General features: G+C 41.0%; 1 protein-coding gene across 2 annotated transcripts; it reads left to right on the forward strand.

Annotated features, from left to right (window-relative positions):
• The first annotated feature begins 61,631 nt into the window (after positions 1-61,631).
• gria4b (glutamate receptor, ionotropic, AMPA 4b) lies at positions 61,632-239,416 on the forward strand. 2 transcript variants are annotated; one of them, XM_030745811.1, is made up of 16 exons: positions 61,632-61,993; positions 66,571-66,729; positions 136,854-137,093; positions 159,919-160,103; positions 172,156-172,209; positions 173,518-173,676; positions 179,657-179,824; positions 180,422-180,526; positions 187,907-188,017; positions 199,590-199,796; positions 206,091-206,464; positions 225,251-225,449; positions 227,764-228,011; positions 231,984-232,098; positions 235,699-235,836; positions 238,780-239,416. In XM_030745811.1, exons 1-16 carry the CDS (start codon positions 61,903-61,905, stop codon positions 238,942-238,944), a joined length of 2,718 nt encoding a protein of 905 aa, XP_030601671.1. In that variant the 5' UTR covers positions 61,632-61,902; the 3' UTR covers positions 238,945-239,416. The 2 variants fall into 2 exon arrangements, with proteins under 2 accessions (XP_030601671.1, XP_030601672.1); XM_030745812.1 differs by lacking the exons at positions 199,590-199,796; positions 206,091-206,464; positions 225,251-225,449; ... (2 more) ...; positions 235,699-235,836; positions 238,780-239,416 and adding an exon at positions 188,858-189,075.
• Positions 239,417-244,948: the final 5,532 nt, after the last annotated feature.

Raw genomic sequence — 244,948 nt, forward strand, 5'->3', positions numbered from 1 at the left:
AGGCCAGGACAGTAAAAAGCCGTCCCATGCAGAATAGACAAAGGAAAAAGACAACTTCTGAGCCATGGACAACAAAGATGATGAAGAGAAGGCAAGTGATGGGCAATCAAATAAGGACATGTATCAAAATACAGTGTACCACATCCGTTCCGTAGCCTCACGGTCATCTACATGCTCCTCAGTCGGCTTGGCCGCAGCTAAAGCAAGAGCTAAGGCTGAAGCAGCTAAAGCTAAATTGGAGTTTCATGAAAAAGAGACACATATTCAGATTGAGAAGGTAAAACTTGAGGCATCACTGCGTGCACTCACTCTCCAAAGGGAAGTTACAGCTGCTAATGCTGAAGCAAAAGTATTTGAGGCAGTAGCAGCAGACATAGAAGAAGGAAAATACAGTGAGACATCCGAGCGCAGCCCTGTAGCCATACAAACACTGAAAAGGACAGAAGACTATGTAAAAGAGCAGTCATCTTACTTCAGTCAGTACAACTACAAGGATGAGGGGACTCACTCACACCCACCTAACACTATGCCCAGTGCTGTTAACATGCAACAATATACAGTACCTATGCCCGTTGCTGTAACTACGCAACAATACGCAGCATCAGATGAATTCAAGTCTCTTCCCATTCATCAGCTAAACATGACAGGAGGACACATCGAACAATCCCCCAACTTCAACTCCAACCATGGAGGTGACACAATGCACAATGTTAATGTGAAAACTGCTGTCCCTACCTCTAATGTAAACTCAGGAAATCCCACATTTGATCTGGCAAGGTTTTTAGCACGCAACCAAGTCATAACATCTGGTCTGGGCAAATTTGATGACACTGCAGAACATTATCAAGCATGGCAAGCTTCATTCATCAGTGCTATAGAACCACTAGGGCTGACACCTAGTGAAGAAGTCGATCTGATGGTGAAATGGCTTGGCAAGGAGTCAAGTGAGCATGCGGCCAGAATAAGAGCAGTTAATGTTAACCGGCCTATGGATGGACTAAAAGCAATATGGGCAAGACTGGACAAAATATATGGCTCACCAGAGGCAATTGAAAATGGTCTTTTCTCAAGACTTGAAGCCTTTCCTAAAATCCAATCCAAAGATAACCGCAAACTTCTAGAGCTAGCAGATCTTCTACAAGAGCTCCAGATTGCAAAGCAAAGTGATAAGTTGTGTGGTTTAGCCTATTTGGACACGGCTAGAGGTGTCCAGCCAATTGTAGAGAAGCTCCCCTACCCTCTACAGGAGCGCTGGATGTCACAAGGTTCTAGATTTAAAAGAGAACATAACGTGTCTTTCCCACCATTCTCCTTCTTCCAAGAATTTGTGTGCGCAGAAGCTGAAATAAGGAATGATCCAAGTTTTAAGACTCTCTCATCCACGTGTGCTCCTCAGAGAAAGGAAAAATGTGCACCAGTCAGACACCCAGTTGCTGTCAATAAAACAAATGTCACACAAGATCAAATACGCACTCCTGTCAAATCAACAGAGAAAATCCCTGTTAACCCAGAAAAACAATGCCCTATCCATAACAAACCGCACCCATTGAGTAAGTGCAGAGGATTTGTTAAAATGACTCTTGATGAACGCAAAAAACTTCTCAAAGAACACATGATCTGCTATCGCTGCTGTGCTTCTACAAGTCATACGGCCAAAAACTGTCAAGCTCCAATCAAATGTTTGGAATGTGCAAGTGACAAACATGTTAGTGCCATGCATTTCAGTGGAACAAGCACTGTTCAATCCTCAAGTCAGGCCCCACCGTGTGCAGAGGACGGCGGGGAGGAAGAGACGAAACAGGAAATAAGCTCAAACTGCACTAAAGTCTGTGGCATAGGACAAAGTGGTAAATCGTGTTCCAAGATTATTCTGGTTAATGTGTATCCCTCAGGCCAACAGCAGAGGAGTATGAGGATGTATGCAGTTCTGGATGACCAGAGCAATCTCTCCCTGGCAAGAAGTGAGTTTTTTGATAAGTTTGACATACATGGCACTGAGGCTCCTTACAGCATCACAACGTGTATGGGTGCAACACAAGCCTATGGAAGAAGAGCCCATGGTTATGTCATAGAGTCTCTAGACAAGGAAACATGTCTGCAGCTTCCCACATTGATTGAATGTGACAATCTCCCTAACAACAGGAAAGAAATCCCGACACCGGAAGTGGCCTATCACCACAAGCACCTGAACAAAATAGCTTCCGAGATCCCTCCTCTCGACCCCAATGCTGAGATTCTCCTGCTGATAGGAAGAGACCTGTTGAGAGTGCACAAAGTACGGAAGCAGATAAACGGACTGAATAATGAACCATTTGCACAAAAATTGGATCTCGGCTGGGTGGTAGTAGGTGATGTCTGTGTCAATGGAATGCATGGGCCTCCAACAGTGAGTAGCATGAAGACATACATATCTGACAGTGGCAGACCTTCTACATTTTTAGGGTGTGAGAACAAAATAAAAGTAAGAGACTTGTACACAGGAACATCAGACACACTTTCAGTGTTTTCCAGAACAATTCATGATCACCAGTTAGCTCCCTCTATTGAAGACAAACGCTTCTTGGAAATAATGAAAAAAGGCTTTCTCCAAGATGATTCAAATAGCTGGGTCGCCCCTCTCCCATTCCGACATCCTCGTCGCAAGCTGCCTAATAACAGAGAATATGCAGAGAAACGTTTTGCCTCTCTAGAACGTAATCTTCAGAAGAAACCTGAAATGAAAAGGCACTTTTTCGAGTTTATGCAAAGGCTGTTTAATAATCATCACGCCGAGCTTGCTCCACCACTGGAAGAAGAAAAGGAAAGGTGGTACTTACCCACTTTTGGAGTGTATCATCCGCAAAAGCCCAGCCAAATACGTGTTGTGTTTGATTCATCTGCACAGTTTGACGGCGTCTCACTGAATGACGTTTTGCTGCAGGGTCCAGACCTAAATAACAGTCTACTTGGAGTTCTGATGAGATTCAGAGTGGGCCCAATCGGAGTTTTAGCAGATATAGAGCAGATGTTCCACTGCTTTGTGGTTCAAGAAGAGTGCAGAGACATGCTCAGGTTTTTGTGGTACCGCGACAATCAGCCAGGAAACGAAGTGGTCGAATACCGCATGAGAGTTCACATATTTGGGAACAGTCCATCACCTGCAATCGCCATTTATGCCCTACGGAGGGCAGCAAAGGAAATGGAGCAAGTCTATGGCAGCAAAACAACAGAGTTAGTGGAGAGACATTTTTACATGGATGATGCACTGCTGTCTTTCACATCAGAAGCTGAGGCCACAAAGACAGTAGAGCAGCTTCAAGAAATGCTATCCGTTTCCAACCTGCGACTTCACAAGGTAGCGTCAAACAGTGTCGACATCATCAACCACTTCCCAGCTGAAGACAGAGCCAAGGATATAAAAGATCTAGACCTGTTCACAGATGATCTCCCCATACAGCGCAGCCTGGGGGTTATCTGGAACCTCATGACAGACACTTTTACGTTCAAGGTCCCAGAGAATCAGAAACCATTCACCAGACGCGGTGTGCTGTCTACGGTAAATAGCTTGTTTGACCCGTTGGGCTTTTTAGCACCTATCACAATAAGAGGAAGAATGATTCTCAGAGACATTACTACAGACAATATTGAGTGGGATGCTCCTCTGCCTCAAAGTAAATACGAAGAGTGGAGAGGCTGGCAAGAGTCCCTCTCAGTTTTGAAAAACCTTCATATTCCAAGAACATACGTCACATTTCCAGTGAGTCAAGCCAAGACAATTGAGCTTTGTGTTTTTTCTGACGCATCAGTACAGGCTATCTCAGCTGTCGCATACTTGAGAGTCACCCATGATGATGGTCATCATGAAGTGGGGTTCATCTTTGGCAAATCAAAACTCGCCCCCCAGCCTGAGCTAACAGTCCCAAGATTAGAGCTCTGTGCAGCTGTCCTGGCAGTAGAAGTTGCGGAAACTATTATGCATGAGGTAGATGTAAAACTGGATGCTGTCAGGTACTTCTCAGATAGCAAGGTAGTTTTAGGCTACATTCACAATGAGAGAAGAAGATTTTACGTTTTTGTCAGTAACAGAGTGCAGCGCATCAGACAAGTGTCTCAGCCTAATCAGTGGAGATTTGTGCCCACTGAACTCAATCCAGCAGATTGTGGCTCGAGATCAGTTGCAGCAGAAGAGCTTGTCAACACCCTCTGGTTAACTGGACCAAGATTCCTCACAGACACGGACTCGACAAAGATTGGTTCAGACGAACAATACTTGCTTATCAATCCAGACAACCTGACAGAGAAGGACTCCACTACAAAGCGCAACAAGTGGCCCATGGGACTTGTTGATAAGACATACCCCAGCAAGGACGGGCTTGTGAGGAAAGTGGATGTTAAAGTTGCAAGACATCAGGGTGTAAAGACATTCAGCCGACCAATCTCAGAATTGATTCTTCTGTTGACACCTAGTAAGGTGGACATTTGAATTAGTGGCATCTCTTAAAGACGCCAGGCGGGGAGTGTAGTGAAACCTGTTTAATTTAATGTTGTTCAGTATTGGGTTCATCTGCTGGGGCCACCTAGTGGCAAATGTTGTAGCTTTGTCTATTGCTAGTTCGCTGACGCCATCTTGTGGTTACCTTTATTGCTGTGGCTTGTTTACCAGAGAGGAAGAGGGCCGGTTGATCCGTGTGCTCTGAAAGAAGCCTTTTTGTTGTGTTTTCTTTAATCTAAGTGCAAAAAAAGAAGAAACGGCATCGGCTGTAAGTACTGTTCTAATTTGCTTGTCATATAAATCATAATTTGTAACTCGTTGTCATGTTTATGGGAAGATAGACATTTTTACTTGTGTTAGCCCAATGTGTTAGCCTAGCTGGCATTCATTTTCTGTACCTTTGTGTGTTACAGTTTTACACGATTCTCATTAAACCCTGCTAAAGAACCAAATGGAGTGCTTCTTGGTGGACGGATGGGAAAGTGTTTAGCTACCTGTATAGCTGAGTTACTGCTAAAAGTCACAGTGCTTAGCGAGGCCAGGACAACCTCAGACATCTGTCCCCCCTGTCTGTGTTATGTTTATGCTTGTTTTGGATGGATGTTCTGTTAACTGCAATTTCCCCATTTGTGGGACTAATAAAGGCATTCTTGATTCTTGATTCAAATCATAGCAACAGCCACCTCAAGGCACTTTAAATTGTAAGATAAAGACCCTGATATAATAGAGAGAAAACGCCCAAAATTAGATGACCCCCTGTGAGCAAGCACTTGGCGACAGTGGAAAAGAAAAACTCCCTTTCAACAGGAAGAAACCTCCAGCAGAACCAGACTCACGGAGGGGCAATCATCTGCTACGACCAGTTGGGGGTCAGGGGAGGGAGACAGGAAAAAAGACACACTGTGGAAGAAAGCCAGAGTCTCAAGGCTATCATGTCCTGGATGACTGAGAACCTAGAGTAGAAAAGTGCTGTGCACGCTGTCCTGCTGTGATTATAAATTTGTTTCTTACAAAATTGTTCTTCTGTGAAACTCTGATGTGTCAAGATGGAGATCAGACTGAGAAAGCAAGGGCACGCTCATACGGCAGTGACTTGTCAAGGTGGGCTTAAGCTTTCCTTGCTTTAGCCTCCTTTTTTGATGGTAAAGGGCATTATCATTTGCAAAATGAGCATGCTGTGTGCACGAATGGCTGAAAAACTAACACTGGGCAAAAAGGACCTGTGTCTGAATAAATCCAGAATGCTCCATTGCAGAGTTGGATCTGCCAATGTTTCCAGAGAGAATACGGGAAGATCTGATCTGTCACAGATGTTTAAATGGATATTATCCGGATATTGTCCAGATACGTAACAGATGTTCATTCAGAGTTTGGTCCAATCTTGTCCGTTTACAGAGAAATCTCCAAAACGTATCCGTCAAAGATCCAGTGTGCATTCACTGGGATGTTGTCCGTATCTGTGACGGATACAGAGGCATCATACCTCAGTACCGTATTTTAGTTCTTTTATTCCACTGTAAAAGTGGTTATTGAGGTCGTAAATCAAAATATCAGAAAGTTGCTTTCCTGTAGACTTCCATGGAGTTGGAGCTCTTGCTGGTTGCAGAGGAATGAGCTCCTACTAGACAGAAGCCATTTTTGATGCATTTCCACACTGGCTTGTCTTTTCAGACCTGCAAGCGACATCCATTTTTAATACGCGGTCCCAAACCATTAGATCCCACCTGCAATCAGACCAGGCCTCACTAGAAGCCTACTGAACCTCCTGAGAGCAGAACCATAATCACAGATATTTATTCTTACACTACGGCACTTTTTCACTTGCATGGTGAAAAGTGCCATTAGTCAACATTAGTCAAATAGGCAAACAAAATTATTAAAACTATATTTGAATAATTAAACAAAGCAACATCATTTTTCTTTGCATTTTGAAACTCGATGCCTGTCTGATGGCGTTGGGTGCTCAGCTCCGTGCTGCTCAGCTCTGTGTAATTGGACTAACAACTCCTATAAACCTAAACTGGAAATTTAATGAGAAGCAATTCATCATGCAATACAGCCAGCCTGTCACATGGGGTAATTTATTGACCACAGCGGTGCTGTATCTGATTCTTTTAGGAAACATATTGCTTTCCTTGTAAGAATAATGATACCTGCTTCCCTGTTTGTATGAAACTGGCAGAGAGGCTTCATAGTGTTTTTGTTGTGAAATAAATGTATTCAGTGATGTATTGTGGTGCAAATTATGCTCGCTGAACAGTCTCCCTGAGCCGGCAAAAATCTTGACGGTGTCAAACGTATAGTACTACTCAGTGAAGTGCAGGAACAGGGCAGAGCCACCGTGATTGTATTTCTGTTCATTTACATCACTATATATGCAGGATTTGAACAAAATAATTGGCATCTCACAATATAACCCACAGCAGGAATCCTACAATATAACCAATACTTTTTTTATTGCCTTGATTGCACTAGGACTGATTGTCTTCTTCTAATTGAAAAAAGCCGTGTTAAAATTACTCCTGATAATTTCCCGTAGGGCTGTCAATGTGCTGCCATTCATCTCATCATCAAAAAACCACCCCTGCCTTCTGTGCTGAATTGCTACCAACCCGTGTCTATATTAGCCTTAAAAAACATGCTGTAAATAAGCTCATTTTGATTCTCTGAAAACAAAAAGTTCTTGTCTTAAAATACTGGCATCAGATGGAGGCAGTTATTCAGTCAATGTTAGAATCGTGACGCTGTTGTTTGATGAGTTGGTCGACCACTTTAGGTGAGATTGAGACATCTCACCCTTATTGGATGGCTTTCCAATTAAATTGTGTCTGGACCTTCAAGTGTGGTGGACAGTCAGTTTAAGCGAGGTCAGTGAAATGTTGAAAACAGACATTAATTAAAACATACCACAGCAAAAGAAATCTCTCTGCTTGCATCTTAAGGTTTTGTACACCAAAGTGAACTTTATTGTTAGCTTAACCATAAAAGTATTCAGAAAGAACGCACATATGCATACTGCAAATAAGACAAGGTTTTTGGCTTCAACACACAGTGCAGCAAAAAGCTCTTTCTTTCTCACTGTGGATCGCTGAAGTCCCAAAGCATGTAACCCTTTCCAGACTGATTGATATCGCGATTTTGTTTCTCTGCTGTTTCTTTAGATTGTGTTATGATGCATTGCTTTTTAAAATCTTTTAGCCTGCTTCACTTTGTCAGACAGGTTCTATTTACTGTAAGTGCTGTCTTGATTTAACAGGTCTGGCAGTAAGCAGGCCTGGGTGTGGCTAGTGGAATTGAACTCAGCTTTCAAAAAAAAAAAAAAAAGAAAAATCGTGGTTAATCAGTTAATTCATGATTTAACAATGAGGGGCAATTCCTTTTTCACATAGGGTCAGGTAGGTTTGATAGCCTTTTTCCCTTAATAAATGAAATCATAATTTAAAAACTGGACTGTGTCTTTACTTGGGTTATCTTTGTCTAACATAATTTGTCTGATCTGAAACATTTAAATATGACAAATATAAAAAAAACTAAGAAATCAAAATGAGATCAAAAATACTTTTTCACAGCATTGTATAGAACAGCGAAGATACAAAATACACATAAGTTGGCAATATGCCTGAAAAATTAAATTTAACTATAGGGTAATATTTACAGAGAATATAGGATGATGCTTTAATTGACCAAACATGTTCTGAGTGCATGCCCAGTACTGTGCAAGATATGATTTAAGTGTGCTACACAGTTGCAAGATGTGCAGTACAGAAGAAACCGCAGCTTAACCTGAATATCAGGTTCACTGTCTGAACTTACACAAATATGAAATGTAACAGGTGCTGTCTGCATAAACAGTACCAAAGATGGCTGTAGATGCTGTGACATCACCCACTGGTTTGTGAAGTCATGTTACAAAGCTTCAAGCTGAGCAGTGGTGTTTTGAAACCAGATGTGTTTTGACCAGATGTAAGGCTCACCATCTAATATCTCGCCTACCACAAGTTATTAGCCAATGAGCCCACCCAGGATAATCCTCCTCTCTTGCTTTCCTATACTTAGAATGACCAAAATTTAAGAAATGGATTAAATGCATTATTCAGTGCAACTGTAAATGAGTAACAGCCTTTATGCTCATCAGGAAGATGTTTACTGAGGTTGTAGCAGAGGACCGTATTCCCATAGACTTCTATAGGATTGTAACCCCTTTGCAACATCAAGTATCGCCCTCTGGTGGCCATTAAAAAGAATGCAGGTTTAAGGCAGTTCTGCTTTGACTTCACTGTTCAGACCCAGAAGCTACGTCCTTCTTTTATACCATCGCTGGTTCTGTCTTCTAAATTACTGCCATCTTGTGCCTGCAGTTGGGTATTCTCTCTGGAAGCTAGGTTGACTACTACCTGATTAATCTGTATTTATTACCAAACCTGTGGTCTTTATTAACGGGAGACCAGTATGCTGGAGTTATTCCTTGCTGAGCTTTAGATCATTCACGTCCTGTATATTTTTATAGACATGCAGCAGGTACACGTGGAAACAGAGGCAGCAGCAGAACATAAATGAGCAAACGGGCACGCTGTGATTTGTCAGCTGTCTTTTGTATACATGTGTTATGTAGAGTAGTCAGATTGTAGTGTGAAGCAGCTTTTATTAACCCATTCAGCATTTGAGCAAGCAAATCCTTCACACTGGCGGTGATGGAGAGTCTTTTGATTAAGCGGATGAATGATATAATTAATAATAATTAGGGATGGCATGATACCACTTTTTTATGTCCGATACCGATATTTTACATTTGGAAATCGGCCGATACCGATATAAATCCGATATTTAAAATTGATCCAGGCATTTAAAAACATTTAAAAAAAAAAATTTTTTTTTAAAAGAAGTCAACAGTCTTTCACACAACAAAATCAAAGTCTTTTAGTTGTCCCACATACAAGACTAAGGACCAGGGCAGGCAGAGCTTTTTAGGCAGTGGCACCAAAGCTCTGGAACTGTTTACCACTCCAGCTCCATTTAGCTGACTCTGTGGCATCATTTAAAAAATAGTTGAAAACTTTTCTGTTTAACCAGGCTTTCTGGCTTCTGACTTTATTTTTATTCTTTTTCTTTTAATATGGTAATGTTATTATGTTTTTAACAGTGTTTTCTGGGGGTGGGGGGGTGATATTGTGTTTTAATTATTGTACAGCACTTTTCTGTCTGTGAAAAATGTTATATAAATAAACTTTACTTACAACAATAACTATCACCTGAATCCTGTTGCTTCTGTGTGAGAAGGTGATGCTTATGGCATGTTGCAAATTTCATTAGGGCTGCAACTATTGATTATTTTAGCAATTGTGTATTCTATTTATATTGATTACCCAAGTAACTGGATAAGAAATAGTTTTTTTCATATTAACAGTTCATCTGCATATTTTAACTTCTGTACTGCAGTTTTTCCCTGTGTGAAACAAACAGGGTGGATGGAGCAGCTACAAAGTTCTCTTCACTTACTGATCAGGTGGTTGATGAAGGATCTCCAGCTGTTTCCCAGTAAAGGTTTAATGGAGGTTACAGGGACGAAAAGGCTTCTTTTGGACACTAGAAAAACATTTCCTTCTGCTCCATCTGAGCTCGCCGGCTCCGCCTCTTTCCGCTTGTGCAGACAGACTGCACCTAAATCAGCTGACTGCTGCTGTTGCGTCATCAGTGTTCACGTGAAAAACTAGGGGCTGCGTGAGCGCAATCTTGTAATGCTTTATATTTTATATATATATATATATATATATATATATATATATATATATATATATATATATATATATATATATATATATAAATAAATAAAAATCACATTTCAATATTTAACATGAGAAGTATTAATTTAAGTTTGGTTGATGAATTAATCAATATACATAAGCTTAAACTTCAAAATTTTGTTTATTTTCCCACCAGTCTACTACACAGACCAACGAAGGGCGTAAGTGCTCCTGTGATAAGCAAACTCCTGAAATTAAAGTTAAGCATCGTAACTGGATAGTTTTAGTCTACATTAATGTCTCACTTAATATAGCTGGAAATTAATCATTCGCTCAGCTGCATTTCTTGATGTTGAAATGTGTTATGCTTGTTTTAACAGCTTATTTTGAATTAAAATTAAACCACAAAAAGGAGAAAAAGTTCGTTCTCCGTTTAACCAGCTGCTTTTCCACAGCTGTGCTTCGCACTCACGGAGCTACGCAGAGGTGAGGGGAGGTGACACAGGGCTAGCCGCTCACTTCCGGCCTTTGCGGTCTGAGAAGGACGTGGGCCGTCGATATAATCTGTACTCCAGGAATTCGTGCACAGAGAAACGTTCCAAGGTGCAAAGTCCGATTAATATGCGTTAAAATTTTTAATTCGTTATTTTCCCCGTAATTAATTAATCGAAATTAACGCGTTAAAGTCCCACCCCTAATATATATGTGTGTGTGTGTGTGTATATATATATATATATATATATATATATATATATATATATATATATATATATATATATAAATAAATGGCCTTGAAAATAGAACAGCGTTTGGCTTCAGTTATTGCCTTTTAGCAGGTGGTGTTCTCAGCTATCAGTTGTGCTCTGGAACACATTTACTGCTGTCAGGCTACGTGCCTCACACTGGACATCCTTGCTGCTTACTTTAGTGTAACAAACATCTTTTTCTTGTCTCTGTTACATTCATAGGTGATTAGATTTTTGGTCCTTAAGATCTGATGGAAGCATTGCTTTTTGCGCTTGTTGTTTTGACAAAAATCCCTTTACTGCACATCTCATTTAGGCACTGAAGTAGTCAGCAAGCCATCTAACTGAAGACATCAGAAAAAGCTGGAGCAAAATATTTTTATTAGATTTTCTTAAATATTAAGTTTCAAACTTGTCTCAAAGAAACTATGTTTTTAAAATAATTTCGTTCTCTAAGTTTGTCAGTTTTTGCTTATATTCAAGAAAACTAGCAAGCTAAAGAGGTGGCTGGCTGATTAGAGACGACTCTATTGTTTTTATTTGAACAATTTTGTTGATGATTAATTCGGTGCAGCCTCCCTACTCCATGTCAGTGGTTCTCAAATCCAGGCCTCGAGGTCCGGTGTCCTGCAGGTTTTAGATGTGTCTCTGCTTCAACACACCTGAGTCAAATATAGAAGTCATTAGCAGGACTCTGGAGAACTTGACTGCATACTGAGGAGGTAATTCAGTCATTTGATTCAGGTGTGTTGGATCAGAGACACATCTAAAACCTGCAGGACACTGGGCCACGAGGCCTGGATTTGAGAACCACTGTCCTATGTTGATTTCCCCGTACAGACTAGTAATCATTGTTCCTCTTACAGAAATGGAAACTAAAACTCTAAAAATGACACAAGTTGTGATGAAGTGGAATTGTTTTGTTAGCACATATGGAAATATTCAAAGCGCTGACACACACACCCACCCACCCTGATTCTGTGTCTGTCCCCTTCAGCTCCTCCATGTTCTGAAGCTCTATCAAGCATCAAGTAGTGAAGCTGCAAGATGAGGTGAGAGCAGAGGAAGCGAGAGAACTGGAGACATCTCCTAATGAAAAACCCAGTGACAGCAGCTGTAATCACGAGTGCACAGGCATTTGGTTTGTCAGCAGAAAAGAAAGCTTCAGTGGGGACGTGTGTTTTCAGAATGAAGCTGATATGACGGCTCCTGCTTCTATGGAGCAGCATGTGAGTTTGTATTAAGGTGAAAAACACTGATATGAATGGCAGTGAGCACAAAGTACCTGGATGAATGTGAGGGGGTTTCTTCTCAGCAGATGAGGCCACAGAGGGTGAATCCTGTCTCTTCACCTCCCTCCAAATCCTCCCATCCTTCTCCTCCTCGTGCTTATAGCAATTTTGGCCACAATCGGTGGCAATCATTCATAACTGGTGGAACGTACTGATGGATGTAGGTTGACCTTTTGGGCTCCCTGGTGATCTCACAGAGAGACAGAGAAATGGGAGAGGAAGAAGAGTAGAATCTTTTTTTAGTAATATATCTACAAGGTTTAAATGACTGTGGCTGGCTTTGATGCAGCCGTAAAGATTACATTTAAAGCAGTAAATAAATGCCTGGTGAGGCCATATAATGTCTCAGTGTGAACCAAATTTCATAACAGTCCATGCAGTAGCCGAACTAACAGTGGACTTGGATGTGAACCAACCGTTCCGTCCCTACAGTGCCACCGCCAGCACAGCTAAAATTGGCCATATTCAAATAGGATGAGCATCAAGAACAAATGTAACCTTGAGCAGCACACAGGCGTTGCTGTTGCATTGTCAGATGCATGACTCAGGGACACAAGGAAAGGTAGTAGCATACAAATAGGTTAACCTAATTGTGAAAGTCATTTTTTTATAGGTCATATTCTCTACAGCACATAATGACTCATGCTCTCCGAGTCACATACAGCCTAACGGTTGATAATGGCGGCTTTCATTCTTTCTAGCCCACCTCTGTCAGTTGCAGGGGTATGGGAAGGAGCTTATAGAGGAGTGCAAAAGCCAGGGCTTCATAGCTATGGATTATTCTCACTAATGGTTAAGACCTTCTGCAGTGGCAGCAGCCAAGCGCATTGCAGGGACGCCACATTTTGTATTCATGAGATGAGCAAAAGACAGAATAGAACGTATGAGGGGAAGAAAAAGAAAAAAAAAAAGGAGCAAGAAGACTGAGCAGGAAGGTCTCACCGCCCCCAATTCATGCTTCAAAGAGCTTCCAATTGTCACAGAAAGTGAAGCTATCAGCCTTGGGTGCGGTGCGCAGATCAATGAACCAGCAGATCAGTGAAAAGCTGTCGAATCTTATTTATAAGAAACTGGAGGATATAAGTGAAAGTACAGCTTTGGGCTTTGTGCCAATCAATAGTCCCTAAACAAAAGCTACATTTATCTTTGGGAAATGAAGACTTAATTCAAACACACTTGCTCTTGACTTTAAAGTCATTTGAATTTAAAATTTCCTGTCGACTTTGACTGCTTCAGGTTATTTACACAGAGGCAGGGGATGCATTTGAGTAGGGATGGCCCAATTAATTCCAGTAATGAAAATCTTTTACTCAATATTTTTTGTCAGGTGTTGCAAAGCAGGTAAGTTCACATTATCCAGGAGAAATTGGAGGCACAAGATAGGCTTCAAGAATCCTTGAAGCTCTCATAATTCTGGGATTTGTTTAGTGCTCACACTCCTGTGGTTAAACTTTGGTTTGATCAGTTAGTATTTACCTGGCTAAATGCTAACTAGAGCCTTAGCTTAATTCACATTTGCTTAAAAGCACCATTATCAGCCAATGAAATACAGGTTAAAAGGCGTTTGCTGATCATGGAAGAATGTCACACCTAGATACGAATAACATTAACAACTCAATATACACACAAAACAGGACACATACAAAAGATACATATCCTTTCTGTCAATTTGCATCCATCACATAATGATACTGATGAATACATTTGATGTACAGTTTACTGTAAACCAACTGTGTCATCTGTCACGGTGTGCTGTGTGGCAAGCAAAGGTAAACCCAAAATGCAGGACTCACGAGCAAACTGAACTTAAAGAGTGATTTACTGAGATGAAGGACAAATACTACAACAAACTGGACGGGTGCCAGAACTAAAACTGAGTGGCTCATGAAACAGGGAGACACACAGCTGGGATCATAGACAAGACATAGACAACAACACAACAAGGAACAGACGCAGACTGAGCACTTAAATAAACACAAGGCAACAGGTGAGGAGCAAAGCTGAACGTGATTAACCAGACAAGACAAGGGGAAGCAAAACTAAACAGAAAGCACCAGGAACAAAGGACTATCAAAGTAAAACAGGAAACAGACACAGGACAGAGATGCAGTGGAGACAGGAACAAAGGGAACTAGGAAATTCAAATATAAACCATAACTAACAACAAGACAGGAAACTAAGTGTCATGGTCCTGGGCCAGTGGCCCAGTGTTCTGAGTTTCTTTTTGTGTAGTCCTGTTTTGTTTTACGTTTTAGGTTGTTTCTTGGTTCTGCTTACAATTTAATTCTCAGTTTATTTGCATTTCTGATTTCCCTGTGTTCTCGTGATCCTGTGTCTGTTATCCCTTCCGTGTCAGGTCTTCGTTGTTTGTGTTTCAGGTGTCTGTGCAGTGTGTCAAGTCTGCGTTTCTGTTTTCATTTAGTTTCTTGTCTTACTTTGACAGTTCTTGTCCCTTGTGCTTTGTGTTTAGTTTTACTTGCCTTTTTCATCTGTGTAATTAGTTTCAGCTGTGCCCTCACCTGTTGCTTCTTCCCCAGTTACCCTGCTGTGTATTTAAAGTCTCAGTGTTGTGTAGTTCTTTGTTTGAGTCCTTGTCAGTGTACGCCTAGGTTGACTGTTCCTGCTGTATGCCTTTGTTTTTCAAGTTTACTTATTCAGCTGGCTCCTGATCAGCTATCTGTGTTAAGAATTTACAATAAAAGCTAAGTCTTATGTAAGCTCTCACCTTGTGTCCTGCATTGGGGTCCTCCCTGCCTTGCCTGCAGCAGCTTTGACACTAAGATGAATAATCAAAACTAAAACAAACTAGGACATAACAAAACTCAGTGAAAACAAAACTAAACACAAAAGGCTGGGCACATCATCTAAATAAGCAATCTTCAAATCTGATTCTCAACATGTAAGTCAAAAATAATCTTAAGTCTTTGTCCATTCATTCTTAGATTTTTATATCTTACATACCAGTTCAATTTTTAACCTTCTCAGTGATGTTACCACTTTGTTCATGCAAAATAAACTCAGAAATAGTCGAAAACAAACAAGAAAGGAACACAACCTACAACCACTTACAAAGAACCATAAAAAGCATCATCAATGAACCAAAACAACAAAAACAAATCTAGCAAGAGGCTGCGACAACCACCTATGATCAACAATCTCCAACAAAAAACACAATCACCAAAAAATACCACCCCCACACACAAACAAAAATCACCACCAAAGGCAACCACCTACAAATGCCAATCACCAGCAAACAATAATAACACCAACAAAACTACCAAAAAGCAACCAGTAACAAACAACAATCAATTAAAAAACAAAAAAATCACAAATTACCAAGACAACCACCTAGAAATATTCACTAACACCCCCACCCTAAAAAAACACACCAAAAAGTGGCAATCTACAATTATTAACAACAATAAACAGCATGCAGCTATTAACAACAATCAAGTAAAAAAAACCCGCACTAACAGCCAAAGGCAAAATTACTGATAACCAATCACCTACATATACCCCCCACACACACACACACCACAACAACAACACAACCAACAAACAAATGGCAACAATTTACAGTCCTATCATTTATTAACAAACAACAACAAAAAACAGCATCCAGGTATAAACAACAATCATGAAAAAAAAAATGCACCAACAAGATTTACCAACATCCAAAGGCAACCATCCACTAATAGAGCCTTTAGATGACAATGTGCAGGTTGATGAGAAAACAGGCTGCAGTACTGTCCAAAGCAAATGAATTTTGCCCCAGCAAATGTCATGTGTGTGAGATCAGAGAGGGGGGGGCAACCAGGTTGAAAGCTAAATATGTGTGTGTATTATAGGGGTGGCTGCTGGTGGAGAGAAAAGGGTATTTATCATAAAATAGCAGTACTGTTTCTTGTGGCAGAGAGTAATCCTGCCCGGAGCAGCAACTGACAAACAACATGTACAGTAGCAGAACACACGCATTCATGTACTGCTTCACTCTTTCTCTCTCTCTCTCACACACACACGCGTACACACACTCACACACATGCGCGTACACACACACACACACACACACACACATACGTGTTTTTCCTCAAACGTGGGGACTCTCTTTAGGCCCCTGACTAGGTGGTTACACGTGGGGACCCAACTTTCTAAACGATCTAGAGGCTTGGTTTTAGGTTGGTTTTAGTCTTCTATTTTTTTGAACATGAAATATCATCTTTAATATAAAAAATAATCAAATTTAGAAAATTTTAATCTGTCAGGTTTTTGGCTCCACATGGGGACCTGCTCATTTGACTTATCCACCAGGTGGCACTGTTAAGTTTTAGGGACCACTGAGATATGTGAGGATGTCAAATATAAGCAATAAATAAGTCAATAAACCACATTATATTTGATTCTTTTTTGTTAAAAATTGTTTTTAAGTACTGGTAACCTGTTTACTGCCAATCATCAATACTGGACTCTCCTTTCTGGTTTTATGCAAACCATTTTATTGCACAGTTTATAATATTTCAATCTTGTGGCAAAAAAAAATATATACATAAAAGCCAACATGTAAAACAAATGAAAAAATAAAAATTTACGTATTCATCAATACGTATTCATAAACATGAACATGCAATATGTATACATACTTCTATTACAAAACCTGACTGCAGCTGTCTCAAAACTTCAAAACTTTCAAACTCCAAACAGAACTGGCGTGGTTATGGCACTAACAAATGCCCCTTTTCCATTCACTGTAATAAAAGGTCAACGCTTACCTTTTTGTGAAAGTCTCTCATTTTAATGCATCTATGCGATTTTTCACATAGAACTTAACCGCTTGCCATGTCCTGTTCTCAAGGGCCACTGGTGAGGCTTCAATGCACTTCATACACTGGGCTTTCCCAGGAACCGTTCCAGAGTCAATATAGTCCATGAGCGTTTTCTCCACCGCCTGGATTTCTTCTTGGCTCCACTTCACTCTCTTCCTTTGTGATGGCCCTGAAAAATGATTAGAGGCCGTAAGCGTTCTTCAGTGAAAAAAAAGGTATCAATCTTTGTGACAGGGCAAGTTATATGCTATTATGAAAACATTTCTTCACCACAGCAGCAGCACACTGCAGTAAAAGTATTATTGGGGGTGGGTGTATTACTTGTTGAAGCTGACAACTGGTAATAAATCAAGACACAAGTTTCACCAGCACTTATAAAAGCATCAGCAGGTACAGGAGAGAAATAATTGTTCAAAGTACATCACAAGAATAAATGATTAAGGTCAGGGGCATGTTAAAAAAACAAAATTGCTTAATATATCAGACATTTCCAAAGGATTTCACCAAAAGAAAGGTTTTGAGTGATTTGATGGTGGATAGAGACTCTGTGGACTTGAGTTAAGAGAGCATCAACATAAGTGGGGCACTCTAATGGATGAAGCCCAAATTTCCCTTTTTCACAGAGTCCAGCCTGGGAAAACTCAGCAGGGCCTGCGCAGTTTTAACACTACAGGGGGAAAAAAGTGGTGTTGAAAATGTTATTGGTGCAGTTAAACAAAAAGATTAAGCTAATCATCCAAACTACCTTGGATGATGCTAGTTAGTTTGCTGTTCCAAGACAGTTCAAGGCGAAATTAGCGGGGGAGAAGAATAAAACCAAACTATTGCTTGAGGGTATGCAGTCAAATGAAAAAAAAAAAAGCTATTCTAAAGTTTTATGTGTAGAGATATCATCTGGTCTTCACCAGTCTGCAAAACGAAGAAACCTCTGATTAACACCACACAGAAAGTGTTGTGAACTGTTAATAAATTTCCCATTGGTTTAGTTCAATAAAAAATGGAGGAAATATTGGAAATAGGTTTACACCTGTTAATGTGAAGTATTCATTGAACAGTGACAGTAAATGCTTGTAAAAAATAAGTAAAAGTTTACCTGTTTTCAAGCCTGGCTTACAGGAGGAAAATTCAGTTATCAAGACATTGGACCCAATGGGTATTATTCTTTTTATGATAACAATTAGAAGTCAAGTAAATTCTTCGGTTTGAAAGATGTCTGTCTGGCAACATTTTTAACGCTTCTGCCCATTTATAATCTCCAAGTTTGAAGACAAACTACCTTTAGTTGTGTTGGAGTTGCCAGAGACTTCCATGGCCACCGGTACCTTGTCATTTGATCTCTCTATGAAACAAAACAAAACTCAGAATATATGCAACTTTGAGAAAATCATCAGGTACAGAATAAATTGAAAAACTTAGAAGCCAAAAAGAACATGCATGAAGAAGAGTAAGGATACAGGACAGTGGCCTCTAAAGGTCCAATATTTATCAGAAATCTGCAATCTCATTTTCTTTCCACTTAGAAATATTCTTACCTTTGGCTGAAGGCAGATCTTTGTTTTGTCCACCTTCAGTGGTGCATCTCCTGGTCACCCCAAATTGATCTAAATAAAGCAGGTCTATTAAGTAAATGAGTATTAAACAGTAAGCAGTCAGTGTGTTTGCTTTATACAAGCATCTTAAATGACTAGTTTAACAGCTTACCTTCTTAGGAATTCTTAAGAGCACTAAATCAGAAGCTGCTGACATTGTAATCTAATTTTCACCATCAACATTTAGTTTTGCCCTGTTAGCAACAGTTTTTAAAACAGTCTTCCTTTTATGGATGAAACTGTCAATCATTAGACAGGTTTCCATGATCCCTGGATTTGCGTAAAACCAAATATCAAAAAAAGAAATCCTGTAATGGAAACTGCACAAATTTTTTTTTTCAAAACACTCCTCAATTTCGAATTAACCTTTTTATGCTTCCAGGAGGTGGGTTTTCAGGCGATTTGAAAAATGTTAAAAGTGTTATGGAAACACTTTTTTCACATGTCCACATCTCTGGCAGACCTGGATGTGAGATAGTCAATCTAAAGTCATCAAAATCTAGTTTCCAACTGTTTTTGGCCTAATTAATACGATGTAGTTGTCCTGTAACACGACCTAATCATTTGTCCATTTTCTTCAATGTTAAGATTTTGTTTTTCATTGTTTTGAAGAGAAGTCTCGCAGGACAAGATACAAAGAGTTACAAGAATTACACACACACTCGAAAAACAGCGATCAGTGGAAACACTGACCCCCTGCAGCACTGTCTTTATCGAACTTTCAGAGATATGATTTTCTTTTGTGCAAAAGTGTCATGAAAATACAGCTATCGTTAATTGACAATTTCATCCATACCTGGTGATCTGGAAGATGAAGTTGCAGCATCCCTCTCAGCTGAGTCAACCTCCTCTTCAGTTTCTGATCCACTGTCCACAGACATTTTCTCTGAAAAACAAAGTAACATCATCCATCATATTAAACTATTAGATGTCTAAAGCCACTTTAAGCAAAACTAAAAAGGCCAAAAGAAGAGGAGTAATGATAGAGCTAGTACTGAGCAACTAATAACGAAATATATATGCTGCCATCAAAAAGTTAGCGCTATTCCTTGTTTTATTACCATTCAAGTGAGCAATTTGCAATGGAAAATTATGTGGTAAATTGCCCAAAGGTTAAAACAAACAGAACAATAACAAAAAACTTACCAAAGACTACAAGAATTAGACTATATAATATGTAAAAGTGCCCACTGGGCTACTTGTTCCTACAGGTGTCAATTAAAACTTTTTTTTTTGTGTGTGTGTACAATTAACTTGATTTTGTATCTCTAAATCTGTGACTAGGAAAGCTCTTTGGGAGTAAATGTCTTACGCTAAAAACAAGCTTAGGTTATTCTTATGGTACAAATAATTTTAATTTCTTTGGCAAGAGAGTCAAAAATAGAGGCCATGAAAATTTCATAGACTGGCAGTTAATAAATCCTTCAGAGTGTTTTGAGTTTAGTCCTGATTAGTCCATGTTTGTATTGTAATGGACGCTATATAAATAAAATTAATTGAATGACAAAGGTGGGTCCCCCTCAAAGAAAGCTCCTGTGCACGTTCTCAAATTTCATGTTGCAGAGATTCATCTGCAACGTGATTTTGCTCAGCTGCCACCACCACATGCATTTCTTCTGATAAGCACAGTGTCTGCATCATGATGTTGGCCATTTGAAGTCTTGTAATGGATAACTGAATGCAATTTTTGTTTAATGAAAGTTTTAAAGTTGAAAAGACTGTTTTATCAAACATTAATTATGGCTGTTTAAATTTGAGTTGATTTCATAATTATAGCAGGTACTAAGAAATTTGCAACTCCATTTTACAAAATATTTTTACAAAACTAAGTCAAAACAGCTCAAGCCATACATACTCTGGTACATTTACTGATGACACACCCATAACAGTTCTCATCTCTGGGATGTAAATCAGAAAAAAGGTGAAGCAAAACTAACCATTAAACCCTTCTCATGTAGACAAGACGTCCTCTCCTTCTCTTCATTTGCCATCTTTACACAGGCTGCCTTGTAACGAGCTTCACATGTATCATGATGGGCTTTGAGTTTCTTGAGGCAACGAGTGTGATGTGTTTGATCCTATAAAATACAGAAAACAAGCATTTGTAAATGTCCACATTTGTGAGGTGAAACAGACCGGAAACACAGTAGAAGACCTCGGATGGAACTGAAACCTGACCACAATGAGAATGATGCATCCAGATGAAACTTTAAGTCAAGGATCAGCAACTCTTGTCCTGCAGCAGCACACCTGATTCAAATCAAATGGTTCTCCACTAGCTTGTTATCACACATTTGTTAAAGATCAATTTTGGTCAAGTGCAGTGGAGCAGGCAAACATCTAAAACAAGCAGGACACCAGCCTTCGGAGACCTGAGCTGCAGATCCCTGTTTTAGGCATTTATCTACTTGACAGTTTGAACACAGATAGTGATCTCATGTGTCTCAAACTTCTTGTGATCAATTTTTAAAAAAGCCAAAAAAAGTGAAGCAGTGTGGCTTTAAAAAAACTTCACATTATTTTCAAAATCAGAGACATCTTAACAGGCCTGATTTCAGTGGTTATCTATGATCCAGACATAACATCTGCTTTACACCTGAAATGTCAGCTTGGTTGGAGGCATATTTTCAAGATATAGCTTACTCCCAAACTCAATACCACAAGCTTATATCACAAGTCAGGGACTTTAGACATCACCTTTTACTCCAGTTTATCTTTTTTAGGCATTTCTCTACATAACAATATAGACAACCTGTCTACAGTGAAAATAGATATCACCACTGTAGGATTTGTAAAGTATTATTGAAAATACTGATGAATACTTTGGTCATGTTCAGTGGTTAAGACTAGAAAGCAACCTTTCCAAACTTAAATTTAGAATAAGATTTAAATCAACTTTGCAGTATGTAGAGTACAAGTGAGCTAGAATTAAACTGAAATAGTGTCACATCATTTGGACTTCTTCATATGCACACTTACCTTTTGCCTCTGTTCAAGATCAATCTCATTTGTCTCATCAGTGGCTGAAATTAAAAAAAAAAAAAGAGAAAAAAGTTAATTGATTTAATAACTGGTCAGTACCACCTTGAAGCCATTCAGAGGTTGTGCATCTAGATTTGTTCTTCTCAAAATAGTTCTGGGCCTTATCCCTAGGTCACGAATGCTAAATTTGGGATTAGAAATTAATACCCTTCCTTAAGGATTCAATAATTCAGGTAATGCTTTAAGATTTCTCACTTTATCCATTTAATATTAAAGGTTGGCAACTATGAAGGACTGAAACTGACAATATAAAATAAAAGCAGAAATATATATATTTTGTTTTGCCTTTTCCTTATTCAAGCATTTGTGCTTTTTACATTTCCTTGTCTCTTCTTTTTACTTTGCCATCTGCATTTCTGCCTCATTATGCAAAGGAGGAGGGCTGCCTTCTTGGTCCAACTCCTCTACTATTGGTCAATAAACGGGAAGGAGCAGGATCCATGTGCAGATCAATTGTGTATCCCTAGTTTTTGGCCGTTTCAGGACAATGCCTTATTTGAGAGGAACTGAAGTCCTCGCACTATACTTAGGTTGCCTAACTGAAGTCAAGGGTGCAGGCATGCACAATCGATCTGCACATGGATCCTGCTCCTTCCTGTTTATTTACCAATAGTAGAGGAGCTGGACCAAGAAGGCAACCCCCCTCATTTGCATAATGAGGCAGAAATGCATAAGGTCAAGTAAAAAGAGGAGACAAGGAAAGGTAAAAAGTATACATACATTTCTGCTTTTATTTCTAATGATGTCAGTTTCAGTCCTCCATAGACAACAACTAGACTAAGCCTAATTAAATAAAATTTGCAAAGCCATGACAAATCAACAATGGAAGCATGCAAAAAGTAAAGCAGTTGAGCTGGGTCCTAACAAAACATTATTCCCCCATCAGAGATGACATCACTAATCTTTATTTCCTCTGATATTCATAAACAATTGGCATTTGAAATAAAACTGCTGAAGGACAGATGTGCTGAGTCTTTTCTGGTTTGACAAGAAAAACTTGAGTACTCTTAAACATTAACTGATATTAGTGGTACCTTCTTCTAGGCAACTAAAACCATGTGAAAAAAAATTATAATTTTATTAGACTTCTTGTTACACCTCCCTTCTCTCACCTGTCCAATTATAGGTCACATTATATTAATTTAGCATAAACATTTATGCAAAACAACTTACAAGTGAGAAACATATTGTGGGCTAATGTAACTTTCCCTAGGATAATTCACCTTTTGAACTGGGACAGCTGGGTGTAGACTCGTCAAACTTCTCCCACGCTACAAGCTCTCCACCGGCACTCCCATCACATGATCTAAAACTCTGGTTGGCATTCCTTGAAGAAAAAAAAAAGTGTAATGTTTAGAAGTCAGTGTCAAAGCCCTGAAATTCATTTTTCTAAAACAGGTGCTCCTGCCCCCAAGTTTTGATGCTGAAGTTAGTTCCCAATTCACAGCTCCTGATTCACAATAACCCCCCCAAAAGACAAAAACAAAAAAAAACTCAACCTTTATCATTCTACAAATAATGTAGGGTCTGGTGTAATGTGGTCTGCAGGCCCCACCCCAGCAGAATCAACCTTTATGCACAATAAGTCATCCATTAACTTCAACCTCATGTTTTAGCTCTTCATGTCTATCATCTCTCCATTCAAAAAACATGCAAAAATGTATAACCCTTTTCAATAACACAAGCAGGCTGACTAAAATAAGTCTTATATTTCATGATTTCTTATCTATTAGCTTTGCAGGTTTCAAACTTTTTTTTTTTTAATTTTGCATTCGGGTCATTTTTGTGAACAGTCATATTTAACTAACTTCTGTTTTTTGTGGTTAATTGTGACTTTCATTTCTATTTATTTGCTGTAAGACTGGACCTCAATAAACTGAAATTAAAATGTGCACACTTCTCATTAGCTGTAGCTTGGCTAATGTCAGCTAGCCATCCTAATAAGTCATCCATTAACTTCAGCCTCATGTTTTAGCATGCCATGTCTATCATCTCTCCATTCAGAATACATGCAAAAATTTATAACCCTTTACAATAACACAAGTGGGCTGACTGAAATAACTTGTATATTTCATGATTTCTATTCTATTAGCTTTGCAGCTGTCAAACTTTTTTTTTTATTTTACATTCAAGCCCTTTTTGAGAGCAGTCATATTTAACTAATTTAACCTTTTTTTAGGTTAATTGTCACTTTCATTTCTATTTATTTGCTGGACCTCATTAAATGGAAAGCAAAACATGCATGTGTCTCAATAGCTGTAGCTCAGCTAATTTCAGCTAGCCATCCTAGCGAAACTCGATTGAAATATAGCTTTTATGGATCAATACGTATAAACAACATTTAAAAGTATATCTAACTGGTGCTATGACATATAGATAATAAATAGGAGCTTGTTAAAATAAGAAGAACCTTACCATTTTCTTCAGTGTGGCACAGCTAGAATGCTCCTCATTCCTCAGACATTAGCATGAAGGTCTGAATGCCGTCGTTGGTGCAGGTGTGAGGCAGTGATAAAGGAGCGCTTGATTTAGGCTCCGGCACAAACCGGAGTTCCTGCTTGGATACAAAAAGCAGCTAGCTGAGGCTGACGGCTCAGCCCTGTGTAAACAACTAATGACACTTTAACTCAGCCTTCACAACGTTACCACGCATCAATTAAGTAATAAAACTATGAAATTAATTAATAAAATTCGATAATCTCCCACAGTAATGCTTCAGGAGACAAAGTTATTCGTTATAATGGACATTTTGTAGGTTTCACACCAGTCAAATCTGCAAGATTTGAGAGTTTCAGCAAGCCATGGAGGGAGTGTTGAGGGGGGATGGGCGTGGGTGCGGTGGGGACGTCAAATCTCAGGATGCGTGTGAGATGGCAGCCATTACAGAGACTGGGTGGAGGGGCTACAGAGAGTGAGGGCTCCACTGAATTATAAAGGGGGGTTCTGAGGTTTTATAAGGGGGTACAAAAAAATTTTTACACCTCCCATCTCTCACCTGGCCAGTTATGACTCACATTACATTTTTTTAGCATAAACGTTTATGCAAAACAACTTACAAGTGAGAAACGTTGTGGGTTAATGTAGCTTTCCCTGGGATAATTCACCTTTTAAACTAGTACAGCTGGGTTAACTCAGCCTTCACAACTTTAACACAGATCAATTAAATAATAAAACTATGAAATGAATTAATAATATTCGGTAATCTCGCACAGTAATGCCTCAGGAGACAAAGTTATTCATTGTAATGGAGATTTTGTAGGTTTCACACCAGTCAAATCTGCAAGGTTTGAGAGTTTCAGCAAGCCATGGAGGGAGTGTTGAGGGGGGATGGGCGTGGGTGCAGTGGGGACGTCAAATCTCAGGATGTGTGTGAGATGGCAGCCATTACAGAGACTGGGTGGAGGGGCTACAGAGAGTGGGGGCTCTACTGAATTACAAAGGGGGGTCCTGAGGTTTTATAAGGGGCCCAAAAAAATCTTGATGCAAAATAAAACAGGAAGTGACCAACATAACATGCAGACCTTGACACTGAAAACATTACACAAAGAAAGAGGAAGGGCACTAAATACAGAAGGGCCACACACAGACAATACACACAGGTTCTGGTTCTGGGGATGCAGAGTAGACCAGAACCAAAAGACCTGAGTGGTCTTGAAGGTTGATACAATGACAACAGGTCTGTAATGTATTTTGGTGCTAAGCCATTCAGTGATTTATAGACTAACAGAAGTATTTTAAAGTCTATTATCTGAGCTACAGGTAGCCAGTGGCAGGACTTTAGAACTGGGGTGATGTGCTCCATCTTCCTGGTCTTAGTGAGAATATGAGCAGCAGCATTTTGGATCAGCTGCAGCTGTATCTGTAATGGTCCAGGGCCCTTTTAACCTTGTGTGTTATTGTTTTATTTTTTCTGTTCTGGGTTTCTTTTGGTTGTCGGGTTTAGATGTTCTAGCATCACCTGTGATCCCACCTGTTTCCATTCCCTCGTTATCCCTCTGTGTATATATTGTCTGTGTTCTCACTCGTTCCTTGTTGCATCCTCATCTCTGGTCAGTGTTGTCATCCCTGCCCTGCTGTGTGCTTCGTGATTCATGCCATGTTATGTTCATAGCTATGTTGAAGTTTAGTATTGTGTACTGCTGGCACCCGACTAGCCCCACTTTGGTTCATCGTTATAAAGTTTAAGCTTAAGTATAAGCTCTGCCTCTGAGTCCTGCTTTGGGGTCTTCTACTTTGCCTGCACCAGCAGAACGTGACAGTATCACTGTAACGAAGAGGTTTTTAATTATTTGTTTTTTATTCATTTGTATGGTTTGGGTATTAAATGTTGGAACACATTTACACTTTATTAGCACTCAGCACTTTTTGACAGACTCAAAATGAGGGCTCCTAAATATTTATTGATTCTTTATTGAGTATTTTACTTAGTATGGTTCTGTCTTCCAGGCACTTGAGCAGCTACTTGGTGTGTGGCAGACAGATGCTGTAAAATAAACTAGTGTTAGCCACAAATGTAATTGACATGTGGTTAAGAAAAGTTTGGGTATTTACAGTTGTGTTCAAAATAGCAGTCCAACATGAGTAACGAGATCAGTCATTTTACTACATGGCAAACAATTTACCAGTAGGTGTAGTAGAGTCATAGAAAACCAATAGACCCAACATTCATGATATGCATGCTCCTGAGTCTGTAATTGAATAATTAATTGAAAAGGGTGTGTTCAAAATAGCAGTGTAGAGTCCAATCGGTGGTCATTCATACTGTGAAAAAAACAGGTGTCAATCAGGTGGCCCTTATTTAAGGATGAAGCCAATACATGTTGTACATGCATTTCTCACTGAAAACCTGAGAAAAATGGGCCGTTCCAGACACTGTTCAAAAGTAAAGCGTTCTTTAAAATGTTGACTGAAAAGGAGAAAACAAAGTGCAGAAAACGATAGGCTGCTCAGCTAAAATGATCTCCTGTGCTCTAAAATGGAAAGCAAAGCCAGAGAGAAATGGATGAAAATGGAAGACTACCAATTCATTGGCTCGAATAGCCAGGATGGCAAAGACTCAGCCAATGATCAGCTCCAGGGTGATCAGAGACAGTCTGATGTTACCTGTGAGTACTGTGACAATTAGAAGACACCTGTGTGAAGCTAATCTGTCACCTAGAGGCCCCCATAAAGTCCCACTGTGTAAAAAAAAAAAATAAATAAAAGGCATATGCTAAGAGGTTACAGTTTGCCAAAGAACACATTGACTGACCTGTAGAGAAATGTAGAAACATTTTGTGGACTGATGAAATTAAGATTCTTTTTTTGGTCCAAGGGCCCCAGACAGTTTATCAGATGAACCACAAGCACCGAATTCAAGCCACAGTATGCTCTGAAGACAGTGAAGCATGGTGGCGCAAGCATCATGATATTCAAATGTTTCTCTTACTATGGTGTTGGGCCAATTTATTGCATACCAGGGATCATGGATCAGTTTGCATATATCAAAATCCTTGAAGAGGTCATGCTGCCTTACGCTGAAGAGGAAATGCCCTTGAAATGGGTGTTTCAACAAGACAACCCCAACCACACCAGTAAGTGAGCATCATCTTTGTTCCAAACCAACAAAATTAAAGTTATGGAGTGGTCAGCCCAATCCCTGGACCTTAATCCAATAGAAAACTTGTGGGGTGCCATAGAAAATGCTGTTATTAAGGCAAAACCAACAAATGCAGAGGAATTGTGGAAAGTTGTCACATCCTCCTGGGCTGGAATACCTGTTCACAAGTGCTAGAAATTGGTTGACTCCATGCAACACAGTTAAGAAGTTCTAAAAAACAGTGGTTATACAATTAAATATTAGTTTAGTGATTCACAGGAATGCTAATCAGAATCAGAAGGTTTTTATTGCCATATGGGTGAACAGGTTGACAGCATTAGGAAATTGCTGCAGTACTTTTTGCTTACATAAAAAACAAATAAGTATAAAAACTATAAAACAATATACAAATTACAAATATACAGAGATATTAGAACTATAACTATAACACAATATTACAAAATATACAGTGCAGAGAATAATTAAAAGATAAAATGTAAACTATAGTCCAGTATTATACACATTAGTGCAATTCCTAAAGATTTGTCAGTTCATAAAGTGAAATTTGAGTTTATAAAGAAAATGCAGACACTGCTATTTTTTTTGAACAACCCAACATTCATTCTTTATTTCTTGTTAAGTAATTGGAAAAATTATACATTTTTCTTCTTGTTTTGATTTAGAATATAATGTGCAGTGTTCCCAATGTCTGTAAATAAAAACAATTTAAAGATTCCAAGCTTTACTCATGCTTTTAAATGCACTGCTATCATTTTGAATACAACTGTAACTTGTGCAGTGATTGGATGCGGATATAGTGCAAGTGGGTTTGTGGTATAGCAATTACTCACCTGTTTCTTCTTTTGTCTTTCCAGGGTGTGTTTAGGCAAAAATGTTTCCTAGGCTGTCTGAACACAATTTAAAGGTTCCGGGAGAGACCAAGGAGGAAATTGGGTAGGGGACTTGCTTGGGATTTTTTGGGTATTTTTGTAGATGTTTTGTAGGGGTATCTGGTTTTATTGTAGATAATGGTTTATGGAGATGTTTGGGTGATGGTTTTAATTATAAATGCTGTTGTCTAACTGTTCGTGTATTTTTATTGTTGTAGGGAAAATGTGTGATGCTCCTGCAAGATGTTTAGCAAGGTGTGGCTCATCAACAGCTGGGTATGAAAGGGGGTGCTAATTGCCCAATTGGCAACTTCTGCTTTACTTGGCTTGGGGTTGCTGAAAAGCTTACAAGATGTAATATTAATTTGTGCAATTATGTTAAGCATATGTTATTGAAATATTCATAAGAGCCTGTTGATTGATGTAAATATGAAGTGCTTCATGTGGTGTCAGTCACAGCTCAGTTCACTTTTATAGATCATTTCTTCAATCAAGGAGGATATTAAAGGCAACTATGAGATCTCAGTTGGGTTAGCTGTCTTTGATGTGTTGTTTGATGGCCATTAACAATGGCCAAAGATTTTGGGGGACCAGGCATGATATATTTTTGACTGACAATGCCTACTAAGCAGAAACGCAGTCTGTCAGCTCTGAAATTAGATTTTTGTTTATGTGAAATTTTGTTTTGGTGAGCCGCTTAAAGCTGCAGTATATAACTCATAAAACCAATATTTTTCTACATATTTATTGAAATTGTCACTATTTCATGACAGTAAGGTAGGAGACAGATAATCTGTGTCTCAGGGAGGAGGTGGAGGAGATTGATCTTTTTACAGGTTATCTGTCTCATAACATATTGTCACAGCATGGTGATAGTGAAATATGTGGAATTTAGAGCCAAACATATTGCAATGGCATGACATCTGACTTCGCCACGCCACCACGGCCAAGCCCTCTAGTGAAAACTTTTTGTGCTTTAAAGCAAGTGAGACCAACTTGTTATCTGTCTTCTGACTCAGGATCAACTTAATTAGGTCAAGGGGATGAGATGGAGCATTCCAGGAAAAAAAAAAATAGACTTCCTGTTCCGAGGGAGCAGGTCTTTGATAATGTCAGCATATGACCACAAAGTATCGTTGGGGATCCCACATGGATGACTCATACCAAGATTGGTGTAAATCAGTCTTTCTTTATGAAAGTTATAGTGTTTCGAAATTTGTGGCGTGTATGTCAATTTTGAGACCTGGCCACGCCACTTTAAATTGCATGAAAGTTCATTGTTTTGATAGCTATTACTATCTAATGTCTTAAGAACGTATTGACCAACTTTGAAGCTCAAAATCCCTAGGAGGAGTTCACTAAAGTTTAACATTTAAGAAAAGTCAAAAATGCTTAAAGAAAGCCCTTTGACCCAAAAAGGCTGACTTCCTGTTGGGGTTAGTGCATACTTCCAAGAAACTTTTTTTTAATTGTTTCAGTGCATTCTACCCACATACCAAATTTCAGCTCTGTATGACTTACCAGTTGGCCTTGCTCATGTTAGGGGGTGCTGTAAAGCCATTTGGTGACACCCACTTTCAATTCCATCAGTTTTGGGACAAGTTTAGTGAGTTTTCAATTATGTTTGGTCCCCCAAATTAGTGCTTATTTTCAGAGGAGAATCATAATAATAAACATTTGAATAACAATAAGCCTTTACAATAATTTTGTTAAAATAAAAAAGTAAATATTCAATTTAAATAAAAATAAAATAAGTTAAACGAAAAGTACTGTATTAATCCCAGACTGTAAGAAATAAAGGTAAAAAGTTAATTATAAAAGTTAAAGTTTAATTTGACCATTAAATTGCAATACCCTTTCTGACCAATAGGTCAGAAGGGCGCTAGAGAGTGAGCAGGCAGTTACGCACACTTCCCGCACACCAACCTAATGGGGACTGCAGTACTCGTGTGTGTCCACAAGGAGCGCATGCCTATACACTTCACACAAATTTTGTCTTGAAATGACGTTCATGGGGACTTTCTAGAAAATTGCATGGGGCATATCTACACACTATTTTCTGCTTGAAAATGGGGTTGTGCCGGTGGGGACCTCAAATGTGGTCCCCACGGGTAAACAGGTCCCCATGTGTATGTATAGAGTCAGGCCAAAGTCCCCACGAATGAGGAAAAACGAGTACTCACACACACACACACACACACACACACACACACACACACACACACACACACACACACACACACACATGCGTACACACACCCGCACACGCACACACACAAATATAACATGTTTTCATCATCCTGGGGCAATGAAAAGCAAATGCTGTTGCAATGGTTTCCACTCGGTGTGCACAGTAAGAGACGACTGGTGGCTTTAGCAAACACTCCACTCGACACTAAAGAAACATAAATGCAGCTAATACAGCTTCACCGTTCCCACTGCAGTGCAACTATAAAATATCTTCGCTTCTGTGTACTAATTAATTTCATTTCTTGCTGTGTGGCCTGCAGGGGTAAACAGGTTTATTCCTTTGAATTCAGTATGCCTGTGGGTGCATTAGACAGGCTCAGATCAATAAGAGTCTTGTTATCTAAAAGCATTTTTTTAAATTCGGATTACTGTTAGTCACCGTCCTCCTGCAGGAGCCTCTGAACCCAACCCACCTTCACTGGCAGCCAAAGGTTTTACAGAAGTGAGAGAAGAATGTGTATATTAAATCATCAATGCAAAAGAAAAGAACCATTTGCAACAAAAACGTTTATCACTGCGGTAAAAATCCTTTAAAGTTCATCTCTGAGGGCGCTCTGTTGTGGCTTCTAGGGCCACTTGTTAAAGATTAAAAACAGAGTGCTTATTCATCTTTTCTGAGAGCATAATGAAATTCAGGGATTTCTGTTGCTCACTTGAAGGTAGATAGTCCCTTTGCAGCATCCTGCTCGATGAGCAGATCGTACTCGCACAACTTATATTCCAAAACTTGACTGCAGATCTTTTTAGGAATTCCCAAATGAGATAAATAGGACATGGATGTGACTGCTGCTGACTTACTCTTTGGAAAGTAAATTAGTTAAGGGACAGTGTTACTTCCCATTGGAGTGGGTCCTAAAAAAAAGGACTTAAATAACATTAAATACTCTTCTAAAAGCTTAACCTTCCCAGAATTAGTGGGAGAGGTCCTATTATACTTTTCATTCTTTTCTCATACACCGCTCAAAAAAATTAAAGGAACACTTTGAAAATGCATCAGATTTCAATGGGGGGGGGAGAAATCATGCTGGATATCTATACTGATATGTCAGTTAGATGGTATTTATTTGAAAACCTTTGCTAGTTTATCTGAATGACTGCAGTCAGTCAAAGCCTGACTGCAATTGTTTGGAGACAAGTTGCCTGCCACCAGGTAACCTGTGCAGTTGCCTTGCAATCCAAAGTGGTTGGCCAGAGGTGTAGAAGGTGTAGCACGCTTACCCTCCGGGCAACTAGTTTATCACTGCAACTTCTTGAAATCTGTCACTGACTGCAAACAACCTCAATGCAATCACTGGGGAAGTGCTTGTTTTTTTGCTCCTAAGGAGGCTGGCATCTTATTTTCGCTCGTGTGACTGAGCCATAAAGGGAGGAGTGAAAACTGTTTCACACAGTGGGTGAACTGAGGGAGTTCATCGATGCTATTTAAGATAAATGAGGATTATTTTGGACCGTGAGTCATTCAAAGCTACTTTACTCCAAAATTTGACGCTGAAAATAATAATATGGGATCTCTGTTTTTGGATCAACTGAAAGAAAAATAAATGGAACCTTTTATTCTTTTTTGTAATGAACTGTAATACATGAAGAATATTTTTAGTGTTTTGGTCGTGCAGCATGAAAGGCTATATTTTTGTTGTTGTAATATTGCTGTAGAGATTCTTCAGAAACAGCTTTATTCCTGAGCCTTTATTGTGAATTTATTCAGCTTCCACTGCAGGAATAAACAAAGCACCTATACACACAAATGAATTTTTTTTTCTTTCCAGTTTTCTTCTTGAAACAAAGTTTGTTTGTTTAGAGATTTCTGAGCTGGAAGACAGTGTTAAAAAATATGCTGAGTTCAATTATTATGGTAGGACTGTCGCATTAGGCCTGTGGGCCACAACAAAATAAAATTACATGGAAGAAGGGCAGACATTTTGGACTTTTTGCTGTATTTTGCACAAGGGGAACTGTGTGATATATTATGACATTGTTGTTGTAATTGCACTTGATATATATAATAAATATAAAGACATCTCTGGCTGAATATCATTGGTTTTTATTAAAAATGGTTCATTAAATGGCTTTGCTTTTACACTATAGAATTTAGAGGTGCTTTTTTTTTATAGGCTCTTTAGCAGCGGTTTTACTGGCACAGCCTACTTAAGGTTTACTGGTTGTGACTTAATATAAGAGACAAAACCTTGAAAGAGAATTCATGTTTAAGATAATTTGAATCCATCCTGATGACAGATCTGCTGTCAGGGAGTCCTCTGTGAGTGCCGAGGGGCTCGGCATGTCAGGGCCTTCATGCATGTGGATGTTAAAGATGCGCTTTAGGATTATGGAGGATGAAGGACGTCCGCTGAATGCTGACAATATTGATTGTCTTAATAAATGCAGTGCAGGGCCAAGATGTCATCTGTCATCTCTTTATCCCGCAGTGGAAACACTAAAACTAGATTTAAAAAAAAAAATGAAGGGGGATGCCAGCAATTTTATCATAATTTTAATTTCTGATATTTTCAGTGACTTTAATTGTAGTTTAGGTGATTTGGAAAAACACCTTCTGGACATATGTTTGCTCATTGTTTGAAATTAGTGATGCAATTGTTTGATTTCAGGGGCCGCTTATGGGAAACTGCAACCCCACAGTAACAACAGTATGTTGTAGCAGTGTTTCCGTGCTACAAAAATGAATAATCTGATACATAAAACATGAAACCACAAAAAGGAAGGAACTTTGTGTTCAGTCGATTATTTATTTGTTGTAAAAATGCTTCTTGGAAATCTTATACTGTTGGAAAGCCTGTTTATTTCCCCTTAAATGGAGCCACATCTATAAGGAAAATGCATTTGTGGGTTGAGCAGCAGAGTTGAGTATGTGGGTTGTGCCCATGAAAAACTTGCCAACTCTTCTCTGCCAGTGCTAATTGACTCTGGTTTGGTGTCATTTCTGGGACTGGATGATTGCTGGTTGAAGAATGGATGCCATCCCACAACAGTATGCAACCAAGCTGGTGACTAGCATGAGGAGGAGGTGTCAGGCTGTTGTGGCTGAGTATGGTTCTTCTTCCACATGCTACTAAGGCCCCTGTTTGTTAAATGAATACATTTTTAAATTGCTGATATGTCTTGTTTCTTCAGACTTTAAATCATCCGATCTAATGAACAACACCAAACAAAGGCACCTTAACCAGTAATGGGATTGAATGATACGGGTTACAGAGTAACCTATGGCAGGTGTGAACGCATTAGAAGGTTACCTATATAGCCACATCCTGCTGTGGTCCTGGGTCTTGGACCCAGTGTTTTTTGAGTTTATGGACTTTTGAGGTTTTGTTGCCTTATTTTCTGTGATCCCTCTGTTTGGTTTCTTCTTTTGTTTCCATTTGAGTATGTTTGATCATGTTTTAGTTCTGTGCTTAGTTTAGTTATCTGAGTCTTGCATAGGGTTTAGTTATCTTCCCTCAGTATTCGTGCCTCCTGTGTCTAGTCTGTGTTCTTGTCTCCATGTTCAGTTTCCTGTTTTACTTTCAGTCTTGGTCTCTGGTGTTCTCTGTTTAGTTTTTACTTCCTTGTCTCATTTCTGTGATTGTTCAGCTGTGATCCCCACCTGTTGTAAGTCCCCTCTTTATCACTCTGTGTATATATTGTCTCCGTTTTTCCCTTGTCCTTTGTTGTGCTCTCGTCTTCATTGATTTCCTCAAGCTGTGTGCTCACGCTCAAGTTCAAGTTACGTTCAAGTGAGTTTGGTGTTTGTTGTGCTGCTCCTGTCTAGCTTTGTTAACGTGTTGTGCTTAATAGAGCTGAAGACCAAGTTTAGTTCCTGCTTTGGTGTCCTCTGCCTGCCTGCCTCCCACAGCAGTTACAGGACATGTCTAGTGTCCCTTGCAACCAACTGCCAGATACAAAGTGATGGGGTGGTAAGCGAGTCACATATGTGGGTGGGTTTTAAGATTAGCTGTTTCTCTTTTGCTCAAGAGTCAATGAGCAAAAGAGACCTGGCTGACTATAATCTGAGGAAATGCCACCCAGTAATTAATTTGCAGGTGTGCTCTCGAATCCAGTGCAACACAAAGAAGGTTTACATACAACTTCACCACCCCAGGACAATAACTGCTACTGTCCAGAGCCTATAAGAAATGTAATTTACAGAGAGATAAGTATTAATGGCATGTTCTTTATATCTATCCATTCACTTCCACTTATCCTGTTCAGGGTCACGGGGAAAGGGCTGGAGCCTATCCCAGCTGGCATAGGGCGAAAGGCAGGGTACACCCTGGACAGGTCGTCAGCCTGTCACAGGGCCAACACAGACCACATCCACACTCACATTCACACCTATGGGCAATTTAGAGTTTCCAATTAACCTAACCCAGTAAGTGCATGTCTTTGGACTGTGGGAGGAAACCAGAGTACCCGGAGGAGAACATGCACACTCCACACAGAGAGAGAGGGAGAGGCCTGGGCCAAGGTGGAATTGAACCCAGGCCTTCCAGATGGTATTCTAACTGTGAAGCAGCAGTGCTAACCACCGCGCTGCCATGTTTTTTATAATATGACAAAAATGTCAGTTGGAATACAGTACTAATGTCAATCAAATGTATAAAAAAAAAATTTGAAGCACAGACACAATGGCTAGATGTGATGAAGGCATATATTAAGTGTTCACTTTTAAACTACATTTAGGTGATTTGTGACATCTCATCAGCTGAAAATTGCTTTTCGTAGATTCCTGTCTGAAATTAGGTTTAAATAAAGTTTTTGTAATACTTTGACAAAGAGGAGTTGCCACATTTTAATTTTCATCCAAATTTTTCCTTTTTTCATTTTTAAGTCACAAATAGCTGCCTACATTTGGCCCAGAAAAGGAGGTACATGGATGTGGGGTACATGTTTGGTTCAGTTTTATGCCAGTTACCCACAACATCAAACTACCCTTTTCTGCCCTTGTGCATGCTCCCCATTGTAACTGGAAGTTTACCACTTACTGCGGGACTAAATGTAACAATATACTTTTTAAAATTTCATTTCTTTATTTTCCACAAACTAATGTAGATTTGTTGAGTTCCTCTACAATATTAGCCCCGGGTAACTATAGTTAGTCTCTGGGGTATATAGCCCTGGTTGGGAATCACTATTACACCAACATTTTAATAAACACAATCTAAACAGACAATCTGGGTGGAAAAATATTAAAACTATTTTCAAGCACAGCACATAAAAATGTTTGTTTGGCAACCGCTACAGGCTTAGTGTCTCAAATCATAAAGGCAGTGAAGAAAGAGGAGAGTGTTTCCCCTGTAGATACAGAAGTAATGTCTTACCTTGAAGGCTTCCATAAGTGGTAATAAAATTATTTTTGAGATGGAAAACCATTCAGCTGGATTGGTGTTAGATGAATACAGTGTTCACTGCACTTGCCTAGAGGTATGTCCTTGGTGATGACTCAGCTGGGTCATCCGTGAAGACCAAAACCAAAAGCTTGGGTGAATTGTAATTTCAAAAAATATGTACCAGCTTAAACTTAATTAGTATTTTCATGTCCATAGATGCTAAACAACTGCAAATGGTGAAATTAGATTTTTTTTCTTTTGTTTTAGTTTATTTCATGTAAGATACACAAGTCCCTCTCAATACAGAGAGCAAAATGGTACAAAACAAAACAATGCAACCAATTCAAAGTAATCATTCGTGATTATATCACAAATTGGCATTTGTTCCAGTGTTTCAAGAAACAGGCTATCATTATCACTGACATTTTTAGAATTCATTAATTAACACATAGCATTTCACTCCCCCCAACACCCCCAATAAAAGGCAGGAACATTATTAGATATTTGGCTGAGACTCTATTGTGGTGACTCGAGTAATTTCTGCCACTTGATACTTTTTTATTTTTGCTTTACTATAACTGCAACACAAATGTGCTTTATAAACTAAAGTATTGTAGGGTCTAAAACAGGGCTCTTCAACTCCAGGCCTCAAAGAGCCCCTGTTCTGCAGGTTTTAGATGTATCCCTGATCCAACACACCTGAATCAAATGACTGAATTATCTCCTCAGCATGCAGTCAATTTCTCCAGAGTCCTGCTAATGACTTCTATATTTGACTCAGGTGTGTTGAAGCAGAGACACATCTAAAACCTGCAGGACACCAGACCTCGAGGCCTGGAGTTGAAGAGCCCTGATCTAAAAGGAAGTTTTTTTTGGCATCATTTATGCATGAAGTTTCTGAGCTAGCATATTCTCTTGGTCTTGGGATTTACAATACTGGTACTGAACATCCTCATCACAGAGATGGTTGTGTTTCTGTGACCTTAATATATTAATTTGCTTCTGCTCCTTCTTTCTTGAAGCAACCACTATTTTTGCACTATGATTTTGAATTTATCTCGTTTTAGAGGTAAACTCAAAATCATAGTGCAAACCAGAACCTGCACAGACTGACCGATTGCTTCAAGCCTGCCTATTAAGGAGAAGGACTTGGGCCCCAGTTGCACAGGCCTAGAGACCAACTGGCGAGCCAGTTTCAACCATCAATCGCTAGGGCAGTGTTTCTCAAACTGTGGGGTCGTGACAGGTGGGGCGTGAATGACCTGGGAGAAGTCATACGGAGCTAATGTTGAACGTCGGATTAATTCTCATGGCTGAACAAGGAAATGTTAGCAGGTACGTTAGCACAACCACTAGCGAAACTGTCCGCCGTCTCCGCCTGCTGTGTACATAGAGCCATTTGTTCCGCCGCTTCGCCACAGAGGGGGGGCCCGTAATAATGGTTAAATGTGATTTGTAGTCTAAAGAACCTTTATTGGCCAGTAAGTTTGCAAAAATGAATGCAGTCTATTCTTGTGCTGTGAAGCCTCAAGCTAAGTGTCTTCCATAGACAGCTTAGTGTTTTGAAACCAGACATGGTGGCACTGTCTAATTTTTTTTTTTTTTTTTTTTTAAAGCCTGTCATGTCTGGCAGTTTTCGCACTCAGAATATGATCCGAATACGCTGGTGTACCAAACATATTTGCTTTTCCAAGAATAGCTCTTTAAGTTTTACAATAGGCTACTCTTGTTAGCATGTATTTAGTTTATATTTTAATTTTATTTTATTTATTTATACCAGGCGTGACAGGCAGAAAGGAAAGGGTATGAAAAGGAGTGAGAAAGAAAAACAAAACAAAGGTGAGAAAAGAATAATCAAAGAATGATATCCACATACATACGCATACACACATACACACACACAATCCTGCTGTTGCTTGCAAGTAATGTGTGTACAGTATGTGCCTCTGTCATGGAACGTACTCACCAATGGAGGCAAGAAACTGCAATCATGCCCCCCGTGATCCAGAGGCGAACGGGAAAGGACCCAGTTCTAGTGACTGCTTAATCACATGGTAGTTCGCCAAAAAACATGCACAACGTTTTAGTCCTTTTTAACTCTAATGGAGAGTATTTACAAAATTAACATAATCTTGTATTCAATAAGACTTGAAGCTAGCAATTGAGCCCATATACTCATCAGGAAAGAGCTGACTGAGGTGATATATCCAAACAGCAGACTTTGAATCAGGAGGCGCCCCCTGCTGGCCATTAGAAAGAATGTACATTTAAGTTAGTTTTGCTAGTTTCACAAACCTGAAAGGTGCATCTGCTTTTTCACAGAGTCAGGAAAGTTTGGATATTTTCTTCCTGTAGTATATGAAATGATAATTTAAAAACTGCATTTTTTTTATTTACTCAGGTTATCTGTCTAATATTACAATTTGCTTAGTGATCTGAAACATTTAAGTGTAACAAATATGCAATAAAATAAGAAATCAGGAGGGGAACTAATAATTTTTCACAGCACCGTATGACTATCTTATGGTTGCACCTTAAGCATTTTGTTATGGAACCAGATCTGCGTTAGCTGCTGTTGTAGCCACCTGTGGATGGCATTTCACAAGAAGTTTAGTTTAATTATCAGTGACCATGCACAAGAAAATTAATCACACAGATGAGATGCATTGTACTAAATTTAACCACAAGCTAATTTCCATCTGCAGTGCCTGGACAGGTAGGAGAATGAAGAACGACAGCACTTGTTGCACCTGTGACACTGATCCTCATTTGGAAGTCTGGAACAGACCAGATGAAGGAGGACATGCTGGCTGTGTGATATGAAGGTAGAAATTGCTATTATCCCGTGGAGTATGAGTCAGTCCTTCCCTCACCAAGTCTTTTTTCAGGGGTTGCTGCAGGGCCTCGTATCCCCTCTGTCTTTTCTTGTCGCTTTCTATTTCCTTCATTGTCTTCACTCTGCACCCTCGCTCCCTCACTCCCTCCCTCTGCCTTGCTTGCTTTTGTGCTGGGGCTGCTTATTGTCTCAGACCTGTGCAGTCAAATCAAACTCTGTACTACCCCCCCCATTTAGGTGTGAAAATCAATAACACACCTTTTCTTGACCTCACCCATTTAATTTGACATTTGATACAGTCATAGGTTATTTGCAGAGGAGATATAAATGAATTCTTCCACACTCCCCCTCCCCACCTTCTGTTCTGCTCTTTGTCCCCCCCTTTTTTCTCCGGAGGCAGAGCCATCTCTGTGAGAAGTGAGCTCATGTATGCCTGTCTACATCATATAGTAAAACCCACAGGACCCCATTTACAACATTTGGTGATCCCGCCAAGCAGTTTCTTCAACTGTGGTCTGGGATCCCTATTACAGGTAATATGAATAATGTCTTGCATGATTAGTCACATGTGTCCTCCTCTATATATGAAGGCAATGGGAAATTTAGATAGGGTTTCATCCAGTTATAGTGTCCCTGTGAAGATAAAAACACCATCATATTGTAATCTGGCTGACTCAGCTGGGGTTACAATGGTGTCAGATTATACAAGCATGGATTTATGATGCTTACTATTCTACAGAGAAAAGGAACGCACATCATGTGAAGATCATGAATTTTTGCCACAATCTAGGGAATGCGGGATTGGATAAATTGGATTATGATATACAGTACATGCAAATTTGATATGGCATTTCCTGCTGTTTTGTTACATTAAAAAATTCGGGTTATGGGGAGGTTGAGGCTAAAGCTATTTTTGTTGGGTGTGGGAGAAATTTTCTTGTCATGAGATAAGAAGGGAGTCAAAATTAATAGAGCTGAAAGTAAACATAGTTTCGGGCCTGACAGGGCAATTACAGCGCCTGACCAGAAATTCTCATAGTGACGCAAACTTAGTGCTACATTCAGGACTGTTATAGAAATAGAGCAGTAGGACTGTAATGTTTCTATGTGGCCTTTTATCTTAAAGAAAGTAGTCAAATACAACACATGCATGAGTCGAGGGGTGACAATCTGTATCTGTTAATGCTACTTTAGGGGAAACTGAGCCTTCACCCTGGAACTTTCAAAGATGAATCTGAAACATGTAAAGGATGCAGAGGATATTTGTATGCTTTTCATACAAATGCTGAAGGTCATTAAGGATGGCACCTGTAATCTTATGATAATGCTTGATAATTTTCTCCAGTTTGCTCCAATTTTACTTGTAACAGCACCCGCTGTAGTGTCCTAAACTATCAGGGGGGGGGGGGGGGATATTTTGAGACTGCTTAATGACAATAATGTTAGTATAACTCACAACAAACACCTGTAGTTTTTGTGATGTCTGCTTGTTGCACACATGAAAGGCATTAAGACAGGATATAAAAAGAAACACAAGGATGTGAAAATAAAAGATAAAAATTGTCGTTTTTAAAGGATAAAATATAATTTTAAGAGTCTTGATACCACGGCACACCATCGGGGTCCAGTGGAGTCCATGCCTTGATGGGTCGGGTCAGGTTTGGACACACAGACCCACTGATATGAATGGGTGAGTGTGTCCAAACTTTTGACTTGCACTGTAATTAAAACTATTTTTCCAGACAGGAAGCCAGTGTCAAGTTTTTATCAGCCTTGAAGATGATCTGAAAATCTCCACAATTTTCTTCCAAATCTAAAATGTAAAAAAGGAAAAAGAATTTAAAACAATAAGGCAGTTGACTCATTTTTATTCTAAAAATTCACAACCGATGCAACAGAATTTAAGTACAATGAATCCTACATTAGTTTTAGTGGTAATAGTAGTAGGCGGTCTCCTCAGCCAATATGCCATGTTTGGTCACCTTAAAAAATGCCAGCTGATACATTTTTATAATCATTTGCACATCAATAATAGTTCTAGGGAGGCTCATTTTTTTTTTTTTTTTTATCATACTTACATTTAGAATATGTCTTAGGCCCCAGTCACACGGGGCTAAAGATAGGTGACACTGACTTGTCTACAAACACTTGTCAACTACTTGCTAACCAATACTGAAAATGCCAGAAGTGCAACAAAAGCTGGAAACAGAATGAAAGCCTTCAAAGAAAAAGTTTTTTTTTTGTTTTTTTTCTAAAAACATGTTGATTTGAGCAGTGAAGCTTTTTATTTTCAAAGCAAACATTCTCCATTTATGGTTTGCGTCGCACTTTTTCAGGTTTTATTACAGCTTGGTGAGTAGTTTGAGTGTTCCATGTAAACTGTGGGTGACTGAGGTGGCTGCTAGCAACAAAAGCAATCGCAATTTTTTTTTTTCCTTTTCTTTTACCACCCTCTTTGGGACTGATTTCACCTAGCAACAGCCAGCAACCACTCGCACCCAGTTGGAGAATACAAATTTTTGCTTGGGACAGGAGGTTACCATAGGGTCACTGACTATTCAATTCCATTTTATTTATATTGTGCCAAATCACAGCAACAGTCACCTCAAGGTGCTTTATATTGTAGGTACCTATAATAATAATAATAGAGAGAAAACCTCAACAATCAGGTAACCCCTTATGTTAAAGCACTTGGCGACAGTGGGAAGGAAAAACTCCCTTCAGCAGAACCAGGCTCGGGGAGGGCCGGCCATCTTCCACAACCAGCCTGCAGTCCAACAGTGATGTGTGCTGTTGGGAGTGATAAGATACTATGAGGTCTTTAAAGTTAGTATATAGGCCTCCATGACTGGGGCCTAAATAGAGATTTGAACTTTTAAGTCTTTGTCTATAGTTGGAGTGTTTTATTATGGTATTTGGTTAATTTTTTGCAGAACTTTAAGAAGAGATTTTAATGTATTTCATGGCATAAAAACAGGGTCCCAAAGATGCCTCTATGACAGTATGACCTTTGAAACTAAATTAAAAATCATGCTGTAAATCCAACTGCAATATAGCTGATTTGATGCTTAGGGTAGTACTATCTTATTTTTTGAAATACATCACCTTCAGCTTTTTCAAAATGATGAACAGAGAAGTCAGTGAGCATTAATCTCTGCATACAAGCAACAAATCCACAAAGAACAAAAACTCCCAAGGCTGGCAGTGGAGATAAAAATGTTTTGTGACATTGGGTTTGTGTTGTGAATTAATGGAATTGATGCCAGAGAAATAAGTTTGTGATCAACATGCAAAATTATAGTTTTCTCATCTCAAGGCACTAATATTTAGTTAGTTTAGTGACCAAAGCAATCAGAAATGTCCTGAATCAGTGGAATGAATACATTTTTACTGCAGGCTCCTCCAGTGGAAATTGAATTTCATGCAGGGAATAATCACTGCTGCTGTTGTACACAAGAACAATTTATTATTAAGCTTTTTATGTGTATTGTTTTCCCTATAAATGCTGTTGCCTGTTGACCTCTCTCTTTCTCTATCTCCCTGACAGACTGTTCAGGATTAACACACTGAAAGTAACTTCATAATCACATATGTATTTATTTTATTCCATCCACAATACCCCATCACCAAAAAGTTTAAAAGCTTTCTCTGCTTTTACCAGAAGAGCAGCTCCCTCCTCCTGACTGGGCCATTAAGCCATCCTGCAGAGTTCTTTCTATATTTGTAGTGAGGTGATACAATCCAAAGTGCTGTGAAAGAGGCATAATTTATAGGTGCAGGTTAGGTCGACAATCAAAGTGTGTGTGAGTGTATCCAGATACTCAGGTCCCAGAGGATAAAACCTACCGATCCACTGACTTTTCCTCTACTTACACTTGTAGTAGCAAGTTTTCAACTAGTGTATGTCTAGAAGGAGCTGCTTTACACTTGTATTTATGTATATATATATATTTTTTTTTTAATTTAACTTTTATTTATACAGGTAGTCCCATTGAGACTCAGTGTCTCATTTGCAAGAGAGACCTGTTTCCAAACAAAATAAATTTACAATAATAAAATAATTCAATAAATAGTAAATAAAAATGCCAAATGTTTACATAGTCATACAAAACAAGAACAGGGTTCCAGTGATAATGTGACAAAATCATTTACAAGTATTTTGAAGTCAGTGGGTGAGATCATTTCTGAGAGCTGCAGGTCCTTCTGTAGAGTGTTCCATGAAGATGGAGCAGAAAAGGAGAAAGCCTTTTTTCCAAGCTCTGTACGAACTGATGGAACAATGAAGGTAATAATTTTCTGGGAACGCAGATTGTGACTATTTTGTTTACATAACATGTAGTCTGATAAATAGGAAGGGACTAAACCAAAAACAGATTTATAGATAAAAAGAAACCAATGAACCATCCTGCGTGAGGTCAATGAGGACCAGTTGACCAGTGAATATAAGGTACAGTGGTGTGTTAGGGGTTTACAACCAGTTATGAATCTTAATGCCCCATGATAAACTGAGTCCAGCTGGCGGAGAGAATGAACAGGGGCATTCATATAAATTATATCACCATAGTCCAGGTGGGGTAAAAAAGTGGCAGCAACAAGTTTTTTCCTTGTAGCAAAAGGGAAACATGATCTGTTTCTGAACAAGAACCCCAATTTCAGCCTCAGTTTCTTTAACAGGTGGTCAATATGTGATTTGAAGCAAAGACTATTATCAATCAAAATACCTAAGTATTTATAGGAGGTCACGTTGTCAATAATAGTACCCTGCAATGATACAAGAGAGGGAAGAACTGCTGGCACCCTCTTTCTGTTTGAGAACAACATGACCTTGGTTTTCTCTGTATTTAAAACCAACCTGAGCTGAAAGAGCTGTGACTGAATACTGTTAAAGGCTAACTGCAAATTTTCAAAAACCTTGTCAATGGTACGAGCACAGCAATAAATAATTGTGTCGTCTGCATAAAAATGGGTAGATGCCTTCAGATTTTGTCCCACACCATTGAGATAAATGGTAAATAATGTAGGACCTAAGACGGAACCCTGTGGAACCCCATTGGGGACATTTAAAAATCCAGAAGAGGAACCATTAAACTGCACACACTGCTTACGATCAGAAAGGTAATTAGAAAACCAACCAACTGCTTGCTCTGAAAGACCTGTTTCCAACAACCTCTGGCATAGGATTCCATGGTCAATAGTGTAAAAGGCCTTTGATAGATCAATAAAAAGAGCAGCACAGTATTCTTTTGCATTCAGTGCTTCATAAAGGTCGTTGAGAACTTTTAATGAAGCAGTTACAGTACTGTGCAGTTTCCGAAAACCTGACTGAAAGGGTGATATTATTTTAAGGCATTACAGACCTCTTCCACCGTGAAAGGTCTAAAAGGTCTATCATCAGTTGAGAGTGTTGATGGAGAAATATAGAGAAGGTCAGGAGGAGTTACACTGTGTCTTTGTGGATCTAAAGAACCCATATTATAGGGTGCCAAGAAAGGCTCTATGGTACTGCACGAGGAAGGTCAAGCAGGCGTCTGTCACGGATCAGCTGTGTGGCAGGCAGGAAGAGGACCCCAAGGCAGACAAGGTAGGTGAAAAAACAGTCTTTAGTTGGGTACAGCGGAACGGAACAGAACCAGAACAGAAATCCAAGTACAGAAAAACACGAAAGGGACACAGCAGGGAAGCGAATGACGCAGAGACATCAACGACGCGACAGCAGGCAGTGAAAACACGGAACTAAAATACAGGGAATAACGAGGGGAGTGGGAACAGCTGGGAGACGCAGGAAACTGTAATCATACAGACACGACTAAAGGAAGCAAAACTGAACATGACAGACAGAGACCAAATGACTATCAAAATAAAACAGGAAGTCAAACAGGGAAACAAGGACACAGACCTGACACATGGAAACACAAGGAACTAGAAATCACAAACTGAGGACAAATACAAAAGATAGCAAAAAACACTGGGCCATCGGCCCAGGACCATGACATTGGCTCCATGGACTATGATGAATGCACATGACGTTCACATTACAGATCATTGTAGTGATCAGAACATTGTGATCACGGTCACATACAGTGCCTTGCGAAAGTATTCGGCCCCCTTGAACTTTTCAATCTTTTGCCACATTTCAGGCTTCAAACATAAAGATATAAAATTTTAATTTTTTTGTGAAGAATCAACAAGTGGGACACAATCGTGAAGTGGAATGAAATTTATTGAATGTGTCAAACTTTTTTAACAAATAAAAAACTGAAAAGTGGGGCGTGCAATATTATTCGGCCCCCTTGCATTAATACTTTGCAGCGCCACCTTTTGCTGCAATTACAGCTGCAAGTCACTTGGGGTATGTCTCTATCAGTTTTGCACGTCGAGAGGCTGAAATTCTTGCCCATTCTTAATTGCAAAACAGCTCGGGCTCAGTGAGGTTGGATGGAGAGCGTTTGTGAACAGCAGTCTTCAGCTCTTTCCACAGATCCTTGATTGGATTCAGGTCTGGACTTTGACTTGGGCATTCCAACACCTGGATATGTTTATTTGTGAACCATTCCATTGTAGATTTGGCTTTATGATTTGAATCATTGTCTTGTTGGAAGATAAATCTCCGTCCCAGTCTCAGGTCTCTTGCAGACTCCAACAGGTTTTCTTCCAGAATGGTCCTGTATTTGGCCCCATCCATCTTCCCATCAATTTTGACAATCTTCCCTGTCCCTGCTGACGAAAAGCAGGCCCAAACCATGATGCTGCCACCACCATGTTTGACAGTGGGGATGGTGTGTTCAGGGTGATGAGCTGTGTTGCTTTTACACCAAACATATCGTTTTGCATTGTGGCCAAACAGTTCGATTTTGGTTTCATCTGACCAGAGCACCTTCTTCCACATGTTTGGTGTGTCTCCCAGGTGGCTTGTGGCAAACTTTAAACAAGACTTTTTATGGATATCTTTGAGAAATGGCTTTCTTCTTGACACTCTTCCATAAAGGCCAGATTTGTGCAGTGTACGACTGATTGTTGTCCTATGGACAGACTCTCCCACCTCAGCTGTAGATCTCTGCAGTTCATCCAGAGTGATCATGGGCCTCTTGGCTGCATCTCCGATCAGTCTTCTCCTTGTTTGAGATGAAAGTTTAGAGGGATGGCCATGTCTTGGTAGATTTGCAGTGGTCTGATACTCCTTCCATTTCAATATGATTGCTTGCACAGTGCTCCTTGAGATGTTTAAAGCTTGGGACATCTTTTTGTATCCAAATCCTGCTTTGAACTTCTCCACAACAGTATCTTGGACCTGCCTGGTGTGTTCCTTGGTCTTCATGATGCTCTCTGCGCTTTGAACAGAACCCTGAGACTATCACAGAGCAGGTGCATCTATTTATCATCATCAGTCATTTGGGGCAACATTGGATCATTCAGAGATCCTCACTGAACTTCTGGAGTGAGTTTGCTGCACTGAAAGTAAAGGGGCCGAATAATATTGCACGCCCCACTTTTAAGTTTTTTATTTGTTAAAGTTTGACACATCCAATAAATTTCATTCCACTTCACGATTGTGTCCCACTTGTTGTTGATTCTTCACAAAAATTAAAATTTTATATCTTTATGTTTGAAGCCTGAAATGTGGCAAAAGGTTGAAAAGTTCAAGGGGGCCGAATACTTTCGCAAGGCACTGTATATGGCAGGGTTCTAGCCAGAAAAAAATTTCAGCCCAGTGTGTTTGGGGGTGGTTGTAGCATTGGCTTGCTAATGCTTATTAGCTTGCTAATGTTAAACACTAAATGCTATGCATGCTTGCTAAGTGATGGTGTAGTCATGGTGAACAGTTAGATCGATAATTCTTTTTGCATATGAACCAGAAGAGTTATATTTGCATATCATGCATTCAGCGTGTCCCAGAGCGCTGTTTCCTTCCACTAATGGGTTTGCAAAAATCATGTAAAAAGCTTTACATCATTTTGCTGTGAACTGTAGTGTTTTTTTTTTTTTTTCTTTCTCCAAGGCCTAGCACAGCTCCTAGGATTTTATATTTAGTAGGAAGCCCCTTTGAGCTCCCTTTTCCTCTTCTTCCCCCTCAGTTTCACGCCGGTCGTCATTTTGCTTTCAGCCCCGTGAAATCAAGTGTTGCGAGATCGTGCGGTGCACATTGTGAACAAAACTACCCGTGCCTGGTGGTAGACTGCAAATTGCAGTGAAATAATACCATAGTGCAGCAAAGAAAATTAAAATCAGTCTGGTATCGGCAACTGGACAGAGTGTGGGAGATGCGCATCCGCAACTCCAATAACGAACCGGTGAAATTCTCAGCCCAGTGCAAGACGACCTCAGCATGGCGCAGCGCAGCGCCGGGTGATCAACCACTGGTTAGAACCCTGTATGGACATTCAGATACCACTTGGTCCTTCCTCATCCAAGTATTTTTGGAAAAATGTTTCCTTAAATTTAAACTGGAAAATGTTTGATCATTGCTGTAAATGTGCTGAAAGACTCCATTCCATAATTTTACTCCACAAATAAAAACACAAAAGGTTTTCACTGATGTCATTGCTTTACAAAGTTTTAAATTATACTTCCCTCTCACCTGGGACTCCTCCTGGTGGGACATGCCGAAAACACCTTGCCTAAAAGGGACAGTGATCCCTCACCTCCTCCACATCTAAAATTGCCTCAATTGGCAAGTTTAGATGTCCTCACCATGTCTCTAAAGCTGAGCCTTAACCCTTTAGTTATGCCCATAAATTCTAAATTATAAACAGCATTGTGACAAAGAGCAGTCCTGTATGAGTCCAACACCCACCAAGAACAAATCTGACTCATTTGTGACAGTGTGTACCGAGCAACAGTTGTACAGGGACCAGATAGCCCTCAACAAGGGAGGGAAGTTTGAACACACTTCTTCAAGAGGGGAATCACAACCCCAGTCTGTCAATCCTGCAGAAGCATGTCAGCCATGATAGCCCTGCAACATCCACCCTGGGAGCTCTGCCACCCAGGAGTTATTTAACTAACTCAGTGACCTCAGACACAGTGATGGGCGAATCATCCTCTTTGTCAGGCATGTCAGTGGGATTGTGGAGATCTTTGAAGTACAGTGTTACCTCACCTATTGTGGGGGTTACGTTCCAGACATCCCCGCAATAGGTGAAAATCCCCAAAGTAGCTGCATTATATTTATTATAGATTTATTATTTTATTTATACATATTTTAAGGCTTTATAAACCCTTTCCACACTCCTATAAACCTTTTCCACTCTCTTACTACCAGTCTCTGGAGCTTGAAAAAGGCGACTGGACTTCTTTTTGTTTCTTGAAGACGTTTCACCTCTCATCCGAAAGGCTTCTTCAGTTCTCAACCAAAAGGTGGAGAGACCCAGGTATTTAAACCCCTGTGGGCGTAGTCCCCTGGAGGTGGTTATGACCCTCTATTGATCATGTGCGTGAACACATGTGCCCAGGTGTGAAGGGGGGCGTGGGTCATATTTAATCAGTGGTTTCAGTTGAAACCAATTTAGGACTCCGCTCCATTGTTTCCTGTGGCCTATTGAGGTCACTGGAACAAAGGTGTGAATGGGGGTTGAGACGTCTGGGAAGGGAGCTCAGGACAGCACTGTAAGCGGGGGAAAGTTGGTGACGTAATCCACCTCCTCTGTTCAATGATGGTTGTTCACAGTGGACATAGATGGCTTCTTTCACTCCTCTTTCAAACCATCTGTTTTCCCTGTCCAAAATGTGAACATTGGCATCCTCAAAAGAGTGCCCTTTTTCCTTCAGATGCAGATGTACTGCTGAATCTTGTCCTGTCGAGGTGGCTCTTCTATGTTGTGCCATTCGTTTGTGAAGAGGCTGTTTGGTTTCACCAATGTAGAGGTCCGAGCACTCTTCACTGCACTGAACAGCATACAGTACACTACATCGCTGATCTTGTGTTTGGCGGGTTTGTCCTTGGGATGAACCAGTTTTTGTCTTAGGGTGTGACTTGGTTTGAAGTATACTGAGATGTCATGCTTGGAGAAAATTCTTCTGAGTTTCTCTGACAAGCCTGACACATATGGGATGACAATGCTTCCCTTCTGCCTCTAAGGCAGAAGGGAAGCATAAGGAACACACACACATTGAGAAAGCCCTCAAAACATGCGGTTACCCCAACTGGGCCTTCATCAAATCCGCTAAGATACACAGGAATGAAGGCCAAACACAAACTACAGAGAATAGGAAGGACAAGAGGAACAACATTGTCATCCCATATGTGTCAGGCTTGTCAGAGAAACTCAGAAGAATTTTCTCCAAGCATGACATCTCAGTATACTTCAAACCAAGTCACACCCTAAGACAAAAACTGGTTCATCCCAAGGACAAACCCGCCAAACCAAGATCAGCGATGTAGTGTATGCTGTTCAGTGCAGTGAAGAGTGCTCGGACCTCTACATTGGTGAAACCAAACAGCCTCTTCACAAACGAATGGCACAACATAGAAGAGCCACCTCGACAGGACAAGATTCAGCAGTACATCTGCATCTGAAGGAAAAAGGGCACTCTTTTGAGGATGCCAATGTTCACATTTTGGACAGGGAAAACAGATGGTTTGAAAGAGGAGTGAAAGAAGCCATCTATGTCCACTGTGAACAACCATCATTGAACAGAGGAGGTGGATTACGTCACCAACTTTCCCCCGCTTACAGTGCTGTCCTGAGCTCCCTTCCCAGACGTCTCAACCCCCATTCACACCTTTGTTCCAGTGACCTCAATAGGCCACAGGAAACAATGGAGCGGAGTCCTAAATTGGTTTCAACTGAAACCACTGATTAAATATGACCCACGCCCCCCTTCACACCTGGGCACATGTGTTCACGCACATGATCAATAGAGGGTCATAACCACCTCCAGGGGACTACGCCCACAGGGGTTTAAATACCTGGGTCTCTCCACCATTTGGTTGAGAACTGAAGAAGCCTTTCGGATGAGAGGAGAAACGTCTTCAAGAAACAAAAAGAAGTCCAGTCGCCTTTTTCAAGCTCCAGAGACTACTATGACCTGGATGACTGAGAATCTACACAGACATATTCTCTTACTACCACTTGAATGATGATGATGAATTATGTAGCTGTGTAGTACTGATGGCGATGAAGGTGCTGCAGTATCTTCGCTCTCTGCCGTTACTTCTATTTCCGCTAAAGGCGTAACTTACCTCTTTGTCCAAGTGATGAACATAGTTATGGGTTGTTACAGAAATACCTATATACCGCAAAATCCCACAATATAGTGAAAACTCAGTGAAACAGAATTAGATGTATATTTTTTTTTAAATCCGCGATACAGTGAAGCCACAGTAAGTGAATATATAGTGAGGGACAATTGTATTCCTTCTAACAGCCGACTACGTCCTCTCTTGAGGTCACTAGAGCCCTATCCCCACCATATAGCCACAGATTTTTGGCTATGTTTGACTATGCCATACTTGGCCACTATCCTCCCTGTCACCTCATCCAACTCATCACCAGGTGCTGATCAGTTGACAGCTCAGTTCCTCTCTTCAGCCGAGTGTCCAGAACATGAAGCTGCCAATCTGATGATACAATTACAAAATTATTCATCGACCTGCAGCTTAGGGTGTCCTGGTGCCAGACTTATAGACACCCTTATGTTCTAGCACAGTGTTCATTATGGACAAACAGTGGTTTGCGCCGGAATCCAACAACAAAACATGACTTGGCTCCAAGTCAGGCAAGTCATTTCTCCCATTCACCAACTGGTGCTGATATCCCCAGATGAGGCACCTTCTAGCACTCTACCCAGGGACCCCAAGTACTCTGAACTGTAGCTCAGAACATATGTACAGATGACAGTCAGGACCAGGGGCCTGACTTGAAGGTGCAGGGAAGCAACCCTCGCATTCACTGGGGGAAAATCCTAATGAGCAGGCGCCAAATCAGACAAATGATATACATAAAATGGGATTTGCATAGGGTTCATTTACTGAAAAAATGACAGTCTGCAATCTACTTTATTATTACTTTAAGTAAAAAAAAAAAAAGTTATAATTTCATATTTGATCAGAATTATTTAAAAAAAAAATAGCGTAAAGCTAATCTTCTGTGTATGAATATTCAGTGACACCAGCGCTTGCCTCACTTGGCTTATTTTTCTGTGGATTTAGTTAGTGTCATTGTCTTCTCTCTCTTCATCTAACCACAGAATAATTCCATAATACTGAGAAAAGTGCGCTGTAGGAGCCAAACCATCTGTAACTGAGTTGCTCTGAACTTTTTCTTCACTCCCCCACTTGTTAAAAAAAAATCTCTGCTTTATAATCATAATAATAGACTTATTTTCCTCCAGCAGTGTGCCATATTTTCCTTTCCCCCTGTTATCCTGTAATCACACCTTACATTATTCCAAGATAACTGATTGTGACAGTATTAAGTGTAATCCTACTTTCTTTGTAGACTTTTAGCAAAAACATTTTCTCTTTTATTCTTCCTTCTATAAGCAATACCAGTGGCGTCCTATAAGAACACAAACCTGTCGGCTAAAGCTAGAGGAGTTTGGATTATTTCACATGACCGATTTCTGCCTTGCTGTTTTCTCTGTGCAGTGATGCTCAGTGCTAACCCGGGTAAGTGTGTCCAAACTTTTGACTGTATAGTAAAGTCAGTGAACAAGTCTGTGAAATTTGATGTGTCTAGCTTGAACATTATGCATCTATGGTGTGAATTTGAACATTCTAGGTCCCATTGTTCTCGAATTATAGCATTCACAAGATTTTAAGAAAACGTGACCTCTCACCTTTAGTTTGAGGCCAAGGTTGCAAAGTTTCAAACTCTTCCTAGGGTTTTAGCAGATGTATCTATGGTGTGAATTTGGACATCCTAGGTGAGATCATTCACCAATTATCGTGTTCAAAAGATTTTCAGAAAACTTGACCTCTGACCTTTACCTTTATTTCAAGTTTGCTGAGATTTGAACGTGCCCGAGATTTTAACCCTATAACTCAGAAGTCGTCTGCCATGGCACAACATACTTCAAAAGTGCCACTGTTCGTGGACTTCCTGCAACAAATACTGTAATACCCCTACATGACTGTGAAGTGCAATTTCTGGGCTTTCAGGAACTGTTTGAATTTTTCTGTTAGGACAAACGGTTGCAGAGTTACGGTAAAAAGCCAACTGATTAAAGTTCTTTTGATCGAACGCGCCCAAAATTTTAACCCTATAACTCCAAAGGCTGACCAGAGTTCCTTTAATCAGCTGACTAGGCGGTGATATGCTACGTCTTAACCAGCTGTTCGCAGCTTGTAAGGGCAGGAACATCCAAAGTTAAAGGGTTAAGTAGATGCATCTATGATGTGGCTTTGAACATCCTAGGTCACATCATTCTCAGGCTATGACCAACGTTAAAGTTTTTGTGGAAGAGACGCTGACTCCGCCAATGCCAAAGCTATGACAATACCATAACTTTTTCTTTGAAACAGCTGAGCTAAAAAGGACTGTAGACTTCAAATGCACTGTATATATAATTTACTAACATCAATTCTACTAAAGTGTAAAGTCTCACTGTGAAATTGTTTGCTGAAACTCAAGTAGTCACACAGGCCTAAAGACTAGTTTGCAACCTTCTAGCAACCTCCAGTGGCTAGGGGAAAATGTGTGTTCCCCAACTTGTTGGCAAGTTTTTGCTGGAGGTTGCTTGCTGTTTCTAGGTGAAACTGGTCATAAAGAAGGTGCTGCACCAAAAGCCTTCTTGTGATTGGTTTGGCTGCTTGCAGATTGCCATGGTCGCCCAACATGTTTCAAAAGGCACAATGTTTGCTTTGAAAGTGAATGGTCGCAGCTTCCAGTTTGCATCACACTCTTCAGTTTCACTAACATTCAGTCAACCAGTTGGATAATAAACACTTTTCCTTGGTGACCTGAGGGTTGCTAATCGCCACTCTCTAGGCCTGCATAAGTGGGCAGTAATCTAAATAAAATAATCTAAGTAATCTAAATTAATTTGTCAAATCTCAAGAATATATTCACACATTTCTGCCATATTGTGTTACTCTACTTTAAATACCAAAATTGAATCTGTGTCTGATAAATGACAGATTAAAAACTTTTAATGAAAGTACATTTCAAATTGTCTATTTTAGTTTCTGTAAAGAAATTTTTAGTAACCTGATGAGGGTCTAATCATAGTTAATAGAGCCATTTAGTATTTTATATCCACATGCAACAGAGCAATATTGTGCTTGGATGAAGTGAAGCCTTTGATGCACATAATAAGTGTCTGTAGCTCCACTCATACTTCAATGTTATGTTGAAAGGATACTTCACAATGGAGAGGAGAACTGGTGGTAAAGTGATTTTTCTTTTTATAAGCCTTTTTTTTTTCCTTTAACAAACCTCTTTTCTATCTTTGTTTTCTTTTTTGTTTTGACTCTTCAGTCATGAAAAAATTGTCAAAGGCATTTTTATACATTTCAAAAAAATCTTAGAGAATCAGGTGTCAAGAGCTGGAAATTGAATTCTCAACTCTACTGAAAGGATGCTGTATGTTGAAGTGCAACTTGTTTTTTTTTTTCCACTGGCAAATGCACACGCATGCATGTAGAGGCTGTCACTGAGTGTACGGGATTCCCTAACAGTGGTTGAACAGCACTTTCCATCACCCCTGATGTGAGCAGGAAAAACCTACTGCAGGCTTCCCATCTGTTCAGCTCCAGTGTAATGGCAGAGATCCATCTCTTGCTCTCTCGCTCACACACACACACACACACACACACACACACACACACACACACACACACACACACACACACACACACACACACACACAGACCTCATTCACAAAGTCGGTCGGATTCAGACCTTCGTCCTCTGGGAGCTGAACATGAAGGAGACGTAGTGTTAGTGAAGCTCCTCTGAAGTCTGGTTTTTACATGCTGTGTCATTTAGAGCCATTACCCAGTTGCACCTCCCTGGTCCTCGGTGTTTCAACAGTTTCCTGTCTGTTGAAATATAAACTTTAAAGCCATCAAATGTAGCTTTAAATGAGCACTAATCTCAATTTGTAAAGATGGCCCAAATGAAAGAAAACAAAAACAAGTTTGTTTGTGCTGTTTGAAATCACTCCACTGGTTCTCCTTATAGAACACATATTCATATTCAGTCTGAGTGAGCTGTGAATTGAGATTTGAGATGCTTCCTTGTTGTTGTTGTTGTTACAAATTTAAGCAGAATAAAACACTTATGACGTCAAACTCTACTTCTTTGATCAGGGCGGTCTGGTGTCACATTTTAACACTGGTTAACACTTAAGCATCATTTCCAGCATGTGTGGTAGTCCCTTAGATTTCCATATGATTTTCTCAATGTTTGAAATGGATACCAAGATGTTTTGGGTAATTTTTGGGCAAAAAAAGTACCAACATGTCTCTGTACCTCAGTAGCAGAATTAGCCAATTGTCAGTGACTCCTGAATATGTTTGCAGAAATGCTTCTGCAACCCTGGAATCTCCAGTGATGCAGTTTAAAGACTGACATTTGCATTTGGAAGTAAAAGATCAGGTGATAGTGGGAAACGGACTCAAGACTGTGATGGCTAGGCAACTGGGTCAGAGCATCTCCAAAACTGCAGCTCTTGTGGGAAGGAACAGTGGTGAACCAGCAACAGGGTCATGGGCAGCCAAGGCTCATTGATGCACGTGGGGAGCAGAGGCTGGCTCCAGTGGTCAAATCCAAAAAAATGAGCTACTGTAGCTCAACCCACTCAAAAAGTTCATGCTGGTTCTGATAGAAGGGTGTGAGAATGCACAGTGCATCAGTTTGTTGTGTATGGGGCTGCATAGCTGCAGACCAGTCAGGGTGCCCATGCTAACTCCTGTCACCAACAATGGGCACATGAACATCCGATCTGAACCATGGAGCAATAGAAGAAGGTGGCCTGGTCTGATGACTGCTTTTTTTCAAAGTTCTCCCTCTATCTGAGTGGGTTCCTCCCACAGTCCAAAGAGGTGCAAGTTAGGCTAATTGATGATTCTAAATTGGCCGTAGGTGTGAATGTGAGTGTGAATGGTTGTCGGTCTCTCTGTGTTAGCCCAGTGATAGATTGGTGACTGATCCAGGATGTACCCTGCCTCTCACCCTATGACAGCTGAAATTGACTCTAGCCCAACTGCAACCCTGAATTGGATAAGTGGATAAGTTGGCACAGAGGCAACAAAAAACTGGTAAAACAAATGGCACTAAGATCTGGCTTGTTATCAGTACTCAGTTCAAAAACCTACATCTCTGATGGTATGGGGGTGCATTAGTGCCTCTGGATTTGTACCTTGCACATCTGGAAAGGCACCATCGATGCTGAAAGGTATATAAAGGTTTTAGAGTAACACAAGCATCCATCCAGATGATGTCTTTTGTAGGTCTTGCATATTTCAGCAAGACAATATATTTTGATTATATAAGTTGTGCGCTATAAAGCTACTTGGGTAGAATTAAAACCTTTTCTTAAGTAAAAAGTCTAAATGCATTTTTTTCCACTTTGTAAAACAATTTAAAAAATGATGTTTAAACTGTTGTGCAGATGTTTTCACAGGTGTAATGAGAGACAGGGCTGCAAATGACCTGAAAGTTGTGCACAATGTTTTCAACACTATTTTCCACTACTGAATTTATTTCTGATTAAATATACTGATTTCTAGAGCCCCCCCACCCCACCTGTAACCCGAGGTTACAGACGTACTGACACCGCTCTGTGTAATACGGCCAGTGTCTCACCAGTTAGGGGTACAAGGCAGACTTTATTGTTTAAAAGAAAAGCAATAAACTGAATTTATTGGGCTAACTGCCTGAGAGACTGATACAAACGCCTGACATCCATCACGCAGATGCCTCTGTGTGGCGGATGTGTTAGAAAAATTGCAGTGCAATTAAAGAGATAATAGAAGAGAAGCTGTGTGTTATATAATGCTGAGAGGAAAGAGCGTAAGGCATATTTAATAGCACCATGACTGTGGTTGAGATAGTAGATAGTCAAGGGTTTATCACAGCGCTGTACATGAGTTTCACATACAGCTCATTACTGCTTATTTAAAGCATGTGTTTTAGATTTTACATTTTGCTGGGTTTAAGTAATTTCAGTGCATAAAAATTGACTTTCTGAATCTCAGTCATGATTTCAGCATTCATTTTTGTTAAACTTATTTTATTCGTGCTGTTTAGTTGGTGCGGATCTTCACAATCTGCACTGACATCCAGTCTGCCAAATTTCTGTCCTTCTGCAGCTGTTTGCTTTAACACATGCAAATTTCACACCTGGAAACAAAATATTTATCTTTAAAAGTTTATTCAAAACAAACAACTTTTTTTGATGATCATCTGTCCAGTTTCAGAACTCGTACTCTGACGCTGCCTTTCTTCTTTCCAGTCTTTGAACATGAAAAAGTTTAAACTTTTTAATTTGCACCTAAAGCACATTTTGTTGCAGAGAAGAAAGCATTTAATACAGTTTGTTGTTGCATAGACATTTTCCAGTCATGATCCATTCCCAATCACAGAGGACTGGTCAGTCAGGATGTTTGAAGTATCTGTGATGCCCACATTATTCTCTGTGCCTTGGCACCATGTTTCCACAGCACGCAATGTGCTCACAACAGGAACAGTGTGTTATTTGTTTTCATACTTTGAAGGAGCAGCTGGCAGTGGAATAAAAGAACTAACTTACAGAAACACCATTTCTATTGTTTTGCTTCAGTCAAGTTTGACAGTTGGTGATAGAATTGGAAGTGTAGTTCAAATCTTTAGAAACCAGCACCACCAGTGCAGTGAGCTGGAGGCTCCATCCTCTCTGTCTTTTTCTGCTTTGCATTGTGGCCTGTCTTTCTTTGGAAAAACCAGCCAAATGTGTTACACTTTATATACACTCACCAACCACTTTATTATAGTTATACCTCACAATTACCAGGTTGGACCCCCTTTTATCTTCAGAGCTGCCTTAATTATTTGTCTCAGCCAACCCATCTTTAGGCCTGTGAGACCACAGCCTAAGACTAATTCTAAATGATCACACACACACACACACACACACACATTTGTGTGTGTGTGTGTGTGTGTGTGTGTCCTATTATGTATTCACATGCCATTTTTTTTTTTTTTAAGGTGACCAAGCACATCGGCTGAACAGACCACATACTACTACCACTAAAACTAATGTAGCTTTAATTTCTGTTGCATTTCAGTCGAGAATTTTTAGAACAGGATCAATAACATCACTGACTCTTTTTTTTTTTTTTTTTTTTTTTTTTTTTTACACATTTTAGATTAGGTGGAAGAAAATTGTCAAAATTCACTGGAGATTTTCAGATCACCTTTAAGGCTGATAAAAATGAAAAGGAAATTTTGTGCCTTTCTCTCAGAGAAAGGTATGAAATCTCCTTTTTTCTCTCATCCCTGCAGTCCAAGGTTGTTAATTTCAGCCTTAAAGATCTGCAGCTGTTATGAAATTGGCACGTGCTTCCTGTGTGGAAAAATTACTTTAATAATGTTTACAGCCAGAACACCCTCACTGGGTATTTTAGATACACCTTAATAATACTGGGTTGGATCCTCTTTTGCCTTCAGTACTGCCTTAATTCTTAATGGCACAGATTCAACAAGATGCTGTAAACATTCCTGTAAACATTCCATGTTGACATGGACCAAAATCACAGTTGCTGCAGATTTTCTTCATCCACCACATCCAAAGGTGCCCTATTGAGCTGAGATCTGATGACTGTGGAGGCCAATTGAGTACAGTGAACTCATTGTCATATTCAAGGAAACAGGTTGAGACGATCTGAGCTTTGTGACATGGTGTGTTACACTGCAGTCATAAATGGATGGATATGGTCAGCAGCAAAGTATGCAGGCCCAAAGTATGCAAAGAAAATATCTCCCACACCATTACACCACAGCCAGCTTGAATCATTGATACAAGACAGGATGGATCAATGCTTTCATGCTGTTTATGCTAAATTCTGACCCTACCATTTGTCAGTTATAATCATCAAAATTAAAAGAAATAAACATTTGAAATATATCAGTCTCTGTGTAATTAATGAATATAATATACAAGTTTCACTTTTTAAATGGAATTACTGAAATAAAGCAACTTTTTCATGATATTCTAATTTTATGACCAGCACCTGTACATTGGGCCTTCTAGTGCTGCAGCAGTGCTGGAAGGATGGATTGCCATTTTACATTTGTATTTGTGTGTGGATCAAACAAATACATGCAATCTGTTTATCAGTGAGCTTTGGAGGTATCAGTAGGTGTTTTCAACACAGCCAGTCTGTCCTTCGCTTGCTTCCAGTAACTATGCCATATTAATCTGACTGCAGCTCAGTAAATAACTCACAGAGAGCCAATTGGGCTCAATCTTTTCACCCAACTCTCAAGAAGAAAGCAAATAAGCCCATTCTTCACAATGGTGAACTGTTAATTTAAGGGTGTTGTGTGTTTCTGAAAGGATGCCGAGAACCCTTCTGAGAGTTGCCATAAAAGCATTCAGCACTGCGGACAGCTCCAGTCTCATACACATTAAAATCCTGGTAAGTTTTTCTACTGGCATAAACTACCTAGATTAGCACAATGATTCTCAAAAGACTACAAAAATCCTTTGAAATATTTCTGATAACTTTGCTATAGCTGACATAAAACTCCAGTAACATGCATTTGTTTGGATATGTCAGCATAGTTACATCTGCTAATTTTAGCTACTTGCTGCCTAATTCAGTCTTCTTATTATATCCATATTGATTGAAAGATGCCTGCTTAAATATGTTACAGCATACTCAGACATCCTCAACACAATAAAATCCAAGAATGCGAAATGTGTGTGCAAAAACTTCAAGTTAGTTGAACATGGAACTGACTGAATCCATCTGTTTCACTGTCTTGCTCATACTTGGGGACAAACAACTGTGTGCTTTTAATGCATCATGTTTAAGTGCTCCCCAAGCAAATATTTCCAAAGGAATAGCATTGCTATAAAACATTTTTGATGATACTTTTTGAGATTATCACAAGTAGAATAAACTTTGGATAAGAGTTAAAAACTAACGATCCCACATTACTGGACATTTGTGTGATACAGCAAACAACTGCAAAAAGAAAGTGAGTGATCTGCTTAGCAGTCAGTGGAAGCCTAGCACCTTTTCCTGGCACTTCCCTGTCCCACACCACACCCACACCCAGTGATGCAGAGAATTGCATTAATAATAACTCTATGAGAAAAAATCCGACCTCTGCAGCCACACATATAATGGGATATAGAAAAGAACTGCAGCATGGATGTTTATTTTTAATGTGATTGGGTACATCTTTTTTTTTTTTTTTGGCCACAGCAGCTTTACTGGCAGTGGAAGGAGACAGGGGAGGACATGCAAGCAGGCTAGCAACAGGCTGGGACTCGAGCCCGCACTGCCCGAACCGCAACGCAGCGTATGTATGTGGTCGCCTCCTTCACCACTGAGCTACACGGGCACCCCGTTATATTATATCTTTTAAACTTTGCGTGAAAATTAGGACAGAGGAGGGATTCAGGCCAGCTTAAAAGTAACTTGGAAAACTAATACAGGTCCCAATATCGATTCAGGAATCTTTGGAAAGGTTCATTGCCATTTAGAGGGAATTTTCAGCCTTAGTGATGGTACATATTCAGTCTGAGGCTGCTCTTGTTTGAATTTGTTTATTCATTTTAGAGGCTGTCACTGAGTCCTTACACAGACGTGGAAATATGAATGTATTACCACAGTACTGAAGTCACTTTGTTATCTTTAAATTACCCTTAAAAATCATTTTGTTAGTTCATAAAGGACTCAATGGTTTTGTCCCCCAGTACATCACTGACTTGCTATGTCCCTATAACCTGATCAGACCTCTCAGGTTATCAGGTGCAGAGCTGGTAACTCTTTGTAGAATTAGATCTAAGTGTGCTGAGGCTGCTTTCAGCTACTGTCGTCCTGTTCTTTGGAACAAGCTGCCTGCTGCCCTGAGATCAATTACAACTGTGTCTGCATTCAAAAACAGACTCAAAACCTTTTTATTCTCATATTTACAGTTGACGACCACAAATCAAGTCCAGTTTCCACACTGGCTTTCAAAATTAACTTTTTTTTTTGCACTCACCACAACAAATAAGACATTTTTCAACCTTATATTTGAAAATTTGTACATATTGTTTTCTGTACAATATTTCCCACAAAAAGTTCTGTAAGAAACCATGAAAGACTAAGTCTAAAGTTTACTGCCTGAAAACTGTGACATTTACATCTGTTGCATTAGTTAAAATTAAAAACTGCTTTTATATCTGTGTTGTCCTGTAAACTCTAAGATTACATTAAAAAGTCCTCCCAAAGTCTCATTTTGCTTCTGTATTCAGCTCCTCTTCCTATTCTTTTATTCTTGACATATTATTTACTTGATCAATTTGCAAATTTTTTTTTGATTAATTAATAAAGCATTTCACATATAAAATGTCAAAGCAGTTTAAAAAATGCCTGCAGTGCCCATTACTCGTACATTTTCATTAACAATCATATATCTTGTTTTATCCAAACAATAGTACAAATATTCAGCTCAAAGTAACAAAACATCAGTTATTTTGATTTGAGAGGCTGAATCAGCTCCAAGAAAAACTCAAATGATTATTTAATCATGATTCAAGAATCACTTTTATTTTAATCATCTATTGAGGGAAAATGGTCAGGACCTGGCTTGGCTATCTGTTGTTTGTGAGTCAGAGATGTAATCTTAAGTAGTAGTCTGGTTTTCTGTAGTTTTATTTGGATTCAGTTTCACAGTATTATGAGTGATGGCACTGAGTAATCTTGTAAAGATACAGTCTGAATTTTAAATTATATATTTCTCTCAAAAAAAAAAGATAAGAAGTTGTGTTTTTTTTTTTCAGATTTGCTGGAAGGCACTCAGTCTTGCTCACATTCACAAAAGCAAAATCAGCTTCCAGGCACTGCTTCCGACGGGAGCCTTGCACATAATTACTCATTTTCAGTCGGGTCTATACCTGCGGCAACTACAAACTTCAAAATCAGCAGAACTTGAACTGAAAGCAGCCTCAGTGTCCCCTGCAGTTCCTGCTTTAGCTGAACCACCGCAAGGAGACAAATAGCTACACTTCCTTAAAGTCTCAGATCATTGGATTTTATTTTATCTTGGAGGATGCAGACAAAACTTCCAAATTAGTTTGTTTAAATTGTATATCTGGGGACACAGAAGCAGTGCTGCTGAAAGTCTGTGTTGTTTGGTCAAAGTGACAAAGTTTGAGTTCGTCTCTGCTGCAGCTTAAAGGAGTAGTGCAAACTTTGGTGACCCGTGTTCATGCTGGGCTAACCTGACTTACTAATTGCTGGACTTTTTTAAAACCCCATTTTCCCTTATATACATTCATTTTTTGTTGAAATGCATTTCTGAAGCGTTCAAAGCAATAATGCAAATGTTTATTTGTTGGTGTAAGAGTTTTATACATGTGAATAAATAATGTCACATGGTAGCAACCATTAAATGGGCAGAATGACTACTTTAAGCAACTCAGCATGATTTTTTTTAAGTTAAGAGGCAGTTCACAGAAAATAAGCCCCCAATTTTAACTTGCTCATTATAATTTTATTAATTACTGCAATTTGCGCAGCTTATCTTAAATTGCACCCTAAAGGCTGTATGCAGAATGACTCAGAGGACACACTGGGGTTTTTGATTAAGTTTATCTGCCCGTGCAAGACGATCTATCCGTAATGATGTGCGACAGATATCTGTCAGACATCCATCTTCGCAGGCACTCGCAGCGGTTCTTGAAGTTTTGGTGTTAAAGGAGCTGTGGGGACTTTCTCCGCCGCTCGGTGCTGATGCGCGGGCTGAGTGACTGACGTCCCTCCCGCATGCCCGCCCGCCTGCCTGCCTGCCTGCCCGGGGTCGGGTAAAAGGCGCATGTGTGTTCTTGCTGTGATGTGAGCTGAGCCGCATCCAGACTCACTGGCCGCCGCTGGCTGATGCCCCCCCACCTCTCGTCGTCCTCCTCCCTCCCTCCCTCCCTCCTCATCTTGGTGGTGTTGTGCGCAAAATCTCCAGCGCCGGACGGACGGACGCAGTTTGACGGCACAAACGAGCGGCACTGCGGGGGGAATATCTAAGAAAAAGCCACCCAAAGCAGACATGGATATTTAACCGGCATTTGATTTCTTTCTCTTTTTTTAATCTCTTTGTTTTTATTTTTAATTTTACCTTGTGATGTTGGCTTTGCACCGGGGGTGTTAATTAAACCTGCTCGATGTCTTTAATCAGTTTGTAACCTGAACAAAATGAGGATTTCTTCTCGAGATTTGATTCTGTTGATGTTCTCTGGCTTTTGGGGACTGACAATGGGTGCTTTCCCGAGCAGCGTTCAGATCGGTAAGTGTGAGCGTTTTATGGTAGCTCCAACCACAAAATAAATCCAGTGAATGAATCCTGTGGACGTCCTGCCTGCTGCCTCTGACCTGCCATTTAACACCCCGGTACTACTCAAAGTGGGCATTGCGGATTTTCCCCCACAGTCTTTTTAAAATTTTTCTTTAAAACATGACATGAAGACAGGGTTTTGTGCTCCGTTGGAGCTGTGCATGCTTAGCACACACACGCACACACCTAGTGCGCTTTGCATTTGTGTGTATCCCGGTGCACTCTGCACGCCACTGCAGCAGATCAAAACAGCAAAGTCTGTGTGTATTCCCCATGCAGGCTGCCTGTGCATTGACTGCTGTTAACACTCTCGCAGACCCCGCTCTTATAATAAACCGCTGCCACGCTCCCAAATGCCTTACAGCTGCACCGCTTCCCCCAATTTGTCATCAGTTTCACACTCTTTTTCAGCATCTCTGTGTTTTAATTTAACCGGGTTTCTCATGGGAGGGAATAAAGCTGACGGATTCATGGTTTTCATTACACCAGCAGGCAGATTTACTGGGTACATTTAAAGGCAGGGAGCTGGAAAACGGGCCCAACCGTGACCTCCATTTGTTAATCATTCGTTAATCATTACCACCCCCCAAACAATCATCAGAAAAGTAGTGTTTGTGCGTTTTCCTGCAAAAATCTGCTATCCACGTTTATATTTCAATTGTTTCAAGAGTCAAACCTTAATTCTGAAGTCCAACACTGACATTTCTTTTTTTGTGGGTTTACCCTTAGCTGCACCCCTGCTTGTGACAAGAGTTGAGGCACATCAGATACAAGTCAGGCTGATGAAAAATGACAAGCTGTTCAAATGATTCTCCTTGTCCTTTTATATCAACGTGATACTCCAATCCCCAGGCCACCCAGAGAGGGCAGAGGTCAGGGTCTGTTACAGAGCAGCACCCCTGGAATTGAGGGCACTTGAGCTGCATTGGTGGGGGTTTAAACCTGCATCTGTGAAATTGTCGTGCCAACATGTAAAACATTTAATTTGCTGCTGACGTAAGCAAAACTGGTGTGGGGGGAATTTCACTCATAATTTCCCAGCTATTGTAAACGGTCTCCTGATATTTCTTTAAAATCATAACTTATTCTCATTATCGCTTGACAAACGTCATCGCTGTTGATGTAATCCCTGTGTCATCATATTTCCCATCTCAGGCTGGTTGTCCTCTGGGAGTGTAAAAATCCACACCCGCTAGTCTACATTTAGCATTTTTGAGCTGCATCAGCCTTCAGAGAGGGCAAACATCTCCCCGATCAACACTTGTCAGTTTCAAATAATCGTCACTGAAATCAACACTTATTAGCAGCAGGAAATTTGCTTTGTACACGCGCATGCAACCCAGAAACAAGTGGACAAATAGAGTCACAGCCAACATGCACCACAGCTGCCAAAAGATGAAGTCATGCATGCAGAGACGTCCTCAGAATTATAAATCCCATTTCTCATTCATTTTCTGACCTGTCTTATTTTTGAAGGGCTGTGAAGGGTCTGCCAGCAGACAAATATGTCCCGCTGCCATACACTGCATGGCAGCAAAATTTACTGCTATGGCCATCTTTATGATTATTAATGTTCTGGGTTTGAACCTGCCTGGTGTCCTTCTGTGTAAAGTTTGTATTTTCTCCCCATTCCTGTGCAGCTTTCCTCCCACAGTCCAAAGGCATGTGTGTTAGGTTAACTGGTGAGTTTAAATTGGCTGTAGGTGTGAATGGTTGTCTGTCTCCCTCTATGCATTAGGTCTGTGATGGACTGCCATCCTTTCCAGAGTGTTCCCAGCCTCTTGCCCCGTGGCAGCTGGGATAGATGGTTAATAAAATGGATGCATGGATGGATGACAAAGGCCAGATTCTGTGCGTTCACAAAGCACGCAGATTTAAATCCATCACAAAAGCAAGCCATGAGTTTGAGAAATAATATTCCATCCAAAAATAAGTTACCATCTCACATTAAGGCTCCATCTGCACCTGCTGCTGGAATATTTAATCTGTATCTGGATATCTTCTGGATAAGGAATAGTGTGCATTAGTGCCGGTGTGAATGCACACAGAACGTGTTGTAACCAGGTCAGCCAAACAGCATCACTTTAAAAGCCTAACCAGGGACATGGACTACTCACTAGCTGTGGCTAAAAGTCACACATACATCGCTCTGATGGTATTTTATTTGAGTCAAAGAGTGTTAATGTGTATCGTCCCAGTTAATTAGGTTATATAGAAATATAAATCAGGATCTGACCCACTGACAGGCCTCAGCCAAGTCTAAATGCAAATTGTAAAGGGTGAATAATCTTTTAAGAACAAAGTCCGCTCAGGATCTTGAATGCTCACCTAAATCTGATTCTTTTAGGTGAGCGTAGTGATGAGAGTTGGGTTTCCAGGCTATTGCTCCTGCTATTGATTATTCACAGTAAGGAATGTAAGCCTGATTAGCGAGACTGGAAGAGGAAGAGGAGATGCCACGAGCTGTTTCCACTTTGAGAGGATTCTACATAGAAACTTAGAAAAAAGATCACGTGGGATACGTACACAGTCAGGTGTCATAGCTTGGATTAAATTCAAAGACGTGATGAGAAGTCACGCAGGTGTTAATGGGGTCACAAACAAGCAGGCACGTTGGAGCCACCAGGGTCTTGTTTTCAGCAAACCATATGTCAGGAAACTTCAAAGTCTGAATCCCCTAAAGTGTTTGGTTTTCTACTGAATCTCATTTTATGTTTGCATCTAGATGAAGGGAATTTCAGAAGTCTAAATAAACTGGATTTAGGTCAACGCTTTTCTATTCAGCAGCAACTGGAAAAGGGATAAATTTCAAATCAGGAATAAATTTAAAAAAACTCTCAGAATGGAAATCAGATTAAAATCAAAAGAAGGTTTAGATGACTGGTCTCCACAGTGTGGTTAAAATATTCTAAAGTTTACCTTTTAAAGAGGTCAGCCATAAAAAGAACACACTGGCATTTTGCTCTAAATGACATTTACACTGTCTCATCCCAAGAAATATAGCCCTAAGTCAGATTTTGAAATGTGAAACAAACTGCTTCTAACCTAAAAACACTACTGACATTTGCACAGCCGTGAATAGCTTGGTGGAGATCTTTGTATATGAAAGAGGCTGTAATACAAGAGGACAAGAAACAAAAATCTTATCTCTGATGCCAAACTGATTTATGACACTGGAGCTACTCTTGCATAGAAAACTGAATGAAAATCTGGGTTGATGCAGAAGGATATTTGGTGAATATTATCACCTACTATGCTTGCATTAATATGAGACAAAAAAGATCTTGCATGTTAAGCAGGCCACATCCATGCTACAGAGCCTAGTGATACCTCAGGAGCAGCTAGATTTTACTATTAAGACGGACTTTTCTTTACTTTTCAGACATAGCAGGAAGTTGAAGGTGTGATTTACCACACCGATACTGCTCTTTTATTACATTTTATACATTGTGCAATCATTTGTGGGAACCTCTATGATTTCTCTTTGATACTAAGTCTGTGAAGGGCTAACAAAATTTTCCTTAATGCTTTGGAGTTTGTTATAACAAGAAAAGAAAAAAAAAAACACTATTAGCTGCTCAAATGCTTCATATCACCTGTTTTAAACCCTAAACAAGTGAGTAATACTGTACTGTAATTTCAGTCAGTCAGGCACTTTGGTGCTGACTGAAAAGTCCTCAGGGTTATTTCCTGAACTATCGCTGCACCCATGTCCACGAACAACAGCTTGCTAATGCTAATGGCCTCGTTACTAGCTAACTGTTACCATAGTGTTCTGGTAGCTGCTGAAAATCTCAGCCCGGGTGATCAGCTGCTGGCTAGAACCCTGTATGTGACAGACTGGCAAACCCTTGGGTACACATTTGTGATCTGCAGAGGATGGATCTGTCTTTCTGGACCTTTCCTTTACTGCCACTGCAGGTCTGGCTCAAGGTTTGGTACCTTGTTTCTGTTTATATAAAATGGTACTTTTTGTAACATGCTCATCTGAAAATATTTAAAATGCCAACTCCTTTGTGAGAAATAAATGACTGATCAACATGTTTAGCTGCTATATACCAGTGTTTGGGCCTTGTGCCCAAATATAGCCTTGCTGAGCATCTCTGTACCTCAAAGCCTTTTTCAGTATCATCATCCTGTTGAAACGAGCGTCAGAGAAGAAAAAGATTGTATGTGTTGTTTCTAAAGGCACTGAGCCCCTGAGGAGCCTGCAGGTAGCCCTCAGCACAGCACAGCACAGCACAGCAGGAGAAGTTTAATTTAACTGTAATCTAAAGATTGAAAGCTCTCCCCACAGAAGTGGTATGCCTTCTCTGAAATCTTTTATACTACATTGCAGATGGGACTGAGGTAAGTTGCACCCACGCGGGCAATAAACCCGGGCACTGACTTGTGTTAAATATGTTGCTTTCCATATTTCTGCACTACAGTCGACAATAACTAATCTGTCTAGAAAAGGTTTAAACTTGAAGGTGAGGTGCAAAGAACATGCTCTTCACTGAGCTCTCATTTCTCCTGCCTCTCTTCAGGTGGTCTGTTCATCAGAAACACTGATCAGGAGTACACCGCCTTTCGCTTGGCAATCTTCCTGCACAACACCAGCCCGAACGCCTCGGAAGCCCCGTTCAACCTGGTGCCTCACGTGGACAACATCGAGACGGCCAACAGCTTCGCCGTCACAAACGCCTGTAAGTCCGTCACACGGTTTCATGTTGTGTTTGTGAATTTTGAGGGGTTTCCTCTGCAAAATGGCAAAATGTGCAACGTCATTTAAGAGGCTAACCAAGTGAGGACACCATTCACGTATTAGATATATTGTCAGTATTGTTTGATGATGTTTTATTTAAACTGGTGTCTTAAGTTCCAGTATCTATCCTGGAACTGTACTGACCAATTTAAAGTGGTGCTGTAGGTCAGCAGTGTTTTTAGAAGTACTACTTTTCATTGCTGACTTGTTTAGATGGGTAGAAATACATGTCTTTGGGTAATAACATGGGTTCTAAATAAATGCTCAGAAAAGAAAAACGAATGGTGAAATAGATTCAAAGACACAGTTTACAGACCGGCTTCTGAGTTCAAATTTGAGTTGTAGATAACACAGCTGGATGCACACAGGTTTCCTGTGTAGTGAGGGGTAATTACTGATATTTCAGATGGGGTTAGCTTTTGTTTTACACAGTGTTATCTTAATAGACAGACAGTGAATTCATCATTTTAAAGATGGATAACTAAGAAGATCAGCAACTGTTTGCTTGATAAACCCTCTGTTTGTTTGTTCTGGTAGCACAAATAGTAATGAGGTTAAATTATAGTAATACAATAGGTGTCGTCCCCAAAATGACACATATTTGGGATGTGTGTGTCCCTCCAAACAGCTCAGTGTACGCGTGTGAGGATGTGGCAGCACTGCTGTCTGTGAGTGTGCTGGTTCGCATCTGATCTGAGCAAAGCCACACATGCCAAAGGGGACAGAAGCTGTACACACAAACAGCAATCACGCACACACTGCCATGGTTAGATCTCCTAACAGTAGTAGGCAGTGATTTTTAGTGATGATCCCTGGGGAAACATCTTCTTTCTTTCCCTTTTTCTCACTCTCCCCTCAGCCCGAGTGTGTGTGTGTGTGTGTGTGTGTGTGTGTGTGTGTGTGTGTGTGTGTGTGTGTGTGTGTGTGTGTGTGTGTGTGTGCGAGCGCAGAGATGTGGGAGTTCCTGCAAAGACCATAAAACATGACAGCCTGACGTCTCCCGCTATCTGTGGTGTGATCTGGTGATAAAAAAATCAATGACTAAATTAAGCAGACAATGAAGTGCTTTTATGTTTGTTTTGGTAATGGAGGGGGTGAATTGTGTGCGTCTGTGTGTGAGTGTGATGACCACAGAGAGCTCAGCAATGCTGTGATCAGATAAAGAGAGTGAAATGTTTTGAAACACCCCGAGGTATTTTGTCTTACATTTTAAGTTTGCATGATAATTTCAAGCTCATATCTACTCTAAGCTTTTAAATTCCACAATTTTTAATTTTCACATTTGGGTGAACTAACATCTTAAAATGATTTCAAATTAGCTAAGAGTGGTCTGTTCTCACTAGATATCACTTATACAGAGAAGAAACCTTTCAGAGGCGCAGATTTCTGAGATGATTATAGATGTTTATTTGCAGTGGAATGAGACAACATGATGGCCAGAAAATAACAATTATAGACTGGACTGTTTGCAGTGGTGATGCAAAGGGTACAGGGCTGACTATGATGTTCACAGATGACATTGTGATCTATAGAGAGAGTAGGGAACAGGTTGAAGGGAGCCTGCAGAGGTGGAGGTATGCTCTAGAGAGAAGAGGAATGAAAGTAAGTTGAAGCAAGACAGAATGAGAATGGAGACGGGTGTAATGGTCAAGATGCAAGGAGCAGAAATAATGAAAGTGGATGAGTTTAAATACCTGGGATAAACCCTCCAAAGCAACAGACAGTGCACACGAGAGGTGAAGAAGAGAGTGAAGGCAGAGAGGAGTGGGTGGAGACAAGTAGCAGGGGTGATTTGGGACCGAAGGATAGCAGCAAGAGTGAAAGGGAAGGTTTACAAGATGGTAGTGAGACCTGCTGTGATGGATGGTTTGGAGAAGGTGGCACTGAAAAAAATAGAGACAGAGCTGGAGGTGGCAGAGCTCAAGAGGTTCAGATTTTCATTGAGCGTGACCAGAATGGACAAGATTAGAAATGAGTATATCAGAGGGACAGCTCAGGTTGAGCAGTTTGGAGACAGCGTTAGAGAGGCAAGGTGAGGTCTGAGGGATTGTCGATATAATGAGCAATAATATAGCAATATAATGAGCTGCCAGGCAGGAGGAAAAACACAGAGGAGAATTGTGGACACAGTGAAGGAGATCATGCACAGGGAGTAAAAAGAAGTTTTAGTTTATATGGAGCTCCACGGTTCCAGTTAACTGAATGGCTAACCAACCTATGAGTCTGATGAGATTGTCCAGGGTTCTTTGAACACCGAGCTTTGTTCCCGTTCCTCGGCGGGACAGACACTTGCGTGACCCCAGACTTCTACCTCGTGGTGTGGTAGGACAGACAGCTACTGTAAACCAACACAGATTGGACCCCAGTGATCAATCTGCTAGTTCTAATCATGTGCTGCAAATACAAGACAACAGATAATAATAATCTATAACTCTCTTCAACAGCATAAACATCTTGCAACCAAATCACATAATTTGTGACACATAAACTTGTTGTACCGAACATTCATAAGATTACCCTGCTGAACGGCATGCTGGGTGATGCAGTCTAGTAACAGCTGTGAGGGGCTCTGTCGCTACATGCAAAAATGAACTGTAATAACATTAATGTGATATACTGTGAGACTGCCAGAATCTTTAAAACACAAAAACAAACTCTGATATATATCACTTTTTTGGTCATACCGCCCAGAACTAAATTGTTCCTTTCAACCCCGCATAATATTGGTGTCCCCAACACTCCATACAATGAGCCATTTCTTACCATGTGCACTGCAGCCCTGAACTTTGGTAGCCATCGCCTGGCAGGGAGGTGCATGTGAAAACCCACATGTGCAACTCAGTCTCTAACCTGCTGGTTCCCTTGTGCAGAGTCTGTATTTGATTGCACTTTTTGAGTATATCCTCCTGCACTCTTTAGTCATGCAGCTTCCCTCGTCTAAACCACGCTTCCAATGGTTAGAACACGGCTGAGGTGAGTTACCACCTGCTGTGCGCTACATGTGAAAAAGGAAAACTTCGGGCAATTTCGTGACTAGATTCCCCCTGAAAACAGCTGCAGCTTTATCTAAACTGTACTTTTCTCCACAAAGCAAATGAGAAGCTCTGCTTTTCTTCTGTAACAGCACATTTTTCAGTTCTCTGCGGAGATCATTGAAGCCACGCTGACAGAAGCATTAAGCTCAAATACTTTTATAACTAAAACCAGTGTATCCACAAGATTTTGCCTATTAATAAGCTGTTAGATGAAATTACAGAAGATGAAGCTGTACTGAGCTCCATGGGGAATCGAGCTAGCAGCAGACAAAACAATACAAGTAAAGAAGAAGAGAAGTAGGCACAATACCTGAATAAGCAAATAAAACATAAATGTACTACACATATGCTAAATTACTGGAGGTATACAGTGGACGCTACTACAGTATTTTAATGTGGCTTGTATAAATGCATAAATACTTGAATGAGTACAATATTTACATTGTGCAGTAAGAAAAGAGCTTGGACTTATCAAAGGTATGAATGGGAGTGAAGTGTATGAAACTATGGGATTTTCACCTTTAGTTTAATGGCTGCACAGTCACAGGAAGTCAGTCTACAGTCCATTGATTGGCCAAGCCGAATCAGAGCAGAATTACATGAGCCAATCAATGGCTCTGATAGCTCAGGGCCAGCGGGGAATCTGAGATCGAACCACATTGCTAGTTTTCACCCCCCCGTTTTACATTTCCCACTGTCTTTATTCTTTTTCTTTCTTGGCCCCCTTTTCACTCCATTATCAAAGGCCCTGAGATAATGGTTATGAATAGGCAGTGTGACCATGTGGCATTTAAGGGCATAGCATACATTTGGGAAGAAGAGATGAGAGACTGAGCTAATTTGTGAAGAGAGATTAGTCCATTCAGCGGCTCGCTGTGCTGCTGTCAGGAACGCTGATGGGGATAATTGGTGGGAAGCCGAGGACAAATGTTGTTGTATGTTCCCATTGTCATTGATGATCATTCTATAGACCCAGACACTGATAAACTCTGCTGCGTTAGGTTGATTTACAGTTTAACCTCATTATTATTCACAGTGGGGTTACTGGCGTTACTGGCATCATACTGTGACTGAAAACTACTAAAAAAAATATATTTTCATAATTTATACAGCAATTCACAGTAATGTATCAATATCACAATAATTGCAACACTTTCGTATAATTACCTTTAACAAATGAAACACTGGTCAGGACATTTGTTAGACTTTGTGTTGTAGCAGTGGGATCCAGGATTTATTCATCTCTGTGGAGGGAAGCTGGACCTCTTCCAGCAAATGAGCTTTTGTAGATTTTTTGCTGATTACTTGTCATTCCAAAAAAATTACTAAAACATTTATTAATGAAACGATGACTAGCTCTTACACATTTTCTCACTGGCCACTTTAATGGGCACACCTTTCTAACACTAACTCAAAATTATCTTTAGAGTCTTACCTTTTTGCTGACTGTGTCACATTTTTGAAAAAACGGTATTTGGTGAACTATTGCTGCAAAACTTAGACAAAGAACAACTCCAGAGTCTGACTTCCTAGAAATGTCTTTTCTGCACTGGCCTAAATTGTAAGATGAACTTTTTGGTCACAAAATTAAAAAAAATATTTATTTGTGGGCTACATAGATTTAAAAGTTCAGTAGCTCCACCCCTTCACTTCCCCCTACTGCTATGCTGACCAGGTTGCTGTTGTGGTAGTCCTCAATTGCATTCAGCAGCCCTCCAGAGAGTCTCTGGACTCCAACTTCATCAGCTGGCTACAGAAGTCCTTGTTCTGTTGCAGAAATCTGCTGTGAGCTGGAGGGTCACGCTAATCAGAACCAGAGAGCTGGTTAATGCAGCGCCAAGCTCATTCACAGCAGAGCAGAGCAGAGCAGGGACCTAGCAGTTGCAGTTCAACATAATGGAGTTGGAGTCCAGCCACGGGGCGAGCGACTCACTGCAGAGGCAGCTGATTTTTGCCGTCATAGAAAATGTTTGCAGAGGGACATCTTATCTATGGGAATTTGTACAAATACTGAAAACCCATCTGCAATCATGTTCATTTGATATATTAAATTCAGTTTGGCTTTTTATTGTCGTAGGAGTTGTTAAGGAAGCGCAGAAATCCAGCCTTAACCTTTGTAACTGACTGCAACTTTTAAAGTAACTTTCTTAATTTTGCTGTTCTTGGTGAGGGAGGGAGCATGACCTTATCTACACAATAAGTTTTTTTTTTTTTTTTTTTTACACCAATTATCAGATACTGTGCATCTTGAATAATTCTGAAACAGATAATGAGGTCAAAACATTGAAACAATTTGTACTGAGCTGCCTGGAAGAAAATAAAGCAAGTTGAGAAAATTGAAACTTTTAATGTTGCCTCATTTTACCAAACCAAGTGCTGTCGCTGTAGAATAACTTCAGATTTAGCTTGAGGTTTTTGGAGCACGCCCAGAATGAAACATTCATGTATGCTGGTCACAAAGTTTAGTCTGTCAGCCAGGGTCGGTGCCAGAGCGTGAGGGACTACGGGGAGCATTTGGCTCACCTCAGTTGGCTGTTTCATAAAAAATTTAACTATGACAGAAAGGCTTGCATTGATACGGTCATTTATGTGCACAATTGCTCTTGCACTGACACGCTATAAAAGACGATGCACGCAAGTAGGCAATCCTTTACAGGCTATGCAGTATATTCAAGGATAAACCTACATTAAAGTACATTGTGAACCCGTATAATCTATCAAACTTCAGCATGTTCTAAAAACCTTGAATTAACAATATGTATTCAAAGAGAAATATAACCACAGTTTCAAAAGTACAAATAATACGTGTCTTAGATAGCATGAAGTACAAAACAGGAGAAACAAGTGGATTTATGAACTCACCACACACTGGGACAGTTGCTGTCTCTGAGTGTAGAATATCAATACATTTCCATTTGTTTTGCAATTTTTGATTGAGGTCATGCTTTAAATCGAACTGCACAAGCTGACGAGAGAAAGAATTAAACTAAGGGAGCCCAGTGACCTTTCTGGATGGGCCCGGGCCCCAATGGCCTGCCTCTAACCTGGTGTGTTTTTGATAAACCACTGTTAAGTGTGAAAAATCCTGTTTTTAAATGTGTGGAAAGGATGAAGGTAACAGGCCAAAGCAACAGACTGCCTGATTTATTATAAAGCACCGAGCCAGCATGGTGATCATTTCATGGCTCCCTGCCTTGTTGTCACTGTGCCACCCCTGGTCATGTGCTGAAGTTCAGGACAGTCAAAATGGCTCTGTTACTGTCCCGAGTCCTTGAACCTGAATGACTTCTAATCCATTTGTCCCTCCCAGACTGAGAGGCAATAAGAACTTCCAGGTGTGTCTGACAGCAGCCTGTGCACACCATTAGTGAAAATAGGTAGAAAATAAAGGCACTGTGACAAATGCAGTGCTTAAGAGGTTGGGATGGCCCATCTGCTTTCAGTACAATAGAGTAGGTTAGAGAAGTACTTCACTGAGGAGATTTAGCATCAGCAATACTTTACAGGATTATTCACTAAGCACAGATTCTACACAAGGAAGGAGAATGAAATGACGAACACGTCTGAAGAGAATAAGTGAAAATCGTCTTTGTTGCTGACAGGATGAGACTGCGCTGGAAGACCACACTGGATTTTATGTAAGGTGACAGTTCACATTTTGAATTTCTTTCACGATTTATGAAGAACACTGAGTTCAATGAAAGCATCCAGTAATGGACCTCAGTTTACACAGACTGTATATAAAAGATGGGCATAGATGCGTGTGCCTGAAATCTGAATTCTTTCTAATGGCCAGCAGGGGGCAACCTTTGGTGTTTCAAAAATAAGTCAGACTACACAGAAATCTAGAGGAAATTGTCCCTCAGCTGCTGAGGGACAATTTGTACTGATAAACAATTTGCTAGCAACCAAAGCAATCGCAGTGAGGTTTTCACCTCTGATTTAGCTCAGCAACCGCTTATAGCCAATCACAGAATACACATTTTTCTCTAGTGACCGGGGGTGGTGAGGGGTTGCTGATTAGTTTCTAAGGGCTGTGTGACCGAGGTCTGGACAGTTTTTGTCCTTAGCAGGACAAGCCCTCATCAGGGTTTCAGAAGACGAGTACATTTGTAGTTCGGTTAGGTTTAGGCACCAAAACTAACTGGCAATTGCTAAGTTGAATTAGTCAAATGTAGCATTTGAGTGGATTACATAAGTGGCTGTGTGTCTTACTTTGGTGTGTTTTGGTTTTAAAAGTACGGACCCACCATCACTGATAAGTATTCCTTTAATAACTTCATGTGCAGATGATTGGATAGAAGAGTTGGGAGAACTGAGGGGAAAAGGTGAACTTTTTTCATGTAGTGGACACCAGAGTGATTGGGTTTGGATGGAAAAAGGATATTGAATAAATTAACCCCCCAGCAGTGGAGGGGCAGTGTGTAATTGAAGTGCTGAGTTAGAGTGAAAGTGAGTATTAGATCCCTACATGTGCATTATCAGCTTCAAATTAAATCTAGATTTGGACAGACTCTCACAAGTTCATGTAGAAAATAAAATGAAAACGAATCAATATGCCTCTGAGCAGCTGCAGTCTTCAGCGGTGTGTGTTACCTTTTCATCTGCGCTTCATTCATGCAGCCGATCTTTGTTATGCGTTTCGTGGTAACCTCTTAACCATCAAGCAAGACAAAGGCTTTAAAAGGCGTGTGCGTGGGCGAAAGGGGTTAATATGACCTCCTACATGCTGCCCCTGCCTTTGCCTTCATTGAAACAGTGACATCCTAATCTGCATTGAGTCATTTGTATTCAGCATGATGCTCTGAGTCACTCCAGATCCAGATTGCAAGCAGCCTCTTCCTCCTATATGTGCTCAATCTGCACAGGAGAACCTACATTTTCTGTGCTGCTAACACCTGAACGCTCACTTTTCTTGCTCGTGTTTAAGCATGAAAAAGCTGTCCCATTTGTGTTTTAGGCATTCCTGTAAACAATCTGGTTGTGCAGCGCCTTAGCCCTATTTAAGTCTATTATCTATCCTTCCATGGGCTCTGTTCAGAGGGGCTCTTCTGCTCTGTGGCGCTGCCCTTTAAATGGCTGCCCGTGCCCCTCATTTGTCTGAGGATGCTTCCGCATGGGTGAAAATATACAGACCTTTCAGCAGAGAATGCTCATGTGTGTGTGTGTGTGTGTGTAATAGCTGGTGGAGAAAGGATGTAGAGAAAGGGGGGGCGGCTCCTAATGAGAGATTAATGTGGTGAAGTAGGGAGGAAGATGGAGGTTGGAGAGATGAGGAGATGTAGGGGGTTTAAGAAAAGGAGGAGGTGAGAGTGAAGAGGGATTTTCATAAGAAGTCTGCTTCTGCAGATCAGAATCTGAGCAATTTTCATGTCTTTACAAAGTAAAATTACTTGATTTTAGCTGTGTTAATGTTTAATGTTAGTTACGTGTTGCTAAATTTAAGTCAACGGGCCTTTTGATGAAAAGTTTCCCCTGTGTTCTCTGTTCCTGTTAGTGGCAGTTTGCAAGGACAGCTGATGGAAGAGTTGACTTTTCAGTGGATTTGCGTGATATGTTAGTTTTCCAATAGGCCACTAAAGCAAGTGATGAATACAAAATATTCAAAGTAGGAGGGTGTGTGTATGTGTGTGCAGACCTCTTCCAAGCACACACACTCGCTTGTTTAATCACAATTTTTATTTTATTTATTTTTTTATTATTATTAATTTTAATTTAATTTGGTAGAGGTTACATTGTAGCTTGTAGAAGATAAGCAAAGAAGTGGCAATGTTATGTGCTTCTAAATTATCAGGGTGAACCAGCTGTAAAAGGTTAGACCTTAGTCACAAAGAGCTACAGGCCGGTCACCGACCCCCTGGCAACCTGTGGTCCCTAGAGAAAAATGTGTATTCCCCGACCAGTTGGCAGGTGGTTGCTGTGAAATTGGTCTCAAAGAGGATGCTACACCAACAAGCTCAGGTTGCTGCAGTCCCGTGTAGTTTGCAGGGAAGACACTGTCTTGTCTGCAAACACTCGCAAACTACTTGCCAAGTGGTAGTGAAACTTGGAAAACTGCAACACAACTGGAAATGGAGACTGTTCTCCTTCAAAGTAAAAGTTGTTCCTCACGGCTGTGACCAAAACATTTCAAAAGGTGTGACCTAGTTGCCAGCAACTGTTGGCAACCACTCGCCAACTGGTCAAGGAATACACCTTTTTCCCTAGCAACTGGTGGTTTAATGAGGGTTGCTGACTGGTCTCTAGGCTTGTGTGACTGGGCCTAATCTAGCATGGACTCCCAGATAGCTTGCTATTTCTGATACTTTCATCCATATAATGTATCTTCTCACTTCTGACATGTCTACCAATCAGAAACAAATATACATTAAAGCCCACAGCCTACTGGTGTCAAGCCAGAAACTGTAGAAAAACATTACACAGTTTTCAATGCCACTACATCTGCTTGGTAGGCGTCTCTATACAAAGCCTCACTGTAGCACACAAAAACAAAAAAAGAAGTAGAAACTACTTTTTGTTCTGATTCTGCAGCTGTGCATTATGAGTTAATGAATTACCTTTAGTTTAATTTTCAGAGAGGAATGCCATTAAATTAGATAATTAAAATCATGGTGACATTTGTCCAGCCACCCAACCCAAGCTTGCGACCAGAAAAATAGCACAACCCGTGTTGTAACCCCATTAGCCTGTCAAAATACTGCAATTTTACATTTTGCAAAACATTTTATTGATGCACGACAACAACTGCAACTTTGTGTGATGCTATATGTACATGTAAAGAAATTTAATACAACCGCTGATGTAGATGAACACATCTTAACTATGGCTTCAGTTAAGATAATGCAGTGATTATTCATAGCTTCAGTTTTTCTGGTGTCTTAAAATGAAACAAGCTGAAAAGCACCAGCTTTTATTCACGCAGTTTTAAATGTCATTTCTTTGCTGGTTTCATTCAGTTTCGTCTCTGCTCCGTCTTATTCACTCCGCCTCCCTGCACCTCCCCCTCCTGATCTGTGTGCTAGTTATATAATTGCCCCCCTGAGGTGTGTTTGTGAGTCTGTGCGCTCGTGTGTTAGTGGAGGTCGCACAGGTTGAGTTAGAACTCGGAGGAGACAACTTGCACTGAACAACAGTTAACCATTAATGTGATCCTTCAGATACTGTTTGATTCATGAAATCAATAGTCGGCCTGAAGTGTTTTAAACACAGAGGAAAGAAATTGCAGGAGGATGTTTCAGCAAAACAAAACATTTTACAAATGTGACTGGATGGATAGATGATGGATGGATGGATGGATATGTATTCAATGCTGTTCTCTTTTTTTGAGGGGGGGGTATGCAAGACTTATAAGCTGAATTTTATAAAACTTGGAGGAGAGGTGGACTATGTGCAAAGGAAAACCATCCATAAAATTTTGGTGTTGGTCTGAATCCCTTTCTTTAAAAGTGGCAGATAGGGCATTAGCCTTTACTCTACTAATATCCTTCTAGTTAAAACGCAGCCATCAAAAGAAATGTGCTTTTTATTATACTTCACAAAGATTGTCTTTAGACCACTGAAGAAATATTTAGCAACTCTTTAAAATTGACCTATTATGCTTTTCCTTCATTGCTGCCATTTTATATCAGACTGATGTGAAATCATGTCAGAAAATCTCCCGCCCCATCTCATCTACTCCCTGAGCACACTTCTTAAGCACAAACACTCCCTCCTCCTCCTCCTCTTCCTCCCTTCCTTCGTTTTTGTGCCTATTATCTTTCAGTCCCATCAGTCGCACAGACTCCACCGTCTATCTGAACCATCAAACAAGGACGCCCATCGTCAGGGTTTACTGCATTTAGTGTGTAGACATATTGCACAGACATACTCGAGCAGACACATGAAGCATTTCAGAAATGAAGAATGTAAAGACTAGCATCCCAGGGGGAACTTCAGCTCGACACTGTACTTTAGCCACATTTGTGGCATTAGGTAGCAAATGAGCAAATGCTGCATGATGTTGAACATTATCAACCTTGGGAAGGCTAAAGAGGACTTTACATGCTTGTTATTATTTTCTGTAATATGTATGCTGTTACAGTGGTGGATACTAATGTTAAACAAGGCCAAAGTTTGAAATAATGAGCTGAGAATATGTGCAAGTAATCCATGCGAGCCAAAAGCTCAGGCTTCAGACTGTTCAGAACATTCGGTTTCAGGCAGTATCTTCTGCTCTTTGCCCTGAAAATGAGAGTGGATATCCTTAAATGTGGTCATCTCAGGCACACAGTGTCCTCCCCACCTGCTGTTCAAACTTTCAGCTTGCACCAGTTTTTTGTGACAGCGTGGACTTTACATTATAACAACACTGCACCCTTCAGATTTCAAGGAAGTATAAAAGTTTTGACTGCTTGGTGTCTTCAGCTGTCCGTGTCCACAACCGAGTATAATGACCACTTAAGACGGCTTGTTTCAGACAGTGGACACACCGAGGCCAACAGTGAATCATACAAAGCTACTCTGATACAGCCCAATAACAATATAAAGTTGGCGATTGTGACCATCAGAGGTGGGAAGTAACGAAGTACAAATACTTCGTTACTGTACTTAAGTAGATTTTTCAGGTATCTGTACTTTACTTAAGTATTTATTTTTCTGACTACTTTTTACTTTTACTCCCTACATTTTTACACAAGTATCTGTACTTTATACTTCTTACATTTTCAAACAGACTCGTTACTTTTTAACACGTCAGAAGAAGTTTGCATTTCCGATCAGTGCGCCGTCAAACATCAAACGATCTGAGCCTAAACGGAGGAATAATAACACATAAGAGACAATCGTACTGGTGTATCCTCCATCACCGGGGCTTATCTCGTGCAAAGGGATTAAATACGCAAACCCATATAATTAATGTATCATTTATAGCGCTATAATCGGGCCGGACCGAGTCCGTAAGTTGTGCTGCGGCACACAAACAGCTTAGCTAGCGCTACTGAAGAGGAGCGAGCATGAAGGGAGTAACGTGTGGCAGGTAAATGCAACGTTTCTAAATGCTCAACAAATATCAGCAAACACACAAAGTGTGTGCAGTTTGTCACACAGTGTGTCTGCTAGCTAAAAGAAGAGCTGCTGTATTTCAGGGAGAGCAAAGAGAGAGAAGTTCACTCAGAGATGGAGAAAGAGGACAGGAGAGGAAGAAGAGAGGTTAGAATTAAAGGTAAGGACTGGAAAATAAACTGAAGTATGCTGACTTTGTGTAATTCAAAGATTCTATGAAAATACTGCAGTTTAGTGTGTAATAAATAGGTTAGCTTGTTGTACTGTATTTACAGTAAAGCTCTGTGTTGGACTGGAGCACAGTGTTTGTGTTCATGGTCAGAGTTACAGGTTACATCAGTGCAGCAGAGATGAGTCTGAATCAAAGCTGCTGATGCTGAGATTCATTCACTGAATCCAACATTTCTACAGCCTGTATGCTGTCAGTGTAGGGGATGGAGATCAGCTCAGATAGCTGTGAAATACTGGGTTACATCTTTGTGAGTTCACTTCATCCACACAGAGCAGTAAACCTCAGAGCAGCAGCAGCAGGTCAGCTGATCACAGCCTGCACACCAACATCATTTACTGCAGCTACAATAGAAAGTTGTGATTCTTCTCCCCATGCAGAGCCACTACAGCTGATCTTAGGGTTCCTCCACCTTCTGAATCCCACTGTAACCCCTAAGTATCCTCATGTTGGTGTTTAGGTGGAGGCACAGTCACCCTCTACTATGGAGGACACAGAGAACAGAGCTGTGTTTAAATTCCCTTTCACAGTTTGTGTCCTACATAACAGTTTCAAGCTGAGAGCATTCATTAGGATTAAAATTTAGATTGGAATAATGTTTGCATTCTCATGTAATTTTATTTTATATTATTACAATAATGTATAATAAGGTTCGGTTAGTTTTACACAAAAATAGCAGGTAGAAACGTCCTCCAAAGAACTACTTTTACTTTCTTACTTTGAGTACATTTCAGAGCCTGTACTTTTTTACTTTTACTTAAGTAGAGAAGTTGAACCAGTACTTCGACTTTTACTAAAGTATTTTTTAACATAAGTACTTGTACTTCTACTTAAGTACAGAATGTCAGTACTTTTGCCACCTCTGGTGACCATAGCTCACATTAGGTCACTTACTGAGTAGGTGACATTGATTGTTTGCTGCACACTGTGAAACTCTGTGCTGCTGGACTAAAGATGTGTGTGACGCATCCTCTTTTTAGAGTTTGTGACTTCTTTGCAGGAACATCGAAATTTGAAACATTGACTTCTGTCATTGCTACAACTTTGTGTTAAATCAGAATCAGCCCTACTGGGCAAACACATTTACTCTTAATACCTTTTAGAAATACATTAAAGCAGGGGTCTCAAACTCGCGGTCCGCGGGCCGCATCCGGCCCCGCCCCCTACTTCCGGTCCGCGATTTGATGTCAAAATATAAGACAATTTAGCCCTTTAAGTTACTTTTTGACATTTTGCTAACTCATCTTAATTGTAGGGGAAAGCGAAATGTCAAAAAAGTAACTTAAAGGGTCAAATTGTCATATTTTTTACATCAAATTGTGGACCGGAAGTAGGGGGCGGGGCCGGATGCGGCCCGCGGACCGCGAGTTTGAGACCCCTGCATTATTAAAGTCTTCAGTGCAGTACAAGTCTAGTGAGACTGGATGTGAGTTGTTGATATACGCATATGACCAGGAGTCAGTAATTCTGTTGCAAATACACAGATGAGAAAATGCTAGTGTGCTGCTTTTGAAGGCGATGGCAATCTGATGTATAACTTCTGAAAAAGCTGCTGATGCTGTGCCTTTTTTCTAGAGAGAACACCCCTAAGGTGAGCTAACATCATCTAATATAAGCAACAGTACTGATCATATCAGAGCAAATACAGCTGTAGCTGCAAAATCCCAGAGGGCAGAGAATTGAACAAAGGTGTGCTTTATTGCTTATGATTTGAGCTTTTATTTTGATGGAGAAAAATTGTATTATTTAAAGGATTACTTGGTGTCACTTTAATGTGATGTTACCTTGGTTGTTATTTAGCTGTTATCAGAGGATAATGTCAACAAAAGAGGCTAAAGATAATCATTTGGGTCAGACCCACTATGTTTAAAATATGTCAAATGAACTGCTTTGCTGTTTGCTAATTGGAAAACAGATAAAGTGTGTCAGCAGGCCACACCGGACAGTGACAAGGTAACTAATGCAATGCAGAGAGCTACCCGAGTTTAATTAGTTATGATGGCCTGTGTCATCTGATGGGGATTATTGAACATTTAGAAGCCATCAGGGTTGTGAAGCAGCCTCACCACCTTCCTTCTCAATTAGAAAGCTATTTTGGGACATGAGGATGCGCTGATGGATTTTCTCCAAACTAGGACAGGAAGTCATGCCAGTTGCTTTGTGTTAATCATTTAGAGGATTCTGCTCAAATTTTTTTGCATCTTTGAGCTCCCATTTGATTTTTAATACATCACAAGAGGGAGAAGTAAGGCCACAGCAAACAGCAGTTAGTAAACTTTATCATACAAGTAAAAGAAAGCACAGTTTGATTAAAGTGAAGCTACGGGGTGGCCTTGAATCATCTCACTCAGGGTAAGAGTATGGGCTGTCATATTCATAAAGGAAATTAATTGTGTTTTAGAAAGTGAAACAAGCTTTAGTTTGTTCAACTTTGGAGGGCAGACAAGTTACATTTTGTCTTTTATGGCAGGACATGAGACAGCACTGCAGCATCATATGCATTCATTTGTTATAACATCCTCATGTCCATGTAGATTAAACTATGAGACGGCAACACCTGCAAATAATGTCTGGAGATCTGTTGATGATTGCAGTGGGTTTTTCATGCACCTCAAACAGCAGAAAAAAAAAATTAACTAACAAAAACATTTTCAAAGTAAAAAGAGTCCATCCTGCAACAGTTTAAGCAATAGATGAACTCACATACCGAAGATACCGTCTTAGAAACAGAACTAAAAATAAAAAATGAGCTACAGCTTTTTGTGAGCACAATAATCACAACCACCCCATGTGAGAGCAGATAATCTGATTAGATTTAGAGCATTTCATACATTTAAATATTAATAATGAAACAGTGATTTTCCAGAAATTACTGTAATACAACAAATTAACACCAGATTTTATGAAGCAATGAATGAGTGAATTGAAGAGCTAACAGAATTAATTAGCAACACAATAACTAAAGCAGAAAGCACAACAGGTATCATACAGAGAGGAGAGGATCTCACTGGATCTTTTTTGGTATCCATATCTATCTATCTGTCTATCTATCTATCTATCTATCTATCTATCTATCTATCTATCTATCTATCTATCTATCTATCTATCTATCTATCTATCTATCTATCTATCTATCTATCTATCTATCTATCTATCTATCTATCTATCTATCTATCTATATATCTCTATCTCTCTCTCTCTCTCTCTATATATCTATATATATATATATATCTATATATATATATATATATATATATATATATATATATATTAGGGGTGGGACTCGATTAAAAAAATTAATCGAATTAATTACAAGCTTTGTAATTAATTAATCAAAATTAATCGCATTTTAATCGCATTTCAATATTTGACATGATAAATATTAATTTAAGTTTGGTTGATGAATGAATCAATATACATAAGCTTAAACTTCAAAATTTTGTTTTTTTCCCACCAGTCTACTACACAGACCAACGAAGGGTGGAAGTGCTCCTGTGATAAGCAAACTCCTGAAATTAAAGTTAAGCATCATAACTGGATAATTTTATTCAACATTAATGTCTCACTTGTTATAGTTGGAAATTAATCATTCGCTCAGCTGTATTCCTTGATGCTGAAATGTGTTATGCTTGTTTTAACAGCTTATTTTGAATTAAAGACTTAAAATTAAACCACAAAAAGGAGAAAAAGTTTGTTCTCCGTTTAACCAGCTGCTTTTACACAGCTGTGCTTCGTACTCACGGTTGCTAGGCGACATGAGCTACGCAGAGGTGACGGCAGCTGATATGAAGGCTAGCTGCTCACTTCCGGCCTTTGTGGCGTTCGTGGGCTGCGAAAGACCTGGGCCGGGTCCTTCGCAGGATGCGGCCCCTAATTTCCCCATAATTAATTAATCGAAATTAACGCGGTAAAGTCCCACCCCTAATATATATATATATATATATATATATATATATATATATATATATATATATATATATATATATATATATATATATTTTTTTTTTTTTTTTTTTTTTTTTTTTTTTTTTTTTTAATGTGTGTGTATATGTATATATATATATATATATATATATATATGTGTGTATATTAGGGTTTAATATTTTTCCCGAAAATGACATGAATCAGATCTCGGGAAATGACGAGCCATTTCCCGGGAATCCCGGGAAAAAGTTTATTTATTTTTTTATTTTAATTAGGCCTTCTGTAGCCTGTGTTGGCCTTAACCTATTGTGATATTGTAGAGGTAGCTTTCCAGCTATGTCCTGTTATGCCCAGTAGGAGGTAACGTCGGCTTGATTAACGCAATAAAACCTACATCTCGACATTCGAGTGCTCGAGCTATGCGGTGTTGTATCGTTCCTCAACATTCCCTTAACAAATATAATTCGAATATTCCTCCATTGTACATGGAATTATAACAAGCTATTTTACAACTGCTGGTGCAAAACAATACGGTTCATCTCCACAGCATTGATAAAGGCTCAGCCACGCTGTCGTGGCGACATCTGTTGCGCTATATCTCCACCAGTGGAACGCTGTAATAGTCATTGAAAAGTTAACTACCGTACTACACTATAATATGGCATAACACAGGGCCTTGAGTAATGCACTACGACTTGGTCATTGCCATTCTGGCAACAGCAAATTTATAACACCGTGTCTGAGGGTTAAAGTAGGTTCGCTGTGAATCGTCTTTTGAAAAACTGGCCAATCCTTATAGCCTAAAAAATACATTTTACTCAAGTCCATTTTAAAAGCGAAATATGTTAAAGCAATCTATTTCATGATAATTTCGTCACACATTAGGCCCGCATCCTAATTCATGATTGTTAGTAAGCGGCTGCAAACGAGGAAAAGAAACACTCGAAGTTAAACAGATATTTCTTTATTGTTCAGGGCAGGCATATTTTATAGGCTATATAATGCAATATAACAATATATAATAATATAAAATTATATAATACAAAATACCTTAGGGTAAACACATTGCCTACGATTTCAACAAATTAAAGAGGAAAAAAGTACAACTGTGTAATACCTCTATTAAAACGCTTGAGATGAAGGCTGAAGCCTTAAACGGAGGCTGAACGTGCCTGAAATGAAGAATAATGCTTTTCGCATTAAACAAACCCTTCTCTCAATATTTCCTTAAATTTAACATTCTGAAGCTTTCTTTTCTTTCTGAAAGTCAAATCGACGCGCGCGACTTTTTTCCCGGTTTCCCGTCTAACCCCCCCCCCCCCCCCCCGGGTGAATAAGCAGAAGAAAATGGATGGATGGAAAATGGATACTGTGTCAATTATGCACATATGATAATATACTAACTGCTAACCAGCTATCCTTAGCCTTTCCTGACCAGTTCCTGTTTTTTGCTCTCAAATGAGTTTTTCAGCCCATCTTCGGACAGACTCCACCATCTTGGACTCCAGCTGGTAACAGCAGATTTTTTTTTTCTGCTGTGGAGTTCCACAATGCTGCATCAAGCTCCCTGAGGCTGGAGAGCCAAACAAGGACTACCGTTATCAACTGCTCTCCAAAGTGTTGGAGTTTGAGTCTGACCTCAGGCTCACCGAGGAACCTGATTGTTGCTCGGATGTTTGCGTTACAAAGTGGGACCACTTACATATGCTGAAGAGTGTTTTTTATATGGTACAATTTATTAAGTCTTTTAAGAAAGTGTCGGTGGACCTCCTTTTTTGCACATCTGCCTGCATGCACATACCGATGTGTGTGTAGTAAGAAAGTAAGAAAAACAAAACAAGAAAACAAACCCAAACAGAATAGATGGAGATGTCCAAAAACTTAATGCTGGAAATTTTAGCGCTGAAAATCTAGCGGTGTAGCAGCAGCAGCTTGGTTGTGTGATGTGTCCTGCAGCTGTTATAATGACCATGCCATTGAAGGAGTAGCACAAAGGAATTGCAGCTGTGCGTTATAGTCTATGATTCAGCGCATAACCACCTTCCAGTCTGCGTACATTAAACTTGTATCCAATGAACTGACCAACCAACAGAAGACAATCATAGGCATAAATTAGAAAATGCACCTTCTCTTTAATAAACTTCATATAATGCCTTTTCATGATATATTATGGCAATTTTGTAGGCAAAATTACATTGATCCCACACATATTGTTGCTAGTGGAAGTTTTTTCTACCTTAAACACAAGTCTGAGGTAAACTTTGAACAATTTAAACACTTGTCAGAAAAGTGAAAGAAAAAAAAAAGCACAGCAGAATAAATTCACATAATATGGCTCAACAGCTTCTGCGGAGAACTCGTTCAGTCCATGTCGACCTTCACAGAACCGTATCAGTCAAGTGCTAATATCAACATTGTTCATGCAACATTAACGCTAATGAAAGCCTAACGGATTGAAGTGAATTTCTTTGCGAGACAGAGACGCCCAGAATATTTTAAGGAAGCGGCAGAGACGGAGGGGGGTGTGGGAGGGAAAATAGCAGCAGGTCTGCTGTCAGATCGCAGTGAATAAGTCGTGCGATTTCACAGATGGGTTTTAACAGGAACACACTCTGGCCAGGGGAGTTGTTCTCACATGCTGGAGGATGCTGTTACAGCTCACACACAGTCATACGTACTGCACACATCACATTTTAAAAAATGACAGGAAGTAGCTGCAGTGCTGCAGTTCTCAGATTTCAGCTTGCCAGAGATTCCTTATGGTGTGTAAATCAAGCAGACAGTATATGAACGGTGAGGCTCGTGTTTAGACTCAAGGGAGGTTTAAATAAATACAAGTAAATGTCAGCTTGGCTCTGGAATAACACATTTTTGGTCAATGTGTGACCAAAAAATAATCTCATAAAAGTAAATTAATGAGAACAAAAAAGTGCTGTAAGTACAGGCCAGTTTTTGGCTTTTATATTTGAAAATATGCGGGTATGGAGCATTTGAGTTGGTCATGAGTAATGAAAGTAATGAAGTATAATTAGCTTTTTCTTGAGCGATCTGTAAAGTGTAATAGATTACTGCTGTCAAGCAACTTTCCCAGTACTAACTGACATAATCCGGCAGCCAAAGCCTGGTGTACAGCGGCAGTTTATATCTTTGACCATCTTTATTACCAGAGTTAATTTACAGTCTGTTCTGCTGTGGACACTGTGAAGAAAAATTAATAACATGCCCAGTAGTTAAATGAGTGGGTGTGTCCAAACAATTAGCAGGACTGGTTTAATGGTTATTAGATGTCCAGTGTGAATAGAGGTGGAGGAACCCATCAAGGACATTGCTCATTAGCTGCTGTTTTCATTAGTTAGAGGTCAGACACACACACATGTGTTATATTGAAGTCTGATCAAACTCTAAAATAAATGTGCTGTCTGTTCTTCAGTTTCCTGTTTGTGTCCTGCTTTTCTTGGCTGTGTTAACCAGCTGCAGTAAGTCAACATGCTTCCCTAGCAGTGTGAAATTATTCTACACAAATATTTGCACCTTTGTAGTCAGCTGTCACACATCCCCATCGAGCTTGTAACTCTCCGTTCACACGTTCACTCTGCTGCAGCATTAGTATATAATCACTGCAAAGGGAGAGTGGCAGTCTTTTTGAATGTAAGCCTGCTGGAAAAGCAGACACTGCCTCTCAGAAACTAATGCTATCACATTTGGCTTTTCTGATAATTTTATTGGAAGTAATCAACTGTTTTCATGTTAAAATAATCAAACATGCCCTCTCCCAGCAGGGTATTTGACGACCTGCGGGGTGTAGGTGTTGACTGCCTGGATCTTGTTCTTCCCATTCAAATACTCTTCAGGACTTGCCTTACTCTCTGCATGTACTTGGCAGTTGCAGCTTTCCTAGCGGCCTCTTCATGGTTCCCATTTGCCTGTGGGATTCCAAGGTACTTGTAGTTGTCCTCAATACCTGCAATGTTGCCTTCTGGTAGTGCAATCACCCTCAGCTCTGGCTGATCTCTTTGTTACATCCGACTACACTTCTCCAATCCGAATGACATCCCAGTGTCATTGCTGTAGATCCTAGTGATGTGGATCAGTGAATTGATATCTCGTTCACTCCTGGCATACAGCCTGATGTCATCCATGTAGAGGTGGTTCTTATATTGTTCCACTGCCACTGAATGGTTCAGTGGAGAACATCTGGTTTCTCCTGGTTTCTATCTTTCTGGTATAACTCTTTAAGCGGTCAGCCAAGGCTGCAAGTCTTTGCTTGGGAGTTTCTGAGGCCTCAGGTATGGACAGTTTGTTGTACTTCTTAGCCACTCCTTTCTTCATCACACCTTTCAGCAGCTATAATAGCTTGCTAACTTCCCTCCATGCTACCTTGATCTTAGCCTCTAGTCTTCTGTTCCACGGAGGGTACTCAGTCCAGTTCCTTCCTTTTTTCCCTCGCCAACTGAACTGTGGCCATTCTGAACTCGACTGCAGCCAAGTGGCTGTCCATCTTATAGCCAAGCATCTCAAGGATCACTGTTGCCGTGGTATAGATCAGCTGGCTGGTTTCAGTGATGGTCACAGTAGGGATTGCCTACTGCTCGTAGTGCTGCATTTACATCTTCTAGTAGACTTTCAGAGGGTACTTCACACAGTCACATAGTCTCACATAGCCACGGAGTCAAGGTCATGACGCCCTTAACTTTTAAACATGCTTTTTATCCTGTTGGAATATATGGACTAATTCACTCACTTTTTGGAGAGTTGCAGTTTTAGCACTTCCACGTTAGCTTCATTTTAACCCGCAGAGGGACGGCTCAGTCCGGCATGAGCATCATCTGCGTTCGTGCTGTAACATTTTATAACCAGTCATGTTACATCTGCTGCTCTGCTGTGATTCTGCACTGACGTCTCCATAGGCAGACATACTGTCAGTGTTGAAACACTGGGTCCCGCCTCTACTGTTACCTCATTCACACTCAATACACAGAACACACATGCATGCTGACCTTTCATCTTATATTAGTACTGCTCTGCCTAATGATGGAGCTATTATTAGAGCAGATGATTAGCAGTTATCAACTGTCTGCGAGCCCTTCACCCTCTGTGGGGCACTGTGTTTGTGTTGTGCGAGAGAATGACCCTGTTGTGTGTCCTCGACAAAGTTGCTATTGGATTGCCTCAGCATTTGAACTCTCTCCAGCAGGCTAGCAGAAAAGAGCCCCTGATTGCAACATGATCAGCCAAGTACTGTACTTTTATCACACCAGATACAGCCCCCCCATTGGTCAGTGGACAGTGGGAGGGAGTGGATGAGCTAATTAGGAGTAGCTGGACATTTTTACTGCCTTACAAAAGGCAGCTCAATAATACTGCACAAAATCACTCAAATGATAGGGTTGATGGCTGCGATCGAGTTCAGAATGGCCATAGTTCAGTGTCTGCTTGGACAGAGAAAGGAAGCCACTGCAGGGAAATACAAATAAATATATGTAAGGGTCATCGTGTACTTCTAAATAGAAATGAGAGAAATGCACGCTCATTTAGTAGAAAAGTGTCAGTCGCAAGGTAACTACACCATAAAACATACCCTGCTGTACCATAAGTGTGACAATAAAAATAGGACAGCAACCTTCTTGCAACTCGCATAAATTGTTGGTTGCCCGGTGCTTGCATTGAATTTTTTTTGTTGTAGACAACCAATTGTAAATAGTTGCAGCAACCAACTGGTTGCCCAGAGGTTGAGGATGTCAGACTGACTGTCTTGATGCAGCAAAATTGCTTTGATGACGGCAACTGACTGAGTGATCGCAGACCTGGTCTCTGTCTTCAAAGCAACCATTTAAAAGGCAGCAAAATTGCAATAACTTTGTTCATGTCGCAGTCCTCAACCACTATTTCCCCTTGTGTGACTGTAGCATAAGATCAGACTGACTGAGCTCATAAAATCATGTTTGCTAAGATTATAAAGCAAACATCATAATTTCATAGATTTCTTTTTGCAACCACAAGTGTTGCCCCATGTTGTTATTAGAAAGAATGCAGTTTTAAGGTAGCTCTGCATTAACTTCACTGTTCAGACACAGAGGCTAAATCCATCTTTAAAATTGTATGTGCTCTCTCATAAATTAGTTTGAGGTCTAAGTATTCAGCAGTGATGACCCCAGCCCAAATCCCAGTCATTACCCTATGCAGTCACACCTAATTTTTGCTGTTTTTTTAAATTGCTCTCCCAACAGTATAACTGACATACCATCAAAACTGTTTCTACTCTTTTTTTTTTTTTTTTTTAAAGTCCTTTCTGCCTTTTTCCAAAACAAAGAATTAGCGTAGCGTTAGGCTAAGGCTTGTTGCCAAGGATGACTTAAACATGTTTAAAAGCAATGTAATGTCCTTCCATCTTTACAAAATTATTTCATTTAGTTTTCCACAATATCTTATCTCAGTAAATGAGACACATCTTTATAGTTTAGGTTAGACGAGCTGATTATTGCTCAGCAGATCTTTTATCCACTCTGGTTAAAGCTGTATTCATTGCTCCCCATGGAATAGTTTTGTAAGCAGCTGTGCACTTCTTTTTTAAATTGATGGGTATTTGCCAGACTAGCCACTTGTCATGGTGGGCGGTGTGGCAGGCATAGTTTGGACCCAAACGAAGTAGTCGGCAGATAGACGTAACTTAAGAGGCTTTATTGCTTTAATCTCAGGCTACAGACAAAAACCTCCACCGAACAGAACCTGAATGGGTAATCCAGAAAATCAGGCAGAAACAGTAACGGACAAACACGCCACCATGAGAGGCGATACTGACGAGAACACAGACAACACATACACACCAGGTAATGAGACGATGGGAAACAGCTGAGAGAGAAACACCGGACGCAAAAATGAACACACAGCACAAGGACCAAAGACGCTATCAAAATAAAACAGGAAGTGTGAAAACAGGGAAACAGAAACACAGACTAGACAGGGGAGGCGAGCACACTGAAGAAAACCCACAACACACTAACAGAACCTAAACACTCAAAACTGAAACACAAAGGAAAAATACAAAACTGCAAACCCACAAACTCAAAACACGGGAAAAATCCCAGGACCATGACAGCCACTTATGCATCACCCTTGGAGGCTTTTTCCAATAAAACCAGATTAGAACAGACATATTGTTTGAAAACACATTCAATAAGGCAAAAATCTCACCTGTGTATTACCTGTTCAAATGTGCTGTGGATTTTTCTTTCCATTATGGGTTTTGGCAAAATAAAAATGGTCTTAAAGCATCCCTCAAGGACAAAGAGGGAAAACATACACTGGAACTATATAGCAGCTGGTAAGGTTTTTTTCCCGCATTTGAAATGAAGTCACCCTGTGGTGAGACAGTGCTCAAAGCATTAGGGATGGTTTCAAATGCAGTAGTGTAAAAGTCCCAGAAGGGGTTGGGAAAGGTTTGTAGTCCTGAGCTAATATTAAAAAGCCAATTTGTAACCTAGATCATGTGATTAAATGTGTTGCCGTTTTCCATTACCAACCACAACTACCAGTTGTTCCCCAAGATTTACCAATCTAAGGCAAAATGTAGCAGCACTGATGGAATTATATTATCTTGTGTTCTCCTGTATGACTTTTGTCCAGTGTGAAGAAGTCACACTTCCTCCAACACATATTTGGTTAATCAAACGATTACTATCATTTGCAAGATAAAGTTCTACAAATGTGATCTGATTTTAATCGAAGTCACAGCTGTGGCTAAACCCAGAAACAAAACACTAACTGTTGTAATGTTATGTGTTAAGTGCAGATTTTGTCAGTAGCTGCCTTTTTTTTTTTAATAGAGAAGGACACCTCCATAACTCACACCTCCAATCTCAGCTCCTTGAAAACTCGCTATTCCTCTGTGGAGGATGTTCACTTACTTTTTCCATTCTCGAATGTTACTGTAGTTCTTACTGTTCAGTTATTTTATCGAACTCCAAAAGTATAACTTTTGTGTGTCATTATTGTTTTTATCTATAATGTTTATTTCGTTTTGCATCATAACACATTTTATGAGTAATCCACTCAGAAATGAGACTGCAGTTTTTCCCTTCAACTGTATGAACTTATTGTAGGAATAGAGTTAGGTGTTTATTTGCTTGCTTCAAGTGGCCACTTTATGCTGATTCTAACAGTGACTAAATCCTCATAGGCTTCCATGTTAAATTACCATTGGCTCCCTGTTAAATCCAGAATAGAATTTAACCCTTTTACTACCACAAAGATCACCAGTGACCCTGACCCCTGTGGTAGTGAAAGGGTTAAAATTCTTCTCCTCACATACAAAGGTCTTGAACAATCAGGCCCCATCTTATCTTAAAGACCTCATAGTAACGCATCACCCCAATAGAGCACTTTGCTCTCAGACTGCTGGCTTACTTGTGGTTCCTAGGGTACTTAAGAGTAGAATGGGAGGCAGAGCCTTCAGCTTTCAGGCCCCTCTTCTGTGGAACCAGCTCCCAGTTTGGATTCGAGAGACAGACACCCGCTCTATTTTTAAGATTAGGCTTAAAACTTTCCTTTTTGATAAGGCTTATAGTTAGGGCTGGATCAGGTGACCCTGAACTATCCCTTAGTTATCCCTAGGCTGCTGGGGAGTTCCTACGATGCACTGACTGTTTCTTTTCATTCACATCTTTTTACTCTGTTTATACCCCACTCTGCATTTAATCATTATTTATTATTAATATCTGGCTCTCTTCCACAGTGTGTCTTTTGTCCTGTCTTGCTCTCTCTGCCCTCAGCCCCAACTGGTCGTGGCAGATGACTACCCCTCCCTGAGCCTGGTTCTGCTGGAGGTTTCTTCCTGTTAAAAGGGAGTTTTTCCTTCCCACTGTCACCAAGTGCTGCTCATCGGGGGTCGTTTTGACTGTTGATTTTTTTTTATGTAATTACTGTAGGGTCTTTACTTTACAATATAAAGTGCCTTGAGGCAATTGTTTGTTGTGATTTTGTGCTATATAAATAAAATTGAATTGAATTGAATTGTTGGTGCCTTTTGGAGCATTTTTAATAGAACTCTATATCAAATAATATGGTATACTGAGAGGTAGAACTCATCCAGGAAGGTTGTGCTTCAGTTTTGGGGAATAAAAAGATATTTAATTAGTCAGTTAATGAGCTTGCTATGGATGCAGCTTAATAGTGTTAGCTAATAACTAGCGCTTCACTGTTTCATTCAAATATAGTCATTTCTAGTTAAAAAAAAAATGTTGACTGTGTTGACTGATCAGTCACTAGCAAACATTTCTAGCTTACAGTAAGTGTTCAATTCACAATCAACAGTTGCCTCAAGGTGCTTTATATTGTAAGGTAAAGACCCTACAATAATTACAGAGAAAACCCAACAATCAGACAACCCCCCTAAGCACTTGATGACAGTGGGAAGGAAAAAATCCCTTTTAACAGGAAGAAACCTCCACCAAAACCAGGCTTGGGGAGGGGCAGCCATCTGCTGCGAACCAGTTGGGGTGAAGGGAGAGAGAGACAGCACAAAAGACACACTATGGAAGAGAGCCAGAGATTAATAATAACTAATGATTAAATGCAGAGTGATGCAGACTGTCTCCCATTCTACTCTTAAGTATCCTAGGAACCACAAGTAAGCCAGCAGTCTGAAAGCAAAGTGCTCTGTTGGGGTGATATGGTACTATGAGGTCTTTGAGATAAGATGGAGCCTGATTATTCAAGACCTTGTATGTGAGGAGAAGAATTTTAAATTTGTTTCTGGATTTAACAAGGAGCCAATGAATAGAAGCCAATATGGGAGAAATCTGCTCTCTTTCTAGTCCCTGTCAGTACTCTAGCTGCAGCATTTTGGATAAGCTGAAGGTTTTTCAGAGAGTTTTTAGGACAGCCTGATAATAATGAAGTACAATAGTCCAACTTAGAAGCAATAAATGCATGAACTAGTTTTTCAGCATCACTCTGAGACAGAGCTTATTTGCACATATAGGCGCTACACATTTTGTTACTCTTTGCAGTAGCACAAGCGTTTGCAGCAGTAACAGGATTAGTTGCAACACTTCATTGTAAATAAAGTATGTTTTCAGTTTTACAGTTTACTGCCAGGGTAAATTCCCACATTCATAAATTCCTGCAGTATTAATTTGATTTTTTGCAGGCTTCTTTTTCAAAACACATACGCTCACATTCAGACGGCAGACATAAGGGCTTATTTTCTGAGACAGCTTGCACTGGATTTGGAGAGCGCGAAGGTTTGTTTATGCGATGCCCTTGACATTTCCTGGCTTCTCACATCAGCATGGTCAGAAAATCAAAACTCATATTATTGAACTGTTTTCCTACCAGCATACCACTACATTCAGTGCCCTGCTGCATCCTGTCCCTGATAATGAATTGTCCTTGAATCCTGACTCCTGACTTAAACCTCTTCTCCTCTTCTAAGAGCAAATCCGCTGACTTGCCCATTCCAGTGGGAACAGACTGCTTGATGATGCACATTAATGGCCCAGAAAGAAAAGACATGTCCCAGTCATCCATTTTCAGACAATGCATGACTGGGACCGATGATATGTTTGATTCTGTAGCAGAAACAAAGAAGGAGATGAAAGAGAAAGAAGGAGGGAGGTTGAAGGGAAGGATGCAGAGAGAGAGAGAGAGTGAAAGACGTGGAAGGAGAAGGAGTGGGCGGAGAAAGGAAAATCATGTTTGACTTCGATTTGTCATTATCAGAGATAAGAAGGAAAATGCAAATGACTGCAGATGGAAAGAGGGAAAGAACTTCACTCTTTAAGAACAGAGTGAAGGCAGATATTTTCCGCATCCAGGGTTTACATGACGTGGATCAGATGAGTTAAAAAAAAGAACATTTACATGTGAAGATATCTGATCCCTACTGTACTAAACTACATAATATTGCCAGGAGCTATTGTTTGGAAAGATCTAACTGTATTGTCAGCTGTGAGGAGGAACAAGGTGAGAAATAATTTTTTTATCCAACAGAGTTTTTAAAATTTTTTAAATTTCAAGGAGCTTGTGTCAAAGGATGCCACTGCAGTGCAGACATATGAATTAGTAGAAATAATTTCTCACTATCAATATAACATTATATATATATATATATATATATATATATATATATATATATATATATATATATATATATATATATATATATATATATATATATATATATATATAGATATATATATATATAGATATATATATAGATATATATAGATACTTACATATAGATATATATAGATACTTACATATATATGTGACAGTTGAAATCTACCAAGCATACCACCACCATTTAAACTTAGTGCTAAAATTTGTGGCTTGTCCTTGTTCTCTTAAATAAAACACATAAGCATATGGATTTTCTGATCAGACACATTAACTGACTATAGAGTGACTTTGTTTGATTGTTGTTCTTACTATAACCACAAATTACAAATTATTTCCACTTGTGGATCATGCAAAGACTCCAAGAATAAAAATGTGGAGCTGGAAATGTTAAGCATATGTTGACCACTTTGACTCATATGGTGACAACTGTATTACTGATTATAATGACAAATACATTTGTCCGTCCGTCCATCCGTCCATCCATCCATCCATCATTCAATTCAAGGTCATGTGAGGCAGCAGTCTATCCCAGCTGTCAGAGTGAGAGACAGGATACACAATAATAAATATAATTAAGTAGAGAAGTGTCATATATGTCATTCTTTAATTCTCATTAGTTTGTGCAAGACATCCAACAATCCAGTAACAAGTAAACTTTTCACTTTATGTACGTCACACATTACAATAACCTGTGAATTATGAAGAGTTATGAACCGAATGAGCTAATATGTCACTGACAAATTTCTGTTTCTAAAAAAACAGTTTTGTGTGGGTATGAAATGTGATTCCCGGGCAGGTATCATCTAGCCTGACACACCAGATGGTTTGTTAAAAGGAATGACATGAGAATTAATCCTTGAAAACTGATTGGAAAAGAGAAGGCAAGTGATTGGATGAACCATCTGTATCTTTCACAGTCTATCATGTGCCAGTCTGGGAACCTGCCAGCTGCTGTACAAGTTAAGCCACTTGATAAGTGAGCCAATCTTTCCTGTTTCATATGCCAATTTTAAAAAGCTAATTTGTAGTCAAACTATATGACTTCCTTGCTTGCATTTCAATTTGTTCCTCTCCGATGCAGGTGGACTTCATGTAGAAACCAGAAAGCCTGCTGTATTCCAAAACCTTGATGGATCTCCACATGCAAATAACTGTATAGATTCATCTAAACAAATAATCAATAAGATCAACAAAACATGTTCTATGTTGTAGTAGGAGAGCACAAAAGAAGACACTGAAAAATAATCCACAGTCTGAGGAATAGCTAGCTAGCTAGCTTTGTAATTAGCATGTCAGTAGAAGATTCTGGAGTTTGTATGGAAATTTTTTACATAAAGTCCTCTGCAAAAGTTTTTTTAGGAGCAGTCATTGACGTTTCGAAACAAACGGGCATTCCTTGCTGTCCTCACACCAAAAACAAGCCCGTAGCTTCCTGTAGTTCCTGTTAGGATTAGCTCATGAGAATCCAGCTGCGTCACAAGTTAAGCTAGCACTAATGGCAGTTAAAAACAACAAGAGAACAGAGAGGTATTAGCGGTTGCAAATATAATACTTTGATGGCTAAATTTGTTCTGATTCTTAAATATGTGTTACATCTTTCCATCTTCAAGTCTCAGATTTATCCATTTACTGGGTCCTTACTGTTCCCCATACGCAGCTGCTCGTATTCATTGCCCAGCGTGTTTACTCGTTATGTATGTCATAAACGTAACATTTTTTCCCTCAGTTCTTTTGCCCCATTTTTCTATCTATTCCCCCAAATACACACACACAAACACACACACACACACACACACACACACACACACACACACACACACACACACATACACAGCCATCACCCATACCACTCTATGAATCCAGACCTCCTCCCAGCATTATTTCTTGTCTCCATAGGGAGCTGAGGGTGGGGTAATGAGGCAGACAGGCCAGATGATGCTCCTCCATGTGAAGATGCTCCAAAGTTTCTTAAACCTGCATTATACAAGACTCCTAACAGAAATGCACAAGAGCACAAGATTTTAAAAAAAAACTGTCTGAGGATGTGTATGATGTCCTTGTATTTAAAATGATTTTTGACCAGCCTTCTAAAGTTGTTTTTGATAAATCTATATCAAACAGAACTTAGAAAGAAACATTTTTTAGGTTGAAAGGCAGAAAATAGATTTTGTTGTAAACTTAATAGCTATCGCAGAGGAACTAGCCACAGCTGGAGTCTCAAACAATGACAATGACAGGCAGTGGAAAGTGCACAACTGCTTTACTGTAGTTGGGATGGAGGGGGGGGGGGGGGGGGGGGGGGGGGGGGTTGCCCATTTTAGCATGTGTGCAAGCTAGCTTCCCTATGGTTAACTATGGTTTAACTATGGTTAAAAACCATAGTTATAAATATGGTCATAACTATGGTTTTTATGCAGATTTTTGTAAGGGTTGAGTCAGCGTGCATGCATACTGTATATGTGGCATATCATGCTGTGTTCATATCAGACACTGAGATTTTTCTACTACTCTGATATTTAGCCAGAGCCCGTTGTTCAAAGAGATTAAGTCCAAATTTAATTGAAATAGAGTTATAGAATTATCAGGAGTCTGTGGTCTCACTGATAACTAAAGATCCAAAAGTACAAAAAAAAATAGTCGCTTGAACTTTTGCCTCACAGATATTAGTTATACATACACTGACCTCATTATTTGAAACTGTGACCATATTGAACATGAGCATCCACCATTCAAACAGCATGCATTTATGGCAGGTATATAATGCCCCCTTTAGACTAGGCTGATGATGGTCAGCAGTCTTACTTCATTGTTAACATTTGCTTATTGGCTATCTGTTGCCACACCTGTGGCTAATGGCTCAGCCACACTAGAGAAAAAAATAGGACAGCAACCTCCTTACGACTAGGAGATGATTGCACTGAATTTTTTCCATGCATTGCGACCAATTGCAAATAGTTGCAGAGACCAGCTGCTCGCTCAGAGAGATTGTCTCAACATTTCGCAGATCTTGAAAGAAACAATTTGAAAGGCAACACAATCGCAAATACATGGTCACAATGACTGCAGCATACGGCAGAGTGTCTTCTACACACCCCACATTTAAAATGGCTCATGTCTGCTCTTGTATGTCTGTGTAATATGTCTACAGACTAAATGGAGTAACCCCTGACAATGTGCATGCTTGTTTGATGGTTCAGATACACAGCAATGTCTGTTTGGGTGACCGATGGGACTGAAAGATAACAGGCACAAAAACAGAGGTACGGTGGAGTGGGAGGGAGTGTTTGTGCTTAAGAAGTGTGCTCAGGGATTAGACGAGATAGGGATGAGAGATTTTCTGATGTGATTTGATGTCAAGCTAATATAAAATGTAAACATGCACACCTGCACACACAGACCATATTGACATGGATGGGTAGCATTGGGGGGATAGAGTTTTGTTGCTCAAAACTACAGAACTCTGTCTTGGTCCAAATCCAATCAGGGGTCCCACTCTCTCCTTTCAGTTTCTGTTTACTCGAACCCCTTAAGAAAAATGATGGCACTTTAATGATCTCTACAGGGAAATTTGTTGTTGCAGTAGCAAAGAAAAAAGCAGCACACAGTATAGTTTGTATGAATAAAACTAAAACAAGCAGAAGTAAACTTTTGGAGCAAACTCACTGGTTTAGCTCACCATCCTGACCGTCTTCCATCTGGGGTTTGCAGCCTCAGGTACACAAACCGTCAGAAATGCGCTGAGTTAAAACTGCTTAAGTGCACAGCAAGTACGCCAACAGAAGAGCTGAATAAATAAATAAACAGCAGCCAGGAGTTTAATTAATGATATACACACTGACAGGAAGCTCACCTGCTGACGCTCACAACAGACTCTGTCTAGATTTCAGTGACATTTTGCAGGTGCATCCCTCCTCTGAAACACTCCTGGTTGAAAACGCCACCTGAACTGCAGTCATTTGTTCATGCCAGAGATGAAGAAATGCTATTCTGCAAAAAACCCACACAAACCCCTACATTCCTCTTGAATTATTACATAAACATGCTTTATTGTTCTCGCTAGCCAGGTTCACCTCATTTGGTAGTGCCTTCAGGATGTCCTTCCTACTCTGTCCTTGCACAAAATTAATTCTTTCAGACATTTATTGTTACTTCAAGCACAATTGAGGGACACAAGAATAAAACAAACTTTTATGAAACTCCATTATGCTCTCTTCTGTGTTCATTGTTATCCCTGCTGTGGAGCTCTGCTGTGAAGGGAAGCTGGGAGATTTTCTACAAACTGCGCAAAGCTTTGATCTCAATGTTAGGATACTTTAGGCAACTCAAACTGCAGCCAATAAGAAAAGAACATAAAGTCAAAAAGTTTTAAGCTGACGCTTTTGACTTTGAGAAGATCAAAATTGCAAACAGCAGCACCAAAACATATTTTTTATAAAAGGTTCCGATTGTTAAGAAGACTTTTTATTTTCATGTGGGCCCTTCTCTCATAAATACTGAGGAGAACAGGCCTAGTCACTGAACAGATGATAGAGCCATGAAACTGTCAGTGTAAGGAAATATTGTCACATGAGCCTATAATCTGTGCAGCTTCAAAAAAGGAGACTGGACTTTTTTTTGAAGACACTTCACCTCTTAACCAGGAAGCTTCTTGAGTTTGTTTTTCAGGCTCCAGAGACTACTGTGACCTGGATGACTGAGAACCTGCACAGACATGAGCCTATGATTTCTTGAGCTGGTTTGGAAACATCTGTGTGGAACTCTGGAAGGTCAGAAAGAGAAATTATAGCTAGCTAAACTGTAGTGAAAAAGTAATACAGTGCAACACCTTCGAGGGTCATTGCATGGCTGCAGATATATTGGTGCCAGGACATTAGTTATTGTATTGTAGGTTCTCTGTTGCTTTTCTATTTATCACTTTGTACTTTGTGTCTTTTATTGGGTACAGTAGAGCCACATAGAAAATGAAGCAGGGCTTCAACTGAATCAAATTTCAGCAATTCTGTGAATCACTGAATATTAGTACATATTACTTCTTTTTTTTTTTCTTTTTTTTTTAAACCCCTTTTGGGTACTATATAATACCAGACTACCACTTCAGTTTATAATAAGACAGTCAAATTTCCAATTCTCAAGATGTAAATGCACATTCTTAAACAAATAAAGCCTTTAAATTAAATTTAGAGCATGCTTCACTATAAAATCTGACATCTACAGCTTATAGGTCTCTAGTATCCCAGTTCTTAGTTACATAGTTTGAATTTAAGGGTTTTTTGTTGTTGTTGTTGTTGTTTTTACATAAGTTCAAAATGCTGCTGTTTAAAAAATGCTGCCATATTTACTGTCTTAGTTTACCATTTTTTTTAACTATTTAATTTTTTACTATGTCATTTTTTTTTTTAAACAGTAAACAGTGGCATGTTGCAGCACACAAGGTTGAAAGGACTGTTGGTCTGCAAAAAGAGCAAAGGAACAGCAATCGACTCAAAGGATAAATCCTAGTGGTGATGGTGGCGATAACACTTGTTACCAGCCATAATGAGGTCAGAGTCACCACCGTCTGGCTCAGATGGAGATTTATACAGATACGAAGAGGTCCAGCTGTCTTCCAAGGCTCATAGCCTAGCAATAAAGGCAGATCTGCTTGAGTAGTTGGGAGCTTAAAGGGTGACAGCCATGATAAAGAATTCCTGTTATGCTGATGCAGAGTGCAACAAACATTCAGGGTAATTTCACATTGTGGAGAAAAGTGACTTTTTGGACCGTTAAATGAGGAACAGCGTCCATACTTTCAGTCAGCACCTACTGTTTTCATGATTGGACAACTAATGCCTAACTCTGCTTTCACGTTGTGAACCATTTAAGTAATGTGTCAGTCTCTTGCAGCCAACTGTGGATGGTAGGACACGCATGATTGCGTCAATGTAGGAGTCTGTCGCTACGCAGGAAAATCGCACACTTTTGAGTGCTTTGGTGTTTCTTTTTATGGCAGTTTTTGATGAGCTGACCAAACTGTGGATTCTGGTCAGGTTAATGTAGATTCACCACCTTGGGGTTGATCAATCAGTGAAGTTACCATTTAGATCCTAGACATGTGTCATGTGTAGTGGTTTTTTTTTTATTGAAGATTGCAAAAGTTTTATGGATGGATACCAAATAAAAGTGCCAGTATCCAAGCAAATGTGAAATGTGGTCACATTCTCTGAGAGTTTTGGCATTTTTTTTAACCTACTATTATTGTGTTGATCTTTGGCCTTTTAGATATAAAATGTCCTCAATGCTTTAATTACATTTATCCTATTAGACATTTGTGTGAAACTTTGTTCTCATTGCTATACTAATTCTTAAAAATATGGCGAGTGACTGATTTTTATAGGTTAGGAATTTTAGGTTACACTGACCTTTGAGCATCAAATTCCAATCATTTCCAAGGTAACCTTTATGCCAGATGCAGTGAAGTTTATGCCATATTTTCCCGAGATATCACATCTAGAAGAAATAAGAGAAAGTAACACTGACCTTGACCCTTCAACACCAAATTCCACAAAGTCCATCCTCAACACTCCCGTTCAACCACATCCCACCACATCTCTAATGAACTGAGCTCTGGAGATTGTGAAGGCCATTTGAGCACAGTGGACTCAGTGTTATGTTCAGGAAACCAGTGTGAGATGATCTGAGCTTTGTGACATGGTGCGTTGTCCTGCTGGAAGCAGTCATTAGAAAATGGGTACACTGTGGTCATAAAGAAAAAGTCATGGTCAGCAGCAATACTCACGTAGGCTGTGAGGGTTAAATGATCCACAGCTGGAACTGAGGGGCCCAAAGTGTGGCAAGAAAATATCACCCACACCATTACACCACCACCAGCAGCCTGAACAAGGCAGTATGGATCCAAGCCTTCGTGATGTTTATGCCAAATTCTGCTCATACCATCCAAACGTTAAAGAAGAACCTCTGACATCCACGAGGCATTTTCACCCAGAGTAGTGCCACTCACTGGATATTTTCTCTTTTTCAGACCCTTCTCTGTAAACCCTAGAAAGGGCTGTGTGGGAACAATCACAGTAGATCAGCAGTTTCTGAAACACTCAGAGCAGCCCGTCTGGCACCAACAACCGTGCCACGTTCAAAGTCACGTTTAAATCACCTTTCTTCCTCTTTTTGATGCTCAGTTTCAACTTCAGCAGGTCATCTTGAACATGTCTACATGAGTAAATACACCAAGTTCATGCCATGTCACTGACTTGTTTGGTATTTGCATTGATGTCCAGTTGAGAGGATGTACCTAATAAAATGGCTCATGAGTGTATCGTATCATACTGAAGTGATGATAGGAAAGTTATTTGCCTTTCACATTCAGGATCAGATTCTGGTACATAGACTGCCGTGAATGGTGTTACGCAGCTATCACTCAGGGTCTCAATGAAGTGTGAGGAAATTTGCATTACTCATTAATATTTTAATTATCTGGAGGTGAGCCTGGGGCCACGCCTTTAGCCAACTGAGGTAAGTGGTGATAAATAATGCACGTTTTAAATAAATAGCCTCCTATGCAGGCTGCTCGAAGGTGCAAGATAATCCTGGCTTTTGAGGAAAGATGGATTTTAAAAAATCTGAGGGACTGTTGTTGAATAAAATGTCACAATGACAGGAGCGTAATGACTTTTTAAAACTGTAAAATGCTTTATTTCACCTGGTAGTTTTCACTAGCAGATGTTGATAATAGTATAAATTAAATTTTTGAAGGTGGAACTTTCCATTACAGCCTACAATAAGAACCAAATAAAACAACCTTTAATTAGAGCCTCTTCAGAGGGGATGAAATGTCAAATGTTAGGCACAACGTTAAGCTAAAAACAGAAGGGTTTTTGTTCTGCTGCCCACAGACGTGCACAACAGCCAGTCTTTCAGTCATTCTTCAGCCTTTTCTGCAAAATTTAGCAGCATGTAAATGATTTTTATGTTTTAAACTGATTCTAATGATTATACCACAAACAGCCCAAATTTGCCACTGCTTACTGTACAGATTTTAGTAGGCATGTGCTTGTGCATGTAGTCAAAACCTTGGACTTTTCCAGCATTCCCACCCTCTTCCATCCTCTTTCCATGATTTTTGCCTTAATTTGCACCACCTGGGGTAGCAAACCATTCATTTTATTTACTCACAAACAATAAGTCGGTCACTTTTGCATAAATAACTGTTGTTCCTTTACTTATTGACAAGATAAATCATTTCGGGATCGCCAACTTCCAATTCTGCGGAAGGAGATTATTTCTTGGAGTCTGGGTTCTATCTCAAACAAAATACCACAGTAGCACTTTATGAGTCTCGCCCCAGTTGTGTGAATTTCTCTGTCTGGACCAGCAGGGAGACTTCTTTAAAGCGGAAAGCAATTAAACACACAGGCCGAACCAATTCACTGTAGCTTTGCTGAAGTGCAGCAGGAGCAGAAGGAGGAGAGAGACCAAAGCACCAGTGTTATTCACCACCATGTCATCTCTTCTCCACAGCGAGAAAGGGACTGCATTAGTAGCAGAACAAATACAGAGCGGAGAAGGGAATGGGCTGCTGGGAAAACAAGTTTTCACATTCATCTGGCAGGAGAGAAGTATGGAGAAAAAGAAGAAGACAAAGAGCAGAAAACACAGGGGGTAACAGATGGGAGGTACAATATCTGGTTTGGAACTGAGCCCGCTTTTCCCGTGAGGATTGAAGGTGACATTTCACTAGGTGCCCCTTCCACAGGCATCAAGTAAACTGTTCTGCAAGACAGGCCAGCTGAAAGTACATATCTACACTGCCAACTTTATAATGGTGCAGTATGGCGGGCCCAACATCCTTTGTCTGCAGTGCTGCTGTGTACAGTTAAAAATGCCTCTACAGCAGATCAAAATGATATTTTTTTCCAAACCTTTTGAATCTAGGCCAATTGAAACATGCTAATGTTGTTGTATGGGGCAAATGACACTGGAGCCACAGTGTCACGGTATTACAGCTGTGGTATCGTGGACCGGATGATACAGTCGCTTTAGCATGTAATATTATATGGAGTAATCTAAGATTTCTTGTGTTCAGGTGTAAACCAAATCTCTTAATATCCCTGTTGTGGTTATAGGTTTCATTTGAGCACTTGAGGGGACACATGATAAGGTCAAAGGAAATTTTGATTTCCTGCATTCTGGTTAGTTTTTATGCACCAGTTTGTGTCTTTTCTGTACCTGGGACACGTATCCTTTCCTGTGCATTTAAGAAAGTAGCTTTCAGGTAAAAGCGCTTGAACATTTACGCTGTGCTGACATCCCAAATGATTTCTCTGATGGCTCAAACCGCTGTAAAAATGCTGCATGCCTAGCGACTGTAAGCTAACTGACCCATAAGCCTGTAAACAAAGTGAGGAGAAGATTATCAAGCTCATGCATTGAACATTTCAATTCTTTTGAATACTGTTGATGTTAGGGGAATATAGTGAATTTAAAGTGCACATGTAGCATCCTGTCTTTAACACTGTGAAAAAAAAAAAAAACATAGCTGTTATAACACAGACCAGCATTTTCAGGGTGAGAGCCTTTGACTGTGCAGCATGAATACAATTCATGCCGTGAGGTGTTGGCATGTAAAAGCAACATGAGGTCTGTATTATTCATGATCAGAGGTTTAATATTGCATGGTGTTTAACTTTACAGTCGCTGCATATTTCAAAACAGTAACGCTGAAAGTGTGACGGAGCTGCATGTGAGAGCACTTGGCAGTTGCCTGTTTAAGCCCCAGGAGGAACTGGGAAAATAGGGAAAGTCTCTCTTTCAACAATTACTCTTAAGGACCTGTAACAGCACTGTGCTTCTGTGTGTATGTGATAGATGTCCACGCTCCTGTGAGTACCCAGATGGTGTTTGCCAATGATGCAGTTTTTAGCTTTAACCTTCAATCCTTCATCACACACATCCCTGTACAGTAAACCCACCACACACGCGCACACGTGGTGTGGTGCAGCCCAACACTGAGGCATCATGTTCAGGCATGACTCTCTCCTCATTAACCCTCCCATCTGGTTGCAAGTTGTGGCAGCGTTTAAATGGAGTCACTCAATCACCACTTCCTCTCCTCGGTCTCCCCTCCCCTCCTGTGGTCTGACTTCACAGTTACTTGCTCTCACTCTCTTTGGTTCTCCCGTAACCATCTCGAAGGTACAGACTGATTATTCAAGCTCATTGTTAATCCGACATGGTTCAGTGCCTTCTTAAACCACGGACGTTGATGCTGGCATAAGTAAAGTAAATAAAGGTAAATGCAGGGTCAGTATTATCTGCCTGTAATCCTTCCATCTCTCCATATAGTGCCTACATTTGGCAAAAAAATTGTTTTCTTTAGTTCATAACCAAATATCTAAAAAAATAAATAAATCAGCAATTTAATTTATAGTGTCTATTAGCAGCATCAGCACTCTCAACTAAGATGATGACCAGTGACAAACATTGTATCTGCTAAATATCAGCGTGTTACAGGCTTTCTCCTGGCTTAAAATAGGCCTTTGGGGGGGGGTTTAAGTCTACATGGCACTGAGTATTTTCACTGGTTACAGTAAAGACAATGTGACAGAAATCTGTAGAATTTCCTTTTATTTCTTATTAATTGATGAAACGGTACGCTCCCCTCCAAACATATTAGAACAATGAGGTCAATCCCTTTATTTTGGACTTGGTAAATTCCAGCCTGGCCTCCCTATTCTTCTTGGTGGGTTTTTTTTCTGGATCTTCTGGTGAATCCTCTGTCCTTTTGTTCATGAAGTCTTCTGTGAACAGTAGATTGTGATACCTTCACTCCTGCCCTCTGGAAGTTGTTGCTGGTGTCACTAACAGTTGTTTTGGGGTCTTTCTTTACAGCGCTTACAATGTTTCTGTCATCAGCTGTTGCTGTTCTCCGTGGTCTACCTGTTCAAAATCTGTTACTTAGTTCACCAGCGATGACTTTCATCTTCATGGCCTTCCAAACGGTTGTACTGGCTATGGCCAATATTTGTGCAGTGTCTCTGATTGATTTTCCATCATCCCCTCTTGATGAAACCCTGTAGATGAAATCCCAGCTGCTCGTTTTTGACCCATAGACACCTCTCCAGTTTTCATGTTGGTTACTCCTCTAACTATAAAACAAAAAGCAAAACCCAAATCTGAAACTGAGTGTACACATTCAGCTGTATTTATTGTTGAATAATCAACCTGGGCAACAAAACACACCTGCCAGTCAGGTGTTCCAATATTTTGCTCACAAGAAAAAGGAATGGGTTCAGACAAAAGGTGCTGAACTGTGTATCAGATCCAGATGTAAACACCTGGAAATAAAAGCTGAGATATTGATCTTTTATCTTATTTATATATTTTTTTTAAATGTCAAACCCAAATGTTTTCAGTCTGCAGCAGAAATGAAGGGACTGGCCTCATTGTTCCAGTACTTTTGGACAGGAGTGTACATTATGCTTGAGTAAATCAGTGTTTCCGCCAGAAAAAAAAAAATTATGGGGGGAGGTACTTTCACGGCAATTGCAAAATCGCTTTAGCGCATTCTGGAACAAAATTGCAGTACCCGGTTGCTAACTGTGGTGATAGCTAACAGTTCCAATAGCAAACTGGTAAAGTTCTGAGCTCGGTGCGAGAGGACCTCAGCCCAGGAAATCAGCTGCTTTAAAAAATCCGCCCCACCCCCACCCCACTGGATGAAACCCTGTAGATGAAATCCCGGTTAAAAAAACTGGTTAAAAAATAACTTTAACTGTGATGAAGAGGAGTTTCTGTTGTGCTAAAACAGCTCTGGACAGACAGATTCTAAGGGTGGCATTTACAAGTCAGCCAAATTGAGACACTCTGTAAGATGTAAATAAAAACCAGGATGTGATGATTTGCAAATCTCATAAATGTACATTTTATACACAGTAGACCATAGAAAGCCTATCAAATGTTTACACTGAGACATTTTAGTATTTCAGTAAAAACATTAGCTTCTTTTAAATTTGATTGCAGCAACAGCTGGAAGAAACAGCTTAAGGAACAGCTGGTTGCAGCTGATCAGGTTAACTGGCAATAGGTCAGTAACATGACTGGGTATAAATAGAGCTTCTTAGAGTTTCTCAGAAGTAAAGATGGACAGAGGTTCGTCAATCTGCAATAAACTGTATCTACAAATGGTGGAGCAATTTCAGAATAAGGTTCCTCAATGTAAAATCGTGAACACTGAACGTTTCATCGCCTACAGAATATAAAATCATGAAAAGATTCAGAAAATCTGGAGAAATCTCAGTGTGTGTGTGTGTGTGTGTGTGTGTGTGTGTGTGTGTGTGTGTGTGTGTGTGTGAGAGAGAGAGAGAGAGAGAGAGAGAGAGAGAGAGAGAGAGAGAGAGAGAGAGAGACAAGGGCAAAAATGAGTATTGGCTGGCCCGTGATCTTTGGGCCCTCAGACAACACTGCATTACAAACAGGATTCTGTTATGAAAATCACTGCAGGCTCAGGAACACTTCCAGATATCATTACCGGTATCTATGAACATATCTTACCATACTGTTGTTAAAAGAAGAGGGGATGCTACACAGTGGTAAAAATGGCCCTGTCTCAACTTTATTGAGACGTGGTGCTGCCATCAAATTCCAAAGGACCTTATTTTTTTCGTAATGTTATATTTTCTCAGTTTAAATATTTGATGTTTTCTGTGTTCTATCCAACTTTTTTGGATTTGGGGTTGTTGAGCAAAGGCACTGCATTTAAGTAACACCTCATACAGTTGCTAGGTGGGCTTGTGCAGCATACATGGATGTCTTCATGCCTTGTGGGTTTCTTTGTATACAGACAAAGAAGTACTGAAGGTAAAGCATGGTAGTTAAATGTCTTGGGAGTGAATGTGAATGAATAAGCTGTCATTGCAGTTTGATATGCATGGAAACACTGCAGGTGTTGGGTTACACAGAAAACAGTGGGTGCAAGTGTTCTGACGTGCAACAGATGCTGCTGCTGTGTGTTGGCCTTTAGTCTTGTAGAGGCTTGGCTTGATGGCATCCTTGGTCAGTGAATGACTTGGATCAGTAATGATGGATTTACATTCATTTTGATTTTGGCATTTATGATGCCCTAAAAATTATGGCAGAATTACTTTTAATAAAATTTGTCATTCACCTTGACTGTTCATCCACTGCCATAATCAGGTCAGTGTAATCCTAACCAGGTCCAGTACGATGGTCAATGAAATACCAACAGAGCTGATGAACTTCTCATCAGCTTCAGCTTTACTTGGTGGTTTCAAATAATGAGTTCAGAATCATCTCTTTTTTTTTGGTCACTTTCTACTCTTGACTTTTCATGATGTCACTGACAGCAGATATCCTGAACGTGGTCATCTCAGACACACAGTACTGCCTGTGAGCACAGCAGCCACTCCCACCTGCTGTTCAAACCTTCTGTTCAGGAGGAACATCCAATCAGATGAAAGATGCTTAAAGGAAGGTGACAGCAGCTAAAGCAGGTTATTTTAGACACTTGTTGAACTGAGAACTGCACCAAGGATGCCAGTCACACACAGCTACAATAGCACATCTACATAATAATAGCATAATAATAATAATAATATAGAGGTAGAAACGAGCATAATAGGTACCCAGGAGTCACTGTGATACAGAAACAGGCTTAGATTAACATTTTGAGTGAAGATACCTTTTCAGTTTCTTGTGTTTTCCTTCCATTTATGGTCTCATTTAAGCTCACATTATCACATACATTATCACAGGCATGTATGCTGTATGTGTGCCGTTGTGAGAGGTACTGGCAAGCCTGAAGGTCATTGCTGCTTGATGTTTTTTGACCTTAGTATTCATCACCACCAAAGGGTGAAAGCATCTCATTACTACATTAATCACTTTTGTGCACGTTCACCTTTAAAAATGTGTTGTTTTTTTTCCTTTCTTGAGGTTAGTGCCCACTGATGTCTTATTTTTGCAGCACTACTCTTGGACATATTTAGTATTGCTCTGTTTAAATGTGGCTTTTTGTTCGTTCATTGTTGTCCAAAGTCAGTTCTCTCTCAGAGGGACTGAGGGAACATTTGATACCAGTTCTGACAGTTTGTTTGACATAAGCTAATACAAAAATAACAAATGTGAAAAAAATAGATTTCATTGTGTACTACAAGCATACATTTAATGGGCTTCTGGGCCATTACTGTTGTCACTGAATGATGACCTTGTTACTGGAATGTATTGGATTTCTCATTTTATTGCATAGCTTGTTATTAGCTCTGAGTCCATAGGCACCCTCTGTAGATTTATCATCACTGAAATATACAGAATTTACGGAGACACCGCACATTTTCACCACTTTTTTCTCTCTCTTTGATAAAAGGCAGCAGAGAAGCAGCAGCTCCTCCTGGCATTCCCTGGCAATCCAAGCTGACGCTTACCTTTAAGTTGTAAATAACTGTCTGCCCTCCTACTCCCCCCCTCTCCCGCGCCTTTGCTGGGTAACTCTGCAAATATATTGTGTGCTTTTTGATATTTTCTGCATGTCTGAGCTGCTTTCAGCGCTTTCTAAAAATAGGACAAATCTCTACAGTGGTTAGTGCAAGGTAGCGGCAGGACAAAATGTGTCAGCTGTGCGCCAGCAGTGGTGGGACCAGATCACATAGCAGCGTAGATAAAATGTTTTATTTTCTAATATATCACATTATTTTTCAGACAATTTCCCAAATAATCCTTATAATAACAATGTCAGCTGAGTATTGAGCACACTTGTGCATTAATCCAGTCCAGCAGCCCCAGCAATAAATCTGACCTTTGTTAAGCTTTCAAAGTTCAGCTGTTGGTGACAAACTGTCAGATCTGTTCATTTCTTTGGTAATTCTCCGAGGCTGAAGTTAGCGATGCTCTAGTATTGAAAGGTTATATTCTGACCTCTTTAGAGCTGCAGGGCATCTATGTTAATAATAAAGTGGTATATTTTTAAAGGTGCATTAATTAATTTTAATTATTTTAACTGCTTAGGGGCAGCAGAGCTTAAATTTGACATTTTATCACCTTTGAATGTGTTAGATAACAGCTGCCTTCTTATACATCTTGTAGACTAGGGAGCAACATTAACTTTCTCACTGCTTTATGAACCTAAGTCCAATATTCACCCTCTGTGGAGCTCTGTCTCACTGTTCATAAACCCCTGAGAACGATGCCTGGCTTTTTCAACATGCGCTCATCTCAGTGTGTCAAATACTGCGGTTTCAGATATGCACAAGCTGACCATTGAAGTTGCTGACTTCATGCACCACCTGTCATTTGTTTAGGAGGTCTGCATTAGGACGCTGGACTGATAGTGAGCTGCAAGTCACAAGTTTGTCAACCAGGAGAGCGCTTTGGTTTTTATAGTTACTTTGCTCCTTTGTTACAACTGTACTGGGTGGAAATTATTAGGCACAGTTTGGGTTTTTAGGGACATGGTTACTTTGTTTAACAGGTGAGCCGACACAGGCAGCTGCAGTGAGCACCTGACTGATAGACTTCACCTCCACTAATTTGACTCACTGCCCTCTTTTGATGTTTGTGTCTTTTGTGCATTTTTATTGTGATTATCTGTTGCCATTTCCTTAGTTCAAAATGTAGTTAAGAAATGGCAGTTAACAGGAACAGTGACGGTCAAGACAGGGTCTGGAAGACCAGGAAAAATTTCAGAGAAAGCTGCTCGTAGGATTGCTAGAAAGGCTAATCAGAACCCTCGCTTGACTGCAAAAGACCTGCAGGAAGATTTGGCAGACTCAGGATTTGTGGTACATTGTTCTACTGCAGCAACACCTGCTCAAATATGGCCTTCACGGCAGAGTCATCAGAACAAGATCTCTCCAGTGTGCTCACCACAAAATTCATCGTTAGAAATTTACGAAAAGCCTCTGAACAAGTCCGATGCGTTTTAGAAACAAGTGCTGTTTACCGAATGGAACTCTTTGGCAGAAAAGGTATGCTTGGAGGTAAAAAAAAGCACAGAATTTCATGGGAATAACACCACTCAAACTGTTAAGCACGGGAGTGGATCAGTCATGCATAGCTAGAAGGAAGAATGGATTCGATGAAATTCCAGCAAATTCTGGAAGCAAACACAACACCATCTGTACAAAGGCCGAAGTTGAAAAGAGGATGGCTTCTACAAATGGATAATGATCCTAAACGCACCTCAAAACCCACAATAGACTACCTCAAGAGACGCAAGCTGAAGGTTTTACCAAGTCCTGAACATCACTGATTACCTGTGGATAGACCTCCGAAGAGCAGTGCATGAAAGGCGACCCGGGAATCTCTCAGAACTGGAAGACTTTTGCGAGGTAGAATGGATGAAAATTCCCCAAACAAGAACTGGTACTACTAGGTACTAACCATGCAGGGTCCCCAAACTTTTGCTTCAGGCCCTTTTCCTTTTTCTTGAAAAGATAAAAAGGATGAAATTAAAAATGTGTTTTTACTTAAAATATAAAGGGAATGTGTAATCTTTAACCATATGCCTTTTGCAGATCATTTAATCTTCATTGTCCTTCACTGTTCACAGTAACAGTAACTTTGACCAGAGGTACCCAAACATCTGCATACCTCTGTATGTAGTGCCAAGGGGTTTGTTTGTGAGTCCACTGTAAGTCCGCTATTCACCCTATATTGAGATGTTTTTTTTTAGTTTTCTTAAATTCTTAAGATAGTTTCTCGTGTCTTGTTTGGCTATTGCTGAAAGCAGAAATGTAGCAAGTAAGACTAAAGGCCAGCCGGAGAAGCACAAAAGTGAGCTAAAAGAGTTGGTGATGGTGTTCTGTGCACTCCAATATTAGTTGTATTTTTAATCTAATTCATTGTTAATATAAAGATATTGATTATAATATCCCCAAACATCCCTGCAATGAGAACAAAAACTCTTTATGGACTTTACAATATATCTAGAGAGCCCACAACATTCTGATTATTTATGTTTTCCTCTGCTTTATCACTACAGTGACTTTAAATTAAAAAAAAGCTTTAAAAAAGCTTGCTTTAAAAAAAGCAAATTGAATCACTACAAGCAAAAGGTTTGACCCCCTATTGGGTAAGAATGTACTCATCCTGTTATTTTGATGATGGGACAAAGGTGGAGGTCATGAGCTATGGGGGGAGGGATATCTCAGTGGGGGGGGGGGGGGGGGGTTCATGGTTATCCTGAATTAGTTCTCCAGACGTTTTCATGAAAGCAAAGTTTTAATGAAAACAAGTCATCTTTAGCTTAAGCCGTCCTTGAAGTATCTGCCTCACCACAACAGGCTTTCACAATCAAAATCCCACTCACCACTATGATTCTTTACAGAAAGGAGCCACCTGAGTGGATCCACATGAGTAATATTGTCATGAATGGAAATATAATGCATGACGTAATTGAAATACAGAGAGCGAGGAGGAAGGTTGAATCATGCAGGGAGGAGGATATAGCTGCCGCAATGGAGGGAGGCAATGAGTGCATCTTGATCCTGGGCTGTTGTGGCTACTGAGATATCGCTCTACGTCCTGCCCTCTGCTTATATCCTGTCCTCTTTCTGCCCTGAACCTTGTAATCCTCTTGTCCCTCCTTTTCCTGACTCATATAGCTTTGATTTGCCTCCCTCCTTGTATGCATACACACAAACTGTGAGTCATGAATATTCATTTGTTTGCTCAAATCCTGTTCTTGCACTGTTTACTCTGATGCTCTGAAGACAGAGCTCGAGGAAGCCCCAGTATTTGGATGTGTGTGTGTGTGCACGCACGTGTACGCATGCGTGTTCCCAGTGAGTCCCATGCGTCTCTGAGGATGAGCAGATCTGACAGCATCGGCCGAAAAAGAACTGTTGTCCTCAGACCGAGAATCTCTGCGTTCTGCGAGTGTATATATGCGCGCATGCATGTGCGGGCGCATTTGTCTCCCTGAGTTTATGTGTGTAAGAGTGTGGGTGGACACGCCGTCTCAGAAATCAGTGAAGCAGAGTGTTTCTTCAACCAGTGTGCTTCCTCTTTCTGAATGCCCTTTCCCATGATGTCTCAGTGTGCATGCGCACATGTGTGTGTGCTCATGTGTGCACTTCTGTGACCTAAAACAGATCCTGTTAGCGATAATATTCCTCTGTGGGTAGCCGGTCAGGGCCCATGGCGCAGCTCTGAGCTGGGCCCCGGGTTGACAGCAGACCAGCAGCCACCTGACTAAGCTTAGCAGAGGGAGGCCTCGTGGTGCAGCTCTGCCCCCAGGCCCATGCAGTGCTTTCTGTCCATCTAGTGAGTCATAAACTATTAGCTAACATACTAACATGGTCCCATCCTCCACCACTGGATAACACAAAGACTCTGTATGCTGTATGACGTCAGCATAAGAGATTAAATAAGTAGCATAAAAAAGAATCTCCAGTCAGTAGTGGCATTAGAAATATTAAATAGAAGCAGACAGTGCCTGCTGCTAATGCACATGGTCATACATTAACAGGCTGACACAGTTATTCACACATGTACACAAAAATACACACACGTACCATGTGGTGTCATTTGTTGTGTCTAGCTGTGCCTTTCCTTGTGCTTGAAAAGTGTTCTGAATCACACTCAGCACGTATGGTGACATTTCTGCATGTCCAGGTGTTCATCTGTGACATAACCGATGCTGTGTTCAAGGGTTGTGGTAAAATCTTTTTCACGCTGTGAAAAAGAGAGCGCAGACCTCCACCAGGGCAGCTCACTCTCTGGGCAGTGTTTACTTTAAAGGGAATAGTATTGTATTTTGTATATATTCTTTTTGTTTTCTTTGTTCTTTTTAAATGTACTTCAATAAGTGTGTAGTGCAGTAAAAACACGAAGACATACAAAGTGCACGCTTTTGTGATTCGCCCTGTTGAAACCCATGTTACATAATTTTTGTGTATAATTTTTACTTATGTGAGATTCACTTTCTTTCTCCAAACGATACTTTCTTTAAGGATAAAACACATTCTGGAGTCAACTCGAAGGAAAGGAAGCGTAAACGTGAGATCAGAGGTCCAATGTGACAAGTTTGATAAGTTTGACCTTATTTGACCTCAAAGAAGAGGTCAGAGGTCCAAAGTAACCTGATATTTAGAATCACCATATATCAATCCGTAAATGCCTATATGTATCAATACAAACAATGGCAGTAAGAAACATAGTATTAAATAGCTCTGTATAGCATTATTATCACTTTGACTTCCAGATAAATCCATTGACCTTGAAGGTGAAGTCAGAGGTCAAATGTGACATATATAAAATATTTATACAGCACTCTCTGTATGTTGCCAATACACACCGCACTTGTAAGAATCAGTTTTTGTCAAGTCGACCTTGGAGACCTTTGGCGGATGCAAGCCAAATTTTAACGGCTTGTTAACACGACCCCACTCTGCACCCCTACAAAGTTTAATCAGAATTCATATAAAACTATACGAGCCATCGTGTTTACAGACAGAATGGCATGCAAGTGTGCAAACGCTACCAAAAACATAACCTCCTTGGTGGAGGTAATTATCAAATTTCATGACAATCATATCATATCGTATATGTTTTTTTTCTGTTCTTCATCTTTGATCATATATTTGTAATGCCACAGAGTATGCAGAGGTCCCCGTTCACTGGACTGTACAGCAGCTGCTTGGTGACACAGGTGATGTACTGGACGAACCACTTGAGTATAATGGCCAAATTTCCTGTGGAGCAAAGAAATGTCTGTAACTCAGTCAGTACAGTTATAAAGCAGCAGCAGGACTGATCAAGAGAGGAACCACATTGCAGCTTATTGCTCTTCTCACTGACACGCTCCCATGTGGGTAGTTAGGCACGTCTCACTGAGTGTGCGCTGGACTGTGTGGCTTCCAGCTTCACGTGAGATTTGGACCTATTTAGGCTGATTGGCATTATATTAAAACCACAATAATATTGACGCTTGTGAAGACAAAAGAAGGTTAGGCAGCTGTCTTCAGGTGAGAAGGCTGTAAATGAGGAACACCTCGCCTCATGCACTCATTTTCTGTGTAGGAGGTTATGAGAAAGAAGAACTAATGAAATATATAAATCAACAGGGGTTAAATTGGGCCAGGGCTGTCTGTGGCTCAACCCAGCGCAATTACTCTCTAAAGTCACCCGGGAACGTCCAACTTCACTACATTCATCTTCAATACAGATAATATTTTTAGTGACAGTTTTCTTAATAATTAAAACAAAAATGAAGCTGTGGCGTCAGCTCTGGATGGGTACGTTAGTGCGTCGTTGATACCTGTTAATGTTTGTACAGTAATGTTTCTGTTAGTTTACCTGTCGGAGACAAGCTCTCATGGATGATGTTTGCTAAGCACCGCCATTTCAGTTATGTTAGCTAACGAGTGAAGGACAGTAGGAGCAGCTACATGGTCTCCTGTTTTTTTTTTCTCGCATTAATATCAGCGTTCATTCTGAATAGTAAACCTCTTCATGAACTGAATCATCTGTAAACTTTTCAGGTGTTTTGGGCAGAAAAACCTTTGATTATATTTGAAGCCTTATTTGAACTTTTGGACAGAGGCCCTTTTTATTTATAAGCACATATTTTAATTTAAAAATAAAAATTGCATTCACTTTAACATGTGTTGTTTATTTGATATTTATTGTGATGGTCACATTAATGTTAAAAAATACATTTGATTAGTTTTAAACTCATATTTTTATGGGTCATTATTTGAATTGTAAGATGAGACAACAAGGTGATATTTACAGGTGGGCAGGCCTGAACAGGTGAAGTAAGATTGAAATAACCATTGACCAATTGAAAAAAATAATTGATTAGTCGACTACCAAAATTGACCAATTGCAGACTCGAACAAGAGAGAAAGGGAAGACTGAGACAATAAAGACACACATGGATGACAAGGTAACAGACACCAGGTGGGGAGCACAGCTGAACGTAATCACGGGAGACGAGGAAGTAAAACTAAATGCTGAGGACAACAGACAAAGGCTGACAAAGTAAACTAGAAAGCTACTGAACATACGGACACATGGAGGAGCAACATATACATGAAGAACCAAGACACGCAGAGGGAGAACATAACCTAAGCATCAAAACTGAGAACATGATTAAACATACTTAAATGGAAACAGGACAACAAACCAAAACCAGGGATCCAAAACCAAGAAACCAGGGATCACAAAAGGAAACAAACTCCAAAAGGTCACTAATCAGACTGGGTCAGAGACATGGGACAATGATGCTGTTTGTGCTATCAGTTCAAGCGAAAATAGAAAATCAGTTTTTGGCAGTTATTTTGTTGACCAATGGTAGTAGTTCAATTTCTTTGACAAACTGAAGGGAGAGGTAGGCTGTAAAAATATGTGGAAATGGGTTCATGGTGAAAGCTGTAAAAGTTAATCATCTGACAAAAGGGCCAACTTCTGCTTGAAGAGAGCACATTATACTGGAACAAGAAATGCTTAAAAGGCCTATGTAAGCTTCAGTTTTTAAAGGGTTAACAAGAAGAACATGCCTCAAACAGTCGGGGAGAAGGGCAACTCTCAGCCCCGTCTTCTAAAAGTTATTTTACCATGCAACAAAACTGCATCCTCAGTTACATTTTAAGGAAACAGATTTTCTTTCCAACAAAACAAAGTTTCACAGACAGATAAAGTCTGCAGAAATCCACGAGAATTTCACCCGGGACACCAGGTTTCATATTCTGTCCCAGTCGTGTTATTTTTAGACTGCACTAAGTTTAAACTTTTATATTTTTAAAGCTAATTTTAACTTTCAATCACAACTGAGTTCAGCACCAAAACTACTTGGCATGATCTTTAGGGAAAGTTCATGGTTTGGGTTTTTAAAAAAAAAAAAATGTTTTTGCTCCCTAAACACCGGAGTTGTTATGGGCATGTCCAAGGAGGAGGACAGGGAGCGGGAGGTCTGGGTGTCTGCCCCGGCTACCCAGACCCGGGTAAGTGGCAGAAAACGGATGGATGTTCTGCTCCAATTCCTGGGTTGGCACAGCGACAAGTGGCTTCCCATATACTCTGAGTACATTTTGCCATTCTATATAATTTTGATTGCATGTGGTTGGATTTAGATTGGCTTTGCAGGAAAAGATGCAGTCTGTAATTTAGCATCACTGCTTGTCATTTTATTTCATTAATGTTATCATCAGCGTTTCCACTCCTACAGCTCAGTCAGAGTCGTATTAAGTTATTGCAAATGTAAATCCAACATTTCCAGCTGCTGCTAATTCCCATTAAAGCCACTGAACCAGGGAAACAGAGGGTGGCTTTTAATGTGAGGCAGCCACTTGGTGAATTTTTTTTTCACCAGGTTAGCACTAATGGAGAGGAGTGGGAGAGCGCTAATTGTGCACATAAAGTTAATTTTAATAGAGTTTGTTTTTAATTGAGCTTTAAGAAACAGATTTGCTGCAGCGGAAGTTTGCGGTACAGTATGTCTTCATGAGGGAGAGTCCAACTTAAGATATTCATTTGCGTGAGGATTGTGTGAGTGTACATAATAGTTTGTTTTTCAGACTTTGTCAGTATTTGGCAGCCACCTGTCTATCAAACGCTCCTCTGATAAGGAGTTGTTTCTTTTTTTTAAAAAAATGCTTGGACTGTATAATTAATTTACAACTGCAGGAAATTAAAACTTCACAGTCTCCAACACATAGCATCTTCTCCGATCCATGATTACCGATCTCATGTTTACCATTTTTAAAAAAGTGTAATCAAATGGAGGGAAACAGGAGGTTGACAAACCTGAACCTAGAAAACAGCAAATAAGGGGACACAAAAAAAGAACTTCAACAGTGAAGAAAAAGCCCAGATGAGGGGTGAACTGACAATCCGGTAAAAAAACGACTAGACAGTAAAAACATTCAGGGCTGAGTGCAAAATGAGACACAGGTGGATACAATATGAGGGAAGCTTCAAGTGTAAAACTGAGACGAGGACGACATGAAGTAAAACAACAAGAGACACAATCAGAAAACCAGTCACCGAAATAAAGGAGGAAGTGAAGAAAAGTAAGTTCACATGAAGCCCAACATCGTAAGTCTGAAGGGTTTAGAAGCCTCAGTCAGAATAAATGGGACCAAACTGAATCAGAAACTGAAATCCTGCCATGTAAACATGCAGATACAGTAAATGCACAGTACTGTGCAAAGGTCTTGAGCCTCCCTTCAAGCAGGTGCAGCAATTAATGGAAACATGCAAACATATATGGTATACAATTCTAACGAGCTTGAAAGTCAATATTTGGTGTAACTACTTTTATTCTTCAGCCTAGTCTGAACTCTGAGGCAGCTTTCTTTTCATTTCTTTAAGCAATTTTCAGGAAGAGTTCTCCAGGCTTCTTGAAGGACATTCACAGCTCTTCTTTGGATGTTTCTGCCTTTTTGTTCTGTTCTCTGTCAGCATGATCCCACACTGCTTCCATAATGTTAAGGTCCGGGCTCTGGGGAGGCCAATCCATGTCTGATAGTGTTCCACTGTGTGTTTTTTCTACCCAGGTATGCTTTTACTGCATTTACAGTGTATTTGGGATCTTCATCATGCTGAAATATCAAACGCTTTCCAGATGGTACTGCATGGCAGTTCAAAATCTAGCTGTATTTTTCTGCATTTTAACAAGATCTCCAAAACCACCGGCTGAAATGCAGTCCCGAACCACGACAGAGCCTCCATTGTGTTTTACAGATGGCTGTTGACACTCACTGTTGTACCTCTCTCCTGACCTCTTCTGTACATACAGGGCGGCTCAAGACATTTGCACATGACTTTGTATTGATGTTCAAATGATCTTCTCCTCTACAGAGTTTTTTGTTTAAATACACAATCTTAAGAAAGTAAGAGCAACATAATATCAACTACTCTGCAGAACAGATGATAGATATCCATCTTCAAGGCGCTGCTCAGACATATGTGACTAATTGGTACTATCTGTTACTTCTGTGCATATCATACTGTTGCATTCAGGATGATTTCAAAGGGAGTGAAAAAGGGCTGCATGAATTATTTGGGTTATGATGATCCAAAAAGGATGATATACAAATCCAAATGTAGATGAAACTTATATGGGAGTGAAATTAAAGCTAAATAATAATATTATTACAGTTTGTTGTGATTTGGCGCTATATAAATAAAATTGAATTGAATTGAATTGAATTGAATTATATAATAATCTAACATTACATTATTAATTAATTAGTAACATTGTCACTGTTTAGGCAGTAAATTACCTTAAAATAAAAAGAACAGTTAAACCAAAATAAAAATCTTTGTCTGGCTTGAGTACCTTAGTTTTTTTTTTTGTTTTTTTTTAAGTACTCTGCAGCTTGGTTGGTGAAAGTATCTTGGAGAACTTTTCATTTCAGTTTTGCCAGTCGTTTTTTTTCCTCTCCCTCTTCATGAAATCCTAGGCTGACTGCATGATGCTGAGGTCAGGGCACTGTGGGGGCTTCACCATCTGTTGCAAGACTTCTTCTTGTTCTTGTGGCTCAAGATATTACTTTATGACTCAGGCATTTTGTGATGGGGTCGTTGGCATGCCACAGAATGAATTTGGGACTGAACAGATGCATCCCTTAAGTGGTATTGTGGAAAGAATAAGAATTTAAACATCTAAAGTGCCTAAAGTTTGTGTTGCGTTTCATGGAATAAATACCATTTTTTTTTGTGTGGGGGATTGGGTGAAATTAGTATCTGCAAAACTCAATTTTCTTCAACTTTGCTACACTTAATTTTTTGTCCCCCTGCACCGCTTTCTGTCAGAGGTAAAGTGGTTAGCACTGTCACCTCAGAGGGAAAAAGCTAAGGCATTCCAACCTCCTGGACAGTGGTCTTTCTGTGTGGCGTTCTCCTTGTGCTTCCGTGGGTTTCTTCGTCCTCCTCCAACAGTCTAAAGACATGCTCAGTTGCTGAATTTAAATTGGCAGTAGGTTGTGTGTGAGAGCGTGTGGGGTTGTCTGTCTCTCTGTGTTAACCTTGTGATGGGCAGGTGATCTGTCCAGCATGTACCCTGCAACTGCAGTAGACTCAACCCACGCTGCAGCCTTAAGTGGTTAAGGAAAGGGATAGGCAGTCGGGTTGTGTTAAATTCCCACCCCCCCAGATGCTGTTACCTCCTCCAGAGATCATGTGATTGTTTTCACTTGCCGGACTTTTGGGAATGATTCTGTACCACTGTGAGCAAGGGGAAAAATCTGGTGTTTTTTCTTCATATCAAACTGAAATAAGAAAAATTGTGAAACATTGGACGTTCTCAAGAAAATGCGCCAAACAAATACAAATGTCCTTCTGATTCAGGGACTCGGTTCATGCATGATGTGTAGGAAAGCTAATGAGGACTGCAAGGGGCAAAAATTAAAGCAGGATTAACAAAAATGGCCATGCCCATCACTGCAGGCTCTGCAGTTACCCATAAGGAAAAGAAATGGATAAAACTTCCACTAAATGTATGCGTCTGATATGTGTCCTGTGCATCATAAGATATATATATATCTGTAATATAATGATTCAGTCGTGAAAGTTTTGAATCAAGGGAACATTTTATAGAAGCAAAAATGCAAAAGGAGCCACTGTATAAGACCAGAAACAAATACCTTTGGTGAGAATGGGAAATTCTTGTAAATGTTTTTGTTTCTTTGACATTTTTCCATAGGAACCCTTTGATTGGTTATCTGTCATCTTCCTGTAACTCTCCCTCTCTTGCTCTCTGGCTCTGCCTCTCTTTCCCCCCAGTTAGCTCATGTTTTATTGATGCTAAGTGGTAAAGGATTTAAGAGGAGTTTAGTTCACTCATCCCTCGGTGCTTGCACTTAAAATATTCACACTTTGGAGCATTTTGTGCCTCTTGGCGATCCCTCTGAGATTCTCCGCTACATTATTAAGGGTTATATTTGTTGTTTTTTGATGCAGAAATTGAATATGCTGGTATATAGTACATACAGTCGCTGTGCTGGTGGATGCTATGGCTGACTTTCATAGTCATAGTTGTATTTTACTCATCTGTTTTCTCACAGAGGGAACAGCACAGGCAGCGGGAGTCCACTGGCAGCAGTATGCACTTAATGTAATTGTTTAGCTGCAGTTCAGTTTGTGATTGTGTGATTTTATGCATGTCACAGATACACACTAACTCTTTGCCAATATGTAGAGCTTACAGCTTCAGATCTGACGGATTTGATGCAGTTCATTCGATTACATTTGTTTACTGCAAGGTCGTAATAAAGCTCTCTGAATAAATTCCACGTAGACATCCATAAATATGTTTAGCTTTTTCTTTCGTTGCTGTTCTCCTGGTTTGCTTTGTGTGAATTTAACAGGTTTGTCCTTTTTGATAGGGCCAAAAAAGAGAAGCTGTTTGGGTTTTTATTTGCAGAACAATGTGAAGATTTGAAGGTATTTCATATTAAAAAGCTCTGGTTGATGCACACGTAGTTGCTTCCTTTAATTCTCTTAGCATTCAACCTCAGGCTGCCTGGATTTATGACAGGGTGAAAGGAAAAAGAGAGAGAGTGCAGAGAGGGGGTAGAAGGAAGAGGAGTGTAAGAGCTTCATCTCCTCTCCCACCCAGCTCCACCACTCTTTAACCCAGGGCATGGTGGGAGACAAAGTCAAGCAGACAGAGTGCGTGCATGCATGTGTTCCTGTGTACATGTAAGCATGTGAGTGTACCATGAGACGTGGTCTGTCAGTGGGATGCACAGTGCTGATGTCTAGTGGGACTCTGTCTCTCTTTGTGCCTGATTGTGTGTATGATGCCAAAGGAAAGTCATGTGCGCGTGCAACGTGCACTTGAATGCACACAAGCACACCTTATTAAAGCTGACACACACACAGGAAATGAAAAGAGGCAGCAGTGTGGTTTTGAGGTGGCGAGTTTAACTGAATGGCTGCAGAGCGTACAACAGTTTTTTGGGGGTTTTTGTTGCATTTTTGCCACAGCAGCTTTTTGTGACAGTGGAGAGAGACAGGAAATGGGGGAAAGATACAGGGGAAGCCACGCGGGCAAATTGGCGAGGGGGCCGGGACGTGAACCCGCGCCACCTGCACCGCAACGCGGTATATATACAGTATGTGGTCGCCGGCTTCACCACTAAGCCACCCAGGTGCCCTTTTGTCTTTTTCTTACATGTACTCAGAATGGAAATGTGCTGGTTTCCGTGTTATACAAAGGTTCATGCTTTTAATAGAAAGTATATCAAATGTTGGACTCCCAGTAGGGTTCATTCACAAGCTGTGAATAAGCTGTGCTTATCTCATCTTTAGTGCGTTTCAGCACTAAAGATGCGTTTCAGCTGAAAGGCAGTCCTGGCAAACATCTGTCTGCATCTGCAGCACATCTGCAGCATGCAATATCATTTGGTAAGACTGGTGGGAATGCTGGTCATTTTGCAGGTATTTAAATTAAGTACTATTAGTCATATTTCAAGTTTAAATTCTGAATTACTCAAGTGCTTATTACTAAGTGCTAAGTGGAGGGGAGACTTTTCTTCCGGTTACTTAGTAATTTATGTCTAATTAAGGGTTTAACTGTAGTGGGTCAGCTATAGTAGGATTTGACTTCTTAGCTGACACAAAAGTAACTTGTTCAGCCACGTAATTAAACCCTTAGATAAATGAAATGTGAGCCTTAATGAAGTCACCGTATTGTGTCTGACAGTGTTTGTGTCAGCAGAGGTGTTGAACTGTGTCAGATGGATTGAGTGCTGCTGTGATTCTTTTCAAAATGTCTGCCTGGCCAGCGTGAGCGCTGTGTACGGTCGTTCAGACAGTGAGGGTTTCTTTTCATCCGGACCGCTCAGACATAACCTGTATTGATTTTTTTTACCTCGTTGAAACTATTACAGACACAAAGGGGCTTCTTTCTGTCCTCTTTCATAAAAGACCTCCACTCGTCCTGCTGGCTGGCTTCTTTGTGAGATGATGAAGATGTCTCACTACAATCGAACATGTTTAAGAGACGATGACGATAGAAGATACCTTTAAAAATGACACACATTGATAACAGCCACCAGATAGCAATAGGAAGTTTTCTGATTCTGGAAGCGTCAATGATAGGAAAATATTTTTTAAAAAATGAAGATATTTCAATTCTTGAAAGGTTGCTATTGCAAACGACTGTTTGGTCCACTCATGGTGGTGAAAAATCATAAAGGTTCGAGAAAAATCTGCAAAAAGTATCATAAATGTCTTTAAAAGTACACCAACTATACAGTAAACTGTACTGCTTCTAGAGTGTTTTCTCAGTAAATCCTAGGAGACAATGAACATTTAACATTTTTCTCTACCTCTCATACAACATGCTGCTTCACTGATGTCAAGGTTATAGACTGCAACTGAAGAACGATCACTAAAAATTTAATGACATAGTCAAACATGTAAGATTTTTTCCACACGTGATATTAATAAGCATCTAATAAGACTTGCAAGTACCTCAATTAACTAATGCATATTAAAATAATATTAAAGTGTGTTACCTGCAGATGAAACTGTTTAAATGAAACAGTTAAAGCAGAAAAATCCATGTTGCAACAAATAAAACGTGTAAAAATGCTTGAATTATCACTCAGTGGTCAGTAATCTGTGAAAAATGTGCCTTTTCATTAATATTCAGTAAATTGATTCCCAAGCCTCGGATGTTTTTGCTCTGGCACAAGTTGTAAATAATGGAGGTTTGTTCTGTGCAGCTGCGATCAATATATTGACGGGCCAGAGGTCGGAGGCAGTCATCATCAAACGGCCCTGTGCTGCGAGTGGGGCCTGACACCTGGGGGACCGAGGGGAAAGTGTGTCACTGGCAGTAGACCATATTCAGCCATCCACCAATTTACACAGAGCACTGATGACAAAGCAGTTTTAGCATCCCAGCGGCCTGCTGCTCAATAGGAGCAGACTGGGAAAGCGGTAGTGTAGCCCTTTTTGCTCATCTCAGCTGGATGGTGTTAGTTTTTAGATGATTCAGACAAAGGATGCACTTAAGTTAGAAGAGATGATATAAGTTGAATTCAGATGAGTGTTATGTAAAATGACAGGAGAGCTTCTGGTGCATCACTCTGTTAGTGTGTCACACGTACAAGGTCTGGCCCATTGATCCGACTGAGCTGCTCTTTGTGTATGTGTGTGTGTGTGTGTGTGTGTGTGTGTGTGTGTGTGTGTGTACACTCTGACCTGTTTGTGCAATGGAGTGTGAGGCCAGCGGATGCTGTTTCAGGGTCACTGCTGGTGTGGGACTAAATGGACCAGTCCAGGAGGCCAGCCTGTCGCTAGCCGTCGCCCACTCACTGTCAGTACTACTGCTGTCACATCACTGCTGGGTCATATAGAGCAATCAGTTTGATGCAGCCTGGCTCTGATGGATTGCTACTATTGGTCTCTGCGGTGTCTTTGCACTGCAGCAGTCCTGTTCTGAGTGTCTCAAAAACACACGAGAATTGTCACATCTCAGACAGAGTACGAGTCGTTTTGACATTCTTGTGAAATTAAATTTATTTATTTATTTATTTTTTTGGGGAGGGGGGGAGGGGGGGGGGGGTTCAGGTGCTTAAAAATAGTCACGTTTTCCTGTAGCTTTTCAGAAGTTATGAACGTCACAAAAAGGGAGCCAAATAGTATAATTGACTCAATTTACTTGTTTTGTATGAAATACTCATAAAATGTAGAGAAGCAGAAATTGTTGAATTTGACGTGACGAGCAAGATGACAATGTATAGCTCCAATAACTTGTTTACTTTTATTTCTCATTCCCTGGATTTGTAGATCCTCCTGCATTCCCAGTGAGTAGATTCACTTGGCATTGTACTTCCTGCATGCTGCAGAAGTTAAAAATGAATGTACCCATCAGTCCACCTGGGTCCCTGCCAAATGGTAAAATCAGGTCAGGTCATCAGGCTTAATGTCCAGGGGTGATCAGACCTGTGGATTCAGCCAGTTCTCTGGTGAATCTGTCATTATCATCCTATTGTGTAAGAAGTATTTGACTACCTACTCTGGCCTGGGAATACCTGTGCAACCTCTGTAGGATCCAGGTATGGCCTCATGCTACCACCAATGACACTGACCCTAGCCAAATGCAAAACTAGTGAAAAAAGAGAAAAGATGAGGAGGGAAAAATGTGAGTGTCCTCCACCTGTAAAACCATTCCTGTTTTGGGGGTTGTCTGATTGTTGCCCCTCTAGTGCACCTGTTGTTAATTTCATTAACACCAAAGCAGCTGAAATTGATTCACGACCCCCTCTGCTACTTAACTGGCCAGATCAGTATTCCAGATGTTTAATGGCCTTGATGCTTTACTCTGATTAAAAAGTGTTCCTTTAATTTTTTTGTGAGCAGTGTATGTGTGTGCATGCATGCGTGTGTGTGTGTGTGTGTGTGTGTGTGTGTGTGGGCACGCACACGGACTTTTCCACTTTCAGAGTTGCGGAGCGGCTGGAGCCTATCCCAGCTTACAATGTCCATCTTACATTTGCCTAAATTGCAGTATAACACAACAGTTTTTAAAAGGGTTGGTGTTCCCATGCCTGCATGTTCACCTTGCCTTCGCTGTCTATAAAAAGGCAATAAAATGTATCTATTTTCATGTAGAAAGCTCACACCGTGAGGACAGTATCCAGAAATCCAGAGGTGATCCTCAAACTATGGATCATACAGATATCACTGGTTGAGCAGGAACAGGCCAGGCTTCTAGTTGTTTATGGTTTTGATGGATTCCTTTTTCACTGTGGATGCATGGATGACACTCATCATTTGCATTTGGCATGTAGTGTACATCCGTATTGTGCCCTCCACTCTGCCAGAGCTTCTCTGGAGGTGGTGATCTCATTGGCAGCTACTGAGTGAGAGGGAATATGACCTTGAAGCAAGTGCTTTGTTATTTTCGCAGTTGGCTGGGACATATAGTGGAAAACCGTATGGAATATTTCAGCATCAGAGGTAGCACATCTGAAAGACTGCCAGTCGGACAGCTGCTTTGGGATTTCTGAGCCTTCTGTTGATATTTTTGATGATGATTTTAGAAACAATTTGTGCTTGGAAGATTTTTCTTTTAATAGAGTAGAAAGGAACTTGTACTTTAAGTACTGACATTTTCTCCCATGTTACTACTCCAATAAAAGAGGGAAATTTTAATATTAATAGGCTTAGATTAATACTACAAAGTACAATCAACTAATGAAAAAATAAATATGTTGTGTTTTAAGATAAAATCCATCCATCCATCCATCCATTTTTTTTCCCGCTTATCAGCCAGCCATCTCCACCAGCTCATCCAGGGGGGACCCCACGGCGTTCCCAGGCCAGCCGAGAGAGATAATCTATCCAGCCTGTCCTGGGTCTGCCCCGGGGACTCCTCCTGGTAGGACATGCCCGGAACACCTCGCTCAAAAAGCGCCCAGGAGGCATCCTAGTCAGGTGCCCAAACCACCTCAACTGGCTCCTTTCGATGTGGAGGAGCAGCGACTCTACTTTGAGCCTGCCAGCCACTCTTTAGAGGAAGTTCATTTCTGTCACTTGATCTCATTCTTTCGGTCACTACCCAAAGCTCATGACCATAGGTGAGGGTAGGGACGTATATTGACCGATAAATTGACAGCTTCACTTTCACGCTCAGCTCCCTCTTTACCATGACAGACCGGTCCACATCACTGCAGACGCAGCCCCGATCCATCTGTCAATCTCCCCCTCCCTTCTCACGTCACTTGTGAACAAGACCTCGAGATACTTAAACTCCTCCACCTTTGGCAGGAACTCATCCCTGAGCCGGAGTGGGCACTCCACCCTTTTCCAGCTGAGGACCATGGCCTCAGACTTAGAGGTGCTAATTCTCAGCAGCTTTGCATGACTTTAAGCTAAAAATATCCCTTTTTATCTTTTACTTGACCTTGTTGCAGTTCCTCAGTTCATTTTCTGTCTGAAACAAGTTGTTTTCGCTCTTCTACTTTCAAGAGACCAAGCTAACCTTTTTCTTATTGGCTTCTGCATGCAACCAGAATTTAAAAAAAATAAAATAAAATAGGTGGTTGGGGCTGCCATGCCTATAGCTGCTTATAGCTTATAGCTGTGAACATTAGGCCTCAGTCATACAGTCCTAGAGACTGATCAGCAACATCTTGACAACCAAGGGTTGCTAGGGAAAGATGCGATTGGCAACTGGTTGCTGAAGGCTCATGACAGTCCCAAAGAAACTGGGTGATGCTGCAGTTGCTAGCAGATTGCTGTGGTCACCTGTAGTTTGTATGGGGGATGCTGACTCTGCAAACACTCGGCAACAACTCAGAGTGGTAGTGAAACCATTGGCCTTGAAAGTAAAAGTTGCACCTTTTACAAAATCTGTTGATTGCAGTGATAAGGTGAATATTCTCCATTTCTGGCTGACCTATTTCACATAGCCATCAACCACTTGCTAACTATTTGGGCAATACATATTTTTCCCTAGCAACCATTGTTTCTAGGCCCGTGAGACTGAGATAACCACATTAACGACATACTTTCACTGACTTCATACAGAGCCAAGAGTGTTTAAAGCAGACTGAATCCTGAACTTTTGGCTCACAGGATTACTTGCACATATACAGACCGTATTATTATGCAAAATATGCATTTCAATGATTACTATCAGATTACTATCAGTTATATTCTGTCTCTTTTGTTGTGTTGTTTATTTTGTCACGTAAATATGACAGCACATGTGCTTGAGAGGTTTTTCTATTAAGGTTTTAATATTCAATCCCATTTATGTGACCACTGTTAACAGGGAGACAGATGTTTGTTGCTACAAATGTATTCAACATACAACAAAAGGATGTGACCTCAATGTGCATGTAGTCCATATACTGTATGTAATAACAGCATTTAGCAGTAGCTGAAGTATATGATATATTTTTCTTTGAAGTATTGTTGGTATTGTTGTGTTAGCAGTTGAACTCTAATGAAAACAGGCAGTAATTGGAGACAAACACAGTCAGTTTTAATTTCAGCTGCTTTAGTTTCATACATACTAATTTGTTGTTATTTAATCTGGTATTTCTACATAACAGCAGAGCACCATGCACAGCGTGGGTGCGGGCTGACATATATTCAGGATTCGATGAAGTGTGCGCGTGCGTGTGTGTGTGAGTGTGTGTCTGTGCACTGATGTCATCCTATGCCTCAAGGGGACATCAGTGGGCTCTGTGGATTTTCCAACCTCTGGACTCCTTTCTTAGTTGAGTGGACTCTCTCTCTCTGTCTCTCTGTTTGCACTCATCCCTCAAAGTGGAGACACACAGTAGGTGTTAATAACTGTGTAGTCTTAAGGGAGCATTTTTGGCCATAAGTGGAGATATTTGGCATTGTGATGCAATGCTGCAGTCCAGCTAAAATTAAAAAAAAAACTATATATATATATATATATATATATATATATATATATATATATATATATATATATATATATATATATATATATATATATATATATACATATAGCTTGTTGATTAGTTAAACATTAAACAAACAGCCACATAGCTAAAACTGAGTCATCTGCAGACTAAATGTCAATTAGGCTGATCAGCTGAAACATACCTAAAAATATAAACATCCAGAATCTCAGCCCTGTGGTCTTTTTCTTCTGTGCTGCCTCTAAAAAAATTAGCCATCTGTTCTTGGCTTGAGTGCTTACTTTGCAGTACAGGTTTGTTTTGATGTCAGTGCTCCTGCTGGCTCAGCTGTCAATCAAAAACGTACACCATTCTGCCCGCTCATTGGCTTGGAGGCTAAATTGGTCAGACACAGACCTCCTAATCCAACGTCGGAAAGCTGCATTTTCAAACCTGTCTGCATTCAACTAGAACTTCAGAAGGCCTGTAAAGTCGGCTTAAAGTAGCTTTACTGTTGCATATGCTGAAATCCTTTTCCTTCCTTTCATTAATGTTAACTACAATACAAAATTGGAGTTCACTTTAAGAGAATATTTTACTGCAAAAACCTGAAAAACTGGTTTCAGTTGGTACAGGTCAAGTGCAGTTCTCTGAATCTGTGAAGATAAAATATTTTAGTCCTCCCACCCAACACTGAAACTGTCTTTAAATGTGTCAGTCATGACTCAGGCAAAAGCAAACTTTAACAGTGAAGTAACATAATGTGGGGCGCCTTAAGGCATACAGTAGGCGTGGGTTTGGGGGTGTGGAGAGGCAGGGGCATGACACAGGGGACATGTCCTCTCTAATATTTTGAAAAGGTGCATTTACCCAGTCCGTCTCTTTCAGAGGACTGCGTACAGTGAGAAGAAATCTTATTGACACACTGAGCTACTGAAGTCCAGAGCTTTAAAATATAGTTATCCTTAAAGTGAACAGATGACACTTAAAGAGGTTACTTCCATAAGGAAAAGTATCCTGACATCAGACAGAAACACCCAGATGAGTTTCACTCTGACGTCATCCATCCATCCATCCATCCATCCATCCTCTCTGATCCAACTTAGGGTCACAGGGAGGCCAGAGCCTATCCCAGCTGACGCAGGGTGGTAGGTCTCCAGTCCATCACAGGCCAAACACAGGGAGACACATTCAGGCCTACAGACAATTTAGAATCACCAGTGAACCTAACATGCATGTCTTTATGCTGAGGGAGGAAACCTATGGATAGACAGAGTGAACATATAAAGTCCACACACAGGCTGCTGTTTACCAGGAAGCTGTGAGGCAACAGTCGGAACTGTTGCATCAACATGCCACACTATATGCAGTGAATCACATGGGTATGGACACTACAATTTCATTTAATTTAGAAAAGTTAAGGAGTTGGGAGTTGGAGGAGAATCAACCCCACGACTAGGTCCCGGATAAGCAGAAGGGGATGGATGGATGGAGAATCAACCTAACCAACCTGGCAATGTGTCCCCCTCAGAAACTAACTTATGCCTCCGGGGCCTTCTAACCATGAAATTTTCCTCTACCTAAGGCCCTAGTTCCTCCCTCCTGCTCTCTGACAGAGACGGTCGCATTCTATCTCTCTCCCTGCCCTCCCCATCTCTCCTGCTTGCTGCTTGCTGAGAGCGTCTCTTACACACTGTCCAAATAAAAATAAGATTGAGAGCAACATGGATCTGGCAAACTGGGCCCTAAACACCACTGATCGAATTTTCTCCACTATGAGATCGGGGAAAGGGGAGCCTGCGTGTCCGAGTGGAACAGACCCAGTTGGATATGTCATTGATTCTTGGAGTTCGTGGAGACCTGTGTGCCTCTCAGCTCTGGAGATTGAGGACGTTGAAGACTAGTGTTGTAGTACTCGAGATCGGTCTTGGTCTCGAGACCGGTCTCGAGACCGCTTTTTGATGGTCTCGGTCTTGTCATGGACTCGACCGCATTTGGTCTCGGTCTTGTCATGGACTCGGACCTTGCGGACTCGGGATTTTATTTCAAGACCAGTCAAGACCACAGCTGTGGAAATATCACTAAATTGCCAGAATACTGTCCAATTTATTTGTTAACATCTTTGCTTTTATTGGATGCAAAACGTACTGATTCAAATCCCACAAATATTGCGCTCCTCTGCCTCTCAAAGGAGCGCACCTCACAGACTCCGCCCCGGCTAGGTCGCTGCTATTATCGCTGCTTACGCCTGTATCATTTCACCGCAGTTTGCAATCTACCACAGAGCACGGACAGTTTCATTCACAATGTGTATGTTTGATCTCACTATGGTCACGCGTGTGCTGCATAAATCGAAATAACTGCATGAACACGAAGAGAAGTAAGAGGGAAAATGAAGATCAAAGGAAAATTTCAGGCTTCCGATTCAACAAAAAAATCCCAGCATGAAAGGTAAATACCAACCTTCATGTATTTTGATACACAAACTAAAAATTTAATGCAAGTTTTAGGGCTGCAACGATTCTTGGAATAACGCAATTCGATTATTAAAAATCCTCGACACAAATTTGTTGCTTTGATGTTTGGTTTCAGCTCTGCAGCTCAGGTGTCTCTGTGTAAGCGGAGCATTTCCAAAAAAACAAAAACGAGCCTTTAACACGAGTGGATCGCTGAGATGTTTTTTCACGCCCCCACTTCTCTGTGCTGTGAGTGCGCATGTTTGAATGTGCGCGCGTGTTGTGCAGAGGATGTCAGCTGTTATTTTTTTCTTTACGTCAGCTGTAGCCACCAGAACAGATCTATAACCACAGTGTACTGGGGAAAGGGGGGCTGCCATTAGCACTAGCAATCGTTCGGTGCCCCCTCCACCACCATCAGTACAGAGGGGCTCCTTCAAAATGTTTTTATCAACCACCTGATCAGCAACATGAAGAACAGAGAACTTTGTAGCTGCTCCATCCACCCTGTTTGTTTCACACAGAGAAACATCTGCAGTACGGAAGTTAAAATATGCTGATGAGTTGTTAAAATGAAAAATTATTTCTTATCCAATTACTTGATTAATTGACGGAGTAATCAATTAAATACTTGATTACTAAAATAATTGATAGTTGCAGCCCTACTTGTATTCAGAAAGCCATAGTCAAACATTAGTTTTCAGCACCAGTAGAGCTATGAGAGGCCTTCAAGAATAAAATACTACAGTTCCCAGCAAGATGATGTCACTTCCTATTGTTGCATTAAAAACATGATAGTTTATGCTCACAATATGGTGGCTGATATTCAAATGTAGGAAATGCTATTAGCAGCTGAGGAATCTGGATTATGTTTTTGTTGTGTATTTTTTTATGTGATTTCTGCAAACACAGTGGAAGGAAACGGCACTCTGGGACACATTAAATGCGTGATGTATAAATGTAACTTTTCTGGATTATATGTAAAAATGATCATTCTATCAATCTAATAAGGCCTGATTTAGAGTTCTGCATTGATCCTTTGTGTATAACTGAAAATCCTCTCTGAAGCAAACCTGACATGCACCTCGAGAAATGTAACTACACGTCCAAAAAAACTGATTACTGCTTTCTGGTTATGTCTTAGGCCCCATCACTCAATTAACAAGTGGGAGCGGCATTTAGTGGTTAGTATTAGCTTACTAATTAGCATTAGCATTAGTGCTGGGGTGAGAAATATTTCTTGCTAGAACCCGGAAGTTACCATGGCCACCACCAATGGTAACAGCAGAGAAGTAAGTAAGTTGTTTCTCCGCCATCAGTACATTGAGCTAGTGGTGGGCAGATTGATCCTAATATCGATAATATGGATGCCAACGTTGTATTGGTATTGATCAATATCAGTGTGATGAGATCGATACTTTGGCTTCAGTTTCTCTCCTGTATGCAGTGCTGCGGTTTCATCAAAGATGCGAGCTGACTGTCTAAGTGTCGCTCCTGTCACAGCACAGAGCACTTTGCTCCTCCCCTCCCCACAGTGTTTTGTTATACTGTCATGTGATGCATAACATATTTTATTTGGGAAAAAAAAGGATTTTGCTATGAAACATTTAAATCAAATTTAAATGTAAATTTGTAGAAAATTAGTGAATGAAGGAACATTTTTTATAAAATTTTTTTATTATACTTTCTGAAAAATCTACCTGGAAAAAAGTTTGCATTTGTTCTTGAGTGATGATTTTGTACACTTAATTTATGAAAAAAAATTCCAGACATCAATTTATGGGGAAAATTGTTTTGTTCTATTGTTTCAGAACAATTACTTTTATTTTGATAAAGTATTTTCTACTTACATATAAACTTTGCCCAATTCTATCCTGGGTTTTAACTAATTAATGATCCAAAGGAAAAAAATCTCAAACCAGTTAAACTTCATGGAAATTCTTCATAATTATTAAAAAGTATTGGTATCAGTATCGGTGATAATGGCCCTGTGGCATAGGATCGATACCAAATTATGAAGTGTTGCACACAACTACATTGAGCAGCATACACCAGGAGTGATTGACAGTGCTAAGACCCTCCTCCTGGCTCTGACTGGTTGTTTTTGACTGGGAGCGGTTCAGGGAGGAGGTGGAGGAGCTCCATTTTTTTCGCAGATTATCGGTCTCATACTGTCTGACATGGTGACAGTTTTAACAAATATGTAAAAACCAGATTTTTTATAAAAGTTACATCCTGCAGCTTTAATCTGTATAAGATTAAAGGCTTTAGTTCTTACTGTCGATGAGTGTTTGCCATTTTTTCAGTTTTACACATTTAGCTATGTGGTTTTGAAAAAGCACCCATTTTTACAAAGGTTGTTGGTTTAAAAACAACACAAATTTATGCATAGTTTATGAAAGGCAGAGAATAGTTAAGACTATTGTGATGAACTATGAATAATTGTTTTACATTCTGTGATAAATGATCTTTATTTAATACCCAGGAGTATTAAATAAAGATGGTTATATTTATTTGAGCTGTGAGTTTTTAATATCAGGGTAATTTTATGGGAATGCGGATCTTTCAGATGAATTTGAGAAGTGATTTTGATCATTTTTCACATTTTATTGTGTCATGTAGTGTCAGGCACTGGTCTTGGTCTTGTCTCGGTCTCGCCCCCCCTTGGTCTTGGTCTCGACTGGTCTCGGACCCTAAAAGTCTTGGTCTTGTCTCGGTCTCGATACCCTCTGGTCTTGGTCTTGTCTCGGTCTCGGGTTAGGTGGTCTTGACTACAACACTATTGAAGACATCTACATATTCAGCTATTTGGTAGCGGTATCTCTTCTGTTTGGGCTCGGAGGATACCTGATTTACCAGGAAATTAAGAAAATCTGGGCAGCAGTTCGACATCTGCAGAGGCTGCAAACCCAGGTGGATGGGCTGTGCAGGGCCGTACAAACTCAGACTCAAAGCCTGTTGGACCTGAGCCGTAAAGCGGACGGGTAGTCCAGCTGAGAACGTGCTCGCAGGCGAGAGGGGTTCGATCTGGAGATAAGGTTCGGTTTCTGCACGGTGAGGACGGTAACAAATGAATTTGGAATATTGGATTACTGAATGGGTTCCCCAGTGAGACTGAAGGCTGTTGGAAAAAACAAGCAGCCTGTTCCAAAACAATATCTGCATTCTCAGGAATTCGGCTCCCTAGCCGGCCTTGGGCTGGCAATCATATCTCTCCAGGACAATGTGTGACGGTCGCTCTTCCCCTCAGCCCTCTCTGTGATTTGTGAAGTTGGATCTGGTGTACCACGGCCGCTGATGAACTTCCATCACTATCAGCGAACTGTTTTGGCTAGGAGCTGGCATCTGGCTCCACAATGCCCCCACCCTCTTGTCTCCGTCTGCATCCCCTCCTACCCCCCTCCTTCCCCACCATATTGCTACCCTGGCTTTAAATGTGCAAATATGCTTCGCTAAGGTGGTTTTTTTGGACCCAGATGACTGTTTTTTTAACCTAACTATCCCATGATGTGTGTTCTTTCCTTTTTCTGGGGACTGACTGTAGCGACAGCGCCAGTGACGGCTGCGGCTGCAGACACCCATCTCCCTATGTTAGTCTTGTCTGTTCTTCTCTGGATGGTTGTTCCGAACGCAATTTCGTTATATTATGATGGAATGTCATTATATAACTTGTTGTATAATGATTAATTTCATTGTATGTATAATGACAATAAAGTTCTAATCTATTCTATTCTATTCTAGTTACATAGGTCTAGAGACTGGTCTGCAACCCCCTGGCAACCTCCAGTAACTAGGGAAAAATGTGCATTCCCTGACTGGTGGGTGAAAGTTACTGGCTGTTCCTGGGTGAAATCAGTCATAAAGAAGTTGTCCATCCACCCGCTTATCCTGTTCAGGGTCCCGGGGGGGCTGGAGCCTATCCCAGCTGTCATAGGGCAAGAGGCAGGATACATCCTAGACAGGTCGCCAGCCTAATACAGAGAGACAATCATTCACACCTACAGGCAATTTAGAGTGACTAACTAACCTAACCCCAGTAAACTGCAGGTCTTTGGACTGTGGGAGGAAACCCACACAAACACAGGGAGAACATGCAAACTCCACACAGAAAGGCCCAGGTGGATTCGAACCCAGGACCATCTAGCTTTGAGGCAACAGTGCTAACCACCATGCCATCGTGCTAGAAAGAAGCTGCCGCATCAAAAAACCTACTAAAACAGTGGCAAAGTAACCATTGAGCTAGTGGTGAAACCTACTCTAACAATTTCACTGTTAGAGTAGTTGGCCAGAGTTTGCAGACAAGTCAGCATCTTGCATACAAAGTATGGGCGACTGCAGCAATCTGCTAGCAACCAAAGCAATCACAATGAGGTTTTCGGTGCAGCACTCTACACCACTTTGTGACCATTTAACTCCAGCAACCCCTCACCAAACGGTCGAGGAATATACATTTTTCCACAGTGATTGGTGGTTACCAGGGTATCACTGACTGGTCTCTAGGCCTGTGTGACTGGGTCCTAACTAAGTAGTTTCTGTTGCCTAAATCTAAAAAAATTCCCTCTGACAATGAGTCAGCTAAGTTCGAAAAGGCTGAGAAACCCCAGTTTCCTGAGTGAAAGTCCTGCATATGGCTCAGGCATCCACCACAGCCTGCTTGTCATGTAAACTGTCACTCTTAATACGGCCTCACCTGGCATCCTTAAGTCTTTCTGGCTGAAATCCCTGAAGGCAAACTTCATTTTAAAGCGAAGCTAACAACTGTTCAGTTGTGACTTTTTTCTCCTGTTTTTATTTCCTGGTACTGTAGTTTCCAGCCTCCATGTACTATAATTGTGTGTAGAAGAAGAGTGGCTTTCCTCTCAGTCTTCTACTGGTGCCTTGCTTGTCTCGCTGAGGGAGGAAGATTAGGAAAGTTTCTCTCTCTCCCTCTGTCTCGACAGCAGCACACTGCACTCTGCATAGAAACAATGAGTTTGTCAGTAAAGCAGCTCTCTTGTTTACTTCCCCACCCCCAGTTTTCCTTTAACAACAGGAACATCTTGAGCTCTTCCTTCAGTTCGCCGCTCACTCTGATTCTCCTCGCACCCGGAAACTGGCAGAGGATGCTCATTATCTTTCCTCTCTGTTGTTGTTCCGTGTGTGTAGAAAGTGGGCAATTATAGTACCGCTCTTGTAGACAGTCAAACCTTTCTATAATGAGAAGATTTCCTCAAGCAGGACACACTGTGCATGTGTGTACAGCACAGCTTGTGTATGCAAATGCAAATTCAAAGTCTGACCAATAAACACAGCAGATGTGGGTTTAGTTGGTGCTGTTTTTATGCCATAAAAGCAGAGCGGCATGAACATGATGTGTTTTCTTAATGGGAAATATGTCCTCTAGAATATATTTAAACAACAGCAAGGGGAATGATTCATTGCTGTGCTAGGAAATGTTGGTACTGTTGTTTTGCTGTTTAAATGGAGGACGGGAACAGCCTTTTAGATGAAAGCATCAGAGGAAACGGACGTGTTTGGTTTTGATCTCTGTTGGCTGCATTCAGTGGCTCTCTTGAAAGGATTTAAAGTGGTAATCAGTGGGGTAATGGTTTGTTATTTTGTCACCAGTCATGGTGCTAAGCGCTTATTGCTGTGATGATTTTCGCACCACATTTCCCACCAATCAATTGTCATTCAAAGCAGTGAGTTTTGTTAAATACGATGGCCATCACTGCTCATATTAAGTACTCAGTTCTTGTAAAATATCACTTCCTGTCAGGGTGGGACTTGAATGATTTAAGATGTGTTTCTCTGGAGATGAGCCCCCATTGTATGTTGTTTTTCTGCATCTAAATAATGAAATGATCATGGGGAGGAATGTGCAAAATAAAGGAAACGTGAACCGACACACAGTGTGACAAAATCCTTTGTTGCATTATTGTGCATATGCTTGATGATTGTTGAATAAAAAAATAGTTACTTCATAAATTTGTTTGAGCTGGCCTAGTTTTTTTTCCCTCCCTCATGTAAAACAGATTTGAGGTCAGAGGAAGCTCCAGGGCTCCATAGCTTAGAAAAAAAGTGTCAAAATCTGCATTTTCTCTAGAAACCACCTGATGCTCGATATAAAAGATGGTCAGTCCCTGTAGACACACCTAATTTTCTTCCATTTCAGTGTTTGTAATTCGCTTTTTTGTTCTTTGTTTTTTTATTTTCAGTCCTGTTCTCAGTTATAGGTACTGTTAATATTGCTGTTTCCTTTGCTCTCCTTGTTTCCCCGCATCCTTGTGTTCCAGTGCCTGTTTATTTCTCCCTCAGTGTGCCTGCCCCCCCCTCTTGTCAAGTCCTCTGTATTTTGGTCATGTCTGTTCCTTCCATGTTTAGTTTGCACTTCCTGTTTTATTTTCCTAGCTTCCTATTCCCTGTGTGTCGTGTTGTTTCACTTCCTGTGTTTCTTCAGTATGATTCTGTCCACCTGTTCTCTGTTCACTTCATGGCCAATTCTTTTTTTATAACTCAACTGGTTAAACTTTATTAAAGATTAAATTTAATGCATTTCTACTTTGAAAGTTGAATGTTTAAAATGTGTTCTGCTGGGTTAATCTGAATCCCTGAACTTCACCTTTTTTTAAATTTTGAAACATTTTTAATGGTCTAAGCGGTTTCTGTTCTGTCACTGTTGTGTGAATTAATGTTCTCTCTGTGTGCAGGGCACCCATAATGGTTATGGATGCACCTTACTAACTTAGCATTGAATCTGTATTTGGTCACTTCTGGCTCAAAAAAAAAGCAGAATGGCTACAAAGTATATAAATGCCTACTTCTTCAGTATATACAACACTTGAAATTTTGTTTTCCTCTCCTTTCCCATTTACCACATCCATCATATTTATGATATGAATAAATTTTTATGTTCTTGTTTCCCTCCACAGTTTGCTCCCAGTACTCCCGCGGTGTCTTCGCCATCTTCGGCCTGTACGACAAGCGTTCGGTCCACACGTTGACATCTTTCTGCAGCGCCCTGCACATCTCCCTCATCACACCCAGCTTCCCAACCGAGGGTGAGAGCCAGTTCACCCTGCAGCTCCGGCCATCAATCCGGGGGGCGCTCCTGTCCCTCCTCGATCACTATGACTGGAACAAGTTTGTCTTCCTGTACGACACAGACCGAGGTGGGTGACGAAAATAAGAAATTGGAAATGTCTTTGTGGATGCTCTGCCAGCTTGTGAGCATACTCTACATTAATGTTTCTCATCTAACAGAAAACCTGTTTAAATGCACGCTGATCTCAGTGAAAGTTGAAATCAGTGAATCCATTTTTCATGTGACATAATATCCGAGTCTGTTCCTTACCAGAAATTATTACATTCTCACACATTGAAGCTGAGCTGCGATAAAGTGTTTCCAGAAAATGGAAATCTTTGATATACTGTACAAAGGTACTTTGCTTGACAGCGTTACAAGTTATGGGACTCCAGAAACAAACTGTAATCAAATATAAGTGAGTCCTTGAGGGATAAAATCAAAAGGTTGGGTAGAAATATTAAGAAACGAGCGCTGCTTCGAAGGAAAAGAGAAGTGAGACAGCCCCGAAAGCTGCTGATTATATTATATATCATCTCAGACATCTGTGCTAACAAAGACAGGCGAAAACCTTGAGCCTATTTTATCACCAAAAACATCAACATCTAATAGTTTGAGCACTTCCAGAAACTCCTTCAAATTATATGTGGAACATTTCAGATGTGTTTAGTCTACACAGCATCTTTATTTTGAAAATCAACTGAAAGCTCTGTGCTATTCCTGTGTCTGACTTCCTGATCTGCAGCAACTTGATGCAGGTTTTAAGCAAAAACTGGACCTTTTTTAAAATAATGGGATGCTTCTGGACAATTCGGGAATTGCAGCTTTGTAATAACTGAGTCTATCAGAGCTAGAACATGAATGAGGTGGTACAATAGCCGAGTAGTGGCTGGTGATGCAACATCACCTATTGTAATCCTGTTTCAGCCTCTTTATTGTCTCTCTACATTGCTTGACTGTCGTGCCCAGTAGCAAGCTGAGGAGCAGCAAAGATTTTTAGATTTCCATATTTTGAGTCAAAATCTAATTTTTATCCATTGCATAATGGCCCAATCCAGACTCGACCTCACAGTCAGTTCCTTTCCCTGCTTTTTATTCCGTTTGTTTGACCAATAAGCAAAGACGTTTATCGCCATAAGTACATTAAAAATAAGCACAACAGCTCATCCCATGCAATGAAATTGTTATTTTGCCAGTTTCCCACAGAAAATAAAAACATTTAAATAATATAAAGGGCTTCTCTGCTCTCTTGGATGTGCAACTGAACCTTGTTCTCGCCACATCATTTTTGATGGATATTCTCGTTGAACTTTTCTCCAACTTTCCTGTATGTGGGGGGGTTTTTTGTGTTTTTTTTAAATAACTGTGTACAGTATGTATAAGGGTGGTGCGCACAGATAGACTACATCTTATGCTGAAGGTGCAATCTGAAATAGATAGACTGCAAGGGGGTTTCAGGGGAGAATATAGCTAGGCAGCAGTGGCTGGTAGCTTGTAGGATGACTTGCAGGAAATCAAGAAGAGGAAGTAAATGAAGGCAAATGCAACGATTAAACAGTAGAAGTTGAAAGAAGACTGTTGTGCCAAGAAGGTGTTTGGTGTGTGTCCTGGAGAGAGGAAAGGGGACAAGGAGACTTGGTGGTGGAATCAGGAAGTACAGGAAAATATTCAGAGGAAAAGGTTGGCAACAAAAATAGGATAGTCAGGGAAATGAAGAAGGTAGAAGTTCTGGGAGGCTATGCATACAGCAAAGAGGTTGCAAAGAAAAAGGCTTATAATGAGCTGTATGTAAGGATGGACACAAAGGGAGGAGAAAGATGTGTATTGATTGGCTAGACATAAAGATCGAGCTGGAAAGGATGTGCAGCAGATAAGGGTGATTAAGGATAGAGGGAAATTTACACTGTTCAAAATGAAGCAACCCCCAAAAGAGGAATGGTTTTATAGGTGGAGGCCATTGACATTTATTCTCATCTATTCTAATTTATACTCATCTTTTCTGACTTTTTTTTTTTTTTTCACTAGTTTTGCGTTTGGCTAGAGTTGGTGTCACTACTGGTAGCATGAGGCACTACCTGGACCCTACAGAGGTTGCACAGGTAGTGCAACTCCCCCAGGATCGCACATCAATACGTGCCATTGCCAGAAGGTTTGCTGTGTCTCCCAGCACAGTCTCAAGAGCATGGAGGAGATTCCAGGAGACAGGCAGTTACACTAGGAGAACTGGACGGGGCTGTAGAAGGTCCTTAACCCTTCAGCAGAATCAGTGTCTCCTCCTTTGTGCATGCAGGATGAGGATGAGCACTGCCATCGCCCTACAAAATGACCTCCAGCAGGCCACTGGTGTGAATGTCTCTGACCAAACAATCAGAAACAGGCGCTGAGGATGGCCTTAGGGCTGAAAATTCTTTAGTGGGCCCTGTACTCCCCAGCACCATGGCATTTTCCATAAAACACCAGAATTGGCAGGTCCAACACTGACACCCTGTGCTTTTCACAGATGAGAGCAGGTAAACCCTGAGCACATGTGACAGACATGAAAGGATCTGAAGAAGCCGTGGAGAACGTTATGCTGCCGTTCATCGTGACCAGATTGGTGGTGCGTCAGTGATGGTCTGGGGAGGCCTATCCATGGAGGGATGCACAGACCTCTACAGGCTAGGCAACAGCTCCCTGACTGCTGTCAGGTATCAGGATGAAATCCTTGGACCCATTATCAGACACTTCGCTGGTGCAGTGGCAGCCTTTTATTCCTAGCATTACTTGGTCCATATTAGTATAGATATCAGCATGATTTTTTTTCTCATTGAGCTCTGATATATTTTAAAAGTGAACCTTTTGACAGTAGAGAGTGACAGGAAAGCGCTGCCTGCTTCTGCCTTGCGGCATACATGGTCACCTGCTCTACCACTGAGCCACCGCGGTGCCCATGAAAGGAATACTTATTAAGCTAAATACCTGGGATCAGCCATCCAAAGCAACAGGCAGTGCACAAGAGATGTGAAGAAGAGAGTGTAAGCAGGTTGGAGTGGGTGAAGATTTGTGACGGAAGGATAGCAGCAAGAGTGAAACGGAAGGTTTATAAGATTGTAGTGAGACATGCTATCATGTATGGTTTGGAGACAGTGGCAGTGATGAAAAGACAGGAGGCAGAGCAGAGGTGGCAGAGTTGAAGATGTTAAGATTTTCAATGGGAGTGACCAGAATTCTCAAGATTGGAAATGAGTACATCAGAGGGACAGCTCAGGTCATGCTCTTTAGAGATAAAGTTAGAGAGGCAATTCTGAGATGGTTTGGACATGTTCAAAGGAGGGATAATAGATGTATTGGATTTTGAAGATGGAGCTCCCCGGCAGGAGGAAAAGCAGAAGGCCACAGAAGATTCATGGATGTAGTGAAGGAAGGGCATTCAGAGGGTTGGTGTGACAAAGGATGCTAGAAATATAGTGAGATAGAGTCAGATGATCTGCTGTGGCGACCCCTATAGGGAGCAGCTGAAAGAAGAAAAAGAAGCTCAAGTAATGAATTGTTTTTAAAAATAGATGTGTCATACATTTGATCAAATTTGAAAGGATAACTAACAATAAACATAGTGGTGGTTGAAAGTGGCCTTTCAATCAGTGGCTCACAAAATTCCATAGACCAGTAAGAGCCATTAAACACTTTAAACAAAAAAGATCATCCTCTATCTGCATATAGATACTTTCAGTGTTCAGAGTGCTGTTTTTTGAGGCAGCAACAGTTAACAGAAAGATCTGTCCAAGGTCTCAATCATATCGCATGTATTTTGTCCTCATGCCCCCTGCATGGCAAAAGCTGAGGTGTGAATGGATGTGCTTCTAAAATAATAGTTGTTTTTTGTCCACAGTATGTCTTGTGGCCACCAAGCGATCAATACTGCAGCCCAGCTGCTGTTGGTAGTGTTGTGGACCTTGTTGGAGCTCTCTCCCTCTGGCACAGTTCCCCACCTGGGGAAGAGAGCTCTGTATTCATCTCATGTATATGTCTCTCACTTTTTTCTTATTCTTCACTTTTTTTTTTTCTTTCACCCACCCGGTTTTTGCCTCTCAGTCACCACATACACACCGACAGAGTCAATAGGTTTCTACTTTTTTCACACCACTGTGTCACATTTCCATTACAAGACAGAATAGATATGGGCTACTGCTTGGATCACATCTCCACATCACACTTTCATACATTTTCCAGAAGATAGTCAGGGGTTTTCATTCTCTCTCTGCTGCAGTGATTGTTTGAGCAGATTGGCTGTATAGTGGCTGCAGAGTGAGGACAATATCAGGATGGCATCCCTTCAGAACAACTCATTCCCTCGCTCTTTTTCTTATCTGAAGTCATACATGCTTGACTGGTTAAAAAAACACCCACTCCTCTCAACAAAACTGACATGTATCTGATCAGGTATCCTCCAAAACCACACAGGTTCCCATCTGTAAGACTTTGCTGCCCTCACAGATTGGCTGAGGATACACATCGCTTTTCTTTGTTCCCTGGAGCTTCAATTTGGCATCATAAGAAGTTCAAGCTCAGGATCACTGGGACAGGAATTAAGATAATATGGCATGTCAATTTTTAATTTGTATCGGTTACATATCACCAGTACATTGTATCATTCAATTACTAGAAGGTTATCTCATTCAGTGGAAGCAGATTTTCACTACTGAATGTAAGTATTGATGAGCAGCATGTTTTCAAGTTAAAATGACAACAAAAATTCACATTTGGATGCTGCAGGCTTCATTTGCTTAACTCTCAGCTGTGGCATGTGAGTTCCAGACTTTTGTTGCATTACAGTGTTCGTCTGGTTCAAAGCACCAGATGGTTGCTGTTTTCTGGGTTAAGTCTCATTGGTCAGTTAATCTTTTAAAAAGATGTTTAAATTTGGTTCAAAGGGAACCAAATTACTCAATGTGAGTAGGAGAAAGTCTTTTCAGGCTTGAATTCAACTGCTCACCGATTTATTCAGTTGAATTGAATTCAGTTTTATTTATATAGTGCCAAATCACAACAGTCTAATATAGAGGTCCAGGCACTCTTCACTGCACTGGACAGCATACACTATGTTGCTTATCTTGTTTGGGGGTTTTGTCCTAGTCCATCACTGCAGTGAAGAGTGCTCGGACCTCTACATTGGCGAAACCACGTCAACAGGACAAGACTCAGCTGTACATCTGCATCTAAAGGAGAAAGGGCACTCTTTGAGGATGCCAATATTCACTTTTTGGACTGGGAAGACAGATGGTTTGAAAGGGGAGTAAAAGTAGCCATCTATGTCCACATCACCAACTTTCCCCCCATTTACAATGCTGTCCTGAGCTCCCTCCCCCATTCACACCTTTGTTCAGGTAACCTCAATAGGCCACTTGATAGAAGTCCCAAATTGGTTTCACCCAAAAGACTGATTGTAATGACCCATACCGCCTTTCACACTTCAGTGCTTGTGATTATGCACATGAACAATAGTGGGTGAAAACCACCTCCAGGGGACTATGCCCACTTGGATTTAAATACTTGGGTCCCTCCACCTTTTGGTTTGAGAACTGAAGAAGCCCTTCAGGTGAGAGGTGAAACATCTTCAAGAAACAAAAAGAAGTCCAGTCGTCCTTTTTCAAGCTCCAGAGACTACCCACTATAATTATTTTATCTGAACTGAGCACTAAATAAGAAAGTGTGAGAAATCAGACAGAAACTCTGAGTAAGGGCCAGGTGGACAAGACTAAGAGTCAGGCTTTCAAATGAATTAAAACTCTGCGTCTTTAATAAGCTGGAATTGAAGATTGCAGCTACTCCTCCTCCTCGACCTGTGCTTCGAGCATTCTGACAGTTACTGTGACTCGGGGGTGTTGATTCATTTAAACTAACATATTCATCCTGCTGTAACCAGGTTTCTGTAAGACAGAATAAATCAATATGTTGATCAATTATGAAATCACTTACTAACAGGGACTCTTTGCTGCAGTTGACGATGCTGTGTTTCTTCTTTTTAAATTTTTAAGCTTAAATAGTTTTTTGCTGGTTTTTGGTTTGTTTTTTTGGTGGTCTGGGAGCAGGCACGTCTCTATGGGTTTGGGGGATGGCAGGAGAGAAGCTGCAGAGAGGCCTGTAAGACTGCAACTCTGCTTCCTGGTCTCAACCCTGGGTGGTCACATTTTAGGGGGCTTAATAAATATGGCCAGATTTCTAGAAATGAGAGCTGCTCCATCCAAAGTAGGATGGATGCCATCTCTCCTGACAAGACCAGGTTTATGTTTATCAAATGAGCAGTTTTCTTTTGAATTGAGGTGTAACAGATGCTTCAAACCCCAGTCACACAAGCCTAGGTTGCTAGGGAAAATTAAATATTCCCTGAACAGTTGGTGAGTGGTTGCTGGCACTTGCAGAGGTATATGGTACTGCACCAGAAACCTTGCAATTTCTGTTTGCTAGTAGATTGCAGCATTCACTTATAGTTTTCATGGAAGTTGCCAACTTGTCTACACTCACCAACTGAGCAGCAGGGAAACTGAAAAGTCTAATGCAAACTGGAAGTGGAGAATGTTCGCCTTCAAAGTAAATGTTGTGCCTTTTAAAAAGTGTTGCAGCAGTAAGGCACAACTTTTACTTTGAAGGCAAACATTCTCCACTTCCAGTTTACATCAGACTTTTCAGTTTCACTTCCACTTGCCAAGTATTTGAGTGTTTACAAAGTCAGTATTTTCTATGCAACTGCTGCAATCTGCTAGAGACCAAAGCAATTGGAAGGCAATTTTTGGTACAGCATCCTCTTTGCAGCCAATTTCACTTAGCAACTGCAAGCAACCTGGCAGCAACTACTCGCCAGCCACTGAGGGAATACATTTTTCCTTAGCTACCTTCACTGAAGCTTAAATTGTGCATGGCTATCAAGGATAAATATCACACACAGCAGGTGTTTCAAAAATGTCTTTGACATTTTGTTTGGTTGTAAGGGAGCTGCAATCAAACAGCAACACAACATCCACTCCAGGTACACAGGCTGATTTAACCAGATGGCAGTTTCATTTCTTTTGTAGCTCGTTCTGGGAAAAAGTTATTTCTTTCCTTTTTTCATGTGTTTGGATAAATTGGTGTTGTCATGGAAGAGAATTTCCTTCCTGCACGCATCGTTGTTTCAGTGTTTTCATTTAAAGCTATAAAATATCTCCACAGGATGCTCTCCTTTCTTAGTCACTGCAGGAGTGAGGAAAAAAAGGAGGAGCAGCAAAATGCAAACACATTTTGCTGCTCCTCATAAAGGAGAGCAACTAAAACTAAAGTATCAATCCTACACTAGTTTCGATCCAATAACAAGACAAACATTGCTACTGATACTGTTGATATTTAGATCAATGCACCCATCCTTACCAACAATAAGACAACTGACAACCTTTCAATGTGCCAATAACATAAAAAATTAGATGGTTTTAAAGTACCTGTAATAGTTCAGCCACTTAATATGCAGATTAGCCCAGATCAGTGCAGAAAAAGGCTGAGAATTTGTTTTCCCGTAGAGAATTAACAACTAGAGGCCTTTTGTCAAGACCTCTGGATGGATGCTTCACAACACAAAAGACTACGGAGTAAGATAATTGGAGGCAATATCGTATCAGCATGTGACACATGCAAGCCTGTCAGAGTTGATGTGGATTGTTGCATTTGTAGAAATACAAGCATCTGTACTGTGTGACAGATGACTGACAGATGTCTAAAACTCTGCAGACACACTTTGAAAATACTGCTCAGCGTGTGTTGCCCTTTAGTCTGCATTGTATTCTTGTTACTGAAAGTTGGGGCTGTCAGTTTTATTTGAAATTTTTCTTAAAAATTTGAACTACTGCTAAAATGATTTTTTTTTCCTTTTTTTCATGTTACCAGTGTGAGTGCAGCAGGATGTACCTTGTATTCCAGCAGGTGGACTTCATAAAACGCACAGTTCATCTGACCCTGTTGTCCTCTCAGTAAAGCAGGTGTTTTTTCTTTGTATGCAGACATCTCCAGCAAACACCCAGCCAACATGGTTTAATTTAAAACTTAGGAGGTCCTATAAGTGCAATAACTGCAGCCACTGCATGAATTTAATACAGAATGTTTTTGTTGTCAAAAGAAAAATATTAATCTTTTAATTAACTGGAAAAATTAAGGACTGGAAGCGTCTCTTAGGTCCTGTGTTGGGTCTTTGCTTGATTTTTAGATACTGGTTTTTGTGTGTTTTTGGTTAATAATTCTTTGGGAATCACCTTATTGGTGCAAAAATACTATTTTATGCCTGTCAGAGTGTTTTATTTTGGGGATTTTTTTTTTTTATAGATTCAACTAAAGAGTGATTCATACTCTCCTCTGATAATGGACAGGTACGAGGGCTGGACTGAAAATGAGTGAAAAAGCAGCCAATGTCCAAAGAAAAACTTTAAAACACTTTCAGAAAACCTGGAGAATGACTGCTCAATATCACTTTAAAAAGTTACAAGAAGGTTTGGCTCCTTGGAAGCAAAATACAAAGAAACGAGGTGTGTGTCAAGACTTTTGCACAGTACTGTATCCAAAGAGCACTTCAAATAAAAGCAGGTTTTTTGTTTTTTTTTCCAAGAGCTCCTACTCAAATATGTTTCATGTTTTTGTTACAAAATGCAGAAAAACTAGTGTGCTACAGTAAATCGATAATCATTTAAGTGTCTGAGAAGTTGTTTGAGAGAGTTGTTTGTCACTCCATGCTTCCACAGCCTTACTTTCATAAATGAAGGTAAAGATGCATGCCAGCTTTGTTAAGCTGCTCACACAGTTCAATAAAGGCACGTTAGCAATACAAATACAATCACACTGGATTTTGCAAGGTTAAAAATGTGTGTGTGCACTGAAGCAAAAAGCATGTGGGACAGATTAACAGCACGGGAGGGGTAGCAGCAGTCCACAAAGTTGAAAATGACACTTTATTGTTGTTACCTTCGAATAGTCCTTGCTTTTCATGCAGACAGTGTCCCTCCTGCAGTTATATATAAATAACGATACGAACAAATAAAATCCAGCCTCTTTCACAAAGTCACCCTGTTTCTCCCTGAGATGAATGCTGACCCCATTAATATTTGGCCTTAGATAAGAAATGTCCACCAATGTTTTATTTTGTCTGTTTGTGACTGCAAGACCTTGCCAGATACATTCACATTTGTTTTTATTTCCTTATTTGCACCATGCTTTTTGTTATCATAATTTTGAAATATATTAACACATTCAGGGTTACCATATGAATTCAGATGTATTATTCAAATACAGTATGCATCCTCTGTCCTCAGTGTGGCCCATGGAGCACTGGCGATCCTTTGTAACAGTCATTCTTGTTCACAAATGTAACCCAAATGAAGGCAGTCCAATGAAAAGGCAAATAACCCATGAAAGTAGCAATGGTGAAAGCAACCAAGTAAGATGCAAGCAGCCCAGGACTGCATACCTCTGGCCACAGCAAAACTCTAAATCCAAAATGGCTTGAAAAGTTAATCACTTCTAAATGTGGCCAAGCCCCACTTCTGGTAAAATTTTCAAGTAATCTGTCCACAATCTGTTAGATTGTGTTTGTTTGTTTGTTTTAAAGTAACCCTGCTAAAAGAAGAAATATAAAAACCGAAAGAATCGGAAGAACTGACAAAGCCTGAGGGAGAACACACAAGCTTTATAGAGGGATAATAGGGCACAGTTAAACCCAACCAAGGCAACAGGGGAAGGGAAAGGATCAAAGAAAGACATATAAGGAGCCTTCAAGCTTTAACTTAGTTCAAAATAAAAATAGAAGTAAGCTGAAAGACAAAGAACAACTGAGACAAGGGAAACAGGAAGTGTATGGAAAAACAAAAGATCCAGGAACATTAGGGCAATATCAAAACTAAAGGTTACAGCAGAAAACATGGATCATAACTATAACAAACACCAAGACACCCCAAGGCATGATAAAATCCACATTTCATTCATTGCTAGTTTGTGTCAAACTACAATATAGCGGTGTAAAACCAGACCAAAGGAGCATTTCTCTGGAGTATCAACTGTTGTGCTCTTACCATCAGACAATAAAACTGTCCAAGCTGCTTGTTTAAAGACATCAAATACCAAGCTCAGTAATGATTAAAGAAAACCTATAACAGCACAGAAATGACCAACATATACCACCAGCCTCTGAAAGGACATGTTGAAATCATGAGCTAAATTTTTTTCATGTGTTTTTTCTTCTGAATTATCTACTGACTTCCTAAGAAATGTATTGCAAATGCTTCTGTTAATTATGGTGCAGTCTTTCTTTGTATGAACTTTATGGGATGTGTAAACCTAACAAGAAATGTTAGGATGTCTCTTCTGATTTAGCTGAAGCTTGAACTATTCTGAGCTCTGTCCATGGTGCTGAAATTAGGCTGCAGCCTGGCATGCACTCTTTCTTCAGTGTGATGGCATCTGAATGTGTTGGCTTGGTGTCTGAATATGCACTGTGGTTAATTTTTAGCAATTGTTGTATCACTTTTAACACAGCACAAATCTGAATGCATGCCATTGCATCAGCATATAGGCACATTATTACAACTGTGCATCACTCCAGCATCTTGAGTTGCTCTGCTCACCAAGAGACAAGACAATAGCATAAGAAAAAAAAAAAAAAGAAACCTTTTGGTGTGAGACACTTGTTTTTAGACTCGCAAAGCTCAAATTTATCCCATGAATCCCTGACTTCATGTATTCTCTTATGCCGTTATTCCTAGCTTCATATTTTTATTCTGGGACTCCACTAGAAAAGGTTTGCACGGTTTACATGAAGTTGCCTTTTTGTTTTTTTTTTGTTTTTTTTTAATAAATGTGTTGGTTTCAGCAACTTTTACTCAGGAGGCAAACAGTGTCCGTTTTCAGTTTGCGTTTCACTACCGCTCATTGGCTACTTTGCCAGTGTTTGCAGACAAGTTGGCATCTTCAACACAAACTATGGGCAACCGTGGCCATCTGCTAGAGACAAAAGCAACTACATGGAGACTTTTGGTGCAGCACGGCTAGCAAACACTCTCCAACCGGAGGTTTCCAAGGGGTTGTTGACTGGTCTCTAGGTCTGTGTGACCGAGGTGTAAACAGAAGGTTTGAGCACAGGGTGGGTGGGGCTTCTGTGCTCAGTCAGAACTGTGTGCCTGCAATGACCATATTAGGGATATCCTCTCTTGTTAACATCATGCATAATCTCTGGACTATTTGTATATACACTGAACTTATTCAGTGAAATTTTGGTCATGTTTTACATGAGTATCCATCATTCTAACAGCATATATATATGACGGAAAATAATGGAAAGAATAATAGGTTAATTGTCTAAATATCTATTTATTGATCCCAATCAGCTATTTTCTTTAATTTATGCATTTTCATGTCATTCTATACTTTAGCTTTCCTTTCAGCTTTCCTTACTCCTTCATTTTCCTGACCGCCTTTAACTGATTATATGAAATCTGTTTTGCTGCCTTGGACAGCATGAAAAAATTTCTGCACAAGCATCACAAATCACGAGTCCTTATTTCTGCACAGGACTGCAAAGGCAGAATATAAATGCAGAATCACCAGAAGCTCAGGAACCATCCCTCAGTTTACCCCCCCAGCCACATGTATTATACTGCACACACTTAATCCAAGTACGACTGTGAGTAAGCATGCATTCTGATGAGACAGACTTGCATATTTCCCAACCTCAAATATGTCACAAGGTCTTACGTCTTTGTTAAAGAGAATGAATGTGTGAGCAGATACGCGTCAGCAGTGCTTGAGTGTTTACGTACATACTGGTGTGCTCTCTGCATGCGTATGTTTGCTCTTCAGAAGGCTTTTGGGTGCAGGCTGCAGCACACTGGCCCAAGGATTTTTCTCACACACAGGACCAGGCATTCGTCCCATATTGACTATAATGTAGAATCAGCCCACGCATGGCTGAGCTGAGTCAATGAGCGCCAGTCTGATTCCCTGCATCAAAGCAACAGCGATACAAGGGGCTGGATACTGTAGCACTGTGTGTGTGATTATAGTGAGTGCTGTCCCTGCGAGCTTTCCAGTGCACCATAAATACACACAGTCACCAGAGACAAAGATAATAAAAGGTTAATACAAAAAGAATGGAATAACATACAAAAAAAGAGAAATATAAAAGGAGAGGAGGATAAATAAGGGAATTGAGGTAAGAGGACAGAAGAAGAAAGGAAGAGGAGACTGTGATGGAGGAAAAAAGTGGGAAGAGGAGAAGAGAAAAGGAAATGAGACAAAAAGAGGAGGCAGAAGGAAGGAAAAGGAAAGAAGGATACAAGAGCAGGGGAAAAGAAACTGAATAAATGGAAATAAGAAGTGACAAAAGAAAAACCTAGGAGAGGAAACTAGAGACTAGGAGATTAAATGAAAGGGAAGGAGATGCAGAGAGGAAAGAAAAAGGTAGGAACAAGATAAAAAGAGACAAGAGCAGGATAAAGCAAAGGAAATGAAGTGAAATGAGAGGAAACAAGTGGAGATGGAAGACCAGGAGAGAGGAAGGGCAACAGAATAGAAGAGACAAGAGCTGAGGGAAGGAGATGGAATAACGGGAAAGAAGAGGTGACAAAATAAAAATGGAGATAAACAGAGATGAAAGGGAAGGAAACAAGAGGAGATGACGGAGAAAACGGGAGGCGAGAGAACAACAAAGAAGGAAATGAGGAAACGAGGAAATCAGAGAGTGAGAGAGGAATTAACAACATAAGATAATGAGGTAAGATGAAATGAACTGGGTAGAGGAACCAGAGGAAGAACGAAGAGTTCTCCAGCAGATGGACTGTATCAGCAGTATGTACTGGCCACGAGTAGCTCCAAGCCGCTTTTTGTAAGAGGAAGAGGTGAAAGCAAAGCTCTGATTCAGTGAGGGAGGAAGTGGAAGGATGGAGGCTCAGTAGACATACGCTAACACTCAGCAAGAAGAAAAGAAGAGGAAGAAATCACACACTGTATATAAACCCAGATGTGCTCTCACTTTTCTCTCCACACGCTGCAGCTGCTTCCATCTAGTGTCCGGCTCTGCTCCAATCAGCACGAGTGTACGCGTCAGCCGGCACACTCGCCCCGTGGCTGTGTCTTTGACGCTGATGTTGATTGCAGCTGTCTGCTGCTCCAAATACAACCCTGGGACCACACATTTATCAGCTGGTAATCAGCTGGCCCTTTGCACACTTTACTTGCCTCGGCTGCCACCGCTGCAGTTTCCTGTCCCAGCGCTGTATATAACGTGTGGCACAACAGGACGTGATGGGATATCATGTTGTTGCGCCCTCACTCGTGCTGCTAATTTGTATCTGGTGGAATAGAGGTGACTGCTTCCTGATTCTGAGAGTTTTTACCTTACATTGCAGCACTTTGTTTTTTAGTGTCTATAACACAGTTGTTCCACATCTTAAGAACTGATCATGGACCAATATGCAAAGATGGATAAATCGGCCTATATTATAGTGATTATTTAATGTTCTTCTGAGAACCACTTGTAGTGGCTGAGCAAATGTCTGATTCTTCACATCCAAAATAATCCAAGGGCCACAGAGCAGAGCTGTTGCTGAGCTAAAGCAGCATTTATTTTAAATAAGCAGAGTATCCAGGAATTCAAACTAAACTGAAAATAAAAGTCATATATATAATGTTTTTTTTTTTTTGGCCACAGTGGCTTTTTTTTTATTGACAGTAGAGAGTGATAGATGCAGGGGAGGGCATGCAGAGAGGGGTGATGGCTCAGGACTCGAACCTGTGCTGCCTGCACTTTGCCTTGCAGCATACACAATTGCCTGCTCTTCCACTGAGTCACCCGGGCACCCAAGTTGGGAAGATTAACTGTCAATCAAGAGCAATCCCAGCGGAGGCCTAGACCTGAGGATGTGAGGTCAAAGATTTTGTCTTCCTGCCCCAGCCACACCCTCCAGGTAGCATCACCAGCCTTTATCTCCTTTGCACACCATTTCCAGCAACTAAATGGGGAACGCTCAAACGAAGTAACATTAGACACTGAAACTGATCCTGTATGATGTGTAAATCATCTTTGGCTCTGACACATCACCCAAAACAAGCTGTGTTGCTGTGTTCGGTGTGGCAGCCTCTGTAATCGTCACTTAGCAAGTAAACTTTAAAATTCATGAATTGGAAGCAAATGTTGCAGAACAAAATATAAAAATAACTAAAGCATGTTACTTTTAACCTTATTTCAGGCTGGAATTGCAAAAACACTGACTCATTTAAAGGCTTGAGCAGTGACTCCTGCAGCAATCTGTATCTGCAAATTTGCAAATCCAAACTGCCTTTATTCTAACCTGTGTATTTGTTATGAAAACTTTGACACATCTAGCACCTGTAACTGAAGTTGGTGAAAGTAAATTGCAGGATTCAGAACAAAAAGTATGTTAGTAATCTACACGGAAGTGATTTCTTGCTACACTCAAACTGTCTTTTCACAGCCCAACACACTGACAGGGAACCATAACAGCTTAGCTCAAACATTCAGTCAATAGCAATGATGTAGCTGCAGCTACCACAGGGAGTCATTTTCACCTCCGTGGCTTCCCACCTTGCTCACTGTGCCCTTTTTATTATGTTTGTTTGTCAGGGAACGTGCAAAAACCTTCATCTTAGGCAGTAAGATGAGGAGCTTTGAGCCATTTGGCTGCCAGCTGCTATCCGTCTGCAGATGGACACAAGTACAACAAAGTAACTGTTAAGGAAATTGAGTGGGATCCTGGGACTTTCTGGGAATACTGACACTAAAAATCTGGATTTAGCCACTTGGAAGATAAAATTAGTCTTATGTGAAATGTGACTGATTATTGTGACTGAAGTTATTTATCCTACCTCATGGGTTTATCTGTGTAGGTTCTCTGTGATCCAGATCATAGTATTCTCTGGAACTTGAAAAAAGGGTGACTGGACTTTTTGTTTCTTGAAGACGTTTCACCTCTCATCAGAAAGGCTTCTTCAGTTCTCAAACCAAAAGGTGGAGAGACCCAGGCATTTAAACTCCAGTGGACGTAGTCCGCTTGAGGTGGTCGTGACCCTTTTCTGATCATGTGCATAATCACATGTAGGGCTGCAACTAAAGATTATTTTGATAGTCAAATAATCTGTCAATTATTTTGTTGATTAGTCAATTAGTCAACAATTATTTCAATCTTACCTCACCTGTTCAGGCCTGCCCACCTTGTTGTCTCTTCTCACAATTAAAATAATGACCCATAAAAATACAAGTTTGAAACTAGTCAAATGTATTTTTAACATTAATGTGATCATAACAATAAATATCAAATAAACAATGCATATTAAAGTGAATACAATTTGTATTTTTAAATGGAAATATAATGTGCAAATAAATAAAAATGGCCTATGTCCAGAAGTTCAAATAAGACTAACAGAAACATTACTGTACCAACATTAACAGGTATCAACGACGCGCTAACGTACCCATCCAGAGCTGACGTCACAGCTCCAGGGTGCCGGCGTTTTAAACGCTCAGCACTGCAGCGATGCTGCCGTGGAAGGAAAGCTCTGCTTTGCACAGTCTGCATTCAGCTTTATTTTTGTTTTCTGTCAAATGCTCCCACACCTTTGACAGTCTGTCTCCATTTTCTTTCATTTTCTCCACCCTCCTCTCTGTTCCCCCATCGTTTTATTGTTCATGTTATATAATTCTTCATTGGTATTGCTGTTATTGGCAGACAATGGAGGCAATACTGCCCCCATATCTCCCTGTAGTGTATTGCAGTTACAAAATCACATGATAAGCAGAAGAAAATAGATGGATGGGTTAGAATTCCATGTAGACTCATTTTTAGACTAGTTTTTAGTTGATGTTGTCGATTACGTTGATGAATCGTTGCAGCCATAATCACGTGCCAAGGTGTGAAAGGAGGCATGGGTCATTACAATCGCTGGTTTCAGGTGAAACCAATTTGGGGCTTCGCCCCACTCTATCAAGTGACCTGTTGAGGTCACCTGAACAAAGGTGTGAATGGGGGTTGAGGCGCCTGGGGAGGGGGCTCAGGATCGGACTGTAAGCAGGGGAAAGTTGGTGACGTAATCCACCTCCTGTGTTTAGTGATGGCTGTTCACAGTGGACATAGATGCTTCTTTAACTCCTCTTTCAAACCATCTGTCTTCCCTGTCCAAAATGTGAATGTTGGCATCCTCAAAGAGTGCCCTTTGACCCTTAAATGCAGATGTACAGCTGAGTCTTCTCCTGTCGAGGTGGCTCTTCAATGTTGTGCCATTCGTTTGTGAAGAGGCTGTTTGGTTTCTCCAGTGTAGCGGTCCGAGCGCTCTTCACTGCACTGGACAGCAGACACTACATGTTTATCTTGTGTTTGGGGGTTTGTCCTTGGGATGGACCAGTTTTTGCCTTAGAGTGCGACTTGGTTTGAAGTATACTGGGATGTCATGCTTGGAGAAAATTCTCCTGAGTTTCTCTGAAAATCCTGCCACATAAGGGATGACAATGTTGTTCCACTTGACATTCTTACTCTCCGTAGTTTGAGTTTGACCTTCTTTCCTGTGCATCTTAAAGAAGGTCAAACTGTATTATACACTCACACATATACTATACGTATGTCATGAACTCCAGTTGGTTTTCTACCTCTCACTTCACTGTATATGACCTTTTCTATCTAAATAAAATTAAATCATATAACAATCACATAAATGTCCTGAATTAAATTAGAGTATCATAAAGATTCATCTAAACAGATTACTGAGTTTATAAAACACCAGATGTAACACTGTTCTCTTCCTCTTTGCACAACTGCAGCTGCTAAATCTTTGATTGAATACTAAAATAATTTTTCAGTCAGATGTGATGTGCAGCTTAAAAAAAAAATTGTCTGATTTTTAAAGAAAAAAACGAATATTTTAAAAAGTATGCCCTAAACATCCCATTCTGACAACAGAACAAACCACATTTTGAATTTCCTGTTTCCAGCCCCTACCCTCATTGGTCTTCTGTTAAAACTGAGAACAGTGCCATCCCATGTGGGGTCTGACTTCCCAGCAGCCAAAATGTCATGATCCAGTTCTTCCCTTAGGAATTACTAAGGACATACTGACATGATGCATGTTTGTGTGTGTTAGTGTGTGTTTTCCATTTGTGTTGACTCAACCAGCAGTCCCTCTTGGCACACGCAACCTTCTAATGGGGAGCAAGGGGCTGGGGAGGGGATAGAGGAGGTGGAGAGGGAGCTGGGTTGCCAGAGCACAGGTTAATCCACTAATTGGGAGCAAAGGGAGACGGGTTGCCAGATTGTGATGGCCACCAGGAGGGGCCGTTTAAGGGGGACATCTGTTCCTGCTGGAGAACAGCCGCCCTCACAGCTCCCTAGTTTCCTCTCTGACACTCATCTTCTCTATACACAAACCTGACAGCGACGGTCCCCTCCTCTAGAGTCTCGTGTTGCATCCAACTCAGAGACCGACGGGACCAAAAGCCGGGATATGCCTGGAAAAGGATAAAAGCTTCACAAGAGTTTGCCTCAGCACAGTTTCCTTTCAATGGGAAAGGGTTGTTTTGCCAGAGATGTCGGGCCAGCAAAAAAGCCGGTGTGTGTTTATACCAACAATTATGGACAATATGTTTCGTCGCATCATGTGGTCTGACATACCATATTGTAGCCTGGAAGAGATCCACTTCAGTTTATTCAGGAACCATATTCAGGAATACAATTCAAACGCGTCCAGGGAGCACAGACTGTTCCTGTAGTAATACAGAGATATTCAAAATTTTAAATGTGAATCTAAATCTGCCTGAAAACACAATCAGAAGAAAAAGGCTGCGATCCCCAATGGAATTACTTATAGGATTTTATTGTGTGCCAATGATTTTGATTTTATTTGTGGGGATGGTGGAAAATAATAACAGCCTACTATACAGTTGTTCTCCAGTGAGTCTGTCATCCTGTGAATGAACTCCACTTTCTTGTACAGTGGAGGTGGCGATGTTCCTCCCTCGGCTTAGCAGCCTCGTGTCACAGGAACCAGTTCTGTACCTGGTTTGCTTGTAAATCAAAACATGCGGCTTGTGGGTCAGAACCAGCCCCTCTAAGGAGTCCTTTTCAGCTGACTTGTTTACTTTGCAAAGGACAAAAATGCTGTAAAATTATTCATTATTCTGCTTCGGTTCATTTTGTGATGCTAGATTTCCACAGGAAGGAAAGTTCAAAGTATTTTTAGATTTGAACAAATAGTTTAAATCCTAAAAAAGATTAAAAATAAAACCCTGACCCTGTGAAAATAAATGAAATGAAATTCTTAATAAATCTCAGCCTGTAAATAAATCCTTCCTTAAATGAGAAAAATTTACTAAGAAAAAACGTTTCTTTTTTTAACATATTTTTAGTACAGGTTTAAAAGTAAGTTTTTCCTGTATATAAAGACGGTTTGATCCTCAGCTGGAAACGGGTGGAGTGCCCTCTCCAGCTCAGGGCTGAACTCCTGCCCCAGGTGGAGGAGTTCAAGTATCTCAGGGTCTTGTTCATGAGTGATATGAGAAGGGAACAGGAGATCGACAGACGGATCAGGGCTGCATCTGCGGTGATGCACATGCTGCACCGGTCTGTCGTGGTGAAGAGGGAGCTGAGTGTAAAAGCGAAGCTGTCAATTTACCGGTCGATCTATGTCCGTACCCTCACCTATGGTCACGAGCTTTGGGTGGTGAAGAATATGACTGTGAATACAAAGGGCAGAAATGAGCTTCCTCCAAAGGGTGGCTGGCCTCTCCCTTAGAGATGGGGTGAGAAGTGCATCCATTCGGGAGGTGCTTGAAGTAGAGTGGCTGCTCCTCCACATCGAAATGAGCCAGTTGAGGTGGTTCGGGCATCTGACTAGGATGCCTCTTGGGTGAGTTCCAGGCATGTCCTACCAGGAGGAGGTCCCAGGGCAGCCCGAGGACACGCTGGAGAGATGATATCTCTCGGCTGACCTGGGAACGCCGTGGGGTCCCTCCGGATGAGCTGGTGGAGGTGGTCGGGGAGAGGAAGGTCTGGGCTTCTCTGCTTAGGCTGCTGCCCCTGCGACCCGGCCCCGGATAAGCGGGAAAAAATGGATGGATGGATAAAGAAGGTTTTGGTTTAATTCATACAACTCCATCCCATCCATCCATTCTCTTCTATTTATCCTGTTCAGGATCGGGGGGGGGGCTGGAGCCTATCCCAGCTGTCATAGGGTGAGAGGCAGGGTACACCCTGTACAGGTCGCCAGCCTGTCGCAGTGCCCAACGTGGGTACATGAACACAGATTATAGGAATATTTCTGCAGTTTTCCTCTTAGCCGTGGGTTCTTTCTTATTTCTTTCAAGGTGAGCTATTGGTGTGATCTCTGCAGGATGTCCACTCTTAAAGGAATTAGCAGCAGCTTTGAATTTCTTCCACATGTAGACACTTTGTCTTATTGTGGCCTTTAGAAATTATTTTGCAGCCTCAATCATGTGTACATGTTTTCAATCTTAGTCAGCCAACTGTAGTAGCTCCCTAGAAGATGAGGAAAGAGCATCACGGCATATGCATCCTGTGTTTTCGATTGAGTCTGTCACCAGTTTCTTTATCTCTTGCTTGTGCTTTTAAAACCAACAGGCCAAAAAAACAACATGTACCCGGGAAAGGCAGAGGAGTGTTCTCACTTTCCAAATGCAGGTTCTTAAATATTTAAAATCTAGTTTTACAAACGCTTTATGAGGAAGAAAATGTATTCAACACATTGTGAGGCCTCAAGGAGACACGCAATGTGTTTGGGTGATAAATACTGAATGAAAACATAATGTATCTGTTTGTGTGGAAAATCCATCACACCTTAAAGTCTTTTATCCAAATACTCTCTCTCTCTCTCTCACACACACACACACACACACACACACACAAATGTTATCTGGCCTGTAGCTGAGCTTTATTCCTTCCTTTCCATCCTTCTTTCCCTCCTATCCTTCTTTCCCTCCTTCCTTCCTTTCTTTCTTCAGCTATGTTACGGCTGTCAGATAAACTGTGGGTTGAGATGCCCTTTTTGATATGGGGAGAAATTTTGGTCACAAAAAATAAAAAGGACATGAAAGATGGAATTGTTTTCCCGTATGATGAGTGTGCATTTAGAATAAAGCCACTGTCGTCATTCCCTTGCTAAGAAAATAAAATAAGCTTAAAAGGAAGGTTAAATTTTTCCATGTGGTCTTTTTTTTCCCCGCTCATTCAGTTTTTATTACCAAATAACTGTTAGAATTAGATTAAAAATACAACTTTCTCAGAGCTTCTCTAGTTACAGGGCTGTAACAATCCTGCAGCTGAGACCAGAACAGCAGTCCAGTTTTCCACAGTATCGTATTACAGCTCCATTTTTCCATACCTGAATACCCATTTAGAGCTGTTAATACCTGTTTAAAGCATGCTGTTATGACAAAAACATTAATGTGTCAGGATCGTTCAGATCCTGTGGTGCTGAGGTGCTGAGGTGCTGAGGTGCTCAGTGGTGCTGAGGTGGAAAGAGTGGACACCTTCAAATACCTGGGAGTGACCATCTCACAGGACCTGTCCTGGACTCATCACATAAACATCACTGTGAAGAAGGCCAGACAGCGTCTCTACCTCCTCAGGCGGCTGAGAGACTTCAAGCTCCCACTCAAGGTGCTCAGGAACTTTTACACCTGCACCATCGAGAGCATCATGCGTGGGAGCATCACCACCTGGATGGGAAACTGCACCAAGCAGGACTTCATGGCCCTAAAAAGGGTGGTTCGTTCAGCTGAACGGACCATCAGAACCACCCTCCCCAACCTGCAGGACATTTACACCAAGCAGTGCAGGCTGAGGGCCATGAAGATCCTAAAACAGCCCAGCCACCCCGGACACTCTCTCTTCTCCCTGCTCCCATCAGGCCGGCGTTACCGCTGCCTGAGGGCTAAGACTGAAAGGTTGAAGAAGAGTTTTTACCCACAAGCCATCCGTCTGCTCAACTCTGAGCCCTAACTGGACCATTATTGCACAATGTAAATATTATAATTTATAAAAGTGTGTATAGTGTATAGTATATAGAGTATAGTGTATAGTGTGAATTACTTTTTTTTATTTTAATTCTTCTTATTTATATGTGTGTGTATATATGGTTGCAGGTACAAAATACATTTCACTGTGCATTGTACTGTGTATAACTGTGCATGTGACAAATAAACACTATCTTAAATCTTAAATCTTAAAATCTTAAATCAGTGGCGCAAAAAGGGGGTATGCACTATATGCAATGCATAGGGGCACCGCACAAGATGGGGGCGCCAAAACGATGTTGGAAAATATTTCTGTAGTTGCATTTTCTGTATTTAACAGCTGTGCATATGACATGATCAATAACAGAGGCGCGGCGCTGATTAGGCGCCCCTGCGCTCCTTCACCTCCCCTCCTCCTGTCCCCAAGACAGCCGTAAGTTATGTCACAGAAGTCTTGTATTTTATAAGTCCATGAATAAGTGATCTGCACACATGAACACCGTAAATGTTGAGAGGATGCGGATGGTGTGTGTGTGTGTGTGCGCGCGCAATGTTCAGCTAGCGCTGGTCTGAGACGCCCTCTAGTCGGGCTGAGGATTTCACCGCTTCACTTTCGGAGCTCTGCTGTCACTGCATTTAGCAAACAGGACCCCGCCCCGCAGTCTACCACAGCAGGGAAAGTTCACAATGTGCACGTTTGATGTCCCTAAGGTCATGCGCGCACTTGATTTCGCGGCTACAGAAATCGAAATGACAACCAGCATGAATGAGGAGAAGTAAGAAGAAAAACGAAGATCAAATGAAAATTTCAGGCATGATTTAACAGGAGTGGATCATCGCTGACAAGTTTTTTCCACGCCTCCATTGTCTGTGTGGTTTAACTCGCTGTGCAGAGAATGTCAGCTGTTATTTTTTCCTTACTTCAGCTGTAGCCACCAGAATGATCATTATAACCACAATCTGGTGGTAATCACACTATTGTGTTTTGGTTTGTGCGATTGTTTGGTGCCGTTTCCTTCACTTTCTATGAACTGACAGATTTCCTCAGGCAGCTCATCACACCTGTGTCACTGTAAAAAGTGCTGACTGATGTTTTATCCGCTGATCACTGATCAGTCGGCAATACGGAAAACGGGTGCACAGTTCTTGGCCTGCCGGCAGCTGTTGCAGTGAGTGGGATTTGTAGTATAAGTGGTGGGAGCACATTTACCCACTGGCTATTAATAATAGCTATATGAAATCATCTGGCTGGCCGTATAAAATTAGATCGTGGGCCGGAAGTAGCTCGCAGGCCTTGAGTCTGACACATGTGACATAGAGAAAAACTGCAGTACAGAAGTTAAAATGTGCAGATGAAATTTCTGGCTAGAACCCTGGTGTGTGTATGCACGTGGGTTGGTTGGTTGGGGGGGGGGGGGGGGGGGGGGGGCTAAAAATGTGTCCGCATACACCTCAGAAAGTATATAGCTGCGCCCCTGGTTCAGATAACAAGTGAAATGCATCCGATTGGGATCCAATCTGGATCAAGTGATCAGGCTTGTGTGTAATTATATGCTCTAAAGAAAAGCCCAAGGTATAAACAGACACTGTGGTTATATCTCTAGAAATCTGTCTTCAGAAAAGTGTTTGTCTTGCTGTGATGACTTTTTAACAAGTGTTGACTTTTGGGATAAAAATGCTGTGCAGCAAAGAGGGACGCCTGCGTGGCCCTACCCTGACGCTGAGCATGCTTAGAAGAAAAACACTTGGAACGTCTTTCTGACATAGAAAAAACTTTTTCCCTTGATAGCAAAATTTCTCACATTTATTTAAATAATTGTGTGCTGGCTGTTTGTTCATGTTGTGTCAGAGACTTCCATCTTTGATCCGTTTTGTCCCGTGTGTCTGAACGAATCAGGTTACGCCATCCTGCAGGCCATCATGGAAAAGGCGGGACAAAACAACTGGCAGGTCAGCGCCATCTGCGTGGAAAGCTTCAACGATGCCAACTACCGGCGACTGCTGGAAGACCTGGACCGGCGACAGGAGAAAAAGTTTGTCATCGACGTGGAGGCTGAGAGACTGCAGAACATGCTGGAACAGGTGATGCAAGCATTTGGCATCAGCATTTGGTTGTTTATTTTACCAGAGCACCATAAGTCTGACGTATTTGTCCTTTTTACATGTGGAGAATCAGCCATTACCAAAAGTTGAAAGATGTACATGTTACTGTAACTGTTAACCATCCATCCATTTTCTTGTTTTCTTAACTGCTGATCCAGTTCAGGCTCACCGGGGAGCCGGAGTCTGTTACAGGTGTCGTGGGGAGAAAGGCAGGGTGCAGCCTGGAGTGAGGTGACACTGTACTGTAGTCAAATTAATCAGTCATTTTTACATTGGTGTTGGTTTTTAATTTAACAGCACAAAACTCTTTAGAAATTAAGCCACCATTAAGAGGCAAAGTGTCAGCGACTGAGAGGCGTGTTCAGACGGATTTTTGCTGCTGGCCTAACGGCGTATGTATTTGCAGGAGTTTCCCTTTCAGGATAGGATATTTAAATGAATCCCACAAACATGGTTTGCTAAGGTTTGCTTCATTTGCAAATTGACCTAAATTTAAGATGGAAAAAAAATGTGTTTCCTTTTATCCCTGATGTAGCTGTGATAGTTACTGCTGGGCATCATTTATTTGGAATGAGAGGGGGAACACGTGTAATTGACGTGTTTGAATGAGTCAAAGTTGTCAGCATGGTCCAAAACACTGACTCTGTCCTACAACCCTACACTCAGTCCTCACTGTGCATGTTCAGAGCTGCACCCCACATGTTTGTGCACTTCAGTAATACTGCTATTTTGATGAAACAGAGTGGAGCAGTTAATAATAATGCAGCTCTCCTCTGGATAAATGCAGTTCCACACGCAGCTCCCAGAAGTTTCTAACAGAAGAGTTTGTTATTATATCGAAACATATCGATTCTCCTTCAGCTCAGCTGCGTCTCTTTTACCTGAACCACCACACTGTTTTCAGAGACAAATACAAGTATAAAACCTGGGCTCGCACTGCATTATTTTTATTAGTACATTAATTGCTCCCTCATCAGGTCTTCTCATTTTTGAGCCACTAACCCGCGCTGCTTATTGCTGGTTATTATTGAAATGAGCTGTGTAACAAAGAGGTGTTTCGTACTTGTTCAGAGTAATTTTGTATTATTGTGTGAGGTATTAAATGTTTGGGCACATTTGCACTTTAGTTAGCACTCAGCACTTTTTGGCGCATTAAGAAACATACTTACACATGAGAACTCTTAAATATTTATTGATTATTTATTGAGCATTTTAATGATTTGTGTGGTTCTGATAAGATGAAGAGCCGGTATTGGCCACAAATGTAATTGATTATCATGTGGTTAAGAAAAGTGTGGGTAATAAACTTATGCGGTTATTATGAATATGGATGCTAATTTAGCGCAAGTGGGTTTGTGGTGTAGCGATCGCACCTGTTACTCCTTTTGTCTTTTCCAGGGTGTGGGTGGGGGTCTGAACACTTTTTAAAGGTTCCCAGAGAGACCAAGGAGGAAATTGGGTGGGGGACTTGCTTGGGATTTCAAGGTGTTTTGGGGGGATTTGTATGGGTGTATGGTTTTAGTGTAGATATGGGGTTTATGGATATTGTTGGATCATTGTTTTAATTATGATAATATATAACTGGTTACATGTTTTAATTGCCTTTTGGAAAGTGGTGCCAGATTTTTAGGAAGGTGTGGCTCATCAGCAGCGGGGTATAAAATCAAGTCTCTGCCTGCAGTGATTGAAGTCTTGCTGCTCAATGGTCACTCTTCACAAACTGGCTGCATATTTGCATATAAATTAGCAGCATCATGCTCATATGCCCAACTTAGCAAGTTTAACCCTTAATCTGCAGGTTAAATGAAATATTTGTGCTTTTAGGAACTAAAAATTTAATTTCACAGTACCTTCAGTACATCTTCATCTGAATATGGATCACACTGAAGTCCAGTCTCTGTAGAGTCTGTTCCACACTGTTTTTTTTTCTATCTCTGGATATGTGTGATGCCAGTGAGAGGAGATGCCCTTAATATGGTTATCTCAGGAATATGCCTCTGTTTGAGCACAGAGGCTCCACCCACTTGCTGCTCAAATTTTCTGTTTGCGCTGTGAAGCCAATCAAGTAGTTGGCTTAAAGTGGGAGGAGCTAAAACAGCTTGTTTCAGATAAATGAGTATTTTTGAACGGTGAAACATGCAGAGCTTCTTCAGCAGAGTCCAAGAATGAAAATATGGACAAGTGAGAATACCTGGGTCTTATATTTGTAGTTCTGCCTGTGATCTTTACTGGATTCTGTCATGAATTATTGCAAATAACGTGACATTCAACATCACCAAAAAAAAAAAAATTCCAATGAGGCAAAATATGCAAACAGACTCACAGAGAGACTGTGAACAAACCTCCAGGTTAGCCAGACTTATTTGGAAGAGAAATGAAGGTAAATGGTAAAATTCTAACCCAGGCCGTCTGCTGTAAAACATCAATCAGTTTCCCGTGGATCTAAAACAAGAACTGGGTCCCAGACTCCAAAACACATTCATGAATTAAATGAAAGTTTTCCCTTGGGGGCATATAGGAAAAATGTTTTCTCTCTTATTTGATTCTGTGTTTTTTGCAGCCTGCAGCAAATTCACATTAGCTTCTCTGCCTGAGCCCACCAGCCCATCTCTCAGGTTTCGCACTGATGAAAGATGGCACTTGGCAGTAGCTTTTCTGGGCTTTGGTTAAGTTTTAGCAATATTAGATTCTCATGGTTTAAAAAATGCACAGTGCAGTTAGTTATGCTTCATCTTGTTTGCAGCTTTGAGTCCCGTCATGTTTTAGAGAGATATCGCTTTCATACGCTTATGATACTAAGAGCTGAATATAATAAGGACCAAAAATCTGGGCAGATATGTTGCAGGTATTCCTTTCAGATTTTGGTGGTATGGCTCTTTGGTGTGCAGACAGGCACAGAAACTAAAGCCATGAACCACTGTGGACATTTTAGGCAACTAAGAGGATCCGTCTTGGGTGAAGTTTATGCTTTATTTCAACACTGTACTGCTGTCAGACATTTCCAACAAGGTTACAATCAACCAGACACTGAGGGGAACAGTAAGTAGGAAGTTGTCCTCCTACAGCTGTCTCGATTGGTTAGTTAGGCTAGAAAGTTGTTATTGTGTGTCTTTGCTGTTTTACTGGGCTACGTTGGATCTAAACTCACTTGTTAACGCAGTAAAGTCACATAAAGGAACGATGTTTCCATAAAACAGTTAACATTGTCGTCTGCTGTCACACATGCCATGTTAACAGGTTAATGTATACCTCCAAACTCTTATCCCAAGTTGACACCCCAGTATGAATGCCTTCTTGCCCCACACACGCCTGTTTGCTCTCGCTTGCGTGTCTCACCCTCCCTTCCCCTTTTTCTCGGTTTGCCACTCTGTCTCGAAGGTAGTGGGGGAAAATGTCGGCTCCAGGAGCTGTTGCCAGTTCTCACCAAGGCCCTCCCCAATATGCAGCGTCTTGTTGCTTCATTATTAACATTTTCCATTTGCATTTTGGAGTTGGGGGTCCCTCATGCCGCAGGAGAACTCTTATCGCGAGCTTGAGGTGCAGAGAGCGAGAGGGAGGCTGTGTGAGTCTGAAAGGCGAACTTTACTGAAGAAACTCTTCACGTAAAGCAAGATCGGACTGATATGATAATTTGGCAATGCTACCAGTAATTATATTTGCCACAGTTCGATCTTTAAGCTGCTTTACCTGTTGGAGTTATCCATGAGGAACTATTAGAATAATATAGTTAGACCTTTGCCCTGTTTACTCAAGCTTTTTGTCCCCAGTCAAAAAATCACTCTCATATTAAATTTCTCAGAGGTAAATTAACGAAATTAAAGTCATATTGTAGTGTGTAATGACACAATGAAATCAGTGAAAACTGGAGGCCAGAAACACCTACGGGGAAAGGAAGCAAACCTTCAGTGTTTGCTTGTTCTTTTGGAGTGTAGATGTGCTAATTATAAAGTCTTGAAAGTAAGAACAGTCTGTCCTGATCTCCAGTGCTGTCAGTTGGCAAAACCACACTCAGAATATGATGTGCACCTTCCTCCTCCTCCTCTTCATACCTTCATCCCTCCATCTTTCCCTGGGGCAACTGGTGTCTGTGTAATTGTTCAATTATTCAGGAAATCTCCACTCCTGACATCTGTCATGGTTCTAACAATTTACTTTGCAGATGCATGGTTGTTTGTGCGCCTCTTTGCCCCCACGGAGCAGCAGACGCCCCGCTCCATCTTTGCTTGATGTCAGCACACCGATCGTCCCCCAAAGTAGACGTGATGGGTTCTGTCATATTGAGAGCTTTTGGGATGATGCACTGTTGTGTGCAGCAGTGGTCAGAGTTACTGCCAGAGACATAAACATCTATTTTAGCCTGTGTTCATTCCAGCTGTCCTCCCATTCATATTAATAGCTTACTAAAATATCGCAATCCAGAATGAGCGCTTGAATACATAATTAGGTCTTATTAGCTGCGTATCAACCAGAGCAGTCTGTGCTTATTGTATCACAGCTTTCAGATGTTACTTTGAATATCGAAACATGAAATCTAGGAATGCAAACTTGCTTCACTTGCAGAGAGAGTAGCTGATTTGCCAGATGAGTTGCGCAAGTTGTGTAATATCTGGACAACAAACACAGAAATACAGCCAGTGTTAGCTTAAAGCTAAAACAGGTAAGTCCAAGCGGGCACTGTACTTCACTTTCATTAACTTGTCTCAATAGAAACCGCCTCTGCTTTAAGGAGAAAAAATAAAACAGAAATTTTCAGCTCTAACTCACATCTTCTCTATTGTTTGGTACGTTTTTCTATTTTCAATAGAAAATGTGTTTGCTGCATTGAGTGACTTCATCTTCTCTCTAATCCTTTACTCACATTCTGCACAGCCAGAAGCTGTGAGAAAAACACATCCGTTAATTACAGGTTAACACTTCTGCTGAGGCTGTGTAAATATCTCATAAACAGAGAAGCCATCCCATCATTGTAACCAAACCTCCAGAGGTAATTCAAATTCAGACATCATGCCAATAATATGGCATCCACACCAGTGTACAGTGCAAAAAAGTTCAAGTTCCTCCATCCTCTGAACGACCTCTGAACTGTGACGTGCTTCCTCAGGTTTAACAGGTATCCAAAGTGTGAAATAGGTTGTTGTGACTGGTCAGAATTTACCTGATATAACTTCATAAATTATGTCTTTTACTTTTTTTTTTTTTTTGAAGAAAGGAAAACATTTGTTTTTATTTTAATAGCTGATAATAATATTTTAATAGCTGAAAATAAAACCTCAAAACATTACTTCTCATCAGGGTGGGTGTTGAAGTTGGTGGGCCCAGGCCCAAGACAGCACCCACCGGCTTGAGGCCCCAAGCAATATGCCTGCTTTGCCTGGTGGCAAGCAGTGCTTCTGGTGAGGGTGGTTCTCACTGATAAACTGAGTACACCGCATCCTCATATGTGGATATTTGTCTGCCTTAAGGTAGCCATACCCTGAAGCGTACCCTGCTTTAGTCTTGATTTTACTCTAAATGAGACCATAATTTCCAAGCTGAATATTCTGCTGTTGTGGTGGCCACATATATGCACATTTCACACCAGAATGCCCCAAGCTCTTATTGCGAAGAGAGAGACCGGAATAGATAGGGAAAAGGCGGGAGAGAGAGGCCTAGGATAAAAGGGCTTGACTCCGCCTTTTGAGGAGTTATATTTGGAGTTGTAGTTTGTTGTGAGTTTTCCTAATAAAGCTGAGACTACATACCGGCTCGTGTCTCCTTCCACCGACTCCTACATTGGTGACCCCGACGAAAGAACATGTCTGCTGACGACAGCTCAGCGGCCGCTGTTTCCTCACCAGCCGCCGCCGTTTCTCCCGCTATTTTTGCGGCCACGGTCAAGCTCCCGGAGTTCTGGCAGCACGATCCAGAGCCTTGGTTCCAGCATGTGGAGGCCCAGTTTCACCTCCGCGGGATCACCTCAGACGACACCAAGTATTACCATGTCGTCGCGGCGCTGGACTCTGCTTCTACCCGCCGGCTGATGGGACTGCTCCGGGACCCGCCACCTGCTAACAAGTATGGAGCGCTGAAGGAGAACCTGCTGCGGATTTATCAGCTTTCAGACGAAGAGCGGGCTGATCGCCTGTTGTCCCTGAATGGTTTGGGAGATGGTAAACCCTCCGAGCTGATGGAGCACATGCTGGCTCTGCTCGGCCCGGGCGACGCTTCGTTTCTCTTTACGCATCTGTTCCTGCGCCAGCTCCCCCCTCCCGTGCGCACCGCGCTAGCCAGCTCCGCTCTGATACGGGCCAAGGATTACCGCGGGCTAGCTGAAGAGGCGGACAAGATTTTGCTGGCATCCAGGCATTCCGGTGTGCATGCACTTTTACCGAGTGCGGCTCTACAAGGGACGGAGGCTAGTGAAGCTGGTGCTGTGGCCGCCGTCGCAGAGCGCCGGAGGAAGGAGAGCGTGCTCTGCTTCTATCATCGCCGGTTCGGAGTGAAGGCGAAGCGCTGCATTCCGCCGTGTACCTTCCAGCACCAGGGAAACGAGAGGGCCGGTGCTCACTAGCAGCTGTGTGCGCTGGCAGCTCGGACAAGCTGCTCTTCATTGAGGACACTGCTTCGGGACGCCGTCTGCTTGTGGACTCGGGTGCTCAGCGTAGCATCATGCCGGCTTCAGCTGCGGACGCCTTGGGACAATGTCACGGACCCCTGCTGGACGCGGCGAACGGTACCCCCATTCGCACATATGGAATGAGGTTGGTGACTGTGTGTTTCAAGGGACGTCAGTTTAACTGGGACTTTGTGATAGCGTCTGTGTCAGTACCTATACTCGGCGCTGATTTCTTGTGTGCTTTCAGGTTGTTGGTCGATGTAGCTAATAGGTGCTTGATAGATGCTGTGTCTTTTGATACCTACCCCTGTACACTTGGTAGTCCTGGCCCCCTGCCCCTCGCTAACATGCTTGCCACAGGTGATGAGTACCAGCGTTTGCTTGCCGAGTTTCCCCCCCTCACGGTTCCCACCTTCTCTGCAGCCGTAGCTAAACATGGTGTGGAGCATTACATTACCACTGTGGGTCCGCCGGTTTTTGCGCGTGCACGCCGTCTCGATGCCGCGAAGTTAGCGATAGCCAGGGAGGAGTTTGCAAACATGGAGCGCCTTGGTATTGTGCGCCGCTCAAACAGCCCGTGGGCGTCCCCGTTGCACATGGTCCCTAAAGCTGACGGTGGGTGGCGCCCTTGTGGGGATTTTAGGCGCCTTAATAATGCGACGACTAATGACAGGTACCCGGTTCCCCACATTCAAGATTTTTCGGTTCATCTTGCGGGGGCAACTATTTTTTCAAAGGTGGATTTGGTGAGGGGATACCATCAGGTTCCTGTCCATCCGCGTGATGTGCCCAAGACCGCGGTTATCACTCCTTTTGGCCTTTTCGAGTTTTTGCGAATGCCCTTCGGTCTGAAGGGCGCGGCACAGACGTTTCAGCGCCTCATGGACTCCGTTTTGCGTGGTATGCCATTTTTGTTCGTCTATCTGGATGACATACTGGTTGCCAGCCCTTCCGCCGCGGAGCATTCAGTGCACCTCCGCCAGTTGTTTGAGCGTCTCAGTGAGCACGGTTTGATTGTGAATCCAGCTAAATGCCAGTTCGGTCTGCCGGCCATAGAGTTTTTGGGACACCTCGTTTCGCCCCAAGGGGCGTTTCCCCTGCCCGCTAAGGTGGAGGCGGTTTCTGCTTTTCCGCGCCCTTCCTCAGTGAAGCCCCTGCAGGAGTTTTTGGGGATGGTGAACTTTTATAACCGTTTCATCCCCCGGGCTGCTCACCTCATGCACCCTCTGTACAATGCACTTAAGGGCAAGAAAGGCAACCAAGAGATAGAGTGGACACCTGAGCGGGTGCAGGCATTTGACAGTGCCAAAGCTGCTCTTGCCAACGCTGCCCTGCTGGCCCACCCGTCTCCCGAGGCGCCTGTTGCCCTTACTACCGATGCCTCCGATTTTGCAGTCGGGGCCGTGTGCGAACAATGGGTGGGTGGTGCTTGGCAGCCCCTCGCCTTTTTTAGCAGGAAGCTTCGGGATGCGGAGAGAAAGTACAGTACGTTTGACAGGGAGCTCCTTGCCCTTTTTCTCGCGACGCGTCATTTCCGGTTCCTGCTTGAGGGCCGTGACTTTACCGCTTTTGTAGACCACAAACCTCTCACATTTGCCATGGCAAAGGTTTCAGAACCATGGACTGCACGGCAGCAACGGCAGCTTTCTGCTATTTCAGAGTTTACCACTGACATTCAGCACGTCGCCGGCAAGTGTAATCGGGTGGCTGACTGTCTGTCCAGGGCGCAGGTTAGTTCTGTGCATTTGGGAGTGGACTACTCTGCCATGGCTGCCGACCAACTTACGGATACGGAGATTCAGGCTTTTAAGGCGGCCGAGTCCAGTTTGCGTTTGGAAGATGTCTCATTTCAGGATAGTGGCGTAACCCTACTTTGCGACGTCTCATTGGGCAGGCCTCGCCCCTTGGTTCCTGCTTGCTGGCGTCGGCGGGTTTTTGAGGCAGTTCATTCTCTTTCGCACCCGGGAGTTAAAGCCTCAGTTAAGTTGGTAGGGGCCAAGTTTGTGTGGCCCGGCCTCCGGAAAGAGGTCAGGGCGTGGGCTTCCTCATGTGTTGCTTGTCAGCGCGCCAAAGTGCAACGACACACCAAATCCCCTCTGGAGCACTTTCCCATACCACAGAGAAGGTTCGAACATGTCCATGTAGACCTGGTAGGTCCATTTCCCCCTTCCCGGGGTTTCACCCATCTCCTGACAATGGTGGACAGGACGACTCGGTGGCCTGAAGCAGTTCCTTTGGCGTCAACCACCTCAGCAGATGTTGCTCGTGCGTTCGTCTCCTCCTGGGTATCTCGGTTTGGCGTACCGCTTGACTTGACATCTGACAGGGGTCCTCAGTTCACGTCTGAGCTGTGGACTGCTGTGGCGGAGAACCTTGGCGTCAGACTCCATCGCACTACCGCGTACCACCCGCAGTCCAATGGCCTTTGCGAGAGGTTCCACTGTACCATGAAGGCTGCCTTACGGGCTGCGCTGGTGGACAGCAGCTGGGTTGACCGCCTTCCTTGGGTCCTGCTGGGCCTGCGTGCGACACCTAAGGAGGACCTGCAGTCTTCTTCAGCCGAGCTGGTCCTGGGCCAGCCTTTGAGGGTTCCAGGGGAATTCCTTCCTGGTGCATCTGCTTCGGGGGCCGACAAAAGGAGCGGGCCGGTTTTCCCGGGGACTGATAGGTTTTTGGCCCCAGTAGCGTATGCACATTTCACACCAGAATGCCCCAAGCTCTTATTGCGAAGAGAGAGACCGGAATAGATAGGGAAAAGGCGGGAGAGAGAGGCCTAGGATAAAAGGGCTTGACTCCGCCTTTTGAGGAGTTATATTTGGAGTTGTAGTTTGTTGTGAGTTTTCCTAATAAAGCTGAGACTACATACCGGCTCGTGTCTCCTTCCACCGACTCCTACACTGTGCTAAAAAAGATGTGAAAATAGAAAATGAGCCCATAATAACATTAATAAAATGTTTCCTGAGAGTACAAATTAAATGAGAAGTATGATCTTTTCACTTAGATATTCAGGCAGTTGGGCCTCTTTTTACAGCCAAAGATGTCGCCCCCTCCTGGCCATTAGATACAAACGCAGATCTGTTGTTTGAGTGAACACTCAAGACACTTTAACCAATAGGTTACAAACATGAAGTGTGTTTTGTTACATTAGCATCAAGTCTGCAGTCAGTTTATTAAAAAAGTATTAAATAAGGCATGAAAAGCTGTGGAAAAGGCCGTTTGAGTCTATCAGAGGGATTTTTCTCCTGAGTGTGGCGTATCAGGGGTAGAAGAAAACAAGACAAAATTAAAAATTAAAAGAAAAACCCCTGGCAGTCCTGCACTCATTTCTTGGATCCTCAGTGATCAGCAAATATCCAGCAGAACGCTTCATATACAGATGTGTGCAAAGAGTTCATTATTCAGTATTTGTTCATTGTGTGGCAGCAGCAGCCTTCATTTGATAAATGATGAAAATCGTGCAAAAATCTACTCTGTGACTCACTGTGAGACGTGAACCAAACATCGGTCGCTCTCTTGGTGGTCTTTAATGATGGCCGTCAGTGATGCAGAGTGTCAGGGCACAGAAAACACTCGATTCCCTTATTATTATTATTATTATTGTCCAAATCACCACCAGTTCTCCAGCAGTGAGTCCCAGCAACAGCAACAAAAAACTAGGCTGTGTTTATTCTGTAACGTCCAAATGAAGCTGTGAACATTTACTACGCGAAACAAGCAATTAATAATATTGTGTAAAAGGGCACATGTGATTGGGTTTGGATCCATGTGGTTATTAAATGAACCAGCCTACATGTGAATGGGGACGCACAGATACCTGACACCAGTGACTAATAAACTGTGTTCCTCGCTGCAATTATTTTAAACATTAGTTTAACTTTGCAAAACAAAATGTAAGAAATTAAGATACCCAGAAATATAAAATTAATCTTTTTTTATTATTATTATTAAAACAAAGCTGAAGACAGAGCTGAGCTTAAAGACAAAGGTGTCGCCTGATTGGTCGGTCTTCATTCCAATCCTCACCTGTGACCACATATAATATTTAGATAGTGACCAGAGGAATGCACACATGGCACAAATTAACCTTCTTCTGAAGGATGCCTGGTCTTAGACAGTTAGGAGCTCAGAAGAGCGGCCATTCCTTCACGTGAAAAGAAGCCACTTGAGGTGATTCAGGTGTCTGGCAGCAGTGCCTTCCCAAGGCCTCCTGCTGTAGGCGAGATGTTTTGGGCATGTCCAAAGGGAGGAGACCCAAGGACTCTGGAAAGATTCTGTGGCTTGGGAAGGCCTTCAGAATACCTGCAGGAGGTGTCTGGGCATCTCTGCTCAGAGTCCTGCCTCAGCAAGCTGGACCCACGTAAGAGGTAGAAGATGGATGATGGATGGCTGGATAATAATAAGAAACCTTTTAGATCTTTCAACTCACTTGAGCACAGTTTGTGGTTAAAAACCTGTTGCAACCTGTTGCAGGTGTGAAATACCTCATACCCCTTTTACTCACCCTATGCTGGTATGTTAGCGCCACCACTAGCAGCCCACATGGATCATCAGCCCCATAGATCATCCTGCTGTCACCTAGTCCAGCTTTTTGAATCACCATCAGGCTGGAATCTGACCTGGATATCAGCTTGGTACATTCCTACTTCTGAAACTGTTAAACTGTCTTCCTTTGAGGTAACTTTACTCTCTTTATTTCCCCTTTAAAAGACGTGTTTCCACTTAGAGTCTCGAGAACTAAAGGAGGATGAAGAAAATAGTGTCCTTTTTGCTAATCTTCGGTGAATTGTTTTGATGGGAACTTCTTTCTTCTGATAAAATAATCTGTAAGAAAGCCATTGAATGGATGGACATTTATAATTATATGGGCAGACTGTTTTATTTGACGCCTCTCAGTGGTGTCGATTGGATGCTAATCTCTCCTGCAGCTCTTTGTTGTGATGTAATGGCGGTGTTTTTATGTGTAATCTTGAATATTGGAGCTGAGGCCATTCACTTACCCAAACTGATGCTCGGGTCTTGACAGCAGTTAAGCTGTCGGGGACCTGATACCGATCCAGGCTTTTCTCCGAGATTCAAAACACTTTTTTTTCTGCTGGATTCACGCTCTTATTACCTGGATGTCCAGTGGGATTTCCCAGCAGATGTCAGCTTTCAAAATGAGTTCTTATCACCGTAATGCAGCTGTGTGGTTGTTTGCGTGTTGAGTGAGAGTGTTGAGGAGCTCTGCCATGTCCCTGAAAGTGTGGAGTGTTTACATACTGACGTGACCGCCCGTTCATTCGTTTAGACGTTCGATCTTCTGAGTGTTTAACCCGATGGACCCACGGTGTCAGCACGCATGCACTCACCTGTCACATGCATCATTTAATGTAATTAAGGTTTGTTATGCTGTAATCCAGTCAGATTAACGTTGAGCTCTGCTCTGCCATCTTGCAGATTGTCAGCGTCGGGAAACATGTCAAAGGCTACCATTACATCATGGCCAATCTGGTGAGGGACGGACACTTCCTGTCGTAGCGTCTTTGCTTGTTTGCCTGTCTTTGTCCTTTTTGTGGTTGTTTTGCACTTGTATTTCTGTCTCTTGCTTTCTCATATTGCTTCCTACCAGCTCACTGTAATTTAAGTCCATTTCAAACTCTGTGCGGTACTGAGCTCAAGACTGTGTGGTTAAATTTACAGACCCTGCTGAAGGAGCAGATGTTAAAACGGATATCATTAGGATACCAGTGAACCAGCATTACATGTAAGCAAAGGAAGGCCCTAGTAAATGCATTTTATGAGCAATGAATGCAGGATTGCATAGTTCAGAACCACGAGCTGAGATAAAAGTGGTGTATAAGCTTCCACTTGTAAACATAACCTGGTAAATGCTAAGTATTCAGGGGGCATTTTTTTGCTCTTTTAGTGCTAGACTGCTGCTGCTGCTCTTAAACTATATTTAAAAATATGACACTAATTGTGGCTGTAACATACAAAAAAATAAATAAATGTGGAGCCCTCCCAAAGAGGTTTTGTCCTTCCCCAAAGGAGAATCACTAGTTTTATTAAAAAAACAAAATAATAATAAATCTTTTTTTCCTTTTTTTTTATGCTGACAGAAAGTAAATTATTTGTTTTTCGTGAAATAACAAAAAATCCAGAGACTTGTGCTCAATAGGACAATACAAAATAACTAACTGTGTGTGGATCAATGATGCTTACACTCCTCAAATGTCAAATTTGAGCCAGGAAAAACAAAAAAACATGTTAAACAAAAAAAAAATTTAAACTGTAAACAAAAATTACCTCAATAGAAATTACAACCAACAACACAAATGACACAAAACCTCCCCTTTGGGCATTTATCCCTGAAACCGGACTGTTTTCAATATATTCCACAGATACCAGATGAATTTATGAATGACTGGAAGTCTACAAATACAGAAAACCGACTAAATTCAGTAATTACATCACCCACGAGGGGAGATAATAGCTGTGATCACAGTCTTGTGGGATTCAGCACAGCTCGCTACCTACAGTGCTGCTGCACACTGCTGCCTTTACAGCTCTGATATTCGGCACCTTCTGATAGACGTTTGCAGTATGATTCATAAGAGCAAGGCTAAAGAGTACAGTTCATAAATCCAAACTGCTGTTGATGAGTTGCAGTCAGTGGGTAGTTGCCAGCTTAGATACTACACTTGTTAAGTGTGTAATTCCTCTGCCTTCATTGTCCTTCCTGTCGCTTACATGTTTCTGTCTCCCGCTGATGGATTCATGACTGCGCGTGACCACTCTTTCCCTTTACTGTCCCCGAAGGGTTTTAAAGACATCAACCTAGAACGCTTCATGCACGGCGGAGCCAATGTGACAGGCTTCCAGCTGGTGGACTTCAGCAACCCAATGGTCATCAAACTGATGCAGCGCTGGAATAAGCTGGATCAGAGGGAATACCCGGGCTCGGACGCCCCGCCCAAGGTAAGTCACGTCAGAATCAGAGCAGCAGTGAAACACAGCTTTTATCTTTTTATCTTAAGCCCCACAGCACAAATAGTATTACCCGGGGACCTCAAGTAATTTGGAATAATTACTTTTGTAATCCTAATCCTGTGCAAATTTGCCATGCCCATAATTTGTGAAGTAAAAATGTCACTGCAAAGTAACTAAGACACAGAGGCCCTGTGATATTAGTCCACTGTGGGCATCTTGGTGATTATAAAGCAAAGCATGCATGGCAGCATGCAGTACAGAACATACTGCTGTCTTTTAATAGGGTCAACCTGTTAATATTGTCTGTAGCTGGTGAACACAGATGTCAATAAATTCAACTAAAACCAACTTTGCTAATCTTCTGCCCATTGGAGGTGTTCCTGGCCATTCAGTTCCTACTCAAGAAAATAAGTAAAGCAGGAGTCTAGCCAGCAGTTGACCACCTGGCGCTGCGCCATGCTGAGGTCGTCTTGCGCCAGGCTGAGAATTTCACCGGTTTGCCATCTGAACTCTTTGCTATCACTGCAGTTAGCAAGCAGGTGTGCACCCGGCGCACTCCCGAAACCAGACAGATTTTTTTTTTCTCTCGTTAGATCGCTCCACTAAAGTATTATTTTACCAACGGGCACAGCCAATTTCATTCACAATGAAATCTCGCAACAGTCCTGTTCACACTTGATTTCGTGCAGCTGCAGGAAGCAAAATGGCGACCAACGTGAAGGCGAGGGGGAAGAAGAGGAAAAACAGAGCTCGGAGGACAATTTCGGGCTTTATATTAAGTGTAAAATCCCAGGAGCTGTGAGAGGCCTTAGAGAAAAAGGTCAGGTTGATGCAGCCTGCAAAGATTGTGATTACCGCGTAGAGTTCAGAGGTGAGGTCCGGTTAGCACGTAGGCCTCGCAAAGACCCAACGCAGAAGTCTAATTCCAGCCTAATTCAAGCCTAACTGTTCACCATTAGTAAATTAATTAGCATTAGCTTGCAGGTTAATGTCTGATTAATTCCTCCAGTTCAGTGATGTGGAGTAAAGCCACCACAGCTCTGTGTAGCAGTGGGCAGCACATATACAGTGAGGTGGAGATGCATAATATGGTGAGACAAAACTGAACCTTAAATGAAACAGACCACTCACAGAGCTTGAATTTCTTATCATCATATTTTCTGTTTAGTAACCACATTATGTGCCACGGGGCGGCTGTGGTTCAGTTGGTAAAGCGTGTCGTCTACCAGCTGGAAGGTCGGTGGATGAATTCCTGACTCCTGCAGTCCGCATGCCAAAGTATCCTCGGGCAAGATGCTGACCCCCCGAGTTGCTCCTGATGCATCCATCAGAGTGCGAGTGTGTGTGTGTGTGTGTGAATGTTAGAAAGCACTTAGGTATAGTTAAAAGCACTGTATGAATGTGTATTTGATTGGATGTAGTAGAAAGCACTCTGAGTGTTCAGCTGAGGTGTTATATAAGTACCAGTACTTTCCCATTCACAGAAATGATTACAAATGGTTTAGTGTGCACTTAATTTTGTCAGACCTCTTCTTTTTCTGCTTCTTATTATTCTTCTCATAATTTTTTTCCAAAGTGAGACCTAAAAATAAACCATATTTCATTTTGTCCACCCTGCCAGTGGATATCTTTGATTCACATTAGGTGAAAATTTGCTTCTTCTCTGCAGTTCTTTTCACTGGCATTTCCTAATTTGTGGTTCAAACAACAATTTTATGTGCAAATAATGAAATAAGGGGCTGTTTAATGCGTCTGTGGGTAAATCTGAGAATGCAAATCAGCATCAGGACTGAGTTTCCAAAAGTTTGCAAATATGATGGAAAAACTGTTTGTGCACATTTCTCCTTTTATGTGAGAGTTGCAGTCATAAATCTGCAGAGGAGGGTGGGAAATGTATCTAAAAACAGATGTCCTGTATATAAACAATAGTGTGCGTGCTATTTGTAGGTAATGGACTGAAACATGCAAAACCATTTTCCTTAAAGAATCCCGCTGGGGTTGTTGAAACTCTAAAAACAAAACAAAGAGGACATATTTAAGGATGCTGCCGTGTAAAACGGAAAAATATGAATGCCTATTATCATGTTTGGTAGGTGTGCAAAACAACACTGGCATAAACCCCACTCAGAATATTGATAACACTCCTCCTGCCTCGTCCACTGCTGCCATGCAGCGATGTGACAGACTGACCCACTTTAAATTCTTTTCAGCCACACAGATTGCGAATGGCACTGGGGCAAGAAGGCATCACGCCATGGTGGTTAGCTAACCTCCTCCCCCCTCGAGCAGATCTGAGTGTCCAACAAAGATTTCTATTTTAAAAACCAGATGCAGTGGAGTGGAAGTGGTGTGAGTCAAGCAGCTTGTGTGCGCGTACCGTGTGTGTCTGATGGATTGGGGTGGTTCAAATTAAAAGTTTACACCACAGGGCGATATCACATGACAAAATGTGTGTGTTTGTGCGCTATCTGTGTGTGTGTGATTGTGTGTTTACCCCCACTCAGTTTCTTGATAAATTGCTCTCTCTCCTGGAAATCCACTCAGCCTAAATTACTCTGCTCCCCACTAAGTTGTCCACAGCCTGAGTCATAGGCAGCTCTTCTTTCTGCTAATATATTAACAGGACGGTGAGTTAGGCCTTCTTCTGGCATGTTTACTCACTTCACAAAGACAAATGTAAGACTTGGCGTTAAAAAGTTCCAGGAGTCATCAGGTAGTAAATGGGATGTTCTTATTCAATGTATTACAGCAAGCTTGGCATGACAAGGACAACACTGGAGATATTATACCTCATTTACGCCTGGCATTAATACAGAGTCCTGTTTTAATCTGCAGCAGCGAACACAAACAGACTTTCAGTGCAAAGACTTAGTCAGCACCTCTCAGTGAACCTGCTGTTTTAGTTTTAGGATGAATTTGAATATTGATCTGACAGTATGGAGCTCGAGGCTCCAGTCACAGTTCAGCATGGCAACACAACTCAAACCTTTGATTATGCATCCATAATGAAAAGTATTTATGCTAGCCTTTTAATCCTTTGCACTTGCAGTGAGTTTTCTGCCATCAAACTTGTTTTCTTTATTCATAAAAGACATATTACTTTTCCTGCCTAATTTAAATAGACGCTACTTTCAGCCACTCTTATTCATAAGGGGTCGCAACAGCAGGTAGCTCTGCATGTTTGATTTGGCAGGTATTTTTTTTATTATGTCAAATGCCCTTAATGACTCAGTCCTAAAGGGATTTATAACTAGGATCACATGGAGATCTTTTACTTGTTAGGCAAATGTGTAAACCACTACAGTATGAATCCACTGTCCTACCTAATTTAACCATGGTATGTTAATATAACTCATTATTTACTACAGTGCAACACCTCAAGAAATGGCAACAGATTCTCTCCATAAAATCATATTTATCATCTGCATGGTCAGCAAGTTAACACACGACACCTCAAATCTGAAGCCAGAGACAGATGTTTTGGATGTTTAACTGTTACTTTGCAAAGTTATGATTGAAATTATTAATAAAAATAACCTATTTGCAGTTTATTGGATTGCATGAAGCTATTTCCTTGTCTAAATTAAACCTTAATTCCTGGTGTCACTTTAGATACATCAATGAGGTTAGCCTGATTAGCATTATTCTATTAAAGTGACAGAAACAGACATCATTACTGGGCAATAATTTACATGTTTACATTTACATGTTCTGTTTTTCTGAGTTTCCTGCGTTGTGATTGGATATCAAAATGATAACTAGAAAGCTATAAAGGTGCTATAAAGATCCTACCCTTAGATCCTGAGAGCCTTTATACCCGAGAGGAGATCGCAGCAGAGTTCTGGGTCCATGGACCTCCATTAACATGTATGTTTCCTGTTGAGGAAAGTGCAACCTGTATACATTTTAATGTGGATTCCTGTAGATCCAGATTAATACATGTATATGTTGATACCAGCTGTACATGGCAGTTCAGGTGTATAGCTTCTGGTAGAAATCAGAAAAACAGGATCATTTTAATTCTGGGCGAAGCCATGTGGAAAAATTAAGTACACCCTTACTGATTCCATAGGAATTAAGAGGGTTAGTAGGAAACCCTCTTAATTGCTGCTAATCAAATTGATCATCAGCAAATGTGATCATCTCTATAAAAGCAGTTTGCTGGTCTGGAGCATTCAGGTGTGGGGTAACACAATGCCACAATCGTCTCATCTTCTATGAGTGGATGTGAATGAACTGCACTAGAGCTACCAGGAGAAAGCCTCTTGTCTCTAAAAATATGGCAGCACTGCTTAGGTTTGCAAAGGTGCATCTGAACAAACCACAAGACTCCTGTCTTGTTGAATAAAACCTCCTGTTTGCTTTGCAAATAATGGAGCCCATTAAAGTCAAAAAGGATTACAATACAGGGTATAATTTAAGCAAGTTGCTACTTTGTAAGTGTTTCGTGGCCTTCGTGTTCTCAAATCTACCACTTACCATCTTAATTAATACAACAGGATCTTAATTTTATAAATTATGGCCCCATGCAGAGTTAGATACACAGTAATGAAGGGTGTCATTCGTTATGGTTACATGTGCTGTGTTCTTGGTTTCTTAGTGAGATCCGCCCCTTGTTTGTGATGTAGAGTTTTCCAAAAACCACAATGGCGAAACAGTCGAGTCAGGACTACAGTAACCAATGGGTGACATCACATCTTTTATGCCCAAGACAGAGTACCTGTAAATCTTCAGTAAGGTCAGAGGTGCATTTTGTAACAGCGGTCACATTTCTAAACCAAGAAAGAATGTCTAACTCCAGACTGCAATCCCCCAGAACATCATGTAGACTTTTCTTCATCTGGCCTCACCAACATTTCTTAAGAAATTCAATTTGTTCTGGTGTCTGTCTCGTTGTAAGCACACAGCTGCAAAAAAAAAAAAAAAAAAAAGGAGAGAAAAAAAGAAAGAAAAATGTTCCTGGCAGTGTTCACAGTGAGGGCGAAGATGAGAAGAAGCTGATAGCTGCAGTGACTGTTAGTGAGTTTATCCCACACCTTGATTGTTTGTGTGTGTTACTTGGGGCAGCTTGTCAAAGAGTAACAGGGGGATGGAGTGCAGCAGTCTCTCTGTAGAAAGCCATAATGTCACCGTGAGCAGTGGGCTAATGAATAGGATTCACCCCCGGCCGGAGGCAAAGTTAATGAACTCCTGCTACTCGGGATAATTAATGCCAGACTGTTTCCCGGCTGGACAAAACGCTCTCCTTTTCCCCTTTCCTCCCCTCCCACCCCGCCCCACTCTCCGTCTTTCAGCCTTTTTGTCATTCACTCAATTACTTTGCTACCGCGCCAGAGGTGAGTTTTAGGGAAATGTATTGCTCATGAAAGAGAAAGAGAGAGAGAGAAAGAGAGAGAGTGTGTGTGTGTGTGTGTGTGTGTTTTAGACCCAAATAAGCATAGGCAGAGTCTTCAGGTCAAAGACAGATTAGGGGAAATTGGGAAGTTTATACTGTGGGGAATGTGCTCTCCTCCTTTTCTATTTCTAGAAAATAATGAGCAGAGTAAAACTGCTGCCTCGCTCTAACAGCCAGGCCGTTACTGCGTACTGCTCGGCCCTGCAGAAAGTCAGTGTGCTCTCAGAGGCAGCCTTACGCAGATTGTTTTTAAAGAGATCTGACCAGCAAATATTGCAGAACATTTTGCCTGTCAGGCTAAATCAGTATTTAATTGGCCTCATACCTTTTGCCGGTGTGTGTGTCCCCCCCAGCACTACCCAAAACGGACAGAACAGCAGGGTCGCCTCGGGCTACAAACACTGTAATTTACAACCCGCACCGTCTCCCCCGCTGGGTTTTATTTCCTTGTAATATAGTCTGATTCACCCTGTAGAGTTTCTATTTGATGTTAAGTTGTTCTTTTTTAGCCACATTTTCCAACTCTGACCACATACACAGAAACATCTCTGATCTCCCCCCCCCGTCTCACAGTACACCTCGGCGCTGACGTACGATGGCGTGATGGTGATGGCCGAGGCCTTCAGGAACCTGCGCAGGCAGAAGGTGGACATTTCGAGACGGGGGAACGCCGGCGACTGCCTCGCTAACCCCGCCGCCCCGTGGAACCAGGGCATCGACATGGAGCGCACTCTAAAACAGGTGAGACACAGTGTAAGAGGAGGTATGCCAGAGGTTTTCACTACAGCTGCTCGTGCTTCCTCTTGGTTTGATCCTTTAATAGAGAGCAGGGATGGCTGTGATTAAGAGGTTTTCTTTGTTTGGATGTCTGTTAGTGAAAAAAAGAAGAAGACATTTTTCATGTTGTACTCACTCTGATCTTCACAATCGTTGCCTCAATATGTAGTTACGCCTTTGAAGAGGCTTTTAGATACAGCAGAGCCCCTTAGAGCACAAAGAACTATGAGCAAAGCTTCACTCTCTGAGAAGCATATTTCCTAAAATATTGAACTATTCTTTAAACGCCCTCAAACCAGTTGGAAGTGTATTTCAGCTGATGCTCAGAAGACCGAGCTGGCTGGCTTGGTTAAATCAACAATAAGCTCAAAGGAGCAGCTAACATCTGCTTATTAAATAAAGTCTCTCAAACTCTTCAAATCATGCAGCACACAGCGGCTTCCCTCGATACAGTCTGCTGCAGCTTCCCTTCAGCCTTTCTGTACGCTCCATAAAGACTTGCTGATGTTTAACTCTTTCGTGCCGTGGTGTGTATGTGTCTTTGTCCCCCTCTGTGTGCAGGTCCGGCTGCAAGGACTAACAGGTAATGTCCAGTTTGACCACTATGGCCGCAGGGTCAACTACACTATGGACGTGTTTGAACTGAAGAATAATGGACCCAGACGGGTAAAGCATCACACCACGCTGGTTTCATTTGTGATGTGGATAAATATGATGATGATCCCAAGCACATCTTACCCCCAAAATCCAGTTTTTATGACTAGTACATAACATATTGAAACTGTTTACACACACTGCCTACCTACAGTGAGCTCTGCAGCTGTTCAGACATCAAACACCTGACATGGTCCCGGTACAAACTCAGACTTTCATCCATTTTATGCTGCTTGTCTGGGTCCAAGTCCCAGGAGCAGCAGTCTAAGCAGAGATGCCCCGACATCGCTTTCCCTGGACACTTCCTCCAGCTCTTTTGGTGGGACACCAAGGTGTTCCCATGCTGGCCAAAAGACATGATTTCTGCGGCACGTCCTGACTCTGCCCCGGGGACTTGCTCCCCCAGGTGGCTCCCATGAAGCATCCTAATCAGATGCCCAAACCACCTCAACTGGCTCCTTTTGATGTTGAGTAGCAGCAGCTCTCCTGGGAGCCCTTCCCAAATAACTGAGGTCCTCACTCTATCTCTAAGGCTGAGCCCAGTTGTCCTTTGGAAGGAAGACCATTTCTGTCGCTTTTTCCACAATCTCGTTTTTTTAGTGACTTTTTTTTAGTGGGAACATAGATCACTTGGTGAACCGACAGCTTCACTCACACAAACGCAAACTTGTTTTGAATAATTCAGTGAATGCAGACACACAACATTAGCTTTAGCTCCATTTGTCCTTCCTTGAGTGCTGTCGGCTAGATGTCTCTTTTCTGCTGGTCACGCTGGCAGTTTTCACAGTGCAGAGCCGCCAAAGTTCAACAAATGTCACTCTTGCCGTGTCCGCGAGATCTCCCAAGCTGCATCCTTTTCTGTCTGTTGTGTGGTGCAGTTTGGGGGTACTGCCATAGCTCACCTTTTTGAGCTGGTGACCCATATAGAAAGGGCCAGAGTCCTTGATGCAGGGGCCTGGATTCAAGTCCACCACAGACCATTTCCTGTATGTCACCCCCACCCCACCTATACATCGTTTTAAATATAATCTGGATTTATTTTAGGTAATAATTTTGGTGATCTGACTACATTATCCCAATTAAATGTAATCTGTTACAATCCAGCCCTAATGAATGACCTTCTGAGGAAACTGAAAAGCAGTTTTTCTGTGTAACTCTCCAAAATTCACCAAATTAATGAGTGGAAAATGTTGATTGTCCCACGAGGGAAACCTGCCTGACAGCCGAGCATGTGTAATTAGCTACTTAACCACAGTGTGGTCAGGACTCTCAGATTTTATGAAGGCAGTGGATTCTTTTGGACTGAAACTGTACTTTGAAAATAAGCATTTATTTTAAGGTTAGACAGTTCACTCGGTCACTGCGTGTTTAAGGCTGTCGGCAGCTATTGCTGGCATTTATCTGCTGTGGGTAACGTGAGTTTCCATGAAGTGAAAGCTAGCATTAATTTAGTGGGTTTTTGGGACAGAATTGTCTCTACTTTTGGAGCAAACTGTGTTTAGCTCAACGGGTAGGAGTGTCGCATACAAATTATGCAGGTTTTGTGCAACTTTATTTGTAAGTAGTCATATAATTTTCAATGACCCATCCTCTGGCTGGCATGCATACGTGATCATCAGTAAACAGGAAACCCTATTTGATTTATCCTTACATGAACAGAGATATGTGCAGACGGCTGCTGGGTGAGTGGGATGATACAACATGCAGTGTGCTGCTCTGTTATCATAAGTAGATTGCGGAGGGAAAAAAAGCTGCAGCTTCTGCTTGCTAGTTTGAGAGGATGGATGGATGTCTGTAGATGAAATTCAAGGAAAATAGGGGGGAAAAAGAGAGAGGGAGAGCACTTGTGAGAGTGATGCCGAAAGGATGAAATGAAATAGAAAGCAATCAAGGTAGAGGGGAGGAGGAGGAGGAAGCAGAGAGGAGTCCCCATCAATCAAAAGCTGCTTTGGCCTGTCTTCCTTCACCACGGCGGGGGTCCCGTCAGGACACGGTCTGTGTGTGTGTGCAAGTGTGGGTCACAGCCTCTCTCCTACATTTTCCCTGCCCCTCAATCATCCTCATGCCCCAGCACACTGGAGGTATCAGCCAATCATAGCTCTTTATTCCCAGCACCTCCACTATGACTCACATATACAGTAGCTGCTCATAAGGGTAGATTTCAGGGTGGGGATGCAGAGGGCATTTGTGGTCCACCCCAATAAAAACATGAAAGAAGCAGAAGAATTAATCTGTATAGTGAGGCAACTATGCCTCTGACAGCGGAGGGTTCTTTTTCTTCAGCAGCAGGTCACCTTTACTCCCACCTGAAAATATGAATTATGAGTTCATACCACCAATGAATCTTTTACGGTAAACTTAATCATCCCTGCTGCGCATAAATACGCATAAAGTGTGGTGATATAATTCAGCAGCAGCACAGCGCCTCATCCTCTCTTCTATTCAATCCATAAACAAGAAGCTAAAGAAAAAAATGGAGCAGGAGGTTTGATATCAGTGTCTTTTTTTTTTTCCTCAAAAAGTCTAATTACCAGGTAATTGTGAACCACTTGTTTAGGGTTTAGAAGAGCTGGTGCTAGTTGCTTAATGCCCCAGTCATGCAAGGAGGTGTTTGCGACTGATTTTACCCAACAGCAGCCGGCAATCTCGGGCAACCGCTCACCAACCTGATGGGGAATACATATTTTTCCCAGGTGACTGGAAGTTGCCAGGGGGTTCCCAGCTGGTCTCTAGATCTATGTGACTAAGGCCTGACTAATCTCAATCTAAAGACCTCCCAGGTTTTCAGTCAGATTCAATAACATTTAATCTCAATGTAGGTGAGATTAAAATGAAAATCATCTCTAAACATAGTTATGTGAGACATGTTTTGAAAGTACATAAATGTTACAGAAATACTGCATTTTTTAATGTGTAGTTTCTAATAAATTTAAATAAATGAATTTATTATTTATGTGAATAGGTACTGCACATTTAAGCGGGTTATTTCACCAAAGACTTTACCACCTTCCACTTTGACTTGCACATCTAGAGCCAAGGAAACACAAAAGAGAACAGAAGAATAAACCATGTCTGAGACTGTGTTGAATCAGCATTGAAAAGACAATTAATAATCATTTCAAAGCAATATAAGGTTATGTACTATGTTATAGTTCATTGCATATTGAATCATTACATGGTGCCTGATGTTTGTGGTTTCCTTTTAGAGAACTAAAGACCGTTTTCCTATAAATTGATATAAATAGGTGGATAAAAATGCACAAGATTAAATGTCTGGTAGTCAAAATTTGGCCTAACAGTACTGTACACCTCCTCTCAGTATTCTTTAGCCACAAAATTCTTTTATATTGAGCAAATCTGTCAGTTTCAGTTGGTCAGTTTGACCCTGAAGGACTTCTGGATGAAGACAGCTGAGCATGATATTCCCCCCACATTGATCTTGAAACTGGCATCTTGTGTGAAGTTGATTAATCTAAGGCCAAATGTTACTGCTCACTGTTTTTAACTGATCTTTCTCAGCATGATGTGATGGTACTTTATATATGTGTGAGGCGCAGTTGGACTAAAAACTGGAAATTATTGTTTAAGAGTAACAAGGAAAATGTTAGAAACAGCAGCTCCCTTCATTATAAGTTATTTATAGATGTTGTCAAAAATATAAAGGCTGTGCCTGTGGGTAAAAAGTTTACATTTTCAGGAAGAACTGAGCAAAAATGACATTTTTTATTCTTTTAAATTTACATATTCTCAAAATACACTGCTCAAAAAAATAAAGGGAACACTCAAATAACACATCCTAGATCTGAATGAATGAAATATTCTCATTGAATACTTTGTTCTGTACAAAGTTGAATGTGCTGACAACAAAATCACACAAAAGTCATCAATGGAAATCAAATTTATTAACCAATGGAGGCCTGGATTTGGAGTCACACACAAAATTAAAGTGGAAAAACACACTACAGGCTGACCCAACTTTGATGTAATGTCCTTAAAACAAGTCAAAATGAGGCTCAGTATTGTGTGTGTGGCCTCCACGTGCCTGTATGACCTCCCTACAATGCCTGGGCATGCTCCTGATGAGGTGGCGGATGGTCTCCTGAGGGATCTCCTCCCAGACCTGAACTAAAGCATCCGCCAACTCCTGGACAGTCTGTGGTGCAACATGACGTTGGTGGATGGAGCGAGACATGATGTCCCAGATGTGCTCAATCGGATTCAGGTCTGGGGAACGGGCGGGCCAGTCCACAGCTTCAATGCCTTCATCTTGCAGGAACTGCTGACACACTCCAGCCACATGAGGTCTAGCACTGTCCTGCATTAGGAGGAACCCAGGGCCAACCGCACCAGCATATGGTCTCACAAGGGGTCTGAGGATCTCATCTTGGTACCTAATGGCAGTCATGCTACCTCTGGCGAGCACATGGAGGGTTGTGCGGCCCTCCAAAGAAATGCCACCCCACACCATTACTGACCCACTGCCAAACCGGTCATGTTGAAGGATGTTGCAGGCAGCAGATCGCTCTCCACGGCGTCTCCAGACTCTGTCACGTCTGTCATATGTGCTCAGTGTGAACCTGCTTTCATCTGTGAAGAGCACAGGGCGCCAGTGGCGAATTTGCCAATCCTGGTGTTCTCTGGCAAATGCCAAGCGTCCTGCACGGTGTTGGGCTGTGAGCACAACCCCCATCTGTGGACGTTGGGCCCTCATACCATCCTCATGGAGTAGGTTTCTAACCGTTTGTGCAGACACATGCACATTTGTGGCCTGCTGGAGGTCATTTTGCAGGGCTCTGGCAGTGCTCCACCTGTTCCTCCTTGCACAAAGGTGGAGGTAGCGGTCCTGCTGCTGGGTTGTTGCCCTCCTATGGCCTCCTCCACGTCTCCTGGTGTACTGGCCTGTCTCCTGGTAGCGCCTCCAGCCTCTGGACACTACGCCGACAGACACAGCAAACCTTCTTGCCACAGCTCGCATTGATGTGCCATCCTGGATGAACTGCACTACCTGAGCCACTTGTGTGGGCTGTAGAGTCCATCTCACGCTACCACGAGTGTGAAAGCACCACCAACATTCAAAAGTGACCAAAACATCAGTCAAAAAGCATAGGTACTGAGAAGTGGTCTGTGGTCCCCACCTGCAGAACCACTTATTTATTGAGTGTGTCTTGCTAATTGCCAATAATTTCCACCTGCTGTCTATTCCATTTGCACAACAGCATGTGAAATTGATTGTCAATCAGTGTTGCTTCCTAAGTGGACAGTTTGATTTCACATAAGTTTGATTTACTTGGAGTTATATCGTGTTGTTTAAGTGTTCCCTTTTTTTTTTTGAGCAGTGTATATTTCCTGCATATTCTTATAGTAATAGCTCCAACAGTTACAACCTTACTCTTGCCAGCTTTAGCATAAAGGTCCCGGGCGTTGGGAATATCAACCCAAGGAACTCTTACAAGCTTTTTCCAAGCTTTCATCATCTTGAGCTGGCTCATGTGTTGAGACGTACACAGAGACATGTGTATACAGTACTATATGAAACATGAGCCGTCACAGTTTGCACAACACCAAGAGATGCATGTCAGAGCTCCAATATAGCAGTAAAGGAATGGATGAGGTGAGATTTTCTCAGATGTCACTTTTAACATTAATCTGGAATAACTGGGAATTTTATAAATGTTTCAACACCTCACTTAAGACATTTATGGCCTGTGACGTGGTCTGAATATATTGAATGAAAGTCTGAATATATAGAATTCAGAGTTCATTCAATATATTCAGACTCTTATTTTAATATATATATATATAATAATTTCCTAAATTGCATTCCATTTATATATATATATATATATATATATATATATATATATATATATATATATATATATATATATATATATATATATATATATATATATATATTTAAAAAAGTAAATAAGCAGGTCAGTTCATCCCGTCTGAAATGGGGTCCTGTTTAAGACACCCCTCCCTAAAACCCAACTTTATTCTGATTGGCTGCCCTTCCCCACCAGAGACGTACACAGACTCCGCATTGAGGTAGGCCCATTGCTTTGATGTCCGCCATGTTGGATGTGGCAGATCTGCTCTGTAAACTAATCCAAGTAAATGGACTGAACTTCATAAAGTGCCTTTCTACAAAGTTCTTTAAGTTAATGCGTCTCATTCACATTAACATATACTGGGAAACTGACAGGCACCAAAAATAACATAACTTTCTCTGATAATTATAAATGTTAAATACTCCACGTATGTTTAGGTTGCAGGCATCAAACCAGCATATGTATTTCTAATGTTTTAATGAGTGTTTACAGCTACCGATGTTTGTAACGCTGTTAGTGTGATGATAAATGTCTACAATAACCAGATCCTGGCATGTAGATATAACATCTGCAGGTTTCTGAATTAAAAAAAATATATATATATTCAGTATTATTAATGGCAGTATTTAAGGCAAAAAATGAAGTTTACAAATTAAAATAAGACACTGATTTGCTTCATTTTCTTTTAGCAATGAAAATGTGTACTAAAATTACAGATCCATGCTTTATTGCATAGAAGAAAATTTTATGGTTAAAAAGTAAAACAAAAAAGAACTATTTCCAACTTTTGTAAAGCGCTTTATAAATTACTTTATAAATTAAATGTATTATAATTGTTAGACAAAAACAAGGGGCCAAGAAGCACAAATGCAAAACCAGACTGATGAGCAGACAGCAGCAAACAGAAGGTCTCAAAGATCAATCAGTCTTTATTTGTATCAGAGTCGTTATTTCAGGCCAATGTAGCTCAGTAAGATTTTCATTGTTTGGAGGCTGCACCGCGGGACCACAGAGTATCACTGCAATATCTTCAAGTTATATTTTCAAATGCTGTAATTGCCAAATACATACTCTATGTTCCCCACCACCTGATTTCAGCTCTGGCTTCTCTGAAATGACCATATAAGGGAATCCAAGCTGATGTCAGTAAACATGTAGGGCGAGCATGTAGTGCACGCTGAAGCCTGAGATTCTGGCTCATCTGGATTACTTTTACAAATGCTGACACCAGTGTTTGAAACTTTGGCCACATCTAACGGGAGTATCTGACAATTTAACAGTATATGACATTATATGATCATTATCAGGGTGCTCATAATAAGATAGAAACACGACCAGTGCTGGATCATATCACCCCAAAACCAAGCTGCATAAATTAAGCTTCACATTTGCATTTTCATTCTCTTGTAGTTTTCATCCAATTCAATCAAGCAAAACGGCTCCTTTGTGCTGCCATGGTGTTATATTAGGGATATTAGGATCATACATACTATCCAACCATGTGGATTATATGGTATTATTAGTATGAATGTATGCACACTTTTTGTTTTTCCTGCAGATTGGCTACTGGAATGACGCAGACAAACTGGTGCTGATCCAGGACTCTCCGCTGCTTCCAAATGACACTTCTGGCATGGAGAATCGAACTGTTGTAGTTACTACAATCATGGTAAGAGATCGGCATGTATTGGCCAACGTGCCCACTCATGCATGTAGTAATATTCAAAGTAATTTGTAAGGCCAGAAAGTGTTTTTAACAAGTGCCTCTGCAGATTGCACTGATTCATATGCAGAGCCAGGAGTGTCAGATTTAGTGGCCACACATCACACATCTTTGAGGCTGATATAATATACTTCAGTTTTTTCCTGATGTACTTTGCAAGTATTTTTCTTTGGAGGCTTTTTTAAAAACATGTTTTAAACTATGAAAAGTATCTTTAGTAGTAAAAGTTTCTGCGGCAGCCTGATGAAGTTTGTAAGGGTACATTTCCAGTTCAATTCTCAGAATTTGGCACTTTTATAACCCATAAAACCTTTAAATTGTACACTGTGAGTGACCAGGGTTCAGGGATAAGTCTGCTTAGTTACAGTTACAGTTTTATTTAAAAAAGAAAGAAAAACTCTCAAGATGGGGGATTTATTTTTATTACTTCAATTGAAATTTCAATAAAATGTCACGCAGCTCCAGAACTTACTGCCGTCACTTAGATTTTCTTTTATTGCACCAATAAACATCACAAACAGCTGCCGTTATTGAGGCTTTTCTTCTTATTGCATTTTATAAAGCAGCGCCGTACATCTACAAAAGCATTTCACACACTGAATTGCCTTTGCATGGCATGCGAATCTCAAGCTGTAGCAGCGACTCTGCGATGGCTGACTAGAGTAAAGCAGCCAGATGTACATGTAGCATCTGAGTCGAGGAAGAAAGGAAGGAAGGAAGGAAGGAAGGAAGGTAAGGAAGTGGGAATGGAGAGTCACAGCTCAGCAAAATCCTCCCTCTTTTCAGCCCCTGATGAGGAACCCCATTTTAAGAAACTGATCCCCAGTTGGACGCGAGCAGGATATGAAAGCCCTTAATGGCAGAGTGATGGATACAACAGCCTGAGCCAAAATGAAGCCCTAAAGACACTGGGCGAGAGGAGAGACACAGCAACTGTGTTAATGGACACCCTGTTTCAGAAATCTGAACAAGAAATGGAGCCACTCAGAGCCGTAATGGAGTCCCTCGAGAGGATTATAAAATGCAAATGGAGTGAAAAAAGACAGTCCTCCTTTTTTTTTTTTTTGGGTGTTTTTTGAGGATGTGCTCATGGATGGATGCCCATTGAGGCCTAAATGGGTCCCCCACTCTTAACATTACAGTGTTTTCTAGCATAAACAAGCTTCAGCTGCACCTGCTTGCGTGTGTGCGTGTGTGTGTGTGTGTGTGTGTGTGTGTGTGTGTGTGTGTGGTAGAGTCATGTATTGTCATGCTTGGTGTGTTTGTGTGGCCAATCACAGCTCGAGTCTCACCCCCCTTTATGTTTGTATTTTGTTTGGGTTTTTTTGCAAAGATCTACAGAGGCTGAACCATAAATTGAGGCAGTGGCAGAATAGAAATATGCACACTGACTAAATCTGTCACTTTCTCCAACTACCTGCTCTACCGTACGGTACATCACACACACCAAGAGCTTCCTTTAAGCCTTAAAACAGCTTAGAAAGACTAATGCTCTCATAATCATCCCAGTTCATATCCATCATGCTTTTGTGTAGCATGATAATATAGTTACATTGTGACGGCTGCCTTTCATCTCTGCTTTTACTGTTTGTTCTGCGTGTTTGTGAGAGTAACGTTTGCTTAGCATAAACTTAATGAAGCGTCCCAGTTTTATATTCCATCCGTCTGTGTCTTGGTACGTTTTAAGAAGCTGCTGCAAAGGAGCAGTTTAACATGTTAATGGGAGAATATTTGGGGGAGGAACAAGGGGGGGGGTTGTCTTCCTCAGTGCATCACTATAAATACAACTATATAATTTTAAATAGATTAATATGCTTTCAAAGCTCTTGTGCTAATTCTAAATGCAAACAGTGGTTTGTCTGCTGTCTGTTGTTTCCCAAATCATTCACTTTACCAGCTTAAAACAGAGGACATGTGAGACACTGTTCGAACACTCAGCAGAATAAAACACATTTAAGGTCACACCCAGACTGGATTTCGTTCCTTTACCTTGTGGTTGAATCCTGTGGTTTCATGTGGGCACCATATTGCTACAGGGCAGCCATGTTTCTCACAGTTAAAGCCATGAGAAACGCTACTCTCCCCTCAGGCCTTCCCGATGTTCACTTATTTAAATTAAACTCCCCTTCCCCAACTCTTCCCTTAACTTTAACTTTTAAGAGTTTTGTGTATTTGAACAACACCAAAAAAATGAAATGACAAACATACACTGTATTTTTTTATGTACATTTTCTTTCAGTTTATTTATTTTTTGACATATTGTGGTCTAAACCAAAGCACAGTCAGAGGCTACTTGGTAGTTTTTATTATTCTGTAGTCTTGTTTTGTCTTAATTTTTTCTTTCAGTTTCAGATCTGAACCTGTCCTGAGGCTATATTTTTGTTTCTTCTCCACAAAGTTATACACTTCTTTTAGAAAGGCTTTCTCACAAATAAATGAAAATGGTACAGAGTGTAACGTGACAGTACACCTGTCCAAAAAGATCACCTTTACAGCATTAATCCATGCTTGTAGTGGCACATACCCTCACTGCAGTCCACATGTGGTGCTGCTGTGGCATCTTAAAATGAAAAAGTAACTTTCTGATTTTTTTTTTTCTTCACTACATCAAAGCTTAGCTCCCAGATTAGCATGGCTGCAGTCTAATCTGTTATAATCCTGACTGTGCCCTTCAAAGTATAGAAACTGCGGAGAGTTTTTATTAGTTGTCACAACACAAGGTCATAGCGTTTTCAAAGTGATGTTAAATTCTTTGTCTTTAGCCTGAAGCATTAAAAGATAACAGACACCCCCCCCCCCCCCCCCCCCCCCCCTTGTGAAGTCTTTGGCTGCCCAGATTTTGATGCATCATCAGAAAAGCTCCCACAGACAAGGACGAAGTTTGATTATGATTATACGGGCAGTAAAAAGGCTGTGAGATCTGACGTTGTGTGTCTTAGCTTAAAACTCCCTCATTTCACAATTTGGCACAGCATCACAGGAACTACAGAAACGGTCCTGCAACAACTGTGAAATGTTTTGATTTTGCTGATGGGGACCGCTGTGACGTAAAGAGAACGCGCCGGGTCTCATTCAAAATTCCTCATGCTTAACAGTTACTTTTCCAGCCTGCAACTCAGTATGGACTGAGCGAAAGACCGATCACATGATTGCAGTTGCTGCTGGACTCCTGACTGTCAGACAGAAACATCATCATATCTCACTGATCCTGAACTGGCTTCCTTTCATCCTTTTTAAAATGCTGTCTCTTGCAGTGCTTGCGTGGACTTGCTCCATCTATCCTATCTTTTTCAATTCAGTGTCCTATAAATCAGTAGCATTATTAGCATTATGTTTTGGGCCTTTTTTTTTTTTTTTTTTTATTGTTCTGTTTGTTGATGATTTACTTGCTGTGCAGAACTTTGGTCAAACTCTGTTCTTTTTAAATGTTCAATGTGAATAAACTGACTTGAGTTCGTGTAAGCATTAAATGAATTACTAGTGAACCATGTAAGACTCCCACAAACCCTAATAAGTGACCTTTAATTTGAATTAATTTGATATGCCCCTAAAATCAAATGATGACTTAAAGACTCCCTGAGTATTTTTGGCCTGAATATTCATGCAGTTCTGTAGTTGGTGTCAGTGGTGATTTATGACAGCAGAAGAGCAGCAAAAGTGAAAGGGAAGGTTTGGCAGTGAGACCTGCTGTGATGTATGGTTTGGTTCACCTACAGTAGCCTGCAGTGCTTTCTCTTGTCTGTTGCTGCTGTCATGGCCTGCAATTTTTTTTATAGCATCTAACTTTATTCCAAACCAGCTTTTATCTTTGCTTTGGTATTTTTAACTGTAAGACTTTTTTTCTGTTACCCTAACACCACCACAGACATTGTAAAACACACCAAGTTTGTCTCTGCTGATTTCTGACAGGCAAATTTTAAGCGCCAGGTTCTTCAGTCTCTTCTTTGTCAACATTTTTGTTGATGAAAATTGCCCAGAAATGGATCCGAGCGTGTAGCCTTATATAGCAATTAAGGGAAATGAGTTCTGCCTGTAATCAAATTACAACATTCATCAAGCTGAAGCAAACAATTTGCAAACAATTTTATCAGTTAAAAGGGTTTGCTACATCCAACTAAAGTAAACTAGATGAAAGTACGTGAGAGGTTCAGGATAAGAATATAAAAATGCCCTTTGTATGCTTGCAGGGATGAGGGACACAGTTCTTATACCTTGTAAACAGTAGTTTTATGATTTAGACACAAATGCTGTCTTTTCATCCATACAGTTTACATTTATTATGATATTTTTGCTTCATTGTTGCGATTCACAAACATTATCTGAAGCATTCAGAAACCAAAAACCCTCAACAAGGCCATGATGTCCCACTGCAGCAGCCCGTCGAATGCCCTTAATGTGAGCAAAAGCAATGTGGAGATTTGCAGCATATTTTCAATGTGTGCTTTAAATGTGCTCCTCTTTTCAGTGTCGTACACTTGGTCAAGTAAAAGTGCGATTAGTGCGTCTAATGGCTACTGATGACTAAACCCAGACATGAGTCACTCACTGAGAAGCAATAATGTGAGCGAGCGTCACACAGTTTGGCTTTCGTGGTCAGGTTTTTGGACAATGGGCCATCATTCTGTTGTTCATCATAATCAAACAGAATGTGCAACAGATTGTTTATCCTGCATAATGTACAAAACACACACATACAAAGCCAAACAGGCAGATTTGTGTGTGTGTCTGTACGTATGGATTTGTGACATCCAGTTGGCCCTGTTGTGTATGTGTGTGTTTTAATGGCATGTGTAATTAGTCTCATTAGGCAGTGAGTGAGGCCATGCGGTTGTGATTATTGACCAGCCTGTCAGCCATGCTGGCCTTTGCTGTGAACACCTCTGAAGTACTGCTCTGTTCTTGTGCCAGAAGCACTGACTCCCTCCACTCCTCTGGCTGGATGTCATACACCCCGCTATCATAGATCATATGGATTAGAGCTGATTTCCCTCTGATATACACCCAAAAACACTGGCAAAGATCAACTTGAAGATTAAGTAGTCATCAATGAAATGGTTGAAATTCATTAAGAATGTATCATAATTTCCATTTTTGAGCCTGTAGAAGAAAGCGTGTCAGTGCTTCCAGGATTCCTGTAGGCCACTAAAGAGTCAAAAATTTCTATCAAGGTCTTGAAATCTCTCATGTTTACAGAGAATTTGAAGTAAATATTTCCATCAGGACCACTTTAGTCAAAACAGGATTGTTGTTCAGCAGCAGCAAGAACCCCTCACAGAGCAGAGCAGGCATCAGTGACAATGGACAGGGCCTTGATTGAGTCAGAAATAACATGAAAAGGCAGAGCTGGGCTGGAGGTAGGTTGCAGAGTGGCTTGCAGAGGCAGCGTGCAGGCTGAATGAGCTTAAAGCGTGCGCTCTACTGTATGTGAGCCGTCAGCTGATGGGAGGGCTGCTGTTATGGTCATTTGATTGGTAGCTGAGCTTGAATCCGTGGCCTGTTGGATCTAAAGCTTGTGCAGTTCCCAGGGTTTCGTGTCACTTGCTCAACATTGTTCTACCTGATAGCCAATATAAAAAATGGAATTACAGATCTGAATAGTGACACCAACACAGAAGCACCTTAAACCTGCACCAGGGGGGTGATACCTGTCTAAGGGAAAGGGGCCCTCTGCCCTGACCTCTGTAAACACTTTCCTGATGGGTTTATGGACTCAGTCACTCTTTTTGGGTCATATTTATTAAAATATTAAGGCCATTTTGTGAATTTTGTTATCTTATTACTCTGTCTACTAGCTGTACGCTCAGCTAGTAGGAATGGCCTGTCACATAATTTTGACATTCTGTCTTTTGTGCAACCCACAGCATCATGCCGGCTCACAAACATATCCTGTAGTCCAAACAGAAATCAAATTACAATTAAAATGTTACAGATGCAGCATTAAAGTTGCACTAAAACAATAATTCAACATGATAAAAAATAAAGAAAAAAAAGAAAACTTCTTTCCAGCTGCACTGGCACCTGCTGTTGTATTGCACAGAGATGACTCCTTTGTGGGTCATAATATGGCATGATGTGGGGAAAAGCTGTTTTTAAGGGCATTCAAAGTGTGTTTTTTTTCCTTTAACCAGAATTCCTGCCTTTATGTCTAATAAGTCCCTGGGCCCAGAAGGATATTAGAACATCTAGAATCGTTTGTGGTGCTTTCTTGTACATCAAGACATGAAAATATGATGCCATTTTCCAAAGTCTCCAATTTTGCCCTAACTTGAAATGGTGAATAATCCTTCCCAAACCTCCTGGTGTCAGATCCGTAAGGACTCAAACACACGTCTCAGTTTAGTCAAGCTCCATTTCTGGTAAAAATTTTCATGCAAATCCATCCATAATTTTTTTGAGTAATCCTGCTAACAAACAGACAAATCACACCAATTCCATAACCTCCTCTGGTGAGGTCATAAAAAGGAACTCCAACAGTCATTCTGTGTTAAACCAGGGCTGTCGAACATAAGGCCTGGGGGCCAAAATTGGCCAAGCAAAGACTCCAATCTGGCCCACTGGACAGTTTTGTAAAATGTGAAGAAGTCTTTTTGAACTTTTAACTGTATTTTCATACGTTTTACTGATAAAGATCTCTCCCACAGCCATTCATATTACACTAAGTAAAATTAAGTAAAAAACAATTAAATTAAAATTTTAACAGAAAACTCCATTTTTTTTCACCATCTACTGTAGAAGTTTCTATTTTTTCTGAGTCTATAGTAAAAAAAGGACATTTGTGTCTTACAGTTATGCCTAACGAGGCATACTACAGATTTCTTTAATTTACCAGGGCGGCATTTCTTTATCATGTAGAAAAACTGAGACATACTGTTGGACTTCTTTTTCTCATACTAAGGTATCCCAGGGATCAAATGTGTAGTTAAACTTCTTTATACTGACAGAAAGCAGAGTTTCACCATCAAAGTGGACTGTATGTGGCTCGCAATGCAAAAGCAGTTTGACATCTCATTCTGACTTCAGCTTGCTTCCTTGCTAATGTTGTCACAATCGAAATACTTCATCAATCCAGAAAATGTTTTATGCTCTTAAACGAGGCCTGTTTGTGCTGGGAGCTGGTTACCTGTTGATGCCAGTGGTTAGTGAGCTCCATTTTCAAGCTGATGTTAGTGAGTACAGTTTCAATTTATTTAAGAGCTTCTTACACAAATTGGTCCACAGGCTGTTAGTCAGTTAAAAGAGTTGAGAAGTTCCTTTTGTTTTGTTTTTTTTCCTCACAATCACTTCACACGTTGGCAATTTTAAAAAGTATATAATAAATAACAAATACTACCTTTTTACCTTGCATGATGTTTTTGTTTGTTTTTGTGCTTATGAATTTTACATTTAATGCAGTTAGTGTGAGGCACATCACAGAGCAAAGCCAGGGTAGGATGGTGGATATTTGCTGGATATTTTCTGAGGCAGTCAGCATAATGCGAGGCTGCTGTTACGTGTAATCTTTTTCTTTGACATGTTCCATAAATAATGCACAAACAGAAAGAGGAACGGGGGAGTTTGATATACAGTTACAGAGTATGATGGATGCTTTATTGTTGTGAGAAAATGTTAATAATTATATATTGATAATTTGTTAAGAGGCTTGACAAATGATTCATATTATTAATATTTATGAGTTATGGAGCACTGTAACCCACTTCAAGCATTCTTCACTGTATTTTAGCACATCGTGCCATCATTGTGCCGTACAGTAGCATTTCGCTGTGCCGTAGGCTCAGCCGGGCATTTGCATTCTCTCCACACCATCGAGTCTTTGGTTTACCTTGCTTTGGCCAGCGGCAATGTCAAGCAAACACATCTCAAGAATAAATTGCTCCCATTCTCAATATGCAATATGCTGCCATCCATGACAAAAGTAATTTGTTTGGAAATATGAGTTCAGAAACCATGCGAGGCTTACATTTAGATCACTTTCTGAGGAACAAGAAATCTAATGATATATAACCTACCTCTGGTCACAGTGTAGACTGATGCAGCCACCCCGATTATTTAAGTGGTGGCATTAAGTCATTCACTCTGACTGCATCTAATTTCTCTATTCCCTTATGCTCCGTGCCCCCCCCCCCCCCCCCCCTCCCTTTTCTGCTTAGTCATGTTTTATCATTGACTCTGTGTCATGCTTCTACACAAACACTTTGCCTGCCTAAATGATGGTATGCACCATGTATTTATAACCTGTAGTCTATGAATATCATAGCCACTGTGATATCACCGATTGGTTGGTGAAGTGTAAAGTTGAGTGTTTTCGCTATCACCACCTTAGCTTTTCGAACCCAGACATCTCAAGCGTGGGGTGGATCTGACTGTGAAACCGAGGGACACTCATTGGCTTCATTGGCTTTTCAGTCAGGGGCACTTTAATTTACAAAACGAACATTGCGTTGTATTCAATAGGATTTAGGAGACCATAAGCTCACCAGGAAAGTGATTACTGACGTCATGGATTGAGGGAACCAAGAGATTTTCTCCTGTAGACTTCTATACAAATGTGACTTTTTTTTTCTGCAACCAGAAGAGTTGACCACTGAAAAGAATGCGGGTTTAAGGCACTAGTGACGTAAGGATGGCAGTGAATAGAGCCGTTTTTACAAATTTACTTTGCAAAAACGGGATCCTTCAGACTGAGCCTTTCTAACCATGACACCCCGTGTGAACACAAGTTTCCTGCACACACCATCGAAACTGGACATAAACTGTATATAAAAGATGGACGTATTCAGTCTGACATCACTCATTTGTTAGTGGATTCCTGTCTTTAAATTTAAGGTGAGTCTGTTTAAGCCTCGAATCTTGGTTCATTAAAAACTCCTGGGTACTAATATTTCATTCTAGAGTTTAAAATCCTGTATGTAGATCCACTAAAGGTGCATCTAATGTATGTTTTTCATGGGCTGCATTATGTACAAGTCTTCCCAAAGTGTTTGCAAACTGACACAGTGTCACACCAGGTGATATTAGAGTTTAAAATATTTCAACTCCTGCAAAAACATCTGCTTGATGTTGTGTTGTGGAAGCCCATCAGGTAAGACTCTCCTATAGGCTTTGGATTCTCTTTTATGGACAGTATAAGAGATGGGCATGACGTTCAGGTCTGAAAAGTAAAGCCAATACAAGGGCCTTAAAACTGCAGTCATTTTAATGGCCCCCAGGGGGTTGCAAAAGGACCTCGGATCCTGTAAAAGTCTTTGGTAAAATGTCCCTCTGCCCTGTTGATTGGCTCGGTCACTAATTTGGGTTTCATACAGACTAAAACATTGTTTGTTTGGTTTTTGTTGGTCATTCTAAGTCTCAGAAAGGAGGATTATATTTGTCAGGCACCCTCTCCTTTGCTAGTTGCACCCAGTTTCAAAACAACAAGATGGCGACAGCAGAAATGCTCATCTCGAGGCTTCATAACCGGACGTCGCACGCCAGTGAGTAGCATCACAGGAGCGACGTTAACCTTTTATACTGTCTATGTTCTCCTGATGTCACAAGCAATCAGAAACGGACCTGTTGTGGGAAGCGGGAGTTGTGCGAGTAAACTTTGCTTTTGTTTGGAGACATAAAAGGAAGTTACTTAATTCCAGCTATTGACTATACTTGGGAAGAAAGTAATTTTCCCATTAGTTACTAGGGTAAAATTTTTGTGGGTCACTTAGATTTTGGTCTGAGAACACCATCACAGTTATACTTTTTTACAACTGCAGAGGCTCATGGTTATTGTAGTATTTACAACCATCTGACCAATTAAGAGTCATTACATGAGCTTATAATCGTCTTGTTCATTGCTGAAGAACTGAATGCTAAACTTTGATCACACGGGGACAAAACCATCAGAAATGTGCAGCTTTTCCTGTTTTAAACTGAAACAGAGTGAGCGCCAGGTGTAACTAACACTAATTCAGCCCCAGTTCACCTTCTGTACCTCAGAAAGTAGCTCAGATCGTTGACTAATTACAGGGTTGGCGGTTTGATCTCCAACGCCTCCTGTCCACATGCTAAAGTGTCCTTGAGTAAGGCGCTGAACCCCAAATTGCGCCCAGTAGACAGAGAAGCACCTCACATGGCAGCGCAGTGTGTTTGTGAGTGGGTCCATGAGATCGATTCAGGTTTAAGTGCTACATAAATGCAGCCATTTACCATTTCTCATTACAGCTCAAGCATGCTGATCACTCGGTTAGAGCTGAAAATGTGCATTACTCTAAATTAGCAGCTGTATCTTTAATTTAAAACAGCCACGCCTGGTCAGATACTCTCAGTGGTTTCAGTAAAATCTTGTGAAATGCAGCTTTAAATTGTTATTTCTGATTTATAATAAATTCAGGGTTTTCCACGTTTAAGACTGAAACAAACGGAGTTTATGAACTAAAAGTGAAGAATGTGATGCTTGTTAGATAAAGTGTTTCTTATCTGTACACAAATATTCTGTAAGCTGTTTCAACCCCCCCCCCCCCCCCCCCAAAAAAATAAATAAATAAAATGTGTTTTAGTATTTTAAGAATTTACTTTATGAAAAACAATATTTGTAATGAAAGCTGTAAGACTGTGTATCCTGCCTCTTTCAACCTAATCTGAGCTTTAAAGTGCAGTAGCCAAAGTTGGCCAGTAGATGCCGCTGTTTTGCTTGAAAGACATGAACCATGCTTCAGGACATTTTCAATTCCCCCCGCCAAAAATTACATAGACCGAGGAGGTTATAAGGTTTGCTTTATTTGTGTGTTCACAGGCTTATTCAAAAAGTTTTGGATTGATTTGCATGAAAGTTTTGCCAGAGTTGCTGCTTGGTCCAAGATCTGGAGTTGATCTGGATTTTTGGAAGGATTCTGCACCACTGCAAGATAAAGCAAAGTTAACATTTTGCGGCCTATCTTACACATCACGTTGAAATTGGGAAAACTTGGAGACACCCTCTTGATGTTCTAAATATAGTATCACAGACTAATCCAGATTCAAATCCTTCTGGATCCAGGACTCAGTTCATGCATGGTGTAGAGGGAATTATCAACCTCGGTGGAGGTATACAGTCCTAGACTCCACTTGTGTGTTTGTTTGTTTCATGTGCCACTTGGGACTAAATTGTGTCGAGCAGATTCTTCTGTCAGTGTTTATGAGAATGCATTGTTTACATTCATGCTTGCTAGCCAATAGCCCATCTCTGCCATTTCAGTGTTTATAGGCCTTGTTAACACCTCCAAAATTGGATCAGTGGAATAGTGAGAAACCATCAGTAAGAATATTGTATTTTATCATCTGCACGCCTTAGATGCTAACCAAACAGGAACCTACTCATCAAGCAGTTGCTCCACAAATATTCAACAGGGTACCTTTAGCTACTTTTTTTTTTTTTTTTACCTTAACCCTTAATAATGGTTGGTATTGATGAGCTGCTGTTCAATGCTTTCTGTTTGTGTGTCACTGCACAAGCCCTCGTGTCTGTGTGTCTCATGGTTTGGTTCACTGGTTATGGTCCATTGTGTAGGAGGGACCCTACGTGATGCTTAAGAAGAACTGGGAGATGTACGAGGGCAACGACCAGTACGAGGGTTATTGCGTGGACTTGGCTTCAGAGATCGCCAAACACATCGGCATCAAGTACAAGATCTCCATCGTCCCCGATGGAAAGTACGGCGCCAGGGACCCAGAGACGAAGATCTGGAACGGTATGGTCGGGGAGCTGGTGTACGGGGTAAGAACCTTTGTTTTTACTCTTTGGCTGTTCTTTATTTTTTGACAGAAATTATCTTTTAAAATCTTTTTTTTTTAATGACTCATCTCACTGAAGCTTTAATTTTATGCTGTCAGTAGAACTCAAGATGGTATTTACAGAGAATTTGGTGCCTTCTTCTAATCTTTTTATACTAACAATACATTTGAGCTGAAGCTTGGCTTCTGAGAGGAAAAATAATCTGATCTTAAAAGCTGAAAATTGAAATTATTTATCAAAATCTACATCATTAAACCTCAAGCAGAAAGTCCATTAATAAAAGATTAGTCACATAAAACAAGTTATAGCTGCTGTTGGAAAGCTGTGATAAAAGTTGATATGAAACAAGTCTCTATATATTAAAAAGTGTTATTCAAAATATAAATGATAAAATATTTATAATGATAAATAATAAAGGCAGATATTATTTTCAAGATCAAGGAGGAGGGAAAAAAGTGCAATTTTAAATATAGACAAATATGTAAAAAAGGAGGATGTTTGAGTTTAGATCCAGCGGTATCAGTAAATTGTATCAAGGCACAACATTATGCATAATAACGGGTGTGGTTGCTTTGACTGACTGGTGGGTATTTAGCTGTCTGCTAGCTGTCCTCTTATTATACAGTCACAGTGTGGAAAACAGTGGTTGGAAACCACAGCATGACCAAAATGATTGCAACTGTGTTCAATGAAGTTTTAGTCTTGTTGCTTTTTAAATGGTTGCTTTAAAGACGGGAACCAAGTTTACAACCACTAGCACTTAGTTGTCCTCTTCAGAGCAACTTTGGTGCATCAAGACAGTGGTAAAATGGCAGTAAGACAGAGTTTGCTATCAGTTTGCGATTGAAGTTGCCAATTACATCCAATCTTTTTTGTGCTAATATAGCAATTAACTGTGATAAATTGTTGAAAATTGCAAATATGTTGCCATCTATATACACAGAAATTCACGTTAATGACTTATAGTCAGAGTACAGCCAGAACCTTACTGCAGTTAGCATAGTCCAGGGGTCGGCAACCTGCGGCTCATTCAGGCTTAATCTGCGGCACTGTGCGGCTCGCAGAAGTAAATTATAAGTATCCAATTGAAATGCATTTTATTTTTGTCAGTTCGGTTTTTGTTGTAGTTTTAAATTGGAACATTATTGTGATCTTGAAATATTGAAATAAAATCATTTAATTTATCTATTTATTTATTTTCGTTTCTCAATATATGCGTCACTCACGGTAGAGGCTACCGGCTTCCGCTAGTATTTGCGGCTCTCACTGTTTTGTTTTCCCTGGAAACCGGGTTCAAATGGCTCTTTCTGGATTACAGGTTGCCGACCCCTGGTATAGTTGCTGCAAGATGGCAGTTTAACTGTAAAATGACCAAGGCACTCGGCAACCTTACTTTTACATAGGAGTATGACCAGAGTACGGCCAGCTGGCAGTCAGCTGGTGACTGCAAGCAGTTGAGTCAAATCCCCTGTTGCAACGACGCATGTCGCAGAGGAAGCACTCTTAGCGGTTCAGACTGACTGCAACATGTTGGCAATCTGTCTGCATTTATAAATTAGATGGCAGCTGTTTGCAAACTTTCACCAATCTGAGAGTGACTGTAGTCCGTCTGAGTCAGACTGCAGTTGTTTAAAGACAGGTTGCCTCCCGCCAGGTGACTTGCATAATCGCCTTGCGATCAAAAGCGATCACCATTGGTTGAGGATGTTGCACACCCAACCTCAGGGTGACAATTTGGTCGCCCCGACTAATGGCAATCAGTCTGACAGAAAAAAAAAATCAGTTCATTAAGAGCAACCACTGATATTTCCTAGTTGCAAGCCTTCCTATTTTTAATCTAGTGCAACTGAGCCATTAGCTAAATACAAATCCTCAGAATCACGTTAGTTTTGTGGTGCCTTTTTAAATGCAGTTAACTGACAAATGATGCGACTGACCTTCTGAGAAGCCTGTGTTTGAATTCTTTTGGTGATTGAAATTCTAGTATCAATTTATTTACATGTTGGTACTAATTAGTAGCTATCTGTGCCTGTGTCTGCCAGTCTATGGATGCAGCTTGCTAAGCCAGCCTGCTAGCTTTAGCCCCATATTGTAGCAATTCACCTTCTCCTCCAAAGATTGGATCTTCTGGCATAAAAGAAATCAACATGGGAATGATTAAAATCCAAAACATAAAGCTGTAAAATGTAAGTCCACAAACCAGGCTGTGATTTATATTAAGATCAAACAGCATCAACAGAAGGTTAAATTAGCAACAGATCAGTAAACAGGATAAGGGGAAATTATAAATAAAACCTGCTTTTCCGCCTAATTAAGATAAATGAAGGTCTTGTTAATGGTAGGTTAAACAGATTCCTTAAATCAAAATATATGTCTTTTTCATGCAGAATATTGCCTTTGCAGAAGGTTTTCCTTTAGTCGCTGTATTTCTTGACCTGCAGAGATCTGAATCACTGTTTGTGCGTGTTGTTTGTCGTGGAGATAATCGCACTCATCTGAAATGAAATCGTAAACAGTCTCTGGTGCTGTTAATGCTAGCAGAAAGAGGGGAATTAGGGGCGCATTAGAGCAGGAGAAACACAGGTGTGGAGCTTGTTAAAGAATCTCTGAGGACTTTTGAGTTGAGAGCGAGGTGTCTTTCTGCTACTGACCTTGCTGTGAGATCAAAGAAGATGCAAGCATGTGTATGAGGAATGATAGCGCAATTTCAGAGCCTGTTTGTTCTTGTTTACTTGAATGTTTTTGAGGAGGGGAAAAAAACATATTTCTCTAGGAGGAAACAGACAGAAACCAAAAACAAGCAAAGATGAGTACGTTATAAGTGCAGCTGAGGTCTAACTAATATTTTTCTATTCAATAAATGTGTGATATTCGACTCTCTATCTGACACTGTGATTATTTACCCTTCTTCTGTTGAGAGAAAGCTATAAAATACATGTTCCCAGAACAGAATATTACCCTGGGCAAAAAAAAAAAAAAAAAAACTTTTCATGAGCAGCAGAACCATTTTCTTTAAAATGTACAGTCAAAAACCAAATGATCTTTTTCCAGCCTTTTTTGTGATGAGTTAAGTGGCATTTTCACAAAGTGGCGTTTTTCTCGCCTGCGCCTCTTTGGTGCTGCAGTGACTCACTGTGAAGCCGACTGCAGCGAGTGCAAGCAGAGCCACAGTTCGGGATGTGTCAGGACTGATCAAGCAGCGCAGTGCACTTTTGGTGTAAAGACTAACCAGGTTGGTCAAAAGCACAGGAACAAAAAGTGCAGCTCTGTTCTCGGCTGTTTTCACTTCTTTAACTGAGAGCAGAAACACAGCCTGTCCGAGAGAATTGCTTTGACTGGAAGACATGCAGAGCAAAATTACTTTAATATAAATCCCTTAACGGGAAGATTTAAGCGTGGACGTGCTCCTTTGTACGAGTGCAGCTGTCATCACACAATTTTGAATCATTTGGACCCTTTTAATCCCTGACCAGAAATTGTGTTTTCGTACTAAGCCCATGGAAACATAAAGCATAAAAGCTGAACTTTAAGGTCAAAGTTTATGGGACTGAAACAAACAATGCCAGTCAATGACATCATCCATTGATCTGTAAAAGTCCCATTTTGAGGCCTTGATGGAAGAATTCGAAGCATCTTGTTTTTTCTAAACCAGCCGTCACAAGTGGGGGCGAAACTGGCTGAGTGGAGGCCACTGAGGATTCACAAAGCAATCTGGAAACTTATCGTTGGTCTGCTCGCCAACATTTCAGGGCTTCTGTTGTAGCTAGGACATCTGGAACAGTGGATAACAGATATCCAGGCCAAAACTTCCTTTTCTGTCCACCAATCATTGTTAACTATCCATCCATCCATTCATTTACTTAACCGCTTAACAAATTCAGTGTTGCGGGGGGGGTGCTGGAGCCTATCCCAGATGGCTTGAGAAGTGGGGGTAAACCCTGGAAAGGTTGTCGGTCCGTTGCAGGGCCAACACAGAGAGACAGATAACCACTCGCTCTCGCAGCCAGACCTATGGCCAGTTAGAGCAACCAGTTCATCTAATAAGTACTGGGAGAAGTACTTAGAGAGAACTCATGCAGGCACAGGGTTAATATTCAGACTCCTCACAGAAAGCTTCCTACTGACCAGGAGGTTTAAACCAGGAACTTACTTTCAAGGTGGCACAGTGGTACAGTGAATAGCACCGTCACCTCACAGCAGTGGATTCCTGCGTTTGAATCCACTGGCAGGCTGAGGCTACGTGAAGTTTGCGTGTTCTCTCCTGGTACTCCAGCTTCCTCCCGCAGCCCAAAGACACATACGTTAGGTTAACTGGTGATTATAGATTGGCCATAGGTGTGAATGTGAGTGTAACTGGCTGTCTGTCTTTCTGTTAGCCCTGTCCTAGCCCACTCCTCACCCTATGACAGCTGGAATAGGCTCCAGCCCACCTGCAACCCTGAAGTTGCAGGTGGGCTGGAGATTTTAAGATTTTATTGCTTACTTTTAAAGCCTTAAACGGACTGGCACCTTTGTATCTGTCTGAGCTGCTTCACTGTCACACCCCTGTAAGAGCTCTGAGGTCATCGAACCAGCTGCTCTTACAGAGGCCTAAAACTAGACTAAAACAGAGAGGTGATCGAGCTTTTGCAGCAGCAGCACCAAAGCTATGGAACGATCTACCTCTCCATATTCGCACAGCTCAGACGATACACACATTTAAATCTCTATTAAAAACACATTTCTTTTCCTTGGCATTTGGCTGCAGTGCTACCTCCTTTTAGATGATTGTTTTATGGTATTTTATGGTACTTGTTTTAAACGTTTTAATTTTTAATTTTCTTATGTTATTTATTGTTCTTAATGTTTTTATTTATTTATTTTTATTTTATTATTTTATTTATTTATTTATATATTTTTATTTTTATTTAGTATAGTCCTTGGGGTTACAGATCTTGTACAGCACTTTGGTCAACGTCGTTGTTTTAAATGTGCTTTATAAATAAACTTGACTTGACTTGACTTGACTTGACTGAAGTGGAAGAAAATGGATGCATGGATACTATAAAACTAACTTGTCAGCAAATATTGTGCTCCCTCTTTTGCTCTCCACACAACCTGCATGTAACCAGAGCCCACTCAAACGTGATGGGTCAATAGAACCCAGACTACAATTTAGTCATAAAGCAGCCACGCCCTAAAATATACTTGGTTTAACTGTCTATTTTACTCTAGCTTAAAACCATAATTCATCAAATTTACTTGATGTTGTATTCATTAGAACTTGAAACTAGCAATTGAGACCATAAATCTCATCAGTAAAGTTTTTAATGAAGTCCTAAATAAAGTCCAAAGCGGGGTCATTTTCTCATAGACGTCTGTATAATCTTTTTGGCAACTGCAGGTGTCACCCCCTGCTGCCCCCCCCCCCCCCCCCCCCCCCCCCCCCCCCCTGCCCCCACCACCACCACCCCCAATCTCCCAGAACAGATCCGTTCTTCCGCCAAAGCCCCTGCCTCCTTTTAACCCACCATGTATTTTAGTGCACACTAAATGCCCCAAGGCTGTCATCTTAGTGCATTTTGCTGAGGATGAAAGAACTTAAATCTCTTTCATTTTCTTTCCGTCCTCCTCCTTTTCTCCTTTCCTACCTCCTTAAGTGTGCGATGGTCGTAATAAAACTTTAAATTCTTGCTGATATTAAGCCCTTTCCTCCCCTGCTGGGCAGACAAGGTCACAAGTGTTGCTAAGTCACTAACTGTAATCTGGTTTGTGGATTTTCAGCAAGTCAGTGTGCACTTTTCCCCAGCTGCAGACCTCCAAGGTGGCCATTTCCTATGTTTTTTGCCTTGCTGTGCTGTAAGCATATTTCTCTGACATATTATTTTATCCTCCCTGCTCATTCCCCTGGAGTTTGAGCTAAGCCTCTGAGCGTTAGAGAGGGCTTCAGAATTTCTTTTTCAATTTCTTTCCTTCTCCCTCTGTCTTAACTTGATCACTCTGAGATGTATTCAGCTGCCATCTCAACTTGATCGCTCAGAGATTTGTTCAGCCAAGGGAGAAATTCATTACGTGAGCAATGTCATGAATAACAATGACACCATCTGAAGAAGAAGAAATTGTTGTTTTGTTGTCTGCGGGTTGGCTGGCTATTGCCCTTTGGGATGGATCTGTGACTAAGTGGTGTTTGATTGTTGCATGGCCCAGCTCAGAGAGATGATCCATCATTTGCATTTGTTTATCTGTCATCATTTGGGTTCCGGCAAATCAAATCTCTCTTTATCTAACCTCCCACAGAAAGCGGAAATCGCTGTGGCCCCTTTGACTATCACGTTGGTCCGGGAGGAGGTGATTGATTTCTCCAAGCCCTTCATGTCGCTGGGCATTTCCATCATGATCAAGAAGCCCCAAAAATCTAAACCAGGGGTGTTCTCCTTCCTGGACCCGTTGGCCTACGAGATCTGGATGTGCATCGTGTTTGCCTATATCGGCGTGAGCGTGGTGCTCTTCCTGGTCAGCCGCTTCAGCCCGTACGAATGGCACACCGAGGAGCCCGAAGAGGGCACCGACGGTCCGCCAAGCGACCAGCCCCCCAATGAGTTTGGCATCTTCAATTCCCTCTGGTTCTCCCTGGGCGCCTTCATGCAGCAGGGCTGCGACATCTCCCCCAGGTAAGACACCATCTCACCATCTCATCTTTTTTTTTTTTTACTCAGGATACAGTCACTTTGCATGACCTCGAGGCCAATTATAATCACACTGTGGCTTCATGTCGGATTGGATTGCTTCTGTGTGAGTGTGGATGAACATACTGTACAGATGACTCTGTGGGAGCGTCGTGTACTTAAATCCCTCGCCTGTCAATCCAGTTAAGACCGTCATCATTAATTCAAACATGTTTGATTGACGCAAATGAAAACCGAGCGAGTCGCGACACCCCGCCGTGACGAGCAGGAGTCTGTGACAGTGTAGAAGAAGAAAAAGGAACACATTAGTATGTTGTTCGGGCCTCATGTTTTTAATCACGTTTAACACATCACTGCCGCTAAAGAACCGCAGTCAATCTTTTTTCAAACGCAGCTCATTTTAAAAGTGTGGGCGTGTGTATAAAACAGGATGGAGAATGATTTTGAACTGATGGTTGGAATGAGTATGATTTTGTTTTGGTTTTTTTTACAAAATAAATATAATATTTATTTATATATTTTTCTGTCATGGTATGAAAACCTCATCATTTAGTACCTACATAAAAACATAAACTTACAGTGCATGTTAGCACAAGAGTTTGAATTATGTAGCTTTGCGTTGGTGAGGAATATAAAAATGACTTTGAAGAAATAGTTCAACCTTTTGGGAAGAATTTGTTATTGCCTCTATTTCTGCTATACACTGACCAGCCGCTTTATTAAGTACACCTTAAACAAGGTGCTGCAAACATCCCTCAGAGATTTTGGTCCATGCTGACATGATAGCATCACACAGTTGCTGCAGATTGTATGGATCCTGCCATCCTGTCCATACAAGACAGGTCTGGAGCCATGGCTCCATGATGTTTACACCAAATTCTGCTTCTACCACCTGAATGTTACAACAGAAATCAAGAGTCAACAGACCAGGCAACGTTTTTAACTTCTGTTGTCCAGTTTGAGCCCGTGTGACCTGTAGCCTCAATTTCCTGCTCTTAGCTGACAGGAGTGACACCCAGCGGGGTCTTCTGCTCCTGTAACCTATCTGCTTCAAGGTTTGATGTGTTGTGCATTCAGTGATGCTCTTCTGCATACCTCAGTTGTAACAAGTGATTATTTGAGTCACTGTTGCCTTCCTATCAGCTTGAAGCAGTCTGGATATTCTCCTGTGACCTCTGACATCAGCAAGATGTTTTTTCACCCAGAGAGCTGCTGCCCACTCATTTTCTGACCATTCTGGCACCAACAACCATGCCGCATTCGAAGTCGTTTCAGTCTCCTTTCTTCCCCATTCTGATTCTCCGTTTGAACTTCAGCAGGTCACCCACATGCTGCCATGTGATTGGCTGATTACAAATTCATGTTAACGAGCAGTTGAACAGGTGTACACCATGAAGTGGCTGGTGAGTGTAAACCTACATTACAGGTCTGTACACTGCTAACAGCTAATCTAACTGTGCCCAGAGTTCAAATTAACATCTACCAGTGTCTATAAAGCTCATTCATTCAAGCTCATACAAGGAAACAGTCACTGTGGGTAGCGGCTGTCTGCCAGAAAATAGCCCTAATACACCAGAAAATGTGTTCATGTCTCTGTTTGTATAAAGTTTAAAGAAGACTAAGAGTCTGTCAAGCCAGCAGCTCTGTGAGCATGTGCAGCTTATGGGGAATATTGTTAGTTTTGCAGGTTTTTGGTCATAAACCAAAATACTGGGCAAAAGTAGTTCAGCAAACTTATTACAGCTCATCCTGGGGGATTGATGGATGCCTGGACTAAATTTCAGTTGTTGAGACACTTGATTGAAAAACACAAATGCCCAGAAGTGAGGACAATAAAAAAAACCCAAATCCATCTGACATGTGTAACTACACAAACAAATGTAATAAATATACAGAGTGGGACAGAGTTACAAGCTGTAGTATTTGGGGAAATGTGTGTTTTTGCAGCCTTTAACAAACACAGTTTCCCATAAGCCCCAGAGGTTTTCAGACCAAACATAATAACATGACTGGCAATTTTTTGAGCAAGTCAATTTGTTGCAGATGCCTCAATGAACAGCATAACAGAGGGGAGACAGTGCTGTAGAAACGGCTAGACTTCAGAGGTTATAGGTGTAGGAAGAAAATGAAAAAAAAAAAATATTAGTGCAGAGTTTTGAGGTGACTTTATCAATACAGACAACAAGATCGTGTAAATGGCAGTCCTTTCTGTTCTGGCAATTTCTTCTATAAACCTGCAATAGTGGACAGCAGTTATGGAAACTCCAGGAATAGTATTCACTAGTATTCAATAAAAGTTGCTGAAACCAGTGGAAAAGATATCAGTCTAGACTGCAGATCATGTCCTCGGCTGTCTTATCACCTTGGCAATATGAAAGTCTGCACAATATTTTATCCAATCGATATGGCCAGATTAATGCACCTGCAGGTTATAGGCCCGGGAGTGGTCTTATTTCACAAATATTATACATACCGTAGGAAAACACATAAATGGAAATAAAATGAGATGGAGAGGAGGTGAAAATGACTGCAAACACACAAAATGGCAACAAGGAGATGCAAAAGAGACTAAAATTTAGAGACAAAATAACTGCAAGACTGCAAGGAGAGAAAATGCAAAAAAAAGATCCAAAATGACTCAAAAGCATGAAGAGGCACAAGGTGCCAAAAAAGAAAACAAAAACAATGAAGAGCTGCAAAATGACCACAAAGTGATGCAAAAAAAAAAAAAACCTGCATATTTCAGTCTGGGTGTCTTGGTCCTCTGCTGGATGAGTGCCCAGCGGCCTTTTAATTTATAATCTGTCCATGTGTCTGTGTAGATTCTCAGTTATCCAGGTCATAGTAGTCTCTGGAGCTTGAAAAAAGGGCGACTGGACTTCTTTTTTGTTTCTTGAAGACGTTTCACCTCTCATCCGAAAGGCTTCTTCAGTTCTCAACCAAATGGTGGAGAGACCCAGGTATTTAAACCCCTGTGGGCGTAGTCCCCTGGAGGTGGTTATGACCCTCTATTGATCATGTGCTTGAACACATGTGCCCAGGTGTGAAGGGGGCGTGGGTCATATTTAATCAGTGGTTTCAGTTGAAACCAACTTAGGACTCCGCTCCATTGTTTCCTGTGGCCTATTGAGGTCACTGGAACAAAGGTGTGAATGGGGGTTGAGACGTCTGGGAAGGGAGCTCAGGACAGCACTGTAAGCGGGGGAAAGTTGGTGACGTAATCCACCTCCTCTGTTCAATGATGGTTGTTCACAGTGGACATAGATGGCTTCTTTCACTCCTCTTTCAAACCATCTGTTTTCCCTGTCCAAAATGTGAACATTGGCATCCTCAAAAGAGTGCCCTTTTTCCTTCAGATGCAGATGTACTGCTGAATCTTGTCCTGTCGAGGTGGCTCTTCTATGTTGTGCCATTCGTTTGTGAAGAGGCTGTTTGGTTTCACCAATGTAGAGGTCCGAGCACTCTTCACTGCACTGAACAGCATACACTACATCACTGATCTTGTGTTTGGCGGGTTTGTCCTTGGGATGAACCAGTTTTTGTCTTAGGGTGTGACTTGGTTTGAAGTATACTGAGATGTCATGCTTGGAGAAAATTCTTCTGAGTTTCTCTGACAAGCCTGACACATATGGGATGACAATGTTGTTCCTCTTGTCCTTCCCATTCTCTGTAGTTTGTGTTTGGCCTTCATTCCTGTGCATCTTAGCTGATTTGATGAAGGCCCAGTTGGGGTAACCGCATGTTTTGAGGGCTTTCTTAATGTGTGTGTGTTCCTTATGCTTCCCTTCTGCCTTAGAGGGAACACTTTCCGCACGGTGTTGTAGGGTCCTGATCACCCCAAGTTTGTGTTCCAGAGGGTGGTGGGAGTCAAAGAGGAGATACTGGTCTGTGTGTGTGGGCTTCCGGTAAACTTCAATGTTGAGGCTTCCATCTTCCTCGATAAGCACCGCACAGTCCAGGAATGGTAACTTGTTATCTCTGGTGTCCCCCCTGGTAAAACGTATGTATTTATCCACTGAGTTAATGTGACGAGTGAAGGCTTCTACTTCTCGGGTTTTGATTTTGACCCAGGTGTCATCTACATATCTGTACCAGTGGCTAGGTGCCGTCCCTTTGAAAGAACCAAGAGCTTTACTTTCCACTTCCTCCATGTAAAGGTTGGCTACAATGGGAGACACTGGGGAGCCCATGGCACATCCATGCTTCTGTCTGTAGAATCCATCATTGTATTTAAAATATGTTGTGGTAAGGCAGAGATCTAAAAGTGCACAAATCTGATCTGGGGTGAAGCTGGTTCTGTTCAGTAAGGAATCGTCTTCCTGTAGTCGTCTTCTGACGGTCTCCACTGCCTCAGTTGTAGGTATGCAAGTGAAAAGTGAAACCACATCAAAGGACACCATGGTTTCATCTGGATCAAGTACAAGATTCTGGACCTTGTTAGTAAAATCTGTAGAGTTTTCAATGTGGTGGGGTGTGATGCCAACAAGCGGTGATAAGATGGTGGCGAGGTGTTTGGAAATGTTGTAGGTGACCGAGTTTATACTGCTGATAATGGGTCGAAGTGGGACTCCTTCTTTGTGGATCTTTGGGAGTCCATAAATGCATGGAGTGGCTTCTCCAGGGTACAGGCGGTAGTAAGTGGGGCGGTCAATGGCTTTTTCCTTTTCAAGTTGTTGCAGGCAGCAAACAACTTTTTTCTTGTAGTTGCTTGTGGGATCACGTCTCAAGACCTCATAAGTATTGTTGTCACTGAGGAGTGTAGTAATTTTGTTGTGGTAATCCGATGAATTCAGCACCACCGTGCACCTCCCCTTGTCGGCTGGCAGTATGGTGATGTTTTGATCCTTGCTTAGGGCTGTGATGGCCTTCTTCTCCTGAATGGTGAGGTTGGATGGAGGAAGTCTTGCACTGGCGAGAGTGGCTGAAACTTTCGTCCTGATCTGTTCTGCTACAGGATGAGAAAGTTTGTTATTTCTTATAGCGGTTTCTGTTGCTGTGATGAGGTCTACTATAGGAAGCTGTTGTGGGGCTATGGCAAAGTTGAGTCCTTTGGCTACGTCTTCAAGAAACAAAAAAGAAGTCCAGTCGCCCTTTTTTCAAGCTCCAGAGACAATCTGTCCATGTCAATACGTGTTGGTGGATTTCAGTCTAAATCAAAAATGCTGCACTTCCATTCATAGAGCCACGCTGCTAGCTTGGCTAAAAACAGTGTATATTTTAATTAGCAAGATTTAGAAAACAATTAGACTGGCTTAAGTAAATTATGCTGGCAGCCATTTATTTGTCCATTATGCCTCAGACAATGTTAATTCTCCCATTTGCTTCCAATCTTTTTGTTAGACAAAAAAAGGTAAGCTGCTTACTCAACTCACAACATGTCAGGTTGACATCAGACTGACAAAAAAAAGCAAATAAGCAAATTTCCCCAATTGAACTATTTCTTTTAAAGTAAGACTTTTTCTTTTGTTTTTTATAAAAAGTTACAGTTGTGAGGTTTTCATTTGCCACTCACAATAAATTGTACCTCATTAACCAACTGCAGCATATTTACATTGTTTAAGTAACCCCACATAATAGCAGTAGATTGCATGGAGATACAGTTTGAATACTATAGAGGGGATAAGTATGAACTGTGTTATTTGCACTGTAGTATGTGCTTCTCGTGCTGTGTGTGCACAGTGATATCAGTCTTGCTTGTGCGTGGGTGCGTGCGTGTGTGTTTGTGTGAGACAGAGAAAGTCTCTGCTAGTATTGATTTCCTCTGTCTCTCTTTCTTCCTCAGCCTTATTGTTCTTCACTGCCTGACTCGCATACGCTGTGTTGTCTGCTTGTAAGGGAATTAGGCCGTCTCGTTGTTTGTCAGCTCCGACAGTTGTGCTTTTTGCACTTGTGTTTGTGTATTTGAGCTCCAGTTACATGTTTCTGTCTTTGAAGCAGCTGTCTGGAAAGCCTGCGTGTTTCATTACGTGTCTGTGACTTCTCTTCCCTTTGCCCAAATTATGAGACCCGAACCCAGCCTCCCTGGGGCTTTCGACCAGCCGATTGGTGTCCAGTATACATGGCGTACTTTGGAAGGGTGGAGAATTGGAGCTTGTACAGTTTATTGTGTGACTAAAAGCTGGAGGAGATCTTTGTTTTTCCAATCAAAGATCAGGCTTCCTCTCTGTAAGCACACACTGGCATTCTTAAGCTTATACGCTGTCAAGGCCTGCAACTCTTAGTGGTTTCTCATTTTCTGTAAAGCCTTTCTTAGCATTTTGAAAGGCTTTGTCATGCTTAAAGTTCCAGCAGATGGTTATTTTAAGCTACTGCTCCTATAGTTATTTTAAGTCCTGCATTTAACACTTCTTTTATCTGTTTTAAGCCCTTATGGATCTTGTAGTGTAATAGAGTTAGTAAGATTTTAGGAGATGAAAGGAGGACCAAACCAGCCTGTATCTTTCAGCCTCACCCACAGCAGAGGAGAACACAAGATGGAGGATCCTGAGGTACATTATAGCCCAGCCCAGTCACGTAAGCAACCTATAGAGGAGACTATAGCGGGCTTGTGACTGTGATTAAGCACACTCATTTAAAGGGTACGATTGCTTTGTTCACATGTGTGCAGACCACCCCCACCCACCACCATAACCACTCCAGTCTGCTGCATCTCCGCCTGCATACTGCAGATAAGGACTTCAGAGCTGCATAACAATGTTCACATCAGAATGAAAAGTCTACATTTCAATCCTCTGTGTTCCCGTTTCCTTTCCACCTGTCACTGCCAGTCCCAGGGGGCCTCTCCCAGTCCATCAATACAGAACCCCAGAGCCCGGCAGCCCTTCCTGACATGCAAATCCTCTCACACAGAGGAGATTATATGGCATAGAGGAAGTGACAAGGGCAAGGGTGAAAGTGGGACGAATTTTGGAGCGAGGGCCTTACAGTCAGGAGCTGGCCGGACGGTGGAAACCCAGTCTGCATGCAGAGTCTAAATGTTAATTCACGGCAGACAAATTACATAAGAAGCCCATAAGCTGTAGACATAATCTGCAGTGTTTGTTGCTTCAAACTGTTTGGGGTAGCCTTTTAGGAGCGAGCTTTGCTAAGGTTAATTTTGGTCACATCCGCGTTGATTGACTGGGGGTCACATTGTGTCAGTTTTCATTAGAGAAAACCCCACAGCTCTGTCCAAAGCAATACAAGCAGCACGGGAGACAGATACTGGTCCCCCATTGCAAAAATATGTTCACACATACAACTGGATGCATTCGCCATAAATGGGTCATTTGAACCTGGTGAACCCATCTGTGAAGTTGTTCACATTTATAAGGCTTAATTAGCCTAATTAATGTCCCAAATTACTACATTAGGCTACTTGTTGCTGTTCATTGTCAGACTAAAGTGTAGAGCTGCTCCAAATAAGGTAGACAATAGACTGTATATAAAAGATGGGTGTATACCATCATTATGTCACCCACTGATTCATGTACTATAGTTTTGAAGCCTTATGCTGCTTCACTGTATTTGGCAAAGAGGGTCAACCTGGAGGGGGCAGGGGGGAGGTGGTATCAGGTAATGCTAATGTTAGCTGGTTACCTTCATTAGTAATCTCTATCTATTTTTCAGTGAAAGCTAACTTTGGACAGTGAAAAAGAGGTTTAAAACCATTTAAGAAAATGAACCGCCGTCTTTTACTACAACCGTGTGCACAACCCCTAATAAAGTTTAAATTGGTGAGTTATGCAAATACCTGAATACAGCAGAAATGGGAAATTAGATATAGAGTAAAATGTTTATTTCTTTGGGGATTTACTCACTTTTGTAGAAAGCCTCAAATGGCCATTAGAGGAACTGCAGCTTTTTCCACCTCCACTCTGGCTTCATTTCTCAGCCAGTGAGGACTGTGCTTAGGTTAAGCCTATAGCCTTTAGCTTTATGACTACTGCCATGTGTTTTTGGATTCAGAAGTGGCAATACTTAGATGAAAAGCTGGAGTACTGAGTTAAATAATGTTGGCAAGCTGCATCTACATGCTATACACTCAGAGAACTGAGAATTGGTGCTACGTAATTTATAAAATCAAATGCTAGAATTTCACTTGGAGCACAGGCTTCTTGAGGAGGATTCTTAGGTAATCCTAATAAAAACACTCCAGAAATCATCAACACCACAAGCATCGTTGAGAGGTCCAGCAGAAACGTTGTGTAGCAGACCGCTGCTACACAACATATACATATACACGAGTCGTGCAAAGCAGACCTGTCTCTAAAAATGCAACAATAAAATTTAAACTGGAGAGTTATTAAAAAGTCCTCCCACCTTCAGTTGTTATGTAGAGGAGAAAGTAACTATGGTGACCAAATGTATTTTTGTATCAGGCTGTAAATGTGTTTATTTCCACGTTAAAGTGGAACATTTTAACATAGAGTACCAGTACAAATAGCCATCAACTAATAAATGTCACAGAAGAGTTCTTCTCTTATTACCGCTGAAACCTCCACTCAATTAGTACCAAGACTTGCCAAAAGCACTCAGGCTAATGGTTATCACAAGGAATCAAAGTAATGTGACGATTTAGGATCCATTATTTCACATGAAGCCTAATACAAATCTTCATGTGAAGATGAAGGATGTTGCTTGCTATATAACATAGGAGGGAAGCATTCCCATATTTAACCCTATCTGCAAAGTTCTGTGTGGTTGTTTTTCTTTAACAGAGGCTGGGAGTAGAGCCTCTCCTCCACATTAAAGGGGGCCTGTTCAGGTGGTTCTGACCAGGATACCTCCTGGGCACCACCTAGGTCAGGTGATTTAGGTATGTCCTACTGGGAGGAGACTCTGGGGTAGACCCAGGATATCCTGCAGAGCTTATGTCTCTTGGCTGGCTTGGGAACGCAACAGTGTCCCACCAGAACAGCTGGAGGAGGTGGCTGCAGAGAGAGAGGTCTGGGTTTCTCTGCTCAGATGGCTGCCCCCATGACCAGTTTTTCAAGAATAAAGTTGTAAATTTACAGGGAAAAAAAAAAACAAATCTGTTGTTTTTTTATTTAGTCAAGGAACCACACTGCTTCATTTTTCAAGTGGAAAGCTATTCAGAGACTGTCAATAACTCATGTGAAATGTTGTTTGAACATCGAGAACATCTGTTTGTTTTTAGAGTTGATACTGATCCAACAGTACCTGATCCCATAATGATACTTTAGCTCAGTGCAAGCTTTACATGGTTTCTATAGTATTGTGCAAATGTTTTCAGCCCCCTCTCACAGCTTTATATACTATCAGAAATGGGTGCAGTGATTTAGTCAAACATTTACAAACATACATGGAAGTACAGTATATAAGAGAAAAACAGAGTTTATATGATTTATACATCCAAAGATGCGGGTCCGCAGCTCGCCTCCTCCTTTTCACACCAGAGCCAGCAAGAGGCTCTTTCTGCTGCTTCCCCAATCCTGTGCACAGCTGTCTTCCACTTGTTCCCCAGAACTCCGAGTGCAGCGAGCACTGTCCACGATGACTGTGCTGGGAACCTCCCGCACCCCACTTCTACAAGAAACAGCCATGCTTGCCACCCTTTCTCTCTACATTCCTGGACATGGTCTTGGTACTTAAGGCTCTTTCTTTCATGAGCTTCATCGCAGCTGTCTTCCCATGGCACAATTAATTCTATAAGGATGACCTTATTAGTTTGCTCTGACCAAATAACTATGTCAGACCTCAAAGTTTTCTGGACACTCTCTGCTTTACCTCTTTCCTGACCTCCTCCATACATATGGATGACGATTTGAACCAAAAATTCCAAAATTGGATTCATCACTCCATCAGACCTGTTACCACCGATTTCCAGTCCATGTCTTGTGTAATTTGGCATACCTCAGCTTTTTCGCCATGTTTCCCTGTTTAAGAATGGCTTCTTGATATCTGCCCTTCCACTGAGGCCATTTCTGATGATGCACCTAGATATAAGTTTTCAGCACATAGTTCTCCGGGAGTCTCTTTGTTGGTGTAAAATACTATTTTATGCCTGCCAAACTGTGTTATCTTTGGAATTTGTCATAGACTCAACTAAAGAAATGGGAAAAAATCGTGTTTTTGTGACAGGCTGCTAATAACAAAGTGTCTGAAGATACAATTTGAAACTCGTTCTTTGCTATTATTGTATGTGTTGACACAGTACTGGTTTGTCCCTTGAGTTAAGTGCCTTTTTAGGCTTGAATGATTCATAGATCAATGACTATTCCCAAAGCCAATGACTTATGTGTCCATCCAGCCTTGTGATCTTGACTTTACATTTCCAGAGTTACATGTAGCATTTTTAGCTGCATCTCTTTGATGAAAATCTCTTACTGTTAATGTCGACAGTTTGATTCATGATGCAGCTCCACCAGGAAAGCCAGAAGTAAAAATGGCACTGAATGTCTTCCTCCTTCTCACCCTTCCTTTCTTAATAAGGGTTAATACCCCCTTCTGCTCCCTCAAGGCAGCCCATAATAATTAATTCAGTGATTAATATCCCAGTCTCCAATGGTAATGTCTCCGTGGAAACAGAAGAAGGGAGCTTAAATGAAATGGCGACATGATAGTGTTTTTAATTGACTACAAATCCCACTTGGATAGAACCGGAGTTATTTTGGTGTTTCCTCTTGAGAATGCAGGATGTCAAGTCATAAAATGTCAATATAAACATCCAAGCAGCCGTCTGCATCTCCGGTGTAATTGTTCCAGGTGTTTCCAGTCACTTCTGTCTCATTGCTTCAGATGGATTATCTTTGTCTCTTCTGCTGAGTCATCATTGCTGAATCACCGGCGAGCTAATGAGAATGCTGTGATTGGCTTGATTAGTCCTGATTAGCTCAGACTGTGTGCATACTGATGGCAAATTTCCTGATGGCTACAGATGAGGCGTAACTTTTAATTTGAGTTGTGAATTTAGGCCAGCAGAAGCGGAGTTTGAAAAAGGGAAAATGTGACTTTTAAGTGGTCTGTTTGCAAGACTTCATTGTTCTATTAATTCAATGCCAATTAGCTTTGTTATCCAGTTAACACGCTGCTGCTCTGCTGCACTGTTTATTGCTCATGTCAGCAGTGCTCATCCGTCTTCACATGAGGTTGATTTGTTGCACTAATTTAGCAAATTTTGGGCTGTGCTAGAGGCTCTGTGCAGTAGCTACCTTTAGCTTCAAAGTGGCAGTCTTCTTTGATATGTTGGTAGAAAGCTGTCCAGTTGTAATTAAAATGTGTATTTGTTACCTTAAAGGGGCCCTGTTGTGCTCTTTCGTATGTTCTCTCATTTATTCACGGTTACAATACTGGATGTTGATATTAATCATGGCTGAAGTTTCAGAAAATTAGGTCAGCATGTGTGCAGGTAATCACCGTGAGCCAAAAGCTCTGGTTTCAGACTGATCAAAATACTGTGTTTTTTCTATCTTAACTCTGAATGATGTCAGTGAGAGCAGATATCCTAATATGGTCATCCCATGCAAACAGCTCTGGCTGTGAGCACAGAAGCCAAATTTACCTAGTGTTCAATCCTCTTTGTGAGGGGCAGCCAGTCAGAAGAAAGTTGGGTCATTGCTCAGAGTAAAAATAAGACAGTAACCTCCTTGTGATTAGGTTTAAGTTGTCTGGAGATTGCACTGAATTTTTTTTACTATCAGAGAACACTTGTAACTAGTTGCAGCGACCAGTTTTGATTGCAAGGTGATTGCAAAGGTTGCCTGGTGGGAGGGAACTTGTCTCCAAACAGTTGTGGTTCAACATTTACTGAATGCAATCACTCAAACTGGCTAATATTTGCAAATAATTTAAATCTAATTTATAAGTGCAGACAGATTGCAATAAATCAGAGTCATTCTGTGCTGAAGAGCACAACTCGTCTGCGACACAACTCTTTGAAATGGAGGACTTGACTCAAGTGGTTGCCAACTGGTTGTTTTATGGTTATATTCCTATATAAACGCAAGGTGGCCAAGCGCCTATGTCATTTTAGAGTTAAATCACTGTCCTGTTTCAAATCTGAGGTTCTGGCTGGACTCTGAATGTAAACAGTTAATGTGAGTCAAAATTATTTCACAGCTCCTAATATCCATACAGTCTATGCAACTGATTAAGTGCTGCAAAATATGTATTCTTATTTTACACTTGAACAGATGTAACGTTTCATAGATAACATTTGAAATAAAACAACAGATCCACTTGTGATATGACCACAAAGGTTTTCTTCAAGATGGACATCACAAAGCAATCCAATGTCAGGTGTTTAAAATCCCACAGATTCAATTCAATTCAATTTTATTTATATAGCGCCAAATCACAACAATCATCTCAAGGCGCTTTGTATTGTGGGTAAAGACCCTACAATAATACAGAGAAAACCCAACAGTCAAAACGACCCCCTATGAGCAAGCACTTGGCGACAGTGGAAAGAAAAAACTCCCTTTTAACAGGAAGAAACCTCCAGCAGAACCAGGCTCAGGGAGGGGCAGTCATCTGCTGCGACCGGTTGGGCTGAGGGGAGAGAAAGACATGCTGTGGAAGAGAGCCAGAGATTAATATCAATTAATGATTAAATGCAGAGTGGAGTATAAACAAAGTAAATAAGGTGAATGAGAAGAAACAGTGTATTATGTGAACCCCCCAGCAGACTAGGCCTATAGCAGCATAACTAAGGGATGGTTCAGGGTCACCTGATCCAGCTCTAACTATAAGCTTTATCATAAAGGAAAGTTTTAAGCCTAATCTTAAAAATAGAGAGGGTGTCTGTCTCCCGAATCCAAGCTGGGAGCTGGTTCCACAGAAGAGGGGCCTGAAAGCTGAAGGCTCTGCCTCCCATTCTACTCTTAAGTATCCTAGGAACCACAAGTAAGCCAGCAGCCTGAGAGCGAAGTGCTCTGTTGGGGTGCTACGGGTTCTGCAGAATATAATGTCAAAAGAGTCTGGGTTATCTGTGACAGCGTATAAACCATCTTAAAGTCAGCCCCAACGGTCGACAGTGTCATGTGAGCAGATTTGACATCACGGAGGATCATGAAGGTTTTTTTATAATTAAAATACGGGCCCTTTATTATCTCTGCTACATAATGACTTAGTTTATATAAACAGTTTAAGAATATTTTAGTGAGAGTTCTAATCTTTAAATTCCTCTTCTGTAACTATAATCCTGGTTTTATCTGCTAATTATCAACAGTTAATTTTTTTTTTTTTTTTTTTTTGCAGTGTTTTGGTCAGAAATGTTTTTTCACAGATAATTCACGTTTAAAGCAGCTGTGGTTCAGGAGGAAAAGCGGGTCAGTGGTTCGATCCCTGCCTCCTCCAACCTACGTGTTGAAGTATCCTTGGGAAAGAGACTAAAACCCTGAGTTTCCCCTGATTTATCCGTGTGAGTGAGAACAAGAGGTCAAAAGTGCTTAGGCATTAAAAAAAAAAACACTGCTGAAACCAGATGGTAAATTATACTAGTAGCCTCAAGATATTGCCACCATTCCCAGAGGCTAAAGTGGGATTTCTGCTACACTCTGTGTGGAGCATAACCACAAACCCTTCTGAACCGTGTGCTGTAACTTACACCTTACCTGACATGCACCTTCCTAAAAATGTAACCGCATGTTACATCCAAGTAGCCATAAAGATGGTGATAGCCTCTGTTGTTTCATCCTATGCGTTTCCAGCAACTTCTTCTTTTGCTGCCAAGAGAATGGATCAACTCAAAGACAGAAATCCCACCGGCAACTATTGTTGCAGAGCAATGCAAGTACACCACCTGTTCAGATTTTAGTGAAACTTGCACATAATGATCACCTAATGGGTCCTTACCCATATTGTGTTCAAGCTCATATTTGTAGTTTTACAAGCAATAACTTGTGATGGTAGTAAATTGGGATGATCATGAGCTGGATGAGTTTTTATTTCTAGTTATTGCACACACACTTGTACCATGATGGATGCATCGGGGGGGGGGCATTTTGGTGTTGAATATCTTGCCCAAGGTCACTTTGACATGCAGACTAGAGGAGCCCGGGGATCGATCCAGTGGCTAGATGACTAGATGACCCCACTCTGAGCCACAGTCACCCCAAATATATTTTTTTAGCATTTTTGGCTTGTATTAAATAGGAGCATAGCCCTCATACATTAGTCACCTGCAACCAGATGAGCTATAGGGCTTTGAGCCTCTACAGTACAGTATTTTGCACTGACTATTTAAATCTTATATCAGGGCTGCAGCTGAGGATAGAACATGGGAGCAGAGGGGAAACTCTGGAGCTTTCTATGCTGTCTATGCTATGAATAAGTCAAATACCTCACACCCAGGTTTCACCCTGGGAGCAGAGTAGCACCTCCCCATTTATTTAGGCTTTGCTCAAAGTCATAATTGTCCGCATCTCTCCACATCTTTTACATCACCTCCTCTTCTGTTTCTTTCTCATAACCACATAAATTTCAGAAATCCTGCAAAACCTGAAGAGACACAAGTCACACATCAAATTTGACAGAAACATTTCATTTTATTTTTCCCCACATCAAAGGAGGTAAAAGAGGAAAGTGTCACATGGTCAGTGATACTAACAGGAAACATATCATATCTAATCCAGAATTTTGCTTTTATGATGCTTTTATTATCTCTGAATTTTTACTTAAGCTCCACAATCTCATTTTTCCCTTTAAACGTCCCATTCTGTGGCTTCAGATTGAGAATATGAAAGGTATTCCACACAGAGTGACAGAATCAGCACAGTTTATTCTATATGCTGCTTGTTCCAACGGTCCTTTGAAGCTACAGTGTCTAAAATATTTAAACTCAAGTCACCGTTTCTTTTTTCTTCTTCTTCTTTTTTTAATTTTTACAGCTGCACCGTTGCTTCAAATGGATTCTAGATTTCTTTTGCATGATTTTACACATTTCCCCATAAATTAGCCTGCTTTGTGAGAGTATTGGAAATTACAGCCAGCAGGACTGAGAAAAGCACAATGATGAATGTAAAAGATACTTTTGGGGTGAATTTGTATGTTAAACTGAGATTTTAGGTGTTTATTAATGGGCCAGTATTCAGATCATAGCGTCTGTCCAATCTCTGTTTATTAAATATAAAGTAACATAACTTAATGTATAATTGCTGAGATTTCTTTTTTAGTATTCTTTATACCACGAGGCTTATTGCTTCAACACTGGAGCTCATTTCTGTTTTGTCTCCACTTTATTTTTTTTAATACTTCCCCCCATGTAGTTTTCTTGTTTCCTCCACTCACGGGAAAGACTGAATCATACATCATTACAGTCAAGTTCTCTCCAAGGTTTTTCACAACATCTAAAAGCACTGAAGTACTTTTCTGTCTTTACAGGCAAATTTTACGTTGTAATAACCACACTTTTCTTACACTAAGTGCAAACCGCCTAATGCTTTTTGCCTTTTTTATTAATCTCAATTTCTGAAAAGGCTGACTTTCAGTTTTCTGGCATTTTAGCTGCCTTGTATTTACAAAAGCTACTGTATACACAAACTAATACACATGCAGCTGGTGCAAAGGACTGTAAACCATTATAAATTGGACTGGGATGCTCAACCAACTGAGTAAAGCAGGCACTGGTGTCCAATAACTATTAAAAACAAATCAATGAGCTGCACCATCACGCTAGGTTCCTTCATTATGATGATAAACACAGACATTGTAGCTCATTTTCTCATTTAAACTGTCCTGCTACTGTAAACACTCAGGACACCAAATTTAATATTAATACACTGTAGGAAATAGTCCCAGACAGCAGCACTATTTAATATTATTTTTTGTAGTGTTAAAATCAACAATGCCCAGCTGCTAGGGCAAATTACCGATGTTAGTTTTTGACAAATACTGCAAAACATATTTCAGTTTATATTGCACTGAAATGGACATATTCTGCAATAAATGTCATCTAAATGACACCACTCCAAACAAATTAATTATCAGTAACTAATACATGGCAGCACTGTGGTGCGGTCTGCTGCCTCACAGCTAGAAAGTCCTGGGTTTGAATCCACCTTGGCCCTGGCCTCTCTGTGTGGAGTTTGCATGTTCTCCTTGTGTCTGTGTGGGTTTCCTCCGGGTACTCTTGTTTCCTTCCACAGTCCAAAGACATGCAGTTAGTGGGGTTAGGTTAACTGGTGATTCTAAACTGCCCATAGGTGTGAATGGTTGTCTGTCTCTCTGTGTTAGCCCTGCGACAGGCTGGCGACCTGTCCAGGTTGTACCCTGCCTCTTGCCCTATGACAGCTGGGATAGGCTTATTTTATTTCTTAGATTATCTAAGATAAAAAGCTTTGGGTTTGGTTCCAAAATATGATTTTGGAAATCAGGATAAGCGGAAGAGAATGAGAGGATGGATGGATGGATGGATGGATGGATGGATGGATGGACGGATGGATAGATGGATGGATGGATGGATGGATGGATGGATGGATGGATGGATGGATGGATGGATAACTCATACATAAACAATGCATGTAAGAAACAGAGTGGTCAGCAGTGGCTTTTCACCTGGTAGCCATAAACCCACATAAACCCATGAGCCATGAAGCTCTCGGTGCAGTTTTTGTGCTGATGTTAATGCCAGAGGAGATTTGAAACGCTGCATTTATTGAGTCAGCAGAGCACTCAGAGACCCTGCTCTACAACTTTGTGTGGCCTGTCAGTTGCTGACTTGCTGTGGTTCCTAGATGCTTCCACTTTGCAATAATACTGAATCTGTATAATGTCTGAGAAAGGGGGATATGTACCCACCCACCTGTGGTTCACATCATCTGTTTACATGGGGCAACCAATCAGAAGAAAGTTCTCTTAAACAGGGAGGAGCTACAGTGGATGTTTCAGACACAGACAGCTGCTCGCGGAGTCCATGAACCAAAATATGGAGCTGAAAATGAACACAGTAGTTCCACTTTAAGTAAACTGCATCACACATCTTATTAGAGGTGAAGGGAAGGCGAGAGTGCTTATTTACACTCTTCTATATAATTTTGATACATCATCTGGAATCTATACTTGCTTGAAGGACAATAGAGAAACAAGAAAAACACCGGAAGCACTAACATGGCCTGAAAATTACCCAAACTCCCAGCGAGGGGATTTTCTCACCCCCTCCCCCCATTCCCTCTGTTTACTGCAGGCCCATCAAGACACAGCAGAGTGTCACAGTGGATCAAAGTCAGCGGTATCAGCCAGCAAACACACAGCACAGAGAGTTGGAGGGATGGCAAAGAGGCTCTCCTCCTCTTCTCCCATTATTACTCTCCCACAATCCACTGCTGATTCTGTATAAATAAAGCAAGGAAGGGGAAAATGGAGAGGCTCTGACAGAGAGAACGAAAGGATTTTAGCGGGTGGGAAAAGAAAATAAAGGAGACCAAAAGCATGAGAGGATAGGACTCATTGATGCATCTTCATGCACCCCCTCCACCTCTCTATTTGCATTATTTTACAGTTAAATACTCTGTGCTCAAATATAGTCTGAAGGAGAGAGGAGAGGAAGAGAAGGAAGTCATTTGTATTCAAATCCAGAGCTAATACGTCAATAAGTCTATTTCATGGGCAAAGATTCCTCTGTGTGTGTGTGTGTGTGTGCGTGTGTGTGTGTGTGTGTGTGTGTGTGTGTGTGTGTGTGTGTGTGTGTGTGTGTGAGAGAGAGAGACATGCTCCACTGCAGCACTTCTCAGTTGGAAGCTGCCTTAGCTGCTACAGGCACTTTCATCCGTACAGACTGAGAAAATGGAGGTTTCCTCAGTGATTCTCTGGTCATGGTGACGACTCTGCAGAACTCTGATTTTTTGCGTAAAAAGCACAAAATGCTTGTTTAAAAGGTTTCTTAGCAGTGCTGATAGTCATGGTTCTTTCAAGCTGGCCATCAGGGAACATTAGAAGAGGGTTTCTCATTAGATGCCTATAGTATGTGGGGTCAGCTGAGGAAAAGGATGCTATCTATTTGTATACTGTGGCTTTTGTGTATTGGAAGCAATGGAAAAGGGCCAGATTGCAATAAGACACAGTGAAATACCAGCCAAGAACACACTGACTGTTGCAGATGCCTGTCTCCTCCTCCTCATCCCCATCTCTCTCTCTCCATCTGACACGGAGGCCTGAGGGTTTTGTATCCTCTGCTGTTTGATTTGCACCGAGGGGAGATCTTGTTTGTTCTCCTCAATGCAGCATTTATGGTTTAAGATTCTCCTCACGACCTTCCGCTGCTCCTGAGCAGCAAGCTATCTGTCTGCCCCGAGTGAAAAAACAAGAAAAGAACAGTGCTGCCGCCGCCGTGCCGGCCGGGGGACCTGCAGCTCTTTTCATCCTGCCAGTAAACAAAAAGAGGGGGTGGGTAAGAAAGGACAAAAGTAGCCTGTACCTTTTCTTTATCAAAGCTAGTCAACACAAGCATGTGGGATTTTTTATTTTATTTATTTATTTGTGAGGCATTAATGAGAGGTAAATACAGCTCTGGCTGCTTTGAGTGTTCTCAGAGCTCCACCTTGTGGTACTACATTGGCATTGTTGGTCTCCACAATGTCGGCCTTCCATGCTTAATTCATATTTCATTCTGTCTAATCTTTCAGTATTTTTATACCACTGACTGTCTTCTATGTCTTTTTTTTTTTTATCTCTCTCGTCTCCTTTTTATCCTAATTTGATCTCCAATTATCATTCTCCTGCTCTACTTTCTTGTACTTTCCTTCCCTCTTATTTTATTCTGCCCATCTTCTCTATAATCCATCCAATCTGTCCCTGGACTATTCTTCGTCTTCCCTCCTTCCTATCTTTAAGATCATTATCGGGACGAATCGTAGGAGGAGTGTGGTGGTTCTTCACTCTCATCATCATCTCGTCCTATACGGCCAACCTGGCTGCCTTTCTCACCGTGGAGAGGATGGTTTCCCCAATTGAGAGTGCAGAGGATCTGGCCAAACAGACCGACATTGCCTATGGCACATTAGACTCTGGCTCAACCAAAGAGTTCTTCAGGGTGAGTTGGTGTTACCAGAGTTAATGGTCTACTCTCAGACAGGTAGGCGAACCTGTGAAGGGCCAAAATCTTAACACAAGAAAAGGCTTATCGTGCAGTTCATGTTTTTTTTTCCAGCTCCTTTTATAGGTTAAAGAAGTATTTTATACCAGTGATTCCCAACCAGGGGGTAATTCTGCTGTAGACAAGGACATGGAAAGATGATCTTAAAAACTGAAATTACAGTTAATTAAAGTTTGAGCAGAAAAGTTATAACAGTTCTCTAAAACTATACAGAAGCAGTTGAAAACGTGAGCTGACCTTATGGATAAATCACATTTTTTAGCTAGTTTTACACAATAAACAGAAAAAATAACAGGCTAGAATTATGGCTAGAAGTCTGAAATAATTGACTATATGGCTGGCAGTTAAAACTGATGAAAGTATTAGTAGTATTGCTAAAAGTATGTAAACAAATTATTAACCAAACATAACCATGTTAGATTAATAGTTGAAACGTAAGCTAAAAATATAAATAATAGGTTGATTATTAAATAAAGGTACAGTTAGTGGTTCAATTAAGAGTGCAAAGAACAAATAAAAAACTGCTAAAATAGCTGGTTAAAATTGTGACTAAAAACTTAGAAATTATTGTATACTATAGGTACCTAACAGTTGAAATAGCAAGCTAAAATATACACAATGAGTAGAACATTAATAAATTCTTTCCTAGAATATGTCATTAAATATTTCAATACCTAGCCAAAAGCATAGCTAGCAGTTAAAACTGTGTGCTAAACATACAGGATAAACAGATAAAATGGGAAGCCAAACTATTTAACAATAAGCATTAAATAAACTAAAATGATGCTGCTGGTTCAATTTCTTAATAAGGACTATGGACAAAAAATATCAACATAATAAATGCAATTAAAACATTTAGCTAAAAATCAGGCTAAAGATTTGGAATTTATTAGCTAACACTGTAGCTGGTAGTTGAAATTATTACCTAACAGAATAAACTGTTGGAATAGCTTGCTGAAATATAAATAATTAAGCATTTTTCACTAAAGATACAGCCAACAGTTCAGTTTGTTTGCAAAGAATATAAAGAAATTACTTATATAGCTAAACATAATAAGCAGTTAAAACAGCATAATAGCTAGCATTTCAATTTGTTTCCACAGAATTCAGAAAAAGAAATTCTTAGCCAAGCAATAAATACATGGTTAAAATTACGATTAAAAATTGTTAATTGGTAGCTAATAGTATAACAGTATGGATGAGCTAGTCTAAACATACTGGATGAACAGATGAAAGGTGTTGTCATGCAGAGGAAATTTATACTGCTAAGGGTATTGCTAGCAGGGCAGGTCCTGAACATTTTGGCTCATTTGTTATTGGAATTAAGCAGACAAATCGTTCCACCTACTAACAACAGCCACGCATTACCAGCCACAGAAACGAGAAATCTATCGATGTGTTGGGGCCAGGTAAGGTTTCCCATGTTTGGTCAAATTAAGCCACGGGCTCCACTCCTTGTCATGGCCTTCTGTCAGTTCCTTTAATTTTTTTCAGTTTTGCAAATACATTCCCCACAGAATCTAAAGACTTTGGTCACGGGAATAATATCACTGGATCATTAGCTGGTATCTGATCATCTTCCAACCTCTGACTTTCATTCTTCTTGGCAAATGCTTTTGCGTTTGTCCCTCTTGCATTGGTCCAAGAATTTCACCTCTAGTGTGCAATATGAATGTCCCTGGCTGTCCTTCTTAATCACAGTTCGAGTTTAGAGCTAAAGCCCACAAAACAGAACCAGAATCATATTCCTTTAACTGTGGATGTGGTGTTCAGGGAGGAATGCTTTGAACCGTCTAATTTTTTTTTTAAGTAAACACTTAAGACACCGCAGGACACTCACCTAAGAGTATCGAGGGGGGCGGCGAAAGGCAGGGGCTGGGACAGACAACAGCTCAAAAACAGTAGACAACTCACTAATGATAACTGGTAAATGGTAAGCTGATGTATCTGCTATTGGAAGTAGTCCAGATCCAGTTTAAGATATGAATACATTTGAACACGAGAAGTGTTGCTTCTTGAGTCCATCTGGCAGGGCTTTAGGGTATATCAGTTGAAAAAGGTTGGGAACCACTGGTCTAAACAATGGCTGGTATTGTTCTATGTAAGACTCCAGTAGAATGCTTCAAAACTAAAACAAATGCCAGTTTTTGAACTGATGTATTCTCTCTTTTGTATTGTATGCATATATGCTTTCTCCATCACTCACACCACATCTACCTTTGAACCTCCAAACCCCTTCAAAACCCCACAGCGGTCCAAAATTGCTGTCTATGAGAAGATGTGGGGATACATGAAGTCGGCCGAGCCCACAGTCTTCACCAAGACCACGGCCGAGGGCGTGGCGCGGGTCCGCAAGTCCAAAGGAAAATATGCCTTCCTGTTGGAGTCCACAATGAATGAGTACACAGAGCAGCGCAAGCCCTGCGACACAATGAAAGTTGGGGGCAACTTGGACTCCAAAGGCTATGGAGTAGCCACACCCAAGGGTTCACAGTTAAGGTGGGTGGAATAGTGTAACAATATGTTCTACGTGTTGTTATGGTATTCCACCTTCCCTGGTGTGCCGCCTTTTCTATCTCTTTCTGCCTCCACTTACTGCTCAGTGTTGGTGGGTGGGGCATTTTCTGTGTCCATGTTAGGGCAGAAGTAGCAGCTTAGTGACATCTGTGTGTGTTGCATGCATGTGGGGCTTCATTGTGGGTGGTTTTTATTTACTTTTTTTGTCTTTACAGCTCTCCACAACAGGTAAATCTTTGTGCTTGTGCTTGCTGTTTGGGCAAAGAAATGTTGGAATGGCATGCTCTGGAAGCTCTCATCTGAAAATGTCTCATTTAGAAAATAATCTGCATTTTATATACAAAATGTAATTGCTCTGAGATATTTAGCTAATGCTACTTCAGCTTTCCTTCACAGTTGAGTGGTTCTTTATTTTCAACTAAGTGACTGAAATAGTGCTTTGGGAGCCATTTGAAAGCTCAGCCTTGGGTAACTCTGCCAGACTCTGTCACAGCCTCCCGCACATAGTGGAATTTACAGACCTGCCACAGAATACAGTGGCATTACAGGAGGGAGTTGCAATTTCAATTCACACACTCATCGATCAAAGCCCGCCAGCAAGGTCTCACTGAGGGGAAAGGATAAATATACTAAAGGCAAAACTGCCCAGGGGTGTGCATTTGTGTATGCGTCTGTGTGCATCTTCGAAATTGCTTGCACCTTAATTTATTCCTGTGGAGGTATAAAAACACGTATTTGAAAACCAGCGAGAGTACTTTAAGCAACTCTGCTGAATAAACGTCTCATTTTAGAGCTTTGCTATAACTTATTAGAAGTAATTGCTCAGCAAACATTTCAACGGTCTTTTCGTGACGTCAAGTCTTGGTTGAAAAATAGCTCCAAAATGAAAGTTGTGCTGCCGTCGACCCAACGTACTTCCTTGATGTTGTCTGGACATTTGTGCTATGGCGCATTTAGAATGAAGCTAATTTTTATCTCATGTTACGTCCGTGAATACAGTTGTGCAAGTGACATCAGCAGCCAGTCAGTGTGTTTTTTTTTTGTTTGTTTGTTTTGTTTTGTTTTTTTATGCTTTATGAAGCAGTGTCAACAAATTAATTAGTTCTAAAGCACCCAACACCTCACCAATAAAAATACAGTTAAATTTGATTGATATGACATTTTCTTTTCACAAAGAAAGTCTGTAAACTTTTCAAGTAAAAGCAAAGCAACCTGTAATAGTTGTTTTCTGTAAATTCCTCTGGTCACAAAACCTGAAATACAGTTTCTATAATTTGATTTGCAGCCAGGCTGGTGCCAGTTTTCAGCCACTGCTTTGACCAGGAAGAGTGCCTGGCAGATCAGGGTAGTCCTCTCTCCCAGGCCTCCATTTTGTTGTTTTGAGGATTATCATCTTCTGTCAGCCACTTTTCCGGATATCAGCGAGGAAACACACCAGCGACATCAAGAGCTGGCAACATTGCTGGTCAAGGCTGTTATTTCATATGGCTCCGAACAAGAATACGAGCTGTGTTGCTTTGTGTTTCTGATCCATTCCCATTACTGATTGCTTTTATTTACTTTTTAAATATTACCAATAAATTTAAAGGATCAAAATGCACGCTGGGGCAAATCTCTCTCCTTCTCTCTTTCACTGCACTGTCATCAGATATCGCTACAGCAGCCTTCAGAAGAAACCATGAAATTGCTATGCACACTTATTTTGAAAAAGCTTTCATGGACATTTTTTTCATGTCAGTCATGATTTTCCAGAACAGCTTGAATTTTCAGCAATCCTGTGAACTTTGAATATGTATGTGTAAATCAGGTCTAAAGTATTTGTAGGTCTAGAGCTATCTGATACCATATTTTAATACTGGCAGTGCTGATGGCCTATAATCTAAGTGCCAAAATGTAATACACTTTTGTGCCAATGATTACTTATGTTGTATATTTTTTTCATCTTTATATTAAGAAACAAAGGCAGGTAAAGGATTACCTGCCATGTGTAGATTTGAGTCAACATTTCTCATTAAAATATATTCAGGGTATTATGCTTCTTTAAATGAAAGGACTGTTTACCATTAATGTGCATGTGAAAAATTCTGAGTTTTTGTGCTCCAGTTCATTTGAATCCCAATTATCTGAATAATTTTTAAAGGTCCTTGAGAGGAAGAACATACAGAATTTACAATATCATCTCACAGGAGTTCGTGAAATAGTCATCCTGTATTGATTTGTATGAACACAAATTTTACCATTATTTACCTGAAATTGAATTTCCATCTGCTTGGCTCATGCTTGATTCCTGTCCAAGTACACAAAAAGAACATTGTTTTTTTTTTTTGTTTTTTAAAAAGAAAAAGTTTACATTTAAAGATTTTAAAGGTTGTGGTAGAAATAATTTCCCTACTCACTAGGTAAAAAAACACAAACAAATTGTGTTGCTTAACAACATTTGGAAAAGGAACATTAAAATTTGTAGAAATTGTTTATTCAAAGTTATTCTTTAGCACTAGCTGGCTTACATGCTAATGCTAGCTCAATAAAATAGCTGAAATGTTAAGAAGTGCAAACTGGCGATTTGTTGCACTGGAGGTAAATGTAGGTGAGGGCCAGTCCAACAGGAATTATCCTCTGGAAGCCTATTTTTTGTCCTCTTGTCCTCTTAATTAAGCATCTTGTAGCCCCTCAGATCTGTATTACAATGGCGTCCTTAGTCATAGGTTGGACACCACTGTGTTAATTAAGTACTTCCACTTAGCAGCATTGGAGAAATGAACATTCAAATTCATAGAAAATTTTTAAACAAAGTCATTTACGGCTTTTCTTTAGCTCGAGGTGGCTGAGTCATGCTTATGCTCATGCTAATGTGATAAGTTGTCTAAAAAATGTTACAAATTCAGTTTTTGTCCAGGTAGTTGTGAAAGCTTGTTTCTACCATTGGGGGGGGCAGAGCTAAATCAAAAGTTTGAGTTATTATCTCAAACTTTATATCTCCAAATTTCAGCCAACTAAATATCTTCAAATAATTCCTATTGACTTGGTCAATTTCGAGTTGTTACGTTACAGAGATAAGTAACTCAAAATTTCAAGATGCCTATCTCTGAATCTCTGAATATCACTGAATGGGAAAACCTTTCATTGGCAGACACAAGCTTCAATAGTTAATTAATGACTAGGTCAATAGCAATTCTTTAGGAGTCTGAATGTCAGATTAAAATTTTATATTAATTAGTATTAATGGAAATTTGTAAATATTGATTAATATTTCAGAGTCAGGATTGGTTAAATATTTTGCCTCGCAGCATGCCTCTAGCTTATAATTTGTTATATATATATATATATATATATATATATATATATATATTTTTTTTTTTTTTTTTCTGCTCATAAAATTAATCATCTTGTACCTTTTTAGATTTGTATTATAATGGCACCTTGAGTCCCAGGTGGCATCAGTTGGCAATACTTAAAAAGTAAACCGTAAAAGTTTATTTGTTTTGTTTTTTTAGCACCATCTAGCTAGGGTATGCTAATTCTAATATTAAAACGAGTAACCTGGAAATTGAAAATTGAAAATTTGTCCAAGTGTTGGAGTAGAGATAAATGTGGGCCAGTACCCACATGGGTACAAAATAATCCTCTGGGGACCATGACTCTCTAATCAAAATGTAATTTTTGACATCTAGCTGTTTTATGAGCTTTATATTGCTGGCCCATGCTAATTTTGACCTAGCTAATAAAACTAATTTTTTTATATAATTTAAGGAGCTTAATATCATTTCACATTAAAGGAGAGAGATTTGGGCTCAGGGTGTGTTTGGATTCTCGAATGGGATTAATGCACTTTTCCACCCTTGTCCCTCTCTTACTGCTACTCCTCCCTTTCCTCTCCCCCCCCCCTCTTCCTTCCCTCCCAAATTGGACAGCATACTCACCCCCTCTCACCAAATATGTTTTATCGTTTTCAAGAAGTGCAGTAAACCTGGCTGTGTTAAAACTCAATGAACAAGGCCTGTTGGACAAATTGAAAAACAAGTGGTGGTACGACAAAGGAGAGTGTGGCAGCGGAGGCGGTGGCGAGAAGGTTAGCCGCTATGACGCTATGCCCATGTGACCTTGATGCGGGTAAAAAAAAAAAAATGTTTTTGATGGTAACAGGAGCATCTGCCGGGTCGATCCCTACAGTTATACAGAAGATGTGGAAACTGCAACTTTTAATCTTGAGAGGAGAGCGAGTACTGTGGAAGCAGAAATATTTGCTGTAGTGTTTATGTTGTGGTCGAGTTAAAATGGTAAATTAGCACCAAAATAAGTAAATGTGAATATGATTGTAATCCCATTTCGGTGTTAGGCCAGTTAGAATAAAAAAGCCAATAGTTTTGGTTTGACAGTACTAGCCTCCAGGTTTGTTTTGAGAAAGGTCCCGGCAGTATGTGCCCGTTCCAGAAAAGCGATGCAGCCGGGGCCCCACATATATGTGTCTGTTAGCTCTGCCCCATCGCCCTTCAATATCTCCCAATAAAACCGACCCTTTAAAACAGATAAATGAGCAAAGAGACACGTAACATAAGTGGGGCCCCTTCCTGGCTTCGTCACTTTGCACTGAAGAGTACTGAGCTGCTCTTGTTGGGCTTCTTCTGATTGAATAACATAAAATAACATGTCCTATGATGTTATTTATGTTATTTTCCCTACCCCACCCTTCCCCGCCCCCCGTGATATGAAGAACGCCCGTAAACCTTGCCGTATTGAAACTGAGTGAAGCAGGAGTCTTAGACAAACTGAAAAACAAATGGTGGTACGATAAAGGGGAGTGTGGACCCAAGGACTCGGGAAGTAAGGTCAGTCTCCACCAGCCTGGGAGCCTCCCCTCCTCTCTTTGTCTCTATGCACACTTTTATAGCGCTGGCAGTTCTGTTATTACAGCAGGCTGGCCGATAAGACACATAACAGACATGCAGGTAGAGACTCAAAGTGTAGCCTGGAGGATATAGCATGACAGACACGAGGCATGGCTCAGCGTTTTTTCAACAGCTAAGCGATGTGTTGCAACTGCAGATGAAGGCTCACAAACACACACTGACTGTCACCCGAGATGGTTGAGGGCATGTTAAGACTTTACTGTATGTCACACTAGTTGTCAGCAGTACTGTATGCCTCAGCTGTAGCAGCACACTTCGACAGTGATCCATGTTGCTGATGCACTGGAGCATGGAGAGAGTGGCCACATTTTACGAAAGCAGCATGCACAATCCACATCAGACTTACTCAGATACTCTCAGTGCAGGACACATGCTATCACCTGCAAATGAGACCAGGCAGGACAGCCAATGCACCTTAAAGATGTAGGTGATTTATTAGGAGTAGATAAATGGCAGGTTGGAAGCAAGTGTCACAGCTCATCAGAGAGATCAGCTGCATACATTTGAATAAGAGGGGGTTGAAATGTTGGATATCAGAACTGAAAGAAACCCGAAAGCTCACATTAGCAAATCTCCCAAGAATACTACGGGTCTGTGAATTTTTGGACATTGACACGCTTTTTGTAATTTTACCTCCTTCCTCAAATAATCAGAATGAGATTGAAGTGCAGACTCTTAGCTTTAATTCAAGGGATTAAGCAAAAGTATTAACTGTTCAGGAGTTACAGATATTTTTTTATATGCAGTCGCCATTTCCAGAGCCTCATGATGGACAATTGACGGATGGTTTCACAGCCAGGTGAGGCCTGTTTCCTCATTATGCCGCAAATTTAGAATTAACGAGATAAAAGTTCTCAAGTTGATTCCAACTTACATTTGGTAGCCGTTCACTGGAACTCAATGTGAGGTCCAAAGATGTTCATGCACGTGAAGGAGGCCTTCAGTACAGCATTGCCCAGCTCACAAAAGGCCTGAAAGACCACAAAAGATAACTACTGTGTATGATCACAGAATTAATTTCATGGTTAAGAAAAAAAATATTCACGTCTAGCCAAGGCAAGAGCACTCAAGAGGGTAGGTGTATTATTGTTATGGTCTACAATCAAGAGATGCCTTCATGAATTTTAAATACAGAGGGTTTACAAGAAGGTGGAAGCAACACTCAAGAACAGAAAGACCTGAATAGACTTGACCAGCAAACATCTAAAAGAGACTGCACAGCTCTGAAAAAAAAACAGTCTTTGGACAGATGAAACCAAATATAAAGCACAAAAGCAAGGGTACAGAAAAATTATCTGCACAAACAAAAACACTGTACAATCACATTCAAATAAAAAAGGATATGCTCAAAACAGAATTATATCCCCTACAAAAGAAAAGAACATGTTTATTGTTCAAAATGAAAGCTGCACATGGTAGACAGTAATTGTGCAGTCCAGTGTTTGTGTGCATATTATGCATGTACTCACAATAACAGGCAATGCTAAAATGAATTGAGGTAATATATTCCATGTGCAGGACATAAAACTGCAATATACAGTGGTCCCTCTCTATATCGCGGTTCACTTATTGCGGCTTCACTGTATTGCAGATTTTTTTTACTAATTCTGTTCTGCAGAGTTTTCACTATATTGCAGGATTTTGCAGTATATAGGTATTTCTGTAACATCCCATAACTATGTTCATCGGACGAAGAGATAAGTTACGCCTACGCCTTTATTGGAAAAAGTAACGGCAGAGGGCGAAGACACCTTCATCGGCATCAGTACTGCACAGCTCCGTAATTCATCATCATTTAAGCTGTAGTAAGAGAGTGGGAAAGGTTTATAGGAGTGTGGGAAGGGTTTATAAAGCCTTAAAATATCTATAAATAATAAAACAAATATATAATAAATATAACTAAATATATACTTTGCAGATTTTCACCTATTGCGGGGGTCTCTGGAACGTAACCCCCGCAATAGGTGAGGGATCACTGTATTCAGGGTACTAAAGATAAATATGGTAAATATAGATTTTTAAGGTCAGGGTTATGTGAGGTTAAGTGAACAAGTGTGTAAAGTTTGATGAGGCTACCTTGAACTGTATAGAATTCATGGCCACCGTCAAAGTTTTTATTGCATTTCTAAGTCCAAAAAAGGGGGTAATTTTGTCAATTTTGACAGAGTTATGGCCCTTGGTCGGTGTGTAGCAGTGGTGATAGAGAACAGTTGTGTAAAGTTTGAGTGGTTTAGCTTGAATGTTATGGAAGTTAAAGTTTTTGTACACCAGATGCAAACGATGCCAAGGCCATGACAATATATCGACTTTTTCTTCAAACAGCCGAGCTAAAAAATGGCTGTAAAGTTGTTAAACCCCGTGAATAAAAGCTGAAAGTCTGCACTTCAATCACTCCTAAATGATTGTTTCATTTAAAATCCACTGTGATGGTGCACAGAGGCAAAACTACAAAAAAAAAATGTGTCGTCCAAATTTGTATGGACTTGACTGTATTTGGAACACTAGACAGCAAAGGGGGTATGTGACAAAAGCATGTTAACTGATATCTTTAAAAGATTTTTTTTATAATATGGCTACAGACAAAAGTGCAACCGCTAACTGAGAGATCAGAGATAACAGTGAAAAAGTGATGAGAGTGATCAGTTTTGTGTGTAAATTTGCGAGGTCTCCTTTTAGCCTGTCTTATATGTGCTTAAGTGTTGAGTGATCTACCAAAACTAGCTCTGACCCTTGCGTTTTGTGTTCCTTTCCACCGGCTACAGGACAAGTCGTCCCAGGCCCTCAGCCTGAGCAACGTGGCGGGGGTCTTCTACATCCTCGTCGGGGGCCTGGGCCTGGCCATGCTCGTGGCCCTCATCGAATTCTGCTACAAGTCACGCAACGAGGCCAAAAGAATGAAGGTGGAGGACCAGTCCCAGTCCCAATCCCAACACCCCCAATACCACCAATCTCACCGTCACTGCTACCCCTGCCAGACAGGCAGCCCCCACAATAGCCCAGAGCCTAGCCAAAGCCAGAGTCCCCGGCCCAGCCCTACCATCCACAACTTAGCCGAGTTTAGTGAGGTTTTCAATGGTTATGGCAGCGATGGGGAAGCTGATAAGATGTAGATGGGGTTTTCGTAGAAGGTCCACCCAGGCCTTTTCTCCCCCCTCACTAACTCCCTGCACAGAGACTGTAAGTGAAACCAATCACACCCCCGTTGCTAGCTTCAACATGCTGAGTGACTGTCGTGACCAGTGGCAAACTGCTTCCCACATTTCTGTCCTATCCGCTCACTATGTGGTCATGTGACGTCCTGGTCTGCGTTCAAGCTTTTTCTCAGTGTGACAGGAAGCCATGAGTCATCTTCAGACATGACGTCGACTCTGCTGCTTCGCAGCTTGTGTGGCTGCAGATGTTGGTCCTAATTTATTGACCTGTTTTCCTGCCAAAATCAAACACTGCTCATACTGAAGAGGATATTCCTCATTAATGCTGAAAATACATGATAAATGTTATGATTGACCACCCTGTAATAATTCTATCATTATTATAATATAAGCTTGTGTAGTTTTATTGGAACAATAATTACAATATAGGAACTCTAGAATATATTTCTAATATATTTAAAGTAGTTTTTGTTAGCCAAACAGCTTCTTTTAAAATCTGAAGATCTGCAGCGGTGGTCATGATGCTGTTACACTCAGCTCGTTAGACTGTGTTTAAAAGTTGGAGCACCTTCCAGGTCTGAAAAGTAAAGACTTCTTTCTAATGGCCAGCAGGGGGAGACTGGTTGCAAAAAGAACACATTTGTATGGAAGTCTATGAGAAAATGGCCCTTTGGGTCCTTTGTAAACACCATCTTCAGTTTATGATGATCTCAGTTGCCAGTTTTAAGTCTTATTGAACCTAGCATGATGCTTATTTAGTAAATTATGGTACCATTAGAGTCAAAAGGAGGAAAAAGCAGGTTATGATTTAGGACGTGCCTACGTCGTAACTGACAAGTCGCTATCATATGAGAGTCCCTCAGGTTCTCCCCTCGCTTGTCACATAGTTTCAAAACACCAAGGTGGTGGTGGTAAAAACGCTCATGTCGACGCTTCTCAACCGGACCTCACTAACCAGTGAGTGGCTAACTATCTTTTATATACAGTCTATGCTCAGGGAGGAAAAGGATGGTAAATGAGGGCCAATGTCTTATTTGTACACACACGTTTACACTTCATCTAAACTGCAGCGCATTCGTCCATCAGGCGTCCACTCTGACCTTATGAATATTCAGCCCCTACAAAGAATAAAACAAAATGCAAGAGAAGCCATCTCTGAGCACACAGGAAGTCTGTGCACTAAACCCATATTTAAGCTGAGGTAAACACAAGTGATGCCGTCTCTCAAGCTGAACTCTGCCAGGTCCCCAAACATTAGACTTTCAGATCTCTCTCCTCACTCGATGTATATCTGTCCTACGTGGTTATGTGTCCCCCATCAGCACAAACTCTTCATTAGCTTCACTGTTGCTTAGTCAGCTTCCCTGTCCCACTGCCTGCAAGTATCACTCACTGTGTAATACTGCTGGTGCTACTGGGTTTACATGTAGTATGGGGCTGGCTACTGTTCTGAATGGCTGTGAAAGGTGGTTGCTACATTACTGTGTTTATATATATATATATATACATTTTTTTTCTTTTTTTAAGTGTATAGTTATGGTGTATAGTGGGCCTGCTCTTTTTTTTTTTTTTTTTTTTTGCAGATTGGAGTTTTAAGTGTGTGGTATTGATGATTTAATTCCCAAATTAAGCTTTTATTCCAACTAAATATAAGACAACAAAATATAAGACAAGCCCAGGATCAAAAATTAGTCAGAAAAGGAAGAATATACTAAGAAAGTAAGTGAAAAATGCAATGGCTTTCTTTCTTTTTAAATTTTATTTTTTAAAATGTAACTATTTCATGGCAATTTTAAACTAAATTACTATATACTCATATCAAAAGCTGCTTAGGACTGCCAAGGCATTTTTTTAATAAGAAAATCAGATTTTGGAACCAATCCCAAAGCTTTTTACTTTAGATAATCTCAGAAATAAAATAAGCCTATCCCAGCTGTCATAGGGCGAGAGGCAGGGTGCACCCTGTACAGGTCACCAGCCTGTCACAGGGCTAACACAGTGAGACAAACAACCATTCACATAATGTGGAGATGGCCCCGTACTTTTGACAGTATAGTGTATATTTTTCCACTCACAGCCTATTGGGGGCCACGGTCCACACTTTGGGATTCCCTAAAAATGATCCAATAGATTGGAAAAATTGGTTGAGAGCAGGAGGGATGAATGGATGACAGCAGTACTATTTAAAGATGATGATCAAACACTGTTTGGTTCAAAGGTCACTGGATACGTTTGGTTGAATGAAAAAAATGGATCTTGGTTGCATGGAAAATGTTAAATGACTAAACAACATTAAACTAAACATCAGGAATGTCACATAATCAATGTAAACATAATGAACAGATCATTGCATTATTTACCTGTTTATTATGTTTTATTGATTATATATTCTGCACTATGCAGCGTACGAGAAACCACGAGTCTCTAAGACTTGTTACTTTTTCCATTTCTTCATTAAGAGTTCTTCTTTTTGTTTTCAAGACTGAATCAAAACTTGGAAGTCATGTAGGGAATGAAAATGGATGGTTTCTAGACTACTGAATCCTCCAAGAAGGTACTTTGATAATAAGCATATATTCAGGGATCATTTAAAACTCCAAAAGCCTAAAACTCCCATTTGCAATGCTCCACTTTTTCTCATTTCCACCTGCTCCACACACAAACCTGTCTTTATGTGTCTCCCCACCCCAGCTAACATTTACAGAAGCCATGAGGAACAAGGCCCGCCTGTCCATCACCGGCAGCGTTGGGGAGAACGGACGGGTGCTGACGCCCGACTGTCCCAAGGCGGTCCACGCCGGGCCTCCCATCCGCCAGAGCTCCGGCCTCGCCCTGGTCTCCTCTGAGCTCCCGTGAAAACCAAAAACCTCTCAAGTGCCTTATTCCAGTAACAACACCACCAAACAGTAATCACACCGCCCACAACCACAAACCAACCACAAAGACACAGGATTCACACGGCAGACAAGTCTCCTCCAGTGGGCGCAACTGAACCGACAACAAACCCCTGCTGACCGAGGTTAGAGGACTTGCTGTGGCTCCGGGACTTCTCTCTGAAACTGTGGAAACTTGAGACAGAACAGTCTTTGTTTTTTCTTTTAAACTGCGAGGCCACACGGGAAGCGTATTGCTCGTGAAAATCCACCGGATTTTACAGATCCGGCGACAGAAGAGGAATTAACGGGAGAAGGAGGCATAAAATGGAGAAATATCATGACACGCGATAAAGAGGAAGACCAGAAAACTGTAAACTTGAAACTCAGAACTTTTTTTTGGATTGCTGTGAATTGGCAAAAAAAAAAAAAAAATAAACCAAACAAAAAAAAAAGAACCACAATCAAGATTGTTTCTGAACAGTATTTGCTGCACAGACACGAGCAGCGTTCAAGAGACATCGCTAGATATCAGCACGGGAGAGTTCACACCTCAGCGCGCTAAAAATATTTGTATTCATAAGAACAAATGAAATCTATTGATACTGAATATATGAGCAAATATAGAAAACTGTGAAAATAATAAATATGTATATTCCGTGAACAATACAATGAAATCTTTAGCTGTACATAGGGATGACTGTGCTTGCTTTTTAAACAGATGTACATAGCAGATATTGTAGTGAACAGACAGTTTTTTTTGTAAGTCATCTTTAAAAAGATTTTATTCATCGCAATAATGAAAAAAAAAGATGAAAAAGGAGATGTGCGGAAGGCAAAATGTGTTGAATACTTAACCGCATTATATAGGGATATTCAAACTTTTAATGTGAAAGGGTATCGACTGCCCAAATATTCTGATACCTGTTGCAAATTAATAAATATATTCAATGATGAATGTTAACTAGTGCCACCCCCAATCCTTAAACCACAACCCTCACTGTGCAGGCGTAGACCCAGAGAGTCGCTCATAAGTAGAGCTTTATAAATCAAGTCTCTGCAGTCAGAATATAACTATTTTTTTCATTCTTTGATCTATTTTTTGTACTCAGAAATTAAAAAAAAAAAAAAAAAAGTTAAACGTCTGTCTTCTGGTTTTAAATGTTGACAGTCGAGTGCTATCTGGGTAGTCCTTTCTAGACCATTAATGTGTGTGGAGACATGACAAATTGGACAATGCCATTATTCTCGCCGTGTGTTGTAAGTAAGACGTCAAACTCCAGCTGCCGAAGCCGCTGTTTGTATGTCGAGCAGTGATTTAGAGCCCTTCCTTCCTGAATCACTGTGGATCCTCTGGGGAAGGCTGGACGCCCTGTAGCAGAAATGTATTTGCGCCGGTCTCGGTTTCCTCGTCTCTTTCAGAATTGGACAGTCTGCAGTAGGATGCGAGAGATGGCGCATCTTCAGCAGCAACAGCACCCCCCCGCCCCCACACCACGCCACCCCACCTCCGACCCCAAAGCTGGGTTGGTTTTCGTTGGAGTAGCTGGGACAGTCCAGGTCATCACGCCTTCTTGTTCTGCCATCTGTCTTTAGAGCTGAAGTGTAGTACGGCGTCTTATTTTGGTTTCAGCTGTACATCTTTATTTTGATCTTTTTTTAAGTAAAAAAAAAAAGAAGAAGAAATTTCAAACAAATGTGTGGTGTCTTTTTTTTTTTTTAATTTAGGGATGTTTGAGGACTTATGTTGTGAGAATGGTTTCGGTGATCACAGATTTGCATGTTTTTAACTGTTGGCTGGATGTTGTTTGCATTGGTCACCAAGATAAAGAGAGACAAAGCTGAGATGGTTTGGACACGTGCAGAGGAGGGATGGAGGATATATGGGCAAAAAGTTGTTGAATATGGAGTTGCTAAGGAAGAGGAAAAGAGGCAGACCACAGCATCCTCCTCTGTCACTGGGGACAAGTATAAAAAAGTATGAACCACTTTATTGAGCAGATTGAAGAATCAGGTGCAGAAAGGCCAAAATGTAATGTTCCCCAAATGGGGACGTAGGACTCAGGAGGCTTCAGCTTCTTTGTATAATGACATTACAGGTTTTTAAATCACTCTTTTGGTTGCCTGACACCACATTTGACGCGATGTGATAAACATCTTTTAACGGTCTTGTCTTATGTGTGCGTCAGGTTTCATTGTGAATCCAGGATTACGCCCAAATTCTGACCTTTGTATTTGTTTCTCGTCATTACTAACGGAGACGTCTTTATTTGAATTATTTTTAACATGCTATTTAACAGATTGTGCCAGAAATAACAGGCTTAAGAAATAGAAAAGAGAAAAGAAAGAAAAGAGAAAGGGAAAGGAAGAAGAGAAAAAAAAGGAGAGAAAAATAGAAAAAAGAAACAGGAAAGAGTGCAAGTAGGTAAACCAAATAGTTCGTCACTTGTTAAACATAAGATATTGACAAGATTTGCAAAATTAAACATTGTGTGGGGAAAACAAAATAAAAGAAGAAGCATAGTTACACAAACCAACCATTTGTGTTATTATGTGGGTGTATGTGTTTGTGTCATGAAATGTGCTTACCAATGAAGGCAGAAAGCCGCAGCCCCGCCCATCAGAAGCTAGAGGCAGGCAAAGAGAACCCCAGGTAGCCCAGGCCACCAGCAGCCCAACAAGACCTACGAAGACCCGCGGCCACTCATTCCAAAGACAACCGTACACCCCTCCCAGAAGACGGGGGAGGGAGGTCTCAGACAGTCAAGGAGCAAGGACACCAGAGAACCTGAGGCAACGAGAAGCCAGCCCCCCCTCAGCGGCCAGCCCCCTGCACGGCCGGCAGCAGGGCCTCGAGGGCCGCCCGAGCCCCCCACGCCGAAGAAGCCAATGTAGCCCCGCGCCACAGCCCCCAGGGAAGCAGGTCACCACCCACATCAGAACATCCAGCCCCACCCAGGAACCCGGAGGTTCCCACACCACAGGGGGGCAGGGGGGGAGAGGCAACCAGCAAGGAGCGGCCAGGAGGCAAGGCACAGGCCCAGACCCAGGTCCAGCCAAACATACAAACACACGCACACCCGCAAGCACACCCGTGTACACATTTATGCACAAACACTTATGCTGAAACTGTTTGAGGCGGAGCTCATTTCAAATATTTTATACTCTGTTTAATCTACAGTGATGCACTATATTCTAGAACCACATATCTCCGCCTGGTTAACTGTCAACATGCTTCCAACATCCACAAGTGACGGGGAGATCTCATCGTCCCCGCACTCGACTGGGTACCAGCTGTTTATTTGTGTAGGCACATCAGTGCACACTTCCAGATAATGTGCTTACACATTAGGTAGCATTAAAATCCCGTGCACAAGTAGAAGCTAGCTACAGCTGCTCTCCTGTTCACAGGGGCCACTGATTTGGCAAATTATTACACCTCTTTTGTCACCTCTTTACTTTCTTTTACTTTGTAGACATACGTGTGTGTGTGTGTCTTTCCCCGTGAGGATGGGATGTGGCTGCTGAACCACAAACTGAGTTGTAAGGAATTCCCTCTCCTGCTGGCCATCACTGCCCTCTGCTGATTAAAAATGTTGGTTTTTTTCTCCTTGAATCCCAGTTAAAGCGGGAAATCCTTCAAAACAGTCGACAGGTGTACATCATGAGTCTGAGAACAGGTGCTCAGCAAAGTGACATCACCAGGACTGTGGTGTCACGCCATGTTAGTTCATCAGATGCTTTTCGTTTTGAGGGAATAATTTAAAATTCTATTCTTTAGAAAATTATCTGAGCTGGATCCTTAGACTGTTTCAAGGTAAATATCTGGACTGATGATTGTATGAATATGGGACTCCCAGGAGTGTAGCTCAAAGTAACACACAATGACAGGCGCTTGAAGTCCATAAAATATTTAAATGTCTAATTTCTGACAGCTTCTCATACACAAGGCACAGTGAATGGTTTCAGATATTAAAGTTTGAATGTGGACAAAAAAAAAAAACATTTTCATCCAAACTCAGTGTGACATTTCCATGGTTTGATACCATGTACCAAATCCAAATTGACTTTATTAGAAAGAACAGGTTTCTGTGACTATTGTATCCAAAAACTGTGATGGTCTTCTCTCGCATTTTCTCAATATGAACTTTTTAAATATACACTGCTCAAAAAAATAAAGGGAACACTTAAACAACACAATATAACTCCAAGTAAATTAAACTTCTGTGAAATCAAACTGTCCACTTAGGAAGCAGCACTGATTGACAATCAATTTCACATGCTGTTGTGCAAAGGAATAGACAACAGGTGGAAATTATTGGCAATTAGCAAGACACACTCAATAAATAAGTGGTTCTGCAGGTGGGGACCACAGACCACTTCTCAGTACCTATGCTTTCTGGCTGATGTTTTGGTCACTTTTGAATGTTGGTGGTGCTTTCACACTCGTGGTAGCATGAGACGGATTCTACAACCCACACAAGTGGCTCAGGTAGTGCAGCTCATCCAGGATGGCACATCAATGCGAGCTGCGGCAAGAAGGTTTGCGGTGTCTGTCAGCGTAGTGTCCAGAGGCTGGAGGCGCTACCAGGCGACGTGGAGGCGGCCATAGGAGGGCAACAACCCAGCAGCAGGACCGCTACCTCCACCTTTGTGCAAGGAGGAACAGGAGGAGCACTGCCAGAGCCCTGTGTCTGCACAAACGGTTAGAAACCGACTCCATGAGGATGGTATGAGGGCCCGACGTCCACAGATGGGGGTTGTGTTCACAGCCCAACACCGTGCAGGATGCTTGGCATTTGCCAGAGAACACCAGGATTGGCAAATTCGCCACTGGCGCCCTGTGCTCTTCACAGATGAAAGCAGGTTCACACTGAACACATGTGACAGACGCGACAGTCTGGAGACGCTGTGGAGAGCGATCTGCTGCCTGCAACATCCTTCAGCATGACCGGTTTGGCAGTGGGTCAGTAATGGTGTGGGGTGGCATTTCTTTGGAGGGCCACACAGCCGTCCATGTGCTCGCCAGAGGTAGCATGACTGCCATTAGGTACCAAGATGAGATCCTCAGACCCCTTGTGAGACCATATGCTGGTGCGGTTGGCCCTGGGTTCCTCCTAATGCAGGACAATGCTACACCTCATGTGGCTGGAGTGTGTCAGCAGTTCCTGCAAGATGAAGGCATTGAAGCTGTGGACTGGCCCGCCCATTCCCCAGACCTGAATCCGATTGAGCACATCTGGGACATCATGTCTCGCTCCATCCACCAACGTCACGTTGCACCACAGACTGTCCTGGAGTTGGCAGATGCTTTAGTCCAGGTCTGGGAGGAGATCCCTCAGGAGACCATCCGCCACCTCATCAGGAGCATGCCCAGGCGTTGTAGGGAGGTGATACAGGCACGTGGAGGCCACACACAATACTGAGCCTCATTTTGACTTGTTTTAAGGACATTACATCAAAGTTGGATCAGCCTGTAGTGTTTTTCCACTTTAATTTTGTGTGTGACTCCAAATCCAGGCCTCCATTGGTTAATAAATTTGATTTCCATTGATGAATTTTGTGTGATTTTGTTGTCAGCACATTCAACTTTGTACAGAACAAAGTATTCAATGAGAATATTTCATTCATTCAGATCTAGGATGTTATTTGAGTGTTCCCTTTATTTTTTTTGAGCAGTGTATATGATATCTAGAACATTATGTGCCTCGTATAAGGTGATGGAGTTGTAGTATGGCCGCTCAAAAATTATGCTTAATAAACTAATAAAAACCACCCCCTACATTTTATCCCCTGCAATATTCTTATTTAAACAAACTGAAAGTAGGGACATGAAATTTTGCAGAATTCATGTTATGTAGATGTTTGATGTAACCAGTCCCAGGGCTTTGCTCTCTTTTTGATAGGTTAATAGATACTGGCCACATACAAGGTGGAGAAGTTGTAGGGGTTCCTGAGCTATGGAGGGACATTTGAATTTGGGCCTG

This window comes from Archocentrus centrarchus, chromosome 14 (assembly GCF_007364275.1).
Source record: "Archocentrus centrarchus isolate MPI-CPG fArcCen1 chromosome 14, fArcCen1, whole genome shotgun sequence".
NCBI lineage: Eukaryota > Metazoa > Chordata > Actinopteri > Cichliformes > Cichlidae > Archocentrus > Archocentrus centrarchus.

Coding starts and splice junctions, on each gene's coding strand:
- gria4b (XM_030745811.1), top strand. CDS start 61,903: ATGAGGATTTCTTCTCGAGATTTGATTCTGTTGATGTTCTCTGGCTTT. Junction 137,094..159,918: donor CCTGTACGACACAGACCGAG/GTGGGTGACGAA, acceptor TGAACGAATCAG/GTTACGCCATCCTGCAGGCC. Junction 173,677..179,656: donor GCTCGGACGCCCCGCCCAAG/GTAAGTCACGTC, acceptor CCCGTCTCACAG/TACACCTCGGCGCTGACGTA.